At 32.7% G+C, this 287,011-nt stretch overlaps 24 protein-coding genes, 1 long non-coding RNA gene and 1 pseudogene across 54 annotated transcripts; 14 read left to right on the forward strand and 12 right to left on the reverse strand.

Annotated features, from left to right (window-relative positions):
• Window positions 1–746: 746 nt before the first annotated feature.
• LOC106668161 lies at window positions 747–33,685 on the reverse strand. 5 transcript variants are annotated; one of them, XM_014396706.2, is made up of 16 exons: window positions 33,222–33,683; window positions 22,197–22,300; window positions 18,865–19,057; window positions 16,372–16,445; window positions 16,123–16,317; window positions 15,899–16,032; window positions 15,721–15,805; window positions 15,543–15,638; window positions 15,307–15,473; window positions 11,167–15,235; window positions 10,361–10,411; window positions 6,629–6,790; window positions 6,423–6,561; window positions 6,294–6,329; window positions 6,044–6,169; window positions 747–1,289 (listed from the first exon to the last, which is right to left on the reverse strand). In XM_014396706.2, exons 1-16 carry the CDS (start codon window positions 33,289–33,291, stop codon window positions 1,006–1,008), a joined length of 5,985 nt encoding a protein of 1,994 aa, XP_014252192.1. In that variant the 5' UTR covers window positions 33,292–33,683; the 3' UTR covers window positions 747–1,005. The 5 variants fall into 5 exon arrangements, with proteins under 5 accessions (XP_014252192.1, XP_014252434.1, XP_014252265.1 ...); XM_014396948.2 differs by lacking the exon at window positions 6,044–6,169 and having other exon boundaries at window positions 33,222–33,685; XM_014396779.2 differs by lacking the exon at window positions 6,294–6,329 and having other exon boundaries at window positions 33,222–33,684.
• Window positions 33,686–36,546: 2,861 nt separating this feature from the next.
• On the reverse strand, window positions 36,547–48,120 carry LOC106662845 (testis-expressed protein 2). Of its 3 annotated transcripts, XM_014387253.2 has the most exons (18): window positions 47,901–48,120; window positions 47,717–47,823; window positions 47,459–47,551; window positions 43,385–43,932; window positions 42,867–43,076; window positions 42,620–42,808; window positions 42,302–42,540; window positions 42,088–42,239; window positions 41,821–41,961; window positions 41,528–41,574; window positions 40,981–41,138; window positions 38,835–39,006; window positions 38,619–38,771; window positions 38,315–38,550; window positions 38,115–38,259; window positions 37,354–37,487; window positions 37,174–37,294; window positions 36,547–37,116 (listed from the first exon to the last, which is right to left on the reverse strand). In XM_014387253.2, exons 2-18 carry the CDS (start codon window positions 47,760–47,762, stop codon window positions 37,048–37,050), a joined length of 2,853 nt encoding a protein of 950 aa, XP_014242739.1. In that variant the 5' UTR covers window positions 47,763–47,823; window positions 47,901–48,120; the 3' UTR covers window positions 36,547–37,047. The 3 variants fall into 3 exon arrangements, with proteins under 3 accessions (XP_014242739.1, XP_014242745.1, XP_014242753.1); XM_014387259.2 differs by lacking the exon at window positions 47,717–47,823 and having other exon boundaries at window positions 47,901–48,116; XM_014387267.2 differs by lacking the exon at window positions 41,821–41,961 and having other exon boundaries at window positions 36,548–37,116.
• Window positions 41,230–56,241, forward strand: LOC112127452. Of its 3 annotated transcripts, none has more exons than XM_024228468.1 (3): window positions 41,230–41,585; window positions 52,675–52,842; window positions 56,031–56,241. In XM_024228468.1, the coding sequence occupies exons 1-3, from the start codon at window positions 41,445–41,447 to the stop codon at window positions 56,235–56,237; spliced, it is 516 nt and encodes a 171-aa protein (XP_024084236.1). In that variant the 5' UTR covers window positions 41,230–41,444; the 3' UTR covers window positions 56,238–56,241. The 3 variants fall into 3 exon arrangements, with proteins under 3 accessions (XP_024084236.1, XP_024084237.1, XP_024084238.1); XM_024228469.1 differs by lacking the exon at window positions 41,230–41,585 and adding an exon at window positions 48,201–48,350; XM_024228470.1 differs by lacking the exon at window positions 41,230–41,585 and adding an exon at window positions 50,889–50,993 and having other exon boundaries at window positions 52,691–52,842.
• Window positions 56,114–57,217, forward strand: LOC106662865 (nucleoside diphosphate kinase). The gene is made up of 4 exons (XM_014387281.2): window positions 56,114–56,373; window positions 56,450–56,551; window positions 56,722–56,834; window positions 56,902–57,217. The coding sequence occupies exons 1-4, from the start codon at window positions 56,248–56,250 to the stop codon at window positions 57,020–57,022; spliced, it is 462 nt and encodes a 153-aa protein (XP_014242767.1). The 5' UTR covers window positions 56,114–56,247; the 3' UTR covers window positions 57,023–57,217.
• A 2,060-nt stretch (window positions 57,218–59,277) lies between these two features.
• Window positions 59,278–79,534, forward strand: LOC106674103. The gene is made up of 30 exons (XM_024228471.1): window positions 59,278–59,550; window positions 61,711–61,794; window positions 61,856–62,031; window positions 62,103–62,215; window positions 62,431–62,554; window positions 62,613–62,730; window positions 62,791–62,927; window positions 63,007–63,199; window positions 63,287–63,544; window positions 63,667–63,782; window positions 63,863–63,979; window positions 64,044–64,139; window positions 64,226–64,345; window positions 64,527–64,634; window positions 66,725–66,841; window positions 66,907–67,011; window positions 67,428–67,560; window positions 67,631–67,767; window positions 67,831–72,259; window positions 75,960–76,247; window positions 76,337–76,529; window positions 76,598–76,750; window positions 76,844–77,042; window positions 77,102–77,259; window positions 77,333–77,618; window positions 77,676–78,082; window positions 78,163–78,261; window positions 78,553–78,729; window positions 78,808–78,918; window positions 78,993–79,534. The coding sequence occupies exons 2-30, from the start codon at window positions 61,727–61,729 to the stop codon at window positions 79,095–79,097; spliced, it is 8,841 nt and encodes a 2,946-aa protein (XP_024084239.1). The 5' UTR covers window positions 59,278–59,550; window positions 61,711–61,726; the 3' UTR covers window positions 79,098–79,534.
• A 3,986-nt stretch (window positions 79,535–83,520) lies between these two features.
• LOC106665073 (solute carrier family 35 member C2) lies at window positions 83,521–87,481 on the reverse strand. Its single transcript, XM_014391257.2, has 7 exons — window positions 87,094–87,481; window positions 86,298–86,512; window positions 86,158–86,230; window positions 85,442–85,560; window positions 85,239–85,372; window positions 84,997–85,175; window positions 83,521–84,342 (listed from the first exon to the last, which is right to left on the reverse strand). The coding sequence occupies exons 1-7, from the start codon at window positions 87,250–87,252 to the stop codon at window positions 84,058–84,060; spliced, it is 1,164 nt and encodes a 387-aa protein (XP_014246743.1). The 5' UTR covers window positions 87,253–87,481; the 3' UTR covers window positions 83,521–84,057.
• A 1,372-nt stretch (window positions 87,482–88,853) lies between these two features.
• LOC106664673 lies at window positions 88,854–103,382 on the forward strand. The gene is made up of 39 exons (XM_014390610.2): window positions 88,854–89,247; window positions 92,654–92,898; window positions 92,994–93,104; window positions 94,057–94,141; window positions 94,201–94,370; window positions 94,456–94,637; window positions 94,716–94,875; window positions 94,946–95,132; window positions 95,572–95,682; window positions 95,748–95,903; window positions 95,962–96,185; window positions 96,272–96,533; window positions 96,617–96,751; window positions 96,818–96,907; window positions 96,972–97,169; window positions 97,230–97,369; window positions 97,497–97,610; window positions 97,680–97,809; window positions 97,885–97,975; window positions 98,044–98,215; window positions 98,320–98,480; window positions 98,546–98,695; window positions 98,782–98,837; window positions 98,895–98,981; window positions 99,057–99,220; window positions 99,279–99,451; window positions 100,353–100,556; window positions 100,621–100,736; window positions 100,803–100,924; window positions 101,004–101,128; window positions 101,206–101,312; window positions 101,375–101,531; window positions 101,608–101,705; window positions 101,788–101,947; window positions 102,152–102,329; window positions 102,387–102,581; window positions 102,639–102,864; window positions 102,971–103,079; window positions 103,154–103,382. Exons 1-39 carry the CDS (start codon window positions 89,077–89,079, stop codon window positions 103,288–103,290), a joined length of 5,859 nt encoding a protein of 1,952 aa, XP_014246096.1. The 5' UTR covers window positions 88,854–89,076; the 3' UTR covers window positions 103,291–103,382.
• A 1,556-nt stretch (window positions 103,383–104,938) lies between these two features.
• On the reverse strand, window positions 104,939–112,498 carry LOC106664184 (myosin regulatory light chain sqh). 3 transcript variants are annotated; one of them, XM_014389643.2, is made up of 4 exons: window positions 112,480–112,498; window positions 105,552–105,750; window positions 105,213–105,442; window positions 104,939–105,148 (listed from the first exon to the last, which is right to left on the reverse strand). In XM_014389643.2, the coding sequence occupies exons 2-4, from the start codon at window positions 105,739–105,741 to the stop codon at window positions 105,044–105,046; spliced, it is 525 nt and encodes a 174-aa protein (XP_014245129.1). In that variant the 5' UTR covers window positions 105,742–105,750; window positions 112,480–112,498; the 3' UTR covers window positions 104,939–105,043. The 3 variants fall into 3 exon arrangements, with proteins under 3 accessions (XP_014245129.1, XP_014245136.1, XP_014245144.1); XM_014389650.2 differs by lacking the exon at window positions 112,480–112,498 and adding an exon at window positions 110,873–110,969; XM_014389658.2 differs by lacking the exon at window positions 112,480–112,498 and adding an exon at window positions 110,493–110,733.
• A 64-nt stretch (window positions 112,499–112,562) lies between these two features.
• LOC106664173 (ras-related protein Rab-21) lies at window positions 112,563–115,263 on the forward strand. Its single transcript, XM_014389631.1, has 4 exons — window positions 112,563–112,928; window positions 112,996–113,163; window positions 114,454–114,572; window positions 114,662–115,263. The coding sequence occupies exons 1-4, from the start codon at window positions 112,785–112,787 to the stop codon at window positions 114,885–114,887; spliced, it is 657 nt and encodes a 218-aa protein (XP_014245117.1). The 5' UTR covers window positions 112,563–112,784; the 3' UTR covers window positions 114,888–115,263.
• Window positions 115,264–116,770: 1,507 nt separating this feature from the next.
• LOC106661883 (GATA zinc finger domain-containing protein 14-like) lies at window positions 116,771–129,176 on the reverse strand. The gene is made up of 10 exons (XM_014385621.2): window positions 128,992–129,176; window positions 125,123–125,162; window positions 120,778–123,939; window positions 120,585–120,703; window positions 119,899–120,066; window positions 119,658–119,842; window positions 119,307–119,452; window positions 118,456–118,750; window positions 117,249–117,400; window positions 116,771–116,981 (listed from the first exon to the last, which is right to left on the reverse strand). The coding sequence occupies exons 2-10, from the start codon at window positions 125,151–125,153 to the stop codon at window positions 116,887–116,889; spliced, it is 4,353 nt and encodes a 1,450-aa protein (XP_014241107.1). The 5' UTR covers window positions 125,154–125,162; window positions 128,992–129,176; the 3' UTR covers window positions 116,771–116,886.
• LOC106661893 lies at window positions 126,975–128,585 on the forward strand (annotated as a pseudogene).
• A 1,399-nt stretch (window positions 129,177–130,575) lies between the features above and the next one.
• On the reverse strand, window positions 130,576–143,326 carry LOC106673849 (protein mahjong). Of its 4 annotated transcripts, none has more exons than XM_014406213.2 (29): window positions 143,152–143,326; window positions 142,734–142,840; window positions 142,506–142,656; window positions 140,755–140,895; window positions 140,564–140,691; window positions 140,343–140,491; window positions 140,158–140,298; window positions 139,850–140,070; window positions 138,485–138,652; window positions 138,289–138,422; window positions 138,089–138,227; window positions 135,561–135,770; window positions 135,327–135,493; window positions 135,045–135,267; window positions 134,859–134,978; window positions 134,633–134,786; window positions 134,413–134,555; window positions 134,097–134,306; window positions 133,929–134,029; window positions 133,652–133,861; window positions 133,396–133,576; window positions 133,247–133,318; window positions 133,026–133,168; window positions 132,847–132,931; window positions 132,353–132,761; window positions 132,132–132,289; window positions 131,962–132,031; window positions 131,065–131,265; window positions 130,576–130,985 (listed from the first exon to the last, which is right to left on the reverse strand). In XM_014406213.2, the coding sequence occupies exons 2-28, from the start codon at window positions 142,832–142,834 to the stop codon at window positions 131,069–131,071; spliced, it is 4,326 nt and encodes a 1,441-aa protein (XP_014261699.1). In that variant the 5' UTR covers window positions 142,835–142,840; window positions 143,152–143,326; the 3' UTR covers window positions 130,576–130,985; window positions 131,065–131,068. The 4 variants fall into 4 exon arrangements, with proteins under 4 accessions (XP_014261699.1, XP_014261708.1, XP_014261683.1 ...); XM_014406222.2 differs by having other exon boundaries at window positions 139,850–140,082; window positions 140,158–140,283; window positions 143,152–143,325; XM_014406197.2 differs by having other exon boundaries at window positions 139,850–140,082; window positions 143,152–143,325.
• On the forward strand, window positions 142,799–153,157 carry LOC106673869. Of its 3 annotated transcripts, none has more exons than XM_014406256.2 (8): window positions 142,799–142,885; window positions 149,427–150,709; window positions 151,535–151,690; window positions 151,752–151,830; window positions 151,896–152,038; window positions 152,104–152,213; window positions 152,630–152,737; window positions 152,797–153,157. In XM_014406256.2, exons 2-8 carry the CDS (start codon window positions 149,451–149,453, stop codon window positions 152,955–152,957), a joined length of 2,016 nt encoding a protein of 671 aa, XP_014261742.1. In that variant the 5' UTR covers window positions 142,799–142,885; window positions 149,427–149,450; the 3' UTR covers window positions 152,958–153,157. The 3 variants fall into 3 exon arrangements, with proteins under 3 accessions (XP_014261742.1, XP_014261721.1, XP_014261751.1); XM_014406235.2 differs by lacking the exon at window positions 142,799–142,885 and adding an exon at window positions 147,103–147,257; XM_014406265.2 differs by lacking the exon at window positions 142,799–142,885 and adding an exon at window positions 148,604–148,888.
• Window positions 144,525–146,892, reverse strand: LOC106673895 (zinc finger protein 2-like). The gene is made up of 2 exons (XM_014406275.2): window positions 146,748–146,892; window positions 144,525–146,616 (listed from the first exon to the last, which is right to left on the reverse strand). Exons 1-2 carry the CDS (start codon window positions 146,752–146,754, stop codon window positions 144,596–144,598), a joined length of 2,028 nt encoding a protein of 675 aa, XP_014261761.1. The 5' UTR covers window positions 146,755–146,892; the 3' UTR covers window positions 144,525–144,595.
• LOC106673916 (iron-sulfur cluster assembly 1 homolog, mitochondrial) lies at window positions 153,154–156,932 on the reverse strand. Its single transcript, XM_014406308.2, has 4 exons — window positions 156,583–156,932; window positions 154,156–154,209; window positions 153,393–153,498; window positions 153,154–153,337 (listed from the first exon to the last, which is right to left on the reverse strand). The coding sequence occupies exons 1-4, from the start codon at window positions 156,673–156,675 to the stop codon at window positions 153,189–153,191; spliced, it is 402 nt and encodes a 133-aa protein (XP_014261794.1). The 5' UTR covers window positions 156,676–156,932; the 3' UTR covers window positions 153,154–153,188.
• Window positions 156,933–157,040: 108 nt separating this feature from the next.
• Window positions 157,041–163,034, forward strand: LOC106673902 (transcription elongation factor S-II-like). Of its 2 annotated transcripts, none has more exons than XM_014406288.2 (3): window positions 157,041–157,191; window positions 158,019–158,093; window positions 160,733–163,034. In XM_014406288.2, the coding sequence occupies exons 1-3, from the start codon at window positions 157,057–157,059 to the stop codon at window positions 161,894–161,896; spliced, it is 1,374 nt and encodes a 457-aa protein (XP_014261774.1). In that variant the 5' UTR covers window positions 157,041–157,056; the 3' UTR covers window positions 161,897–163,034. The 2 variants fall into 2 exon arrangements, with proteins under 2 accessions (XP_014261774.1, XP_014261782.1); XM_014406296.2 differs by lacking the exon at window positions 157,041–157,191 and adding an exon at window positions 157,562–157,852.
• Window positions 163,035–165,971: 2,937 nt separating this feature from the next.
• LOC106664929 (histone chaperone asf1) lies at window positions 165,972–171,776 on the forward strand. Of its 2 annotated transcripts, XR_001340249.2 has the most exons (7): window positions 165,972–166,304; window positions 166,423–166,537; window positions 166,614–166,729; window positions 169,290–169,466; window positions 169,529–169,744; window positions 170,784–170,871; window positions 171,660–171,776. XR_001340249.2 is itself a non-coding variant. In XM_014391022.2 (5 exons), the coding sequence occupies exons 2-5, from the start codon at window positions 166,429–166,431 to the stop codon at window positions 169,706–169,708; spliced, it is 582 nt and encodes a 193-aa protein (XP_014246508.1). In that variant the 5' UTR covers window positions 165,972–166,304; window positions 166,423–166,428; the 3' UTR covers window positions 169,709–170,359. The 2 variants fall into 2 exon arrangements, 1 of the variants encoding a protein (XP_014246508.1); XM_014391022.2 differs by lacking the exons at window positions 170,784–170,871; window positions 171,660–171,776 and having other exon boundaries at window positions 169,529–170,359.
• A 275-nt stretch (window positions 171,777–172,051) lies between these two features.
• On the reverse strand, window positions 172,052–181,397 carry LOC106662353 (protein cereblon). Of its 3 annotated transcripts, XM_014386406.2 has the most exons (10): window positions 181,312–181,397; window positions 181,144–181,235; window positions 178,514–178,674; window positions 178,252–178,454; window positions 177,744–177,890; window positions 177,182–177,289; window positions 176,999–177,123; window positions 174,973–175,118; window positions 174,713–174,909; window positions 172,052–172,871 (listed from the first exon to the last, which is right to left on the reverse strand). In XM_014386406.2, the coding sequence occupies exons 2-10, from the start codon at window positions 181,166–181,168 to the stop codon at window positions 172,694–172,696; spliced, it is 1,290 nt and encodes a 429-aa protein (XP_014241892.1). In that variant the 5' UTR covers window positions 181,169–181,235; window positions 181,312–181,397; the 3' UTR covers window positions 172,052–172,693. The 3 variants fall into 3 exon arrangements, with proteins under 3 accessions (XP_014241892.1, XP_014241908.1, XP_014241900.1); XM_014386422.2 differs by lacking the exon at window positions 181,144–181,235 and having other exon boundaries at window positions 181,312–181,388; XM_014386414.2 differs by lacking the exons at window positions 181,144–181,235; window positions 181,312–181,397 and adding an exon at window positions 180,936–181,137.
• A 7-nt stretch (window positions 181,398–181,404) lies between these two features.
• On the forward strand, window positions 181,405–185,823 carry LOC106662370. 3 transcript variants are annotated; one of them, XM_014386433.1, is made up of 6 exons: window positions 181,405–181,563; window positions 181,662–181,850; window positions 183,446–183,719; window positions 183,779–183,901; window positions 183,974–184,132; window positions 184,607–185,823. In XM_014386433.1, the coding sequence occupies exons 1-6, from the start codon at window positions 181,487–181,489 to the stop codon at window positions 185,051–185,053; spliced, it is 1,269 nt and encodes a 422-aa protein (XP_014241919.1). In that variant the 5' UTR covers window positions 181,405–181,486; the 3' UTR covers window positions 185,054–185,823. The 3 variants fall into 3 exon arrangements, with proteins under 3 accessions (XP_014241919.1, XP_014241936.1, XP_014241928.1); XM_014386450.1 differs by having other exon boundaries at window positions 181,479–181,568; XM_014386442.2 differs by having other exon boundaries at window positions 181,480–181,573.
• A 1,108-nt stretch (window positions 185,824–186,931) lies between these two features.
• On the forward strand, window positions 186,932–189,768 carry LOC106661040. Its single transcript, XM_014384144.2, has 4 exons — window positions 186,932–187,092; window positions 187,171–187,232; window positions 187,311–187,425; window positions 189,565–189,768. Exons 1-4 carry the CDS (start codon window positions 187,058–187,060, stop codon window positions 189,632–189,634), a joined length of 282 nt encoding a protein of 93 aa, XP_014239630.1. The 5' UTR covers window positions 186,932–187,057; the 3' UTR covers window positions 189,635–189,768.
• A 1,067-nt stretch (window positions 189,769–190,835) lies between these two features.
• Window positions 190,836–200,856, reverse strand: LOC106660992 (vacuole membrane protein 1-like). 7 transcript variants are annotated; one of them, XM_014384086.2, is made up of 9 exons: window positions 200,150–200,610; window positions 199,827–200,029; window positions 192,452–192,641; window positions 192,134–192,379; window positions 191,815–192,075; window positions 191,507–191,757; window positions 191,282–191,410; window positions 191,091–191,211; window positions 190,836–191,033 (listed from the first exon to the last, which is right to left on the reverse strand). In XM_014384086.2, the coding sequence occupies exons 1-9, from the start codon at window positions 200,207–200,209 to the stop codon at window positions 190,884–190,886; spliced, it is 1,611 nt and encodes a 536-aa protein (XP_014239572.1). In that variant the 5' UTR covers window positions 200,210–200,610; the 3' UTR covers window positions 190,836–190,883. The 7 variants fall into 7 exon arrangements, with proteins under 7 accessions (XP_014239572.1, XP_014239575.1, XP_024084242.1 ...); XM_014384089.1 differs by lacking the exon at window positions 199,827–200,029 and having other exon boundaries at window positions 200,566–200,654; XM_024228474.1 differs by lacking the exon at window positions 199,827–200,029 and having other exon boundaries at window positions 200,241–200,541.
• Window positions 200,739–205,241, forward strand: LOC106661018 (S-adenosylmethionine mitochondrial carrier protein homolog). 2 transcript variants are annotated; one of them, XM_014384120.2, is made up of 6 exons: window positions 200,739–200,925; window positions 204,063–204,219; window positions 204,280–204,392; window positions 204,475–204,727; window positions 204,788–204,926; window positions 204,999–205,241. In XM_014384120.2, the coding sequence occupies exons 1-6, from the start codon at window positions 200,854–200,856 to the stop codon at window positions 205,099–205,101; spliced, it is 837 nt and encodes a 278-aa protein (XP_014239606.1). In that variant the 5' UTR covers window positions 200,739–200,853; the 3' UTR covers window positions 205,102–205,241. The 2 variants fall into 2 exon arrangements, with proteins under 2 accessions (XP_014239606.1, XP_014239613.1); XM_014384127.2 differs by lacking the exon at window positions 200,739–200,925 and adding an exon at window positions 201,615–202,156 and having other exon boundaries at window positions 204,067–204,219.
• Window positions 205,242–207,235: 1,994 nt separating this feature from the next.
• LOC106660988 (asparagine synthetase domain-containing protein 1) lies at window positions 207,236–211,867 on the reverse strand. Its single transcript, XM_014384084.2, has 8 exons — window positions 211,693–211,867; window positions 209,789–209,992; window positions 209,436–209,721; window positions 209,213–209,377; window positions 208,076–208,473; window positions 207,840–208,004; window positions 207,533–207,774; window positions 207,236–207,472 (listed from the first exon to the last, which is right to left on the reverse strand). Exons 1-8 carry the CDS (start codon window positions 211,741–211,743, stop codon window positions 207,295–207,297), a joined length of 1,689 nt encoding a protein of 562 aa, XP_014239570.1. The 5' UTR covers window positions 211,744–211,867; the 3' UTR covers window positions 207,236–207,294.
• Window positions 211,868–216,531: 4,664 nt separating this feature from the next.
• On the forward strand, window positions 216,532–228,696 carry LOC106663386 (ninjurin-2-like). Its single transcript, XM_014388206.2, has 3 exons — window positions 216,532–216,640; window positions 223,417–223,642; window positions 228,478–228,696. The coding sequence occupies exons 2-3, from the start codon at window positions 223,424–223,426 to the stop codon at window positions 228,691–228,693; spliced, it is 435 nt and encodes a 144-aa protein (XP_014243692.1). The 5' UTR covers window positions 216,532–216,640; window positions 223,417–223,423; the 3' UTR covers window positions 228,694–228,696.
• Window positions 228,697–229,844: 1,148 nt separating this feature from the next.
• Window positions 229,845–236,402, reverse strand: LOC106663378. 2 transcript variants are annotated; one of them, XR_002910579.1, is made up of 3 exons: window positions 236,100–236,402; window positions 234,310–235,956; window positions 229,845–231,417 (listed from the first exon to the last, which is right to left on the reverse strand). XR_002910579.1 is itself a non-coding variant. In XM_014388182.1 (2 exons), the coding sequence occupies exons 1-2, from the start codon at window positions 234,345–234,347 to the stop codon at window positions 230,097–230,099; spliced, it is 1,359 nt and encodes a 452-aa protein (XP_014243668.1). In that variant the 5' UTR covers window positions 234,348–234,664; the 3' UTR covers window positions 229,845–230,096. The 2 variants fall into 2 exon arrangements, 1 of the variants encoding a protein (XP_014243668.1); XM_014388182.1 differs by lacking the exon at window positions 236,100–236,402 and having other exon boundaries at window positions 234,310–234,664.
• Window positions 236,403–254,514: 18,112 nt separating this feature from the next.
• On the forward strand, window positions 254,515–264,106 carry LOC106664811. The gene is made up of 2 exons (XR_001340236.2): window positions 254,515–254,623; window positions 263,713–264,106. It is a non-coding gene; the product is annotated as an uncharacterized LOC106664811 (long non-coding RNA).
• Window positions 264,107–287,011: the final 22,905 nt, after the last annotated feature.

Raw genomic sequence — 287,011 nt, forward strand, 5'->3', positions numbered from 1 at the left:
TAATTGCCCTCTTTCCTAACAAATAATACGCAGAGATTAAAAATGGCTAATATTAATTGTATTTACACAAGGGGGTTGGCATTTTCTCCGCATGATACTTCTAGTTTGGCAGTTTGAAATGTTTCTACTTTTTCAGCCAATTTAATTTCGGGGTGAAATTGATTTTTTTTTTTAAAGTCTTTGAAGCTTGGGGTTTCAGATCTATGTTGCGAGTATTAACAGGTGGGATGACAGGTCGACTCGCAGGGGGGACAAAACTTCTTAATGAGCCCCATCATTATAATAGTGATATAAAGGTAATAATTTATAATACTATAATAATTATAATCCTTACTTGGTTCATTTTTTCTGAGGTCATACTTGCCCAATAACAACATTTAATTTGTTTGTGTGATAATTAGGTATTAGGTCACAGAAACTCAAGCCAAGCTTTCATTTGATTTGTAAACATGTAAATGAAAGTTTGGCACGAAGTTGGGAGTTTCTATGCTTTTTATCTAAGGTCTTGGTTTAGACGAAGAGTATAATTAATTTGATATAAGTTTTATTGTTTTTTTTTTTATTTAAATTTATATGTTTCAAGTCTGAGCGCAGAAAAAAAAATCCACTCAGGATATAAACCACACACTCACTTTTTTTTCTAAAGTGGAAATATTTAAACAAATTTTTAAAACCACTAAAACCCTAAAACAACACCCACATTCACACTATTACAAAGTTTCATTATCGTTTATATAATTTTTTTAAATTTATATAAATGGAAGAAGTAGATAGACTTTTTCTATCAAATGAAGTGTTGGCTTAAAAAAAATAAAAATAAAAATTTATACAATCCCAATAAAGAACTATTGAAAAAAAATAAATAAATAAAAGTGATATATTAAATAAATAAAAAAAATATATAAAAAACTTTAGTGGGTTATAAGGAAGCAGATCCACTAAACACTTTTAAAAAGATGATTTAAGTACAAATGAAGGGAGGTTTTCCGTTGTACTAAGGGTTGTTTATTTTTCCTGCTGGGGTGAAGCAGTGTCGATACCGCTGTCTAAGACGCAGGCCTCTGCTTTCTCCGAGTGTCGGATGAGGGTCGGTAATTCGAGTCGGAGGGTGTCTTTTGTGTGCCGCAGCTCGCCCAGGTTGAGAGGGGTCAGATCAGAGGCATTCGGCGAAAAATTGATTATCTCTTCGCTCTCCCGTCCTGGGAAGAATTCGCTTCCGTCTGAGTCGCTCCAGTCGAAAGCGCGGCTTGAACTGCTGATGTAAAATTCACCGTCATCTGTTATTAGATCTGGTGAAAAATACGTACATTAAAAAAAAAATCGATGATTGACAATCTAAACTTTTAAAAATAAATTTTGTTAGAAGTCAGTTGAAGACGAAAATTAAATTTCCTCATAAAGGTGCATTTTCATGATTCTACTTATGTTGATTAACTAAAGTCTTCCGGTCAATTTTTTGTCTTTTAAGTCAGGCTTCTTTCAAAATCATTAAAATTTTAGCATAAGCCTCGAATTACCAGGTAATGCTATGCGACCTCTTTGACACAAAGGTTAAAATTTAGAATTTATGAACCCTGCAACCTAATTATGACATGACCTGATGACTCTAAATTAATATGGAGATAAAATGCATTGAGTTCTGTCATTAAAAACTTTTTTTTTAAATGGCTGGACTTAATTGCTGGCTCGAAGAACAAAATTAATATGGCTAAAGTTTAATCAGTTTTGAAACATGTAAAAACAAAAATTATTCAAGTCAGTTTGAAGGTGAAAAGTTGAATGGTGAGAACAAAACGCAAGAATAAAATAATATCAAATATTCTACACTGTGACAATCCATATCATAATATATAAAAGAAATAATTAATGGTATAAAAGGCAAGATAATTTCTTTCTCATGCAAAAGCATACACACAGATATACATAAGACAAAATAATGTATCATGTAAAACTTTAAAAAATAATTTTAACTTGAAAGTTGCCTGTGTAAAAGGAATAAACATAAAATATACTCATCTTCAATTTTTTTAATTCTGAAAAATACAACAAACTGTTGTAATAATGTCAACAAAAGTAATAGAATAATAAAATGTAATTTTGTAATGAATAATTAGGGATAAGGACAATTTGAAAGAAAATACTCAGTTCTTTCATCCAGTGTTTAACTTGTCTGTAGGCAATTCTGACGTAGAATTTACAGGTTGAAGTTATATAGGATATTTTACTAAAAGGCAAGAATCAGATAATTCAGGGCTTATTATTGAAGATGGGGAGAGAACTTGTGACAAAATATAGACTATTATTCAGGATATGATTTTACAAAGCCCATTTTATTTTTTTGTGTCTCAAGCACAAGGCACAAGTGGTCGCAATTCGAACCCTGCTGTCAAAGACCTACCCATGCTGCACCCTGCTGTCCAAATGGTAATTTTTTTTCCAGTACAATTTTTAAAAAATTAATTCGAATAAAATAAAACACATGATTAAAAGGCTAAAAATACTATTCAAGAAATATTTTTTTGTTAAATTATATTTTATATGTTCAAATTATCCAGCTGCAGTTGGGAAAAACCTTTTTGTGTGATTTATTTGCTTTGTTTTTTTGTTTTTTTTTTGTTTTTTTGTGCGTTTATATATATTTACAGACACATACACATAACACACCCTCGCAGGGCCCAAATGAAACAAAGGTACTTTGAGAATTTATAGTAAATTTCATGCTAAACAAAAAATTCTCAAATTAAATAGAATGAGACCAACTACATGTTTTTATCTTAATCTGTTGCTGTGATGATTTTTTTTAAATATATATAACCACTTTTTTATTGGGGGGGGGGACTTTTTTTAACATTTTTCCAGTGTTGATTTTTTGGCGAATTTTCAGTTTTGACTTGTTAGCAAATCACTTGAAAGAAGGAAGATAGTGGGGAGTATGTAGTTTATAAGTTTTTACGTTTTTATTGGACGTTAACATTATTTCAGCAACATCTCAAATATCCCTGCCAGCATTAATGCAGTGCACACTTTGATTCGCTACAGACCTTGTTGTGTTGTTTTCAGAGACGTTTCATAATATGCAATTTGTATGCTGTTGTCTAATTGTTCTTCCAATTGTATCAGTCCAAGCCTTTGTATTGGGTTGTCCGGAAAATAATGCAGGATTTTGGTATTAAACAAAAAAAAAGAAACTAGTTACTTTAAAGCAATGTTCTTTAATCAAAATAATTTCCCATACTCTCAATACATTTCTCCCAACGTGTTGGTAACTTATTAATTCCGTCTGAGTAGAATTCAGAATTTTTAGAATTGATAAAGTCAATAAATGCATTTTCCAGTTCCGTTTGATTTTTGAATATTATGTGTTGTAAGTAGTGGTCCAGGTGTCTAAAAAAATGGTAGTCAGTAGGCGAGAGGTCCGGAGAGTAGGGTGGGTGAGGCAAAGTTTCATAGCCAAGCTCCAATAATTTTTGTGACGTTACACGTGACACATGTGGTCGAGCGTTGTCATGCAACAAAATGGGCCCTTTCCGATTGACCAAAGAGGGCTTCATTACTGCCAATTTCTGATGCATGGTATTAATTTGGTTACAGTATGATTCAGCATTGATGGTTTCGCCAGGATTTAAGAAGCTGTAGTGTATTAAACCAAATGAAGCCCACCATACCGTAACCATTACCTTTTTTTGATGAGTTGGGGGCTTTGGAAAATGTATTGGAGCTTCTCCTTTGTCGAGCCACTGTCCAGAACGTCTAGTGTTATCGTAGAGAATCCACTTTTCGTCACATGTAACAATTCTGGCCAGAAATGGGTCATTTTTGTTTCGACAAAGAAGTGATGCACAAACATCAAAGCGCTGATTTTTTTGGCGATCGTTTAATGAGTGTGGAACCCAATTTTCGAGTTTTTTCACTTTTCCAATCGCCTTGAGGTGGTCAGCGACGGTCGTTTTACTGACTTTGAGTTGCTCTGCAAGTTCTCGAACAGTTGTTTTGGGGTTTTCTTCCACCACTGATCGCAGAACATCATCATTAAGAGAGGAAGGCCTTCCACGACCTTCTTCATCTTCAAGGCTGAAATCTCCCTCCCGAAATTTTTTAAACCACCTTTGCACAGTGCACTCATTAACACAACCCTCGCCCCAGACTTGGTTAATGTTTCTAGCCGTTTGGGCTCCGCTTCGGCCGAGTTTAAACTCGTAAAAGAAAATCGTACGAAATTCTCGCTTTGACATTATAAGGATGACTGAATTATTTCCAAGTAGCGGAATGCTACAGAGGTAAACAAACAATATCATTTGGAAGAGGATTAATAAGTGTTGACATTCATACAAATGAGTAATCCTGTAAACGTAAACAGAATATTTTATATAGATTTTTTTTAATGAAAACTTAAAATCCTGCATTATTTTCCGGACAACCCAATATAAAGTCTTAACTTACCTGAACAGGTACTTTTAATAGACAGGCATCCCTCATGATCAGACAATTTTATTTTTTCTATATGTCATTTAAGTTACTACTCTGGCTTTAATTAGATGAAAAACAATGTGGGTTCACCCAATTAATACAAAATGCTACATGCGTGGTGGCTATGCCCTTCTTTATAAAGAAGAAAACACTAATGAAATTAGTTTTGTCATTATCAAAAATATCACTTCTTTCCACTTTTAAAAGTTACAAAGGTAAAAGTAAAACATAAGTCCGATGGAGCTGCTTGATACAGTACAAACTGTGTCAATAACACCATGCTGAGCAATGTCCCGTCAGTCACCTTCATACAGAAAAAGTATCAAGTGACCAAACAACTAAAAATCATTTTCATACCAGGCACTTGCCTGAAAGCCATATCTGTCCCTATGATTAGTCTCTTTGGTACTGATCTCTCATACCGATCGCCTCCATGCGAACCAGGCCTTAAGACCCTCTTGGACGCCTTTGGTATTTCCAGATCAGTTCTCATTTCAGTTAGAAAGTTTGCAGATAGTAATTATAACAAACCGATTATGAGAATAGTGCAAGAAAGAAAAAAAATGGAGAAACCTCAAATTCATACAAGTCCTTTAATTGGTGAAAATTAGTAAATTCACATGAACTAAATGTAACTGTTTTTTCTTTCTATATGTGGATTCTTCTAACAAATGGATAAAACCCTTTCCCGAGAAGTGTCTGTTTACCGGAAGTTCACAAACACTCTGGATCAAGATATAGTCTTGAAGATAAAAAGCAAACATTCAGCTGTTACTGCCAATCTTTCACTCTATTTACGGTCTAAACAATTTTAAATATATTTTCAGATTGGCAGGCGATCTCAAATTTCAGTTGCGGTCCTTGGCAATGTTAGAACTGAGTCAGCCTTCAGGGAAATTTGAGATCACCTGTAAAAAACTTAAATATGTCAATCTGTAGACATAGTCAAGATTGTTTTGCTCTTATGATAACCCTAAAATAGGTCGAAAACTTGACAGTAACAAGTGGATTTGCTTTTTTTCTTCAAGATCCTGAGTGTTCATGAGTGAAAAATGGTCGATACTTCTAACATTGAATAAGGAAATTTGACTGTATAGTTCTGATCAGATACATTTTTTGAAAGCTTGAAGGAACTGTGAATTTTTATTTCAAATTGGTCTTATCCTTGATTTTTCAATACAAAATTAAAGGCTGATATCAATCGAGATAAAAGAAAATATTCCTGGAGAATTTGTTAAATTGTTTGAATCTTGTTAATACTCCAAAACACCATTTTTGTATGTAACCCTCAACCACAAAAAGCAATCAGACGAAAAGCAAAAATTACTGCCAATAAACAAATCCAACCAACAAATTAATCTAAATTGAAGGAGTGTTAGTTAAAGATGAAAAGTTTTGATAACTTAAATCTACCATGAAAGATTATTAGACTAACAAGAGAGCATTAATTTCTTTATGTTTATTTCAAACAAAACATTGAATTATATGAGCGAATCTTAAATAAATAAACAAAAATAAAAATGACATGCTAAAATGAGAACAAGACGAGGCGTCGAGATTATAAAAGGCAACTTACGTGGACCCATGTTATAGTTAAGCCTGTAGAAATCGTAATCTTGGTGTTTTTTAGTATTTCCTTGATCTTCAATGTCACTATCAGGCTCGTTTGCCGTTTGGATTTCTACGTCACCCAAATCCCAATCTAAGCCGTTAATAAAATGAATATTAATAAATATGCCCGATGATTTGCTAAAAGCTATGAATAAGCAATGAGGGTCTAAACATGCTTTCGGTTTGCAAAAAAAGCCCAATTTTGTTAAATTTACCTTCCATAGTAAAATCCCTAACTTCCGAGGAGTAAGCTGAAAGAATTCGGTTTTTATTCAGCATTAAGGTGATGTGTTATTAATTTATTAAAGGGGATTTTGTTACCAAAAAAAAAAAACTTTGCTTACCACCAAATGTGGAATAGTCAGAAAATGAGGACGCCTGGGTGTTGATCTCTTCTTCCTCTTCGACTTCTTCCCTCGGGTACTTATAAACACACTGGTACTTTTCCTTTTCGAAAACTACACGTTTTCCTTCACTTTTCACCTTTTAACAAATAAGCGTATTAAACAAAACAAAAAAAATCCTGATACGAAAAATCTTTGAAAATTACCTTATTTGGGCTTTTTAAAGAAGATTTGATGGGAGTCGCATTTGGGTTCCAGGTCGATGGTACAAATTCCGTTCCGCTTTCTTCTGAAGAAGTGTCATCGTCTGTGTCAGTCGTGTTTTCTTCCTCCTCATCAATCCTTTCCATTTTTGATGGTTCCTGAAGCTTATTTGCAAATGCATAATTCAAATAAATGTGATACAAATGTTTGTATATCAAGTTAGCTATGATTAATTAAGCTTCAATAAAAATTCATATTAAGAACCCAAATAAAAAATTCTTTTTCTAAACTTTCCTTTAAAATAAAAAAAAACTATTATCACTTAACTTTTTATTCTTTTAATTGCCTTAGAAAAAGCTACAATTATAAAGAATTAAAGTTTATATTACATGCGTTTCCTTTCCAACTAATTTTATTACAAACTTGATCATTCCCTGATCACCCAATTATAGCTTGCTTTGTCTTACTACTCTGTTGACCCAAAATCACATCTGTTTGACAAAGGCAGTGATAAAAAGCAGACAAGAATGATCAGGGATGATCAAATAACAGGTTTATCACCTCATCGCAAGTTTCAATATTGTTAAAAATTTGATCCACCCATGAGTATATAAAGATGCCATGCTAGTGGCATTTTTATTTACTCGAAATGGCAAAATGATGGGAAATTCGAAAACATGGTTGAGATGAGGAGTTGATGTCCAAGTGGATTGAAGTCACAACAGGTCAAGTGGTTAGAACAGCGGCATATTTAGCCAAAGGACGTGGGTTTGAATCCCGCTCGTGACATTAACTTTTTCATCTCAACCAAGACTTTGGATAAAAAGAATAATAAATTGAAATGAATAATTATGAGATATCTCAGTGCAGATGATAACATGCAGCTTGTTTTTTTTCCAGTAATTTTTATTTGTTAGGCAAATTAGTATAAGCATAAATCCACCTTTGATGATGGCAAAATGCAATAAACAAAACAGAGATGTTAAGGTTAAAATGAGTTTTCTTTATGCCATATGACCAATATTGATCTATGTGTAATCTCCATTTTTAACTAGAGTTCTTCATGCTTAAGGTTTTTTTTAAGATCTGATAGATTTATTAAGAGATCTCGTGTGTATCAGGCCTTGACCGTTTCTTTTCTAGGAGTAAGAATCTCAGACTTTTTTCTTCTGTTTTAAGAATTCCTCAGGAGTCCTATATCATTCTAGTCCTGAATTGTCCTTGGATTAGTAGTTCTGCTGTTAGTTGCGATGAACTTTTTGGCTAAGGGTGTTGTGTGTCTAGAAGATGAAATGATATTTCCAATATCAATTTGACATTTGGAGAAAAAATATAAATTATAAACTGAATTGTTGCAATTGTAGCGTAGAATGGAAAGGTGATGATCGGTCATTTTTTACTGTGGCTATAATTTATGCCACAAAAGGTTTTGGGCCCACGGTTGTTCCGAGGTGCCCGTTTCAACTAGAATGCTGTCTCGTTGCCTGAAATTTCCTCATTCGTATTCAGACAGTTCCAGACTATTTTTGGAGAGCTTTTGGTGCTACCTAGTATTGTTACACTACTGAGACGTTTGTTATTTATTTCATATGCCAATTCGGCTTGAAAGTTTTTCTTTTTAATACCATTTCCCATCTTTGAGTCATTGTATATAGAAGAGCTCCAGGTTTTCTTCTTTTCTGTTAACTTTCAATTGTTCTTTCTTTTTAGTAATTATGTTAATGGTTTTTCACAGTCTGGTATTTTCTCAGGTGTTTCTGAAATAGTCTGAGTCGTGTCAGCTATTTTATCTTTATAGAAAATCTCAGATTTGTTTGGTGCTTTCTTTCTACTGACTAATGAATTCTCAATCCAGGTTTTGTTGGTTATTTCTTGAACTAAGACCAATTTTTTTTTTTAAGCAAATATTTTGATACACATCTCTGGTTCCCTCTTCAAAACTATTGGGTTGTCCAGAAAATAATGCAGTTTTATGGTCATAAAATAAAAACAATTAAATGTTATTTTAAACATTTTTTGTTAATTAAAATCTCTCTCAAGACACTTTTCCCAACGTGACGGCAAATTATCTATACCTCTGAATAGAATTTCAATGCAACTGACTACAGCACGCAAGCGGTAACTGAAAGAAAACATGAAAATTGTTGAATACAATATTCTATAATATTCATAAATTCTTCTTTTTATTTATTAAAACAGTTAGAAAATTAAATCTCTATGTACTTCTTGATTTAGCTAAACCTAAAACTAAAAGAGGTATGTACATAAAGATTTAATTTTTTATCTATTTTATTAAAAAGAAATATTTATGGATATTAAAAAATAATGTAGCTTTGAAGAAGGACCAGGGACGTGGCTCAAAATGTAATGTAACTAAAATATACAGCTTAAAACAAATAATTGTTCTTTTTAGTTCAAGAAATAACCAAATAATCAAGGATTTAAAACATTTTACTACCAAATTAAACATAAATAAAGAATATTCGAAGATCATGAGATGTGGTCTGGTGTGACGTAGGTTTTAGAAAAGCATTATCGGGATAATCAGGCCGAACCATTAACAACATTTTTTCCTCATTGTCGGCTCCTTTCACCTCAAAAAGCCAGCTCATCATATAAAAATGTCTTTATATCCTGACTTATGACTTTATATCCTGAATAATCTTAAACTAACGTTCACTAACCACCACACATAAATAAAGAATTTAAATGAATTCTCAATTCATTGTCGGTGGTATTGTTTTAAGAGCTTCAGTGGTGCCAAGGCTTGCTATTCTTTGGACTTTTTATACTAGTTCCCCCTGCATTTCTTTGTTCTATTTTTGGCCACCTGTAACTGTGATCATGTGTCTGACTATAAGATATGACCATAATGTCATCTTATTCAACCTCAAGATGTATCAGATGTCACGGTTGGGTAGAGCCGATGGTAATCTGGTTTTGACCTGTTCTCACTATGTCAGAGCAACAGATGCATCCCTGTTGCCCAATGCATTAATATTAAATTTCTCTCTCACAAGGCGAAGTAAGACCAAATAAAATTCTTCAAATTAACCCCTCAGTTTGTCGAACAAGCTCAACTGTTCACCTGGCGTAAGAAGTTAAAGGAAGGGCGTGAATGGGTGGAAAATAAGAATTGTATTCCTCAGACCAGTATAGTACAAGTGCCATTTGTGATAAAATGGCAGAATGAGTTCGAAGCTATGGGAACTATCAAACCATGGCAAAGGACCTCAGGTTGCGTCTCTGCATATGACATAAGAAGAGTACAGACATTTGCCTGCCAGGAGTGTTCAGCACGCTTTGATCATCCTCTCTATAGCCATGACCAATGAGACTTAAAAAATACTATGTGAAGCAACTGGCAGAATGATGATGGGATCTAAAACTCCAAATCTGCTGAAAATTTTATTTCTAAAGCACTATGTTATCTTGAAAAATTATGTATGATTGGTTTTATACAATTTGTTACAAATAAAGCCTTATTTATATTTGATTTACCCTCATACAAGAAGATTTCATGATAGGAGCAAAAAGACAATAGAAAAGTAGAAAAAGTGAAGCTTTAAAAGGAAATTATCTTTATATGATAATCCCACTTTTTACAAGCCATTTTAAAAGAAAACGTGTTAATAAGCAACAAAGCAGATCTACTAGAAAGCGTTAAAAAAGCCGGACAACTTCAAATTCATGCAATTCTATCATCACACAAATAGCAAATGTAATGTCCTCACCAAGCAGATGGTATCTGCGGTACCCCTTAGCAGCTCGTCTTTATCACCTTCCTGAGCGACGAGGGCAGGAAGACAAGAAAAGAAAATTCATCACTACCATCGCAATCCGACACCATTAACTTATTGTAAATATACACGAATGCATTATTACGCTTTTTACGAACCTTTCTCCAGATCATTTCAATTAAAGGTTTAACCAATGTAAATAACAATGAACCTTTTTTTTATGTTAACAGTTAAACTTTTTAAAAAATGGATAACAATTAAACCATATTGTTTTGTTGTCGTTTAACATTTTTATTTTGGAAATATTTTCCATATACTTTATTTAATAGCTATTTAATTAGATTTTTATATAAAATCAATTAAGATAATGTGAGAACAAACCTTTTTTTTCTATTTTTCAATCTCATTAAGATAGACAATTTAAAAATTAACAACTTTGACAATTTATTTCAATGTAATTTCTTTCAAAGCTTAATTTTAACTGTCATCGATTTTTTTTTATTTTGACATCAGCTGTTTAAATACATCTGTAAATAATTTATTCTGTTTGTATCTGTAATCTTGAAAAAGTTTGAATTAATTATTTTTATTGGAAAGTTTACTGATTTAATCTGTTAATCGTATGCTATGAAATTATGTGTTAAGAGTTCAAGATTAAGTTTTTAATATTGAAGTAATTTTTATCCATAATTTTTTTTTTTTAATAGAGGTGGCTACCACTAGGGTCAATGTCGCCTAGAAAGTCAATAATTAGAGGGGAAAATTTTTTTGGATAATATTAGAATTAAGTATTAGCTCACCTTCCAAACAAATTCACCACTTGACGATGATGAGTGGTCGTCGCTCGTGTCGCTTTCCCAGTCTGGAGTGTATGTCCCATTTTCATCCGGCTCTATAAAAGAAGTTGTCATCTCTTCTCCCTCTGCTTGATCGGTTAACTCCATGAGTTGACAGATAGTCGGCCGCCAGCCTTTTTCCGCGTCTTCTGGTGACGGCATCGGAACCGTAATCGAGCTTGTGCCAATTGAGAGTGAGGTGGGTGTGGCCTTGACTGAATACTCCTTGCTGCTGTCGCTCAGACTGTCTTGAAGGAGTTTTGTGTCTTCGTACGTCGGAGTTGAAGCAAACGATGACATCAGGCTCTGGCATTTTGAGTCATTCGAACTCACGTCAGGTGAGAGAAGCGCAAGGGTGGATGTGATGTTCGGCTTCGCAGCCAAACCTTTCTCATCGCTTCCAGACGGCGACATCAGCTCTTCGCTCGTAGGCCAGTTTTTGTTTGGCAATTCGCCTTCTGGCGTTTTCTGTTCAGATTGGAAAAACAAATCTTTGAGCCAGGACTCATCGGATTTTTTTTTCTCAAGTTCCTTTTCTGAAGCGTTTTTCATGCTCATGGGTTTTTCAAGCAATAGATCAATTTCATGCTCTGCCTTTTTATGTTTTGGCGTTTCTTCTTCAACAACAATCACGGGAGCTTCTGTGCTGTCTTTTGTCTCTCCTTTCAGCTCAGACTTGTCTGGGCTTTCCACAGTACCGTTACTTTTTTCTTCGATTTTCTCATATTTCAAAACCTGTATGTTATTGCTTTCTTCAACATATTCATTCTTGATATCTTCAAAATTGGTCCTTATAAGTTCCTCAGTCTCGTCTTTGTAACTGCACGCAGGCTCGACACTACACGGATCGCTCACATCTTTTTCAATCAATTCATCATCTTTGACAATATCGGTTTTCTTTATGATCCCTGCATCAATTAAATCTTGCATTATTTCAACAGCTTCATTGTTGGGCTTGCCAATTGAAATTTCCTCAACTTCTTCCATGCTCTGGCCGAGATCGAAGGGTAGACTCGGTGGACCGGAATCAAAAAGATCTGATCTTATGGAACAAGGAGACATGTAAAGGCCAGACATATTATTCTCAGGAGAAGACAGAGTATCGCTTCCTATTGAAATATCTGGTGACAAAGGAGCATTGTCTGGACTGAGGATGTATGTTTCAGAATTAACACCAATTGAATCGTCGTCTTTAAAGTTCTCGTTTATCTTTCTTGGCAAAACAAATGCTAGATGCGACTGGGGCTTTGGACTTTCAATTAGTGTGACTTCATTCGTTTCTGTGTCTATCATGATAACATCATCTTCAACAGGGAAGTTATCCGAAGGTAATATTATTTCTTTACCTTCTTCCAGGTCCTCAATGATGATTGGATCTTTATCAGGAGTATCTTTGAAAACTATTTCTTTTATCATATCTTCTTTGAACGTGTCTATCGCAGGTTCGACAGGAGGGAGAATCAACACGGGTAAGTTGTCGTCAATCACTAATGACGATTGGTTTGATTCTTGTTCTTCTAAAATTGGTGACAGCTGTGCCGGATAAGTAAATTGAATAGAATCAGTCGTTTCTTGTTCAGGTGAGCTCTCCTCTTCGACCTTGCTGGTCTGTTGAGCGCACGGTAACTTTTCTTTCAGTTCATTCCTTATTGCATTGACAAATTCATCATCAATCGTCAAAACTTGCTGCTCTTCATCTTCAGTGGAAAGGGAGACCCAACCGTTTTCTTTCTTTTCACTTTCTTGCTTGGGATGTAAAAACCAGCCTTCAATATTCTGAGGCGTTTCATTTACAAATTGCTCGTAATATTTCAATTCATCTTTATCATTACTCTTTAGTGTGTAATCATCAAGCTCGGCATCGATATCTTCGAGGTTGTACTTTTCATCGCATGTATCTTCGACACTTTCACTTAGGCTTCCTTTATCTCTAAAACCAGAGTCAGAACTTCTTTCATCATCCGGAGTCAATAGTTTTCCACCGTACTCATCTTCAGAACTCCTCAACTGGAAATCATCAGTATATTTCATTACATCTTCTAAACGATTCTTCAAATCGTTCATTTGCTTGTCCTGGTCTATACACCGCTCCGAGCTGTGCCCAGAATCTATAGAAAAATAGGAATCGAAGCTGCCGTTATGATTGTACTCTTCAGAAACATACTCTGCCATGTTAAAAACGGGAATTTCGGATAATTTATGTTCTGTACTGAGTCCTGAGTCAAGAGATTTAGATTTGCTCACTTTTGAATTGTGCTGTCGGAGCGCAGATTGGATGGGACATTTCAAATCAGATTTTATCCTTTTTGGTGAATCTATATTTAATGGAGAAATGAACCTTTCTTCTTTCTTAACTTCTGTTTTTACGACTCTCTGTTCAGGTTCATCTTCTTCATCTAAAATGTTTGCTTCTTTTATAGGGGTCACAGGCCAATCTTTTACGTTGACTTCTTCATCGGAGAACTGTTCAGATGGTGAAAATGTTGTTTTAAGGCCTTTGAAGAAATCTAAAGTGTGCTCTTCACAAGAACCGAGGATAACTGAAGACTCGAGTTTAGAATCCGGTTCATTTTGAACTTCGGGTTGATTTATTTGGACAGATTCATTTGCACTTTCCGTGTCAGAATCTTCGGACTCACGGCAGATGAAAACAAATTTCCTTGGCTTGAAACTCACCTCGACTTGCTCTTCGGGCTCTTCAATTTCTGGCTGCAATTCAGATTCGGTTATTATGATTTTAGGAACACAATCTTCCTGACTAGAGTGTTTCTCAGCTGTTTCATTTTTATAAGCTGCCTCGGAGGATTCAACATTTACTTCTTTACTATTTACACTATCTACATTCTCACTATTTACAATACCAGTCTCTGTTTTATCACAATTTTTGATCTTGTCAAATGTCGTTTCCGAGGCAGCCTTGACTAAAAAAGATTGTTCATCTTGACTCTTGCTACTGTCTAATTTTTCATTTTCTAAAAAAGTTTTTATTTCATCTCTTTGGTCTGCTTTATCACTGATAGGTAAAAGAGATTCTAAATTTTCTTCAGCAGTTTTGTTTTCCTTTTCATCGTACTTTACCAAAAAACTGTTTTTCCCAATGCTTAGAAGCGAACTATCATCATTTTTCCAAATGGTAAGTGAGCGTAGTTTTTCTTCTAGCTCCTCTCTAAGAATGGCATTCCTTATATTACCTTCACTGCTAAATCCTATACCCGTGTAAGTCGTCATTTTTGTTCCGTTTCTCTTTAAAGCGTACTGCCTTGTTAAACTGGGCAATGAGTCGTTCTCGCTCTCTTCTGAATCTATGTGAGTCAGAACCATGAGATCGGTAACTGACTTTGATTTTTCTTTTACCTTCTCTGTAAATTCTCCTCTTTCAATTCGATGTCTCCAAGTCTCATCTTCTGTATCCGATCCAAACTCGTAACGTTCAAGACTTGTAGGCCCTAGTTTAAATTCAACAGAAGGCTTCTTTTGGCATTCCATACTCGAATCAGCAGATGAGGATGAGGTTTTCTCTAGAGCGAGCGTCTCATCTAAATTTTTAATCGCTTCTGAAATATTCTTGACAAACGTTCGATCCTCTTCGGTCTTTTGTTCAACACCCTGGAGCCAAGAGTCGAACTGTACATCTTCCAACGACCCTTTCAAGTTGGTCAGGCTTGGCGATTTCTTCTGGGACGTTTGAAATATATCTTCACTCGTTACCGACAGCTGCGGGGAGATGGTCATCGGCGTGCTCATCTTGCATGAATCCGGGTTCTCGTCTGAAGGCTTGATCTCCAAGTCGACTCCAGAGTCAAATTCCATCTTTGTCTGGAGTTTCGGCCTCTGTGCGAGCTCCGTGTGCCTCGGAGAGTGGATCGGTGTATGGTTGTCAACAATTGGAACCGTGTTCGGTTTCAACTTCCTCCAACGCGACTCAAAATCCGATTCCTGGAATGGATTCGTTTTTAAATACTGCAGCATTGAAATGACCTGCTCAGTCGTCGCTCGATTTTCCATCCTCCAGCATATCTGCATAATGCTATATCTGAAATTAAGTGGTTAACTGTTAGTTAAAAAAAGTTAATGTTTCAAATTTTAAAGATTCAAAATACTTACAAATACTGTCCAGAAAGGCAGTTGGGCTGAGGAAGGAGAAGCATCTCTTCTCCAAAAACTTTAGAAATTACTTCATCATCTGAAAGATCACTGTAAGGCAATTTGCCAAATTCAGCGATTTCCCAAAGGATTACTGCTAATGACCACACATTTGCATTTACGGTAACCTGATTAAAACAGAATGACTTTAAAAATGCACTCTTAATTTTCATAAAAATCTTATTTGAAAAAATTGCCTGTTTTGTTTCAATATGTGAAGAAGTAAACGAAATTGTTTCTGGAGCACACCATCTAATTGGCACAGCAATTCCTCCTGTATGGTAATATTCATTCTAAAAATAATATTTTAAAAAATGTTATTATTGTAACCAATATGATTAAAATTATTTGTCTAAATATTTTGATTTTTTTTACCTTATATAAATCTATACCTAATCCATAATCTCCTATTTTCACAGTGAGGTCAGGCGCTACAATGCAATTACGTGCTGCGAGATCCCTGTAATAATAAAACTCTTAGTACATGTTAAAAAAAAAAATAAAAAATAAATAAATAAAATAAAAAAAAATAAAATAAAAAACGTTTACTTACAAGTGAATGAAGCCATTTTTGTTCATAAAATTCACTCCTTCAGATACATCAGTCATTAACTTAAGGCAGATACCTTGTTTGAACAGCGCATCCTTGCTGTTGCTATTTACTAAAAGAAAATTTTTGAGATCCCTCTAAAAAAAAAATATTCATATATATATAAATTTTCAAAAAGTAACGAATATAATTTTTTAAAACCTCGAATGAGTGCTTTTACAGCTTACATTTTCATAAAGCTCAAATATCAAAAGATAAGGCTCTTGCTCGAGACACTTTCCAAAAAGTCTCGCTATGTTTTTGTGATGAAGGTCTCTGAAGGGTTTCGCCTCGTTGAGAAAGTGGGATTTTTCTTCCGGGTCTGAGCCGTCTTTCAGGATCCGGACGGCCACTTTCGTCCCTCGCACTTCACCTTCCATGACCTGCAATACGGTATTATACTGTTCTATATTATAAAAAATGTACCACCCACCTACCTTGCCGAACCAGCCAGATCCCATTTCTTTTTGGTAGAAGATCTGCTGCCGAGGAAAGTTGCCATTCTGATCAGCTATAAGCAAATAATTAATTTAGAAAAAACATTTAAGATGATATAATTTTTAAAAGCTTCTTTTGATAATTTTCTCTAATAACAATTCATTGATCATCAAAATCGGAAATTTTACTTCCCTCCCAGTTTATCAAACCAATTTATATAATTCTTGTTTAATCTTTAATTTAATTAATTAATTAAAATAAATTTTAAGACTTCTAAATATAACCAATGTTTGAATATCCAATCAATAATGAAATATTTTTAACCAATTTCTTTGTACAAAACGAAAAATAACAAAAAAAAATTATTAGATCCTTATCAATTTTAATCAGAGAGCTAATAAATAAATACACCAAACTGATTATTCGTTTTATAGAAATATCAACATTAAAAGAATAGGTTTTTTTTTTTTTTTTCCTCCCCCTTTTAAATGGGCCTTATGAACTTGCAGATTGGACAAAGCATGTCAGGGTAAAAGAAAAAAAGACCAGGGGCGACAGTGGGAATGGAACTCATGACCGCGGGGTCTACAAGCCAAGAGTCTATCCCTCTGACCACTCGGCTACTGCGGCCTCTGTCATTGTCTTAGACGGAAATGAAAAACTTACACCGGTGAGTCGTAGCAGATGCGACATAATATTTTAAAAACCCATGCTGAAAAGAAGAGCAGAATACAGTCAAATCATGGGCAATGAAGGAAATGGGAAGAAAAGAAAAAATCATATCAACTCGCCTGCGATAGGCCACATCAGGCTGACATAAAGGCATCTTACTAAAAAAAGATCACAGAGATGCCTTTTATGTGATGCATAAGTATCTGAACCACACATATTAACAGAGTGCAAGGAATTAGCATGGCAAAGAATAAAACGGGGTACACACCCGACGCAACGCTACCCGACGTGACCCGAAGCCACCCAACGCAAATCCAATATCCAATTTTCCATAAAATTTTATTACGCCCCGTGCACATCTGCCCAATGTCACACAACGCTACCCTAACTCTACGCTAAGCGATGCAACCAAGTTCCCTACTGTCCAGATTTTTGTCAGGTAGCGTCGAGTACAGTCGACGACAAAACAACCGGGCACTCATATTTTTATTTCAAACTATATGTATTATTGTCGTTATATTAATTACAATATACTTTTTTTAATATAAACCAAATTAAGTGAGATCAAAAATTCATGTTTTTTTTTGTTTTTTTTATTAATTTTAATGGTTTGGCAGAAAATTGATCAAACACCAGAATACCATTTATTGATAGAATGAATTTAACTAACATTTATTACATGGTTTTGCTCATAAAATTTAATTAACAGTTATTCAGATATCGTGAGATGCGGTCGGGTGTGATGTAGGTTTCAGAAAAACATTTTCTTTAACGTGCCAACGTTTCAATCTTTTATTGAGATCATCTTCAGGGCCTGGGATTTACAAACAATGTTTACATTTAATAAATACATTTAGGATATGGAAAAGTGAATTTATAGTTATAGTGAATTGGCACAATAAAGAAAATGTAATAGCTACAAATACAACCGTTGATGATTTTTCAGTGAATCTATGACCCTAATGACAGTTTGACAAAGACATGGACCAACTATTTCATTTGGCTTGAAGGCTGTTCAAACATGCATCTTTTTTTTTTTTTTTTTTTTTTTTTAATTTTTAAACAACAGCAGTTTGAACAGGACAGAAACAATAGCACATTGATTTGATTTTCGTTGAACATCATTTTGTAAGTTATAGTTAAATATGCAAATAACACAAGCTGCTGAATAAATAATTTAAAATAGGTTATTCAATCAAGGAAATTTTTTTTTCTATTTAAATAATCTTTTATGAAATTGTTTTACATAATGTTGCAAATCTATGACCCTGTTGAATCATCATAGCTTGTAATGCTGCTGGAAAGGCTGTTTCGCTTGAAAGGTGCTCGTGCAACCATCCTTAAAAGCAGTCTTCTATTTTATTGATTGCAGTTTAAAAAATAAAAATGTTTTACTATTTCAATTCAATAACGCTAATTTGAAAATCGTTAAAACTAGCTGTATTATATTCAAGTTTGAATCTTCTTGACATTAAAAATTCAATTTGCTTGAGAAACTGGAAATGAGCCAAATTTGCAAATAGATGAATTGAGGGGGCGAAGGAGAAACAAAAGGCAGATGGCTAATCATCGTGAAGGAGCCAATTTAGAAGTTCAACCCTTGACCTATCAATATAAAGCCTTAACAGCTGTTCATAATGACCATTTCTTTTTAACAGTCCATTTGTCAAGAACACCAATTTTCTATTTGAAAGCGTTAGTTTGCCAAAGATAAGTCATTATCACGTCATCCGAAAGGGCCTTCCTTTGAGATAAGATAGTCACATCAAACCGCAAGAATTAAATATATCCCAGCTGGTAAAAAACATGTTAATACTTACTGAACCAATCTGATATGTTTGCCGATGCATTGGAATATCCAGGTGGTTTTGAAGTTGGTTCACTGTTCACCGGCGGCACCAGTGCGAGTTCCTGCCTCTGCACTGATGCACCCAGAGGTGGAAAAACCGTGACCTCCGTAGCCAAGGCATTCGTAAAGCCAATATTGTTTGACGACCGTGGGTTGTTGAATTCCTTTAAAAATGAAAAAAAAGTTTTTAAAATTGCCATTTTTTAATATTTAATCTATGCATTACAATGAAATTGCATGCAACTTATGAAAACTTTTTTTTAAAATTAATTACTGTTCTCAATAGTATTGCGCAAAACCTGCACATATAGCCTTGATACCTGAGGTGAGTCAACAACGTAAAAATGACCAAAACAAGGATCACACCTAGCCTTCCTTGACCATGCAATTTACTCAAAGAGAATAAAACTATAAGTACTAACATTACAAGCCTTCAATTACTATTTTTTCCCAAATTTCATGCCTAGTTTTTCTTACCTGTTGAATTGTTTCTTCCTGTTTTGACTTAAAAAAATAAGAATAGAAAAAATCTATTATTTTCAATCAAAATTTTCACAATTATTACTGGATTATTTTAAGTGACTCATTTATAGTAAAAAATTCTTATCTTCAAACATTTAAATTTTATTAGCCTTCATAATTAATTTAAAATGGATATGACCTCTGAAGACAAAAAGTAGTTGTAATGTTTTCTTTTATATAACAATTCTTATTCCGAAAAGAGAATAAAAGGCTCCTTTACAAGGCCATTGAAAGTGAAAAGACTCAGAGGATGTATTTAATGTGATCAGCCCTCGCCAAACAACACTCTTTTCATTTCATTCAAAAATAGTTTTGCAAATAGAGTTCTACTTTTTTTTTTTTTTTTATTCCCTCCCAAGCATTCTAAGTTCAACTAACAGTATTATCCCAAGCTGGGAAAAAGTGTAACAACTCCCCACTACTGCGACCATTTTCATACATAAGAAGGAACCACACATCACGGATTAAAAAGTAGGGTTTCAGGCTTACGAGGGGGAAAAAAATCTGTCATCGATTCGTTGTACAAAAGTTCATAGGGTTAATGCCCTGCTTTTCTTTCCACCTCGAAAAGAATGAGTTATCTTCTGGCACTTGTCCAGAATATTTCAACCCTAGCATAGAGAAAGAGCAAAAATAGGAGGAAGTAAGATAATAAAATATAATAGTTCAAAAAATTAAATAAATAATCTGCAAAAAAAGAAAGAAGTCTTTGATAATAAAGCAAATAAAGCAAATTAAAACAAAAATTCATAATTTTTAAAAGTACCAAGGACATTGAAAACCCAAGCCTTTTATAGTTAAAAGAAAAATCAACTTTTTAAAAACATTGGACGTCAAAATTTAACTAAATTTACTTTATTTTTTATCAAGTAAATTAAAACATACTAATTTTAACATTAAAATATTTTTGATTAAACTTGTTCACCCTTTTTAAATAGATGCTGCATTAAAACATAATTATTGAATTATTTCCAATTTTATTGTTTAAAGTTTAAAAACATGTAAATACAAATAGACAATTTTTTGCAAAAATCAAGCATATTTAAAGGCCACTTTTCCTACAATTACCATACCTTGATATAAATTAAACTCGAATAGATATGGCTTAGGACAGAGAAAAAGTAATAGAAAATAAAAGTTAAAAAAAAAAATAATCTGAAGAAATAAACAGAAAGACTTCTTAGGTAATAAGGTAAATATAGTAAATTAATTTAATAACAAAAGTTCATGGTTTTTAAAAGTACAAGGACATTGAAAACCCAAGTCTTTTATAGTTAAAATAAAAATCAACTTTCTAAAAACATTGAACTTCAAAATTTAACTAAATTTACTTCACTTTGGCCTTTTTATCAAATAATTGTAAAACACAAGAATAATTTTATCTTATCTTTGGTCGACCTTTTTGAATAGACTGCTATGCTAAAATATAATTACTGATTGAATTGTTTCCAATTTTATTGTTTAAAGTTTATAAACCTTTAAATATACATTGATAATTCTTCCCTGCATAAATCAAGCGTATTTAAGGACTTGTCCATCTTCATTACAATGACCAAACCTTGATATTAAATTATTCTCAGATTTTCCTTTTAGAACATTTTCAATTTTTATTTTACCTTTTTTAATCTTCTACAATAATAAAAAAATTAATAATGTAATGCCAATCGACGGACTGGGAAAATCTCAACATGTGAATGTGTAGAGAGTAGATGTGGATTGTGATAGCAGGCCAAATTTGGTAGGAACAAGTATGAAAAATTCAAGTAAGCCAGCACCCAATCAACGTTAGAACCCTTCATCACAGACATGGTGAAAGACAATATTTTGAGGATTTTTTTACCAACAAAACATGACAAAAAGTTTATGCAGTATACTTTGTGATTTGTAATTAATAAAAAAAAATTTATTTAAAGAGTTCAATAAGTGTAATTTGTACTAATAAATTTTTGAAAAACTACAGTAATTTCATTTTGATAACATCCTTGAACAAATTCATAAAAGAGAGAATAAAAGCAATATTACATAATAATCTCTTTACGAAGAAAACAAACAATAAGTAATTATAATCCTTGTTTTGTAGTTGGCCATGGGGCAAGAATGGCAAAAAGTCAGTGGTCTCTTTTCTCTGCCCGATGTCTACAGGAGAAGGGGAGCTGTCCAGTTATTTCATCCCGGTAATTGCCCATGGTGGCCCAACCTCTTCCTTTTTTTTTCCACATTGTACAACCCGTCCTTATGTGGCACTGACAAGCGATAAGCGTGAATGAAAAAGACGGTTTATAAAACTGCATATCGATTTTGCATACAGGACAAGGACTCGGTTTGGCAAGGGTGTTGTTATCCCTATGACAATTTACAATAAAATGGGCAATTTATTTATTTTTCAATTGGGCTAACAATGTGGTCCCAAATTGGCAAATCCTTCATAATGAAAAGGATAAATACAAAATTACCTGCAGAGAAAATTTCCTCTTGTTGACTTTTTCCTTGTGGTAGTAATAAATTTTAACAAATTTTCATAAAACGTGACATAACGTATTTACTACTTCTAATTGTTTTAATTGTTTAAATTTTAATATATTTTAAAAGGTTCAAAATATATATACTAATAATAATACTAGAAGATTTTGTTTTTAAATTTTGTACTTCTATTATTTGGAAAAATACTTGCCTAATTAAAAGACTAATGCTACAAATAGTGAAATATAAAAATATTTTTTTTTAAACCTGTAATATTATTAACTGAATTTTATAATAATTAAACAAGTAATTGTAAATTACCTTAAATCCGTCACGTCGCTTTTTGCAACAGAGGCACAGCGCCACGGAGACAACCCCCGTTAGTAAGAATGCGGCAGCAAGGGCGAGATTCACCGTTGGCACATCTGAAAATCAAAATGACACAGATGGGTTAGCGTGGTCTGTCTAACCACAGATAAAGAAGGAAATTAGAAACCACCAGCTGCGACTCAGCTGCCGGCTGTGGAAGGGAACCCAAGGTGCTATCGAACTTTGTCAGTTCTTTTTATTCAAATCTGGACCAGCTTTCCAAGACGACGGTCAGAGCCCAGGCTGGCTTGCATTGTGAGCCTAATGCGGAACATTACTGTGAAGAAAGCTGTGGTGCAATGAACCAAACAGGGCTGAAATCTTTGTGAAACATGACACAAAAACATTTTTTTGAAGGGGAATTTTTTTCGAGCTTGAAACAGTAAAACCAGTTTAAATTAAAGAATATAAATAGTCAAATTCAATAATTTTGTGGTCCGCTTGACCAATTAATATATTACAATTAATTAAGGTTTTTAATTGAGATAAAAAAGTCAATGGCACGAGCGGGATTCGAACCCACGATCTTCAGCTGCTCTACTACTTGAGCTATCGTGAACTCGATCCATTCGGACACTAACTTCCCATCTCAACCCCAATTTCACTTTTTATCTCAACTAAAAACCTTAATTAATTGTAATATAAATAGTATTTATTGTCAGCTTAACCTTAAATTACAACTTTTTATTTAATCGAGACCACGAGGATAAAAAGGGTGTATTTTAATGTGGTTTCTTTTTTTCAGATTAATATGGGTACGACTATGATAATGATAATAAAAGTGATAACACCCATTTTAATTATCATATTTTCCAGAATACATGAACAACAATTTCGTATGTTATTTAGTATTATTTGGAGATCGTGAGGTGTGGTCTGGTGTGACGTAGGTTTTAGAAAAACATTTTCTTTATCCTGCCAACATTTCGATCTTTATTGAGATCATCTTCAGGGCCTGGGATTTATAAACATTGCTTAAATTTTACAAATACATGTAGGATGTGAAAAAAAAAATGAATTATACAATTCTATAAAATTTTAGATTAAAAAAATGAATTTATACAATGCTAGAAAATTTTAGATTAAAAAAAATGAATTTATACAATGCTAGAAAACTAGATTAAAAAAATGAATTTATACAATGCTAGAAAATTTTAGATTAAAAAAAATGAATCTATACAATGCTAGAGAAAAAAAAAACACCAGATCGCACCTCATAATCTCCAAATAATCATTGGTTACTGGTCATTACTATTTTAATTTTTTTTTTTTGCTAACAACAAAAAGTAAAATGTATTGCAAGAGGGCTTTATGTCCAATTCCCGTGGACGATAGGTCCAGCCGCTTCACAATACCTTTTACATATTACAAACAATTAAAATTCCTCGAGCTATGCCAGAATTCAAGCCCAGAACCGCTTGCATGTAAATATGAGTCAGACGCCCTAACCACTTTGCCACTGTGGCCCCCTGCTAATAATTAAAAACCAACAAATTTTATTGGTTTGTCTGTCAGGTGGGTTTTTGCACTGGTCCTAGTGTTAAGTGGCACCTTGCACATCGATTTTTTTTAAATACACAATATGCATTTCTTGAAATTGTTTTAAGTAAGTTAAGTTAAATTATGTTTATGGGTGTCATTCACATAAATATACTGCTTTAATGTTATAGGCAGACAAAACAGTCCTTAGAAAGCTAGTGCCAATTTATTTATTATAAACGGCTAAAAATAAACTATCAAAATGTCAATGCAATGGAAGGTGACATGAAATATTAGTGCCAATAATAACAGAGAAAATGTTAAAACTTTTTTTTTTTTTCATCGAGGAAATTGTTATTTTTAGACTTTAAAACTGAGACATAAACAAACTTAAAAATGAAAACGAAAGTCCATCCGATTACGGAAATGATATAAAGCATGTAAATAAGCTTATCATTATGCATCATCATTTCACACTTGGACAACCGCAAGACAAACAGCCGTTGGCCTATCGTGATCGCCGTATTATAATTGGCGACGAGACAACTGAATTATTTTCACCATCCCGAACTAGCTTACACCTGGGGACAATTAATTAATTGCGAACACTTCCTGAAATAAAGTACCTTCAAAGCTGAACTAATTGAATTAATTGAGGGGGCTAACTAGACCAAGCAAGGGGTCAAGAAAGTCAGATTTTTGATCAAAGGGAATTTAATTTAAAACAAAAAAACTATCTTTAATACAAAGCACATTCGTCAGGCTGATTTGTGGGATTTTTTTATCAAAAAATCTTCCTAGGGGAATAAAAATATTGACTCAATCTATTGCAAAGCAACTTTTTTTGTAAAATCCCTTAACAATATGTTATCAACTTGGCTTCTTATGCAAAATGTTGTTTGGGAAACTCCCATGGTTCTTTCAATTCTCCCAATAATAATCATATTAAGCAACTTCATTAATTAGAAAGAAATTATGCAATTTTTAAATAGAAGAGTGGCATAGATTACATATTTAACATTAATTCATACGTACAGTTATTTTTTTTTATATACATACATTTTCCAACTATAAAAATCCTATTTTAGTGCAAAATAACGTTTCTAGTGTCAGATGTCATTAATTCCCCTGTGATTAATACCAGATAAATTTTTAACAGTCAGTCTTTGCTTTTTTCTTAAATTTAACTCTTTAACTTTTAAGCATGGGATTTTTGTAGTCTTTTTAAAATTAATTTTCTTATGAAAGTAAGCCATCCTGTTGGTTGGAGTATTGTGGCTCCACAAAATTGTAGCTGAATTTTGGGGAGCCAAAATACTCCAACCAACAGGATGGCTTACCTTCATAAGAAAAATAAGAAAATTAATTTTTAAAAAATTGAATGTGTTATATTAAAAAAGAATCCATGAAATGCCAAAAAAGCATAGCAAGATTAATGCCAAATAGTAATTTTGTACAAATGACAATTATAATAATGGCTTTTTAGAGAAAGAAATTTTTTTGACTTCACACGATAGGAAAATTGCACTTTTACTTTTTCAATATGAAATTTAAAGGAATATTTCAACTTGTCCTCTTTCTGGCTATTTAAAACCATATATGTATTTAGAAGTCATATTGTATTAATAATACATTTTATTTAAGCTGTTGATTGATATGAGAAAGCTACTTATTATGGCTTTTAAAAATTTTGATTTATTATTTTTTATGCAAATTTTGCATCTAGCCAGAAGTAGACTTAATCAAATCTAGAAGTCACAATAGTTGAAGTGGTTTGAGGAGTGAGCCAAAGGTTCGAATCCCACTCGTGACACTACCTTTTTCATCTCAACCAAGACCTAATTAAAAAGTATATTTAATACGTTTTGACAAAAATTGAACAATGGGAATTATACATTCGAGACCTCCTGTGAAAGAGTCCTTTTCCTTTTTATGTCCTTCGATCCTTGAGACACCAGATGAGAGCAAAGGGAAAAAGATCGCTCTGCTCTATTTGAAAATTTAATAGGCACCCCTGTAGGACTTGATAAAAAATGTATAGAAGCTACAGTCCTAGATCGAATTATAAACATCTTCAACCCCCCTTTTCCTTGGCATTTACTGTATTGAACCCTGAATTATTAATATCGCACACCCATGGCAAAAATGAAAACTAAAACATGTATGAAACAACACATAGATCAAGGATGAGAAAACCCACCCACCTTGAAGTGAGAGTGTTCTTAATTGCAGAAAGTAATTGAATGAACACGTCAAGGAGCATGAAGATGATAGCAAGAAATATTAAATTTCTCTTATGTGTAACAAAAGAAAATATATTTTGTATATTTATAGCTCTATATAACTTTCTTCTGTCCTTCTTATTCACACACACACACATAGACACATAATCACCTCCTTCTCTCTTTTTCTGCTTATCTTTCTCCNTTTTTTTTTTTTTTTTAAATTTAAATACAGATGAGAATGTAACATGAGCAAATCGTTCTGATTAATAATTGGTACTATATTTATTGGATGTGGACCAAATGTTGATGTTGGCAAAGCAGGAATGAACCGATGCTTATTTTATGTTTATGCCAAATTTCCGTCTAAATAGAATGAAGCCAGCCTTGGGATGAATTCTTGACCCACAATTTGATTTCATAAGCAACCTGATTTAATTCCAACAAAACTAATGGAAATTTTCAAACTAGCCACTATAAATGTTTAAACATTTCTTCTAACATGAAGGATTTAAGGAAAATCACGCTTTTGCTTTGAACAAACAGAAACAACAGCAGAAACGCTTTGATTCGTTAAATTTAACAAATCAATAAGACCAAATTTGTGCAATTTTTAATGCTGTTGATATATCCAACATTGTCTAAAGATAAATAAATAATACAAAATTAACAATTCCAAAATAGTGACGTTAGTACTTTACATACAAGATAAGATTTCATTAGTATTCCTTAGTCTATTTCTAAAAAAGGACAAACAAATAAAATATTAATACAAATATGAAAAATATAATACATTTTGAAAATAAACCGTTGAAATAAAAGGAAAACTTTATGACAGGAGTCTGGAAACTTGGATCGCAGCCAGTCATATCGTAAATGGCCTTATCCGTATATTTTGCTCTTAAAGAATACATTAATCCTTTTTACACGCCTCTTGCAAAGATATGTAAATTAGGTGGTAATGCTAAATCCATGTGTTTGTCCAATCCAGACCAACTTGTTGATTTTCCAGACAAGAATTAATTTTTACTTTTTTTTTTCTTTAAGCAAACCAAATTTCCTAAACATTTTCACTCAATAGTTAAACCGTGTAGTATAAAAATCTCATTATTGTCAAGGAAGAAAATTATCAGAATTTGTTTCTTCAAAAAGCCAACATTGCTTAAAATATATTTGCTTAAGCCTAATTCAATCCGGCCTAAACTCCTTTTACAAAAGTTTTTAAAGCTTCATAAGGCTCAGTGTTCTTGATTCCTCGGGGGGGGGGGGGATTTATTTCTAATTATTTTATCTACAAACTGTAGATATAACTGTTCCTGAACTACTTTTGACTCAGCGAACTTGACTATTAATATTAACTTAGTAGCTTTTAACGCTTGCCCAATCAGTTTTTCTCTTTCTCTCTCTCTCTCCACTCTAACAAGAATCAATAACAAAAGTGTTTGTCGCTTGTCGAGCATTAATAAAGCTGAATATGAAAGTACTGACTTGAAACTATTTTTATAATAGAAACAAATCAAAAGATTGGTAAAAGTTTTTTTGTTCATTATCGTCCAGTTAAAGAGTGAATTTTAAGCTGGGTCATTAAGCATTTATCAGCAGCCTGATCACCCCAATCGTCTTGATCCTTCTTCGAATTTGTTTTGGTTAGACGAGATGATATGACAGCAGAATGGCAAAATGCATCAAGGCCAAAAAATACAGCAAGACTAAGCAGACTTGATAAGGGACAAACTGCTGATGATGATAAATATCTGTTTTATCTGAAGTGTAAGAAAAATGCGCGTTTTTGTAAATACAACCAGACAAATCTGCCAGCTCTTTTAGTCAACCTTTAAGGTTTAATTGACAAGAAAATAAGCTTTAAATTGACAAAGTGAATGTGATTTATCCAAAATCATTACTATTAGAATGTATTTTGAGATAATGTTTAATCGAATCTAATAAAAAATAAAAGTTTTGGAAAAATTAAGCTTTCAAATAGGTAACAAAGCAACAAGCAATTAGATTTTCAAACCACAACCTTCATTGAACATTAAACATGTACATTAAATTTCTGTAATGACAAATTTTAAAATTCATGTTTTTCTGTTGTTTTTTTCCTGGGAAAACACTGCTATATTCAAAAAGAAAAAAAAGGTGGTGAATAACCAAAACAATTCAAAAGTATAATTTGACCAAAATACAGATGATTTGTTGTACCAATCATCTTGTGATGACTTTTCTCAATGTTTTATTATACCAGGATGATCGGAGGCGCTTGGGATTCCACTCCAACTCTTAACACAGTATTTCACAAAATCAAAAAGTCACCATTCTAAATTCAAGCTGAAATTTCTCATTAATGAAAATTAATAGTCAACAGAGCTTGGTAATGCTAAATTTACTTCATAGTTGAACTGATGGGGTTTTACATAAGTAATTAAAGAGAGAATCCGGATAAAAGTTTACATGTTTAATAATTGAAACATGTTATCTTTTTTTTAGGAGGCAATAATCATAACTTTGCCTGAGCCACAAGGTTTATTTTTGAAAATCTATAGTGAGCGAGCCCTCTTATAATAAATATTGTATTATTTGTCAGTTGTTAACAATGTAAAATAATTTTTAAAAACTATTTCAGTCCTCCAAGACGTACATTGATCTCTAATGACCTGTTCTTATTCTCAAGTGATGGTCAGATCAAAATCAGCCAGAATAAAAAAATGAAAAGTATATTTTGGTTAGATGAGTCAGATGAACAACTTAGATAAACAGTAAAAAGATTCAGACAAATAACTGGAGAACTACATCACCCAATTTAATTTAATTAATTAATTATTAAATCCATTATATTTTGTGGTCCGATTGACCAAATAACTTCTTTCAATTAATTAATCTTTAAGTGAGGTATTGGTTGAGATAAAAAAGTCAGCGTCATGAGCGGGATTCGAACCCATGACCTTCGGCTAAATGCGCCACTGCTCATCCACTTGACCTGTCGTGACGTTGATACACTCGGATTAATTATTTATGATTTATTCAATTATTTAATATTAAAAAAACATTATTATTAATTAATTATAATTTAATTTTAAGTTGATCAAAGAAGTTCACAGTATACAGTTATAGCTACTATTGAAGAAAAGAAGTTCATAATAATTTATAAAAAGTAATGAAGATTCTGCTGACAAATGACACTATCGCAATCAGCACTGATTGGCTCATATGACAATAAATACTGTATCATTTATCTGTTGTTAACAATGTGAAATAATAATAAAAAATACTAATATCAAAATCAGACAGAATGAATAAAACAAAAATGGCAAAGTACGTTTTCTGGATAGTTCATGATCAAATTGCTTACACTGTTTTTTTTTCAATAATCCTTTAAATTGAATAATTTTGACAAGTTCCAAGTTGGCTGAAGGTTTTGAAAATAAGAACCGGTGTGAAAAAAATTCCATTAATATGAATCCATTATATTTCGTGGTGATTGACCAAATAACTTCTCTCAATTAATTAATATTTATGTAAGGTATTGGTTGAAATGAAAAAGTTACAATGAATTATGAGTTAAATATTAAAGTTTAACCGTTAAAAGATAAATCTTTCTTATGGATTAGACTATTTTTCAATAGCCAGCAAATTATTCCGGTTCACAAGATGTAATTTATTTTATTTATTTATTAATATATACGGGCAAGAAGGCAAGAAGTATTTACAAAGATACAACAGACATAGCAAATCTAAAGTTATAAAAATGCCAAGACAAATGATACACTTATAAAAATATTACAAACATATATATACCTACATTTAACATAAATAACAAATATATTCTTTTAAAAAGCATATACCTATTTAAGAAGAGAGAGAGAAAAAAATTATTTAAAACTGTATAATAAAAAAAAATTTCTTTATTGCATGTTTATTTCACCAGTACAATGTTTACTACAAACACTTTTTTTTTTTTTTTTTTTTTGAAGTTTTCTATTTTAATTTTCCTGTTGAGCAGGACCGTCCGTGGGTACGGTCCCCCGGCGAAAAACCCCGCCCCTTACAAACACTTAAAATTCTAGAAATGCCAGAGTGAAATAAATAATTTTATTTTTGAGGTTGGACTGAGAAAGGAAGGAGCAAGGAAAGAGTAAAAACACTCTATGGTCAATATAGTTTGTTAAAGCAAAATCAGCTTGACATGATGAGAGATTAGAAAGTATTTGAGATAATTCTTTGATCAAATCAAACAAAAGATAAAATTTTGGGAATTTTAGAATTCAAATAGACAATAAAAGTCATGACTAATTCAAAACCTATAGTGAACAGATAATATTGTATTATTTGCCTGGTTTTAATATTGTGAATATTATTGACATAGTGACAAATGCCACTATCGCAATTATGCTTGCATGTCAAGCACAATTCTCTAAAAAACCCAAACATTTGACAGTTTTGTGCTAAATTTGTAGGATTATCGTCAAAATAAATTAATATAAAAAATTTGAAGCAAAAATGAAGATTGAAAAGTTCCAAAATGTGGCTGATCAATACTGAATGGCCTACACTTCTTGACCAGCTACAAATTGGCTGAATCGTTTGAAAATAAGAATAATGGGTTAAATGATGACTGATTAATACGAATTTTGCAATATTCTTTAATGAATACTAACAAAAGACAAAATTTTGGAAAATTTAAGCTTTCAAACAGACAACCATTAAACAATTAAATCAGCTTTCAAAAACACAATTGATTCCAAATTTGTAATGAACAGAAGACTCTAGATCACATAAGAAATATTATTAATTTGATGTTTAAATAGTGTAAAAAATACTATTTTCGTTTGAAGTCTTGCCACCTATTCTCAACTGATGATCAGACCAAAAAGGCAGAATAAACACACACAAAAATGAAAGTTTTGGTGAGTTGAGCCAGATGAACAACCACAAAACAGAAAGCCAAATACTAAAAATATTTTTGTAAAAATTATAGTGAGAATAGGTTGACGATTATTGTCACAATTTTGTTTTTATAAATCCTATAAATTGAACAACCGCAATCATGGTTTTATATCAGAAATATTTATTTAACATTATCGAACAAACCGAAAAATATATATTATTCGTCAAGATTCACAAGATTTAACTTGTCATGAACAAACAGCTCAGGCGGACCAGATAATTAATGATCACACTGATCATTAATCAACAGCCTACACTTCACAGAACACAACGATTATTGTCACAATTTTGTTTTTATAAATCCTATAAATTTAACCATTTTGCTCATTTTGACTAGGTCCGAGTTGGGCCAATATTTTGAAAATGAGAACAATGGGTTGAACATTAATTACAGCTTTCATAAGGACCAAGTTGGAGTTAAATATTGTTGTATAAAAGTTAATAAAGACAAATCTTTTTTTATGGATTAGACTAGTTTTCAACAGGCATTGGTTCCTCCTGTTCCCAAGACGTTAGAATACATTTAGAGAAAAAAAAAAAAAGATTAAAAAATTTGATTTGATTTAATTTGACTTTGAGATAGTCTTTATCCGAATCTAACAAAAGATAAAGTTTTGGAAAATTTAATCTTTCAAACACACAACAATGCCGTGACTAATTCAAAATCTATAAAGAACAGAAGGTCCCTCTAGATCAGATAATAAATATTGTGTTATTTGTGTATTTTAACAACATTAAATAATTTTTTTTTTTAATTTGATATCTTGGTACCTATTCTAAAGTTTCAGATAGAATATAAAAAAATTGGAAAAGTGTGTTTTGGTTAGTTGAGTCTGAAGGGCAACCACAAAATATGACCAAATGCTGTAAAGATTTAAAAAAAATAATAATAATGAAACTATTGAAAACATGCTTGCATACAAGAAATTCTTTCTAATCTGAAAAACTCAAAAATTTATCTATTTTGTGATGAGTTTGTATGAGCGTTGTATTGGAGGTGAAAATGTCAAAAACCTCAGGGGAAAATGAAGATTGAAGTTTCAAGATGTGACTTGAACAAACAGCTCAGAAAGGTCATTAATGATCGCACTGATCATTAATCAACAGTTTGTACTTCACAAACCACCATTATTGTCAACATTTTTTTATTTACATATAGAAATACAATAAATTAGTGCATTTTGATAAACTTGACGAATCTTCCATTATGATCAAGTCTGAGTTGAATATATAAGTTCAATATTTAATAAAGATAAAAACCTTTTTAGGGTTTACTGTTCAAAAGACAGAAAATTCCTCCAGTTCACAAGATGTGATAATATATTTACAGTCAACCTAGTTTTTTAAAGGAAAATTAACACAACTTCATGACTGCTTGGGAAGTTTTTTTGAGATATTCTATAGATTCGAATCTAACGAAAGATCAAGATTCAAGATGACTTGAACAAACAGCTCAGAAAGGCCATTAATGATCACACTGATCATTAATCAACAGCTTGTACTTCACATACCACAATTATTGTCAAAAAAAAATTTTAGTTGATAATAAATATTGATAATAAATTTGTGCACTTGATGAATCTTCCATTGTGATCAATTCTGAATTATATATTTAAGTTCAAAAGACAGTGAATCCCTCCAGTAAGAAGTAATAACACCTTTCAGTTACTTTAAAATGCGTGACGGCCTGAATTTTTAATAAAAAAAAGTCCTGCAAGTCGAAAGTCCCCGTTGTTTTTCGTTTGTACGGTTTGCCATTATATTACGTTCCTGATTTTTTTGTTATGAACCATGTACAATGTTATATAATAATTGTGCAAGATTTAATTTTAAAATCTGGGCTTGCATGATTGTCTTTTTTTTCTATTTAGAAATGTCGAAAGGTTTAGTGAAATGAATGCAGGAAATTTTCTTTTGTTGACATCAGGAGAAATCGAGTGTCGTCCAGCAAGTAAACCGTGACGGGCCGATTTCTACTAATCAGCCGCTACGGACAAGTCGTCTACGCACCTAATTCCTACGGGCTAAGTCGAGGCATAATTTTATGTTAAATGATGAAAAAATGAAGAATAGGAAAAACACGAGATAGGTTCGTTTTAGAAAAGCAAAGCCGAAAGACTGATTAACCCAGTTTGACATCGGTTTATAAATAACGTGATCTCCCGCTATTAGTCGAAGAGAAAAAAAGTAAATAGGTCGAGAGGTGACAAAACGGGCAACAAAAGGCGACAAAACGCCCTTGCGTTACGACATAAGTCTGACTCATTGCAGTTTTATCTCCGCAGATTTCCGCATTCAACTCACCGCTTATAAAACTTTTTTTTTAACTTACCTTGCGTGCGGATCGGGTAGCCGAGGGCGAATGGAATAAATCCGATGGCCAGGATCTTTCTCAAAACCATAATTTCTAGGATGCTGTATGATCGGCCGATTGTAAAACCATCATCGGACGGAAAAATCCTCAGTTGAGAAACGGTATAACGGTCGCACTCGCGATTTCAGCCCGACACGGGAGAAAAAAAACGGCTGAAAAATCACAATTCCTTTGATTTTTCTCTTGGGCTGTTTTGTTTTTCTTCACTCTTGGATCGCATAATTATGCTTGCGAGGGTCTACGCGCCCTGGGCGGCTGGACGAACTGTCTCGAGGCCCGGGCTAGCAGGCCAGCATTTCGTAAGATTCGCACTGTACGCGAAACGGTATACAGCACGATGAGTCGCGACACCCAGTAAATAAAATACTGACTTCTGACTGAGACTGACGGAACGGGAACGAGTTTGGTAGGAGGAGAGCCGTCAGTCGTGGGACTGTCATTCCATGGCCAACCTCACGGAGCGCTCGCGCTAGACCGCCCAAAACTTACCATTTTCAACTTACCATGCAAACTACTGCATAAAATTCATAAATTATGAGTTTTAACAAGCATGGAAAAGTTTACCGTGTGCCTATTTTTAAACACCTAACGCCTTAGAATCTATCTACAACCTGACATTTAACATCTATTGTACGTCAATAATTAATAAGTATGTTGAAGTTGTGAGGAGCAGTCAAGAATGAGATAGTTTAGAAAAATACCTTTTTCATTTTTTTGCCAACGTTTCGACCTTTATTCGGGTCATCTTCAGGGCATAAAGTGCTATTCTTGTGGTGTCATATTGGTTTTGTGTGAAAGTTCATTGTACAACGATTTCACACAAGACCAATATGATACCACAAAAATAGAACCACACTTTATGCCCTGAAGATGACCTGAATAAAGGTCGAAACATTCGCAAAAAAAGAAAAAGGTGTTTTTCTAAACTAACTCATTCTTGACTTCTCCTCACGACTTCAACAAATTATGAAACAGGTCACTAATAAACACATATAATTAATAAGACGAATCAAATTTTAGGTTTCTTACACAGAACTACAAAAATCTTAAGATCCATTTACAATTTATGCATCTTCAGTGGTGTGTCTCAACCAAAATTTATAAAGGTGCATTTACACATGAAAGTTTTTTACTCTCGAAACTACAACTTGCAAGAGTAAAGGCCTCTGAGAGTTTTCGCTGAAAGTAGAGGGAGATCTCTCCAAGAGGTGCAATGTTGCATCTCCCTCGCCAGGTAAACATTTTCCCCTCGCACTTGTAGAGTACTCTCAATCATTTCAAAAAAATTTGAATGTGCTGAGAGTAAAATGCCAAATCCAATAAAAAATGGACTCACAAGGAGGCTTGCTAGCTCATTGAAGCATATGAATTGAATCCAATCCTTTTGGAACATCATCTTCCAGCTGTAATTCTCAAGTAAGTGTATGGCTTGTAACATATTTATTTTGTCTTGTGGTACATGGCTTAATCCTGATCCTCCTTTTATTAATTTTCTTCCTTTTATTTAAAATTATGCAGGGTGGGCGATCAAGACCCGAGGGGTTAAATGCCTGGGTAGACTCGTACCCCATCCCTAAAAGGTCCGGGACTTGGTCGGCTCACGTGTCCTGCATAGATCTCTTGGACTTGTTCACAAACCCCAAGATTTTGGACCATTTTATCTCGGGGAGTGATGTCCACTCCTTCAAAGATTTCAAATCTATACCTAGCATACCTATCACACTCTGCGAGGTAGTGCCTTGCCATTTCTTCTTTTATTTTGCAAAAACGGAAAAATTTGTACAATAATTAACGCACTATGATTTTATATCGCTTGAGAGTTTTTGCGAGAAAATCAATAGAGTAGCTTGTGAGAAACTCTTGACATCAGTACCGGCAAAATTTGACTCTCAAATGGATCTATGTCTGAGTTCATCGAGTACCTTTAGTAAAAAACCAAACATGGCAAGAAGCATAATGCATTTAACAAGCCAAAACTGTGAGAATAGAGCAGACTTGAACTACTTTGTAATACTTTTTTTTCTAAATAGACTCTTTCTTCCCTAATCAATATTTAATTAAAAGTTGGTTTTTTAAGTGGTCAGAGATCACCCAAAAATAACCTTTTCTTCCTCAATTTTTCTATTTTCCAATAATCACACGTATGGAATGGACTATGTATTGGGAATACATTGACAAAATGTTTCCTTTGGTTTGTAGGAACATAAATGGAAACTTTATTCATAAAATAAACCACAAAAATATTTTCACTGCACAACAATCAATACAAAATATTCTCATGTAAATACCTATCACAGAGTACACAATAAAAATACATTACACTTTCTGTTTCACAATCTTTTCTATAATATATAAATATTTTAAATTAATTATAACTTTATCATTTTTAAAATTAAAATTATAATTTTTAAGTATTAAATTTAACAATTATGTATATTTTTTTATAAGAATTACTAATAATAATGAAAACCTTCTATCTTGACCACAACACATGGTGGACCAAAATGTTCAACTTTGTAAATGAATAAAAAAATAAATAAATAAATAAAATAAACTTTCAATTTATGTAAAGATGGTTGAGAAGAAAAATTAGTGTCATGAGCAGGACTGGACCCCACGAGCTTCGGAAAATGCGTAATAGGAAGATCCTCCGCTCAGGACACTAATTTTTCTCCTCTGTCTTTGAATAAAAATTGGAAATAATAATTATTAATGAACAGATAACTAATTAAATAAAAAGTAAACTTTATTATTATTTTAAACCAGTAATTTCAATAGAAATTCAGAAATGATGCGCTGATGAAAATTTGTGATCTTATAGTTAAAAAAATCATTTCTTTGGAATATCATTTGGTGGAAAATTACTTATTAATAGAACATTATCTTAGATCAAACATCAAGTTCAAAGAGAAAAAATGAAATACAAGAAACGGTACTTAAAAAATAATTTCATATATTAACTTTCCCTTGTATATCACATGAATATTTGAACGACTTAGATTAAAATGTAGAACTTTCATAATCGGGTATAAATTTTAATTCATAATTATCTTAAGGGTAGGAGGATTTAAAGAACAATACAATTTAAGGAAGGAATTCACAATAAATAAAATCAAGAGGCTAAACAAAAGAATCAATAAAAACTTTTTTTTACAACCATATTTTGTTTAAAAACACTGAGAATCATTGTAAATATTGAAATAAATATTGAAATTTAAAAGGAAGATTAATGTTTTAAGGAAGATTTTTTTCTTTTAAATCACAGATTATTCAAATATAAAAACATATTGAGAAAAGTCAGAATTACAATTTTTATGATGAATATTTAAAAAGTATGAAATAAAAAGAGACTACTATTGTCTTTCAGGCAATGCAGTAAAACATCTTTTTATCACATTTTATTTATTTATTTATTTTAATAGAAAAGGTGTATTTTTTATTGTGCATATGAAGTTTTTGAAAATTCATTAGTGTAAATAACAAGGAATGCACTTTTTCTCTTCATTTTTATACAATCATGAATGGATACTCAATAGTACTCAATTTTTTCTATATACACATAACATTTGGCTTTTTTTTTTTTTTAAATAATTCATAGATAAAAAAAATAAGTGAACAATTGTAAAACAAATATGGAACCACCGTGAGATAAATGCCATAATACAGTCCAAAATTACTCTTATCACATTTTTTTTTTTTTTTTTGTAATATATCCGACATAAAGATACTGCATTCTCTATTTTATTTCAGCAATTAGATCTCATATAGGTATTGGCAAACACAATTAAAAAGGCTTCTCCCGGGACATTATTGGTATGAGCAGATCATCCATATTTGGCATGAAGAGGATTTTCTAAATTGAAAAATAAGACTTACAATAAGATTTTTTGTGATTTAAAAAATAAAATACCTGAAACTCCTGGTATAATTTTTTCTCTATAAGTCCTGTTATGTATCCCATATTGATGCCGTGGTCGCCAACTCTTGGCTTTGCGCTCAACTCGAGCTTTGTGTTCGGTTTAAAACCATACCTGAAATTCATTCATTTTATTATTGTATTTAGGGTTTTAAAATGGATCATTATGTTAACCAGAGTCGGTCTGATGGTGGAGGAGGTATGTTCAGGACAACCGTGCCGACGAGGCTGCGCACTTCCACATTAAGAGATATCGTCGTGTTTGATACGTTTTCCATTGCTTTCTTCACAAGTTTATTATCCGTCACCTGGGAACAAAAAGCAAATCTGATGAAAACTGCAACGGTAATATGATTTTTCTTTTACATAATATATAAATAATTGTATGTAATGAATTATATCATGATCCATTTTTTTCGGTTTTAGAAAAACATTTTCTTTATCATGCCAACGTTTCGATCTTTATTGAGATCATCTTCAGGGCCTTGTTGTTTAAATTATAAAAAAAAAATGAATTTATACAATGCTTGAAAATTTTAGATTCCAAAAAAAATATGAATTTATACAATGCTAGAAAATTTTAGATAAAAAAATGAATTTATAAAATGCTAGAAAATTTTAGATAAAAAAATGAATTTATAAAATGCTAGAAAATTTTATTCAGAAAAAAAAATGAATTTATTACCACATATAAAAGGTTTGTATTTGTTGTTTGTAATTAATACAAAGTACTAAGTAATAATTAATTAACAAAAATAATAAAACTAAAAAGTTGTTTTCTTGCTTTAAAAATTTTACTTTTCAAAAAGTAAGATTCATTTCAAAATTTTAAACTATTAAGCCTGACATTAAAACCACTTTTTTTTTCTTTTTTTTTTCATCAAAGAATAAAACATTTTTTGTTCTGAATCGAGCAAAATAGATCAATAACAAACCTGCTGAAACATTTTTGAAGCTGCAATTTTATCAATGACCATTAAAGCTTTGCTTGGTTTCGATGGTTTCTTTGGATCGTCATCTTCCTCACAGGATGTCTCAGCACTATCTTCTTGAGAACTGTCTAAATACGCTGATTTATTCCTAACAGACCAAATTAATTAGGAATGGTCTAATTTTCAAAAAAGAAAAAACATACTTATCACCGCTTTCTTGATTTGCAATATAATCAGCATCCCTGCTTGCGACAAGTTTGAGCTTCATCAGGTTGATCTTTGTGTCTATCGTCATCCTGCAGATTCCCTGGTAAGAGACATCGAGCTCAACCCAGAGGCCATCCTCGTTCATCTTGGGCTTCCAGCTTCGCTCGAGTACTGGAACAGACTTGGTGAACTCTATTTGCGAGAGGTTGAACCTTTCCATGAAACTTGGCACCTAGATAAAATATCCTAAATAATTTTTCATTCTATACGAATTAATTATACAAGTCAAAGAAATAAAACCTTGATAACAGCTAACTTGCGTGAGATTTTCGCCTGAATCATCCCAACCCAGTGTGAGTTCTTCATCGGATCGTATAAAACACGTGCGATAAAGAGGTTCAGCCATAAAAAGCTTGAGTCCAAGTTGTCAAAAACAAAACTGGTATCCAATTCCTAAAAGGAAAAAAAATTTTGTTCGTTGATGAAAGAAACGAACCAACATTTTTCGCTTTTTACCTCGTGGATTTTCATATTTCCAACTTGTTTCATGTAGTTGAGATAATCGTCAAGAACCTTTTTTCGTTTGACCTGTTCATCTTTGAGTTTTTCTTCGACTTCTTTTGCGTTGTCTTCGTTGACATTGTCAAGCCAACTTTTATACCCTGTAGCAGCTACAAGTCTTCTGAACCTACAAAAAAGAATGAAATTTTCAGGGTACATCAAATTTGAACGAGACTTTTCTGAGAGCATAATTTTAAAGTGAGTGGGCGGCCACTTTTAGAGTTCATTGGTAGGGATGTCATGGTTGAGTAAAGCCAGTGGTCTCCTAACAGTAACCCTCAGAGCAACAGATCTCATATGTGCAGATATTCATCAAAGTTTGACTCCTAAGTTCAAGAAACAAACACTGTCTATGGCTCAACTGTTTGCCTGATGTAAGAAGTTCAAGAAAGGATGTGAACAAGTAGAAAATGAGGAACACGATTAGTTGTCCTCGGGACGGCATTACAGAAGAGAATATTCTTGCAATATTGACCTCATTGAAGGCAATTGGCAGAACTAGTTGGGAATTGTTAAAACATCGTGACATAGGATCCTCGCCTATTGACAGCAGAACGGAAGTTGAGACTTTGCAAGTCTACCAGAAGCTTTCAACACACTTTGACCATCCTACCTATAATAGTGCAATTTTCATTTAAAGAGATACCCAAAGGGACACTTTAAAAAGCAAAACAAAAAAAAACTGTAGAGGAACAGTGATTCCAAGATGATGCATGGCTCTAAAACCTACCAAATTGCTTGAAAAAATGTATTTCCAAAGGAGGTTATCTTGAAAAATAATGTATGCTTTTAATACATTATTTTGTATGTTTTTTGTATGTTTTTGGGAGACCGTGGTAGCCACGTTAGCACGTGAGATTTCAGCTCATAGAACCCTCAGTCGCAGTTTCAAATCCCACCATCATCCCTGGCCTTTTTGTCACGTACCCCTTCCCCCCAAAAAATAAGCACAACATCTTATAACTTCTCCAAATATACATCATATGATCAAAAGGCCATAAAAAAATAATAAAATAAAATATAAAATATAAAAATATAAAAAATTATGCTTTTAATACCAAATTATTAATCCATATATGTATTTATAAGAAATACATGTAATATTTATATATCTAAGGTCTTGGTTGAGACGAAAAAGCTGGTGTCACAAGCGGGATTTGGCTCATACACGCAACAACTTCGATCTCCTCTGGGGGTTTGAATCCCGCTTGTGACACCAGCTTTTTCACCTCAACCAAGACTTAAGATAAAAGGTATAATTAATTTAAATTATTATTGTTTATTTAAATAAAGCTCTTCTTATCCTTTACCATTGTAATATTGTGTATAAATTGTGTATGAAAAAAAATCAGAATTTATTGTTAACAATTCTTCATATTATAAATAATTATTTGGAGATCGTGAGGTGCAGTATGGTGAGATTATAAATAAAAAAATTATTCAACAAATTAACCCAACTGTTTACCTTTAATTTATTTATTATAAATTACAGTGAGGATGGCTGAAGATTGAGATTTGCAATATTCAGATATATTGTTCTGTAGAAATTTTTGTACAACTTTAGTACATGTACCATCAAAGTGAGTGAAATACTTCATTCCAAAATGAATGTAATTTATTTTTATCTCAACCAATACCTTTCATAAAGATTAATTAATTGAAAAAGTTAATTAGTCAATCAGAACTGTAATGGATTTAGTAAGCATGAAAAGAAGGATTGTTTAAACTGCCACGAAGAATATCAAGTACTCTGGGGTGAGTGTATGACAACTAAGAGAGTAAAAGTAAGTTGTTGGTGAGAACGGGACAGGTTCAACCGGTTTGTCAGCCCATAAACCTCCACTTTATATATGCACAAGGATAGCATCAAACAAGTCGACCTTCCGAGGTCGATGATTTTTAATTACTCCAGAATGTAATATAGGGTTTGTACTAATGGAAGGTGTCTATATTGCATCTCCCTACTTATATCCCTGATAAAGCAGGATTTTTTAAACCTCAAAACCAAATTTTATTTTGAGTTTAATAAAAAAAATATGTGGAGAAATTCATCTGAATGAAATTATAAAATGTAATGTTAGTAATAACTGGCTTGACTTACCATAAATCTTTCTCGCGGTCAGTTCGGGTGAATAAATAGATGTTATTTTTGTTCACGAGCGATGGTGAAACTTGGACATAATCTTTAAAATCATCATCATCGAATTCTTCTTCTTCATTTGACTCTCCCTGATAAGGCGTATTACTTTTTGGCAACATCTAAAAGTTGTTTATCAAGGTTTAAAAAAAAACTGTAAAATGAAAACAATAATAGATAACAAATAAGGAAATGCTTGTAATAAAAAATTGATTAGGAATGCAGTTTATTTGGTGTTATGCATTATGATTAGTAGTTCTACTGGAATGACAATTACATCATTTTATTTTTTAATTAAGTTACATTAAATCACGCTGTTAATGTTTTTAGTGTAGTCCGTAGGGTTTTGAACCTGTAATTTGGTCGTTACTAGCCATTTTGGTCTGCTTTCACTCGCTGGGTCTGACAAGAATGTCTGATGATTGGTAATGACCAAATTACAAAAAACTTTGTTCAAAAATTTGTTAACTCTGCCTAGGATAATATATATATACAGTGCCAAAAAACTTACTTCACAGTCAATCTGGGCTTCCTGTTCAACCTCCAGTGCCCCCAAATCTGCAAAACAGGTGCGTTTAAAATAACTTATAAATAATCAATAAATAAGAACAGATAATTAGTTTAATTCACAACATTTAATTAAATAAACCTTCACAATGCGTAAGCAAGCGTTTTTTAACAAGACACGATTCTATTTATGAAACAGCGTTGTTTGTAAGTTTACGTATCCGCAACCCCATAAGCAGTAGCTGATATTTGACTGAATCACAAACAAAAAATACGTTTTTCCTTTTTACATTTTACCTAAATCACTAAGAAAAACATCTTGCTCTTCCAATTCTTCAAGGAGTGTCATTTCACTATCAAACTTCTCATCTTTTCTTAATTTTTTAAATAAATTGTGAACCCATTTGCGTTTCTTTGAACCTCCTTCACCTATTATAACTAAAGATTTTTCTTTGATGAAAAGTTCAATCTAACCTTTAATGTCTTTTTTTAAAGAAATTAATTTGTTATTTATGTTTCATAGAAATTATTTACGTATTGGTTTTAAAATTAAATCCTTCTTACTTTCTCGTACTGGTGAGTCTTTTGGCAATGGTGACAGAAGTGTGTCTTTAGGTGCAGCGTCTTCAATTATATCTCCCTTGTCGTTAAACTTAGTACTCTTATGAGAGTTTGGCAGAAGGTCAATACAAATTGGATATTTCTTACTCCATAGACTGCAATAAATAAGGATATGTTTTAATAAATTTGTGGATTTTTTAAAATAAAAAAATCCTACCGTTTTTGTACAAGCCCTTCTGGTAAAAGTCGAATGCTGCAATTCCTAATGTCATATGTCCTTTCCATATTAAACAACATATTGTGCTCAGGCTCGTTCCACATCGCTCTTTTTGGAATTTTTGATTTTGGAGTGCACAGTTTCAAAGATGAACCTGTTAGTTTAACGTAAATAGTCTCGGTTTGTGAAATATGGTAGATGTCAGGCTTGTATTCATGTGGAAACTCGTTCATCCACCCCTTGAAATAAAAGGAATAATTTCAAAACCATTTTTTCTCTTTTTTTTAATGGGCTTTATTGTTTTATAACGAAACTTACTGTGTATAAACATTCCTCAGGCTTGTCATTTTGGGAAACCATGTTGTCGGACAGTAAAGGTACATTGGAATATTTGTAATAGCCATGCAAGTATAAAAATTCTGGACGTGTTTCAAAAACCCAGTCAAACAAGTGGTCTGTCCACAAAACTACTGTTAGGCAAACCAGGGCACCAATAAAAAACCCTATCTGAAGACACAAAGCCGTTAGAAATTGTTACAGCTAACATGGATAAATCTCAACTTACTAAAAATAGAGGAATGTCACACATCAGCATAATCCCGATAATAGCGGTAAAAATGCAGCCGATTATAGAAGATGCGACTTTCTTTCTGTAGAGAATGACTTTCGATTTGGCCGAACCATTATTTACCAGGGAAAGTGAGCTTCCGGTATCGTTCTTCTCGACCACATCCAAAGCATCCACGGCTACTTCTATTTTATCACTCCTGGACACCTTGAAATCAAAACATTCCTCAATTTATGAGGCTTCATTCTTAACTTTTAATTTCTTAACATAAATTCACTGCAATTAACTTATATAGGTTTTCAATTAACAACGGGTATTTGACAGGAATTTTCATCATACATGTAAGCATAATTGTGACTAAAGAACATTTTTATAAATTTGGTATAACCAAAAATATACCTACAATATGTACATATAATTAAGAAATATATTATTAAGTTTAAGGGAGTGAAATGTTAAAAAATGATAAAATCAAACCATAAAATTTAATTAAATAAAATAACAATATTACTCACCTTTCGCCTGTGTTTGACTTTCTGTCTATTCCTAAAAACAGCTGATAATCTCCTTTTCTCTGGAAGGAATGGCAAGGAGATATCTTTGGTCTCTAAGCCTGGTAGAATGTTCGATACTTCTAAAGCAACTGGGGTAGTGGCCCTATCCGAATTAAGACTGATTTCTGTGTCGCTAACATCGCCTAGGTCCGAATCGGCAGTATCCTCTAGTTTTTCCGTCGTCGATACTATTTCAGAGGTGCTCTTTTCAGGAGATGAGCTGTCGAATAGAGACGGCTCTGATTTTTCCTCTGAGTCGCTCAAGCTCGAATTCGGCTTTAGCATGTCCTTTTTCTTTTTCTTTTTCCTATTCATCTCTTCTATCTTTTCCTCGACTGTCTTTGTTATACGGCCCCTTATCTCCGTGAAAAGGCGCCATGGCTCCGGTGATCCGGCTTCTTCCAAGCTGCCAGACCGTTTACTGGTCTTCGAAAGCAAGAGAGAATCTTTGTTCTTTTTTTCAGTGAGTGGTGTTGATTGAGGACTGCTGTTATCACTGTGAGCTTCCCCTGATAATAAAGAAAACATTCGAGTACAATAATTAATAACGCATTTATCAAAAAGTGGACATATTAAGAAAAAAATGCCCCCAGGCATACACATAAAATTTTAGTTTAATTAATTGTACTTTCTAAGGTTTTGGTCGAGATGAAAGTGTCGTGAGTGGGATTTGAACCTATGACCTTCGGCTCAATCTAACCGATCACCCATCCCCACTAGTTGGGATTCGGCAAACCTTTGCTTGCATTCGGCGAATACCACATGCCTGGAGCCACTTTCAACCAAGACCTTAGATAAAAAGTGTAATTAATTAAAATAATTTATACAATCAATTATGACCATTATGTATGGTTTAATATAATAAAATATTGTGTTGTATATTAAGTGCTTAAATAAATACTTCCACTATTATTATCATAGAGATAAATCTTGTTTACCCAGTGCATATTTTTAGAGCTTATTATACACACATAACTTAAATTTAATTATTTATCAATTTTGAAGCTTCTGAATTTTAAATAAATAAAACAATGAAGAAAAAGAGACATTATATTCAGCTAAATTACTTCAACAATAGAATAATCTGTAAAATACCATTTTTGATCTTTCTTTTCTTCAAATATAGTCGAAAAAAGAAAATGCAACGAATACTTCTAAAACATTGAAACAACATTTATTCCAAACACTTAAACTCAGTGCCAGAAGAGGACATCATTAAATATTGATAGATATCAAATTATCAAAGCTATAATTTCAAAAGATTAGATGAAATATAATTGATGACATAGTAAAATAATAAAGAGCAATATTGTACAGCCTTTTTGTTTCCATTTTAGTCTAACCTTTTCCTGATGTTGCAAAAATAAATTTGGACAGAAACATCTTCACAAACAGTACAATTTACATAAACTGAATTTCTTATTGAACTAAAATATCAGATTTGAAAACTTCCCTTTCCTTTTGAGTCAACAGCGAGTAATCTCTGTACAAATACGGACTATGCTAACAATTTCTCGACTAAATAATTGTTTAAATTTGATCATTTTGATTTTGCCTTTTACAAAATTACAGTTACAACTGGTCGAATCATGTAAGCATAATCTGTAGTTAATTTTTTTCTGAATTCTTACCCACAAAGATAAAACAATGATGAGTGATTTTAACAGTAGATAAGAGTTAAAAAGTAACAATTTCTCAATATGTACATTCGATAAACCAATTATATTTTCTAACTTCTTTGCCTTGTCCCTTGTTTTAACATATACCTAACAATAAATGCACAATATAATTTCATTGTTCAATTATTAATTAACATTTATATAAAATCTGTTATTAGGGAGTCCAGTGGTTCTGAATTCAAATCCCAGGATTGCAATTTTATTTTACTTGTGAATATTTGTAAAAAAATAATAATAATAACATATTGTACAGTGGTTTGATTCCTTGTCTACAACTCTAAAGAGGTAGCTGGACTTAAAAGGGGACCACAGATACAGAGCGGTTAAAGTGACCGATATTTGCCAGGCTAGCGGTTCTGGGTTCAAATTCAGCAATGCAGTTTTTTTTTACTTGTGAATATTTGTAAATAAATAATAATAATAATAAAATGTTGTACAGTGGTTTGATTCCTTGTCTACAACTTTAAAGAGGTAGCTGGACTTAAAAGGGGACCAAGGAGGCCGAATGGTTACAGCACCTGACTTGTATTTGCCAGGCTAGCAGTTCTGAGTTCAAATCCCAGCATTGCAATTTTTATTTTACTTGTGAATATTTGTAAAAAAATTAAAAAATATCGTAAAGTGGTTGATTCCTTGTCTACACCTCGAAAGAGGTAGTTGGACTTAAAAGGGGACTGCGGAGGTCGAGTGGTCACTGCAACTATTTATATATTTGCCAGATTAGTGCTTCTGAGTTCAAACCCTAGCATTGCTTTTGTATTTTACTTGTGAATATTTGGAAAAAAAAGTGGTCTAACTGCTTGTCTGCAACTCTAATGAGGTAGTTGGACTTAAAAGGGGACTGGAGACAAAGAGGTAACAGTGTAACTCGTATTTGCCAGGCTAGCATTTCTGGGTTTAAATCCCAGCACTGCAATTTTTTATTTTACTTGTGAATATTTGTAAAACAAAAACAAAAAATTGGGGAGGATTGGCCCAAGGAATACTGACGGATGGTTTGCTGTGTGGAATCTACGCTCAACTGATGAACAACATCCTGACTTGGCTACTTCTTGATTGCCAAACGCTTCAACTTCAGAAGGATTCATCATTTGACTATCGCTAGTTTATTGTTTGATAAACTGCAAAAACCATGTTTTTTTTGTTTTTTTTAATATATATTTACTTTTATTTTGACTTCAACTCAAGTAATTGGCAGAAAATATATGTGCGTTAATTTAATTTTCAATTAGTTTTTTTTTTTTTTTTTTTTTTTTTTTTTTTTGTTAATAAACCTGGGCAAGCTTCTACCACTGCATGTTATCCCTTAACCACATTATAAGAGGTAGATGGAATTAAAAGGGGACTGCAGAGACAATGTGGTTACAGTGTCTGACTTGTATTCACCAGGCTAGCGGTTCTGGGTTAGAATGTCGGCGTAGCCCATGGCTTTTTAATTGGTAACAGTATGAAAAAACCTACATCCGTTCAAATTTTCCCTCTTTTTGCCATTTTCAAATGTCGTGTAATCAGGATTGGATTCTCTGTTTAGTGAAGTGATATTTCTTTTATTTATTAAATATTACTCCTTAAATACTTAATAAATATTATTAATTAATAGTTTGAAAATGGCAAAAAGAGGGAACATTCTAGCGGTTGTAGGTTGAGATGGGAAGTTGGTGTCCGAGTGGATCGAAGTCACGATAGCTCAAGTGGTAGAGCAGCGGCGTATCAAACCGAAGATCGTGGGTTCGAATCCCACTCGTGACACTGACTTTTTTATCTCAACCAAGATCTTACATACAAAGAATAATTAATTGAAAGAATTAACTTGGTCAATTGACCACTAAAATGTAAACGAATTAATAAATATTAATAATTGACTTAATACATAAATAGAACATTAATTGTTGTTTATTTTTATAGTATTACTCATCCCTTTACACTCTTTAGATTAAAAATAAAGAATATCTGTTCAATTCATCCTTTTCAGAGCTTTGACCTTTTTTTGATAACAAAATAAATTTAAGTAAAAAATGATTTTTTTCCCTTAAAGTTCTGGCTAATGACAGACATAGCGTCCATTATATAACCATCCTGGGTGTGCCTTGCTCTACCATCCAGTAGGTCTACAGCGGTTTAGGACCACCAGAAATCTCGATTGCTCTTACCACTTTTCACAATCATCATTAAATCCTTGTTAGGTAGTCATCAGTGTAGATGCAGCTTTTTCAAATTTTTATGAACAATTATTAAAAAATTAATCCAACAGCTTTTTCTATAGGTTTTAAACAAAATGGATCTTGATTATCTACACTTAGCAAGGGGTATGATCGAACCATATGGATGGTTTGTTACAAACTGTCGATTGGCTTACCGATCTTGGGGGAGTCGTAAAGCTGTTCAACTTCCTCATCCTCAGCATTGTAGCGTATTGTGAAAGATGGAGTCGACGTTGAAATGGCTTTACCTAGAAATAAATAAAAGCATGGATATATAAAGAGAAATACTGCGACCATCAGTAAAAGCAAGGCATTCAGTTCAAACATGTTTGAAGCGAAACAGTCGTTTCACAATGTTAACGACATAAGGTAAACAGTTTCTCAATACGTTATCAAAAAGCAAATAGGTTTACCTTTCAATAAAGCTAGTTTATTAGTCGAAGCTTTAGCAGCATTCATTATTGACAGTTAAGAGGAGAAACATGCAAACTTCCACCTTTGGTTTATAGGATCATTCCCACTGTGAATCACATAACAAGGAAAGCTTTAAATCAACAAGTTTCTCAAGCTTCCGGCCTCCAAAGTCCTCGTCCTTACTTGTTCTCTGAGGGTCCATGTCTGGGGTTTGTGGTCTTACAGTCAGGATCCAGAAAGAGATCTACGGCAATCTCATCGGACTCGTTCGACCTCGGGGCTTCGGAGGTCCGCCTGTCCTCGCTGTTTTCTTACATGGGGGGACGTCTTTTTTTCAAGAATAGGATAAGCATCATCGCAGATTGTCCAGAACTTGTTGATAACAGGGTCCTGGAATCCTGATTGATCCCCGCGATTTAATTTTCAATGCGACTACATCGATGGAGTCGGAATCGATCGAGAGGAGAAGACGCATACGTTAAAAAAGGGCCCAAAATTGTCAATTTTTTAATTTAAAATGAGGTAAAATCGATGGAAATTACGTATTTATAAGTCAATTAACTTAAAAAGGCTTGAGATCCAATGACAAGAGTTATCTCAACTACAGTAATATTTTTTCTAGAAGCTAAAATGGTAAGAGAATTTTTTTTTCAAAAAGCAAGTTTAAAACATAAACTAATAAAATTAAATAAAAAACAAAAATAATACATAAACTGTCATAAACACAACTCTCAAAATGAAGATAAAACATCAATTAAATAAATAATATGTTACAAGTTATAGTTCATAAATGCCATACTTTAATTTAATTCAATATTATAAACGCTGCCTAACATTTATTCACTTTTTTAATTTAAAAAAAAAAATGCCAAAAAGTTAAAATTATAACAGATCATCTTGGACAGATGAAAGCTATGACTTGTGAATAGTGAGGTCTTATGGTTGCATAACCATTGCCAGCAGAGGTCAAGTGATCAGTCCAATGGCCAAAACTGACAATTAAACTACAATAATATAACAATTGGATGTTTATTAGTATTAATTAAGATTATAAGAAAGAGACATTGTCATGCCATGTAAGTTTAGAGTTAAAAATAGACATGGATTTTTAACTTTTGCACAAAAATTAATAGGGGAGCGGTTGATACAAGGAGGAGATAGGCAATCAGTATTAATGGGTTTGAAATTGAAATTGGAAATGGCAAAAAGAGCGAAAGATTCAAAAGGTTGAGATGGGGAATTGGTGTCCGAGTGGATTGAAAACATGATAGCTTAAGCGGTTAGAGCAGCTGCGTATTGAGCCGAAGGTTGTGTGTTCGAATCCCTCTCATGACACTAACTTTTTCATTTCAACCAAGACCTTACATAAAAATAATAATTAACTGAAATAAGTAATTTGGTCAATTAGACCACTGAAACATAAATGGGTTAATATTATAAGAAAGATTGTGATCAAACTGTTTCCTAATTTCAATAATTAATTTGCATAAAGGGAAATAATCAGCCTTGCCTTGATAATAACTGCTACTAATATCATTTACTCCTATGTCTGACAAAACTTAGAGAGTTAAAGCTTTGAAATATATCTCCTCTTTTCTCTCAATATCAGCTTTGTTTACTCTTTTCCCTGTTTCTAAATGATCTTCCATTAGTTTTTCTCTCAATTTCTTCTTTATGCTAATTATAAGCTTTACATTCAATGTCCTATAAGCAACATCTCCGAAGCTCTCGACCATGATCTCTTCAATCTCTCAACTAATGGTCAAGAAATAATGGCACTCTTTTAAACCCTAACAAATCCCAGTCCTTATTAATTTCCAATAAACCCATTGGTACAGATTGCCCCCTCCTCATATCCACTGCTCCCCTATTAATTTTTGTTCTAAATTTAAAAATCTCGGTGTCATTTTTAACAACAAGCTTACGTGGCATGACAGTGTGAGCTCTATTATTAAATCTCTCTCCATTCTCTTCGACGCCTTAGCTTTTTCAAACTTCGACTGTGAAGTGACCGCTCAATGGAGACAACATGTGGTATAAAGAAAACCAGGGAAAGGAAAGGTAGAAACGACAGTCAGTGGCCTTACAAGAAGGATCGATGACAGACTGAATTAAGGACCTAGGAAAGTACAATATGCCTGAAGGCTGCAGTGGTTGGGGGAACAAAAACTCCACATCTTAGCATCATCATGCTGATTATCAAGTGCAATAACATTGCCCCACTTCATAAGCATCATCATGCTGATTATCTACTATTATATGAAAATCTTGTGAAGGATGTTTACCCAAGAGGATATAAAGAGTGATGAAAATGCTAGGATGGTGATCAGTTTAGAAAAAAAGCTCATGCTTTGCATTTTGTAGAAGTATAAATGAATTTTTAATTTCTTAAACTTTGACCTTTGTACATTTTGAATTTGTTCTAGCCGTTTAGATCAACTGCGAGAAAAAATTCACTCTGTACCAATGGGTTTATTGGAAATTAATAAGGACTGGGATTTGTTAGGGTTTAAATTTGAAGGAGTGAGCGAGTTGCCTTTCCCTGCTTATTTCCTTGGTGCCAGCAATTGACTTTGAAACTTATAAAGCTGTGACAATTTCCCAAATTTTAAAGCTAAAGAAATTGTATCAGCACTAGTACAAATTTTAACTAAAGATAGTGGATTGATAATCTAAATATTTAGCTGTCATGTTCAGAATTCTGTGTTTGCAATATCCGGCCAAGATTAGATAACTATGATTTGTCAGATGGTTAAAGCAAAAAGGTCATATTTTGCACAAATTAGTTCCAAAATCCAAAACATGATTTTGTAAACATAATGATAAAAAGTTGTCAAAATATTTTGTTACATCGAGGACAAGTGATTCAAACTGATAACAAACTTTCGTTCAGAATAAAGATCAAAATTTGAATTTGTTAAATGTGTTTTGAACTTTGCACTCATTTCATTCATTCTCAGTTTTACGTTTTCAACTCAATGTGTTTAAAGGCAAAATAACCAATGAAGATAGACAAAATTGCTACAATCTGCTAATTTGGTGTTTTAGAGGTTAAGGGCTGAGATCGGACAGACTTCCAAAGTTCCAAAGGAAGGAGTACCAACTAATTTAAGATTAATTTACTAATTTAAGTTGAAAAACTAAGGAGATATTTATATTTGGATGAGATCTGCTGATTGATTTGGACCTACTTGATCACGTCACACCTTGGTATAACTCGGGCAATAATGATCAAAGATTCAGCTCGATCATCTCTGAGGTCAAATTTCAGGCAAGGTTGTTACAAAAATCCTTGCGCTTAAAAATAATTATTTAAGTCTTCAAGTTAGAAATCAATTTGCTGCCAGGGAAATCTTCTTCCAACTTTAAGACAATTTTGGGTTTATGATCCATAAAAACTATGAAAAGTATCTTTAGTAATTTATTGTAAATATTTCCACAATGACTCTTGGGCTGATGTGGGTGAAGGGCAAATATTGAAAGAAACTGAAAAGTTTAATTTGCCCGATGGTACAAATATAGCTTGATCATATCCGATCATCCTGGGCTGGCTTTTCTTCATGTCAACCAGGATGATTGGAGGTGATCGAGGTAAACATTACAACTCGGTAAACAAAAAGTCACCTGTTTCCACGCGAGACCACATTACAACTCACTGCTAATGCTGAAATTCCTAATTAAAGAACGCTAACAGATAATATAGCTTGTTAAAGTAAGATTAACTCTATATCTTGTCTGAAAGGAGGTTGAGTAATGATAAGAGAAAGAATTTTGCACAAAAGTTAACAGATTCGATAATTGACCCATGTTGTTTGTAGGCAATAATGATAACTTCATATGGCAGATGTCATCCGCACAAAGCCAAATAATAATAATAATGATAACTTTATTTGGTTATTGACTATCTGAGTTTTATTTTTTAGGAATCTTTTAACCATTTAAAAGGCCTTATGTTGCTACTGATTGGAGATGTTAAACTGCTGATGCATATGTCCTGCTTCAGCTATGATCAGGCCAGAATAAGACATTAATTGCGGAGAAGTGCCAATGTGTTTTGGTTATATGAGTTAGATAACATTATCACAATTATTAATTTATTTATGTCAGATTTCTTATCCTGCAATAATGTTCTTTTTTAATTTGCAATAGTCACATAAATTTATTGGTTTTGTGCCTTCAGGCATGAGATTAATTTGAAATAAAATAGATGGGCTTTGGCAGATAGAGTGAGGAAAGGTTGTAGGCATGGATAAGGAAAAAAATGAAAGCAATGTTTAGGGGTATAAAGGATGTGTAAACTTATCACCAAGCTCCCTTGAGCAGAGCTGTAATTAAATTGGTGGATAATAATAGATATAACTAGGAGTTTACACGCACTAAAGGGGCTTCTAGAAGAAAGAAATACAACCTAGTGATTGAAATAAAAGAAATAATAAGAAATATTCCCTACTGAGCACTGCCATGAGGACCATCCTGAACATCGTAAAAAATTTGAACCATGACAAACATTCAGATGGGAGTATTAAGAAGCAGCAGACGAACATCAAGCAGAGCAAAAAGACAAAGAAAACTGCTATAGCTAAGTAAAATTAGCCTAGGAATGGAGCAAAAGAAAGGTAGAATAGCTTTTTTTTGTCACAATAGACTTTTCTACATCCAAATTAAGCCAATTTTCAGCGGCCCAGAAGATAATTCAGTTTAAGTCCTCCTGAATTCTTACACTATGTTTCTTTTCCATGTACATTTTAAATTAGCTACAGAACTTTTTGTCTTTACATTCTCAATAGGACTGAATTCTGCTGATTGTGCTGAGCTGTTCATAACTTTTGAACAGCTCATTTTACAGTCAGCTTAGGACCGTTGTTCAAGTTTGAACTTGAAACTGCTAAGTCAAATTTAGAAACCTGTTCAAAATTTCTATATTAAGTATATGTAAATTACTTCATTACATCCCCAGGACCGTTTTTTTCTAGTCACCATTGATTCGACCTCCGAGCTCACTGGAGATTCATTGATGTCAGAGTCTGAGGAGGCACCCCTTAATGCAGCTCAAGACTGTCCAGCACCCGAGGCCTGGATGGGCATCACCACAACATGGCAGAGGAAACAAGAATTGAAAGGATATGTAACTATATTTTATCTATTAGTTTGATGTCTTAAGAAGCTAAAATCTTCCTTATTGGTGTTGAATTATTGCCTAGTATGGATTGGAGGCCTTGGGGATTTGATAGAGGTGTATAAAGGACAATCAATTATGATGTGGGAGATTGGACATAGGATTAGGGATTTTTCAAGGAGAAAACTATGATTGAGCTGGGCATGGCTAATTCGAAGGCGGGTTAGAAGGGTTTTTTCTTTTCAGGAAGGTCTGTAAGAGGATTCCCAATTTTTGCATATTTTTTTATTGCGAGGAGTTTATTTCCTGTGCAGGCAACACATTTGCCTCCAAGCCTTCCAGACGAGCTGCTTAAAGTGACCCCATTCCCAGAATAATTAACTTAAACAATTCCAATTCTACAATCATAAAATAGAAATGTACTATTTTTCAGCTTCTGTCGTAAATGGAACTCACCTTCATTTTAATTTTATCTTTCCAATAATCAGGATAGCAGTCTTTACTTTTAGATGAGTCTATTTTAATTTGAGAGATAATTTTTATTGACTTTTTTAAGTTTTTATAGTTCTACTTCTTAGCTTGTCTGCTGTTGAATGTAAATGACACACTTTTTATTTTTTCACTTAGAAACCACAAAGTAAGAAATTACACATTCAACATTACAATGATTATTAGGTAAGGTTTTTCTACCTATAATTTATAAATAATCAAAGAAATGTTTTTCCTTCTGGGCCTCGTTGCTATGGAAAAGAAATAACCGAGTTATTAAGATTAAAATCTTGAACTTTTATTCAATCTAAAATCCAGTTGGTATTCATGATAATCGTACATATAATTTTGTTGACTTTAAAAAAAAATCTATTTTATACAAAAAAGTTATTTTATACTTACACACTCATAGTCTTTGCTTTCTTAATTTAATTCACTATTTTTTTGGATTTACATGAACGTTTAAAGCTCCCTTTTATTACTGAAGTAATTTTAGAGGCATTTTTAGGTGGGTGTAGTTTTAATTTTTAAGATAATGGACCTTCCATCTCCGAACTTTTTATAATAGACTACTCTGTGCATGTCTCATTCATCATTCAACCATTCAGCAAAATGTGGGTAATTAATTTATAAATATTCAAGAAATCTTCCTCCTCCTGGTGCTCATTGTCATGGCAAATAATTAATTGAGTTAATAAGATAAAATCCTTCTGAACAAAAGCAATAAAAGCCCGTGAATGTGTCTGGCATGTAGATAAAAGTTGGTCGATGTGTCTCACCTAATTGAATAGTGCAACTCTTTGGCTCCATAAGCGCATAGGAATGCCACCCGATTTGAGAATTGGGCTTGAGCAGCGAGCATCTGGGTCCCCTGTTCCGATTTTTGGAGGAAACAGTGTTGTTCTATTGTATATAGTACAGATAGTTTTGTTTATGTAGCTTGTGTTGAGAATGAATGAATTTATTGGCATGAATGTGAAATGTAAGAGGGTTAATTGTGGAATTTGAGTACCCCATTGACCCTCAGTTAGGTTAGTTATATAATAATAGGTATAAATGGTGATGGAGGAACATCGAGTACTAATTGAGTGAATGGTAGAGGAAGGAACATAGGAATAGGAAGCAATAGGAAAGAATGTATTTTAATAGGTTAAGTAATTTTTTAATTTCTTAACAAGTTAAGAATGAGTAAAATTGTGAATGGGTTCGAATCCCACTCGTGCCATTACTTTTTTTCATCTCAACTAAAAACCTTAATTAATTGTAATCTATTAATTGTTCAAGCAGACCACAAAATTAGTGAATTATATGAAAAAATGTTTTGCATTATGCACTGTTTTGTTTCTTAGTTTATGAAAGATCTATTCGTACATATTACCTGCAATTATAGTATTTTTCTACATATCTAATCTCAATAACGTATCTCTTATTTATATCAAAATATTTTTAATATTTTAAAACTTTTTAAATATCACCTGTTTGATTCCAACAATTTCTATGTTCTATTTCAGTTATATTTTTGTAAAAAAATTGACTTATTTTTTGTGTACTTTTAATTGCATGTAATTTATTTTGCAATGTGCCGAAAATCAAGAACACATTACTTCAAAACTTATTTTAATGCAATACTAATAACTACTAATCTATATAAATATTTTTTGGACATTAAAGATCTTGATGTCTATACAAATATTTTAGATTTTGTACCCGGTTGTGTTAAAAAAATTTAAAATGGGGGCTTGGCATTAGCAAAAATTTCTCACTGAAGTGGGGGGAGCAAATGGCACTACATGTTTTTCGGTTATATCTTGTAGGTACCTCTGTATGGAAATTCCAACCGAGAACATCAATGATCCATCATGGAATGGTACCTAAGGGACTATACAGCAAGGGACAAACCTTTCTCCTGAGCATCTCCATATCAAATTAAGCCCATCTGAAGATTTGAGGCCAACTCTCACCTCATCAGTAAAGAGTACTCATCGTGAATCTTCCAATGTTCAATTCATTTCACATGTGAATTGAAGCCTAGCTATTTTCTGAGCTATGGTAAGATGTCCTCGAGCTAGGTGCCGGGCCCTGAAGTTATTTTCATTGAGCCTTCTTCTTACAATCCTGGAATAAATTGAAACATTTCAAACTTGTCTTATCAGATTTCTTATCTCATTTCCCATAAGGCTGGGTTACGTAGAGCATGATGATGGATGAATATATCGTCTCTCTGGTCTGCAGACCTAAGTTGACCCCAGCCTGGCTTTCTAGTGTGAAGCCCTGTTTCCCTCAAGTTCCGAAGAACTCTTCCTATTACATTCCATCTCCTGGTGACTTCACACTGGCTGCATCATACTCAAATGCCTGACTGAAAAAGATTAACTGAAAGTGATGTTTAGGCGTACCAGAATGGAAGGGGGCACAATGCAACTTTTTATGCAAATGGATTAATCAGTACAAAAGTATACATAGGATAATTTACTGCTTATTTTGACTACAATAGTTCCTAATTACCTATGACTAATGTATAAAGATAATAGATTTAATTTTAAACTAAATAAATTTGAATGGTGCGTTAAATTTGTCCACCAGTGTGTGTTAATTCATTATAAATTTTAGTTTACTTTGTAAATTGTTACTTTTATACAATTTTTACATATAAAAAAGGGTGTTGCTTCCCGTTAAATAAGTTAATAAAAATAAAATAAAATATTTAGATCGTACTTACTTCTCTTGCGTCATCTCCATGCGAGCGCCTCCTCGATCAGTTCTGCTTCTCTACCCAGATCTACATAACTTCTTTCTTCCGTTCTTCATTCCATCCGTCGTTCTTCTCGTTCTTTCTCTTCGGTCTTCGGTCACGTAGAGATCTAACCGTCGACCACGTTCACGTTCGTAGTTATCTTATACCACATTTTGTTTAAAACGTCCAAAATGTCCAACACCGAACGTACGTTTATTATGGTGAAACCCGATGGAGTCCATCGAGGTTTGGTTTCCAAAGTAATGAAAAGATTTGAAGAAAAAGGCTTCAAACTCGTCGCCTTGAAATTCGTCTGGGTTAGTAATAAGGCTTCATTGAAATAACCGAAAATAAGAGTTGGTTAATCAATAATTATTTTCTCTTTTATTTTAGGCCACCGAGGAACATCTTAAAAAACATTATGCTGATCTTGCCGGCAAACCGTTTTTCCCAGGTTTAATCAAATACATGAATTCCGGTCCGGTTGTCCCTATGGTAAGGAAATCACTTTATATCCACGTTGTTAGTTGTTATACATACATTAATGTTAATTTTGTTTAAAACTTGCTAGTTCTTTTAAGTAAAGTAGTGTAATTGTCATTTTAACGGGGTTTTTTATCAATGAGTTTCTTCAATTTTAGTTATGGTTATTTATTTTATTACAGGTCTGGGAAGGGTTTAACGTTATTGCCACTGGCCGTAAACTCCTAGGTGCCACAAACCCTCAGGATTCCGATTTGGGAACGATCCGTGGTGATTACTGCATTCAAGTTGGCAGGTAAATAGTTGAGCAGTCACATTTACTACTCCGTCTTCTCCTCTAATTAATTCTTTGAGAATTTTAGGAATGTGGCTCATGGTTCAGATGGTCCTGATTCTGCAGCCAAAGAAATTGATTTGTGGTTCAGTGAAAAGGAACTCGTTCAGTGGACTCCATCTAACCACGATTGGGTCTATGAAGAATAAAAACAGAACAAAGAGAGAAATAAAGCATTTCACCTGTCAATAAACTAGAACAATGAACCATCTATAGTTGTTTTTTATAATATCACAATTGGGTTTAAAAATCATACGCCTTTCTAAACTTATGTCATTCCATCATGTGTAACATCTTAAAAGTTTATACAGGTTCAACACTTAATAAAGAAATATTTATATGTTTTGTGATTTATTAAATCTTCCTTTTTTTTTAAATACTGACACTTCCTAATGTATGGTGCTTACGCTTATTATTAATTTTCTGTTAAAAAAAAAGTGATTGCCATTGATTATTTGGAGATTGTGAGTTGTAGTCAGGCGATGTAGGTTTAAAAAAAAAACATTTTTTTTATCATGCCGTTTTGATCTTGAGATCTTCAGGGCCTGGGATTTGTAAACATTGTTTAAATTATATAAATACATGTAGGATGTGAAAAAGTGAATTTATACAATGATAAAAATTTTAGACAGTATTTGTACTCGCTCAAACAACAGTCACTAAACACCATTCATTAATGTCAATGATTCATGTAATTAAAAAATTTAGTTTGTGTATAACAATTATATTAAACAAACTACTAAAATTAAAAACGTGTTAATTCAAAAAAAAAATTTTTTAATGACGTTCATTTGGGGCGGTTTGACTGTTGCTTCATTAATAAACATTGACACTGCATGCTACCATTTTGCATTTGAAATTAAAATAATATTTAAAGACTATTAAAAAAGAAAAGTATAAATTTCTATATTTACACGCAAATTGGAACAATCCAATCACAAATTTATGCAGGCAAAATATTCTTGTATTTACAAATTAAAATATTTAAGAAATAAATGAGTTTTAAGACTGCGAGAAATTTGTAAGATTATTTCAGTAAATCATATGATTGTGAAAAATACCAATTTATAAAATTGTATATTCCGTTTCATTTACACTTAAAATCTGTTCACTTATATAAAACTGCATAATTCAATAGAATTTGCTATAGTGAATATTCTGTGGGCTATAAACATAAAATTAAAACTTTTTAACATAAGATGATCTAACAATGTTCAAAATTTGTGATTTAATATTTTAATTTTATTGTATTACAACTTGATTTGAGCTGACAATATTTACTATAAAAAAATCAATTGTATATCAAGAAATTACCATAATTTCTGTTATTTATTGGAATAATCTTATTTATTTGCATGATTGGAGGGGCTTATCCCCCAATTACCCCGTAGAATGTCGAGTACTCTCGGGTAGTCTGAATAAATTGTGGCGTGTGTATGTAATTTATTAGCTTAATGGCAGGGTTTATTGCCAATTACCCTGAGAAATATCCACTACTCTGGGGTAATGTGATTGAATGTGTGAATGGAGGGACATATCCCCTAGTATCCTGAAAAATATCGAGTACACTGGGGTAGTGTGAATACTAGCCAGTCTATCATGTTTTTTACTTTGTGTGTTATTTTATCTACAATTGATGAGGCCCTGAGATTTAGAGAGACTAACTAACAATAGGATAAAGAAAAGAGATTTGGTTATCATTCTATTATAATACATTATAACTTGGCTGGAGACCAGTAAAAGAAATCAGTAGGTTTAAAACACAAGAAAGATAAGGAAAAAATGCAAAGCTAAAAAAAAGAAGAGATGACCAATGTTGTTTGCTGGCCCTAAAAACAAAACAAAAAAAATTGATGAATTGTGTCAAGTGAAAACATATTGATTATCCCATCAAGTATTTACATTTTTTAACAGTTATTAAAGTTCTTAAGTATTACTACAATATAATATTTAAATATTTTTATTAATGAGAATTTTAATCACAATTTTTAAGGCAGACTACATAAAATATATTAATATCCAGATGTGTTCTTTATAATATATAAATAGATAAAAGTTAAGTAATACAGTATAAATTTGTCAATGGCCTTTGGTTTTATAATATACCTATATTATCAAATATATTTTACTAGGTATAATTCTTTGATATTAGTGGAAGTAGATAATAGTAATTGATACATTGTTGGATGTTAAAGGCATAACGACATTGTGGTCCGCCTATTCTCGCTGTGTCTGTAGGTGTTTTTCCGCTTTTCATTCGTACCAGCATAGAAGGCGAAAACTAGAAATAATTGTAAAATAACTTGTAAAAAAAAGTGAACATTGCACACAAAAAAATGACGTCATAATTTTACAGAACTCCCCCCCTTCTTAACAGAAGAGCGCCATCCAGTTGAGTTTTCTCGAGTGAGTTACGAACATCTGTTCTACCTGGGTTGAGTTGGTTTTGCACGCTCTTCCATAGTTATACGTTCTGCCTTCTACGTCCTAGATTGTATTTCGGGAGGAAAGTTCGCTCCGCATAAATTCTCACTAGTGGATACCGCACGATATGTGATAAAAAACTGAATTTTCACCGTATTCATACGGTTTCGGTTATAATTCCGTATTATAACAATTGTTTTGAGTAATGACATCTTCAATTCACTTTTCATTGGTCAAAGCCAACTAACAAAAGGTGAGATCCCTGCTTTCCATTCAACTGAGACCCAATTCTCCACAATTTTTATGAAAGCAGAAATACAATTTCGCACACTCTATCGAGCCAATCTAGCGTTTTCTGTATTACGTTAGTCATAAGTCACATCGTTCTATCTCTACCTTCACTATTCGATACTGAATTTGAAATATAAAAAATAATAATTTTGGAGTTTCAAAATAAATATGATCATATACAATGATCAAATTTTCTCTTCTATTCTGTTATATATGTTTTATTATTAAATTATAAAGTTGTTGCTACATATTTGTTCTCATTCCATTGTTTACGTATTGCATCGTTGGAAGTGGACAAGTTCTTTTAAGTTGTAGTTCTTGGCTTAATTTGACAAAGTACTTTAACCGGCCCTTATTCTATGAATAACATCATACTCTTAACACTTATTTGTCACACAACATTGTGAACCCTTGCTTTATCAATTTTATTTTCCCATTATCTCTTTTAAAAAGGCGAGGCTAATAAAGTATTTGTTTTTGTTAAATTCATAGCTGAAGGGAAAGTTGTACTAATTTAACGAAAATTTGAACTAAAATTGTCATTGTGCCAACTGAGCAGAAATATTTACTTTCTAATAGTGTTTTCAAATAATTTATTTTCATTAAAGAAGCTCGAGTTGAATTGGGACTGGAATTCAAAGATGTAATTAAAATAATTTTTTATCTGTTTACATTTTTCCTTGCTGTTTATGCTGTCATCTGGTTTTGGCCAATGCTATAAAGAAAAGCCATATTTTTCCTATTAATTATTTGTTAATTGTTTCATTGAAAGCCTTTAAGAATTTTAATAAAATGTTACAAGATTATTACTCTTGATAAGTGGTTATATTTCTAGTTTGTGTTCTATTGTTCAAATATTATTTCTCGTTGGATTATCATTGGTTTTAAATTTTTATATTTATATTTGTTTGTCTATGAGTTGATGAATGGTTTCCTATAGTTTGATAAAAAAAAGTACCTTCTCTTGTCCTACTTTCACAGAAAGTCCAATGTTCATTGTTGTAATTAGCAATCGACTTGAAATTAAATATTGTGGATGATTTTTACTGTTATATGTTCATTTGTTAACCATAATGAAAAATACAAAAAATAAAAACAAATGTCATCATTATGAGGATTAAATATAAGCTTGGACTTTCTCATTGTCATACGTATGTCATAACATCAACGATCTATAGAATGAACTGATATTATCTTTCAAAAAGTATATCTTAGTCTAATATTACAATTTCTTAATTTGAATACACAGTAAAAAATATAGTAATAAAACATTCTCTGATTATTGAACTCTCTTATTCAATTGTGTATATCTCATTGCTAGGCTTATTTGCTATGAATCACCAAAAATAGTCAAACTTCCTTCTTTAGTATTTCTGCTCATTATTGCCGTTAAATTTATTTTGATTTGATCTGTGGCTATATAAATACAGCTTGTTTTTATTCACCAATTTGATTTTATTCCTAGCGGTTCATCTTGAAGGTATCGTAATAATTATCATTCAATGTTGAACTTTTATTAGGGAGTGTTTTAGTTTTTAGTTGGGATTCTTAGTTTGCGAGGGACCCCTAGACAGATCCCCTTCATGGCTTGATACATAATTTTTAAAACACGTCTATTTAAAGGCAATAAAAAGTAATTCCTGTCGCACTGGAGGATTTAACGTCCAACTACCTGTTAACGAGGGTTCAAACCACCTTACAATACATTTTTCATACTGCTATGAATTAAAAAGGCATAGGCTCTGTTGGGATTCGAACCCAGTACCACTACCATGGCAGACATGAGCCAGACACCCTAAGCACTTGGCCACTGCAATCCCCTTATTTAAAACCAAAATATTTATTGATATATATATTGTATTGGGCCTTAAAGGCTGTTGGACATGTGGCTTATGAATGACGTGACAATCTATAAAAACTGGTCTGCCTCTGAACAAGAATAAGCAGACGATGACTGGAGATGCACAAAATTTTAACTAAACATGTACAAATTATTTAGTTTGAATAATAATAGTAAGTTTATTGTACTTTGATGTTTTTTTCTTTTTAATATTTAGAGTCGAAATAAGCCTGTATTTATGTTAAATAACTGTAGAATTTATTCTAATTGTCTGTTTTACAGTATTTTACTTAACAACATGGTGCTGAAAAGAAGTGACTCTAAGATGGCTAGTGATATGCATAGCCTTCTGGAACATCCTAAGCGGTTAGTGTTTTTCTAATCATGCCTATTTCAATTGTTATGTGATTCGGTTTTATGTTTGTAGCACTAAAGTACATGCCCAACGAAAATTTGCTCAAGGTTCAGGTATGAATAGCCCGATGATGACTCCAGTCAAAGAAAAAGAGAAAACAAAGTCAAATAGTGCAGCCTCACCACCTGATCTATTGCCAGCAAAACGTCCTAAAACAGAAGATTTCTTGACATTCCTTTGCTTTAGAGGTGACTTGAAATAATAGCGAAAGTTATGACTTAATAACAAATCTATATTAATATGCTTGTATGTTAATAAGGTACAAAAGCTCTTCCACCAAGGCTTGATTTTTTTAATACAGCTACAAAATCTGAAAAGACTGACAAAGAAATCTCAACACCTGGGTTATCAAAACGTTCTCCTAATAGTCAGGTTTATAAGTTATACTAAATACACTTTTATATGGTGACATTTTTTAAAATAAATATAAGGAAGGATTGATAAAATAAATTAAAACTAATAGTTACAAACTTGATGAATATCAAATGGTTGATTAGTTCATCAATCCTTCCTTTCACAAGTTACAATAAATTTCTTGGAAATGTACATTTTTTCTGATAGTCAAAAATTAATTGCTTCATTTTTAGGAAAATAAACCAAAGATTAATAAAAATAAAGTTAATAAGTGCAATGCAGAAAGAGTTATAATCAATAAAACACAAGAGAAACGTTTGACTCAACATTCAAGGATAAGAAATCTTAAACAAAAGAGTAAGTTTTAAATTTTTTGTTTTATGAGAATAGAAAAAATAATAATATTTATTTTAAGGTAATACTATGCTGCGATCTCATGCCTTATTAGAAGGAAGACAAAAGAAAATTGCTAACCGAGGTTCAAAAATGCAACTTCCGAGACTTAAAAGAGGACATCAATCCCTTTTGATGAGGTACCATTTCCTTTATTTATTTTATCATATTTAAACTTGATACGTAATTTTTATCTTTAGAATGGGAGCAACCAGAATGAGAAGTGGATTAAGAAGTGATGGGGAACTACCACCAGGTAGCGAGTTGGGTATAAAATCTGATAGGAAGCCGAGGCAGGACATCAGGCCTAATTTGAAGGCAGCCAAAGGAAAACTTAGTAAATTTACTTTCTTATTTTAAAATATATTAGATATATTTGTAGGGATATACTGATTAATTTTATTGCATTTTTCTAGGGAAAGTAAAAGCAAAATTAGAAATAGTAAAGAAAAATAAAAAATGTGAAGATGAACAAGAAACGATGGTGGATTCTGAATGTGCTCATGAAGAAAATGAATCAGAGCAAGAAAATAATCAAGTTATTCGGAAAAAATCACGTCGAAAATCTACAAGGACTAAACAAACAGTTCCTAAGAGTTCTATAAAAAAGTATTACTTGACTTTAAAAAAATTACTCATATTTTATTTGTTTACTGAAATAAATTTGATTAATATATTTTTATTTGATTTTTGTAGTGTAAAAATTAGACCTACTCGAAAGACTAAGGAAGCAGCAACTTTATATATGGAAATGCTAAATAAAGATATGCGTGTTAATGAAGATGAGGATTTTGAAGAATATGGTAGTGATAGTACAATAGAAGGAAAACCTGAAGCTAGCCACACAAAATCAACTTTGAAATTAAATGAACCAACAGGCAAAGGGAAGTGTCAACCTTTGAAAAAATTCCAACTGAATAGAGTCCATCATCCACACAAATCAATTCTTAAAAGGTTATCATTAAATATATATATATATATATATAATTGTTTTCATACTAACTGCTTAACAATGAAAACTTATTTTTGAAGCATTTCATATTATTGCTTAATTTGTAATAGTAATAAACTTATAGACTTGGCGCTACAAAAATAAGAAGCGGATTGAGAAGTGCTGGACATTTGGGATTGGCAGTAAATGATGTTGGTATAAAATCAAAAGTGAAAAAAATGGCAGTCAAAGGCAGAAAAGGTTCTTTAATTTAAATTGTTATGAATTTTCGCTATTTTATTAATAATTGATAATACATTTATTTATTTAAAAAAAAATAGATTTGAACAAATCAAATTTGGACATTTCTTTAAATGATAGCAATAATTTGAAAGAGAGTACCTCTGGTTGTAAACAAGAAAAAAAATCTACAAAGCAAACATCGAAAGCTAAAAATGGTATGTTTATATTTGGAATTAGGTAGAGAAATGAAACATGAATCTTCTTTACTATTGTTATTAGATTTGAAAAAGCATGTTCAGAATTCTGAGAATGAGGAAGAAACCACCACCACGTCTTCCAGTATTGTGAAAATGGATAGAAAATTAAGGCATTCAGGTAAAGCTGAAAAAAAAATTTCATGGTTGTCACACGTTCTCGTTTGATATTATGTCACGGTAATAATTATTTTCATTTAAATTTAGGAACTGAAAAGCTGGAATCTGTAAAGGCTGAGAATGAATCAATTATTCCAGTTAATTCCAAATGTAAAAGTGAATTGAGAGCAAAAATAGCAAAAGAATCTGACGACGTGTCAAAGCAAAGTAATAAACATTATCCATTAAGTTGTCTCCATATTAATTAACATTTTATTTATTGATTATTTAGAGATCATGAGATGCGGTCTAGGTTTTTCTAAACCTACATCACACCAGACCGCTTCTCACGATCTCTAATCATTAATTAATGGTCACTAAATACCACACAATTTATTTATTTTTCTAGATATCAGAAAGCTTAAAAAGACAGAAGGGGTTCAAAAAACTAAACAAGAATTTAAAACTATTAAAAAAGGAAAACAATTAACAAAAATTAAAGCAAAAACCAAGCAAGGTAGTATTATAATTATATCTTAATTTATTTATATTTATATCAAGAAACACGTTAGTTGTTTGAGTCAATAGGGCTATATTACAAAACTGCATAACCACTATTTGACAAAAGAAAAAAAAATGTGATGACCTTTGTTTTTATTTCTGTTCTTTTATCTTCTATGCTCTTTAAGTAAGATGAAACCTGCCACACACTTACCAGAAAAACTGCAGTTTAACTGTAGAGTCTCTCTTCTCCAGTTAGGTTGTTACTATGAAGTTTTTTCCCATCAGATTACAAACACACGATATGGACTTGGCTAAAAATATCAAACATTAACCTACTTCAATGAACTTGCACAATTGTTTATGAATAGATGGAAGTACATATTTAAACATCTTGAAATTTTTCATCGTTTAAGGAGTGAAAAATTAATTTGAAATAAATATTACAGGTGAAAATATGGATTTTAATGAAACTGACAAAAAGAAAATAATTTAAAGTTTACCTTAGTTCAATTAATTATTCTTGTTATCTAAGGTCTTGGTTGAGATGAAAAAGTGTCACGAGTAGGATTCGAACTTGAATACGCTGCTGTAGAACTGCCTCTTTGAAAAATAACAATAAGTGGGAAAATTTGAAAGGTTGTAGGTTGAGATGAAGAGTTGGTGTCCTAGTGGATCAAAATCACGATAGCTCAAGTGGTTAGATTAGCGGGGCATATTGAAATTAAGATTGTGGGTTCAAATCCCACCCATCAAAAACTTTTTCATCTCAACCACGACCCTAGATAAAAAGAACATTAATTGAAATAATTAATATTGTCAATTATGACCACTAAACATATATAGTTACTTATTCAGAAATCGTGAGATGCAGTCTGGTGTGATGTAGGTTTCAGAAAACATTTTCTTTATTGTGCCAACATTTCGATCTTTATTGAGATCATCTTCAAGGCCTGGGATTTACAAACATTGTTTACATTTAACAAATACATGTAGAATGTGGAAAAAGTGAATTTATACAATGCAAAATATATTTTTTATATTCAATCAAAGTATTTCTACTCGCTCAAAGTGTTTGTCTTCTGCGTAATTGTGCCATTCTTGCGTGTCGTGTTGAGAGTGCCAGTGAGATATTGCTGTTTTATGTTTATAAATGTTGGATTTTGAAGGGGTGGGGAAGGAAGTCGGTATAGAAAAGACCTACATCACACCAGACTGCATCTCACGATTTCTGAATAATTATCGATTAACGGTCACTAATCACCACACATATATAGTTACCTTAGTATATGTACCGCCGAAGTGAGTACATGTTATCGTAGTATTGGAAAATACCATAATTTTGCCTTTTTTTACGTTTTTACTCTGCCTCTCCAAATTTTAGAGTCTTTAATTTTTTTTCCTTTCCTGTATGAGCTTTTAATGTTGTTAACTGGTTAATTTTTTTAGGCATTCTTTCAATATATGGTGCAGTATATAAATAATTAATTAAATTTATCATTGAAGTGGTCCAGCCAACTTTTTATTTACAATAGTTTTAGATCCCCCAAATAATTTAATAACTATAACTTAAAATTTGTAGTAAGAAGTAGCCTTACTTTTAATTCAAACATTTAAAAGATTGGAATTAAAAACAGAAAGACAAAGTGATGTTAGAAATCAAAATTTAAAAAAAAAATCTTATTACAGTCGTTTATTTAGCAAGTTCGCTAAGTTCAGGTCCAAACAATGTTCTATTTCAGTTCTGCCCTGGTTGCCTATTTAATCCTGAGATCTTTTACATATGTGCTCCAGTCGGACTGGAGTATGTGTGTGGGTCACAATCTTTTTTTTATACCAAAAAGCCTTATTTTTATAATAATTGCCTACTTTATTTACTCTGTTAATGCATACTTAGAAATGCATTACTCCTTTAATGGGTATCTATAACATGAACATTAGTTTTTATTAAGGGTGATAAGTTGCATACAAATTTTCCCAAAAAATTTTTGTTAACATTTCATCTAAAAGTATTATTGATATATGTTAACAAATTTTGTAAACATAGTAATTTTTAAATATGATTGGAAGGATATTTACTTATTTGCTTCTACCATTGTAATTTAGCTATCAAAAGTGTCAAGCAGCAAGATTTTTCTTCAGATGGTGAAACAGATGAAGTAACTTCTGTCAATGAAAGCAAGAAAAGAAAAGTGTCTAATGCAAATTTAAAGTTGAAACAAGGTATTTATTAATTTTGTTATTTTATTAAAATAAAAACATACTTTTCTAACAATTACACATTTTAGAAGGTAAAAAGGAACCAAAATTGGAAGAAAGTGAATCAGAAAAAGAAAGTGAAACAAAATTAGAAAGAAAAAAGAAAAATACTCCAAAACAAAAAGCAAAAAGTGGTATGTTTTAACATATATAGCTGATTATTAAATATTAACAATTCAGTATTCTATTCTATTAATTATTTATATACATTTTATTTATGTATGTACATTTTCAATGAAAAAGCAATTAACTAGTAAATAATAAAATTATAGGGGGTGTCGGTGGCCGCAACAATTTAGGCATTGACACGGTGCTCATCACTGTAAGGTAAAGGTTCCGGGTTCGAATCCACCGACCCCGCATTCGAAACCGACACAAATGGGCTTTTTTTTTTTTTTTTTTTTTTTTTTCAAAAACACCGACACCCCAGGGGTTGATATAAACTCTGCTGTGCAAACCCTCGTAAAAACATAAATATATATTTTAATAAAACATTCTTATTTCAAATTTATATTGCATTTCTTAAGATCAATATTAATATGTTAATTAGGAAATAAACAAGCACAAAATGCTTCCATGTGTGATGATGATTCTGAGGATGACAATAAGGAACCTAAAATGCCATTTAGGATGTCTACTAGGACTCGTCAACCTACAGGAGCAAAACCACCAAAATCTTTAGAGTAATTCTCAAATCTTAGCGTGTCTAATTTTTAATAATAAGCAACTGTTTTAAGGGATTTTTTGTTTTAGTGTTCAAAAAAGGCCTAGCAGAAAAACAAAGGAAGCTGCTACTTTGTATATGGAAATGTTGACTAAAGATTTGAGAAGTCCTGATGACGAGGATTTTGAAGATTTTGAATTTGAAGAGACTTTTTTAAAAGCCGAAGGTACGTGTACAATAATTTTGTTTTACTTTGACTTCAGTATAAAATATGCGTTTATAATTTTAGAAAAAAAATTGGAAGTAAAGAAAGATAATAATCATAAAGGAGGCAGCAACATCACCATTGAGGATAAACAAACCCAGAAAACTTTGAAAGGAAATTCAGTGAAGAGTAATCTATCCCAGTCTAAATCATCAGATAATTTATTAACACAAGGGAAATTAAATGAAAGAACACTTCGAACCTCAAGAGCTAAGAAAAGCATGGCTGAACTTAGTGATGAAAATTCCAGTAATGATGAAAAGCTTGAGGAACAGATTGATGACAGAAAGTTTAGGAGAGGAAATGTTAAGAAATATGATCAAGAGCAACAGTCAGTCTCAACAGTAGAACCAAAGAAAAAAGTACTACTTAAAAGAGCTGACAATTCAATGGAAAGGGATTCTACCGAAATGGAAATGGGAGAAACTAATGATACTGAAAAAATTGGAAGGACAAAGAAAAGATCAATTAAAAACATTCATTGTAATGAAGATAAAAGTTCAAATTCATTGAAAAAAGGAATTGCTAAATCTGATAAAGCAGTTAATAAGGCTGAAGGAGAGAAAAGTTCAATTAAAGGAAAGGAGGAGAAAAAAGAACTTAACCAACTAAATTCTGAGCCCACATCATTAAATGGTAATCCTACAATCGATATTTCTCATGCTTCAAAAATAAAAAATAAATCTAAAGTTGTTCAACAAAAGAAGCCTTTGGATATTGAAAGTGTTGAGAAAAATGAAGACGGCAAAATAACAGAAACCACAAATTTAGTGTTGGAGCCACTCAAAGTAGAAAGTGAAGAAATTAATAATGGTGTATCTCAAAATTTATTAAATAGTTCACCAATTTGTAAGAAACCTACCCCCAAAATGAGACACATTCAAACAAAAAAGTCTTCTGATAAACTTGAAGAAGTAAACAAAAGATCGAGTAGTGTTAGAGATGTATTTAAAGGACTTCAAAAAGATCAGAAGAATCAGCAAGGGGTTAAACAAAAAATGCAAGATCAAGACTCTGTCTCTAAACTACCCACAGCCAAAAATTTAAAAACAACTAAATTTGTAGATAAATATATATTAGAGAAATCATCTCCAGAAGAAACTGAAAAACAAATTAAAACTAAAAAAATAAACAAAACAAAAGAACAGAAGATAGCATTGGTAGACAAAAAAAGTAAAATAGGCTCTAAAGATTTGGAATTACAAGATGCTGCAATCGCCAATGTTGGGTTTGATAATAATGCAGAATTAAAATTTGAACGTCAAAAACAAGACAAAGAACAGAGAGTAGATCCTGAGGCACAGATATTAGAGTCAGTTGAACCAAACAAATGCCAAAAGGCTAATGATCAAAAACAAGTACTTGGAGAACCAAATAAAACTAATAAAAAAAGTAAGCCTACTATTAAAAAAAATGTGATAAAATTACCAGAATTAGAAGAACATGAAATGGCTGAAGAATTTACAGAAACGGATTCAGATGAGGAACGCAGAAGAAGGCCTAAACGGCCGAAACTTACTGCAAGAGATCCAGATGACAAACCTTATTTTGAAAGTGAATTTGAAGGAAACAGGAGGCTCCCGTTTAAGAGAAGCAATGTTAATTTAAATTTTTCACCCTTAACAAATCAACTAGATAATAATTTCATTAATGAGACAGCAAGGAAAAGAAATAATTCATGTAGCACACTTACGATTAAGCATGAACCAATGAATGCCAAAGGGGATAAATTAGCAATTGATGAACCAGGAACATCAACTCACTGTAATATCATTCCAACAAATCCTGATGACAGTGATGTAATTGAAGCTTTGATATCTTTAAGAAACGAACATATTTTTAAAAAATCTAGTGAACCTCAAAGTGAACACCTTTTAAATGTGAGCCCTAATATTGAAATTAGACAAAATGATGGAATTTTAACTGACCTTAAAGAGTCACACAGTAAAAAGGACTTTTCTGATATTTTTGAAATTAAAGAAAAATGCTCCTTCGAGGAGAGAAAATCTAGTAGTGATTCTATTACAAGTCAGTCAAGTAGTTTTGCAGATTGTAATGTTGGTCTAGAACCATTTGGTGAGAATGATCTCAAAAAAGACATGAAGACAAATCAAATTTGTCTACAGTCCAATTTAGTTGAAACAGGAGATAAAGAAGATACAGCAGCATGTGAAGATACTAAAACGAATGTAGGAAAAGGAAGAAGTTCAAGAAGGAATTCTTTGTCTAATAAAATAGGGAAACATAGAAAAAGCAGGTCAGAATCTACATATGGCATTGATTTGTCAAGTTCTAAAACTGAACAAATAGTTGATCATTCATTTTCATCACAAACCACACAAGAGAACAAGCTTAAAATTGCAAATGTTAAAGCAATTGTCAACGAAATTTCACATGGGGAAATGAGAGGGAGTCAAGTATTTTTAAAGGAAATTGACCTTAACAAAACCAAACCCTTAACCGTGGAAATATTTAATGACATGTCTGATTTAAATAGTGATTCTGAAACCACAAATTTGCTATCTTCAAATTCTAAAAATAAAGACCTTTTTGAAGATATTAAAACTGAGAGTGACGATTCGAAGCAGTCAACGTCAGTTGATTCAAAAATTGAAGGGCAAAGTTTTGTGACAAAATTAAGTGAAAACGAAACAAAATCATTTCATTTTAAGAAAGAAGCAAAAGATGTGCAGTTTCCAAAATCTGAACTTACAAAATCCAAACAGTCGATGAATGAAACTTGGAGACAAGCTTTCAAAAATGCTAAAATTCCTAAAACTGGACAGAGGTCACCAGCTCCCCACAGTGTTGAACCTTTTGTGAGAAAATCATCTTATTTCTTTAAAAATGAAGATGTAAAAAAAACCCAATTAAATATTGCAAAACTACCGAATATTCAATCTTTCAAGAACTTCAGCAAGTTTGGTAATGCTTCTCCAAGCCGCCCATTTCCTGTTGATGTATTTGAGGGTAAAAGTAACGTCTATCTTTCACCAAATAAAGTCTTGAACCCTCGAGAAGATTTTCGTAAAGATAGCCCATCAAAAAGTTCTGTCTCCAGCAGTGAAGAATTAAAAGATATGAAAAAAAATGATAAGACACCTGTCAAATCATTGACTCAGCTTCAGTATGAGAAACGTAGCTCAGAACTTATCAGCAGTTTAAAAGATACACCTCCACCTTTAATAATGGATGCCAACACAATTTATCTACCCAATCTTCAAACTGACTTTAAAGAAAAGAAACAGGAACCTATTGCAAACCAAGATTTACAAAAACCCAAAACTGAAGGAAAACACCTGAATCTCCCTCTTGCTGTGGAACACACTTTAAGAAAAATGTCACCGACTACAGTTAGTAAAAAACCCGTTCCTAATAAAACCTTTAGTGTTGACAGAAAACCATTATTATCATCTTCTCAAGTAACAAAACTTCCTGTACAGGAACAAAATGAAAGCATGCATAATATTAAGCCTGTTTCCATACCTGAAACATCTGGTCGAGCTAGTACAAATATTGATGTCCTACATAAAAAAAAAGTTAACATGTCTACAGAAGAAATAAATCGGTGGATGGATTTTAAAAGTAAAAGTAATTATCATACTATGGGCTGTGGAATCTTTGAAAACAATCACTGTGAGTGTAGTTTCAGAACAAGTAGTGCTAGCATGTTAAATAGTGGTGGTGTGAGTGATTTGATTGTCAAAGAAGAATCCAAAGTTGATCATGGAGTAGTCGAACCACCGATACAACTAAAAGAATTGGATTCTACATCAAAAATGTTTGAAGCTCAAACAATTTCCTCTTGTAAAGTGGATGAGTATAGAGAGAAAATTCTTCTAAAGAAAACAAGTTCTGAAGAGATATCACCATTGAAAACCGTAAAACCAAACAACTCACCAGAAGAGAAATTATTTAAAAGTGATAGGTCAATGACAGAAGAGGAAATGTGTGAATTTGATTTCACATTTGAAAAAACTTCGAATTCTCCAAGAGAATCAGGTTCTGATATGTCATCACCAACCCTTAAAGATGATATTTCTTTGACATTGGAAGATAAATCCGAAGGGATTCAAGTGGAACGAAAATCTATCTTTCAGCAGAGGCGTTCTGGTTCTACTCCAAAGCAACTATCAGTTTCAAAAAGTCCAAGTGCTTTCTCTGCTGATAATGAGCGAAGTGTATATGCTTTTGAACCAGATTTACCCCCACCAACTCTCAATAAACCTTTTAGAAGAAGAGGAAGCAGAGTTAAAAGTAGTGATGATGAATCTCCTTCAAGTTCTTCCATTGCAGTACAAGTTAAGTTAGAAAACGAGGCTGTTCTTGAATCCTCTACACAAACAGAAGAAGTGCTTAAACTTCAGAATGATGACCCGGAACAAAGTAGAATTATGTTACCAGAATTGCTTACCAAAACATCAAATATGATTACTCAAACATCAAGTTCCAGGTAAATACATCAGCATTTCCCATTAAATATTTATTTGCATGTAGTATTTCTTGAACATAAAAGTGCTGATAATTTATAACTCTTCCAAAACATTATCTTATTACATTATATATTCTATAGTTTAGACATTGTTTGTTGAAGTAGATGTAGGTACTTTTTTTCTTTTTTAATTAAATTAAAAAGTAAATTCGGAAAATTAAATTAAAAAGTAATAATATTTCAATTACCTTTTCAAGTCCGTACACATTGGATGTATAGTAGCTGTTAGTCGGAACTACTTTTGTAAATGATGGTTCTACTCCCAGATTTATTGTTTATATTTCAAGCATTAAACACTCATCATCAGATTGAAGGAGTTACAAACCCGTCTCCCAACATGAATTGTAAGAGTGAACACGATTCAATGAAATTTAAATACAACATTACATAGTTTCAAAAAAGGGAGAGAACTAGATTGGTTTGAGAAATTTGAGTTAAATAAATGTAAAATTAAACATGTAGATAAGTGCAAAAGTAATACAATAGATTTTGATTTACTTCCTATTTTAAACATGAATCTAAACAATATTTGACATACCAATTATCATTAATTTAAAATTATTTTTTTACAGTATTTATTAGGATAATAATTAGTTGTGTTGTAATTCACGTTTTTCGCACTTTCAAAATTGAGTGGCATTAAAAACCAGCTTCCCATTGAATTGGCGGGTTCACTCATACAATTCATGTCGAGAGACATGGTTGTAACTCTTTCAACCTGATGAAGAGCGTTTAATGCTTGAAATCAGGATCGTTGTAAACAATAAATCTGTGAGTGCCACTATTTTCAAAAAGTGAATTTTCATACTCACCCCTCCTTCATAATTTCTAATGCTCTAAACTATTCTTGACGTTTCGCCCTGGTGAATTTTTTTCATTTTCCAATTACATATAAACATTCCTGCTCATGATTCAACATGCAATGCAACATTCCGCTTACAAAAACATTATCATTGTGCCATTACTGGAGCTGTATGTGTAATAGCTCATAGGCCTCATTTTGTCAATTGTACGGATTCCTATAATGAAATGTATCCTTTTTTTAGATCAATTCAAGTCAAATAATCCAAATTAAAACTTTGTCTGTAATGGTGTACAAAATTATAGTTAAATAAAAAATTAACCTTGTAATTTTTTAAAGTATTGATTTTTGTTTTTCAAACAAAGTCGTTCCAAAACAATTTATTTTTAATGATTCAGACTTTTTGCTGTCATTTTAGTAAAGTATTATAAAGTTTGAAATACACCTTTTATGAAGTAAAAATAAATAGTTGTTGCAATTTCAATTACTGTGTGATTATATAATCGTCATACTTCTAATAATTTTCATATAAATTATAGGAATGTTTATGTTTTATATGTTATACCAAGATTTGTACCTACTTTGTTTTTAGATATTTCTTCTTTTGTATATATCTTTTTCTACACTTTCCTTAAAATTCTTGCATGTGATAAATGTTAAGCACTTTATTAGAATTTATGTAATGTTATTGTAATTTTTAAAATTTTAATGCACGTGTTTACGGTATTGAATATATGAAAGTATTTTTTGCGTCTTGAAACTAGAAATATATATGTTAACCACTGTGATATTGGTTTAAAAATAAAATGAGCTGTTTATTTTTTATTTGGATTCTTAAATTACATCCTCCATTTTCATAATTTTAGTTTTGTAATTAACTTTAGTAAAATATTTGTTCATTCTGGGATTTTCATATATGGTTTCTATTACCAATGATAAAACCATTTACTGGATTAAAGAAACAATGGATTATAAATAGTAATTTTTTAATGTATATGAAGGATTTTTAATGATTTAATGATCAAGTCATTTTATTAAGTTTCTGTATGACTTAATATGTCTGCCTATTGCCTTAAATTCAGAAGTACTTTTTAATTGAAAGTAAAGTCCATAGTGAGAGAGCGCTAGATATTTTCATCAATTAAGATATAAATCTGTTCTGGATCCATGTTGGTAAGTTATTTCAAAAAATAATTAGAAAGAAACAATTCACACACTGAATTGACTTTTATATTTATGGCAGTTAGCTATGTAATTACATCAGTAACATTTTATACCTTTTCTTTTTAGTTTGAAAAAAAATCTATGAAAATATTTTCATGACATTTGAGTCAAATTGTTTTTGTAAACATTTAATTTAATGCTACAATGTATAATTCAAGAATCTAACAGTTTATTATTCCACTTTCTTTATAAAAAAATATTTGTGTATGGATATTTAAAAATTGACAGAAATAATGTAAAATTAGATAAATACATAAATTAAGTCAAATTAATTTTTCATATAAATTTGAATTAAAATTTTGTTTAATTATATATACATACATGTTATTTTGTTTATGTTGAATTTTTTGTCATGGTATCAAAGTTTATATTATTAATGAATATAATAAATGTTGTATATATTATGTATGTTAAAAAAATTCTCTTCAATGCTTTGTAATATATAAGAAATAGCTTGATTTTAATTGAAGTTGGTTTAATGAATGTAATATTTTATCATAACGTACAGATTTGAAATGGGTGTTTATTCTAATTTTAGAAAAAACAAGCAGTTTTACTAAACTAGTAGTTATTCTATTTATAGAGAGAATTATAAAATTTTAGTAACAAGTATGTTAATAACAAAAATCACTTGTTAATATTTATTGAGTTGTTGTGGTTTATTATCCAAGAACATGTGGCAATTGCCATTAAACATTAAATTTGAATGCAAAAGTAAAGATAGTTCATTAAGATACAAAAAGTAGCAACACTTGAAAAGTGATTGTTTTTAAAACATGCTTGCTTGTATATGGGGTACAAAAAAGATGTTTATGTTTCGCTTTTTTAATTGTTCAGCAGCTTTATCTATTTATTAATTTTCCTTAGGGGCAGATCTCCAATGTTTTTTTAGTATTCAGTAATTTTGGCATTTAAATAGCAATTATTTTATTCATATTCATAGGTTTTAGAAAATGATAAGTTTTTACAAATTTTGTGCTAATAATATAAGCTAGAAAAAAAAATGATTAGTTATGCACTTATACCATTTTGGTCATAGGTGTTATTGATTTAAGACTAATGGAATTTGCAAAAAATAAGTTTAAAATTTTAATTTCTATGTATGGTGATGAACATGCAGTTGACAATCGGCAAGGTCAACTCTAAGGATTTTAGTGTTTATAAAAGGTTTTACGATATAAATAAAGGTAATTGGCTACTTGCCATTGATGTAATAAATAAAATAAAAAGAAAATTGATTGAAAAATGAACCAAAGAACCAATGGTTAATTTCTTAGAAAGAGCAGTATAGTAAATTATTTATTTAAATTGGTTCCACTAGTATTTTTGAGTATCATTTTGTATTGCCCAAATGTGTGGGATGATCTTTTTTATGGCTTATAACGTTAACATTTTAAATCATGCTTTCTAGCTCAACAAAGTTTTGGCTTTACATTGTAACATTAAGTGAATATTACCACTAATAGGCAGGATTAAACCTTCTTAAAAATAAATTAAAAACATTGGATTTTATAAATAAAATTATGTACACAATCCTATTTTTTGTTTCCTAACTTAATATGTTTAAAAATTAAGATTAATTCTTCATACTTTCAAATATATATTTCCATTGCTTATAAACTTAATATTTTTTAGGTCTCCACATTTGTCAGGACAGACTCAAAAACCGGAACAAAAGGTGCGACCTTTGCCATCTACATCTACTTCTATTGCCACTAAACCTTTGGTAGGGAAAGTTCAACCAACTATAAGGGACCCAGAAGCCATCAGAGTTCAATGCAGTGACCCTGGTGCAAACGTCAAACGAGAAAAGGCTAACCAAGGAATTCAATTAAGCTCAAACATAGAAAAATGTACTGAGGAAACCACAGTAAAAGAAGAAATCCAGAAGGATGATAACATTCTACCGACAAGATCCAAAAGGTGTGATTTTAATTTGCTAAATCATTTTTTAAAATTGGGATTTTGGTCTTAATTTATATAAATACTGATGCCTTCTTTTAATGTGATAGCAACAAAAGCCGTGTTTCAAGTGTCAGTGCATCTGAATTTCCAATACCAGGAACTTCACCATGCATGTTAAATGCTCCAATTTTTAGACCGACGGAAAAAGAATTTCAAGACCCTCTCGAGTACATAGAACGGATTACACCATTAGCACAGTCTTTTGGTATATGTAAAATAATCCCACCATCAAATTTCAAGGTTTATTACAATTTATTACATAAAATTAATAATACCTGTATGTTTAACTTTATGTGTTATAACTATAGCCCGAGTGCAAAATCAGTGATGATATGCGATTCACAGCTTATAATCAATATGTGCACAAAATGCTAAATCGCTGGGGGCCAAATGTTAAAGAGATGTCTGCTATTAAAAAATATTTAGCTACACAAAGCATTACATTAAACCAGCTCCCATGGGTGAGTGTTTATATGGCTATGTTAAACTTTTAATATGTCAGGTTTGTCCTAAGAATTTAACAATTGTTTGCATTTCGTTTCATTCTGAAACAGATTGGAGGGATGGAAGTTGATCTTCCAAGATTATATCAAACAGTACAGAATTGCGGAGGTCTTAAAGAAGTAATAGAAAAGAAAAGATGGGCAAAAGTTGCTGACGCTATGAAAATACCAAAATCAGCTCAAGATCGTGTTACCAAGTTAGATGACATATATTGCAAATATCTTTTACCGTATGACACACTCTCTCATGGTAAGTTATTACATTCAACCATTGCTGAACTATTTTCAAATAAAAAAATGATTTTTCAGCTGAGAGAAATAAACTGTTGAATGAGGTTGAAATTGAATGGGAAGCAAGAGAGCGTAGAATTCTAGAAGAGAAAGAAGATGAAAAAGAGGGAAGAGAACCTGATGAGTCTGACAGCGAAGAAAGTGATTCTGATGACAGAGATGAATGTATTACAAAGGTATCACAATTTTTTTTTCAAATACATGTTGTGATTTAAGAATCTTAAACAGATATAGAATATTTATTTTTAGGGCAGGAGCATGGCATTGAACGGATTTTTTCGTATAGCTCGAAACACTATGGCAATGTGGTTCAAAGAATCGAATCCTGGAGCAAAAGAAGTCGAATTTGAATTCTGGAAACATGTCTCTGCTGGAGTATCACATTTGTGTGTTCATTCCGGTTCCATTGATTCAGGGACTTGGGGCTGTGGATTTCCTACAGCAAAAACGAGTTCAACATCGCGTCATCCATGGAATCTCAAAGTTCTTACAAACAACAGTGGTTCCATTCTTAGATCATTAGGCCCTGCTATAGGTAAACAACACACACTTTATAAAGATTTCATGTTTGTTTATTTATTTATTTTTAAAGGTGTGACAGTACCAACTCTGCATGTTGGGATGATTTTCACTGCTTGCTGTTGGTACAGAGATCCACATTCTCTTCCTTGGATAGAATATTTACATACCGGTGCAAGCAAAATTTGGTATGGTGTACCTGATTCGTGGTGTGAAGAGTTGAGAAGTGCTATGAGAAACCTTCTGCCACGATTCTGTCGGGATAAAAAAATCTGGTTGGCATCAGACACAGCGATGGTTCCCCCTGAACTTCTTATTGAACAAGGTGTATCCCTCTGTAGAACAGTGCAGGAACCTGGGCAGTTTATACTTGTTTTTCCAAAAGCTTTTACTTCCACAATTTGTACAGGGTATTTGGTCTCAGAAAGTGTATATTTTGCACAACCTTCTTGGCTTAATACCGCCCGATTAGTTTTTAAGGTATGAAAAATAATTTTTCTTGTAGGAATGTTCCTCTTCAATATAACTTTCATTAATATATGTTTATTTTTGTTATGAAGGATATCCAAGAAAGTTGTGAACCTCCTATTTTTTCTTTGGAAAAACTTTTATTCAATATAGCTTCAGATATTAAGTCGTCAGTTGACGTGTTAAATCAAGTAAGTTTGTTATATGTCTTTTTATACTTTAGATTTTTTAATTCTTAATTTTGTTACAACTTGTTAAGTATTTTATTTTTAACAATGCATTAGTCAATTTAGAAACAATGGAACAACCTATAAACAGAAAACATTCTATAAAAATATTTTATTTTATAAAAAAAACACTTGGATATAAATTAAATGTAGAAAATTGATTTATAATAAATACACAATCTAACTTGCACTTATGACCAGCTTGGCAAATTTTAAACACAAATAACTTATATTAAATAATATTTGTTAAAACAGGTTTTACCGATGATAAATGATTTAAAAGAAACTGAAATAGTAAAACGGAAAGAGTTAGAGTCACTCGGATTGTCTGAAAAAGAGAAATTACCTATTATGAAAGGCCGCAAAAAGAGCCAAGAAGATGCACAGGAATATGAGTGTGAGATTTGCCGTGCAATCCTTTTCTTGTCCCTTGTAAGTAAAAGTAATTCCCTCGTGTAAAAAAAAAATGTTTAAAAGTTGTTAATTGTTTAAAAATTTAATTTGTCGTAGGTAAGTAATTCTCAAGATGACTGTAATTACTGTTTGGCTCATGCGATAGAAATATTGCAGAAGGACAAAAGCTCTCTTAAACATTGTAAACTTATGTATACTTACGATGAGGTAAGGATTTATTTTATTCGCATTAAACTAATCGACAATGATGTAGTAATCTGACTATTAATTATTTTTTATAGGATCAAATGGAAGATTTTATCGAGAAACTAAAAGTTAGGATAGAACAGAAGTACCAAAAGAAGCAAGGAAAAACTAGCAGCTGTAATAAAACAAACCCATCTTAAGTTTTAAATGTACATTGCTGACTGCCAGTTCAAAATTATTGCTTAGCAAATAATTTCCTTAGAAAAAGGATCTTCCATGAATTTGAAACATTTGTAAATAAATCAATACGTAGGTAATTATTTCATGATTAAAATGAATTATTACTTTATTAAAGTATAAATATAATTGTTTATTTTAATATACACAATAAATATATATTTTAACCACTAAAAGGATGTACATTTTGAAACTGTAAATACATAATTAGAATAAAAAATATTTTTGACCCTTATTTTGTATTACTTTCATATGCAAATATTGAATGGATACCATGTAAAGATTAAATGCTTCAAGTGGTGCTTTAACATTTCATTTTGCAGAATTTCTTCAAACTTAAGTTCAATCTTTAAGTTCTTTTCTTCAAGTATACCAATATTATTTTTTTGAACTTGTTAATTTGAAACTAAGGTCATTTCATGAATTCATCATGATTGATATTGTTAGTAAAAAATGTAAAATATAATGTGCATATATTTACTTGCCTTCCACGTAGAACGCTTTACATGTATAGCAGAATGTGCACACAACTAATTTATTTTTTTATATTTAATCATGTAGAAAGTGTCTTTCATTAATAACTGTTATTGAGTAGGATGATTGAGTAAATTATTTGTTAGTTTGGAATTACACAATATGTATTAAGATTGTTTACATTGCAATATTGAGAACAATAATAAAACTGAAAATCTGACCAAATTGTTATAAAAAAAAGCTTTATTTAGGTTGAAAATTGATTTTAAGGTACTGAAAAACAAAATTAGATACATTCCTTAATTAGAATATATTATTTTTAAGCTTTTCTTTATTCAACCCCCCCTGTTATTGTTTACATATTTTACCAACATTTAAACCGAGTATGTATAAACATGTATTATATGGAAACAATTTCATGTGTCAGAAAATTTGTTAAATTAATTTAAAGCTGTTTATTATATTATAATTGAATTAATTGAAACAATTAGTCATAATATCATTTTTGTATACAGATGATTATTGTATATTTTGTATCTTTATTCTGTACACAATAATTAGAAGAATTTATTGGATTATTTGTTTAATAAAAAAGAAGTTTTTGTGTCATTAATTTCATATTTTTGTTGAAGGCATGATAGCCCTGCTTATTATTCCTGGTTTCTTAATTTACATCGATTAATCAGACACATTTCGCAATTATGGATTTTTTGCCATCACACTATAGGCATAATAAACTAGTTAATATTAAATTCATTAGATTTTGTGGTCCAATTGACCATATTACATATTTCAATTAATTAATCTTTATGTAAGGGTCGATTTAAAAAAAAAAAAAAAAAAAGAGGGAAAATTCATAAAGTTGGGCTGTGATGAAGTTGGAGTCCGAGTTGATCGAAGTAACGATAGCTCAAGTGGTCGAGCAACAGTGTATTTAGCCAAAGGTCGTGGGTTCGAATCTTGCTCGTAACACTGACTTTTTATCTCAACTAATACCTTACGTAAAGATTAATTGATTGAAACTAGTTAATATTATAATTTCATGGGGGCGTCGGTGGTCACCGCTCCAGGTTCGAATCCAGCATCTCTGCATTTGAACCTGACATACTTACAAATGGCTTCTTTTTTTTTTCAAAAACCCACCCTGAGGGTTCATATAACCTCATAGTTGAAATTCCCTTATTAAAAAAAATTATATATACATACTGTGTGGGTGTGTGTAAAGTACACTTTGTACTTTATAATCAGAACCTTTTAACTTTTATTTTCATCATAATTTAATTTCAATTCATATTTAACATCCAAGTTTTTTCTCAAATAGAAAACAAAGTACAAGACAATCATATATTGTTTAATGAGGCAAGAATTGTAACTTTGGTATTATTGTTTCCTCCTCAATTTTTTTTAAAAACTTGAATAAACAGAAAATTTTGTTCAATTTATTACGGTTATACGTAAATTTAAACAGTCAGGAGTATAGAAAACAGTTAAATTTAAACTACTATATGTACTTTTTTACTTTAAATCTTGATGAGGGGAAAATTGCTTTATACCTTTTCTTTAATATATATAATGGCATAAATAGAAAATATTTGTAATCTAAATGTATGAATAAGGTTAGAAAGAAAATGCTTCATGACAATATTTTTTTATTAATTTTCTCAATGAAATTATTAATGGTCTTGGTGATCAGATGTAAAATAATGTTCATATAAGTATATTCCAAAAGTAGAATTTAGTATCTTTTTATTACTAAAGTGCATTAAATGTGGTCCCTAAAGCATCTACTTCATTTTAGTCTCATTTAAAATGGTAACGATAAGAAAATTTACTTATTAAACAAAATACTACTGAAAATTTCCAGAAAAACAAAAAACAAAAATGGAACGCAAACATGAATTTTTACCATAAAATACAATATTATCGTTCTAAACTTAATATGTTGACTTACCAAAATAATGGTCATTTTCCATTAACATCTACAAAGAGATTAAATACATATAATCAAAACATACATTATAAATTGGCACTTTTTATGAGTACCATTTTTTCAGTTAGAAAATATATGATTTCAGTATTTTAAAAATAGGTAACTCTGAGTAAAGTGAAAGCCTAGAACACTGTTTTGTGTTTGGACATTGGTGTTACAACTTTACAGGCTGTTTAATGTTACACAACTTAATTGGGCTTCTTATTTAAAGTGATAGTAGCAACAAAAGTCATCTCATTTTGTCCAACTTTTCTGGAGAGTAAAAAGAAAATTGTTCTTTATGCCACTGGTAAAATATGCAGATACTTTTATTATAATGATGAATGATTTATTTACCAGTGAAATCTATAAAGGGGAATAGAAAATAAAATTTTAATGAAAAACATCTAACCAAAATGCAATAACTTTTGCCACTACCACAACAATTTGCTATTCAATTCCCATTTTTTGATGAGATACAATTCTAAATTAGAAAAAATTCAAATTAATAATATAAATAAATAAAAATAACACGCCATCATAAATTGGTTCACCCATCAGTCCTTTAAGTTGAAATCATGTATGTAAACAACAAATGATGTAAACATTAACATTAAAGTCCATTGCATTTTATAAACTGTCAAGACTGTTTAAAAGTACTTGGTGCATGTATAAGTTAATGTAGCTTTTAATTGAAACTAATCTTATTTATAAGCAAGCATAAAAAAATATATATATAAACAGGGTGGTGCATTTTTTGACACCTTGTGGGAAAAATAATGCACCACCTGCTTAAACAGACTGGTGCAACTTTCTTGCTTTTCTAATTAAAACCAATTTCTTGTAAACCCTGAAAGAATTTAATAACAATTTTACAATGTTATTATCTTAATACTATGTATGTATATGTTAATATATTAATTCCACTAAACAAAAAAATCTTTTCGTATTTAAATAAATAAATAAAGCTACAAAATCTACTTATAAGAAATGAAAATATAATAGACACCACTTTTCTAAATTAAAATGCCTTTGCAAAGTTCGGAAACAAAAAGCAAAAATTAAAGCTTAATATTAATAATACAAATGAATTTGAAGTTAAATGTGCATTCAAAGACATCCCCTTCAACCACATTTTTTTCTCTTCAGAAGATTTTGAAGTTTTATTTATATATCTAAATTCAGGAGGATTTTGTCTGAAATTTATTTTTTTAAAACTTTAAATTAAAATTGTTTACTGTTTTCTAAGAAATTTGTTTTAATTAAATTGCACCAGTCCCTTCAGGATGTATAGTTTTTGCTATGGTGTAGCAAAAATGCACCACCCTGTATATGCCTGTTTGTTAACCTTCTAGCAACAGAAAAAATTGACTATATTGCATAATGCTCATTTTTTGCTCTCTCAGAACTAACTCAGAAAGAAAGAAGAGATTATCAAGAGTTTGGCAGAGCAATAGAAGAAAAAAGTTGGGGGCACAGATCGACTAATTTAGAATCTTATATAATGCAAAAAGCAAAATGTGAATGTATGATCAAGTCATTAAGAAGCTAATGAGCTATGTCAACATTAAAAGGTGAGACTGACCTATAGGTGAAGTTCAATAGGAACATCAATCAAAGCACAGAAAAAAATCGATTAAGATGCTGAAGCTAAATTCACAGAAAACAATTATTAAAATATATCTTCTAAAAACCACAATTTATACTCAAACTTTAAGAAAAATTGATCAAACACGTTAGATCCTTGTGACTAATTATTAATTGAAGGGAAAAAGAGATTCATTAATTTAGCTAAAACTATTACATTCTACTAAACATAATTAAATTGTTTTTATTTAAATTTAAAGTAAAATAAATAACTATGTTTTACAAGTTTTATTAATTTAATAATTAAGTACAAAAAAAGAAAAGAAAGGAATTCAAGGATTACAAATAACAAAATCCATTTTTTAAACAAAGGTCTAATTTTAAGCATCACAGGTTCCAAATATATATGATTTGCATTAATCTGCTACGTATTCAAAAAGCAAAAAAAAATTTTTTTGTCATAAAAATTGGACTTCTGTCTTTTCCGTATGTGTTCCATCCAATCATTATGAATTTCAAAATTATAATTATTTTAATTTATTAGCTGGGAAATGGTAATCTCACCAATTTTTTTTTTAAACTGTCATACTACTATGACTTCTTGATTCATGTTTTATTGAATTCATTTTTAAAATATTTATAGTTCACGCTCCAGCTATTTATTTACATTTATTTTATCGCTATTAGCATTGTTAAAATTGCTTACTTTTCTTGTTATAACTAAATAATGCCTTGACATTTAGTGCACATGGAAGAAACAGTTATGAACGAATAAATAAATAAATAAAGCACATTAGCACTTAATTTCAGATGGCTTGGAACAAATAAGGGATTTAACGTTTTTGATAATTGCCTACAAGGACCAAAATTATTTACATTGATTAAAGATTGAACTATCTGTCCCTGCTATGTAAAACACTAAATAATACTTCAGTTGAAGAATCATCTCTGGCATCATCCTCTCCATCAGATGATGTTGAAAGCTCAGCAAGAAAATGCGCTGTGGCCTCATCAACTACTGGTTTGTGAAGGTTCAAATCCTGTTCCTTTTTTCCTTTTATTACTTTATGTACAACATGTAAAATAATCCCTCCAACGCACAATAAAAGGCCTTCAAAATTTAATTTGGATATTACATCTCCTTTCCATTCAATTGCTAGAATTAAAGTGCATATTTCCTAAAAATGAAAAGAAATTTAATCCTCTAAATAAAAATATAACAGTAAACAATAGCTACAGAAATACTTATCAAATAGTGTTAAGGAATAAATACAATTTCAATATTTTTGACATATGTAGAGATTAGTGACCGTTAATCGATAGTTATTCAGATATCGTGAGATGCGGTCGGGTGTGATGTAGGTTTCAGAAAAACATTTTCTTTACTCTCTTGTCCAGATATTGGGATGTAAGACCGATGTAAGTTGCCGGACAGTTTAAACAGTTGATCTTGTAGATTACGTCAGATTTATTTGTTATTGGTGTGGGATCTTTAACTTTGGAAAAAAGTGTTTGGATTNAATAAAAGATCGAAACGTTGGCACGATAAAGAAAATGTTTTTCTGAAACCTACATCACACCCGACCGCATCTCACGATATCTGAATAACTATTTTTGGCATAATTTACTGTGTGTAATTTTTAACTAGAAAATAATTATTCTTGTTATTATTATTGTTTATTATGTATTACAGTTCTGCTTGAAATTTATTCTTAGGGTTTGAAAGAACAGTCTTAAGGTTATTTTTTGCCATTTTTTTGCATTTTCATTATAATGTTCATAATAAAAAATGCAATATGCTGTAATAAAATATTGTTTGAACAATGTTTTACCTTAAATACCCCTGCAATAGATAAAGTAAGACTTGATAGTTGGTAAACAATCAGATATTCACTGACTTCCATAATGACTGCTAATAAACTTCCTAATGTAATATATAAAGCTGTACTCCAAATCAAACTGGAATCTTTTGTTAGTTCAAGAGAACTTAAGGCATTTAATGCCAAATGGGCTAAAAGAAAAAAAAAACAAATAGTGAACAAACATAAACAATATTGAATGTGATAATTAATACCTTCAAAAACAATCATAAAAGGAAGAATTGATAGGAACATCCAGGGTTGGGTGTGGTATATCATATCCAAAGGATTTGACAGCCCGAGATCTGTCTTCTGCATTACGAATTGGGCGATGGTCCATCGAATTCCGCTGAAATGTCGGTATTCTGTTTACATCATTGACAAACCAATTAATGCATGATACAATTTGATCTTTTACCTTGATAAAGAAGCAAACAAGAGTAGAAGGAAAGCATGTAAATCAAACTGAGTCGAATGATAAGTGAATAAAAACAGCCCACCTGATATCATCCCAACAATTACCATCAAGAACCAGGACTAAAATAGTGTAATTCCATTAAACACAATTAAATATATAATTAAACAGCTAAATATACTTTTATAATAAACTAACGCACATGCAATTATAACAAAAAAAGTTCCTTTTTTTTAAGGACATGCTCAATTAATTTACCCTCATACAGAAATTAAATTATTTTTATTGCTTAAACTTATATCACTGTTTATATGAAACATTTTACTGAAACTAATTTGTACTTAAAAAATGTAATAAACTCATAATTAAATAATGATTGCAAATAAACATTGATTATGAATTTATTAGAATTATATTTTTATAATCCATCAATATTTAAGGTTACAGCATTGAATACATTGTATTCTACACACAGTATTTATTTAAGTATATATATATATATATATATATATATGTATCATGCTTGTTAGTATGTAAGAATACAACTGTATGTTAAGTTCTCAGAATTGAATAATCAAGTTACCAACCAGATAAATACTAACTCCCTCTATTAATATTTCATAAGATGAAAAATAAGGGCTATAAAATATAATTAATTCAATTTATTTGAAGTTGAAACACCATCTAAATGCGTTGTTGGCATTATAGCATTTTTTTACCTTTGGCTCTAGCTTTAGTAGCATTGAAAATATGAGAATAAATACTATAGTAGAAGACTTTGTCATAGTATATCTAAAAACAGAAAATTGATATAGTGGATAATTGAGTTTGAAAAATAAAATAAATCCAAATTACTCACAACGTCACCGTGATGAATTCAAGACCCCAGTTAGAAAAACCTATGTCTAAGCCACTGGCAAATCCGATTGGGGCTATCTTTCTCAGAGTAGTCGGCCAATCCAATAAAACCCTTTGTCTTCTGTGCCATGTTTGCCACACAACTCGGCCCAAAGCAGCGACAAGAAACTTTGTTACAAGGTGTATCATCACCACTATCAACGGGTAATGAAATCTCTAAATTAAACAAAGTGAATTAATTGGTATCATAATCAATTATAATATAATAATATATATGCATAATCAGTAATCAATTGGGTTAATCAAAATTTGCCCTTTTAAAAGTCTGCAGTATAACGTTAAAGCAATTTAGAAACACCACAATGACCCAAATGATCAGAGACAATTGCGGAAAAAAAACGCTGAGCTTACAGAAAAAATTCATAATGAAAAAACCCTCACTAAATGACATTATTCAAACAATATTAACTTAAAAATAAATAATACATGCAAGAATATAAATATACTGCATTTTTTAATGAAGGGCCAAAGGACTTACAACATAAATGTAAATTTATGCATTAATTTCTTTTGGACAGTTATGGCCATGAAAATAAATGCTAAGAAAAATTATGTGTAATTCTCTAAATTGGACAAAGAATATGTTATACAAGTTCTGTTTTATTTAAGAAAAAGCCTGTTAAAAAAATTTCTGTTTACATAGGTAGCAAAGCAAATAGATTGCCTAGAAATTAAATCTCATGCCAACACAACAGTGAAATTAAATTGCATTTAAATGAAAAATAATAAATTAATACCTGCAGGAACCATTGTTGATAAAACGTCAAACCGATAGACAAAGGGAAATACAACAGAATTATACCGGCAGAGCAGATCACGGTCCACAGATAACTATTTTTATTCAATTTAAATAAAGTTTTATCATCATTTGAGTCCCTAAGTAAGACTCTTGCCATATTAATAAACTCTCAACATTAATGTCATATCACAAATTAAGCATTGAACTAATCATTAATGAGTTTTCCTTTATAACACCCGACTATATGGACTAAATGCCAGGGGAAAACCCTGAGGCCTGAACACCACCTGTAACGTCCAATATGGATATTACAGTTCCAGGTATATGTAACTTGCAACAACCACCACGTCTCCTAGGAGGAGGCACATACACACTACACGCACACATACAGCTATGTTCTGCACACATGTAGTTCCAATGTTGGAACCTCTTGAGTGACGTATTCGTTGTACGAAATTTGTGCCTTACTTGTATGTCATAACATGGGAATTGAGCATTACATATATTAGACACATAAAACTGCAAATTAAGGAATGAAATCGAGCGCTGATAAAATATCTATTATTTTCATTTTCATTTAACTTTAAATCTTTATAATCTTTACAACAGTAATCTTATATGTAAATATAAGAGTAAGTATATATATATAAACTATAATACTATATAACTATTATGCTTACACACATATATACATATATATCCATGGTGCTTGATGATGAATATGGTTACTAGGAAGTCGGGGTTTTGTTCCCCAAGAACTGCAGCTTTCTGGCTTATTGTACTTTCTTTGTTCAGTGCAATCGATTTGATCTTCTAAGGAGTACTAGGTCATTGACTATCGTTGCTTCAATTCATTTTCCTGGATTTTATTTGTATTCCATGTTGTCTCCATTGAGTGGTTGCTTTGCATTCAAAGAAGATAAGGGTGGCTTTTTCTTCTTCCTCTTTAAATGAGCCATTATTGAATGTACCCATGTTATGTTTTTCCAGATGCCGGTGACTGGTGTACAGTCATATCATCCTGAGTTAAAGCCCTCTCTAACCGGAGCAGTGAGTTTACCTGTCTTGGTGAGGGTTGTTTTAACGTAAGCTTACTGTAACAGAAATGATTAGAGATGGGAGGTCAATGTCAGTTCACTTTTTGGGAAAGATAGACTACAGATGGCAAGTCCAAAAAGTAAACTTATTGCATCTACAACTCTATAGTTTATCCACTTTTCTTTTGATTTTTTGGATCCATTCTGTCTTCTTGTGACTTCAAGTAGTCACGATAGCAAAGCGGTTAAAGCAGCGGCGTATTGAGCCGAAGGTCATGGGTTCGAATCCGCTCTTGACACTAGCCTTTTTCATTTTAACCACGATCTACCTAAAAAGAATTGAAAGATGTAATTTGGTCAATCAGACCACTAAACATAATGGGTTTAATAATTAATTAAAATTTATACTTTCATGTTGTATTCAATTTTACAGCATCTTCGTCCTTGTCGAGATATATGTCCTTCGATTTGTCGAGAATAAATATATTATATGATTTTTATTATTTTTTTTTTATTCGACAAGGGGGATTTAACAAATATTTCATAATTTAAACACCTGCATATGTCCTTCGCTAGCATCACTGCTCTTATCGTTTAGAGCAGCTCCAACATAAACTTACACTAGAGAAATTTAACCCCCTTCCATGAATTTTGAATCTCCAACAGTAATGATTTTTCTCTCCTTGGCATTTCGTAATTTTGAAGTTGGCCAGCCTGATGGGTGAAGAATGGTAGTTTTCCCGCTTCTCGGGCCAAGACGTTATCGAGAATTCGAGACTCAGTGATAAAAACGATTATTTGAGGAATTTACACAAAACAACCCGTCCTTTGCAGATTTAATAGATTCTTTTTATTTTCGTTATTCCGACAATTACTTCTCGATAAACTCTAGCTTAATAGTGTTTTTCTTGTACCTCATACAAGTGCTTTGTTTGGGGTGGAAAATGTCCTGCTGGTCAAACGTCGTGACCGGGTTCAATGCAAACGACGAAACAATCAATTTCGGATCGAGGCCGGTCGCCTTGGTCGAAGATTCCGTCTACGAAACAAAAACAGTCGCCACGATAGAATCCAGCTCTAAAGTTAGTGACACCACGATAGAATCCAACTCTAAAGTAAGTGTCAAGTGTGCCTGACTGTCCATGCCAAAACTGCCATCTCTACTGACATGAGACACCTGAAATGAACGCATGTAAATGACAGTCTGTGCAGCAGATTTTCAAATATTGTGTATGCACTGCTGATTTCTTCTTGATAGCAAGATCCAATAATAATAATAATAATAATTTTATTTCTTAATATATTACATATTTTATTTTTTTATTTATTTAATTTTTTACAGGAAAAGCCTATTAAAATTATACAATAGTTAATTAAAGATAGAACTTAATTAGAGTTACAACTCCCGCGGAGTAAAGGATTTTGTAAAATATTTTGAGTTTGTTTGTTTCCATTTAAATAAATACTATTATTCTTTCATTAGAATTATAATGCAATAAGAAATAATTGGAAATATGAATTATTAATTTCTCAATTAATTATACACAATTTTTCCAAAATGAAAAATGAATTATTAAATAAAACAGCTATGCAGTTAACATAATTGATATAATATAAACAAAACAACTGAAAAAGATAATTAATTATTCTCGTTCGTGACACAAACCTTTTCTTTTCAGTCAAGACCTTAGTTTATCTTAATTGAAATAATTAATATGGTCAACTATGACCACTAAACATATATGGATTATTAGTAATCCAAGCTAACTAGCATAACATAGTAATATATTTATGAAGTATATAAAATATTTATTTATTTATTTACAGGAAATAACTGATTTTATTATAGTAATTACAAGAAAGACAAACAACATTTAAAATATGTAAAACATTGAAAATAATAACATACAGTGTAATTTAGATACAGTCGACTCTTGGTTGAAGAGTTGGTATTATCAAGAAATTCGACTTTTCAAGTTTCGTATTAACAAGAATCGACTGTTCCAATATTTGAATACAAAAATAACATTTGGGATTCACTAGTAAATAAAAACAATTGTAAATAAGATTAATTAAATTATATATGCATGTATGTACACAACAAAAATCAACCAGCACATGTGGTATACACACTTACATATACACATACAGATGTATTAATTGACTGTTGCTGTATAAGTACCGCTCAAATTCCTCTTCAAACTGGCTTTAGATGTATTATTAATATCTATACTGTTGGGTAGCATATTGACCAGAGACATCCAGCTCTCCATCTTGTACATGGGAGAGCGAGAGTAGTTGGTACGAGAAAATTGATAGTAGAATACCGCATCACTGTAGGTGTGAACAGATGGGACATGAAAATTGATGTCAAAATTAATAGGATGGGACATAAAAAATGACCGTTTTTCTTGCTAATTTAAAAATTTTATTTTGACACTTTTTTTTTAATATTCAAAGTATACTGTTATGTCTTATGGTTTTCACCATCTCGAGGCCAGGTGTTGGATTCCTCTACAATATCAATCTTTGGGTTTTGATTGGAAGAATTCTGCAACTCCATTTTGAACTCCAAATTTTTAAATTCTCATCCAGAGAATTAAAAGTTTTCCCTTGAAGATAATGAACCATGGACTGGAACAGATGGTTGTTGGAAAGTGCTAAGTCTGGGCTGTAAGCAGGGTGAGGGAGAAACTCAATTCCATCCAATTCTGTAATCTTTTGTTTCGTGGAATGAGAAGTGTGTGATCAGGTATTATCTTGTTGAAACAAAACCCAAATTCTATGTACTAATCCTGGGTAATGCTGGGTCAAAATATCATACTTAAAGTTTTGAATCAATTGTTCTACCTTCTAGAATGATTATTCGGAGATCATGAGATGCGGTCAGGTGTAGGTCATCTCATGATCTCTGAATAATCATTGACTAACAGTCACTAAACCCCACACATTTCTAGATTGAATTATGCCTTTATAATTCCAAAATACTGAGAGCATTGTCTTTTTGTTGTTCTTGTTGAATTGGCATTGTTTATCGACTGGTAGAGCAGGCTGATTGCAGCCTAGCCATTGTTTCTTGTTCTTGGTTTTTTTCCATAATATCCACTTTTCATCACAAGTAAATAATCTTTTGATGAACCAAAGGTCATTTAGGTTTTTCAAAAGATGTTGACAAATTTCTACTTGACATCGTGCCTGAGCAATGGTCAACTTATGAAGAACCACTCTTTATGAGCATTTCACTTTACCCAAGTTGAACCCCCCCCCCCACTTTACACCATGATATATGGTATTATTATCCCGCTCGTGCCATTGACTTTTTTATCTCAACTGAAAACCTTAATTAATTGTAAGATATTAATTGGTCAAGCAGACCACGAAAATAGTAGTATTCATTTGTCGTCAAGAATCCAATCCGATAACACGACATTTGAAAAATGGCAAAAAGGGGGGAAAATTCAAAAGGTGGGGTTGAGATGGGAAGTTGGTGTCCGAGTGGACCGAGATCACGATAGCTCAAGTGATAGAGCAGCGGCGTATCTAGCTGAAGATTGTGGGTTCAAAATCCGCTCGTGCCATTGACTTTTTTATCTCAACTGAAAACCTTAATTAATTGTAAGATATTAATTGGTCAAATGGACCATGAAACTAGCGAATGTAATAGGTATTATTACCTTTGAAGTCTTCCAAATTCCTAGACATAGGATGCTGTTGAATAAATAGGTTAACATAAATCTTTGAGCAATATTTTATTAATATTGCTATCAGCACCAGAAGTTTTCTTATTAACTCTTATTAATTTTTTTTATTATTGTTTTTATTTTATGAGATGAGACTATCTGTTCTTTTGAATTGGGCTGTCTTGCAGAAGTGTTTCACTTTTTGGTTTACTTGATTCATATTTCTAAACGTTCCTAGATCTGAGTTTGCATCATTTCCAAGGACCAAAAATCTGCATTCCCAGTTGGGTTTACTTAGTCTCTGCTTTTAGGTAGTAACATACCGAAATTCTGGACAGCTGGTTTTAGCCTAGAATTATGACACCAACAGTCAGTGTCAAAAGGCATTGATTTGTTTGCTGAATTACAATTTATCGTAAAATCATATATTTTGGTTGATAATTTTAGCAGATTTGGCTATAAAACATTAATTAAAATGTGAATGCCATATATTTTTTTAATAAATAATTTTTTAATAAAACATTTTAATTTTAACTATTTTTATACAAAGTGTGGCTGAGTTGAAAAATTAGTGTCATGAGTGGGACTCGAACCCACGACATCTTGATAAATACCCTGGTGCTCTCACCACTTAGCTATCGTAACTTCGGCCTCAAGACACCAAGCCTCATCTCAAAGTACAACTTTTTAAATTTTCTCTTTTTTTGCCAATATTCTTCTGAATTTTGTGGTATGCATCCCGCTCGTGACATTAATTTTGGATCTCAGCCACACTGTGCATAAATAATAAAATAATTACTTACAAAATAGTAATAATAATTAATTTTTGTTTGTCTTCCAGGAAATCGAAAATACAGCTCCTCTGTGCAGATCATTTTATCTAAAGAACTATTTGGGCTTAACATTGGATAAAACATTTCTGCTGTTTAATGACTTATGCACTACTGTGATTATCAATCACTCTTTTGATAATGTGATTGATGCCTTCCACATAACTGGTGATGGAAAGTTTTCCTTTTTTGCTTTAGCCTCATTTGAGTTGTTCTGCATGGATTTGACATCTCCTGGGAAAATAGTTTTTAAAACGTAAATGACAACTTTCAAAAATGATGAAAAAGATCTACCAAAGATCAGATAAACCATATTTTCAACAATGAGTTAACAGAATTAATACATTTTAGGACATTGCCATGCTCTCCAGAAAAACCAGACAAAGTTGAACAGTTAATTTCAAAGCAATCTGACATTTTCTTCAATCTTTACATTCTCTTCAGCAGTGGTAAAATATTAAAGTGAGTACAAAATGTTAAAGTAAATAAATATTTAAAAAAATAATAATTTTTTTTTTTTTTTTTTTAAGAAAACAATGTAGGGGGAATTTTTAATTTTTGTTGTTGAAAAAAAGCTTAAGATTTGGCCTACAATTCTTGTTGGGTTTCATAAAAAAATAAATTTTCTTTAATATTAATGAATCATAAGCTAATTTTATTTTGCTGTACAGGTCCTTCACAGAGGAGATATATTTGGTATGATAAATAATTGAGTACTTTGCGTGTTTAAAAACAAATCATAGTATACTCATAAATCTTCATTAAAAAAATAAGAAATATAATATAAAGTTTATGGCAGTTTCACTGTATTGTTGATTGTTCAAATCTAAGAATCTTTTGAATACCAAACAGTATTATTCAAATTACAAATAGCAAAGAGATCTTAATTGAATACAAAACTTAAAAATCCTTATAAGAATGAAATTAAGTTAGCTAAAAAGCAAGCAATATCTGAATATGTAAGTAAATCAACAAGTCTTGGAAGATTATTACTAATATTTCAATTAATTAATTTTTATCTACACCAATACCTTACATAAAAATTAATTAATTGAATGATGTTATTTGGTCAATTGGATCACGAAATCTAATGAATTATTAATAATGAAAATAAATTATTATTAATATTGAATTAAAGTTGATCTAAAGCTCAAGATTTTAGTAACTTGTAAAGGCAGTAGAACAGGCAAATGTGACACTATTGTTTGATAGTGCTATGCTTGAATAAAGGTTGTGAATATTTTTAGTTTTCAATGTAAATAATTCTGACTTTCAATTTGTACCTGTGATCAAGTAATGGCTGTGATAAAAACTTGTCACACTCTAACATTAAAGATATTTTTGATTTTTCAAATAGTTTGGTCAAAAGACTTTGAAATAAAACAAAAAAAAAATTTTAATTTTTTAATTTTAGGTTACCTCTTGAAGACATTCCAAATTATGAAGGGAATAACGAGAGCAAAACAAACTTGGAAGTTGTAAACAATGACATTGTACAAGTAATCTTTATATTTCATTATGATATCAAATTTGATAATAAAAAACAAACAAATTCCAGGACCATAATTTAGTGACAGCAATGTTTTGCTATCACTTCTGTGATGACATGAAAGCCTTGTTTTGTGTTGGAAACAAAATTGCCTTATGGTCTGAAAATGCTCAGAATCTCTCAGTTGCATTAAATCTTAAAAAAGAGTACAAAATAAAGAAGATAAAGTCAAGTGGTCTGTGAGTATTGATTCAAATTCATAAAATTTAATGTTGAATTCATATTAACAGATAAATGTAAATATGTGTAAAATGTAATGTTTAGGTATATAATAGCACTTACTATGAATGGAGACTTAATACAGATTGGACAAGATTCATTTTTAATTATTCACGAATGGAAGAATTATAACATAATTGATTTTACATTTATTAACAATTCTGCCGATTTAAATTTTGATTTGTTATTTATAACAGAAATTGATATATTTCTTCTTGAACCAATCAGTGCGTAAAAAATTATGCTATTTTATTATTACATTGTGTTTGAATAAGATTATTTGTTGATCATTTCTTTAATTAAAGGTTTGACGTTAAAATTTAAGCTGAAAACAGGCTTTCCAAGTTTTTTAATTGAAGGTTTAGCAGATTGTGAGGATTTATTTTACCTAGAAGGAGTAAGAGTAGATAATTTTGTTGATACTGTAAGGGTTAAAGCCATAACTGTGCATCATCCAGAATTTAGGTATAATTTATATTTGTATGCAGGAAAATAAAATTATTAGTTTGCTTAAACTATTATATATAATTTTCAGGCTTGAAAGGCTTCTTGCAAGGATGAAATTTACAGAGGCTGAAGAATTCGCTAAAAAATACAACTTACTCGAGAATGTTAGAAAATCAAAGGCGCAGTGGTTGATGGGAGAACTTCATCTTAACAAAGTCCTGGAAGAGACCCATTTTTTTTATACAGAATTTTTTTCTTTGATGAACATAATAATGGTAAAATAGATAATACACATTACTAAATAATAATTAATTATAATTATTATTATAATATAACATATCAAGTATTTTTGTTTAAAAAAAATTCCTGTCTTGCTAATTTTTTTGAAAGTGTAATAAAACCACATTTTAAGGATATTTCAAGGAGTAATAATTAATGAAGCTGATAGGAGTAAAAAGAAAATAAAAGCTTCAAATGTCTTTGGGTGTGATTTTTTTTAATTTTTTTTTTTTTTTTAATAAAAATAATAAGGGTAGAGAAAGAAAGATATGGTTGTTTGAGTCTGATTTTCTTGTGTTAAGTATGTGGTACTGAGTTTGATTCCCAGCGTACCTTAAATTGTTGTTTATAATTTAAATTGAGTATTGCTAAGTAGCCCCCTTGCCCATAACATTCTAAACTTTCATTGTTAAATTGATATAAATATGATTCTAGGATGATGAGTTTGTTGGTGAATGTTGCTTGAAAGTAACACCTCCAGATATAATAAAAACTAAAGATGTCGTGGAATATGCATGGAACAGACTATCAACATTACCAAAAAAAGTAACAAAAACTGAGTACAATAAATTACAAATTATAACATTTAAACAAAAAAAATTGCCTTTCAGAATCCAAATGTAATAAATCTACTTAAATTATTAAAACAACTTTTGAATGCAGTGAGTTCATTCTTGTTGATTTATGGCGAATCTGGTAGTTCTGAGGAGTGGCTGAATTTTTCTACAAAAAGTCCTTTCATCATTTGCCAAGAATTTTTGTCTAAAGTATGTCTTTTCTTTCATATTGTTTATAATTGTTAAAAATTTCGCTTTAAATACTTAGGGTCAAATAAGGGAAGCCATTATAATCTGTAAGCGCAATGAATTGCAAATGAAAAGCGTGCTTTCAACTGAAACCGAAAAGCCTTATTCATTATTTGAAGTTATATCCTCGGATGTTTCTGTGGAAGAATGTTTAGAATGGCTTAATTGCTATTTACCTATTGTATTATCTAATCATTCACAATTGTTGGATAAAGTTATCAACTGGATAATAAAAAAGGCTAAGTATGATTTCATCCATTAGCATTATAGAATTGTAGAATAGTATACATGAGTAAAGAATATACATTTAACATATACTTGTTAATTAGATATATTGAGCACCAAAATCTTGATTTGTGGCCAAGAAAAGCTTTAGAATTTTCACAACAATGCTCTGTTATGTTGAGAAATATAATAAACAGTGACATAATAGAAGACAACTTTTCTCTTCACCAAGGGATAAGCTTACCAAGTTCTCCAATAAATATATTGAACGAATTTTCATTTAATCTTCATAATCTGTGCATTTTAAAAGAGGAATTTGCCATCCATATTGAATATGACAGTTATATACAGTATCAAGATAGTCAGGTAATTTATTTTTTCCTTTGTATGAAATGATTTTGTTTTATATTTTTTATCAAATTCTAATTGTTTTATTTATTTTTTTTAAGCAACGGATGGTGTTTTTACATTTATTATTTGATTATGTACCGAAACATTTGATTCCTACTTTTGTTGAAAATTTTATTAACATCATGTTTGTAGACCAATGCAAAGATATTGATAAAATAATTGCCAACTATATTGTAAGTACAATTTTTAAAATTTTTCTAAATTGTATTATCAATTATCTACTAGTGATTTATTTTCAGAGAAGACAGAGTCGTGATTTATATATCAGTAATCATTCTTGGGAGGAGGGAAGGTGTGTCACATATATAGAATGTATTAAGGATTTGTCTGTAAGTGTTTTCATAATTTGCAATTCACATTTGTGTTTTTTCCAAATTTTTGAACTCTTTCTAGGAAAAATTAAATATCATACAATTTATTCTACCAAAAGTGTCTATACCTCTTAGTAGTGATATTGAGAATCTAATTGAAAAAATAAAACATCACAATCATCCTCTAGTCATTCATGTTTTGAAAGAAGTAAGTGATTTATCTAAAAAAGCTATACTCAAGAAATATGGATTTCAATATAAATCTATTGACATAGACGAGGTATGTTAAAAGTTCTATATTATATTTGTGGTCGGTGTGTAAATTAGAATTTTTGTACAGATAGATACATGTGCTCTTCGAATATTTGAAAATAGTGGAGAAGACGGCTTGGAAGATGTTAAACTTCTTCTAAATACTGGGAGTACAACGTTGAATATCGAACCTTACAGGGCAATGTGGATGATAGCAATTAATAAAGGGTTTCTATCAATTACTGTTATTTTTCCAGTATCAAATATTCCAACACTAATTAATAATTTTAATCAAAATTGGGATCATTTGCTTAAATTAAAATAACAATAATTTGAACAATTGATACAATTTCAGGTCTGCACAACGCGCATTTTCTATAATAAAAGATGAGATTCCACCGAATAAAATAATATTACTATGCAAAAGTATGGTTGAATACATACATTTAAGTTTGAAGATGCGAACAAGGTTTTTGTGCATTTAACTTGTTTTATCATTGAATGATGGTAATTAATAATATATACATATATTTTTTAGTTGTGATGAAATCAACAATTGTATACTAGCTCTTGACAATATTATTTCTTACTGCACTTGTGAAGGAAGTGTAGAGTCAAGAACTATTGTAGATTTTGCACAGAATGTCATAGCTATTCACAAAATCCAAGTAATTGTTTATTAATTACAAAAAAAATTTCATACTCTTAAATTGTAAATTCTTAAGTTTATGTTTTTCTTCTAGTTATTTGATAAAAAAACATTCAACATGGATAATATGTATGGTGTTCACAAAGGATCCGTTCTAGAATTTTGCGTTTCACACTTAACAGAAGGTAAAAATTCTGTGTAGAATGTATAGAACATACAATTCGTGTAATACTTATTGGTTATTACTTTTTAGACGTTCCAAAAAACATTATTCCTACTGAAAATTGTGAATTTGTACTTTTATTGAAAAAGCGAGTATCACAAATAGCCTCTGACTTACAATTGAAATTTGAGAAATGCATTTTAGAATTAACATCACAATGCGTCATAAAAGGGAAAATTCACTGTGCCACTTTTTTTATCCAGTAAGGATGATTATCTTAATAATTAATTATTTAACAAAATAAACATAATTTTTACCTATTTGTAAAATTATATAAATAGTATGGTATTAATTGATATTTTGTAGATTGTTGAAAGAGAATAATTTTCTTGACTCTAGCCCAAGAGAAGTTTCAAAACTTTTAGAATTAATATTAGATATTTATTGTCAAGCACCAGATAAAGATGAAGAAGTTGCAAGCGTTTTGTTAGATATAGCCAGTTCATTGATTATTTCATGCGCATCAAGTATATATCATAACCATTACTTTGTATGCCAAATGTCCTGTGTTACTTATGTGATTTGCTTTTAGTGGACATAAAAAGGAACATAGATATGCTAACAATCTGCAAGTTATTTGTCATTCCGCTTCAAAAACCCGAATGGTCTACTATTTATGAAGATCCTTTTGAAGTGCATCAATTATTTTTGACTCCTGCAGTTGGGAATTCACTATTAAATTGTAAATTATCTAAATTTTAATTAATATTAATTTTCTCATTGTGAATGCATAAAATTATATCATTATTTATTATTATATGTATGCAGGTGTACGGAATGTACCAGCAAAAGTTGATAATGCTGAGTTAAATAATGACTTAGAGGTAACGTAAAAATTTACTTTACTATAGGTGATTTCTAATTTTGGCTATAATTTATAGAAAATTCTGCAAGCAATACCAAATGATTTAATTTCATTCAACTATATGTATGCATTAACTTGGCTACTTTTAAAGCAAGGCGAAGTAGTAAGTCAACTGAATTATATATATAGTATGTAACTATAATATCCCTAATACACCTTTCATGGATTTTCTTTTCAGGATCTAAAAACGTTGAAGAAAATTTCAAAAATAGCATCACTAAAAGCGTCTGCAATAATTTTGAACATGCTAGCAGCTCGTTCGTTTTCTCTTAACCTTGCTTTAATTTTATTACACCATTTCCAACCAGAACAGGCTGTTCAGTGGCTGAATAACGTTACAAAGTAATATAATTACAATTTAAACTTTTAACATTTATGTTGAATTGAATGTTTTGTGTAGCAAAATGAATGGAGACGATTTAAAGTGGAATAATGCTTTAGGTCTTCTTGGAAAATATTATTATGGGCTGCGTCAAGATTTAAAGGAAAGTGATATGTTAAATTATTTTAACGAAATTTATATCATGTCGTCTTGGGGCATGAAAATTGTGAATTATGGGATTCCGTCTAAAGGTAACTGGTCGCTTTGAGACTGTATGTTTTACTGTATTTATTCATTTTTCTTGTAGATATGAAAGTTCTTCTACGTGGTAAAGAGTAATAATAATTTTGAAACTTATTTTAACATGTTTATTACAGCACTGATTTGTAAAGATACTCCCTAAAATAGTAAAGTATGGGGGAATCAAAAGTAAAGATGTGGAAAATTTTGTACAGTTTTGAAATCTATTTAGGTGTATATAGGTGTGTATAGGCCCAACGAGCAATTATAATTTTGCTAAAAAAAATACCTATTTAAAATTTTATTTTATCTCCCCCCTCCATTTACTCTTGGTGTGGAGTCAAGGAGTAAGTAATAATTCTTTGGTTTGTGCTTGTGACTACACAGTGGTAAGACACAAATCAAAGAATTAATGCCTTTTTTAAACTTTTGGGCAAGTCATTCTGGAACGATATTTGTGTATGGGAAAGGTTAGCCAAACCAGCAATTCTACTGTTATCCTCTCGTTATTTATTGATGTACATCTGCCTTTTATTATGACAAATTTACTCATCTATATTTCTACTTACTATCTATCAATAAATTTCTTTAAAAATATTACGGGGGAGGTAGTTTATAAATGAATAAAAACTGACATTTACATTGTAATTCATTACTTAAATTAGCAAATTTATTTGGTTAATTACAAATAATTAAACACAATAGTAAAACAATTATTTAATAAAAATTACTAACGCTAATAATATGGAGGAATTTTATGTAAAAAAAAATTGTTTATTTAGCTAAACTGTGATGTACATATTGGGCGCAAAATATGCGACACATATAACACTCAAGAGGAAATATTTAATTTGCTAATAATATTTTGTTAAAATTAAAGGTGTGCAGTGTGATTTTTACTATTATTTGTAGAGGCATGTTGTGACGGTGTTGATGGCAGAAAGAAGTTATTAAAAAAATTAATTGCTACGCCTGGAATAGAAATGGATGTATTACAACAGTACTGCATTGATATGAAATTGGATATCCAAAAATGTTTGCTATTTTATCTAGAACATGTATTACTATCATGGAAACCAATTTTTTCTGTTACAAAGAATAAAGTAGGAAAAACCGGTGAGTAATTCATATTCACTGTACTATATCTTTGAATATTAACAAATTTATTGTTGATTTTTAGTTTTGGTTTTTGAAAATGACACAAAAGAACTACTAACAATATGTCAAAGAATTGTTTATCAAATTGGAAATGAAGACAATCTTACTAAATTGCTACTTCAGACGATTTGGGATCAGGTGAAGATGCCAGTTCTTCTTGTAAATATTAAACTAGGAATATATTATTTATATTTATTGTTAAAGGTAAATACATACTATTATGAGGTTTTTCTTGTGATATTGGAAATTGTCCCAACAAAGTTTTGTGTGAAACTTCAAAAGTATAAATTAATTCTAAATTTTTTACTAGTGTATACCAGAGTTGGGTGAGTATTCAGTTAGTAAATGCAAATTGTAACAATACCATAATGTAATTTTTTCTCATTGTTTACATTCCCTCTCCAGGGAAATTCAGGAAAGTGAAGAAAATGAATGGTTTGCCCTAAATCCTTCAAATCAGACACTTCCAGAAATAGCCAAGTATCGCCTTCCATTAAATAAATTTCCTTGTGATGTTGTGAAGACAATGAGTAAGTTGTTGAAACATAAAATTAAAATAACTTTTATTTATAATGATTATAAGCAATAATTATTATTACTTTTTTAGAAACAGAATTTACTTTGGAAACTTATAACATTTGGCTGACAGCCCCTATTTGGACTCCAAACACCCAAAATCAAGATCTAATTTGTTCATTCACAATTACTAATCTTGTTAGTACTGTAACAAAATTTAAATATCAGTTAAATAACTACCCTAATGTTTTTGTTTTTAGAAAAATGAAGATTCTCACACAAATTCAAATACTTGGCAGTTAAGTAGTAGAAAAAAAGATTTATTAGAGAAAATTAAAGAGTGTCTTGACCATATTAAAAGTTTTGAAACTGCAGTCGCTGCTCTCTACTTTGTTGTCAATCATGTAATGCCACCAGGTATTGAAATAAATTGTTAAAGAGAAATTATTATTTCTGTTAATATGAATTTTACCACACATATTCAAAATTATAGGAATTGACCAGGTTCAAGCAGCTCAGTTGTGTTTTATGAAGGCAGAGCAGTGGGCAGAAAATGAACGTTCTGAAAAAGCAATTGTAGGGAGGGCTAGGGTAAAAAAAATTTCAACAATTTATATTGGTTCTTCATTAAAATTATATTATCTATTAATTTAATGGTTTTTCAATTTTCAAGGCTGAGAAAAAATATCTCACTGTTTCAACAACACACATTTTACATAAATATGGATTGGGCAAACCAGAATACATAAAACTAGCTCTTCAGCCTGCAAATTTAATTAGTGTTTTGTACCATGATCCATCTTTATTGGAAGATTCGTTGTCTATTAAACCCGGTAAGAGAATTTTCTACTATCAACAACTTACACAGTCTGCTTTACACATTGATCAATCTTTACATTAAAAAAAAAATTAATTACTTTTTTTGAATTTGACCAATAATGTAAATGATTAAAACTGCACTAAATTTTAATAATATGATAATTAAGGTTGAGCATTGAAATGTTAATTTTTATTTGAAAACATTTGTTTCTTTTTAGATATCAACAAGGCTGTTGAGTGTATAACAGCCCTCCATAGTGTAAACATTGCAAATGTCACATTGGAATTATTGACAAAGTGGCTTGACGCTGAAAATAAGGAATCTAGTATTGATTACTTTTTAGTTGATAGTAAATGTAAAATTGTGACTACACAATATTCAGATAATGTCAAGCGGTATGCTTTTTCAACAAAGAAATCAAATCAGTCTTTATTAACGCTCTCAAATTTTAGTGCTTGTTATTTATTACTTGGAAGTAAAGAACTGAGCAAAGTTGAGAGTTACCTCATTGGGGTTGTTTTTACAAGAAATCATGAAGAAAACCGTAAACCTGTTGGTATTAGATTAAGAGCACTCCAATGCCTTACAGCTATCACCACAGCTGAAAAACTTCAGTTGATAACTGCAAGATCTATTGAAGCAATAAAGTAATAAGTTTTTATTTTAATGTGTACTGAATTTATAATTATTAATATGATTTTTAGAAGTCACATGAAAGTATTAGAAATAGTGTACCAACTAGAATTGTATGGATATTCGTATACGATTAAAGGTTTTGAACTCACTTCAAAAGAAGCCATGGTCTCAAACCTTTTGAAGAAGCCTACCAATGGAAAATTAAGACTTGCAGCATATATCGCTCGTTGCTACAAAATAAATAAACCTGAAATATGGGATGATATTGCACAGAAAATGGTAACCTTACTAATGGTGAGTTGCTGAAGTTATTAATTTAAACAAGTTAATTTATTCCAATTAATAAGTCATTGGCATAAAGATAGAAAAGTATATAATGTTACAATATTGTTGTTTTTAGACAACCGACTTGGAAATTTTGTTGCCCCATTTTGAGGAAATGATGATAAACCAACATACTACTAAACTCATATGGGCCCGACTAATTGAAACAGCCATGTCTTCTGAAGGTAATACTATATTCAAAACATTAATGTCATTTATTATGAAAGAAATATTTTCTTATATTGATTATTTATTTTAGACAGTGATAAAGTCATAGATTTGGTGGAAAAATCCCCTGACTCTTCCTACTTGAATGTTAAAGCTTTATTACAGTATTTCAGAAAAAAACAAAATCAGACAGCAATAAAATATCTGATGAGCTTCACTAAAGACTAATATATTTTAATAGCGTGCATTATATATATGATTACTTTTACTTTTGCATATTTGTTGATATTATATTTTTTATATACTGTAATAGGTGCATAAAATAAAAACATGCTAGTAAATTTATTTTAAATCAGTTAACAAATCAATAAACCCACTATTGCAACATTCTTATGCGAATATATTTTATAGATGTTATTTTAAGTGTTTTCCCTTTCTCAGCCAATTATGTTTTTCCCTTTCTCAACTTCTGGCTATTTTAAAGGTCTGCTTTAACGGTTTTTATTCACATCATCAAAAATGAGCTCAGGGTGTTTTGTAATTAATTTAGGAAATAAGGTTGAAATTTCTTTAACAAAAAATAATATACAATAAATATATTTTCAGAAAGAAATTATTATAAATTCAATGTATTTTCATAAAACATTATTATTTAACTAAATTAATATATGAAGAATGGAGTTATCTTTGGAGCACAGTCAAATTTTTCCGTTGAACAAGAAGAAGCTGTCCATGAGAAGCATTGGAAGAGGTGAACTCAAATTGTTGTTCTGATTTTTCCTTCTTCATTGCACAGCTCTTCCTAGTAAGACTTCATTTTTAAAAGTTAGCAAAAACCATTTAAAAACCCTTAAAAATAAAAATACATTTTCCATTATTTATTGTTATAATTACATTTATTTAAAATTTATTTATAAATTACTACTCTTGCTTTTTGGGTGGATTGTCTTTTCTTTAATGATAGATCTGGACAAATAAATAGGGACTGCTCAACCAATTTATTTATTGATGTCGATGCATTTCGGGGCCAATCTGGCTCACCTCTTCCGGGCTTGGGAGAAAACATTTTGAATTTCACTAAGAAGGGAGTCAGATTGGCCCAAAATGCATCAACAATAAATAAATTAAGGTATATTTAAATAAAAGGACAATGATAACTATCCACAGGAACTGTTATTGTACAAGGCTATTTTTATAGAACTTAACTATACTTATCCTCCAGGAAGGAAGAGCTCGTATCAAGTTATCTTCAAATAAACGAGTGAATGACAAAACTCAACAAGCTAGACGGTGATAAATTCTACTGATTGTAATTGTACAAAATATGCAAATAAACTGTTAGAAAGGGCAGACAGAAATTCTCGTATGAAATCATAACTATTATTTATAGCCATTGATATTGATGTTGAAGGCAAACAAGGTAATTTAAATTTGACCATTTCCCATCGTTTTAGTCATTCTTATAATGATGGGGAACTCTATGACAAAAGCATTTAACACAATAACTGTAAGACACATGCCAACTGCCCTTCTGGGTGAGAAGGATGCAGTGGTCCCTTCCACCACTTCACCCGCTACACAATTCCATTCTAAATCCCTAGGGTTTAATTCACGAAGGGCGAAAGTGTAACTGTCTATGCTCCAAATATTTTCAACTGAAAACTCTGAAATTTGCTTTTCTGTAATTATAAGTATAACCTTCTTACCTTTAATAATTAAATTAATGTTAATTTCCACACAGGTATTTCTTTAGGTTTTACATGAAATCATCAATAATCAGTTTGTTAGTTTTTATTTTTATTTTTATCTACATAAATTACCAAATATAAATATTTTACCATTATGTAACACAATCATAGTAGAAATGTAAAAAAGATTTTAATTAATTTGTATATTGCTCTTAGAGTGCTAATAACAATAATAATATAAAATAATTCATGTAACCTATTTAGGTTGTTCAAGAAGGATGATGGTGTGTGGGTTATTGCTCATCCTTATCCTTGGCACCGTGCTTTAAAATCCTTGTGAATTCTATATAATCGAACATACCATTTTTAATCGGGGCTTCTCTGTACATTTCATCAACCTTGAATTTATAAAAAAAATATATATTAATGAAAGAATCATCGTCAAATTTAAAACAGGCTTACGTCTTCATCTGTAAATCGATCGCCCATTGAAGTCAATAGTTCTCTCAACCTTTCTTCATTGATATAACCATTGTTGTCCTCATCGAAACATCCAAAAGCATTCTTAATGACATCTTCTGGGTCGGTACCTTGAAGCCGTTCACCAAACAATGTTAAGAACATTGTAAAATTAATGGGACCTGGGGCTTCGTTCATCATTCCCTCTAAGTATTCATCAGTTGGATTTTTCCCTATAAAAAAAAATTAAACCGTCACTTAGATATAAAAAAAACCCTCTATAATATGACATAAAATATTAATAATACAATAACTAATCAAATAAATTAATTCAAAATGTACCCAGGGATGCAAGCATGTCGTGCAGATCTTCTTTATCCACGAATCCGTCACGGTTCTGATCGATCATGTTGAAAGCCTCTTTAAATTCTTGAATTTGTGCTTGATCAAACATAGCGAACACATTTGAAGTTGCTCGTTGAGCACGCTTTTTTGTGGTGCCCCGACGGCCAGCTGTTTTTCTCGACGACATTGTGCTTGACTAGACAAAAAAAATATATGCTATTATTAAACAATCACAGTTTTATTGATTATTAGCAATTATCTAGTTGTAATTGTTATTTAAACAGAGAACAATGTTGTTGATTAAATGCAATACTGTCATAAATGCTTACTAATTATGTTTTATGTTACATAATTGAAAAAAAAAGGGAGTATCAGAAAGATTCATCCATGGTTTCAGACAAAAAACGACCACACAGCTTAAAATGAATATAACGTAATACCTCAAATTCGATATTTTCACAATAAAATTTTTTCATACTTCTGGGGGCCAGTAAACCTTAATGTCTTAAAATTTGTTCAAACCTTCTCCACAGTACGAAGCATTGAGCAACTAACTTCTTGCTTCTTTCGCATTCTTTGTGGTTACTGACACCCACATCGACTCTACCTGCAGAGTTTGTGCTTCCACAAGAAGATTGACAAAACTTTCAGTGGCTGACCATATAACAATAGAAGTGCAAGTAATACCCTTTTTTTAATTATTTTTTTTTTTATTTATTTATACAATGGATACCAGGAACTGGAGGAGTTCCCTCCTGAGCACTGCAGCTGTACAGCTTATTGTACTTTATCCCTTACTTCATTTTTTGGGGGGCTCTCAACACAAGTGTGTATTTGAGCCCCCAGTGTGCCAGTGTTCTTCCATCGAAGAAACTCATTTTTGAAGGGGGTTGGGAAAATTCAGGGTCGCTGAGATCTGATCCCTCTCCTTCCATTAATGAATGTCGTGTCAATTTCTTTCAATTGCGGCCACCGGTCCCCTTAGGCGTCAGAAAAAGTCCAGAAGCGACGATGGGGATCGAACACACGACCGCGGGATCTACTAGCCAAGAGTCTGATGCCTTAACCACTCGGCTACCGCGGCCCCCAAGTAATACCCTTAGTCCATGAAAAAGAGCTTCACATGTCTGACAATGTAGTTGCACCAGGCTCAATTCACTTTTTAATTACATTTGAAAATATTGCTGATGTGAGGTCCACCAATTTTGTGCAAATTTTGAAAAAGATGACATGCTGGTCATGTTTAATCAAATGAGAATAAATATTACTACCATTTCAAGACACTTTATTACACGACATAAAATAAAAATAGCTTTAGTAGTATAAGCTGTGTGATCGTATAACAGAAAAGTATATTTAACATGCAGGTTTAGATTAGCCTAGTAGGAAAAAAGTAGTAGATAAAATAAGTAGACTAAAAAGCTTAGTAGTAGATTAGCGTATTAAGGAAAAAAAAGCCTTGAACAGAATACCTTTTAAGTTTTACAACATAAGTGTTCTGGACAGAAGGCATGATATTTAATTGTCTTTCTCTTAATGAGGCAGACTCCAGACTACTCATGTCTGAAAGTATAAAAATTTACAAGATGAGAAATTCTCACCTCTCACCATCTCCGAAAGTTACTCAAATAATGGGGAACAAGAATAGCACTAATGAAAAATTAAATTAAAATCCAATAATCAGCCAATCTGTACACACCATTGAGGCTTCTATCAATAAAAATTAATTCTTGTTATTAATCTATTTTATGCAGTCACATTTTTTATTATACTTAAATAACAGTTTAAGAAAAACTGACAATTACGGTTAACTTAAAACTATCCCAAAAACGTCCAAAAAAATGGATTTCATGCAGGAAGTATCCTCAAAGGTGGTCATCGAAGCGATGACAAGGACAACATGCACAATATGGTGTAAGAATGGCATATCAGAGAGTTTCAATATCGATATGGAAGTTAAACAATGTGCATTGCCTAGCCCTTAGTTTGCCTTGTTTTTGAATTATTTAGAAGCCTTGGACAGAGGGGGAATTATGGTAGGAAATGTCAAAATCAAACTACTAGTGTATGAAGACCATGTGATTATTCTAGCTTTAAGACCATAATTTTAAATCCCTAGAATGGTATATAAAACAATATTTAGGATAGGATTATTTTGGATAGAACAAATTCAAAAGCCCCAACATTCTTTCTGAAGAAATAGTAGAAATAGAAATAATTATGTACGCTTCCACCATGGACACTATCATCCTTTATAACAAATACTGTGCACATTCACTTCCTCAGTATTAATCTATACTATCAAAGCACTTACGATGGCTTGTAATAAGTACCCAAATATTGTTGCCTGACAATGTTTAAGGATGGTGAGATGGTTGTGCAGGATGGGAATTTCTTGTATTTGAAAACGGAAAACAGACATACCTGTAGTATGGCATTTGAGGATTTATAAACCAATTTTTCTGGATATTTTAAAATGCCTGTGCAAAATGAAACATATTCTCTACACAGAAAATTAGAGTTCAAAGGAGGAAACTACAGACATTTAAATAATAACAATAAATGGAAAGAAAATCAGATCATTAAAGTCAGAGCCGATATCTAAAGTACTAGAGCCGATAAGTAAAGTAAAATTTGAGTATAAATAATGCTATGTCCTGTCTGAATCTATAAAACCGAATTTATTTCACTTTTTTGCAGTCTGTACTGTATTGGTGGGCAGTTATAAGTGTGATGAAGCCTTAGATTAAATAAAAGTGTGTAGAGATTAGTGACCGTTAATCGATAGTTATTCAGATATCGTGAGATGCGGGCGGGTGTGATGTAGGGCACTCTCAACACGACACGCAAGGATGGCACAATTACACAGAAGACAAACACTTTGAGCCCTGAAGGTGATCTCAATAAAAGATTGAAACGTTGGCACGATAAAGAAAATGTTTTTCTGAAACCTACATCACACCCAACCGCATCTCACGATATCTGAATAACTATTAAATAAAAGGGGAAAATTGGAGTACTCTCACACATTTCTGTAAGGAAGATTATAGCTATAGAGCCACAATTGTAGCAGAGTATATTATGTTATCAGAAAGGTCCTGTTTATTATTTTATTTATTTTTTTGGTGCAAAATTATGATGAGCCTTCAATTTTTTGTGAGTTTGTATATTAAATATTATATAAAGTGGGAGAATTATGGGCCAACAAACAGCTGAAATCATCACCAGCCCTCTGCTTGTTTTTCTTCTTTTCAGTGTTTTACGCGTATTTTATTTTAAACTGCAGCTATTTGAGCATCTTTATCTCGTTACTGGCTTGCTGCTTTTAAATATACACTACGTTGATATTGTAAAACACCAGCCTTGCATTTGTACCATATGCCTAGAATGTCAAGATTTGTTTAGAAAATTGTAAAGTAGGTTCAGGAAAAATATTAATCGTGAAATTAATTATTGCAAAGAACATTATACTTAGAAGTTTAGGAGAATCAATGTATGAACTAATAATTTTAAAAAGAGTTAGTAAGTTGCACATTTTAAAAAACATCAGTAAGTCAAAGAGTAATCTGTGTGTCTTAGTTTAACTGCGATTCAAACTGATTATAATTGAAAATGTTTTTACCAGCTTAAAGGCAACCATTCATTAAAAAATTTTGTACTCTTTAGTTTCTGATTTACATGAACGTATGTGGATTCCATGCTGGAGAGCAATATTCGAGTTAAGATCTCTCCATAGAGGAAGGTAATAACGTCATGGAATTTACAAAAGGCAAGATGAATTGACTGGCTAGATATTACCAATATATTTCAGAATATGATACCGTCACAAAGAAGTGAGTGAACTTCTCGCCAAGCTTTTGACCTTTACTAGTCTTCTGGTGAACTTCAGTATTGTGTGTGGTGTTTAGTGACTGTTAATTAATGATTATTTGGAGATCGTGAGATGCGACCTGGTGTGACGTTGGTTTAGAAAAACATTTTCTTTATCGTGTCAACGTTTCTTTCTTTGAGATCATCTTCAGGGCCTGGGATTTTATAAACATTTTTTTTCACATCCTACATGTATTTGTATATTTAAACAATGTTAAACAACATGTACAATAATCAGTATTTCAGTGTTTTTTATAAAAAATTCAGTCTGGTTTTTAATTTTATAAATAACTTTAATAAAAGATTTAATTATTGTTAACTATTGGTTTTAAAGTTTTGTTAGGGTTTAAAAATTATGTTATTGTTATCAAATTTATTTATGAAAATGTAATGTAACCAGTAATAAAGGTCGCAAGGTACAATAGTAGTGAGAAGGTACAATAGTCACTTCTTTGTGACCGCATCCCTAATCCACAACACATTAGTCTTGGAATTTTCTTCTAAATCTTTCTAACTTCCGGATAATTTATATATTGTATACAATAATGTTGCTCATTTTGTAATTATCTTGATTGTCGAGAAAGATAATTATTATATAATTAATAAATAATATATAAATAAAAAAATTGTAGACTCCACGGACGGTCCACTTTGTACCATGTTGTTGTCTTTATTATGATTATTGTAAATTATCAAGATTACTTCTATTGCAAATTCTGAAATAATAAAGATCTTATGGAAAAAAATAACAGTTTAAACGGGTTGAAATCGTTAAAATGTAAATAATATAACCCTCATTCTATATAAATAATTTCAGGTCGTAATTACAACAATTAGCCCGGTATATTGAATATTTATTAAAATTGTTTTCACGTTCGAAGAAAATGAATTTAATTTGAGGAACAATGGGTGAACAGAAGGTCAAAAATAAAAAACAAACTTAAACAGTTGTTACTCATAAGGAATTAATCACAAACGCGTTGTATTAAATTAAGACGGATTTTTTAATAAATCTAAGAGCAAAAATATTTAAAAATAAAAACTGTATAATGACAAAACAATACTTACAAAAATGTTAATAACTTATATCAAAGGGGACAACGACAATAGTGAGTCATAAACAATTCAACTTTTCTAGGACGAACACAGATGACGTAAGAGGCGAGTTTGCTTCCACCATCAACTACTCACCACACCCAAACTACTCGAAAAATGAAAATTTTCATTAAATGTAAAATAAGCCTTTTTTTAATGAAACGTTTGAATGTCTAATCGTATGAAAGTAATCTATTCTTGACTTAATAAAAAAACAACAAAAAATTTATTTATTATTTTGACAAGACCGCGCGTTTTTAAACCAACTGCTTCCACATATCGGACTGTCGGTGTGATTTAATTTGAAGGAAAAGTAAGAAAAGCGTATCATAGATCAACATAAAATCCCTTACATGAGATTGAAGGACCCTTTCCTCTTGAGAAGACATCAACAACTAAACAGATGCCTGAAAAACTTGGATGCCCTAGTTTTTTCCCACTCTCCCCTTACTATATAAGGTATCGAACCTTGTACCATCCAGTCCTTAAAAGGAAGCAAATTCGTGCAATAGACGATTTTTCGAAATTCGAAACAAAGAATAAAAGTTTCTTTATCATTTATATCACTATCTAACTGTAAAAGAACATGATTTTTCCAAATTTAGAACTTAAAAGTTAAAATATTAATTTTTTTAAATCAAAACAACTTTACAAAAGCAGCCCTTTAAAAAATAAAATTGAACTTACAAAGCTATCAATTTCTTACTAGTGCTGTGTGTAAACGTTTTAGGCATTATTTACATAAAATTAATGTTTTGATCTATATGAGAAAATATAAAGGAGTATGTAAATGTATGACAACAATACCACAAAGCTATCAACATATTCATAAACAATATTATTATTATTTATTGTTATTAAATAATCTGTACAATAGAAGTTGGGATTAATCGTAATACATAAAATAAAATAAACTTAATAATTGAATGCACAGTTTAAAAAAAGATAAATTTTCTAAATACGTAATATATCTTGGTTATTTTTACCTGGAAGTGAAACTAAATCTGAAATTTTTTTTTTAAGTATTTACTACAATAGTAGTAATCTTTCTTTATAATAAAATAATAATAATTATAATCACAGATAAGAAAATAAAGGTCCTACAATTGCATCTTGCCAGATGAAATTTTGTTATGAGGTGGTTTACAACCTGACAAATAAAAGAATATAAATTTAGAACTAGCAAGTGAAAAAAATAAACAAATTTTCAAGTTTCCAAGTAGGTCACGGTTGACCATCCCAAAACCATTACCAAAGTCAAACAGCACGAACAGAGTGCATTCGTGAATATCTATGCCTCTTCGTAATCTTCACTAATTTTTAGTAATGACGATTAACAGCTATGTTGATGCCGAAAACCAAATTGAAAAGGTGAAAACAGTGAATAAGTATCAAGAAAGTTATTAATTTGTTTAAACATAATTTCTATAGCTTTAGATAACGAGGGTAGAATAGTTATAGGTCGAAAATCCTTTGGGTGTTGATGAAACTTTAAGAAAGGGTAAAACAACAGCTTTCTTCATTTCAGAGGGAAAATTTGTTGAAGTCGAGGAGAAATTAAAACTGTGTTATATATTTAATGGTGAATAAGGAGAAGAGAAAAATTATTATTAATTTAATTCTGAACAGCCTCGTAAATTGTGCCACTTAAAAGAACTTAATCACCTAATATTGTTGACCTGTCTATTCTTTGCTTCTCTCAGGTTTGTTTTATTTTCTTTATAATATCTATAAATGTACATTTTTAACATTTATGGTGATATATTGTACGTAATGCTTTACAAATATATATTATTATTACTATTGAGTATTATTGTATGCAATGAAGGCCAAACCCCATTAACATCTGAATGTCTAAGACTGTAACAGATTTTTATTTAAAAAAAATATATATATTTATATAAATATATATTTTTATTTTTTGGAAATAATTGAAGTGAAATATTAAAAGTCTTCGTACGAATTTCGGAGTGGATCCACATTCCCCTTTAGTGTTTGAAGGACTGTTTGTAGATTGCGTGTCGGCCTTGTTTTGACAAGAGAACATGGATTTAGAACAGCTGGTTTTTGGATCTTTGAGTTGTTGATCTTGTGGTTTATTTTCTTAACATGTGAATTTTACTTCAAAATATCGGATTTAACTTTTATTTATGTTTCGTTATCGAAGAAGATTGTCACTTCGATCATAAAAGACGGCCTATTAGATGATTTAGAGGAAAACACCTAGTTTCCTATACATAAAAGTCGAAACTGGTTTTATTGCCAATGGCGGGTACGATAGTCAATGGATCCTCAGGAAATTACAATTTTAAAGTTGTTCTTCTCGGTGAGGGGTGCGTCGGGAAGACGTCTGTCGTTTTAAGATACGTCGAGGACAAATTTAACGATAAACATGTAACAACATTGCAGGTATATTTATAGTTCATGTACACATATATCGTTGAGTTATGTAACTCGGTATTTTTTTAATCATCAGGCCACTTTTCTCACCAAGAGATTGAACATCGGCGGCAAACGAATAAATTTAGCCATATGGGATACTGCAGGTCAAGAAAGATTTCACGCACTAGGGCCGATTTATTACAGGATGTCTAATGGAGCGATATTAGTGTATGATATTACAGATGAAGATTCATTTCAGAAGGTAAAACTTCTAAAATGTAAGCGAGCGATTGGTTTTGGTGCTTTTTCATTTGTTATGTACTGGGTTGTAAAAAAGTCTGTAGCGTTTTTCAATAATATGATTTTATTCCTCCTTTGTTTTGCGCTTTGCTCATCTTTCAACTGTCATCGAACCAAATTAAGTTTTCGTTTCAAATAACCCACACCCAATGACATAAGACATTTCAGCAATGCATATTTGAGAACAGCTGGATAATTCGTCAAAGCAATATATGTTTATTCGATCAAATCTTGAGTTTTTTGAGAAAATGTGTCAAGACTGATGAGGGGAGATGAATGCCCCCAAAATGGATCTTTTTCATAAATGAATAAAAAGCAGACAGGTCTTATTACAATAGTTCCAACACATTCTCACATAAATAATTGAAACACCAACTCGAAAAAAGACGAAAAGATTTATATCGGCTCGTTAAATGCTGTCAGAAGAATTTATTGGTCCACTCCTAAAATACGTGAATGATGCATTTTTAAAAATATTGATAAATGGGTCTTTGGATAACAGTATTCTCAGAGGAAAATGCAGCGACCCATTAGAAGATTATTTGGATTGAAAGCAGCATTTATTATGAGCTTCGTCTGCCCACCCAAATGGTTAATTATAGTGTATACCTCACACAAATTAGAGCAAGTAAAGTCAATAATTGACCCTACACAAATGGTATTGGCTAATTGAAAGGTGAATGTTTTCCACTGAGATAACACTCACCCCCTTATCAAAAATTCTCCCTACCTGTCATATTCATCTGATTTTACTCCTTCAGATTTTCTCCTCTTAAAACTATTAATGGGAAAACTACTTCTCTTAAGGACTGCAGAAAACATCGACTCTGCAGTGAATAAAGATGTAGTTATTAACCAGCTGTGTTCAATTATGGTTCATATATTATTGATAAATATGTTAAATTATCTGAAATTTCATTGAATTTGCTATCAAAAAACGCTACGGACCTATTTTCAAAATGATACATGCAAAAGCATCATCATTTTACATGTTGACTGTAGTTGTTGACTAATGTTGACATCCCTCCTTTTTCCCTGTCCATAGTAATTTTAAACTATTAAATTAATTCATTACAGGGTATCAATACATGACAGACAGGCACACAGTCAACTTGTTAAAGAGTTATAAGATATATGTAATTTTGCATTTGCTCATTTATTTGAAACTTAAAATATTTAAATTTTGTACATGGATTGTTAGTTTTAAGGGTACTCCTTTTTGGATATGTTATAAAGTTAAATTATTTTCCAGGTAAAGAATTGGGTTAAAGAGCTTAAAAAAATGTTAGGCAGTGAAATATGCTTAACTATCGCAGGAAACAAAATAGATCTTCAAAAAGATAGAAATGTACCAATAGAAACTGCAGAAAAGTAAGATTTAATATTATTTCTTTTTAAGAGTTTAGCGATAATTTTTAAATTTAGTTTCATTTGCTTACACACATTTGCGTTTTGGGCAGGTATGCAGAATCTGTTGGTGCTTCTCATTTTCACACATCTGCAAAACAAAACAGTGGGATAGAGGAAATGTTCTTAGAATTAACTCAAAGAATGATGGAAAGGGCTCAAGAACAAGAAGTTCAAAAGGCTAGTGAACTGACGAGAACAAACAGTATGAGGAGGAATATTGTGATCGTCGACGATGAAGAAGCTCCCCTGGTGCAAAAATCATGTTGCAGATCATAAAAACTGTTACTTGTGATATATCATTGTAAATGTACTTTATACTATTAATGTAAAATGTGTTATGGATTTTAAATATTAATTCTTTAATTAATTTAGATTTAAGAACTTTTTTACATATATATATCACATATGTATTTACAATTGACTGATTTCTACCATTGATTTTATGGGCAAGTGAAATATTTTAAAAAATGTACATTTTAGTGTCACACATTTGTTGCCAAGCTTAAACAGTTAATTAAATGATTTTACCTAGTCTTTATATTATATTAATATTATATAAAATGGTGTCTCAAAAGCCAAAGCTACGGTAAAAAACTGTACTTGAGAAATGGATGTACATATTATATAATACAAATAAACTATTCAATTTGAATAATGTTTTAATATTAATTTTAAATAATTAATTGAATAATTAACTTTGGTATATAAAATATATATTAAATACGGATTTAATATATATTTTATATACATCCCATCCTTTTTATTTATTTTTCCATTTGAACTATTATTTTTAATATAGAATCCAATGATTTTTCATAAATCTAATGTAGATATTTATTTGCTGTCACTTTAAAAAAAAAAAATGATTTGGAAAGTTTATAAGCTTTTATTTTGCAACACTGATACCCATCAATTCACATCGTTACCACAAATTCACATAAATCCATTGATTTATAATTAACTGATTTTTCTAAATAAGAATGGTGGAATAAATTTGGCGAACTAAAAATAGTCCATGCTTGTCAAAATTTTGATAAAAATAAATGAATTTTGATAAAATAACATGTATATGGATGATGCAATGTGCAACATGCTTTCTGTATACATTGGTTATTTTAATTAATTACACATTTTGAAATGACAACTATATACCCAAATTTAGCAAATGTTCTATGGTTTGCCTACTTCATTTAATTAGTGCTGCCACGGTTATGGGCAAGTGTTCTAAGATATAATTAATAAATCATTTACATTATTTTTAATACCACAGACTATTTTATATGATAAATTGTGTTCCGCCTTGGGAAAGCAGTTTGTCGAAAAAAATGTAGAAAAGCTATGATATCCAAGAGTAAAAACCAGTATACAGTGGGCTCCCATATAATGTACTCCCATAAAACGCAAATTTATATAACAAAAAAAAAAGCGACTAACTCATACAGCACTATAAACAGTCCCGTGTCACACATTTGATAAATTTAACATTTTCACATAGTTTCTGATTTTTTGTTTAGAAAAACAAATGTATACTTACCTTTTTTTTATATATGAAGTTGGCAGTTTAAAAAAAGTAGCGGTGTATAAAAAATAATAATACATACACATTTAAAGGTATAAGAGGAAAATAATGAAATATTTCATACTTCAATAGCAATATTTGATAACCGTTACAATTTAGAGACATGCCTGAACTTGAATAAATTGGACTGAAAATGTACATCCTGTGTAACGCGATTTCCTGTTATGCAAAACGCCCTTTGTTGTACAGGAGTCTAATGAACTTATCTTTGCTAACATTAGTAGCAGACCCTTTTGTTTCTGTATTCTAAATCCATGCTTTTGTGTGTTTGGAGAAAGAGAGAGAGAAGAGAAGAGAAGAGAAGAGGAGAGAGGAGAGAGAGAGAGAGAGAGAGAGAGAGAGAGAGAGAGAGAGAGAGAGAGAGAGAGAGAGAGAGAGAGAGAGAGCAGGTAATATAGATAGGAGAGAGGTGGAAGAAAGCACAAAAGACAAATACAAATTGAAATTTCAGCTTAAGGAAAAGAAATACATATATTCACATTGCAAAATAAAATTAAGACAGGACCTGGAGGGTTAGATAGGGGTATATAAACAGAAAAAGAAAATTGGTAATGTATGCAGTGAAATCAGAAATAAAATATTTATGTATCATAACTGAATTTTATTCTGTACAAATTTCACATAAATATACTTCACTTATTATAAACTATAACTAGTTTAAAAAAAGTTGTCTTCTTCGACATCTTAAATACATATTTATTTCGACATGGTTGGATATCGATTAAGCAAATGCTTATCTGTTTCCTGATGTTTTTGTAAAGTATATACATCATTAAGTATAGCCCAGCTTGCTGAAAAATTAAATTTAAAAAATTGCAACAATAAAATAAACTGCGGTGTAATTATATGTTTCCAATCCTGTTCTACCTATTATTCTGTTTGGGTCTGTTAAGGTACATTTCAGTATTTTACCATCAACAGCAACCTCTACTGAAATGCCAAATGCACCTGACAAACCAAAACAGCAAACTAGGCAGACTATATAAGCAAAAAAGACAAAACTAATAAATTAATCATTTCGCAAAGTGCAACAAGAAATATTACAATTTAATCATTACCTCCAAAAATAAACCTTTTTTTTTTTGGCACCAATGCCATTGTCATTTCTCGAACCTCTTTGTATAAGAAAACTGGTCCTATGTTGTACATTTTTTTGCTTAATGTTTCCCAGTTGATAGCTTCCCATGATGAATTTTTGTATTTTTCAAGTCTGAAAAAAAAAAAAAAAAAAAGATAGAAGCTTTGCCTAAATTCTTAAGACAGCACAAAGTCAATATTTAATCAAAAAAGCACATTTAATTAGTGTAATAATAATAAAAACTTGTAACGCTAGGCCTGTGCTTTGCCAAGTGGGTTTACCTGCTACTCTTATTCACAATTTTTTTTTGGTTTTCAATGTTCTCTGTCAAATATTAATATTAGCTTCTTTGTTCATTAGTAACAGAATTTATGGAAGTGGGGAGAAGATGGCAATAATACCTAAATATAAATAGCTCTGTGGGGAAACTCAGCACTCCTTGGTAAAACGTGTCCCATTTTTCTCATTAAATGTAATAAATTCAAGGCTATTTATTTATTTTATTTTTTGTGCTCAAGGCTCAAACAGAATCGAGTCATCTCTTACAGTCTATTTCTCTCTTCTTAAAAGTGTTGTTTGGTTCTGGCTTCTGCTTGGTCATAAATGCTCAATCGTTTTCAACACACATATTCCCTTGGATTACTAGGCAATACTATGGCAGGCTCTTTGGTACACACAAACAGGTGCTGAATGCTGACATTTATAGTAACTTTAATGAACCCGTACCACTAATTAGAGCCTCTATTAGATTCTACCCTTTGGTGATTTGTCACTTGCAACCCCATTGCCTAATCTTATCATGCTCTCACATTCCAGAGGGCTTATTGACCATAACAATTCCATGATACATGGAAACAGTTGAAGTATCAGTTTGAAATTGTTAGTTGTTCATAGTTGGGATAGTGAAGTTAACCAATTTGGTAAGGAAGTTTTGTAAAATGGGATGGTAAAGTGCGAATTAAGCTAACATAAAACAAAGAAATTATGTGTTGAAGGAACTTATTTTAGTCTCTGGGAAATCTTTTACAACTCTTTCTAATTCATTCCTAATTCTAAGCATTTAAATTTTAAATTATTATATACAATTCAAATGTAAAGCTAGGATTATGATTTACACATGAAACACTTTACATATTTATAATTATTACCCATGTAATAAAGAAAATTAATGAAATAATGAAAATTACCTTTTTATTAGTTTTCTTCTAAACTCATCTCGATACACTGTCTTTGAAGCACAAAATGTTGGTTGTATTTTGAAATAAAACAGTTTTGCTAATTGTATTTTACTAATTTGGTAAGTCTTTGACATCTTCTGTAATACTTGTTTATTAATTTTTCCAGCAAACTGTCTAGGATCTTCTACATTCATGGCTTTAAAAATATTTGCCCCAATATCTTGCCAGTCAGATGAGTTAGTTAAACATTTGGAAATATCAATATTTTCTTCTTCTTCTGATTCATCATCGAAATCTGTACGAGCTGCAATTTTACAAATGTAATTATGTTTATATCGACCTACAATTTATAATTAAGTTGAAAAGGATCAGAAGGAGATCAATTGATAACTATACTATAGTCTTGCCAAGTTTTCAATGTAATCATCAGGGCCTAAGTTCAACAAACTTACATTTAACAAATTAATTTTAAAATTTACAATAATATTAATATTAAAGAGTACTTACTCAATTATTATTCTATTTAACATTAATAATGAAGTGAATTTTTTTACAGGTAACTAAAGGTTAATCTGAAAAATGTTTGGCAAACAATTTTTAGACTAGCCTATAGATGTACATCATTATTAAATAGACTAATACTTGAGTAAGTAAATTTTTAACATTAATATTACTGTAAATTTTAAAATTATTTTATTAAATGTAAATTTGTGAACTTAACTGATGATGGCAAAATAAATATTGAAAGCTTGGTGAGACTATAGTATAGTTATCAGTTGACTTCCTTCCGATCCTCTTCAACTTAATTGTAGCAATAAGTTATTGGGTAAAAGATTTTAATATACTTTAATTTTAATTACATGTTACATCTGAAGTAATATTTTGTAACCTTCGCCAGAGGACAGTGCGTGGTCTGTGTAAAAGCAAGGAACAAACTGAAAAAACGTACGAACTTGGCAAATGTTTGTAGCAGTATAAGAGCACGTTATCTTCCCCCTTTGAGAACCTGAAAACACTAGTCTGAAGAAACTCTAATCTATGTATAAGCTTATACATTTAGAACAAGCTTACAATTTACAATTATAATAAGTTTACAATTATGTAACATGATTATGTAACAACATGTAAATTTACTGAAAATCTTACCACATCACATCTAGATTACTTATTTTATGAGATTATTTCCACTATGTAAAAATATATGTACATACCTTCCATGTTTATAAAACTTTGTCATTACAACAAATCTATTAAAAACCGCTGATAATGTTCTATCATTTATTCCTTTTGCCAAAAAAAGAGCAAATTTAAATTTTTGATTTTGAGTTAAAGGTGAAAGAAATTTATGTATTATTGGTAGGAATGGCCTAAAATCATACTTATCAAACTTGTAAATCTGGAAAAAAAAAAACAATGTAAAAGCTGCAAGGCTAATCAACAATTAGACTTTACTTTACAAAACTGTTTCCAATTTAATAAAATTTGTGTATTTTCTTCTTTTGAAAATTTGGGACAATTTGTGTCTAAAATAATGCTGGGATTAGAGAAAATGGATTGCTGTTCTATATCATGGGCTGGTGGCAAAGTCCAGTCTATAACGATGTCCAGCTTTTGAAGTTTCTGAAAAATTGTTTCCATAATAAAATATTTTTAAAAAATTGCTTATTATTAGGATTATAGACAATTATTACAACTAGAAGGAAAAAATCAAATTGATTAATTTATTAAATTCTCCAATTCACCATAACTGGTCAAGTGGCCCTCGAAAACTAGTGAATTTAATAGTTAAAATGAAGTATATCTTCACTAAAGTCCTCCGAGACCATTTCATTTGTCAATGAGGATCAAATAGATTACACGATATTTGAAAAATGGCAAAAAGGAGGGAAAATTCAAAAGGTGGGGGTTGAGATGGAAAGTTAGTGCCTGAGTGGATCAAAGTCAAGCTCAAATGGTAGAGTAGCGGCGTATCTAACCGAAGGTCTTTAGTTCTAATTCCGCTCAAATCACTAACTTTTTTTATCTCAACTAAAAACCTTAATTAAAAGTTAATTAATTTATAATTTTGGATAATTAAATGCTGAATGAGATTTATTTGTTTTTCTTTATTCCATTATATAGTAAATATAATTACTCACTTCAATTAAGGAGTCTTCTAGCTTCAAAAAACTCAGAAGTTCTTCTATAAAGTAGTTGTTCAATTCTGTTTGAGAAGTAGAAGGTTCAAAAAGAGATGCCACATAGCTCAATAAATGTTCTGTAAATAAATTTATTACTTTATCACTTTTCAAAGCATCAAGTAAGAATAATTAAATCTTAAAAAACACTGACCGCCTTTGAGTTTGTTTTTTGATGTTTTTGATTCTGTACTACTTTTACGAATTGCACTTTTCAATGTCTTTGGTAAAGAGCTTTCCATTTTTTTCAATTTATTTTCTTTCCGATCTGAGAATGTTTTTGTCGATGAGTCGTTCGTAATTGTTAATTCACATGTATTTGATGATGATAGATCAGAATCCTCTGATTGTTCAATTTCTGAATCAACATTTATCTTCTTAGACCCAAATTTTATTTCTGAATTTGATGACATTTTTGAAAATTTGTTTTTGAATTTTTCCCCGGAAGATTCATCAGATGAATGTTGATTTCTATTTTTTTGTATTGTTTTTTCCCTTTTTGGACTTGAAGTCATTCTTGATGTTTCTAAATTATCTGAATTTATATTTCTTTTTGAAATACTAGTTTTCTCAGCAATAACAACATTATTAACTTTCTTTATAGGAGAATTGGTAATTTCAGAATCTACCCCATCTCTATCTGCAGGAAGCTCCATATGAGGCTTTATACTCAAACAGCCTGGTGATGATGAAAATGTGGTGTGTGAAATGCGGTGAATATTTTCAGTTATATTTTCACAAAAGTTACCCGAATTCCCTGTTTTTTCAGCAGTTACGGTAGTATTCATTTTCTTTATAGGAGAATTTGTAATTTCACAATCTACTCCATCACTGGATGCAGTAAGTTCCTCATGAGACTTTTCACTCAAACAGTCTGGTGGTGATGAAATATGGTGAATAGAATGTTCAGTGGTGTTTCCACAAAAGTTATCTGAAATACCTGTTTTTACAGAAGTTACAGCATTATTAATTTTCTTTATAGGGGAATTGGTAATTTCAGAATGTATTCCATCTTGAGACTTTTCACTTAAACAGTCCGGTGATGAAAATGTGGTTTGTGAAATGTGGTGAATAGAATGTTCAGTCGTGTTCTCATGAAAGTTATCTAATTTTATATTTCTTTCTGAATGGCCTGTTTTCTCACCAGTAACAACAGAATTAATTTTCTTTACAGGAGAATTGGTAACTTCAAGATTTACCTTATCTATGTCTACAACTAGCTCTCTTTCACTAAACCTGTCTGGTGATGGTAATGCAGTGTGCGTAATGTGATTAACAGAATGTTCAGTCACGTTTTTATATAAGTTATTTACTGTATTTGAAGTATTTGCAAATAGCTTTCCAATTTCATCAGTTGAAGACTGAGTATCAAAATCATTTCTTTCAGAATTGTTTATTAATAATTTTTGCCCTGGTAAAAGATCATGTTCGTGATTGAAATTTGAATTATTTCCAACATTTTCATCCACATCACTGTAGTCAACTGAATGATCTTCATTTAATAATGGAGAAGAAACTAATGAAAAAATTGCTTCTTTATCAAATATTACATTCGTTTCTTTAGCCGATGTTAATTTATCATCACCTTTAGATAGTTTTTGTTCTCTACCATTCTGAAAATATTGATCTTCACTAAATAGAGGTACAGAATAAACTTCGTTTTCATTGTTTTCACAAGCGTTACTTTTGTCGTTGTTTTGTACTTTGTCTTTTTTATTATTTGTTAATTCTTTAACATTTTGTAGACTTAGGCTATTTGTTTCATCTGCCAGTGGTGTTGCTGCATGAATACTGCTGTAAGTAAATGACAAACATTTTTCAATGGCTGTACTTTCTGAACAACTTGATTTTTCATTGCTCTCTTCATGTGATTTCTCTGAACAGCTTTTGTCAGTCGTAATTCCAAGTCTTTTAGTTTCTTTTTTTAATACATCAATTTTTTCACTGTTTGAAATGTTTAACAGTTCATCTTCAAAAGGCAGAGTATTATCTAAAAGATTATGTTCCATTATTTTTTCATCGGGTGAACGAACCCAATCGACTCGATTAACCGAAGCGGGTTGCAATAATTCTTCTCCATCTTTAGAAAAGCTGAGTTTCTCATGTTGGATTCTTGTTTCTCCTTCAAAAAATTCAAGATTTTTTGTTTCAATTGGGTGGCATAGTGATACTTCAACAGGACAGCTATTGTTGTCTTTTGAAGGAATCTGTTTATCCTTGCCACCATGTGCGAATTGATGTTTTTTTGGAGATTTTACTTTTTTGGATAAATTCTTTTCTACTGCTTTCTTTATAGCCATAGGACTTTGAAAACATTTTGAGTTTTTTAGAGGTGCTTCATTTATCAAAATATTTTTATCTTGCTCTTTGATATGTTCTGAATCCATTACATTAATTTGTTCTAGGCATTTTTTCTTAGGCGTACATGTAGGACTGTTTGGATATATCGACTTTTCAGATTGGGACCTTGGGGTCTGAGATTCATCACACTCCTTTGAACATGTATGGTGAAAAGAGGTTTTTGATTTCTCCAGTGAATAGTTATTGCATGCCATGCAGGATTTCCGGTCTATCTTCTTAAAATGATCACTCATATTAATTGTTATATTTGTTCGACTCCTTTTTAAATTTTTGGTTTTAAATTTTTTAAAATTGTCAATGCTACGTTCAGAACTATCTTGAGATGTTTGAATAAAGTGTGGGCTTGAGTGACAAAATGGTTCACTATGATAATTTTCAATCTCTTTGCTAGAATCAGGTCTATCTCTTTTAACATTATGATCTATTGGAATTAGTTGTTTTTCAACATAATCCTTTTGTAAAAATTGTGTGTCAGACAGTTGTGTAAAATTTGAAAATTGGTTACTATGTGAATTAGTCAAATCGTCTACCATTTTTACATCACAAGAAATATCTGCTTTTACATGACTATTATGCGTTTTAGTAGTTTTCGTTGTCGTATTTTGAGAAAGGTTTGATTTTATATTTACATTATCGCCATCATTATACTTTGTACCACTTTGGGCTCGGAAAATCTCTTTCTTGATAGTAGCACTTTCAGATTTTTTCCCAATGTTCATTACATTACAGTTTGTTTTTATGGAATTTTGAAATGATGGTGAATCTCTGGTTGTACTCATGCTGTCACTGGAAGAAACATAAAGAGGCACTGCAGTTGTTTTAATCAAATTAAATTTTGATGGAGAGATTGTCCATTGATTCTTCTTTTTTCTTGATTTAATATCTAGGCATTTCATTTTCATTTTTTTTAATAAATATTTTTTAAATTGTTGATGTTTAATTACTCCCTTTTTATCTGAAACGAAAAAACAACAAATAACATTGACATTTTAAACAATAAAAAACATGCTTTTGAATGCACAATTAGCTAAAGTATGGTGTTTTATTTTTTAGTTCTTTCAACTATATATTATGAAAAATTATTAAATTTTGCGTAATATTTTTGCACTCATTTTCGATTATATGATTCACCAAATACATATTATATATCTATATTTGTATAAAATTATTTCCTCGAAATACAAGGTATATTTAAAAAAAGACATATAATGGAAAAAAATTTTCAGTTTTATTTTGGAAAAAATTAAAACTAATGGTAGTAATACTTGCATGAACTAAAAACTAAACAATTTAATTATTTAAAATTTGTATTTTACTTAAAATGCTTATGCTTATTAAACACAACACACATCAGCAAAGATCACAGAACTGAACTGTATAATCATAAATAAATATTATTTAAAGATTGTGAGATGTGGTCTGGTGTGATGTAGGTTAGAAAAATGTTTTCTTTATCGTACCAACGTTTTGATCTTTATTATGTTTAATCTTTATTATCTTCAGTGTCTGAAATTTATAAACATTGTTTAAATTATAACAAATATGTATAAGATATTAATATGATTTATACAATGATGTACACAATATAGAAATTTTAGGCTTAATCAAAGTATTTGTACTAAGAGTGTTAAAGATTTCAATGTTTTCTGTTTATATATGTTTGGTTTTGAAGGAGTGGAGAAGGAGGTAGAGATAGAAATTCATTTTTCCTTTTTTCGTTTATCCCTACCCTTTCCTCACTCCTTCAAAATCAAACATATATAAAAAAAACATTAACATCTCACTAACACTCTCAATACGACACACAACAGTGACATGACTACAAAGAAAATATATACTTTGATGAGTAAGTACAAATACTTTGATAAAACCTAAAATTTCTATATTGTGTACATCATTGTATAAATTCATAGTCATATCTTATATGTATTTGTATAATTTAAGCAGTTTATAAATCACAGGCCCTGAAGATGATCTCAGTAAAGATCGAAACGTTACACAGGATCACATCTCACAATCTTTAAATAATTATTAATTAACAGTCGCTAAATATAACACATTAAAAAAATGTTTTGGTTGTCCTAATTCCATTATGCAATATCGGTGGAGTGTGTTTAATAAAAATTGTTTAATTATACCTAACAGCTTTGTAGAATTTTCCTTCGCCATATCCAAATCCTAAAAAACGAAAATACAATAAGTAAAACACTGCAATTTCCTTGCATACAGTATTATTTATTTTAGTTTAATAAATTTAATAATGACAGAAAAATTTATTCTAATTTTAATGTTCATGATTAGCTGGCCATTATTTTCATGCACACTTTTTTGTTGATTAGTTTAAATTCCTTATATGTTAAAAAAAAAACACTTAAAAATATAATAACCAATTGATTGTTTGTTCAAGTAATAAAATTCTATTGAAAGTAAAAATTTCATCATTTATTCTATTACTGATTTAAGTGTGTGGTGATTATTCGGAAATCGTGAGATGCGTTCTGGTGTGACGTAGGTTTCACAAAAACATTTTCTTTATCGTGCCAATCGTTTCGATCTTTATTGAGATCATCTTCGAGGCCCAAAGTGTTTGTTTTCTGCATAATTGGGCCATTCTTGTGTGTCGTGTTGAGAGTGCCCAACTGATTTAAGTTAGATACAAAAATATTTTAATTGCATTTAAAAATGGTGATTTGAGTACAATCTCAAAACACCTAAATTATTCAGAAATCGAGAGTCCCACTAGGCACTCTCAACATGACATGCAAGAATGGCACACTTTCGCAGAAAACAAACACTTTGAGCCCTGAAGATGATTCAATAATGATCAAAACGTTGGCACGATAAAGAAAACATCAGTTTTTCTGAAACCTACATCACATCAGACCGCATCTCACAATTTCTGAATAATCATCGACTAATGGTCACTAATCACCACACATTAAAACACCTAAATATTAAATCTATAAAAAGCGGAAAATATTAATACTGAATTAACTGGATCTTGTATGGTCAATTGGATGAAAAACACGTTCAATTGTTATCTGCCAAGCTTTCAACCTTCATCTTAGGTCTAAACAATCTTAAACATTACTCAATTATTAAATTCACTAATTTCGTGTTTCACTTGACCAATTAATATATTACAATTAATTAAGTTTTTTAGATTAGATAAAAACCTTAATTAATTGTAATTACTCAATTAATTATACACAATTTTTTCAAAATTAAAAATTTGTGTTACAGGCGGAATTCGAACCCACGACTTTCGGCTAAATATGCCACTGCTCTACCACTTGAGCTACCATGACTTCTATCACCCATGCCACAAACCTCCCATTTCAATTCCCTGTTTCTTCCAATTGTAAGCAAATCCCACCTCTAACACAAATTTTTCATATATAATATGTTCATCCAATTGACCATACCAAGATCCAGATTATTTGTTAGTAAAAAAAAGTGACCCTACATCTAACACTTTAAACAGAAAAAGTTACACAAACTACTGTTTGTTTTATCAGTAATGACCCATCATAAACTTCATATTAGTGACTATTAATATATTATACTTTTCCAAAAATTTCCAATACAGAATATTAAGGAATTAGAATAAATAACATATTTCTCCTCTCTCTCTCTCTCTTTCTTTTTGGTAAGTAACGTAATAATGAAAATTTGAAATCTTAACTTTTTAAGGAATTAGGATTCAAATTAAACCGATATAATTATTTTATTAATTCTTATTTTTTTCAATTTAATCTTTTAAAAGTTTTTAATATTTTTTAAAAAATAGAATTTACTGAATTCTTAAATGTATTGACTGATTGTATATTACAATACTACTACTACATCTGTTCATAAAAACATGTGCTTAACATTATAAATTTCATAATTCTCGTTACAACACAACTTCTTACACAAGCAAATTGTTACATCTTCATTAAACACAGAAACACATAAACACAAAATCTTACAATGGCACTAACGTGGCAAATGGGTAAGTTATTACTTTCTAAAGCACCAATCTCATTTCCTTGCAGAAATCTAAATTGTCAAGGAGATACACAAGATTTATCGGGTTTAGTACTTGGTGTTTTTGGTAAAGATGATGATCCTTATGGAACAACAAAAGTTTGGACAAAAGCCGCTGAACAGATGGACTTGAGACTCGATGGAAGACTTTCAACGGCCTTGTTGGATTCTGGTCCAGTACCAAGGCTTGGTGAAGTTAGGGTATTTTATAGGTTAGAAAATAACTATACTGCGATAGCCATAACAGGCTTAGGAGATGAATGTTTAAGTTATGATGATCAAGAATATATTGATGAAGGGAAAGAAGCAATTAGAAATGCAACTGCTGTCGGTGCAAGAGCATTGCAAGCTCAACACATGAGGACAATTGATGTCGATTCCATGGAACATGCCGAATCTGCAGCTGAAGGAGCAGCAATGGGGGTATGGATGTATCAGGAACTTAGAGCTAAACAGAGAATTATTCCAAAATTAGAGTTATACAGTGACTGTGATTACACAGGATGGCAAATTGGACTGCAGAAAGCTGCAGCACAAAATCTAACGAGACAATTAGCTGAAACACCTGCTAATTTAATGACACCAATCGGTTTTGCTCAGGCTTCAGTAGAGCTGTTGACCAAAGCAGGCGTGAGCGTCGAAGTGAAAGTTAGAGATTGGGCGAATATAATGAATATGTCTGCATTCCTGTCAGCTGCCAAGGGATCATGCGAGCCTCCCGTTTTTCTTGAAATTCATTATTACGGATGTGACCCTGATGTTTCTCCAGTAGTAGCTGTTGGAAAAGGAGTCACTTTTGACAGTGGTGGCCTTTGCTTGAAAAGCTGTGAAGTTCAGAAATTTATGCGAGGTGATATGAGTGGAGCTGCTAATGTCATCGCAACAGCAAGAGCTGTTTCTGCATTAAAGCTTCCTATAAACTATCGTGGATTAGTCCCTCTTTATGAAAATATGCCAGGTTCGTGTGCATTAAAAACCGGTGACATTGTAAGATCTAGAAATGGAAAAACTGTCCTGATTCAAGACACAGATCATGATGGGCGACTATCACTAGCTGATGCATTATCATATGCTGGCAATTTTAACCCAAAATTTATATACAGTGTAGGAAGTTTTTCAAAGGAATTAACAGATGGATTCGGCGAAGGTGCAATTCCAGTTTTTAGTAATAATGATGTTTTATACGATACATTGAAACTGGCGAGTATGCACACAGGTGATAGAGTTTGGAGATTGCCACTTTGGAAACATTACATAAACAAAATTCAGAATTCAGTCATGTCAGATGTTAAAGACAGAGATGAAGACTTTTTAGCCACCTCGCGATTCATCGATAGTGGACTACCAATTCAAACAGCAGCATTCTTGTACCAATTTATACCTAACGTCGATTGGATTCACTTGGATACATACAACGTTTTGGTAACAGACGGAATATCCCAAAAATATCTGTCACCTGGAATGTCCGGAAGGCCGACAAGAACTCTTATTGAGTTTTTGGCTCAGGCTGCTTGTATGTCAGACGTGGCGAATGTCCCAGAAGAAAAATCATACAAATGCTCGGCAATTTGAAATCAAAACTGTTTTGTCTCTTCTGTTATATTGTTTTTATTATGTTGTCCTCTTATAAAACAACTTTAAAACATGTATTCTCACTATTTAAAAACAAAATAAAATATTTATTGCATTTGTGTAACTTCCAATTTAATAATAACTTTAGGTGTTTCTTTAGCAAATTTACTTTTTTTCCAAGCTTAATTATTTTGGAGTTAAAGGTAGATTCTACAACCAAAAACTAATTTTAATTCAAAGANAATATAAAACGAAAGTAAACCTTTAAAAGGAGTTTTACCCATCACCCTGCAGACCACATTGAGAAATCTCACAAATATGACTGTTACAACAATAAAGACAATAAAAAAAATTAAATTTATACGATTGAACAATAAATATTAGTTAAACACAAATGCAAACTTACAACTTTAATTCCTCAGTTTTCATTCAGTAATCTTGGCAGAACAAGTCACAACACACAACAAAGTTAACAGAAAAATCTTCCGAAAGTAGGTTTCCAGTCAAGTATCTACATTAAACTTAACTTTCTTAACTTCTGTCCAAAGCGACATAACCACAGATTTGCGTTACCGTTTGACAACAGACCCTGTAGACCACGTGACTATCTACTTCCCTTTAAGGATAGGAATTTGTTAGGCGGTAAATTCAAACATTACAAGTAGAAGACGCAGAAAATAAATAAAAGAAAAAAATTGTATTTACTCTACTGTAGATAAATGCATGCTTCAGTTTTTAAATGTTCATAGCCGTTTTTTCTACCCTAAATCTGTATTTATACTTACACATTTTTTTTTCTTTAAATTTGAATATATTGATTTTTTTATTGAGCAGTTATGATTTGCATATATATTGGAGAGTGGAAAAACAAAACAAAGAATAGATGTGTTTTTATTTACCATCATTAAGAAAATACATATTTTTATGCTGCTGCATTGACAAGTGTAAATTTAGTTTTTATGGCATGACAACAATAAAATAAGAATATCATCTGCTTATTTATTTTGTTATAAAAGGGTGAGCCATAAAAAATTACCATTTTTCTTGCTAATTTAAAAATAAATCTATATTGATACAATTTTTTAATTTAATATTCAAAGTATATAACGTTGTATTCTATGGGGTTTGTTGCCTCCTCGAGGCCAGGTGTTGGATTCCTTCACAATACCACTCTTTGGTTTTTGAATAGAAATTCTGCAACTTCATTTTGAACCTCATCCAAAGAATTAAGTTTTCCCTTGAAGGTAATGAGCCATGGATCACAATCTGTTGTCGAAAGTTGCCAAGTCTGTGTTGTAAGCAGGGTGACAGAAGCTCAATTCCACCCAATTCTGTAATTTTTTGTTTTGTGTAAGGAGAAGTGGGTGGTTGGGCGTTATCTTGTTGAAATAAAACCCGATTTCTTTTTACTAATCCTGGGTAACTGGGTCAAAACACTGTACATTTTTTGTAAATGCTCACAATAAAGTTTTGAACGTATGGTTTAACCTTCTAGAATGAACTCATAATGAATTATGCCTTCATAATACCAAAAGCATTGTCTGTTTTGTCGAATTGGCATTGTTTATAACTGGTAAAACAGGCTGATTGCAGCATAGACATTTTTTCTTGGTCTTGGGTATTAAATATACCCAATTTTTATTGCAAGTAATTATTCTTTAGATGAACCGAAGGCCATTTGGGGTTTTCAAAAGACGACAAATTTCTACTCGGCATCGTGCCTACTCAATGGTCAACTCTTAATGAGCGATTCACTTTCCACAAGTTATGCGGTACACGATTTACAGTGGATTAGAAAACCCTTGACCCCTTTTATATAATTGTTTGCCTAATAAAAGTCTGCTTTCTATATTTTATGTTATTAACTTTGTATTTAAAAAAAAGAAAAAAAAATTCATTACCTCTTTATTGTGTTTAGAGTATACATATGTAGATTTGTTCTATAATCAAAGCTAAGTGGATAAAAAAATATATTTGTACATTTTTCCACAAAACAATATTTAATATCAACTTGATACAACAAAGAAAATGTTTATTGAATCATACAAACATAACATAAAAATGAGTTATTGTTTAAAATCAAATTTTAATCTGTGGCACTTCATATAATTCCATATTAAGGCACTTCCCAATTTAAATAATAAAACAACTAATAAAAATAAGATGGAAATGTGCATGAATCTTTATAAGAGGTATTTTATATATTTATATAATAACTGACCGTATTTACATTATTTACAATATCATTTCTACAAATAATGAAAATATATAATCAATTGGTCTGAAGCGTTTCAAACCACAAATTTGAAATTCATTTCAACAACTACGTATAAAATATGTACATGAAGTAATCATATTAACAAAACAAGTTTGTTGTTGAAATCACATTAGGTAAGTTGCCTAAAACAAATCAATTAAATTTAGTTTAAAAATATGCAACAAAAATAACAGAAATTATGTCTTACAAATTATTCCTGACCTTATTAATCACTATCAGATGAATCAAAAAGGAAATTTCTAATCCTAAGTGCATTTGATTCATCTTCAGAATCATCATCATCATCGTCGTCGTCATCATCATCATCACCAGCATCTTCATTTGAATTATCTCCTTGGTCAGCATCATCAGAATGCATAGAATTTTCAGTCCCATCATCATATATTTCAATTGGAAGAGTATCTAAAATTTTAATAAATTTAAAATTGAAAGCCAACAAATATTTATTAAAGAGAAAATCTAAACAAATTAGATTGATACATAAGGAAAGTATCAACACCTAGCTATGCATAAAGGTGTTAAACACTGAATTACAACAGACATTTGTAGAGAAAAAGCAAATCAAGAGTTGAAGATGTCAATGAAAAATTACACTGCAAAAGGGTAGACATAATAAAAATCAATTATATTTTATTTGCTCAATATTCCACAACAAAATAAGAGAATATCAGAAATTGTACATAGAGCGTAACAAAAAAATCTTAAATAGCTCAAGCCAACAGGACTCACTTCTTGTGACCACACGATTCAAAAATTCAAAGAATATTTTTGAAAGTATATAAATCTTTTTTAATTATTCTAGCGGTTTGCAATAAACATAAAACCACAATATTTCATTAAATATTAATTTTTATTCAAATTTGGCTTTATTGTCTTCTAGATTCTAAAATAAAAAATACCATTATAGATCATCTTCGTCTGCTAAATAGGGAGATAAGAAAGAAATATTATTATCACTATCATCATCATCAACATCATCATCATCTATTTGCATAAAAGCAATATCATCATCTATTTGATCATTTAAGGAGAAAGTGACATTGCTTAAATCCTCATCTTCGACCTCATCATCCTGAATTGTTTCTAATATTACCATACCGTTATTATGGTCATCATCACTGCCAGATCCCTCACTAGCATCCATATCTTCTTCCTCTTCATCATCTTCCTAGAAACATATAAAAACAAAAAGTTAAAAATTAACATTAATCACATAAATTATTACATAAACGTTGTAACAAATTGAAAATTACAAGTTGTAACATTACCGGCTCATCTTCAGCTGTTCTCGATCTACCAACATCATAAACCTTAACAAGAGATTCCTGTACACTATCAAATACTCCTTGGTTTTCAACCAGTGCTATTTGAGTATCTCTTCCATTGCATGATAAGTCATAAATATTTTTTTTTACATCAACAGTAACTGCAATATAACATCACTGGTTACATAAGTTATAAATATATACAAATGCACTGATGAACCTACCTATACTTGAGTAATCGTAGGCATCTAATGTCCTGAAAGAATGTTCATATTGATTTTCATCCTCTGTTTCTTTTTCAATTGTTAATGAATATATAACATGTCCAGTTGGGGAAAATAGGACATCACATTGGTCAAGTGTAGGGACAGTCCTTAATAGGTGGAATGTTCGTAAGTCCCATACTTCAGTATTTGATACAACCTCTAACCCATTGGGATGAAAAACACCACTTAGCGTTTGGTTTAGCTTATCAAATTTATGAATTTCTTTTCCACTATTAACATCCCATAATACGCCATCAGACAAAACTAATTCATTAGTAGGACAAAATGTTGCTCTATTTTTTATATATTGATTCGATAAACTTGGCTTTAAAATTTGAATTAGCCTTGTGGTCTCTATATCATATATCTGCAACACAAATATGACATTCGATACAAAGTGACAAACCAAATTTTTTAATGTTTTTATATTAAATATAAATTAAAATCTATACCGTTGCAGTTTCAGCTTTAGTTCCTATGATCCTGTCCTCTGTGATTTTATTGAATTCCACATAATCCTCATCTACCATAGACAATCTGAAATTATTTGGGAAAAATATTAAAACCAATCCTCTTTCCACAACCATTATTAAAATTAACTCCCATATTACAAATACAAAATTTAACTCACACAGGATGAAAAATGTTATCTTTTATTTCCCAGCAAGATGAAAGTGGTGTTGTCCATGTAGATGATGTTAAAAGCAAAGAATTTTTCCTTGATGCTTGAACATGTGAAATATAAGACTCGTGACAATGGTGGGTGGCGACTTCCTGTGATTAAAAAGAAGACATGTATACACGTATTTTACATTAAAATTGTGTTTTTTCTTTGTAGATCAATTTCCTTACCACTCCATTGTGAAGATTGAATAATTTGACTTCACCATGATGAGCACCAATGACTACATACCTATCATCCCCCTGTAAACTCAATTTTTTTTAAGTTATACTTGATCGACACATCATTACAGCATATAATATAAAAGTAAAATACATACAAAAAAATCACAACAGGTGAAAAAGGCATTGTCATCACCATATCTAAATATTCGAACACCACAAAATTTTGAATGGATCAATCTTTGATCCAATCTCCTTGAATGTGCCCCTCTTGCATACCTCATTACAAAATTTTGTGGTATCTTATTTCTTGATTTTGGATCAGGGCATTTATGAGGTCTGTAATATAAAATGTAAGACTTGAAATCTATTATTATATTACATAAAAAAGAACACTATCGATGAATAACTTACTCAAATAATGTAAATTGGGGACAGGTAGCCATAGGATTTTTACAAGAAGCATGTTGATTCATAAGATATTCTGTAATGATAGAATCTAATGTCACGGTACTCTCTTTTGGTGGTTCTTTATCCGATCTGTCATAAGATATCCTTTTTTCAAGTGATCTTCCTAATGGGGTTGTTGGTGTGGATTTTGACATCACTTCTTTTTTCTGGCCACTGGACAAAAAAATGTTTGTAGAAACATAATAATATTTTGTTACCGATCATTTTATGTAATATTTACCCAGGGTTTATGTTAAGTTTTATAGGATGGTGAAGTATTGGTGGTGTTTTAAGGCTTACAATGCTATCCCCGCTTAAACTCTGTTTCAAACCTGTTCTACCCTATAACAAGTAACATTTAAACTTAATTTTCTTAGAACACGTTGAAACAATAAATACAAGGCCGTACCCTACTTGGTGTTGTGACCAATGGTCTTTGATAAGGGGAAAGAAAAATTGGTGGTGGAAGAGGAGGCGCCACTTTGATTGGAGGCAATCCTGCTTCTTTCTGCAGTGCTTCTGCTGTTTCATTAAGCCCATGAGAAAATAAATGTTGCTGAATTAGCTGAAGTAAATCTCTGTCATTAAATTGGATCCTTGTCTGAGCTATAACATTGGCCTATAGAAGTAAACGAGACATTTAAATACATTGATTTTTTTTGTTATATTTTGTTTATTCATGATAGCAAAATGGTTTTATTGATTTTATAATTTATCATTAATACCTTATGTATGTTAGTTAATGAAGGTTCAGATTCATTTTTTGGTTTACTTTTTCCTGTAACCCTTTCTAAAAGTTCCAAAGCATATTTTTGAAATATGGCATGTTCCTGTCTTCTGTCTTGCAAGATGGGATTTTTCATCAGGCCTAAATAACAATTTAGATATAAGAATAAAATAAGAGGATTACTTAGGTGTTTTTTTATTTCCATCTTCCTTGCTTACTTTGAAGTTGGCCAGTTGTAAACAAAGGGAGTTTACTAATAATCTGCCGTACAGTTTCACTTCGTGCTAATCCAGCTAATGCTTGACAAGCTAAAGCTCTAATTGAATCGGCATCAGTAATTGGCACTTTTAATTGTATTAAGCTCAGCAAAACCTATACATATATAATTATATTAAATTATTGAAGATTAGATATATTTTTTATTAATTTAAATATTTTGGCTACCATTATTCCGTTAGTTGTTCTCAAACATTCCCAAAGTTTTTCAATGACCTCCTCACTGCTTTTATGAACTTTCTTCTTGTTTGAACCACCAGCTGAGAATCGAGCTACTGTTCCACCAAACTGTAAAAGTTATTACCAGTTAAAATGAAATACTTTTTAATATGTTTCTAAAAATTACAAACTTACTCTGAAAACTGGAGCACAAACACATGTGATTAATACTTGAAGAGCTGCTCTCTGAACTTCAGGATCAGCCACAATTTCTCCTTCAGCCGCACTAAGTATAACATTGATACCAACAGTGTTGGTATCATCAGGCAGATCGACTTTATCACAGAGCTGCAGTTGTGCTCGAGGCATAACTCCACAAATGTTTAACACGTCTAATGCACTGCGTACAGTTTCTCCCCTATTAAGACGGGATAACAATTATGATTTGAAACAATGATGTACCTCATCATAACTTACCTTCCTGAGTAATTCCATTCATATGTAAATGCAATCGCTTGCAGAAGTAGAGTGATCCCACCGAGGTTAAAAAAGTTATCTACTGGGGGCCATAAGGCATGGAAAAACATATAGTCGAGAAGTGTATTGATTTGCTCCCTCACTTCCTCCGGACTGCTTTTAAAGGCCTAATAGATATTAATTATTTATTTGTTTGAAATGGATAACATTCATACAATATCTTAAATTACTCACTTTATAGCTAGGAAGGGTATTGCAAACTTTTGAATTTTCGACTGTATCTCTTATATGGGCCCGCCGTACTTGTTCACTCTTTATATAAAGATGTGCTTCAAAATATCTCTTTAAGGCCACACAAACATGTCTCACGACTTGACGAGCAGAACATTCTTCATCTTCAGTGCCAGGAGCAGAATCAACAGTCAATATGGGAAGAGTACTTATCTAAAAGAAAATGGAAAATTCGACTGATTTAAATAGCTTCATTTGCTGTTGTTAAAAGTGTATAGAAACTTCATCTTGCCTATTATATTTTTTCTACTAAGCCAACCAAGGTACTAGGTCATTTTTAACAATTTGTTAAATTAAATCGACGAATCTCTTACTGCTAACTTAATAATATCATATAAAATAATATTTAAATTATAGTATTTACACAGTGTCACTTAAACTTGCACTGTACACTTTCTGGGTCCGCATATACTCGCGGGTTTTGATGTCACTCAAATGCATTCAGCTTTGTACCATCTTCAGTGAAAAGTGTACCCTCATGAAAAGAACATGTACCTAGTAAGTGACAGCGCCAGTTCAACATGTGTTCACTGACTCACCAACCAACATTCATAAACAACAATGTTATTATAGCCATATTTGCAGTTGCAATTGCAGAACAGTTGAACAAATGTGATTTTAAAAGAATGTTCAATAATATAAATTTTTGATTAGGAACAAGTTAGATCCTTACAATAGTTTTAGGTTTGTTCCAGCACACATCCAAACATCAGTAAACTCGCAGGCGCATGCACAGTTGAGTTTGGGCATTCCCACACGCTACAAACACAAACTCAAAATATCAGATGTCCATCCCAACATTGTTTCAGGCCAACTTGTACCGGTTTTGGCCATCAAAAAATCTGGGGAATTTGTTGTGGATGGCAACCATAGACATGTCAATGTACTTTGACTCTTCTCAAGTTGGTAAAGTTTTTAATATAACTAGAGCCCAGATTTTGCAATAAAAATCATAAAATATGCCATATTATATGCACTAACAACCCCTCAAACATGCCATAAAATTTGCTCCAAAAATATTAAAATATGCAAGTTGAATGTCAGCAACATCACCAGACTAATAATTGAAGAATTTCTTTTTAATATAGACTTTTTTGTTTAATACATACTCATTTTGAAAGGAAATAGAACAGAAAACTTTAAGTCACCCAAAAAATCATATAATTGGTAAAAGGACTGACAATTTTTGATTTTCAGTTGTGTACCGCTATGTTTGAGGAAATAGATAAAATCGAACCCTTTATTAAAAAAAAAGTGAAATTTTGGGCAAAATCAGAATTACATCCCAATATCTGGATAACAAAAACCCAAACAAAATCCTACAGCACTGGCTGCCCACCATTTTGAACACCAACACAATTTAGATTTCAACAATCCAAACATATTAAACCCAGAACAAAACAAACATAAACGTAACATTTTAGAAGTGGTTTACATCAACAGAGATAAACACAGCATCAATTACATACTCAGCCACAGTTACACTAATATAAATCAAATTCAAAATCAATAACATACAAAACATAAAACACAACACATCAAACAATTCTACATAGTCTAAATCTCCATCTATTTATCTCTCCTTTCCCTAATATTCCCATCTATAATAATCTTGAAAGGCTAACCAACAACAAACCATATATAAAAAAAAAAAAAAAAAAAACAATATCTCACTAACACTCTCAACACGACACACAAGGTGACACTTCTACACAGAAAACACGTACTTTGATTAAACCTAAAAATTTTATTTTGGGTACATCATTGTATAAATTCCTAATCATATATTATATTTATTTGTATAATTTAAGCAATATTTGTAATTTCCAGGCCCTGAAGATGATCTCAATAAAGATCGAAACATTGGCACGATAAAGAAAATGTTCTTCTAAGCCTACATCACACGAGACCGCATAATCTCTAAATAATCATTACTTCACTGTCACTAAATATTACACATGCAAGATATTATTTTTAAACAACAATATTGTGGCTACAATTTTTTGAATATTTTTGTTCACAATTTCTGTTTACAATTCGATTGCTTACAACCTTACAAACCATACTGAAGGTATCATTTGACTATAGGTGTCTGAAATTGAAAAAAAGCATTTAAATAGAGTTAAGAAGCCATGAACAGTTGAAGTTCAGGCACAAACCTACTGCTAGTTGGTGTTAATTGTTAAGCCATAGCTGATTTGTTAAAACCTCTTTGGTTGTTGGCAAAAATTAAAAATTAATACGTGCTTTCTGCTTAAAAATCAAATTAATGACATTGAATTATTCCTGCTATTATTAAACTAATAACGTACAATATCATTGTCACTTGTTATACTAAATAATTTCAATGATTTTCATTCGAGAGGGACTTTTTTATTACAAGCAGAAAAGATTACATATACATGGTGCATACACAAATATATTTTCATAACCAATAACCAATGTTTCAATGAATCTATGTGTTTACTTACGACATTGTAAAGTTTTCTTAATCCATCTTGTGCATCAAATTCTTCTAAAATTACTCGGAACTGAAAAGAAAGGCCAAAAAACATAGTAGCATGACACCGCCCAGAATCATGTGAACATTCCAACAACCACAATGAATACCTTAAAACAATATAAATATTATACATTATCATAAAATATTCATATTTGAAAAATAACATACTTTACTAAGTCAGATAGAACATGCTTTGGAAGCAAGCAAACTCTTTCCATGGCATCTTCACAATATGCCAAATAATACAAACAAATTGAAACACCGGTTGCTGCAATGCTCGGTCTAGGAACTTTTAAAAGCCGCTGTAACAATCGAATGTACATTTAATTTTGTAGGCAGAAAATATCAAAAATAAAAAATATACCTGGAGTCCATTTATATTAATGAATTCTATAGAAAATTTTTTGTGGCACAATAAAGCAGCTAGATATCTGAGAGCTTCAAAAGAAAGACGGGAATTTTTAGTTTCTCTCAGGTTTATTAATTGCATAATCAATTCAGGAGCATTTTTTTCAAACACATGACTTAGAAACTGAAACATAACAGATTAATGGATCTTCACTTGGCATGCTAACTACTATGAACAAATAAGTAACAATAAAACTGTGTAAGACTAAAGTAAGTGTACTTGAGTATGGTAATGAATTGATACATATATAGGAAGAAACAACAAAACTGTCAATAAATTATTATTAGATAAAGGCTCTATCAGACAGAAAGCAGAGATCTGTTAAAGCTGAAAGTGACCCAACTGTCATTGTGGCAGTCTGCGATATGGGTCTATCACATAAAATACAATTGAAAGAACAGTTCTTTCTAATCACTTTCTTCTATAAAGTATTAAGATCGATTTCACAACAATATTTTTTCCTTCTCTATTTTTAATAAGCGAGAGTAAGCTCAGATGAAGCTTTTGCTATTAGCAAAATTTAAGGAAAAAATGTCTCCAAAGTAGACCATCTAGGAAGCAACTTACATGATCCCTACAAATTTAATCAAAATGTGTGAAATGGTTTTGGAGATACATCTGCATATGGGATTTTACATTGGTACAGGTTGTACTGTTGATCTGAATGGGATAAAATTCATAGGGGACCATCTAGAAACCACAACGTTTGAAAATTTCATAAAAATTGGTCGGAAAGATAGATATACAAACCAAATTTATTCAAAATGGCCTGAACCACAAAATGCGAGTGGAAATTTTTATTTTTTTACTTCCCGCATGAACACAAGGCTTCCCTACCATTGGTAGTTCGGAAGCAAAATAAAATAAGATGATGTGGGTGCATGAAGTTAATAAAAAAGAAAAATTAGGGGAATAATGCTTAATTATTTGAATATTTGTTTTATCACTCATTCTAACCACGAACAACTCAATCTGCTTGTGATTTTGCACAACCAGCTCGCTGGTCATTGTGACAAAATCAGGCTGGTAGCAATAGATAGCTAGGCCGCATCTGTTAGATATTATTTTCGTGTCAACATATTGCTTTCTGTCTGGCCTGGCCTTTAAAAGTAAAATTTCATACAAATTAGAAAAATATACTAGATTAAAAAAGAGCAATGTTTTTCAGTAAATTTGTGTTGGAACAAGTCTTTGAACTGTAAGCTTCCCTTAAATATAATTTTTAACATTAGTGAAGCTCAGAAAAGTAAGTTATTTGTTATATTTCTAATGCGTTTAATATGAACATATTCAATATTCGACATAATCTAATCCACTTACTTCTTGGTATTCACCCATAGGTGTGAGGTACTTTAAAATAAAGATTTTTTTTGTAGCAAGTGTCAGCGGATGCATTTGAATATTGCCTATAACAAATGTTTCCATTTCCGCCCATGAAGAGTTGCTACAATCAGACATATTAAAAGGTGATGGTTTTATTAAAGGAGGAGACATCATCGCATCAGTACTGGAACGACGGGCATCTTTGGGGGTGTGGAAATCTGAAAAAGTATCTATCATTCTTTTAGATTAATATGACTAGATGCTAATTTTCTTCGATTGCATATAATAATGAGATGTGCACTCACCATCAATATCCTTTTTTAGACAATCATTTATCTTTGAAGGTGATTTATGATCATAAGAGTAAACATCTTCATCCATTTTATTAGGAGATTTAACATGGTTTATATTTTTGTTGGTTCTGTTCCTGTCTATTTCAGTAAATTCTTTTGAATATTTAATAAAATTATTAAAATTATAATCATCATACCTCTTCGACCATTTGGTGTACTTTCATTTTCTGAATGACCTAAGTGAGCAAATGGCCTAGTGTTATTAAGTCCTTTTTCATCATGAGATTCCGATTGTAGGCCATGCAATCTTTCCAACATCAATGGGACCAAGTGCAGATTTTGTTCTCTGTAGACATTTTATTGATTTTCGATTTAATTTATAATTACAATGTAACTTGTATTTTAAGACAAACTGTACCGAAATACAACAGCTATGTCTTGAACATCCATTGCAGCAGCTAAAAGACCAGTTGCATAAGTTTGAAGTGGTTCTACAGATTTTTCTGCCCAAGAAAACAATCTCTGAACTAAAACATCGCTAGTAGGCTACAATGAAAAAGAAAAAGTATAAAATTTGGTGGTTATTATATTTATATCCCTCCGAATTACCATTTCAAAAACTGCTGCAGTTTCTAGACCAGGTGTGACATCAAGCATTAACCTGCAAGCAGCTATATTGAGTTTCCTTACATCTCTATTCGGCATTCCTGATCTAGTATAGTAGGTGTCTCGAAGGTAATCATTCACTAGCTGGAATGTACAAAATAATGGAAAACAAAAAATGACACAACATTACTAACCAAGGAGACATGCATAATAAAATTCAATTTAACAAATATGCATTAATGCATAAAATCAATGCTCATAAATATTTATTTAAACACCTTAAAACAATTGTACAGTAGACTCTTGTTATCCATGAGGGCCACATACCAACCAACATCACTGCAGATAATGAGAACCATAAATACCTCAAATTTCAGGCCTCAAAGCATTTTCTTCTACAGTTGACTCTCGATAATTCAAAACTCAAGGGGCCACAAAAATAATTTGGATCATCAAGAGTTTGAATTACCTATATGTTTAAATTATCAAGAAGAAAGAAAAAATCCAATTACTAAAATTACTAAGAGTTAATATGTATTTTCCAAAATTCTTACTTAATCCATATATATTAGGTAGTCAAAATTGACCGTATTAATTATTTTAATTAAACAGTACATGTAAAACAATCAAAAAGTGAAAACAGAACAACTGTAATAACATTATTATGCATTATACAAAATTTAAAAAAACAATAATAATAATCATGAAGTGGTTTTTGTTTGAGCTTGTGTCCTTTGCCTAAATGATTTTCCACTGGCCACTGCTGGGAAGTCTATTGACACATTGACAAATATAAACACTGACAGTAAACACAGAATGCTCTCTCTCTCTTCACATGTTAAGAAAAATTATAAGAAATAAGTTTTTAATTTTTTTTAGTTTTTTAATTTTAAAAGTAATATAATAATAATTATAATAAAAAAATATTAATGAGAGTATTAAAATACAAAATTTTTTATTTTTTTTGGAGTTACCAAAATTGCATGCTGAGGAGTTTAACTTATCCAGAAATTCGAATTAACGAGTTTCGAATTAATACGAGTCGACTGTATCTGCATGTCAATCAGACAGTTTCTGTAATACCTGTGTTGGCAAAGTTAAGTATGATGTACATATTTCAAGTTTTCTTCAATAAGAAAAATACAATGGCCAGTAACATTTATTCCATGCAGGATTCCCACTCTGCTCTAGAGCTCAACTAAGGGGAAACATTGGATGAGTAAACGCACGGATAACGAGATTCTACTGTATTTGTATTAAAATATTTTTTTTAATGATTATTATTAGAAATATAATGACTTTTTAATATGTAACAATTACACTTGTTAATTGAAGAAATAATAACATTTCTTTTTTTGTATTTGAAGAATTTTTCTTACAAACAAAAGGATTTTTATTTTTTTATAAAGAAAATATTTGTTTCCAAGGCCAATTAGCCATGAAGTAAACTATAAACATTGCAGTTTCAAACTTTTTTGTGGGCAAAGTTTATTTTCTTTAGTCAGCAATTGTAATATGTTTTAAATATTAAGAAACATATGGTCCATTCCTCAGCAAATTTATTATTATTTAAGTCACACAGAAAAACTTATGTTTATAATCGGTAATGATTTATGTAAATAGTTTATTTTTTGATAAAGTAACATGTATGTGCAATGTTATTCCATTAATAGATTTTGAAGAATAATCTTTCAGTGTTGGAGAAAAAATTGAGGTCGTGTTTTCAATACCACCGGACGGAGAAACGTACTCACCTTGGTCATAAACTGTTCTTTCCTAAATAAAACTTTAAGTGTATGCCCTAAACTACAATTTGGATAAGCTCTCGACGGATGACGCTCATCAAAAGGATCTGGATCCATTTTCATATAAACTTCAGTCTCCGACTCGATTAACTCGGACAACCTGGAAGTAGATTGAAGATTGTATGAAAATACGTTCGATTGTATTCCATCACGGCAAAGTTATGCAAAGCATCTTACTTGTTCAACATCGGGATCGGATCATAATGCGGGTTTTGGTGTTCTTCTTCCCAACTTCTAAGGATGGCGTAAACGTCTGACGGTTCACTGGATTCGCTCATTGTAACCTAAACAAGCAAATAGAATTTCTTTCACAGTTTACATCAAAGAAGGTACAAATAAACAGTAACTTGTCGGTTCAGTACAGTTAAGAATTAAAATAAATACAATCAAACTCAAATCAAGTCTTTTATTGGTCATAAAAGACGTAATACTTGTAAATTTGGGTATACAGTAGAGAAATTAACGCTTCAAAACGAAAGTGTCCTACACTAAAGCGTTTAACCAGGTGTTTACTCTTTCAAACTCTTTTATTACACATATGCATTCTTGCACTTGAATACATAAATAAAATAAGTATTATACAACGAAAACTCGCCTGAATAAATTGACAGACGCATAAAATCTTCAACAAACGTTACACGAGTAAAATTTCAAACGATATCATCACAAACAAAAACTATAAATCAAAAATAAACACAACAATAAATGCTTGCGGTCCCCAAAAAGTCTCCTTGCGGGTAGCACATGGGTTAAGGTTAGAACCTAGAAGTCTCGATAGTGTTTGCCAAATCCAATCATACCAACAACGTTGATTTTGCCCTCATTCCCCGTCACAATGACAACCAATATTTAGAACCAACTATATTTCAAAATAAAAAATATTAAATTAAACAAGGGATTAACTGAATTTTCAAAACTAAAATTAAACAAATATAATCGTGCCAATTCTTAATTACAATTTCCAACTTAATATAATTCATTGGATATGTGAAAACCATCATAGGATTTAATTTACCACAAAATTTAAAGTTTAATTAATTAATTTTGAATCTTAAGTAAGTTTTGTTGTTTAATTTATCTGTTAGAAATCTATTGTTGGATGCCCCACCAGAAAATCAATCTAGTTTCTAGGAAGCGGCTATATTAAGAAGTCCCATATTTCAAGTAAATTTTAACAGAGGATTAATATAGAATTGTATATTTAAAATTGTCATTGAGCAAATTTTACTCTCAGCAATAAATCTCATCTTCACCAAGAGAACTTATTTTATAAACAGACATTTAATTAAAACTGTGTACACCAATTTTTGTTTTTTTAATGGATCAACTCTCCCCATTATTATACAATCTGTAGTGTCTACTGTCTAATACAAAAAACATAAGGCATTAAATTATATAATTTATATATAAAATTACATAAAACAACAATATTCAAAAACAACATGCACCTTTCAGAAAAATAGAGCAACCAGGGGCATGGCCAACGTGTTTCTGTGCAAGTCCAGGAAGGAAAAGCATAAATCCATGTTCCAATGCAGATTGAAATATTCTCATTTGATATGCCAAATAAAATGAAAACTGTTTGAAGAAATTGAACACGATGAAAACTCTCCATGAAAGTACAATAAAAATAATAATATGGTATTTTCATTAAAGTAATGCCTAGTAAAGAAATTAAAACATTATTTTGAAATATGTTTCATTAGCTGGAAAACAATAGGCAGTTCGTAGAAATAAATTTGAATAAGTAAAATCAATTCATTAGCTGAAAATGATGGTTCTACTCACAAAATCTTTTTTGCAAGTATCACAAAATAAATATATATTAACATCAAATATTATATTCAATGTTTAATTAGTTATAATTATTTTTTATTATGAAAAAATCAGCTATGTTGAAGTTGGTAAGGTAGAAAAAAGTAAAGTATGACATAATTACATGTAATTTACAAATAATATTATGCACAAACAACTATAAAAACAAATTACATTCAAATATATACACTTAACCTTATAATTAATTAACCTGTATAAATCGTTCATTTATTTCGAGTAAAATCATATTCCTCTGGCCTTAAAATAATTTTATATTGACATTGTTTTGGAGTATTCAATAAAGAATTGTCTTTGTGTATACATGCAAGATGCCTGGCTAAACTTCTTTTTTGATCGAAGCCTTTATTGCACATTTCACATGTGTGTGGGTACTTATGTGTGTGGTTTATCATGTGCCTTTTTAAATATACCAATTTTAAAAACTTTGCTTGACAGCAATCACATTTATAAGGGTAATCTCCTGTATGATCCCTTCTGACGTGGTTCGATCTTTCTGATCTGTACTTGAACTTTTTATCGCAGATTTTACAAGGAAAAGGAAACGGGTCTCTGTGCCATTGTTTGTGCAAATGGAAAGTGCTATAATGTACAAACTTTCTACCGCACATATCACACATGTACTTTTCTTCTTTGGTATGAACGCCTTTGTGCTCATCCATTATTACAGCGGACATGAAACCCCTGCCACAGAACTCACAAAAAAATTTGTAATTCCCTGTATGGCTCACTTTATGTACTCTCAAACCACTTGGAGTTTTAAAATTTCTTCCACAAACATCACAGTCGAGTTTTTTCGAGTCTAACCTAATGTGCCTTTGCACATGTTGACGAAGTTTGACTTCATCTTCAATATATTTTCCACATATTTTGCATTTCCTAGATCCATGAAAATACTTTACATGGTTATCTAATTGTATCTGTTTTTTAAAGATTTTACTGCAAATCCTACAACCAAAATTCTGTTTAGTCTGATGTGATTTAACTTGATGACTTCTAAGGGCTTTAGATGTGTCAAAACGAATATCACATATACTACAAATGTAATATTCTTTGGTCGCTTTAGAAAGCGTAAGATTTTCACATTGTAAATTATGATGATTATGCATACATTGAACTTTACACAATGTACATGTGTTTTTTTGTGAACATTGCATATTTATTTGTTTATGTTTAAAGAAAGAATTTATATTTTCAAATTGAATTTTACACAGGGAGCAAAAAACATTTTCTCGGCTGAAACATTTATACTGTTTATCTTTAAGGGATTCTTTATTATTAGTACAATGTTTCAAATCAATTTCTTTATTTGTTAAATTACACTGAACAGAATCTGATAAATCAGGGGGGACTATTTTTTTATCAATTTGTGCCAATTGGTTATTTTCATTTTGCTCTGTTTTTATTCCTGAACAAAATTCATTGACACTGTCAAATTGTGAATTTTTCGTAGTTATTTTTGTTTGGAGAACACCCTCTACAGCTTGATTTTTTTGTCCTTCTTTTCCTAAAAAACAATCACTAATACTTTCATTCTTTTGAAAATCTTGAGAATGAATGCTATTAGTCACTTTTGATTTTGTATCTACGGTATTTTCATTCTTGTACACAAGTGAACTTTCTTTGGATGCTTCAACAATTTCAATCGATAGTGAAACATCAGTTCTTTCATGAAAGGTGTTTTGATTTTGTTCAGGTTTTATATTATTATGGGTTGAGGCAAAGAGATTTCTACTATCAAGAGTGCAGTTTTCTAATGATTTTTTCTCGTCAAATGAACCATCATAATTACTCAGTCTGTTATCTTTTGATCTGGGGTCATCTTTGAGAATTTTAGCAGTTGAAATGTCAAATTTGTGACTCGGTGCATCAATAGAAGGGTTCTGTTCAAAATGATTGTATCTCAGATTGTAGTTGCAACGAGTATCGCTCACATCATGAATGCTATATTTTTTTGCTAACAAATTAAAAACTTTCTTCCTAGCAATAATCACATTATTTTCAAATTCGTCAAGCTCGTTAATTAGATTTAAACAGTGCTTGCATATTTTATCTTCATTGGAAACAATTATAAAGAAATCATTTCCTACGACTTGTCCGATCTTCACAGGTATGTCGACACCCAGGTGTGAAGTGGCAGTTGCAGTCATCAAAGCTGAGAAACCTAACAATTTATTTCCACAAACAAAACAATATTCTGCCATGTCAGTTCTTCTGTATCTTCTTTCTGTAACAAAAATATGAGTCATTTGATTTTGCATCGAAACGAATGTTAAATTAAAATCAAGTTAAACGGATAAAACTTGGAATAACAAAATATTTGTCTGAAGTTAAACACACATTACATTAAACGTCTACCTGTCATTAAAGTGCTTTCATATCCAAAACAGTTTTTTTATTAGATAAACAATATTTGATAAATTTCGAAATTAAATGATTCAATCATTTATCCTCAATATTATTTACAAAACTGATTGTCTTATATTATAAACAAAACAATAGGTTTCAGCCTTCAGGGTTCACTTTCAGTCCTAGTTATCAAATGTATACAAAATATATGAACATATAAATCAAAGCTTGTATGTTTACATAGATAAATATAAAATTATACAGAAAATTTAGCAAACAGACATCGAGAAAAAGCCTTAGATTTTGTGTAATAAAAAAATGTTAAATATAATATGTTATAGTGAAAAGGAAGCAGTGGTGTGTTTTGGAGGGACTTTCTTATTAGTTACGACTGATAAACGTACATTTGCAAACGTTTGTTGTTATCATTGTTTAAAAAAGTTGTTTAATCGTTAAAATTGAGTTTTTAATATTATGTCTACAGTTGGAAATGACTGTGAAAATACTGCTGATGACGGCGTAAGGCCTTAATTAATTTTTTCTTTCTAAAAAATTATTATTCAAAACAGCTTAATTTTAAACTAGTTTAGTATATATAAGTAAAATACTTTAGTTAAAAGGTTTTATTATTAATGTCCAGACAAATTAGAACTCTTATTTGTGCAGTATGAATCAGATTAAAAATTAGATAATGCAATATGTGCGAGGGAGGTAACCTAATAAGCCTTCCGGCTCTAACTTTTAATCATAACGTTTCATAAAAATAAAACCCATTTGCCACCCCTAAAATAAAAAAATAACATTATTAAAATGTCGTCCATTCTCCATGATATTTTTAGTTATCAGTTTCAATTTAAATCTACTTAATTACTGATTATTTAGAGATTGTGAGCTGCGGTCTGGTGTGATGTAGGTTTAGAAAAACATTTTCTTTATCATGCCAATGTTCCGATCTTTATTGAGATGATCTTCAGGGTTCAAAGTGTTTGTTTTCTGTGTAGATGTGTCATTATTGTGTCGTGTTGAGTGTCCAAAGCACTTGAGGGCACTCTCAACACGACACACAATAATGACACATCTACACAGAAAACAAACACTTTGAGCCCTGAAGATCATCTCTATAAACGTTGGTACAATAAAGAAAATGTTTTTCTAAACCTACATTTCATCATTAACTAACGGTCACTAAACACCACACGTTACTTCATTACCATTAAACTTCATTTAAAGTCATGATTTTCCTCAACTTAATAATAATTTTTACATTGTGTTCTCATTCTATGATGCCCATTTAAATCTATTCACACTCTCAGTCTAATGAATTTAAGATAGGGGGTTTAGACATAAGATAAGGTTGCCATAATAGTTCAGGTACTGACCGGGACATATTTAACTACAACTCAAAAATAGGTTTTTGGAAACAGGAAGAACTCGGTAGCTGTATGGATAAGACATTCTATAATTCATTTATTTATAACTCCAAGAAAATAATTGAGTATATAACAATAATAACAAAAGCATGGCTTAAGGATTCCTGGTGAGTAAACATTTCGTTTTGACCATAAATGAATGCAAGGAATCATGGAATATGTCTATTTCATTGGATTAGTGGTTCAGCAATCTCGTTATCCTAGGTAGAGGGGAGTTTAGTCCGTATTCTGTTCTGCAACATGAAACAAAGAACAATATATGGTTTCTTATTGGTCGCTGAGGCACAGAGATATAATAAATTTTGGATTTCATTTTCCAACCCCAAATGAGATCAGCAGAAAAGTAAATCTAGACCAAGCTAGTTAATTCTTTAGACAGATCGGCAAGACCAAATTATCGGCCATTATCTTGGTTGATTTCCTTTAAACTTTTTCAGTCGCTAATCTCACCAACATGGAAAGGGGACTACACGACCTTCGCATATTCCAGATGGCTAAGCACCAGGGATTGAAATAGCATTTTTACTGCCAAAACATTTTTAAAATCAATGGAAAACCTAGTAATGAAACCAAGATTGCATAGAGCCTTATCTCAAATTTGCTTGATATGATCACTGAAATCACCCTTTCTGTTAAAAATGACACCATGGTCAGAGATAGTGTCAACCTCTTCCATTCTCTGAACATCAAGAAAGTAAGCAAAACAATCAAAGTCAGGAGGTAAGATAGTAAATTTAAAAATGTAATTCTAGATTAGTAATTTAAAAAATTTAATTCTAGATTAGTAAATTTAAAAAGAATCCCCTTATAGCTTTTATGGTAAATGAATGAGTTTATTTCTTCTTCAAGACAGGAGTTTTAATGACAATTTATTTCATATTTATTGTTTTATTTCAAATAAGCATTGATAAGGCATTTTGAATTAAAAATGATTTAGAGTGAAAGGGTATGAGAAAATTAGCCGTGAATGTATGTGTAATCAATCAAACAAACGATCCTCACAGGATATGTTGACTTTTATTTACATATTTATTTTTCCTCCAATAATAGATATTGGTAGGGAACGGTAATTTGTAGATTAAAGAAAATTAGGATTAAATATGTGGACATAACTTCTCTTTAATAAAAAAATAACTAATTTGCCTTAAAAATAAATGATAATTATTTTCCTGTTCCTTATTAAGTTATTATCTTTCAGGCATAACATTGTTTCAATCTGCCAATGATATTAATGTCTGTTAATTGTTTGCTGTTTCAGGTTGAAGAGAATGGAATTCATGAAATGTACACAAAAGATCTTGGACAAGGTTACTTTCCCACTGCAAAAATTAATAAAATCACCGTAGACCAGAGTGATGGTGACTCAATACAATCTAATTCCAGAAATCAGCCAAAACCGTATAATGAATGGAAAAGTACAAATCATCATCTTTTCTCTCAAAGTAATCCAAATGAATCAGACGGTGGAGCAATGGTCAGTAGTTTAGGACAGAATCTGCAGCAAATGAACTCTTACATTCCACAAGGTTTCCGTGAGAAGAAACAAGTCAATCCACCGATCACGAAAAATTATCATAGTCCTCAAATGTATTACAGCACAGAGCAAAGAAAGCCAAGGCATGAAAGTCCTGTGTGTGCTGGTGCAAATAAATACCACCTAGATGACTGGAGTTTGCCTCGTAATCAGAGATTGATGGAACAAGACATGGTGCCTAGTTCTAGCCCTGAAAATCCTGAAATGATTGGTCATTATAGAAAAGCACGTTTAGAAGTTCAGAAAAACAGACACTTAAGTCCGTACAATAACTATGACAATAATCCTCTGTACAATTATAACAATGAGGTGCAGTATGATCCAGAATTCAATCCGAAATGCATGTTCAGGGAAAATGGCAATTTTTTTTCTAAACCGAATCGCCCTGAATACAATCAAACTCACCAATTCATCCAACATGATTATACTCCGAATAGGTACAATTCACCTTATGGTAATTTTAATTCTTCAAATCCACCCGGTTATTTAAACAAATCGTGTCCTTGTGATTCAAGTCACTCAAAACTCAAACAGAAAGAGATGAGGAAAGCAGAAAAACTCAAAAACAAACAAATATCTGATTTGTATCGGATTGTATGGCTGCAGAATGAACAGCTGGCCATGCTGCAAAATCAAGTCAGAAAACTAGTAGAAATGGCTGTAAAAAATGACAAAACTGATACAGAACAAAATTTAATGCAGAAAAGAGAACAAGAAGCACATATGAATAAAAAGTATATAAAAGGTACGAAAGAAACAAGAACTTTCAATTTATCTGTTATAGAAGAAAATCAAAATATTACTGAAAAAGTTTCTGTCGGTATCATGACAAGTTTCATAGAGAATGGTGTAGGAAGAATAATGGAAAATGATAAAAATAAAATGTCAAAAACAATTACACCAAAATCTGAGTCATCATCGCTTTCATCGTCTTGTGATAGCCTGTCTGAAGAAACAGAAGAAGAAAAAGTTCTTCCTATACTTAAACCACCAAAGAAAATAAAAAGGTGATTTTTTATATAAATTTTTCCCCAATAATAAATTTTAATGCTGTTTAAAATATTTTTCAATACTTTTGGGGTAGTGAAATAAAATTATTGTGTAATATTTTAGGTCAGATACCATTGATGTAAGTGTAATATAATTTTTAATTTAATTTTGACTATTAAAGAGAAAAGGTTGGTCGCAGGTTCTAATAAAGAGTATTCACAGTACTAAAACTCTTTTCTTCTTAAAAGTCATTATTAATTTAAAAGCTATAAAACTTAATGCCTTGTTTCCAAGGCGTGTGGCTTGATGGCATATTCACAGACTTGTGATATGTCATAGTTTGTCGTATATGACCACAAGCCTTTCCCAAGTTGCAGAAAAGCTTGTGGCTTGGTTAATCTCGAGTGGCCACTGGTCACCCGTTTTTAATGAAATCAGTTTTGATTTAAAGATCAATCTTGTATTCTGTTATGATTAATAGATTTTGAAAAATGAATTCAGTTCAGAATAAACTGGTAGGATGCAAGAAACCACAACAGATTGTGAGAACGGGTGCTCAAGCCATACTGAGGCTTGTCATACATCAAGCCTCAACCCTTTGTTATAGGGAGTATTTACCAACAATGCACGGTAAAAGCCGAGCCACATTGAGCAATGAGTTTTTACGTTTCCACAATATGAGATATGGAAAATTCTTACCAGGCTTACCACACACTGTGGAAATAAGGCTTAACTTTATCCCATTAGGGCAATAATAACAAGTAGTAATATAATTTTATTTTACTTAATTAGTGTTGTGAATATAATTGTCTAATTTTTTAATACAAATGATATACATGAAGCCAGCAGAATAAGAAAGGAAATAAGAGAGATGAATCATTCACACTCAATGGAGTTGAGATCCCAACTGTCGTTGACAATGTTCCATCTCCCCAGACGTCTTTTCACTTAGACATGCAAGACTATCGATCGACTTCTACCAGTGATAGTGCAGAGAGGTATATTATTGTGTATGTAATTCTGTTATCCTTATATTTATTCTGATATGTCCAATTACAGTAGTTCTGAGGAAAGTGGAAGCGATGAGGAACTAAAAGGCACACAACAAGTTGGCTGGACATTTTATGATAATGTAGTGGTAAGGTTAAAGTTTCTTTCCAAATAAGTACAACCTTTACAATCTTAAATATGTCTTATCTTTAGGGCAAAGTAAATAATATGCTAAAAAAGGCTGATGATCTTGAAGAAGAAGAAGATAGCGAAAATGAAATAAGAAACACAACAATGGAACAGTTAAAGAGACTTGGGATCAGTTTTGTCGAATCTGAAAATACAAATCCAAAAAAGTAATTAATATTTCAATAACTGGAACAAATTATCATTACAATAAATTGGTTATTTTATTATCTAGGGTTACCTTTGGCCAAGGGGGATTCAAAGAGCCTTTGCTCCAGCATAAACTGCGTGCTGACTGTGATACAAGCATGAGAATGAATGCATTAGCAACTAAATATCTAACAGGTTTGCACATTTCAATTTGTTTGCTTCACCTGCTGGGCAAAACTGGAGAAAAAAAAACTAAGATTGCGTTTTTAAAGTTTAGACCTTTGTTATTAACAGAAGTATTAAAATGTCTTGAGGTGGCTAAAAAGGCAGTGTTCAAACGGAAGTGATTTTGACTTAATCTGTTAAAGATATACATTGACTGTCAGACTTAGAGACATAGTTTTGCCCTGAGGGTGCATTTTTGATGCCTTTTGAATAGTTTTATTTGACAAGTTATAAATCCTTTTGAAGACAAAATTTTGATTAAGTCTCCTGTAAAATTTATACTGCAATTAGAGAATAATTAAATTAAAAATTGAAAAATAAACTTTATGAAGCAAATTATATTTTATTAAGTGGGAAATTAGTCGGTAACATATACCTTCTTGCAGGAAAACTGGAGAGAGTAAAAGATGCAGCTTTGACTGGTCAAACCAATACAAATTTATCGTTCGCTACAATGCGTTATCTAGAAAGATATCATTTGGTTCCTCAAGAAAGTAAGTTAATGATGGTAACATTTTTTATTTTTCATTCATTCAATTGACTTTTATTGCAGAAACTCCTAAAGATGAATGCAATGGGAATAAGAAAACTAAAACAAAAAAGAATAAATTGGACAAAAAAAAAGTGAAAAACTTGCATAATGCAAAATCAGGAAAGATTCTAGATATAACTGCTATCAAACAACAGCCAAAACTACTCCCAAAGAAACTTTAGCATTAATTATCTACGACAATAAGCGAATGTTATTAATTAACACTTATGGATGAAATGTATTGACAGAAATGGGTATAAATAACGTGCAGGTTCATTTTTATCATAAACTATATTAAACATTAAAACCATTTATGTACAAAAACATTTACAATATTTATAACTGACTAAAAATCAATAAAACCATTGTCTGACTAGATGTCTTTCATGAACTTTGTTATTTGGGTTCAAACATCACACAGAGAAGCTTTCTCCACAGCCACAAACTCCTTTTATGTTAGGATTGTTGAATACAAACTCTGATGTAAGCTTGTCCTCAACAAAATCCATTTCGGTTCCGAGTAATGTCAGCTGAGCTTTCCTATCAATTATCACGCACACTCCTATAAGCAGAGAATGTTAAATTTAAAATGAAAAGAAAAAAATAATCGATCATACCATCCTGCTGTACAACTTCATCCATTTTTCCTTTTTCTGCACAATATTCCAAAGTGTAACTGAGGCCATTGCAGCCTCGTTGTTTAACTCCCACTTTCAAGCCAATCTATAATTTAAAGTTAAAAAAAAAAAAAAACAGAAGTTTATAAGAAAATGTTTATTGCAATACAATAAAGCACTATGTTCGTGTTAAATTTAAAAAAATGTAGGGAAAAGTTTACTTTTTAAAATTCTAAACAAGTAAGGTCATAAATTTAAAAGCATAGATGGATTAGCAATTGAATAGCATAGAGATAAAAGTGAATTGAAAAAGGAACAGTAAGACCCTAAAAATCCCTTCACTTAAACATACCTGAATTAATCCCCAAAGGCCATGCCCTTCTAGTTTATAAATCCTATTGCTTTCTATTGTTTAGTTAACTGTTTTTATCCCTGCCCTTACCCTAAGAAAAATTTTTGTAAACAAATATCTACAAAAATTGTAAATGCTATGGTACAAAATAGAGGTTGAAAAGATTAAGCGGTCACATAAAAAAGAATTACTGACAAGAAAACAGAATAAGTGGAGAACATAAAATGGCAGAATTGGTGATAACAAAAAGTAAACTATTCCAAGAAATTTAAATAAATTATGTTAAGAATAGAGTTCAATCTAATGTAAACTTTGCACCTTTATCCAATTTTGGTAAATGTAATAAGGTGATATGGATGACTTTAATTTTATACATGATAAAGTATTGAATGTCTACAGATGGAAACGTACAGCTTCTGGCTTTGTAGAGAGGAGCTCCTTCACTCTTTTAACAGCAGAAGGTGTCTGAAACAAAAAATAAATAAATAAAAAATAAACGATAACAGTATTATTTTTATAAATAGGAAAGTTTTAGATGTTTGGTAAAATGAAAACACTCGTCATTTTACTATTTATTCAGAAATCATTGACTAACATTCTAATCACCACACACTTTAATATATATATATGCATGAAAACCTTTATGTGTCATCTTATTGTTTTTTTTAACAGAAATTCGACAACCTGAGGCAATAAAGTGAGGTCAACAATTAAGAAAAGAGGAGAAAAATAAGAGTCAGTGACAAAGATGTGCAAAAGAAAATTAATGAAATGCAGAGTTTTACATTTTACACATAGAGAAATGAAGAACAAAAACAGAGGACAAAATATAAACTGCTAATAAATACAAACTAAAATATATGTAATTTTCCATACGTAGATATACAAGGAAGAATTGTATATTTAAAGGAATTATAATCACCGATTGAAGCTTTGCATTCAAAACTATTGTCATATATTTAAAAAAAAAATTGAAACCATTTTGTGTAATATCAATATCTCAAAATGGAAACACAAATTTAGTTATTACTGCCAAGCCTTCGACCTATTTTATGGCCATCATCAAGGCAAAACAATCTGTCTACTAACTGACATAATTAAATTTTTCATGGACAGTCCTTGGCATGGTGGAACTGAGTCGGTTTGTAAAGAAATTTGCAATTGTCTGTGAAAAACTTATATATTGTAGACGTATTTAAAATTGTTTTGCCACGATGTTGACCTTAAAATAGGTCGAAAGCCTGGCAGTAACAAATGAATTTGCTTTTTCATCAAGATCATACCATGATTCAGAGCATTTATGAGTAGAAAAAATGGTTGATACATCTAACACTCAAAATCAAAATTTTAATAAGTAAATATCAAAACTCAAGGTATACAGCCTGCTCTCTGGTAATTTTCATATTTAAACTACTAATTTAAATTTAACCAATTCTAAATATTGGATGTAGAATTTAAATAAAAATAATATTTTTGAAAAAAGAATATTTGTGGATAAAAATACACAGGAGGTTTAATCCTGAGTCTCATAAATACAAGTTATAGTTCTTTATTTTTATTTTTTCAGTCTCATTGTTAATATAACAATATTTCAATAATTAAATATTTTTCGTTCATGTTTTTTTCTTTTTTTTAATGGATTGTTTAAATCTTATTTATGGGCTTTTTGAAGGTAGTTAAAGAAATTTTCACATCTATGACATTTCAGTATCCTGTGCAATTGGATTAAAATATTTTCCAGAAATGAAGTATTTGAAAATAGCACAGGATGCCTTGTTCCAAAAATGAACCCAATGTAGTATATTTGAACATTGTCCAACCACCTTTAGAAAAAATATCTCTTAAGCAAAAATGTGACTTTCAATTACTAGGGAAATTTTTTTTAGAATATTCGTTTTTTACTGTAACAGTTCAATGTGTTCAACGCAAGGAAATGTGCACAATCTTTGCCCAGACAATTTAAGTATTGAAAACATCAGTACTTTTATCAGTTAAATCTACTGAAAACAATTAGTTGGATCAAATCTTGAATCCAACATATTATTAAACAACCAGTCAACAAAAAGACAAATTTCTACTGAAAACTTAATACACTCTTTTTGTATTATTTGTTGGAGTCGTGAGGAGTGGTCATGAATGAAGTATTTCAGAAAAACACCTTTCTTCAATTTTTGCAGACGTTCCACCTTTATTCGGGTCATCTTCAGGGTCTGGGTGAATTTCAATGTTTCTTGGAAAAAACACAATACATATGAAAATAATATTAATTTTTAAACAAGTATTTAATACTCGCATAAAATGTGGTGCTATTCTTGTGTTCCAAAAAATAGTATGAAATACTTGGTTCAAAATTGATATTATTTCCATTTGTATTGTATTTTTTCAATCAATATTTTTTTGTAATTCACCCAGGCTCTGAAGAAGACCCGAATAAAGGGTCGGATGAAGCAAAAAAAAAATTAAAAACCTCACGACTTCAAAAAATTATTGAACAACTGGTCGCTAAAAAAACACGCCCTTTCTAGTGTTGTTCGTATAAAAATGGACTGGAAATTCCCAGATAAAAGAAAAACTTATTCGAGCGTAGGAAAAAAACCTTTTCGAATGTGTCTGTGAATGTTAATTAAAAGTCGGAGGGAGAGCACTGTTACAGTCCTTGGAAATGTAGAAACAGTGGTTCTTCAAAGAAATCTGAAATCTTCTATGAAAAATTTAATTTGAGAGAAATTTAAAATCATTTTGCCCTGATGATGAGTTTAAAAGTCGAAAGCTAGGCTGTAACAATTGAATTTGCTTTTTTTCCCAAGATAGATCGGAATGTTTTGCCAGATTACTTACAAGGACTAAAGCTGCTCTTGTAGGTATCGGTTTTCTGGCAAGCACAGCTCTCACAGAAGCGGCCGCGGCAGCCTTCGCAGCACCAGAAGCCATCGTCTTTGGGGAAGTTGCGTAATCGGTTAAAATTTGCAGATCTGGCCGTCGATCGACATCCGCGAGACTCCTTAATCCGACGTAACTGATCGAAGGAAACTATCAATTTAGAACTAGAAAATTCGATTTGAGCTGGGGGGGGTCCGAAACGCGTTGGAAAGAAATCCTCTGGTGAGTGGTGAATGAAGAAAAATAAAAGAAAGATATATAATAATATTAAATGTAAAAAAACGCTGGTATTTGAATCAGCTGTGTGGTGCGGAGCGCTTCGGATTGGTTGTCGAAAATGGCCGAAGTGAGCCTTGTGACGTCAGGTTCGTCCCCCCCCGAACAGGTCCGCTTCGCCGAAGTTATTATGCTCCCAGGATTCCAGAACAGTACATGTCCGCCATAGGTGCTGGCTGGCTGTACCTTGGTTGGGGAGCTCTTCTCTTCCACACCAATTACGGCCTCATGCAGCATTCTCCTTTTGAAATCAAGGAAAGGTTACTCAAGGCACTCGACAAGGAATACAATGTAAGATATCAGAAACGGTTTACGCCGAAAATCCTATTATTAAAGGAGAAAATAACTCGAGTCGCACGACTTCCAACAGTGTCTGCCTATGTGAATCGTGTCTCGTTCCCGATTTCGACAAATATACTCGACGGATTATTAAATTGCAACTCGCCTTTACCTTCGAAACCCCCTCGTTCGTTCGTGTTGTGCCATACGTTGACTCCGGTCGAGATTTTTCTCTGTGAAATAGCGCTACTGAACCTAGAAAGTGTTGCTTTAACGCTGCCCTCCTCAAGGCTCATACGCGGCACTGCGCAAGCGCAGATATTAACAAAATATCCGGTTTTCCTTCAGACTTCGGTTAATTTACGGAATTATTAATTTTTAGCCGTCGTGTGGTCGGCGTATCGCACGCACGAGGAGACGCCGCAAAACTGCAGGCACGTGAAAAAAAATTCCACCCCACGTTTTTAAACGGTCTGATCGTATATAACATGAATATTTATCGTTTTGTAGGCTAGAATGACTTTTAAATTTACTACCAGTACTGGTATTGTAGAATTTCTTTCCTTTTTTTAAGCGTGTATTTTCAGTGAGTCTCTTACCGGGTACCGAATTTCTACCGGGTTGTCAATTCCGAGGTGGCCGCAAAAATGCCCATCTCCGCTTTTACTTTAACGTGAGTAGCATGCCCTTTATTTATCACTGCCTGGAGAAATAGATAAATATATGACCTGGAAAGACGGTTCGACTCGAATATCCTGTACCACCGGCTCTCCTATGCATTTTTTGACCTTAGCCCATAATTTGCACAAAACTTTTAACAATTTTCTCTTCTGTTTAAGGTTGTGGATATGGCAGCGGTGTTGGAGATTGTTACCATCTTGGAAAGAACTCCTATTACAAAAGAAGCCCTTGAGGTAATTGTATTTTTCAATTATTAGTATTATCCGATTGAATAGGCTCGAGGTCCAGGCGTTATTTACACTTGAAACTTAAGCACATTCATGTATATCATATTTCATCACTTTACTGTAACGTTTATATTCAATAGCTATAATAATAACTGGCAGGCTGAAAGTGAAACGTAAAAGAGAATTCGTACAATGGCTGCTTCCGAATGTCCCAGTCTGTCTATATTCTGCGGTTTTGTAAGATCAGTTGGCATATCACTTTTGGACCATTTCAACAACTGAAGGTGCATTTTTTTACGCTCAAGAGAGGCAGATAAACTCTCGAGAGTAAAACTCACAAGTGTAAGGCCACACTAGAAGGAATTCAACAGAAGTTTGCGCGACGAAAAATCAGAACAAGCCACATATACAGCGGAATGACTACAACTGTTTGGATATTCAGTTGATCATGTACAGTACAATGAATGTAACCTTGTTCGGTGGAAACTTACATCGCATTTTGTCTAGTGTGGCGCCGGCCTTAAGGCCTCTGAGAGTTCTTAGCAAAAAGTATAGGGAGAGCTCTCCCGAGAAGTGCAATGTTGCATCTTCCTCGCTAGTGTTAACGTTTTCCCTACGCTCGGAGAGTACTCTCAATTATTTAAAAAAATGGACCCATGAGGATGTTTGCAAGCTCATTGAAGCATATGAATCCAATCCTTATGGGACATCCAGAACCCAAGGATTTTAACAACCAGATTTTAAAAACAGTTAAAAAAAAAAAAAAAATAGAAAAATTAGCTACAAACTTAAATTGTCGGGCCCCTGAAATTAATTGTAAGGCATCAAATGCTCACTAATAGAATTGCTTCACTCATTGCAATGTCTTTTAAAAATTATGGGCATACTAATACCAGCGATTCAACTTCAGCACTTGAAAATCTGCAAAATAATCCTAAATTTCTGGGTGCGTCTCAAGTTCCAACTCCTGTGCTAAAGCGTGGTACATGCCTAAATGAAAATCCCTTTTTGTGTTGAAGACATCTTGTCTAAAAATCACTCCGAACTGTCCACTGTGTGTCTGCAAATGGTCTAAAGTGGACTCGAGAGAGTTGCTCTCTGAGAGTGAACTCTGACAAATTTCACTTTCCTGTGCAAAGGGCCCTGAGAGTAACTCGAGAGCTGCTTAATGCAACTACTGAAGAGGGTGAAATGCCAAAATGTGCCTTACAAATCCAGCAAGGATAGACTAGTCAGGTCGGTTGGAGACATTGCCTAAATCGCCTTGCAAACTGCACCACAAGACAAGAAAATAATGGTAACTTAAATTTTTATGTGTTGTGATTATGCTCACTTGCACAGGAATAGTTTCCTGGTTTTTTTTCTTTTTCTTTTTCAACTTTTGTAAAGCATGACAATAGACTGTTTGATTTGTGTTGGTTTTAACTAGGGGAAAAAAAATAGAAATCACAAAGGATGACGGCCACAATGGTTTAGCCTGTACTGTATGGTAAAGATCCCATGTTCGAATGTATTGCCCCTGTATGAAAGGTACTGTATTTGAGTGCAATGTACAAATGGGCAAAAAAACCAGCACCCCAAGGGTTGATGTAAACTCATAGTTGAAATACCTACATTAAAAAAAAATAATTTGTCATTTTCATGTGTAGTTATATGTAAAGAAAATGTTTTTCTGAAACCTACATCACACCAGACGGCATCTCACGATTTCTGAATAATTATATGTCTAGTTTTTTATTTATCTCAATTTCCTACATAATTCATTGTGTATTCTCATCCAGCAACTATAAAAAATATGTAGAATTAGAAATAGATACTTATTAATAGGATTGAACTAAAATTGAATTTACAGCCAGTTCTTAAAAGAAATACGATATGTAATATTAGTATGTTATTTACTGTTAGAATTGTCATTTCAAAAATTCTTGATAATTTCGAATGTTAAACTTTTTATTCATTTTATGTATGCAGACTGAACAACAATAGAGTTTGCAAAGAATTATTTTTATTCTATATTCTACCTCTGATATGTGTTGTTATCTGTTCCTAAAGAACTGGATTATCTATTTGTTTTTATTTTATTTTTTAACGATTAAATATTACTTATACAGTATTTGTTTGTTGTTTACTTAATTCAAATTTAACAGTATACAATTTTCCTCCTTAATTATTTTAATAACACAAGCTGACTGTATGAATGTTATTGACTTTATGAATGTTCTGTTTATTTATAAGTATATTTAGCTCAAATAATCAATACTAATTTTAATATTCTTTTCTTCTTTTTTAACTGCCATTCAATAAATAAAGAAAATAAAAAGTTATTCCAGTTGAGTTGTGTTAATTTAAAAAATAAAAATCTTTTCATTTGGAGTCCTTCTTTATTCTATTTTATTTTTACCAAGACAAATTTAGAAGGAAGGTAGCTTAATGGATTAAAGATATTTTAATATTATTGATGTGGTATGTTCGAAAAATCAAGTGCTTGATTATGGCACAGGATGCCAAAATGTAACACAAAATATCATCTTTGATTTATTGGTTACCTACTTTATAAAATCGGCCTAGAAAAAATAGAACAAATAATAAATTAAATCAAATTTACTATTTTTTATTATTAAAGGTAATTTATTGATTTTTTTTAGACCACAAGATTGGGTCGTGATATCAATGAACTTAGACGTAAAACAAGAAATGAATCTCTTGCAAAACGAGCGAAGGATTTGGTGCGAAGATGGCGTGACTTGATTCTTCCTCAGAACGATGTTGCACAGACAGAAGCAACGCAACAAAATGGATCGAGTCGTAACTCAGCTCAGCCTTCTAGAGGTGGCAGTACAGTCTTAAGACCGCATCCGATTTCACCAGCCATATCCCTTCCCAACAGTGATAAAAGTAGTGTAAGCCCAGTGCTTTCTACTAAAGTCGAGGCCGTTCCTAAAACACATGCAGCTAACAAACGATTACGGAAAGAGCCGATTACTCCTCACGCAGTGCCTAGTAGCGATGTGAAAAAATCTAGTTTAGAATCTTCTCCTGAGCTTCCTCCAAATAAACGAGTCAAGTTAGAAGTAGCCTCACAAGAAACCACTGATGGACCATTACGTTTGAATGGGGACCATTATGATTCTGTCGGTTCTGACTGTGAAATTGTATCCGTCACGCCTGCACTGCCAAAACAGAAAACTAGGAAGAAGGCTCCAAAAGATAGGACACAAAAAGAAAGTGTGGACGACATAGTAAAAGAGAAAATCGCTTCTATAGCGAGAATACCTAAAGTGAAAACGACTCAGGAGCTACTAGCCGGTTTACAGTCAAGAACTGGTGACAGCTCTTCAAATAGTATTTTACCGGTCGTAGACCACAACGTAGCAAAAAATAAAACTGAACATATCGCAAGGTTTTTACGATCGCAAGGTGATGAATCTGAAATTATCGATGTAGAAAGTACAAACGATAATGAAACACCGAGTAACGTCGGCTCCAATGATGCTGCTACAGCCCAGAGTTCTGCTGTGAAAGAAGAAGCGCCGACTCTAAGAACTCCCGAAGAAATTTTAGCTAGGTTACCTCCACTGGATTTAGACTCGATAAATTGGGATGAAACTCCGTTACCCTCTCCCACAACTCAAGAAGTGACAAGTGAAGATGTTGACCGAGTACTTAATCAACAGATTCCAGGTCTTAACGGCAACTATGATGAAAGTTACAGGGACGAAAAAGTGTTTCGTGAGTGGCATGAAGTTGTGTCTAGAACGTCTATTAATAGTGACTTATTACATATACTGCCTTATGTAGTCATTGACTGAATGATTGAAGATACGTTAAGTTGATGTGCATCCAAAATAGTTTTATATTGCGAAGAAGGGCACACCAGTCTTTTTGTCACAATATTATCTTTGATGTATATATATTTTTTTCATTAACAGGAGACTTTAGATATACCACCAATAATATATTTCTAAGAATTATTATTCAAATGTGCGATCGAAGTGTTGTATTGAGTTTTGAACTTGAAATATTTAATTTTATACCTAGTTAATTGCACTTTTTTCATGGACAAGCTCTTTTGAAGTGCCTACAGCCTGAACACGATTTATCTGTATAGGCTAATTAATTAGAGCGTTAACATGTTTTTGTTAATTATTTATGTTATTTGTTCTTTGTTCATTTTTTCTTGTTATTCCTGAGCGTTGTATGGAGTACAGAAAGATTGGTGTGACAAAATTAATCAAATTAGCAGGTAAAGGTTTCTAAACAGATTATATTATTATTAGTATCTAGTCAGCCAATTCTTCACTTTTATCTGATTTATATTAATATTTTGCAATCATAGATAATGTGTAGCTGAATATATGTTTTTCTCTTTTTTTCCTTTTTTTTAATTATTTCATAATTAATTGCTGTTATTTTAGTTATGAGTATTTTGTTTTTAGAAAATATCTGTTTAACCAACCTACTAGAAAAAAAAAACAAAAAAAACTATGTTACCAGTTTGACATTCCCAACTTCTTCAAAAACAAATTTAAAAATTGGATCACATTTGTGCCCTGTGCCTTGTTGCCTCTTAAGGCGGCCTTTTACATTACTGTCTCATAATAATATAGTCAATGTTTACAATTATTATAAAATGCATCTAATTGGTTTTTGCCCAAAGACAAGTGTTAAGTTATTTAGATGGATGAGGAAACTGATAACAGATATACATATTCTTAACTAAAACAAAAATAAATCAGCATATTTTATAGTTGCATTTCACAAAGTATATTACCATTATTTTGTGAAAGTTTTGACATTTTGAAACCAAGTTGAAAGACATTTCTTTGTGCATTTTTGCGAAAATAATAATAGATGTATTTTACTATGTGGTAATCGTATCATTTATTAGCAATTGTAATATGCTACATTATGTAAATATTGGTATATATTATATAAATTTTATCTTTTTCTGTTGTTTTTTCTTCTTCTCTTCTCTTTTGTTGGAATTCGCTTATACCGGTCACGTATAACCGAATGTAAGGACTTGAGCCTTTCTTTTCCCTGCAATGTTTATTACTTAATCAAAGTGGACAGGAAGAAGTTAAATTTTCCATTGAATAATAACTTGTATTAAATTATTTTATAAATGTTTGAAGATAGGTATTACCCCTTTTTTTCTTAATATTCAAGTCAAGGACAGTTTTGCTTGTATTGTTGCATTTTAACCCTTACAAGTAAACACTATTACTTGATTTTCTAAGTGCTTAATTTTTAAATAATTCAGTCACTTCAGTTAAACAAGATTATAGTTTATTTTAAAACAATAGTCTTGATTGCTTCATACTATTGAAATCAGCTTAGTAAGAATGTAGTTCTTTTTCCAAAATAAAATAAAAAATTATCCATAGTTGAATTTAATTAAATTAGCAAGCTAAAACAAAGGTTTTGTTAAGTCTAATGTACCTGTTTGGTAAATTTAGACGAGTGTCCAAAAGTAACAAATTGCATATAAATATAGAAAATAATAATGTTATATAAAGATTTGTTTATTTTTGATATACCCAAACAAAAGGGTGGCGTTTGTGGTCATAAATACCCATTGGGTGTTTATGCGGGATAACTTTCAACTTTTATATTTAGTACATCATGCATCCAGAATAATTACAATTGAAAAAAAGGAAAAATATGTCTATACAATAAAAAAGAAATAATGTATGATTGTATTTATTTATTGTTATATTCTCGGAATAATGTCCTTTTACAGTATATTATAATAATGTGATAAGGTCGTCTGTGATCGCAATGGTTAAGGCATTGAGGTGGCATTCATCACTGGTATGTTAAAGGTCGTGGGTCAAACTCAACATGGCAACAAACAACATAAAAAAACACCAGCACCCTGAGGATTCGTATAACCTCGTAGTTGACACACCCTTGTTTAAAAAATAATTCAAATTAAATAAAATTCAAGAATATAACCATGAAATTTACATATGTATACACAAAGACAAAAAATCCCAGACACGTTTTTGTTGTTTATTTCAAACTGTACGTATTTTTATCATGTTAATTACAACATAATTTAAGGCATACCAAATTAAACAAGATCGGATTTGAGTTTTTCTTTCTCAATCTATTTTTCCTGTTCCAATACGGGTGTTCAGGTGTTTTCTTTTTTGAGTGTATAACGTTCCTTAAATGCTACTTAAATCTAAGGGATCACAATAATGTTTTAATATAAAGAATATTGACATGAAATTAAATAAGTAATTGATTAAGAATCATTTTAAGGAAGCAACCCTCTCACCCATGTGACCAGAATCACAACTAAGTACTATGTGCTTAAGTTGGAACAGGAAAAATAGATTGAGAAAGAAAAACTCAAACACTCGAGGTATAAGGCAAGCTAAGAGATTTATAAATATCTCAAATTGTTAAGGCGAAAGAAACAGGCAGGATTCAAAGAGAATTATAGGCCCTCTTAACTATCACCTTAAGAAGATGGGCATGACTGAGACAGAAACATGCCAGCTCCATCAAGAGGAACCAGAGTCATCAGCATATCTTTTGTGAATGTAAAGCATTAGCCCATTTACAGTACAACACTTCAGTATGACATTTCTCATACCCAAGGAGAAATCCTCAGGCACGAAGGAAAGTGCCCACAAAATAGGAATAGTGCACTTTTCCAAGGTATGGTTGTAAGCTATACGGGTTCCACAATACACCTGTTTAGTAATTATATATTTTAAGTTACAATATGTTTTAAGCAAAGGAATTATATCAAAGGTAGAGAGGTAGTTATTAATCAGAAATAATTGACTGTTTTTATTGTTCTCTGGAAACATGAAAAATATCTATTTTGTCATCAAGAAACAGTAGAATTGAAACTAATTATTTTTGTAAACCTGAACATTATTTCTGGCATTGTTTGTTGTAATATTGAAGCAGATGGAGAAAACCAGTTCGGGACAATCTACACAGCAATGAATATCATAGATCAATAAACCATCATAAATTGTTTTGCGATTTTCACTTGTGGCCCAACATAAATAATATATTCTAATTAATTATACTTATTATCTAAGGTCTTGGATGAGATGAGTCTAGTGTCATGACGGGATTCGAACCCAAGACCATTGGTTCAATACGTTGCTACTCTAGTTGATCTATCGCAAGCAGCTTATTGAGCCGAAAGTTGCAAGTTTGAATCCCATTCGTGATGCTAGCTTTTTCATCTTAACCAAGACCTTAGGTAATAAGTATAATTAAAATAATTAATACAGTCAATTATGAATACTAAACATCTATGGTTTAATATAATAAATAATGTCAAAAAATCATAGTCTGTCGGATATGGGAATTTGTAAGTGATAAGTCAGAGGAATTATTTTGTATATCCTTTATCATCTTATACTTATTGAATGCAGATCATACAGATGAATACAATAATAAGCTGGGTCAAACTATAAAACAATGCAGAATTTTGAAGGTAATTAAGTTGGTAAAATGTTCTGAATAATAACATCCAGTATTCTTGAAGTTTTGAATGTGATTTTTATTATGTATTCACTGAAAAAGAATTTACGATTCCTAAGTCAAGAATACTATCAGATCTCTTAAGAGTTATGTTATTTAAATGATATGTTGAATTCTATTAGACGTAGAAAATTTTTATATGAGAACACTGAAAGGTTCAATCTAATTAAATTTGGATTACTTAAACTTGTAAACGTCACATCTTTTAATGGTGCATAAAATTAAAACCGTCGATTTTAATAATTTGGTTTAGGGTTTTATATAGATTTTTCGTTCTGTTAGAATGATTAAGAAGATAATTTTTTAGAATTTGAAATTCGACGCCACGAGCGTTTTCATCTTTTCTATGCGAACCACCGCTTTTTTGATCAGAAATATTGAAAACGTAAATTGCATTCCATGTACCGAATAATCGTTATCAATTTCGTTTCTACTGCGGTAAAATCACTTTTCATTTCTATTTTTACGATACGATGCTAAAAATTAGATCAGATTCTCCGACTTTTTCGGAACGTGGTAATATTTTGCCGCCAAATAGCGAGTACTTTGTTTAGTGCTCATTCGAAGTCGTTCTCGGCTCTTCTATGTACGGGTTTCTTTTCGATCTTTTCAGTCGGTGCTTTATTTAAACTATAGCTGAAACGAAAATCGTAAAAAAACCATCAAAAAACAGGTTACACACAAAATAAACTCAAATTGGTAAGTAATGACAATTGCGATTCAATATTGTCTAAGCCGCTGGAATGGACAAGGGATCGGATTTTGTTAGGGTTGATAAAAAGGGACTCTCGCTCATTCTCAGTTGTGAACATTTCAGTTCAAAATGGCCAAAGTGCAAATAGGCAACGTTATCGTTTTGGACAACCCGGCATCATTCTTGACACCGTTCCAATTTGAATTAACTTTCGAGTGTATCGAAGAACTGAAAGAAGGTTAGTTACATTACTACATTCGTCGTATTTTTTAAAAATTGTTTCACATTCAGATACGCTGTTGTGTTTCTTTTAGACTTGGAATGGAAAATGATATACGTAGGCTCAGCCGAGAGCGAAGAATATGACCAAGTCTTGGATACAATATACGTTGGACCTATACCTGAGGGGAGACATATGTTCGTTTTTCAGGTCTGTTTCAATTTTAATCAGTAAAATTGTTATTTTCACATATCTTTTACAGTTTTATCATATGGCTTCTGTAATAGTTTATTCTACTTTTGTTATGTATAAACATACACTTAATAAGTGGTTGATGACTATGTATCGACATGTCCTTTCCGGATGGCAACAGTGTATCGACTTAACTGTTCTTTTAAACCATTAAATCGTTTCAGCGCAGGGTATTGATACAGGTTGGATAATCTTGCAGTCAACATGTAATAAAAAGAAAAAAAAGACAATTATTAATTTTGGCAAATGTGTGATGGCAAAGACCGTACTGAGGCCTGTTAAAATTAATCCATCAGTTCAGATTTATTTTCGGACCCCTCAAATGTCTAGTGCCTCGCCTCACCTGTATTCAGATCCATAAACTCTCGTCGGCCTCACTTTATTTTCAAGTGTGTTGTATTTTTTCACATCTTCCTTCCCTCCTTCAAAAATTAAACAAATATAAACACAAAAACATTAAAATCTCTAACACTCTCAATATGACTCACAACAGTGACAGAACTACAAAGAAAAGACACTGTTGAGGGAGTACTAATACTTTGATAAAACCTAAAATTTCTATATTGTATACATCATTATATAAATTCATAGTCATATCTTATATGTATTTGTAAAATTTAAACAATGTTTATAAATCCCAGGCCGTGAAGATGATCTCAGTAAAGATCAAAGTATTGGCACGATAAATGTTTTTTTAAACCTATGCTCACCAGACTGCCTCTCACGAGCTCCAAATAATCATTTATTTTCAAGCTACTTCAGTTCAAATCCTCTATCCTCTCTCTTAACACCAACTCGTTTTCCAATTACATATCACACACCCACAAGAAAAGATACAATAAAAAAAAATTACAGGAGAGATAAATGAATTACTTATGTGTTAAGTACACGCCATTACGGTTGTTTGCAATAAAATCTGACTCGATCCATCAATATTGTCTTTCGTTTCTCCAAGACTTAAGCAAAAACACAAAACTTTAAGAATCCAGCTGTACTACCCCTTTTTGAGTCACTTTTCTTGCATATGTTGGCTCTCGGTAATGTAAGTTAGTTTGTTTGTTCTAACGATAATGGTAGTCAATGAGTAAGGGTATTTATTTTTTTGTGATAGTAACAGACAACTTACAAACCTAACAAACGAGCACAAATTTCAATTTATTAACTTTTACTAAGATTATTTTTGACCCAATTTGTGCTTTCCTCCTGGAGTCAGGGCTAATTAGTTACTTAAAATATAAAAAAATTTAAATAAAGGTTTTATTGATTATTAAATTGTTTTAATTAAAAAATTACAAAAATAGTTGAAACTATAAAATAATCTAAAAGTTAAAAGACAACATTGTTAAAAAAAATTATGAAAAACAACAATATTATAATTAATGTTATTAAAATAAAAGAAATGAAATTAAAATTATTCACGAACACTCTAGATCAAGGTATGGTCTTGAAGAAAAAAAGTTTTTCATTGTGTGAAAATGTGACTGATAAAATCCTTTACTAAATTGAATTAAAAAAAAATTGATATAACTTAAAATGTACCACTTTTCTTTATAAATACTCACATCGATGCTTTGAAGCTCGACACTGAACTAATATATGCTACTTTTTGTGAATGGTGACGGTACATTTCTGCAATTCAAAAGTGACATAATGCTGCCAACCTGTTGGAATATTTTTCCCCCCCACTGTATTGAGGAAAAATCAACCTTTGCTGCTTCATATTGTGCCATATGAGAATGAGAATGACAAATTTTCCTCTGTGAACTGAAGATGGCCATGAGGTCCTTGACTCCAATAAGCATGTTGTAGCACTTATGTAAAACAAGAAGTACTCTTGCCCAGTTCACAACTCTTGAGTGAATCCAGTTTTAGCTGTTGGCCAGAGACCAAGATATAGCCTACTACCAAGGTACTGATTGTTACATTGGATCAGATTTTTTAATGAATATATAGTTATATTCCTCATCTATATTCTATCAAATTATTTTCAACCCTTGTACCTGGAACCCACAGAAGGTCACATTTTCTTGCCAGATCCGCACTCTCTGAAGGTTGAACTCAGGGCAAAAATGGAGTTTCTGCCTCTTATTTATTACTTATTTATTTATAGTTTGGCTGTTTTGTGTTTTTCACTGATGTGTCCGATAGGTAGTCAAGAATGACTGGAAACGACCAAACTATATGTTCATTACTCTACAAAACCCCATAGAGAAATTTGTATTAGCAGAATGCATTTTTTTTGCCATGCTTGAGTTCTGTGTTTGAACGCTAGCATAGCCCTTGGACTTTTAATTGAGATTAATATGAAAATAAATTGTGGTTCTGACCCCCTCATCGTTACTTAACATGCAAAGTTAAATTGTAAGACAAAATCTGTCAATTAATTAAGGTTTTTAGTTGAGATAAAAACAATGTAAGACAAAAATTACTTTTTTAAATTTTATTTTATATATTTTTAAAATAATTTACATTAATAGATAATTGTTCATGTGTCTTATATGAAAAATAAACTTTTTAGGCAGATGCACCTGATGTCACTAAAATTCCTGTCGAGGATGCTCTAGGTGTTACCGTTTTACTTTTAACATGTAGTTACAGGGGTCAAGAATTTGTCCGAGTAGGTTATTTTATTAACAATGAATATTCTGATCTTGAGCTTAGGGAGAATCCTCCAGCAGTCCCACAGTTTGATAAGGTATGGTTTTTGTTACTTTTTACCTAAATTTTTTAATTAAAAAAAATCCTTTCTTTTTCAAGGTCGTTAGGAATATTCTGGGAACGGAACCAAGAGTGACAAGATTTAAAATAAATTGGGATGATTCAGAAACGCAGGACCAATCGGGTGAAGAAGAACAAACCGATGAACAATCCCAACAGCAGTCCGAATCTGTTGGCTTTACAGAAAATAACAGCAGCCATCCTATGGAAGTTGTTTAAATTACCATAGAAGAGAAAGTTGAATAAAGTTAATAGGTACAAGTGAAAAAGGTTCAACTGTTCGAATGACACTTACGGCAGGCATTAAAACTTTTAAAATTTTGAATTTTTTAAAATGTAAGATGTAATTAATGTATAAAGTGGTTGGATGTTTTAATTAATTTTATTACTTTTTCCAGTAACCATTTAAATATGATACTGTTGCATAACAATACACGATTAAGTTAATTATTCCCTCTGATTGTATAATTATTTAAAAAAGAAAACAAAGTAGTTTTGAGGGCAAGCTGTTAAATAATTTCCATTCATCTTTGTCGATATACACCATCTTGGCCGCCCTTTCTTTATTACCTTGAACCTCATAAACTTTAAAAATTTCTCAATTAATTAAATTGTGTAAAATACCATGTGAGCTTTAAAAACGGTGACAGTAAAAATCTTTTTTTGTTATAAATATTTTTAATTGCCAAGATGGTTGTTGATATGTATGTCTGCTATCGAACTACCTTTTTTTAATTTTAAGTTTAATGTTTTTATGAAAAAATAATAATAAAGTTGGATTTTTGGCCAGAATAAGACATTTGGGAGAGAATATTGACTGTTATGCATTAGAAAAAGTTGATACTTTAAATATACAATTTATAAAATTAATTTAAAAATATGTTTACCCTTGGGGTATGTGTTATTCTTTCACCCCTTTTGTGTATAATTGTGTCCTTTTATTTTTTCAGATAGAACAATTAAATTTCATTTCTTAGAAATCATTTTATTTTTTAATTAGATATACTTCTATCTAAGGTCTTGTACAAATGAAAAAGCTAGTGTCACGAGCAGGATCACTGGTTTGTAGGTTGAAATGAGGAGTTGGTGTCTAAGTGGATCAAAGTCACGATAGCTAAAGTGATTATAGCAGCAGCGAATCGAGCGAAGGTCATGGTTTTGAATCACATTCGTGGCATTAGTGTTTTCATCTCAACCACGATCTTAGATAAAAAGATTAATTGAAATTATGACATTCACTATTAACACCTACAGCCTATACATGTGGTTTTGACCGAAGTGTTTTTTTTTTCAGGCTTATGACAAGTGAAACCTTTCGGCTGAAATAATTGCAAGAAAATTCTGCAGACAATTCCCTAAGAGGAATTACAAGAAAACAATCTGTAATAATTAAATTTGTCTATTTTTCAAACAATGGTTAATACTACGCTTTTTCTAATGAGTTCTCTATTTTTAGTATTCCTCAAAATTTCTTATTAGGTAAATGAATACACATTGTGGTTTTCAAACAATCGATATATTCGGGAGTTTTTATGTCTCACACAGTAGGATGACCTCACTGATCAATTCTTCCACAATTTTTTTTGCGTTTTAGAACTTGATATATAAAATAAAAATTCTACAAAGCCAATTTCTGCTGCTATGCAGGGTTGTCTAGACTCAGTTTCAAAACCAACAGGCAGTATGCATTACTTGTCAGCATAACGCTACAACTAAGTACAACTTGATTCGGTTTTTATCTCTCAATAAACACTAGTCAAAACAGCTTCATGTGTCATTATGCTAAAGCGCCATAGGACACCCCCCCTGCAAACATTACCTTCAGGCCAAAATGAGATTATTTTTTAGCATCCCTAGGAGGGAGGATACAAATGATTGAAAGTATTGACCTTGTTTCCTCAACTACAAATGTACCAATGTTTAAAAAAAAATTGCATTTGGGACCAGTTTTTTAAATCTTCCTTGCCCTGGCAGCAAGCACATCAAGGCAGACCACTGGGCAAAAAGAATAGTTTTATTTATTTATATAAAAATCAGCAAAGCTATAAAAGAGAAGTGCTAATAAACAAATTTTTAAGGTTTATATTAATTGCAAAAAAAGGGATGTGGACTGAGAAAAATTAGCCTAACATGCACTCGAAATATCATCGGCTAAAATGTTTTGTTCCAGGTTGAAATGTGCATTGAATCATGGGAAAAGTGGTTTTGTGGCCAGAACGCGATTCCAACCGAAACACGTTCAGGTGGATTCAGGGACCGATGTGGCCTAGGAATACAGTTTAACTTGGGACTGCTGGTACTTTGTGTTAAATTATGTAAAACTAATATTTACTCAAATAAAATTTTTAAAACTTCAAAATTAAAACATATTTATACAATTGCAAATTTTGTCTTTATAGACTAATGCCTGAAATGTCTCTGTTTTCAATTCAAATAGTCTAATTAAAAAACAAAATTCCAACAAGTATTAATTTAAATATACTCATTATATAATTTCTATAATTATCATTTTATGAATAGAAAAGTACTCTTTTTATGGGACTGATGTAAAAAAACTAAAACTTTTTTTAAGGGGTAAATGTTTAATATATAGGTATGTACATGATGAAATCAAACATAAATACAACAGAATATACATTTTTTAACAGTATAAAAAAATTGGTCTGCAGTTAACAGAGTATGAACGGTAGAAACTGAATAGGTCAAATACATAATAGATATTAAATTTATGGGATATCATAGTGACATCACTATGGTGGGCAATAAAACAAATGTTTACCTACCATCAAATAATAATTGATTCTATTAGATTTGATCACTGATACATTATTTATATAAAATAAATAAATGCATATATTTAAATTAATTTGATAACATAAATGAGACATCTTTTTAACGTGATAAAATAAAAAATATATTAAAAAAAATTATTCTCATCTTGTCGAAAATAAATGTAAGTAATAATAGAACTTGTTTAAACTTTTACTTAAGCATCAAAAATAGAATATTAACATCCCAAGTTATTAATTTTAAACCCTCACACGTATGTGATTTTTTTTTGATATACATATTTAGTGGTTTATCCTTTAATATTATTAACAAACTAAATATTATTAAAATAGTATTTTCATAATTACGCAATACTACTTTACGTCAATATTACTTATATTAATATTCTGTGAGACTGTTTTATTTAAAACATTTTTATATAACAGGTTTAAAATTATCTTCATCCTTATCTCTATCCAATTTGGGTACAGTTATAAGAGAGTGCCTTGTGAGTCCCCAGAACTTCTTGGGTTTCAGCCTTGGACTGAGAGAGGTGAACTGCCAGCCAATATGTCTATGGCAAGAACTGCAAACAGCTATACTCCATGCATACCTTTAACAAAAATATATTTATTTTTTAATCATTAAATTTACTTGAAGATTAAACATTTTAACCGTGAATTCTAGGCCCATTAATAAGAACTTACAACACTGAACTTTTTTTAAAAGTAAATACATGCAATCATTATAATTTTTATTTGTAGTAGTTACTGGATATTTTTGAAGAAAAATATAAGGTATAGCTAAATTTAAAAAAAAAAAAAAAAAAAAAATTAAACTGATTAAAACAATTTTAACAAAATGTTGCTATTGTTATGTTGCTTCAATGATGAAAATTTTCAATTCAGTACAGAGTATTTCCTCCTCTTGCATTCAACATGGCATCGTTTTTGTGAGGTTTTAAATGAGGGCTGTGAAATATTTTCATACTCCTCCAATAGGGCCATTCTTAATGCCTACAAATTTTCTAGAATCACCGGGCGATTTTTACCCCTATTTGACAATTCGTCCCAAAGGTGTTCGATAGAGGGTTTAAGTCAGGACTACATGCTGGACACTTCAAACAATGAATTGACGCCCATTCCAAGTAGTCAACGATCCTAGCTGTGAGGGGCCATGCATGGTCATGCATAAAAACAAAACCTTTGCCAATTAAGAGGCATAGATTCTAATAACACATCTTCAGTGAGGGAACCCTCGATGAAGAACAAGTTTGTGTGCCTGCTAAAACCACCACCTTTATAACTTCTCCAGAGTGCAAATGTTACAGGGACATAATGATCTCCTTTTCTTCTTCAACCCCTCTCTTTGGTGTAGGAGACCTCAAACAAAATTTTGACTAATCTGAAAACAAGATTTTAGACTTATCTTGTTCATACCAATTAATGTGATTTCTTGCGAAACTTAACCAAGCTGTTCTGTGCCTTGTCAGAAGTTCTGGACCAGTAGCAGGACTTCTCGCACGTAATCCAGCTTACAGATAGTTTTCACCTTATAGTGTATAAACTGATTAAAATGACTAACATTTCTAACTTGTTAAATTGTTGCATGATCTCAACAGAGGTAGATGACATTCGAAAAATTAAAACGATTATTTTTCTGAGATGTGACACGATGGCCTAACCTATGCCTTCTTGAGAAACTTCCAGGTAGCAATAGAAGACCCTTCGGGAAATTGTTCTGAGAACGTTAAACACCCTGGCCCAAGCTTGACTTAACTTCTTCCATTTTCGTCGAATCTGAATCACTTAAAATCATAAATAAATTTGAAACTTAAAAATGGTACAACTTAAAAAAAAAATCAAACCACCGGAACATTAGAAATAAGCTTTTCAGAAAAACCAACAAAGAAGAGATTGACTATTCAAAGATTTATTTAGAAAATCCAATTGTAAACACAAGTGGGAGATTTCATCTGTTTTATTTATCTATAATCCTTTAGAAAGGGATCAAATATTGTTTTAAGATAATCAATGTTGGATTGTCTAAGGATAATTAAAAATTTTAATGGCATTTTTTTGGCCTCTCATTGCAGTTACTGATTATGAAAACTGAATATAGTGATTTTTTCCTTGTGGTGATAATTAAAAGTAAATGTTTGTTTTGTGTGTTAATGATAAAAATAAAAACTACTGAACCCATTTCGATGAAACACTCACACTTTGTTTAGTGCTGGGCGGGTTTACAGAATATAGAATGAGTGTATAAATGGGCATTAGGATTTACAAAAAGGAGATTTCAGAAATTTGTGGCATCCATTTTCAAAGCTAGTGCTTTATAAAAACAATATTTTAGTATGACCAATAGACCACAAGATAGTTACGTGTGTAAGGCCCATTGAACTTAAGTTGTTTTAATCTTAACCTACATCAGAGATTAAAGATTTTGAAATACCCAGGGAACCAGCTGAACTGAGATGAAGGTAGTGAAGTGAGAGCAACATTTTGCGCATGAAGAAATGTCAAGATGTCATGAAGGAAGCCTTCTGGATTAACATAGGTACTCTGTGTACCTTCAGTAGACATGGCAAAAACATCTTGCTGGAGTCCAATTTGAACTTTACACGACTGACAGTTAAATTGTTGTTGGCACTGTAACATTGTAAATTGTAAACAATGACGTGAAAAATGAAAAACCACTTATAAACTCTTTACCTTTCCCATAAGGCTTAAAAGCCATCTTAGCCTCTGAATAGGACTGTTTAACTTAATAATGAAAAGTCTATCTTCAGCATCAAGATGTGTGGCTAGCCAAAAAGACAATTCTGAAGGATCTTTAGGCCATGCTTGCCTGCCTTTTTCTGCAAAAGAAAGCTAATGTTATTTCCAAAGAATTTTGTTTATAATAACATACATGATCTATTTCATTCATCATGATTTACACCGAAAGTTAATTAAAAAATTACAAATTACATTAATTTGAACATGTAGTTTTATTTAAAGAATAATTAAGAGGCCCTAAAATATTTTAAAAAATGGGTTTGAGTTCAGTTGCATAAAAGAACGTGTAAAACAGGAAAGAAACTTTATAAGCATTCGTTTTTCTTACAAAAATTAAATGCAAAGTTCAGAAAACCTTGCTCTCTTCACAGACCCAGTAGGTAAGGACAAAAGACAACTTTCATGAGTAGAGCCTGATTTATATGAAATAGCATTTTCTTTTTGCTAACACGACCATGGTGACAGATATTTTCCTTATCATACTTTGTCTTTCCTTATCGTACTAGGGCGGTTCAAATTTTATTCTGCATATTTGAAGAATATTGTAAATTTGAAATATTTTTGATTACTTAGAAAAATAAAAATTAAGCAACTAAGAAGAGGGAAAGAGGAAGGCAGGAGTATAAAATTTGATTTGGATTCAAGTTAACTTTCCAAGAACTAAACTTAAACAAACGGACACAATGGAATTCTTGAGTTAAAATCCCTAGCAATGCAGGAATTGTATAACAAAAGAAATTAAAAAAACACCTAGATAAAAATACCAGATTGACTGAATTGGGAGGAAATTAATAAAATTATGCCGTTATGTATACAGAGAATTGACGATTCTGTTATTTTAAGTTCCTACAAACATGCTCCTGTGGTATGCTATCTCTGTTGTCATTGAAAAATCTTTCAAGGTACATACAAATATTTTGTGAGCAATAAACTGCAATTTTACAGAAATTAAATGTATCTAGTCAATTTTAATTCAGATCAGCTATTTATTTTGTATAATCCATATATGTTTAGTCGTCCTACTTGACCATATTACACTTTTCCATGCCAATTTAGATGTAATAGTTTTTATCACCAAAGGTGTCACAGTATAAAAATAAGGTTAAAATAATTGTTGTAGGTGTCTTCTTCCCCTCCGGCTGTGGGCGGTCTCTGTAGGGGTCTAGGGGCGTATGTTGTCCATATAAAATTACTATGGCCGGATATCATAGGATAAGGCAAAAAATATATACTTTAATTAATTATACTTTCATTTTTGAGAATTTTTATTGCATATAAATTTGGGCTCTAGTCAGGACTCAAGATCAAAATCAAAGTGTCATCTGCTTTAACATATAGAAAAGTACCTGATTTTGCTATCCTATTATATCCTTTGGCATCCTATTACCACTCTTTACAAACATAGAAGAAAAATGCTGATTGATAATTATACAAATAAGTTTAATTTTATTCAAATGCATGCAACTCTGTCAAATAACTAAAATTTCAAATGGAGAGCATAAAGAAGTTTCTTTATGCTCTCCATTTGAAATTTTAGTTATTTGACAGAGTGACTCATATATATTCACTGTATACTATACCAAGTATATAATCTTACACAATCTACATCTAAAAAAGACTTATACATTATCTTAATCTTATGTGGTGGTGGGCTCCTCACCATGCTTGCACCCAACCCAACACTTGCGAATAGGAGTTTCTTCTTACATCCCCTATGCCAGTCCCATGGCTACATAACAACCATTCAACATGCAAAGACAAAACTGACAGTATCCCATTTTCTATTGCTTTCCATTTGATAATACACTTCCTAGCCTTATTCTAAAATTATAGATGCTGAGCAAAGATGTCTTGTAGTCTCCAAAATCCTTTTATAAGATCCAAGAGTTTTGATCATGATTTTGAAATCCATAGCAAGTTAGTAATGGGAATACGATGGGAATTATGAAAATAAGCAAACCTTTTCTAAGGCCTTGTTTGAGAAAAGATAGCTCTTTGTCCACCCTATCCATAACTTTGTCCACATCATATTGGTCATAAACCCATTTTGGCCAGTGTGTCAATTGTGCTTCTCGATGCCCACATCTGAAATAAAAATAAGGAATATAGTATCTTATATATTATGTTATTATAATTTATATACTTGGCTTTATGTGTGCCTCTAACTCTACTGAGAGATGAGTAATGAAGATTAGACAATGGTTTTGGAAGAATTATCTCTGGTAAAATTTCCACATCACCAATTAAATACCTTAAAAAATATAAATAAATAAAATAATAAATAAAAAAATTGTTTTTTAATACAAAACTTTTATTTTTAATTGGTAGGTGTGTGTGTTTTATTAAACTTTATTCTACACGCTCCATTTAAATCTTAATAACATTGGCATAACATTTTTGACCAATTTACAATTCGATTGTACCATTGTTTTCAGTGTAACAAATCCTTTACAATGATGTGTCAGGAGTATAGGGTCGTATTTGAAATTTTGAAGTTGAACTGGGCCTGAGATATCCTGTCTGACTTTTCTTAACTTAAAAAGAAAAGTAATAATTACAATCCTGGTCATAGTTATTTTCACAACTTACATTTGATGTAACATATACAAAAGTATGTATATAACACTAAGTACAAACATTATATTCAGAACTATTATTTGGAAAAAATTGTCTAAATGGTATTTTGAACTAAAATTTATACAAACCCTCCATTACTTCTTCTTGTATTTATTAATCGAAATCTCTGCCTTCCTTTCGCTCTTATACAGACAGTATCGATATCACTGCAAAACTCATAAATTTCTGCAGTTGTACCATAAATTTCCACATCAGCCTCTTGGCATTGGTGGTATCTGAAACATTACTCAATAAATAAGATCCAATTAAGGTAATTTATTAAAACTAGAATATTCTGTTCAACATTTTTTTTAAACTCACTAAATTCACTAATTGCGTGGTCTGCTTGACCAATTAATATATTACAATTAATTAAGGTTTTTAGTTGAGATAAAAAAGGAGTAAAAATGGCAAAAAAGGGGAGAAAATTCAAAAGGTGGGGTTGAGATGGGAAGTTAGTGTCCGAGTGGATCGAGGTCACTATAGCTCAAGTGGTAGAGCCTATCTAGCCGAAGATCGTGGGTTCGAATCCCGCTCGTGCCATTGACTTTTTTATCTCAACTAAAAACCTTAATTAATTGTATTTTTAACACTCACCTGTTAGCGACACATCCGAAAGTGTGATTTCCTTCTACACAATCCCGCAACATAGATGTTCTTGATACATCTCGAACTGCCAAAGGAAAAGTTTGTCCTGGTAAGAGGGTCCCATATGACCTTGGAAGCAATGGTAATGATGTAAATGATCCTTCAGAGAGAATGACTCTTCCACTCACAGATTCCAAATTATCTCCTAGATACTAACAGTAAGGGAGAAATATTAATATATGATGTTTCAATATTGATAAATGTTTTATACTGAATGAGCAGGAGGGAGATCTTCGTCGAATGTTTCAGTCGCTTCACCATTTTCATCAGTGATTTCCATAGCTGCGTTGGGAGGAGAATCTGATGCTCTGAAAACTCCTTCTAAGGGATATCTCACAATGTCATAACCAGACATTTCCTCATCTGTAGATGCTAAAAATAGATAAGAAGTAAATTTCTCAATTCTTTGGTGTAATACTGTAATTTGAAGAAACTTCTTAACATATTTTCTAGTTTTAAGAATTCAAAGTGAAATGCAGGAAAACAGTAACACAAAAAAATTAGATTATAAATCCACAAGATAATTTACAAGAAAAAAAATGAAATTTGGAAGGTGCCACCAAAGACTGCACCAAGACATTGATGTTCACAAAATCTCATAAGTGTGCAGCTTCATTTATGTTAACATGCTCAGTTTAAAATGAGTGAGTTTTGTTTCTTTTATGGACTATGACCAACGGTAAATAAACAGAGAGCAGTTATTTATTATCCCCATTTCAACCCATATTTATTATTCCCCAATACCCCATTTCAACTACACTGATAATTTTAAATTATCCTGAGGGTTTAATAGCCCTTCATAATGGACCAATGGAAATAAGATAAGAAGACCATCCTCAATTTTTTGGCATCTTACAGAAATTTGAAGAAACTTCTGAACATAGTTTTGAATGTTAAATATTCAAAGTGAAATATGGAATGCAGGAAAACAGTAACACTAGAAAGTCTTAACTGTAAACCCACACAATTTTCACCAGACTTTTAACCAAAGATGGCACCCAGATTGTTCATTAATTGATATCTTATAAAATCCCATAAGTGAGCAGCTTCACGCCTGTTTACATGCTGCAAGTGTAAAATTTGAACAGAGATTATATAATCTAGGTTGTTGATTATTTTTGTTACCTAAAGCAGTGATTTTTTTTGTGCCATATTTTTCAGTGGCTTTGCTAGGGACAGAAGGACGTGGTCTGAAGTGCAGTGCGATTTAACTATATAGCATAAAAAATAATTGGAGTTTTAGTTTACAAAAATAACCAACAATCTACATTATAAAATATTTTTACCACCACATTAAATTAATAAAAATAATTGGATAAGAGTTAGTTATTAGTATAAATGATGTGAGGTGGGGTGAGTATGGCAATTCAATTTTCGGAAAAGTGTTGCAGAGAAGGCTTTTTGAATGTTGTTTTGTTTTTTCAGGATCCCACTTCAACTGGACATCAGCCATATGGTGCAATACGGAAAATAATTTCAATTAATTATTCTTTTTATCTAAGGTCTTGATTGAAATGCAAAAGCCAGTGTCATGAATAGCATTCAAACCCACGACCTTTGGCTCAATACGCTGCTGCTCTGCCACTTGAGCTATAACGACTTCGATCCACTCGGGCACCAACTCCTCATCTCAACCTACAACCTTTCAAATTTTCCCTCTTTTTGCCTTTTTTTTTTTTTTTTTTTTTCAAATGTCGTGTTATCAGGATTCAATTCTCAGCGACATATGAAGTGGCCGGGGAGCTGTTAGTGAAGTGATTGCTCCTTTAATTATTATTATGTTGGATTTGTGAGGAGCAGTCAAGAATGAGGTAGTTTAGAAAAACACCTCTTTCCATTTTTTTAAACCTTTAGTCAGGTCATCTTCAGGGCATAAAGTGTGGTGCTATTCTTGTGGTGTCATATTAGTGTTGTGTGAAATTGATGTGACAATTGGTGTCTGATTCTTGACCACTCCTCACGAATCTAACGAATTATTAAACAACCGGTCACTAAAACATACATTTATTTCAATTATTCAGCATTCAATAAAAATTGACATCACTCTTAAGACAATTATTGGTTGATGGTTTTTCACTTGTTTGTTCAAAAAAGTAGTTTCATTATAGTATTTTTATCTAAGGTCTTGGTTGAGAAATGGCAAAAAGAGGGAAAATTTCAAAGGTTGTAGGTTGACATGAAGAGTTGGTGTCCGAGTGGATTGGTCATGATAGCTCAAAGCCTCAAGTATTGAGCCGAAGGTCGTGTGTTCGAATCCCATTCATGACACTGGCCTTTTCATCTCAATCAAGACCTTAGATAAAAAGAATAATTGATTAAAATAATTAATATGGTCAATTATGACTGCTAAACATATATGGTTTAATAGAGAAAATAATATTCAAATAAAAGTAGAAAATATTGAATTATGAATGATCAGTATTAGACAAGTCTTAATGTCTTGTTCATAATGGTCAAATGATAGTAAGACACATTTGTGATAAGATCAATGAATTGTTGTACATACTAATGTTACAAAAGGCGGAAAAATCCAGTAATATCCATTCCAGATATCGTTTTAAGGTGTGAAAACCTTTTTTTATTACTCTTTATCGGACATCGAATAAAACAGGAATTCATAACATTAATATTACCTGTGATTAGATCAGAACGTTTTCTATTATTTACAATGTGTGAACGCGTTTGACTAACATGACATCATAAACAATGCCTTGAATAATTAACATTTTATAGGGACGAATCGTCGATCACATGGCGCGAATATATAAAGAAAACTGGTCAACAAGGAAAAGTGAAACGATTGCACCAAATGGTGTACGCAGTTGGTGAAATTGTCGATACCTGTCTCATTAGAATCGTCGTCCATTTCATTCAGCAGTAGAAATAATGGGAAAAGAAATACGATCCGATTGACCTGTGAAGTCGGCGAAAGCCTGTGCAAGTAAATAACAATTTAACAAAAAAAATGACAGAAAACCTGAGAGTTAATTGTAAATGTGGGATAATTACAAAAATAAACACGGGCTGGACTGTCGAGGGTGTATAACCGTCGCTACGCCTTCTTGTTTCTTGTCATCAGTCTCGTCTTGTAAATGGCGGTGTTCCAAACTCGGTTAATGTAAACATTTTTATTTTTTTTTGCTGGATTTTTTTTTTTGAATTTTGTTCCCTGGAAAAATAAAATATGTTGAAAACACTTATAAAACGAATGAAGACGAAGTTAAGTTGCCGTAAAGAATCGAACTTTGTTGGAAATGATTGGTACAGTTCGGTACTCTAATTTTACATTGTTTTGGGAACGTAACTGAACGAACGGGAGGACGAGAATTTCCCGAGTTATGTAATTTATTTGTTTTTAGTTTAAACATGTTAGATCGGAACAACAGTACAATCGTAACCCGTTCGGCGGCGAAAAGAAGGAAAATCGAAGAAGACGATGACCGATACCAGAACTCTGCCGTCAAGACGAGCTTGCTCAGCTTGTCGGACGACGTCCTCCTTATTATATTCTCTTATCTACCTCCGGCGGATCTCCTTTCTCTAAGCAAGTAAGTCGAATCCGTTCAAAAAAAAAAAAAATAAAAAAAATAAAATTTAAACCTTTCTAAAAAAAAGTACATAGTAAGACCTAAAAAGTCGTTATCTGATATTGCCATAAATACAAAAATTGAATCGCCCTTCTGGCTACTTTCATCATTACATTTATCATCTCAAACTGAATTAAAAGTATAAACATTAAAATAGTAAAGAGTACGAGAGCAAATTCAATTTTAAAAAATTCAAGAAGCATATGTCCTTTTTATTTCATAAATGATTTCATTTTTCTTCATATCATTGCATTCTACTAATCTATTTATATAAAACAGTTCCGGGACTGACTGACAGACAACACACAGACCAAACCGCCGGAACTAAAGGGCTGAAATTTGGACAGTGAATTCCTATAATGACATGAATAGCTGCTAAGAAAGGATTTTATGAAATTCCATCCCCAAGGGGATCATTTGGACAATTTTTTACCATTTGTAGACTGAAGTGAACTGAAGAAAAGAATTTGAGAATGAGGCATAATATAAGAAAGTCATGCAAGCGCTGCATTAGAAAGGTACATTAAAACAGAGTCCCAGCTGACAAAACACAGACCAAACTGTGGGCTCTAAGGGGCTGTAATTTCGACAGTGCATTCATATAATGACATGGATAGCCGCTAAGAAAGGACGTTATGAAATTCCATCCCCAAGAGGATCAAATAGACCATTTTTTACCATTTGTAGACTGAAGTGAACTGAAGAAAAGAATTTGAGAAATGAGGCATTATATTAGAAAACCATGCGAGCACTGCAACGCATTAAAAACGTACATTAAAACAGAATCCCAGCTGACAAAGCACAGACCAAACTGCTGGTTCTAAGGGGCCGAATCGACAGTGCATTCCTATAATGGCATGGGTAGTCGCTAAGAAAGGATTTTATGAAATTCCATCCCCAAGGGGATCATATAGACAATTTTTTACCAAGTATAGACCTGGAGTGAACTGAAAAAGAGAAGAATTTGAGAAACGAGACATTACATTAGAAAGCCATACGAGCACTCTGCATCACATTAGAAAGGTACATTAAAACAGAATCCTGCATGGACGAAGTTATTTGTTTATACTATGCATATACAATGTCATAGGCAAAGTCCAGCCTAGAGGGGACAGCTCTCCACTTTTCACGCGGCTAGTCCGACCTCTCAGAGTGGGATGCTGAGCGGGGTCGGAGCCACAACCTTGAGTACTCAACTACTTTTTTCAGCCTAGTTTTGTTCCAGTATTGTTTGGTTAAATAAATTGTTTCCTATATTCAAATAAAAGGTATTATTAAGATATGGACAAAATCCGTAGAAATATTTGGCAGTGACAACAAATTTATCTTTGTTTTTGGTTGAGATGAAAAATTAGTCCACGAGTGGGATTTGAACCCACGAACTTCGGCTGAATAAAAGTATTGAGAGTGTTCGACCTCTCATTTGCAACACCCAGTTAGTTGCCCTTCTGTATGACAGGAACTACTTCACTACTTTTTTTCAATTTTATTGATAAATTATGTGGGCTAAATAACATTTAATAACTTTGATTCATCGATTTATTTTGATTTTTCAGATGTTGTCAAAGAGTGGCGAACGTCGTCTGTGACAGAAGTCTATGGGAAAGGGTTGATTTGCGTAAAACAAGGTTAACACTCGGAGAACTAGAAAATTACACAAGATACTTGCAAAAGAACACTAAATTTTTGGCTACAAGGGGGTTTGAAGAAGCTCCATTAATAGATCCTCGTAAGGCGACCATTTCAAAGGATGTTTTAAAAAGTATTATTAAAAATGCGCCGAACCTGGAGACATTGATTATGGAAAATCATGCTATAGATTGTGTCAAGGTATGTAATGCACACTGCAATAATGATTTCTTTTAATTCAAATTTTATAATTGCTACAGGTGACTTTAGAGGAGTTTCCACCGAATCTTTTGGTCTTGAGAATGCACAAATGCCAGATGATCCGAATGCCTCAGGAAAGGTCGTATTTCTACAAATTGGACAAAGTTCTTCCACACCTTAAGGCACTTTTCACTTTCGTCTTCCCTTAAATTAATATTGTGGGATAATTTAATTAATTCAATTTTGGTTATCAGGTTTTGGACTTAACCGATTGTATTTGGTTTGTGCCACACACCCTTCTTGCCCTTAGTAAAAGCCCTAAACTTGAACAGCTGATCCTAAAAGGATGTAATGTAACAGAATGCTTACCTTATGCAAGCCTTGCTGCCAATTTTGGTTTTTCTGTTCTCAAGGTATATTTTTAGATTGAACTATTAACAAAAATTAATTGCACTTCCCAGAGAATTGTCAAATATTATTTAAGTGCATAATTCAATTAAATAATTCAGGTTGATTTAGCTAGCGATTTACAGACTAAGAAGTACATTTTTTAAAAGAACTTGTAAGCATCTTAAAAACAAATTAAATTAAAAGAAAATGACTAATTAGTTAATATTAAGATAGTTTTTCTTAGATGCAACTGGTTTTGCACCAAAAATTAAATCAGAAAACTAACTTATTACTTTATAATACTATATTGAAAAACAATGGAGATTATAAAATTGTAATAATTATGTTAATAGTAATGAAACAAATATTATTTATATATAAAATATTATATTATTTTCTTAAATTAATTGTTAAGTGTTAGTTGTTTATCCATACTTTTTTAAAATTAGTTTTATATTTTTTATTGCTATCCTATAAATAAATTACTTCTTTTTTAGACCCTTGACCTTAGGAATACAAGTGTTACTGATATCGAAGTAACCTGTTTTAATCGGACCACATCATTAAGGAATCTTTATCTTGGTGCTTATCCAGGAGATGCCAATGAAGATTCACACGTAACGGATTATAGCATCACTACTTTTGGAGGTGGAGTTCAGGAGTACGGCGATCGCGGGTTTCGGGAGAGAGGTGCTATTGGTATCGATATAAGAGATGAAGTCGTAATTATCGATGTCAGTGCTTGCCCTCGCCCTATATGTCGTCTAGAATCTTTGATACTTCAAAATTATCCTGGAATAACGGATCGATCTCTTAACCATGCAGTGACATCTATGCCGGACCTAAAGTTTCTTGATGTATCCCATACTGGTGTTACTAGAACTGGAGTACAAACATTTCGAGAATCCAGACCTGAAGTTAAACTTATTTCCACACTCGTCTGATACTACATATGTACTCATACTACTATACTATATAAAACTATTATACAATATTGTACAATACAATCAAATTTTTATTTATTTGTTTATTTCTTAGAGTATAAATAATTACAACCAGTTATTTATTTTTAAAGTTGAATTCTGTAATAATTGCCTTCTTTGTGTAGGTTGTCTAAATCAGGTGTTAATGGATTTTTGTGATGAGTATTGGTCGTACAACTGTTTGTCATAAATATATATGTATATTCTACCATTTGCTTTTTACTTGAATTTATGTACATAGTGTAATTAAGATAAAAAATATTCATAATAACATTCTAGTTTAATATAAATATATGATTATTATGCATATGTGATAAAGCATCAAGCAATTCCAAAAATTAGTGACACTTGTTGGTACTAACAAAATCTATTGTAAAATGTTGCATTCATTGGGTTTTTATGTGGAAGATAATATTATATTGGTTGAATATGTAGTGTTAGTATAAAGTAGTACTATAATTAAAATTGTATTTGAAAAGTGAAATTTTCAGATAGAGAATTAATGTTAGCAAGTATTCAAAATATTTTTACAATTAACACTGCCATTTTTCTTTAGAGAATCTAGTGACTATTACATTCCAGAAAATAAAAACTTCATTTTGACATAGCATTTAATCACTTAGTCCAAGGACAATTTTGCATTCACAATTTTAATGATTCAATTGTATATTTATATTTATTTTGAACCAAATGCATAATAGAGATTAATGTTCTTAGTGCATAAACATACACATTTACTCACTGAATAATTAAATAAAATATACATAAAGATATGTAAAAAATATGTAATATATGCATAGTTTGAAGTAATTTTATTGTTTGAAATCGCTGCAATATCTTAATTTATAATTTAATTTACAGGAATGAAAATTTTGTAATTTATTGCAGAGTTTAAATTTTCTGTCATAAGAAGCACCAATTATTTTTTTAAACATATACGCTTGTAGAAAAAACAAACATATTTTTTGGTTTATTTCAAACTATGTATGTATTTTTAGTGTTATATTCATTACAACACACTTATTTTAATGTAATTAATGAAATCCATTGGTTTTAATAAACATTATTTAATTATAATGGTTTGAAAGAAAATTCACAAAAACACCAGAAAATCATTTAGTGATTACTATCTACTAATCCAGTCAGATCCGGACCAGTACTAATCAATACAATCTACTAAATGATTCCCAGTGTTTTGGTGAATTTTCTTTCAAACTATCATAATTAAATAATTTTTATTCAAATTTATGGATTTCTGATTTTGTTTAATTTGGTTTACATTACAATAAGTATGTTGTAATTAATAACGATAAAAACAAATATAAATAATTTGAAATAAACAACAAAATATGTAAGAGTGCATGTTTTTTTGTTCTTGAGTGTATATATTTTTTCAGTGAATTGAAATATAATATGAATACCATAAATGAATATTGAATAATAATTTATGTACATATATACAAATTTCATTTGTATTAAAAAACAAAACAAAAAAAAAACAGGTTTTACTACAGTTAAATTAGTAAAATGTAAATAATATAAATATTATACAAGTGCTTATTAAAAATGATTTCAAGCTATGAAAAATGTGATTAATTAAAATTTAATTAATTCTATGTAGAGTTTGATTAAACCCTGTTGATGCGCAAACATTTTTTCCTCTATAAATTAACTTCATATTACGAAAATAAATTATATAGATTTCGGTTGTGAACAGAGAAATTGCGTGTAAAGATTTATTTTTAGAAGTAAATTTCTCACCAGAGTTCGATTTTGACGGAGGGAAATTTTTAAGGGAAAAGAGCGACATCCTCTGTTACCAGTTACTTGTCATTCTGGACTTCTGGTGGTGAACAGTCATTCTAAAACGTCGGACTAAGAAATTTCAGTTTTGTTTACCGTCGAAGGAAAATGTTTATAGTTCAATTTTAATTTTAAAAATTTAATATCTAAAAATTGCTTAAAATGGAAGCTGGTTTGGTAACAGCTTTTAATGAGATGTAATAATATTTCTACTTGTAATATTGACATTACAAAAACATGACATTTGTTTTATATCAGTCATTAAATTGTTTTAGAATCAACAACGAAAACGTCACTGGATGCGTTTTAACTAATCCTCAGGGGCTTTGTATGTTATGTAAGTAAAGGGAAATAAATATAAAAAATATAGAATTCATGCGGTCGATTATAATTTGGTAATCAATTTTCCAATTAGCTAGCCCAAATTTGAAGCCTGAAGTTAGTGGGCTGGTGTCTGCAATTTCTCAGCATGCTGCAAAATTGGAGGATAGTGATGGACCGCCCATTATTACTCTTGAAGGAGACAACAGGTTTTATAAAATTATCATACAACAATTACTATTCTAGCTGATCTGTTTCTAACTATTATTACTGCATACAATAAAGTATTAAGTTTGTAACAATTAATTTTCAATTTTTTAAATTGGACTTCTCATGACTTGCCTAGAGATCAAGTACCCTGGTTTTACAGCAATCTGAGGTTGGACTTTGTATTATTTGGTCCCACCCATTCAGTTAGACCATTTCAGCCCACAAAATGTAAAAGTTCTAGATTAAACACAATCACATTTTTAAATATGTACTTTTTTTTTTCTTTGCACATACCATTCACTCCTTATCTATGGTGTACTGGTCATTTAAACATCACCCTACACACAAAATGAACTTAAATAAGGGAAAGTTGATGGTACTCTATAAAAAAACCCTTCACACTACTTTTATGCTAGTTTTTACTTTTGATCGTGTGAAACATTTAAAAAATATGTGCTAACTCGCACCTATTTTCAAGCACGGCTCTGAAAACATGTTACATTCCTACTTTATCACTGTAGGAGTCAATACATGATAATCTTTTATCGGTTATTTAATTAATTGACTGTTAATTATTATTTCCAATTTTTATGCAGACGGTTGGGAAGAAAAATGTGTCACAAGCGGGACTTGCAGCCATGACCACTTGAGCTATCATGACCTCGATCCCCCAAGACACCAACTTCTCTTTTCAACCGGCTATCATTTAAATTTCCCCTTTATTGCCAATTTTCTAACCTCAGAGCCTCGTTTAGTTGCATTACAATGTATGATTAGCAACGTGGCATTTTTGATGTAAGGATAACACAATTTGATTATAATTATTTCATTAGTTATGCTAATTATTATTTCTAATTTTATGCAATGATGGTTGAGAAGAAAAATTACTGTCACGAGCGGGACTTGAAGCCATGACCTTTGACTCAATACGCCGGTGCTCTAACCACTTGAACTATCGTGACGCTAATTTTTCTTCTCAAATGTCTTTGCATAAAAATTGGAAATCTTTCATCGAGTCATAAAATACATATCCAGCTGCCCTTGGATGCACTGAAACACTTGTATGATATGTATTAAGTGTCCCTGTTTTAGTTCATGTCATTGAATATGGATTATCTGTGATAAAAGCTTTTCCTACAATTTTCCTAGCAGTCTGTCACTGTTTTTCCTTTGTTATAATAAAACAACCGATTAAATGTCAAAAACATACTATTTTTTGTGTTTTAATTAATAAAACTTTTATAAAAACACATGATTTCGATCAAGATTGACAAATAAAAACACCTCAACTAATCCCTTTTCAGAGATATAATAAAAGTTGATTTAAAACAAAAGATGGATACAATAAAATTATTGAAAAACGCAATGTTCATTACATAAGACATCAAGAAATCATATTTTACACGCCAGACACATTATGTCACATCACACTTAATTATTACACACTATTTTACACACTATTACCACAAAAAAATCAATTGTTTGGAATTGTTTGCTATATATAATAAAATTCTAGTATTCATAAAATCGATGATATTGAAAGTAAAGATTTTGGTTAGGAGAAATGTGGCTCTTAACTGCCCTCCATTCATATTTATAGTTTGTTATAAGTAAAGTGAATTTAAAAAAAATATACTTTAAAATATCACAACAATCACAAGCATAAAATAGTAATAATAGATTATGAAATTATGTATTTAATTTTTAAATTAATGCATGTATGTATTTAGTAGTCATAATTGACTGTATTTATTCAGATATCGTGAGATACGATATCTGAATAACTATTGATTAACGTTCACTAATCTCTACACATTTGACTGTATTATTTATTTAAATTAATTATACTTTTAATCTAAGGTCTTTTGGTTGAGATGAAAAAACGAGAATGGAATCCTGATTTCAAATATTTGAAAATATGGCAAAGAGGTAAAATTAGAAAAGTTGTTGGTTGAGATAAGGAGAGTGTATGAGTGGATAGAGTACATGATAGTTCAAGTGGTTATAGCAGTGGCATATTGAGCCGAAGGTCACGGGTTCGAATCCCGCTCATGACACATTTGCTTTTTCATCTCTACTGAGGCTTTAGATTAAGAGTATAATTTATTTTTGAAATTTAAAACCAATCTAATTTTCAGAATGTGCCTGATTCTTACTGAAGGAGGATATACAACGACAATTTTTAAGAAAACATCGCATCAGTTTTGAATTTTTCCTAAATGTCTCTTACTATTAAATTGGTAAATATGTATGTAAATTAATATGTATTTTTAACATTACTAGAATAAGGTTTGTGTATGCGTTCCTGTAATAAATCAATTTTTGTCCCTTGCATAGATTAATTTCAGTGGTTTTTATTCCTTTGTCAGACTTATAAAAACATATCGATGTAAGACTGAAATCAATTAATCAAATTAACTATTCAGAAATTGTGAGATGTGGTCTGGTGTACACCAGACCGCATCTCACGATTTCTCAATAATTATCGATCAACAGTCACTAATCACCAAATCATATTAACATTGTATGTATTAATCAAAAAACATTCCATTGATGAAAAAGGCCAAGATGTTTGATTTTTATTATGTTCTCTTCCTATATCAGGAATTATTAACCACCTTTGGTTAAAACAAGAAATCAATTTAATTACTATTTTTTCTTAATATTTTCTGAAGTCGTGAGGAGAGGTCAAGAATGAAACATTTAGAAAAACACCTTTTTTCATTTTTTTTTGCCGACGTTTGACCTTTATTCAGGACATCTTCAGAGGCTGGTTGAATTACAAAACATACCGATTGGCAAAAAAATCAATCAACATAATGTATGAAATACTCGGTTCAAAATTAATTGAAACAGGAAAAAAAATGAAAAAGTTTTTTTCTTCTTTTTTCGTTAAATACTTTATTCTTCACTTCTCCTCACATCAACAAATTATTGAACTGGTCATATTTTCTGAAAATTTATGTCGGTCATATTTTTTTTCCTTTTCAATTAATTTTGAACCGAGTATTTCATACATCATGTTGATTGATTTTTTTTCCAATCAGTATGTTTTGTAATTCACCCAGGCCCTGAAGATGTCCTGAATAAAGGTCAAACGTCGGCAAAAAAAAAAAAAAAAAAAAATGCTTTTGTGCTGCAGTATATTTAGAAATTTTAGTTTACTGAAAATTGGTAATTGCCAGCCCATTTATTCTCAACCGTAGGTAGACTAGGATACAATAATAAATATTATTATTTATATAATAATAATAAATATTGACTGCAGTGGAAATTCTTATATTAAAACTAACTTCTTGCCATGATAAGCCGGATTAACTTACCATGGCAACCATCTCAGCAATGCAAAATAATATTATAAACGTGAAGGAAAAAGTTGACTACAGTTATCTTGAAATTATATATAAACCTGGTTTAATAAATATTTTATTTATTTACATTGTACAAGTTAAAAGAACTATTCCATTTTAATAGACCTCCTTCTGTATTTGCGGTAACCGATCGTGACAAGATCCGATTCTTCATAATACCATACTGAAAGTGTCATGCTAAATAACACAACTCCAATTCCCAAATGTATAACCTTTGAACTTTCGTAGTACATATACTAAAACAAAAATGTTTGTTTTTAACAATTATACTGAGCATAATGTAAAATACATACTTCCGACAATAATGTCACCAATCCAGAAATTAGCACCATAATCAGGAATAAAGGGCTGGGTATGATACCTTTAAGTGGTTTGAATTCTGTCCCTTCGTATCTTTTATGTATAAATCTCACACTGAAATAATACTTATTAAAATTTCTCTTGTCTCGTTTAACTTAATTTTCAGCCGTTAATTAAAACATACCTGTGAATTATTCTAGCAGCCATGTTACAACAATTTGCAATTATGAAACCAACACTGCCAAAAAGAGTTGTAAGCAGCCAAGATATTAACAAAAAGCTAGCACTTAGATAAGCCATTATGTGGTTATACCTGAAAAAAAAATGCATATTTCATCCTGGACCTATCTCTAATAAAATTCTATTTTCTTTAATTTTAAATCAAATTAATTTTTGTATTGGTACTCACCTATCAATCTGATTTGCATTCATGGTGGCGAGAGCATAACATTCAGTCGTACCATTAAGAGCGAGTAGTAAAACAGCAAAGCAATGAGTTCGGAGAAGAAGTGTTGCCAAGCTGTCTGAAAGGGCTGAACCTCCATAAAACATTAGCAAGAGTCTCGAATATCCTTGTCCAAAACACACAACAATAATACCAAGGCTGGTGACACACTTCAATAATCCCTTAAGTACAAATGCAGCCTCAGCCATTTGAATCTATTTAAAAAAAAAAAATTCTTTTAACAGTAAAAATTTTCTAGATATGGGACTTACACTATTCTGTTCGTTTATCTGTTTATCCCTGTAAACCAGTTGTGAGAAGTAAAAATAGGCACTTTCTTCTATTGGCCGGAATAGAAATCTTGCAGCTAAAGACCCTAAATTGTTAACCACATCGTAAATACCTTGTTCGTAAAAGGTCAATACAGCAAAAAGGGTCATAACGTAACGTTCTCCTTCTGTTAATATTTGTTTTAAAATCCCTTGTTTGAGAAAGCTCCAAGTGAGTATGCATAATTTCCAATCGACAGGAGCCTTAAAAATTATAATAAAATAATAATTGTCAAAACAGAATGATAAAAAATCTATTTACCTGTCCAGGCAACTTTTTTGGAAGAAAATCCTTCAGACTTTTAAAAGGGAAATCATCAGGAGATGACGGCATGTCTTTTCTTTGTTGTAAATAATTGTGAAAATAAAAACAATATGCCAAGGCGTAACAAATCTGAGCAATGATCTGCGCTATTGAAAATGCAACAACAGCTGCTGAAGGCTTCCAAAGAACCAGACACGTAAACGTAATTGTTCGTATTGAAACACTGAATGTTTCAATTAACACCTGTTGTATGAAGTCATTTTAAAATGTAGATGCAATTAGATAAGTGAAACATTTCTGAAAATTTTAACTCACCCTCAGCTTTACGAACAAAAATGCCTGGGATACCAAACATAACGGCTCAACGCACATTGCGAGAATACAACTGATGCAAATCGACCAAACACCGAGGGCGTAATGAGTCGTTATTTCTGGCCCTGGGGCCGATAGAACATATAGCCATATCCACCCAAATAATATGCATTGTACTGCACACAGTGGCACCCTAAACATTCAAAATCTCATTTTTCTTCAACAAACCCTATTACCAATGATTATTTCTTAAGTCACCTTAAATTATAACATAATTTTAATTATCAATTCTGAGAATAAGATCTTAATTTTTATAAATGTCAAGAATTTTGACATAAAATGTCTTATAATGTTATGATGGTTTCTATTAAAATTGCTTCAGATCAAATGTTAATTTTATTTAATTCTTTCTGAAGCACTATTTTTATAAATTTATTTATAATTTCAATAAAACTCGTACAAAAGATCTACCATCCACAATGGAATACAAACCAGTTCATCAGTCTGTTAGTGATATCCAAAAGAGTAATTGTATTAGACTTTTGATCTTAGAGTTCAATCAAAATAAAAGCCGAAAAGGAGGAAAAATGAAGATAAAAATTGAATACTGGCATTACCCTTGTTAAATTACATATTAGTTAAATTTGTTATTCAATAATAACACAAAAATTATCATTGCATATACATTGTTAAAGCTTTGCATGTTAATTAGTTATTGGGGTTGAAATAAGTTTCTTGTTTGGTAGTTTCCTTTAATAATTGGTTTGGATTGTAAGGCGTATTCCAGCATTTTGCCTTCTTTAGTGAAGTTTGATTTTTTTTTACTTACTCAGGTCCCTTTTAAAAGTAACACTAAATCATTAATGAAACAGAAATGCCAAATTCATCCGACAGACCAAAGCAAGGATCAGTCAAAGGATAAATGGAAAGTACCAAACATGATCACACCCCACAGACCTCAACAAGAAATTTCACAATGAAGTAAGTTAGTCAAATGACTATTTGTGTTATTTTTTTGTTATTTAATGCACCAAAAGATGCTATAAATTTTTATTTTGCTAAGCAGTAAAAAATAAAATAAATAAAAACTTATGTGACAAGAAAACATGGTAAATAATGCCATTTAAGTAATAACTGTTTTATTTAAAAGCCAACATACAAATGTTGAATGGAAAACAATTATTTTTGGTTATAATATGTAATTACATATCATGGCAGGTTTGGCACAGCACTATTCTTCCAAACATACCCTTCTCATGATATAAAGCACTCACCCTCTCTTTAAACATATTTATGAGAACTAGAAAAAGAATTGCAAAAATCCTAATGTGTCCAATAAAAAAACACACTTTGCATTGACTATAAAAACAACAAAAACCTTGCTTCAAATGGATTTTGCAGAACAGTTTTACTTAATTTTTAACCTACTTATTTATAACAAAATCCATTTTCTTATAACAATTTAATAAAAATAAAAATTAAACAAAAATAAAACAACAACTTTCTTAAAGTATTAAAAAAATTAAATTTATGAAACAAAGAAAAGGAAATTGTACTTACATAGATTATTGTATAAACATATTTCTTTTTAAGATAGTGTAATTACTTAAAATCAAATTCAGAGATAAATTGTGTTGTACATAAATGTCTTTCCTAGTTAACAAACAAAAGAAGTCATGGTGTACAAAAATACTTTCAGATTGTATATTAACAGTATTTATCATACATTCTTGAATTTGTTTTTCATCTTCAGAAGAAAGTACTTAAAACATATGCAGATACCTTCTTTCTTGTACTGTTTGCTATACATCATAATATATTTCAGAATGGTAACAACAGGAATGTTTAAAATAAGCTCTTTAACCTACTGTTTAAAACGTCTTTTTTTAATACCCTTTTTCCGTTTACTTAGGTTAAGAGCATTGAATTTTTGTCAATATTCCTTGTTTTTTTTTTCTGAGCCATCGTTTTTTGAAATTCTTTTGTGATAGTTTTGAGCTAATGAATTTATAATAGATATCACAAAATATCCTACCATCACTAAAACGAACATTTCAAATACCATTCCTATCGGATTACCACTCGATTCAGTATTGGTCTGGGAACCTCGATGCAATTTAGCTCTTTGCATTTGCAACATTTTTTCCAAAACATTCTGTAGCTTATCACCAAAAGCCGGGAGTTTACCCAATATGTCCATCAGCACACTTATCAAAACATCACTAAAGGCGACTATCACGAACATAGTTTGAATCATCATTTTAATTACAGCTTTCCCAATAAGGGTCGCTCCAAAAAATGTCCAAAAAGGAACCAAGAAATGTCCGCATGTTATTCCTGCGAGATCAAATAACGGATTCGGAATTGATGCACACACTAATATGCCTACAAAACCTACTTTATTTACAAGATCTTCTACTAATAATTTAACTTTGTCGAGTGTGCTCATACTGCTTTTATCTTTTTTCTTTTTTTGAAGCTCTTCAAATTCTTTGAGGTCTTCGTCGTCTTCGGGATCGTGTCCAGAGAGTCTTGCTGCACGTGCCATAAAGTACGGCGGCAATTCGCCTAACGCTGTTCCTGCGCCCCACATGATCGCTTCGAGGTGGACTTTACGAATAATATTCCATATGCTAACAGTCCAGTTGGTGTCTATAGTGTCTGGGCAGATTATATCATCTGGGTAAGGCGGTTCAGGAAAGTTAAGCCCACCACACTCGTAGGCGGCTAGAGTGACGGATGCTATATGAGGGCCGAGGTACAGCAGAAATGTGTGTAGACCCGTTCCAAGACCGATAGAAGACAGTACCCCCAATCCGAGCCAATACGCGCTCCAAAATATTTTTTTCTTAGCAAATTGTAAAAATGATTGATGCGGTCCATGGATGTTCATTAAAACAGTCAAAACCAATAGCACTAGACTCCCCAAAACTAAGCACTTGCGATACTGTAATGTTCTCGTACCAAAGTTATAAATGTTAATAGTAAACTCTTGGAGGAAATACAGCGTTGTTGTGAATGGCCTCCTCCAGAGAACAAGGTTTTCTCGTTCTTCTCTCAGCACTGATTTTGACACAACTTTTATCTCCTTGTTGCTCTCCCCGTTTGAAGCCAACTCTCCTTTCCTCTTCATTATATTGTTCAGCTTCTGGAAATCATCATTTTCATAATTCAAATACAACATTACATTATGAGCAGAATTTATTAAGACAAAAGTACATACTTTATTGTCAAAATAATCCTACTCCTAAATACTAAATGATTGTGATTTACAATAATAAATTATTTTGAATAATAGGAGGTACGATGTAATTCAAATTAATACGAGCTAAGATGAGTTTAACGAATAGAACTGTTTTTTGAATAAACAACTATTTTGTTAAACAATATCAAGAACACATTTTGACGCTTGAGAATACAAATACTACACAGTTATGAATGAAATTATTAAGTTATTTCTATTTCATTCACTTGATTTGTTTTAAAAAAAAGCTGCCCTGCCACACAGCCACCAATTTTAAAAATCTGATTGATGAATTAATAATACAAACAATACAAATGTGAGTTAGGATTAGTGATTTTATTTTCAGTAACGCTGGGCCCTTATTCAAAAGGGGGACACTAGATTGACACGCTCCTTGGTCCATTCTCAGCTAACATTAAAACATGTAGACAAGGTTCGTTTAATAAATAAATTTTTTAAGCCTAGTTATTTATGGGTTATCTGTAGTCATGCATGCTTCAAATCACTATCCTCAAAATGTGGTGGAATGAAATTTAGTTGGATTAACATTACAATTTTGCAGACAGATTGTTAAGCGAATATTTATTAAAGCATTTTATCTAAAAAATTCACCCAAAAAACATTCAAAATCTCATTTATTGGGGTTTAAAATATCTTTATGAACTCAAATAAGTTTTCGTTTTAAATCTCAGTTAACCAAGCATTTAAAATCACATAATATTGTAAAACAAATCCACCTGAATTAACTAAAAGATCAAATTATTTTAACCTGTGCATTGAAATCTATTAATTACTAATTATAAATTGTGCAATTAAAACAATTTACTGGTTTTTTAAATAATGTCAGATTTGACCTTAAACGGTTGTACAATCTTATCACTTTATTAGCTTTCAAGATTTAATTTTTATCTCAGAATGTACAGATAAATTTATTCATCATATATTATATCTACTATAAAGGTATTCATAAAACAAGTAAATGAAAAGTTAAAATTATCTTACATTAAACCCAACAATTTTTTAATTTATGTTCCACACTGACTTTTGCGGCTTATTATATTACTTAATTTTAGGCACGATTTTGCTCTGTTTTAATGCAAAGAATTATTTAGAGGAACAGACAAGAAAAAAATTATATCTGGTTCAAAAAGTATCAATTTCAACTGAACAGTACAACCAATAATACCAACTTTTTCTTCTTGAAAATGATAAAATCCCAATTTTTCACTGCAAAATCAAGTTATATAATTGCATTTAAAATCATTTTTCTTAATAAAAAGCATTCCCGGGTTTTCTAAGTTCTTGACTGCACGTTTTTGCTCAACAAAGTAGCACGACACCTTTACCTAACTAAAATAATACTAAAATGTAAAGTAAAAATAAATAAATACAATTTTGTAGTTGTTTCTCATTTTTATGTCAACAGTGAATTTGTATATATAAACGTAGACTGTAAAGCATATTTGGTCCAGACGAAGTTGAATCTTTGGATTCGAAATGTTCATTTACCTAATATTATGAAAAACAAAAACAATCTTCATTCTGAGAAAACAGGTCAATGAAGAACAGTCTATCTTCATTTACAATAGTTAATAAATTTATAAATATCAATAACTTATTTGAGAGATACATTTACATAGACAATTATGTCATATGCATGAATAAATTAAATTGACTAAGCCCTTACAAAAATGTTTGTTTTTAGTGACCAGTTGTTCAATAACTTGTTAAGTCGTGAGGAGTGGTATGGAATGAAGTATTTTAGAAAAGCACATTTTTCATTTTTTTGGTGACGTTTGGACCTTTATTCGGATCATCTTCAGAGCATGGGTGAATTACAAAACATTTGTTGATTGTAAAAAATGTAAATACAAATTTTCAACCTAGTATTTCATATCCACATAAAATGGTGAAATTTTTTTGGTGTCATATATGATTCATGTGAAATTGTGAAAAGCAACTTTCTAGAAATGGTTTACATTAATAGACACACATACAGCATTAATTACAGAACAGATACATACAAACTCAGTCATAGCTATGCCATAAAGCAAATAAACCATTAAATTTTATTTTTATATTTCCCTTTCCTTTGTTATCATCCATAATAATTTACTTCCTTTCCAATATTGAATAAACGCCGAATCATAAATCCAATCCAAAAAATCTCCATTTTCCACTTCCTTTGCATCAAATAAAACTGCCTATGATTAAAGAAAATCTCCCAGATTTACCGTGTTCTCCAGCCTGTCACAATCATATAAAACAGCAGAATACAAATTCACGTTTCACAACAATTACACAGGAAACAAATATGTCACCACAAGAATAGTACCAAATTATTCATGTGTGGTGATTAGTGACCGTTAATCGATAATTATTCAGAAATCGTGAGATGCGGTCTGGTGTGATGTAGGTTTCAGAAAAACATTTTCTTTATTGTGCCAACGCCTTTATGTTTTTCTGAAACCTACATCACACCAGACCGCATCTCACGATTTCTGAATAATTATCAATTAATGGTCACTAATCACCACACAAAAGTACCAACTTTATGTGAATATGAAATAATTGGTACAGAATTTATATTATGAAGGTATCTTTCCACATAATAGTCAACATACTATCAAGCCAATTCCTTTCTCTGCTAGAAAATTACTAATGTTACTGGATATATAGTTTATGATACAACAATTGCAAAAAGAAACGTGTTTAGTCATAACTCCCTGACTATTGTTACCAAACAAAAAATAATTTTGTCATTGAAAATGCATAATGAAAATGAAACCCCTAGATTTATATATAAGCAAGAATTTAAGTATTAAGATTAAGCTATCCTCAGCAACGTATATACGGTTGGCTCTAAAGGCTCCCATGGGATAGGAGCAGCTTGTGTTGTACGAGACAGAAAATATTTATTCTCCTTAAATTCAATAGAGAGTAACTATACAGTCAAAATGACAGTAGTAATTAATAAATATTGTTTGCTTGAACAATACACTGGTGGTATGCATAATCCCATGGTCCATGGGTATCCTATATTCACTGAGGTGTCTTCTACAGCAGGGAAAAAGAGTAATTTTTGTTCGGAACCGTAGGCACATGAGTATTCCGGGCAATTAACTGGCGGACAGAGCTGCCAAAGAGGCTGCAGTAAATATCATCAAAATCAGGGGGTTTACAAGTATAATTTAACTTCCACTTTTGAAATTAAAGTGGTCACAGTGGCAAAAGGGTTGGTCAGATGTCACAGACAAAAAAACTCCGGAAAATGAAATCTTATGTTCGAGTGTGACCGGCCTTCTTTATTTAGAGCTAAAAGAAAATAAGTGATCCTAGCTAGGCCGAGGTGCATTGTGTAACCACCAAGGGCTACTTATCAGCCATTAACAATTCGTCAGTTATGCGACAAAACTGTCATTATACAATTTATAACATGATAGTATCAGAAATAAGAATGTTTTACCCAACACACTATCTGAAATTCTAGGGGGATAATCAGAACATACTTATAAGTAATATGGGACTCCTTGTGGCTGGGCATGCTGGGGGAGGGGTGGTGTGTCGGATTTGGCAGGGGTCAAGCAAGAAATAAGTTTTGTTTTTAAACCCCAGGTGTGCAGGACTTGGGTGGCAGTCATACCCCTTTATAATTGTCAGGAAAATGGCAGACAGAAATCGACTGCCGCCCCACTCGTTCGACTGCGTCCTTTTTGTTCCTCGATCCTACTTTCGCAGTGTGATCTTCCTAAAAAAATTCGGGCTAACCCTTGGTGGTTTGTATTTTTTTCCAATCAACATGTTTTGCAATTCTGTGAAGACGACCCGAATAAAGGTCAAAACATCGGCAAAAACTGAAAAAAGGTGTTTTTCTAAAATAGTTCATTCCTGACTGCTCCTCACTTCTACAAATTATCGCCTTACAGAAACAACACCCGCCTGTTAGTTATTAAACTAAGGATGAAGAAAAATCCATCTCTAATTGATTTCAAAAGCTTCAATCTTTTGACTGTAATTTAAACAAATATATTTAATGGTTTTAATGAAAGTACAATTTCCTCTTTTTTGCCAAATCAATTCAAATTCATAATCTTTTGGTTTTTTCGTGTAATTTTTTTTTGTGGTAAAACTTACGTAAGCCAGAGAAGATTTATAACTTGGGGCCAATTATGTTCAGTTGTCTTTGAGAGACAGGCTCTTCGGAAGGCCTCACGACTCAGGAATAAAATAGTCGATTCCAATAGTAAAAGGCGTACGTTCATAACCCCAATGACAGCTTGGGATATGTTTCGTAGTACAAATGCATTTAGGAGGAATGTAACAACCCGGAAACCAACCTAGAAGCGTCAGAAAGTTCAATAGAAAAAAAAGAAAATAAGAAAATAGAAAGTTGAACTGATTTTCGAAAGCGAGAAAAATATCCGTGCGTTCATTTGACGACGTAAGTTTTATCATACCTGGAAAATTATGTTAAAAGAAGCATTTTGAAGGCTGCTTTTCAAAAAGTTTTTTCCCATAATAAAGTTTCAATTGAATAAGCTGAATAACCTCGTTTTTCCGATTAGTTCGTGTTCATGGTTTGTCGCGTGTTAAGTCGAAAAACGTGAAACGGAGGACGAGACGAGATCGCGAGGCACGTCGAAGAACTACGAGACATCCGACTGAACTAAAATCCCAGCGATTTTCATCCCTAATCGGTAAAAACACTACAAAATACACCGTCAGCTTATCTCCCAGCCTGCCAGCCGACTGCACAAGTGCCAACTTGTCAGAAGGTTATTTTTACAGATTTACACAGGGGCGAGGACTTTTTCTCTTTTTCCCATCAAACACCTCTTAACAAATCAATCAAGAGCCATATTATTTGTCTTACCGGTTTTTTCGTACGTAAATTATAAGAAAGGACTTTTTCCTCGAGTAATCTTCCCCTTTGGCTGTGCCCAGTCACATTTTCAGCTGATTTCTCGGATCGAAATCCCCTCTCTTTAGAAGTCGGACGTGTTTCACTTCCATTCGCAGGGGAAAACCTCCCGTCCAGACCGGCAACGTGACTGATAATAATAAGAATATCGTCTTGGAAGTCGGAACGCACATGTTCTCCTGCCGGTTACGGTTCGAGGGGAAATTCGGCATTTTTCTCTCGCCCTCGTCCCCTCGATAAATGGCGAAACGGAAAAACACAACAGACGAGTCGAGACACGATGTAACGACACCGGTTCATATCAGCTTTTGGGTAAATTGACATTTTATGAAAAATCTCACAATAAACATGCGATCGTGCTCTTTTTAGCCTAGATCTACTCCAGGATGTTTTGTGGGTTGTCATTAAATAATTATTTCTTATGTGTGTTTCTTAGTGACCGGTACAATACAAACGCAACTTTCTAGAAATGGTTTACATTAACAGTAACACACACAGCATCAATTACTGAACAGATACATCCAAACTCAGCACATCGAAAATCAAATAAGCTATTAAACCTTAATTTTCCCTTTCCTTCTTTTATTGTCCTTAATAATTAACTTCCTTTCCAATATTGGCCGAATCACAAATCCAATCCAGAAAATCCCTATTCTCGATTCCTTTGAGTCAAATAAAACCGCCTATGATTAAAGAAAATTTCCCAGATTTACCGTGTCCCCCACCCACAAACATATAATGTCGCAAACATATAAAAACCGTAGAATACAAATTCATGTTTCACAACAATTTCACACAAAACCAATATGACACCACAAGAATAGCACCACACTTTACGTGAGTATGAAATACTTGGTTCAAAGTTTATATTTACATCTTAAATTGTATTTTTTCCAATCAACATGTTTTTCCTTTCGCCAAGTCGCTGATGATGACCTGAATAAAGGGTCGAAACGTCGGTAAAAAAAATAAAAAAAGGTGTTTTTCTAAATTACCTCATTCTTGACCACTCCTCACTTCAACAAATTGTATCTTACACAGGGTTGAGATGATTTGCTGGTGTCTCGAGATCAGAAGACATGATAGCTCAAGTGACTTTATAGTCTGAGTTCATGAAGAATGATCTGGTCCTTTTATCTTCCAAATTTAAATCGTTTAATGCGGTTTGCCATTCCATTCTCACATACGGATGTCAAGTTTGAGGTTTTCAACCTTGATCAGGTTGGAAAAAATTGTTAAGGTACATCATCAAGCAGTTGTTCGCCTTGCTCTCTTGTACTCCAAATTACATGCTATACATAAACTACATTTTGGCTTAGGGAAATTCAAATATATGAGTGCTTCCTAGCTACAGGGAAGTAGATCGTACGAAGAACAGAATTAAATAAATATGTAATGAATATGATAACCTTTTTGGGAAGGTGTTGGAGAATTTTTGGAGTAATTAGATCGAAACCTGGAGCTTTCTTTGATTTAGGTGTTGTATGGTAGAATGAATGTCAGAAGATGAAAAAAGCTTTAGAAGGGCGGGATAATGGAATCGGTGAGTGTAACTATTCCTTGATAAGTTGTGAATAAATATGGTCTGTGATGTTGGCATATGGGGTGAACACTTTGGTCAGGTAACAGGAAAAAGCGACTGCCCAACTGTTGTCGACTTGGCGAAGTGGGGTAGATACTTTGTGGTAAGATGGAAGATTTTTAGCTGTCACTCAGAGCGATATCTTATCCGTTATTAGTATTTCAGTAAATCGTCTGAATTGCAATTCCATAGTCAGCTGAGGCTGTATATGGAAACCTGTGTTGATCCCTTATTTCTGAACATGTTAAAGCTCCATTTTAAATTTGCATACAAAACCCTAAAATTCCTTGATCACGGTTACACGAAAATTACGGCTCAGGAGATTATAAATAAAAATATTATCTGGTATGAGCACTGGAGTTCCTTGTCAGAGAGGTACCATCCTTTCTGATTCTGTCTGGTCAATATTTCTGAATGGATGGTAGAATTCCAGTGTGTTCTTTCCAAAAGGTCTAGTGATAGCATGAGGTTTTTGGAGTGAATGCTGACAACAGATTTTGTACAAGAGGCTTGACCGAAATCTCGATGTGTTCTGCTTAACGAATGGGAAACGTGGAAGAACACTAAAACTGAGGGATCTCCACTGGCTCTTCAAACTCTGAGGTGAACTTCTGTTCCTTAATTTCTGTTACCCCCTTAATAAGCTGCCAGAGGGATACAGAAATCTGCACTCTGTGCAATAAAGGGAAGAGGACACCATTGTGCACTTTTTGGCTAAATGTACCATTCTGTTCAAGATGCGTGCTTCATATTTGGCTAATGCTGTGATCTCAGAAGAAAGCCTAGTCAAACTTTTAAATGAGCTAAGCCGTCAGTTAATAAAATTTCATGCCTGGTTTGACGGCTGGGGTACAAAAGTTCAATTTTTGATTTATTAGAAGAAATTTTTACTTAATTAATGGTATGTAAATCTGTCTTGTTCTGTTTCACTAGATTATTTGATTTAATCCGTTATATTTAGTGGTCAATTATGAGTAAAGTAAATATGGATTAATTTAATTATTCTTATTCTTAAATCTTTTTCTCAGACTTCAGGCTTTTGAGTGATTTTTACAACTAAACATATTTTTGGTACACAAAATATGAGTAAACCTAACTACATTAAATTTGAGGGTGGTGCATTTCTTTTGTCCATCTGTGTAATTACTAAAGTAACTGTTCTTCCGCACATCACACTAATTTTTCAACTCAACCATACTTTGCATGAATAATTAAAGTAATTATTTTGGTTAATTGTACCAACTAAAATGTACATGTATTAATATAATTACTGAAGGACCTGTTTTTTACTACCTAATGTGCCAAGAATCCGTATTATTACACCATATTTGAATATTGGCCTTAAGTATAAGTTGAGATGATTAGTTGGTGTCTTGAGGACAAAAGTCACAATAGCTCAAGTAGTAGAACTGCAGGGGTACTGGTCTGAAGGTCATGAGTTTGAGTCCTAAAACTTTGCACAAAAAATAATAAATCAGTTAATATAATTATTTTGCAGAAATCCTGAGATGCGGTCAGGTGTGATGTAGGTTTCAGAAAAACATTTTTTTTCTTTTTTTTCTTTTCTTTCTGAAACCTACACCAGACCGCATCTCACGATTTCTGAATAATTATCGATTAACGGTCACTAATCACCACACATATTTATTTTGGTTAATAGTACCAATTAAAACATATATATTTAATTAGTTGTCATTAAAGTTATAACGCTTCCTGTTAAAAGTTGCAATAATTTAAAAATTGTTGGTGTAATGATGAATCATTCGATCCTATCACTTTGTCAAATGGCTTAATTACAAGCTTAATCCCATTGCTTATCATTCGATTTGTACATTGTGTATGTCTGTTTAACACGTTATTATGTCAGGCAGGTGCTTTAGCTGGTCTTACTGTTGATATTTCTCTATTCCCGTTAGACACCCTTAAGACGCGTTTGCAAAGCAGCGCTGGCTTTTGGAAATGTGGTGGGTTTAGAGGGGTTTACAGAGGTGTCGGCCCAACTGCTATCGGTGCAGCTCCCACAGGTAATAATAATATTAAAAGAAAAGAAAATAGAAAAATCCCTTATACAATTTTATTTATAGCTGCTTTATTTTTTGCATCATACAATGGCTTTAAGAAATTATTTGAGGGGAACAAACTTTCTGATAAAGAACTATTTGCAGAAAGGATGTTTGGTGCAGCTTTCGCAGAAATGGTATTTTATAATTATATCCTTAATTTGTTAGATACCCCCTTTTAGATCGTCGAACGGTTCTCGTTTTATTATAATTTTTAAGGTGTCTTGTATTATAAGAGTCCCTACGGAGGTGGTGAAGCAGAGAAGGCAAGCTTTCATGCAGGAAACGGCTTTCAAAATATTTTCTTCCACATTCAAATATGAAGGCGTTACAGGACTGTACAGAGGTTTCTGGGTCACTGTTTTGAGGGATGCCCCGTTTTCGATAATTCAGTATCCCCTGTGGGAACTTTTAAAGAAACAACTAAATCAAGACACCCCTGCTGGAGGAGCTCTATGCGGAGCGATTGCTGGTATTTTAATTAAACGAATAATTTAAAAAAGTCATTTAATATATGACTTATTTTTCACAGGCTCATTTGCTGGTGCTGTAACTACTCCATTGGATGTTATTAAAACGCGAAAGATGTTGGTACAAAATTGTGATGAGCCGAAAGCGGGAACGACTTGGTTTATTATTCAAGGGATTTACCACCAAAGGGGAATCAGAGGGTAAAGATTTAATTTTAATTAAATACAAATCAGTTTTATGACAATGGCAATCACAAGATTTTTATTCTTTAGATTTTTCGCTGGGTTTATTCCTAGGACAGTCTGGATATTTCTAGGTGGTTTTGTGTTTTTTGGCACTTACGAAGCTGCACTCCAGTATCTTGAAAAATTATAAGAAACTAGTTTTCCCCAAATGTGGATTAGTACTATGTTTATTGTCATGTGTAAAGAAAGATTTATTTTATGTAAATATATTTGTTTTCTCACTTTTAAAATTGAATTAAATTTATCAGGGACTTTTAACCTTTTCTCTAATAGTGCCCTTCTAAGAAAAATTCTGTACCTCCAAATTTTTTGACTTTTTTATATCATGTATTAACGTATGTTTCCTATTGAAAAACATGATAAAACTGACGTAAATTGGCCTGGAAATATTAAAAACATCAGTTTAAATATAGACGTATTGTACATAACTTAAAACATTTTGTAGAAAATGCAAGTAAAAAAAAACCATATTTCCAAAATTTTACTACATCATAATAAAAAGTGCTTTTATTACTAGATAAAATTAATGCATGTGCCACTTACGTAATTTTCCACTTGTTTTATGACACAAAAACTCGTTTCCTATGTAAAACATATCAATGAGATCAAAGGAAATAGAAATTCAGTGATATTAATGTAAATATGTATTTCATTATGCATTAAATTTCTATCACATGGGGGGTATGCTTGTAAAAAGCACCTTCTTTTCAGATACATTCTTTTTCATAAGTAATTCTCACAAATCTTTGCTTCTTAATTGCACGTAGCAGCCTTTTTTTGATTAAAAAACAAAAAATAAAAATCAATTGATAAATAAGTTCTGAGCAATTTTCAGGTTTCTTATACCCCCGCACTGAAAGATTTTCATCAGGTGGGTGTTTTTAATTTTCGAAATGGTACACTAATTCTTTAACGAGTAAATTTTATTTTGCTATCAATGTACTTAATTAATTACAATATGACAATCTATTATTAAATAAAAAAATCAATGAATTGAATAGTCATAAATTATTGATTTTGTAGTTTATTACCATGATTAATAAATAAACACTGCAATTACTTATTTAACAAAAAAAGTTTATTTTATGAATAAAAACTAATTTTTATTTAAAATTAATAATGGATAAAGTGATATTATTATACAAAAATCGTATTATAGTTATTGTTTTAAAAAGTTTGGTTGTGTAGTATATTTTACAGTATGATACTTGTTGAAAGATTGAACAACACACTCACTCCCCCATTTGTCATTTCTTTTAATGATTTTATGGTGGATTCTATGGAGCTTAATAGCATGTCAGTTTCATCAACTGAGCCCACGTGTCTTGATGTCCATAACGCATTCTAGCTTAATTTTATGTTTTCCAGTTTCCAGATCCATTTTATCTGTTCTTACTGTATTATTGGTATATTTTGTCGATAACATCCAGAATTCACGCCAGTAATGACCCACATATTTGGAAAGTGATTTGATCTTTTTTCAGTTTTTCAGCCATTCGACATATTTTTTCAAACTGAACAATGGGTTTACTGATCATGCAACCAAAAAATAAACTAGGGCGGCGTACTAATTGTCCATAAAAATTGTGCCCGTTCTTTAGATATGGTAGAAGAGTAGCGATGTTTTTTGTCTTCCCAAGGTTTTCAAAATCTTGAATTTTTGTTGCGGCCCCAGTAGATTATAAAATCGACCATGCAACCAATTTCACAGTCACTTATATAAATATTTGATACCAAAATGACTAGATGGTGTGCATTGTTTAGAAAATATTCGGCCTTTGAAGAAAAGCAAACTTTTGTCGATGTAAAGATTTTGATATGGATTAAAGACATTTTTGAATTTATTTCAATTCATCCAATAATGGACTTATTTGTTTTCAGTAAGCAAACAGTTGTTATTAAAATGTAAAATTTTAAAATTGCCATGCAGCGGTTTGTAGAATTGAATTTTTTTTTTAATTTTAGTGCTATAAATTTCATTAATTTGATTTTATGCATCTAAAAAAGTAAATTATTTATTTGTTCTGAGTAAAGGTATAGTGGTGTTTTGTTTGATAAATACCCTTTTCCTTTTCTTTTTTGGTGTTGAACTTTTCCACCAGTTTTTATTTTGTGTTGATAGCTTTTGGACGCACACTTGGCCTTTACACTATCTTCTGTCCAATGTGAAAGATAATGTTAAAATATTAATTCCATAATCAAAAATCAAGCAATAGTGTTTCAGAAAACAAGTATATCCATAGGCAGGCAATAATAATAATAAAAAAAATTGATTATGTTTATTATTTAAAAATATTAACAGCAGCATCATTATTTACAATTATCAATTGAGTCTTTCAGATATTAAATGACCCTTTTCCTTTGGGTTTGCGATTCTTGATCCAAACTGAAAAGCTCTCTTGGGTAAAAATGCTGAATGCCTCAGTCCTAAATCCCAAGCAACAAGGCGTAAAAGAAATTTGTCCCCAATACCAGGTTTAACATTGGGCTCGAGGTAAGTCCTGCCACAAAACAAATATATTAATCAAATACATATTGAGCAATCTAAATTTTTAACTAACCTAAACCAGGGTGGTAAATTATCGACATAAGTGTAAACTCGCTCGTCTAAAAATGGCGTTCTCGGCTGTCTTCCATGGTCAGCAGCTACCCTGTTATCTCTTCCAAGGTTTCTTTTTCCTATATTACGAACTTCGATGAGTAATTGTTCACCTAATGCACGCCAGCCACCTCTTGCAAATTCCTTCCGATGCCTGGAATATCCTCCAAAAAGTTCATCTGCTCCCATCCCAAGAAGAACAACCTATAAAAGAAACTTATACAGGATATTTATTTTGATTTATAAATGATAGAAATAATGCAACTCACTCTGGAATTAGAATAAAACGGTTTACCATTTGCAATCCCTTTTCCTCTTACGGCAAACCATAGAGCACAACCAAGACTATCATCCAATATACTGTTAAGTGGATGTATTAGATCTCGAATGTGTTTTTCTCTGAGTTCTTGTAACTCTTTTAGTGTTATGTTAATCTAAGCGATTAAATAAAATCATGATTATTTCTTTTATAGTTTCTATAATTAATTAGTTACTGCTTACTAACTTCGACAAAATTCCATTTTCTTGCAGGTTCAAGCAACTTTAACTCTGCAAAGCTTTCTCTCCCGGTAATTCTGTCAGGCACATCGTAACAAATATTACCGCTTGACAGCTTTTCAAATGCGACATTGAACAGATCGATTGTTTCATTGGGTGGGACAAATTTACTTGCAATTAATGCTATCACAGTTGAATCGAGACCGCCAGAAAAACAAATTGCAGTTCGACTGTGACTGCATTCTTCTGATAAATCAGTACATCCTAAACAGTGTTTGGGTTGTGTCAAGATTCTTTTCTCAATCGATTTGAATAACAATGTTTTAACATTTTTTACCATTCCAGACAATTGAATATCTCTGAGTAACGTGGTGTAAATAACTTCTGGTGATTGTTCACTGAAAACTATTAAAGAATAAATTAATACATATATTAAGTTACTTTAGGGGTTATATTTTATATAACTGTATAATTATAATATATTGAGGTGTGTCATGTCATGGCTCCATACAGAGAGCATATAGGCGTTGCCGAATTTAAGAATGGTTCTCAGACACAGTAGTGAGTTCAGGTCATTTGTTCTGCTTTTTAGGGGAACTGGTTTTTTTTTTATTGTATATAGCCTTCAAAATATGTGTTTGTATGAGTGAGTGTATTTATTAGAGTGAATGGGGAGGGGCTGCTGGAATAGCATCCCCATCGCCCCTTCGGCTGAGTACATGACTTGGGTTGATGGCAGAATATTTATAAAAGTACCCCATCAGCCCCAATTAGTTTGTTATTGTATGCAGATCGATGGGATAATAATGAGTACTCCATCTACCAAATAGAATGAATGTATATAGGTGTGAATGTATTTATTTGTATGAAAGCATATTGAATGTGTAATATTTTGCATGCGCTCAGGGCTGAAATGACCAAGCTGTCGGATGCCCCTTTAAAAAACAACAAAAACATTGTATTTTATGAAAAACATGACTGTGCTCACTACAATGTACACAAGTAAATGAAACTGATCGTGATTAAAATTGATCAGCAGAGTTTCTGACTTGTTCAGCTCTTTCTACAACACAGTATTGTATGGCAAAGTGATAACCTATAAGTGCACCTTTATAAGCAGAATATGTGCTTGAACAAGAATTACCTGAAAAATATTCCAAAGAATTGTCAGTCGAAGGTCCTTCAATCCATTTGAATGTTTTGTAATCACCCAAAACCTCATGACTGAAACAGTTCAATAATTCCACGGAATTTGGTAAGTCTGGGTAAAGCGTGGAAGGAAAATGCGACCAAGGATGGAGCTGAATCGCTAATCAAAATTCAACTAATTTAATAATGTTCTACTTTGTAATCATCTCAATACTAACTCAGCTGTGGCTGTTGGAGATCGATCTTGTACAGTCCTATACTAGGGACTTCAGCCAGCTGTAAACTTTTGACCGAGACTGATGTTAAAATTAATTGGTCGTGCGGTGATAAATTCCAAAGAAGGCTGTGTCGTCCTATTACATCTCTTCCGAACCATATTATTTTCTCTTTAGAATCAAAATAAATAAATGAATATGGGCCACAGATCTTTAGAAGACATTCAATCCCATTATTTTCAATTTGACCAAATAGATATTCTGTATCGGATAAACCGTCAGTGTAATCCTAAAAAAAAAAAAAAATGATCACTCTTTAAAAGCATAGAAATTATTTACATATTTTTGTTAGTTACAGGTCCAAAGAAGATATCTCCATTCCAAAGAAATAAACTTCCGTTCTCACTCTTCACAGGTTGTGGTGTGGGTTTTAATCCCTGGGTCCATAAAGTGCTACTGAATATTAAGACCTTCCATCGCTCAGTAAGGTGCACAATGCATTTATTGTACGCATCGGGGCCTCTATTTTTTATAAGAGTTTCAATACAGGAATACTGGTCCTGGAAATAAATATACAATAAATTAATAAAGAAAATGCAATAAAGAGAAAAAATGAAATGTATGGGGAAGTATTCGTAATTCTTAAATTATACAGAATGGGTCACATACCAGTGGTTCATTTTACCTGTTTCCTACTGTCCCCTTTTATTTTTTTATTTTATTGTCGGTGGTCAACTCAGCCAAGAACCCTACTAGTCGTCCGACATCTAGTGTAGTGGACTGTTACTATCGGATAAGTGAATTTGTCTTCCTAATTCCAGTTTTCTCATGAGGCATTTTTATTCTGCGTCATACCAATAATGTTTCCAACATTACTAAGGATTTTTTTTTTTCAGTTTTGATCCAAAAATGTCCTGGCAACAACTGTTTCCCACGCCTGAGGAAATATTAGCAGTTTCATCAGGAAAAAGGGGACCTTGAACTGGATGAATCTGTCAGAATTGGAAGATGGAAGTCTCATGAACAGTGATATTGAAGACGTTTTCGATTGTAATGAGGACGAATGCTCCAAGTCTACAGAGAAGGAACAGATGATAGTTTGAATTAGGGAAGGACGAGGAAACAGTCTGGACTGATAAGCCTTTACCCTCACTATATTCATGAACCTCTTTAAATGTGATTACTCACTTGCTCAGACCTAAAGAAAATGGAGGGTAACAGAAAAAAACACATTTTAACTTTTTGTGACTAATGAAATGAAAGGAAACATCGTTAATCATACTAATAAAGAAATAGAGAACTGTAACTCAAGTACAGGTGCACACTAAGGAAATCTCGGCCAACAAATATATCAGGCCGAATGTTGGTCATCAAGACATTGACCATTCTTGGCTCATCCTCAACAAACCAAGGGGTTGGCGCCATGTGGAATCACAGTCAACAATGTCAACCCTTTTGATGTTACCACCAGAAGTCGGAACATCGACCAAGGCCAATTCTTTGGCTATGATTTGTCTCCTGTACACGCTAAGCAAATCGCGACCATCAAAGTGGTTCTTTCGTTGGCTCTGATTTGCTTAGTGTCTCTGCACCTTAGAGTGAACTGCTCTACTCATTACCGACTCGTTGGCAGCCCCAGATGGAACTGTAAAGTTCATCAAGAAAACAAAATTGTCTAAAAAGAATAAAAAGGATTTATTTTTGTAAGATATTGTCAGTAAATATTATACAAAAAACATGATTATTGAAGAGTATTGTAAACTTATCTCTACTAAAAACCTCATCCAAAAGAGGTAGGGTTGACCCGACTGTACTGTGTATTTTGTCTCAAACCACTGTATCAGTTGAGGGTTAAAGATTATAAGTAGTTATGGGATTTCTGAAGGTTTTTGGGATGAATAATCTGTAGTTTGGTCATTTCTGATTACCTTGCTGGCTTGGTCAGTCCGTGTTGGCATTTTGATATAAAAACCCACCACTTGACAGACCAAAACAACGAGATAGGCAGACCAAGATGCTTGGATACAAACACACTACAATTGTACGTTGATTCATGTCACATTTTGCAGAGACAAAAACGCTTTAAATGATTAAATAAAATAACAACAATAACAATAACATCAGTAAAACTGACCCAAGAGGATTTGACAAAGGTAAATGTACTAACATGTTGATTGTTAAATTTCACCAATCAGTTTATGTTTAAAAAGGTCTAAACCAAGTTAAGAATTTAAATCAAAAAGCAAATGCTTCAACTTACAATACAATGATTACTGTCAGACGAGATAAGGCAGAAAAACATTCCACACATTTTTGAACATTTGTGAAGTGTGTGGAATGGGAGGTAACGTCTGTAAAGGTTTTCAGTTTACACTAGGGATGGGTATCTCTCGATGTTTATGAAAACATGATTCTATCATCGATGTTTCTGCCCCAACCATCGATGACCCCATCAAACAATATCATCATAAATTTAATTTTGTTATATTATATACAATTGCAATTTACGAACACTTCCAGTTTTTATCGCTTGAAAAAACATGATAAATGTATCCAAATTTCATCGATATTCAATACCATCTACAATATGTCAAAGATGCTTTCGTATGTATAAAGTTGAAAAATCAATTCAAAATAATTTTAAAGTATTTTGGAGTTTTGTTAATGATTATAAGAAGGCTATTAGTATACGAATGATGAACATATGCATCTCTTGTCATATAATCATAGGCGATCTCTGATGCAGACTCAGTCCTAACATTGGCAAGGAGATATTTCTTATAACATAGTTTTGCCCTGATGATGACCTTACAATAGGTCGAAAGATTGGCAGTAACAACTGAATTTGCTTCTTTTGTTTGAAGACCATACCTTGATCCAGAGTGTTCATGAGTGAAAAAGTTTCCTGATGATGACCTTAATACAGGTCGAAAGCTTGACAGTAATAAGCTTTCTTCTTCAAGACCTAGAACCTTCATACCTTGATCCAGAGATGTCGCGAAAATTATTATAAAATAAATGAGTAAATAACAAAAAGAGAGAATGTGCTGTGTTGTCTGACACGTATAATAAAAGGAACATTTGTATAAATGGTGTGCACTATTTTGAATTAATTCTGATTACTACTGGTTGTATTTATTTTAAAATGCATACTAAATCACTTTTTTCGTCTTTTTTTTACCGTTTCGTGTTTATATTTTCAAAGGCTTCTTAAATTTAGAATATCAAGAATATTTTTACCATGTAATATATATTTTTTAAAATTTTTAAGAAATAACTAAGTTTTGTATAAATCTATGTTTACTAGACTATATAAATAACTATTCTAATATTTATTCGAGAGACAGTCTATTAATAACGTTGTAAGCTGGGTGAATTCGCGTTGAGAAACGAACGATAAATTAGCCATATCTAATGGTAAGAAGTTACTTTAATAATAGAAACATTGATCAAAAATCGCTTTATCAAAAAAACAAGAAACGGATCAAAGAAAATTGGTTCAATTAATTTACAACAGAAAGCAATCTAAGGTCTCATTGTGGGATGACGCTCTCAAGTTATGAAACGGTCGTTTATTATTTGATTGTTTTATTTCTTTAAATTTCGTTTAAAAATCAATTAATCCAACTGCATATTTGAAAAGAGTTTTGTCGTTTCCGATCATCCTGGTTCGCTTTTCACGCCGTTTTGGCCTGACATCATAAGATCTTCTGGTACGAGTTCAACATCCTGTAGACTTCAACAAGAAATCGAAAAATTGATCGTTTTCTAGACTAGAAGTAAGCCGAAAAGTCGGTCCCTATCATGATTTATTTTATAATATGAATTATAGTGGTACAGATGGTGCTTGTTTTCGATCATGGTTCGATTTAATGCCATACATTTCGTGTATCATTATAATGCATATTGAGAATGAATCATATTTAGAAATCGACGGATCAAGACTAAACACTAATCATAACCAAATTACGAAGTAAACTGAAGACTGTGGTTATATTAATCCATTTTGATCATATAATGAGTGAGACTCTCAACTCATTGATGCGATTCTGCCAAGAAATTAACCAAAAGCATCAACATTTTCCTGCAACGGTGAAGGGAGAATTGAGACTAAAACAAATGGAACACCTTATGGAACAGTCCACATCCCCCGGTACTAAAACCCGTGTATCGTCCCCGGTGCAGCATCCAATCCCAGGTGCTTTTTAAATATTTTCTTTGAATGAAGGATGTTATGGCGATCTATAGCGATTTCCCTGTTAAAATTATTCTGGTTTTTTTTTTTTTTTCAGTTGTCAAATGTAACTTATTCTTGCAAAATATATATCCATCTAACACCTCAGATTTTTCCATATTCCTTGGGGCGGATATCTTTAAGAAAAGAAACTTTAAACTTATGTCCGTACTCTTTTGAATTAATTATAATTAACCACTACTGAGTACGTGCAGTAATTTGAAAAAAAATATACTAAATTACTTTTCCTCCCTGTCAACTCATCAACATACTGCCAAGAAACGTACCAAATATATTTTTCAATCGAATCTGTAGACAAATTAAAGGAGCTAGGACTCTATTATTTTTTCGGTGCTTGTACAATTATATTCTAAGATTTAAAAAAAATAAATAGTTTCATCTCGTGACTAACATTTTCTAAAATTTGGTTTGGAAAACCTATTAGTCGAAAAAAATGTGGAGAAAAAGATAGCAAGTACTTTATTAGTCAATTTTTCCAATAAATTAAATTGCACAGCTTGATAATTATTAGTGTAGAATTACCCCGAGGAATATCGTGTACTGAGGAGTAGAGTGAACAAAGTCTGACATGTGAATGTAGTTTATTAGCGTGAATGGAGAGGTTTATCCCCATTACCCCGAGTAATATCGAGTAATCTTGGGTAGTTGAATCCTATCCAGACTATCATATTTTTATTTTGTTTCTGTGTATTTGTGTTATTGTATCCAAAATTGCCGAGGCCCTGAGGTACAGAGAGGCTAGCAATAGGACAAAGAAAAGAGTTGGTTACCGTTGTACCAAAATTATCGTAACTTAGCTGGAGAAAAATAAAAATAAATTAGTAGGGTTAAAACACTAGAAAGATGAGAAAAGAAGTGTAAAGGTATGGCAGCGATGACCAATGTAAACTGCTCAAAAATGAATAGGGATATTAGGAGAGTCGGTGGCCGCACCGGTTTAGGCGTTGACACGGCGCTCATCACTGTAAGGTAAAGGTCCCGGGTTCGAATCCAGCGGCTCTGCATTCGAACTCGACATACTTACAAATGGGTTTTTTGAGGGTTGATATAACCTCTGCTGTTGCGAACCCTCGTAAAAAAAAAATTAAGGGATTTTGAATTACTATATTTTGTTTATTGGGCCCAATAATTGATTTAAACAATTACTATCGTGTACAATGTCCTCTGTTAGCGAAAACCTCTGTGCACCTTTGTTAGGCATACTATTAATAAGTTTCAATTAATTAAGGTTTTTAGTGATAAAAAAGTCACTGTCACGAGCGGGATTCGAACCACGATGATCGGCTTGATATGCCGCTACTCTACCTCTTGAGCTGACTTTGATCCACTCGGGCACTAACGTCCCATCTCAACCCCACCTTTTGAATTTTCCTTTTTGTCATTTTTCAAATGTCGTATAATCTATTTGATTCTCGGCGACAAATGAAATGGACACGGAGAGCTTTAGAGAAGATATACTTCATTTTATCTTATTAAATTCACTAGTTTTCGTGGTTCGCTTGACCAATTAATATCTTTCAATTAATTAAGGTTTTTAGTTGAGATAAAAATGTCAGTGCCACGGGATCATTTGTTTTTATCTCAACTAAAAACCTTAATTAATTGAAAGATATTAATTGGTCAAGCGAACCACGAAAACTAGTGAACTATTAATAAGGTTGGCACTAATTTCATAAGGCATTTCACTCCATAGATGTTGCAACGGTGCACTCAGTTGTTGCAGGTCAACTGGTTGCAATGGTGATCGAAAATCCTTCTCTGCAATGCATACCGCATTTGTTCAATGGAATTGAGGTCTGGAGACAATGGTGGAAGGGGCAGATAGGAAATTCCCAGGTTTTAAACATTGATGAACAACTGTGCCTCTATTAGGTCTGGCATTGTCATCCAGAAATTGAAAATCCCTGCCAATGAAATCCCTGGTTTGAAGGAATTCCTCGACAATTTCTTGGATATGCCGGCCTTCAACAATATGGAGTCCAGTTCGTCCGTCCTCCAGTGTAAATCCCAGCTGAGACCATTACACCGCCTCCTCCAAACTGCACAGAAGGCGCACAAACTGGGGCATGGTACGCATCCCCGTTCGGTAGACTCTTCGGCGCATGTAAAGACAGAAAAACGACTCATCAGTAAACTACCGCATTCCAATGAGTAGTTCTCTTCTAGGCACTCGCTGCGCCATATTCTCCTGTGTTGCTGGTGGTGGGCTGTTGCTGCAGGACGTCTGAAAGGGGCGTACCATGTGAAGCCAAGTTCCCACAAACGATTACGAATCGTTTATGTTGATAAAGGCCTTGCCAAAAATCTTGTACTTCATTTAGGAACTATGGAAATGGTTCCGTCTTGCAGCAATGACAGTATTTCTGTTCTCCCTTAGCGCTTAGATTCCACTACCAGGCCTACTATTTGCTTCTTCGATATCCACTTGCCGGTGACTTCGATGACTCATTCTCACAATAATATTGTGAGCTTCTGGTGAGGATTAACATTTGCTTATTTTTGGTTTATAATTTCTATTTTGTTTTATCAAACTAAGAATGTATCGGTTAATTTTATTAAAATTTATAGAATTTTTATAGAATAAATTACAAACACCCCTATTCATTTTTGAGCAGGAGCGTTTGCCAGCACTAAAACTAAAACTTAAAAAAAAAAAAAAATCAGTGTAGGCTCAGAATGGTGAAGAGCCAATTATGTTGAAACTTTCCCATTTGTGGTGCATATGCAATGAGCAACTTAATAAGTATTCGTGTTTCTTTATGGAAACTATTTGATTGAGGCGTTATTAAAGTCGAGCGCACCCTGGAAATCACGCCCGACGGCCTTTTCATGTTCTTTTTGTCTGGCCTCGGGAAGCCCCATTCAGCGCCTACTCCGGCCAGTACTCGTCACGTCTTCGGCACGAGCTGAACTCGTCTCTCACACAAGCCAAACGTACGGATATTACTTCCAGGTACATTGACCATCGTTCATTCTATATTGATCATCTTTTATTGACATCCTTCTGAGCTTGCGAGTTGCTTCGGATATTCGTAAATATTTTATTTTAACAGTTACATAAGGACAAACCTATTAGTAACTACCAATCCTTCCAACACCAACAATCCATACTCAAAAATCTGACTAAAATCCATGATTTTTCTTTATAAACCTGCAAGGGATTGCCACCTAGTCAATGTATTTATGCATAAAGAACGGATGGAAGAGGATTTTAGAGGGATTTATAAATCGGATTCGTGATGTTTAATAAAAAATTATACCTTTAGATAGTGAAGGGCGAGATGCTTAGATATATATTGACAATCCGATTAAAATATGAAGCAACCTATACAAAATGCATTTCTTGAAAGTGTTTGTGTGCTAGTGACATTCTGTTTAAAATATTTGCCAAGAAAGTATTTTTTACAGTTGTTTGTTATTGGGGCCTTGAACATATATTAGAATAGCGGATGTTGGGTACATAGAAAGTTATAAACAAGAGTCTGCAGTTTGTTAACGTTTTGTATAATTATTTAGAGATGCTGTCTGGTTATGCAGGTTTAGCAAATATTTTCTTTATCGTGCCAGCAATTCGATTTTTATTGGTATCATCTTCAGGGCATACAATTTTTTGGCTTAGTCAAAGTGTTTGTACTCACTCAAAGTGTGACAAACACTAACCATCTCAACACGTCACACAACAATGACATATCTACACTGAAAACACATTTTGAGTAAGTACAAATACTTTGATTAAACCTAAAACTTCTTTATTGTGTACATCATTGTAAGATGATCTCAATAAAGATCGATACGTTGGCACGATAAAGAAAATGTTTTTCCTAAACCTACATAACACCATACCGCATCTCACACGATCTCTAAATAATCATTAATTAACGGTCACTAAATACCACACACTTTTTGAATATATTTTGTTTATTAACTTTATTTAAAAAAAATTATACTTATAGTTGAGCTGACAGTCCATTCACTAGCCTTCTTCACATGCTTGCTATTGAAAATAATTCAGCGTTTTTTTTGTATAAACGAGAATAAAAGCTCGAAAAAAGCAACATTTGCTGTTTATGTATGATCTGATCTGTATGCAAATGAATCAGTCGTTTCAGAAATTGTCCAAGAAATCAAACTTTCGGAAAACAAAAAAAAGTTTCAGTTTCAGACTGTAGATTTTTGTTTTGGTTTTTCCTTTTGTCGCGCTTTTTATAAGTTTTTTTTGAGAAAAAAGGGATTTTTTCACAGCGTTTCGGCCTTAACTCGCCATTTTCATGTGTAATAATAAAAAGGAGAAATGCATTTTTTCTGAAAAAATCCTCTTATAAAAAGCGCTAAAAAAGGAAAATACCAAACAACAAAAAATGTATAGCCTGGAAATGAAACTTTTTTGTTTTTCCGAAAGTTTGATTTCTTGGACTAGTTTCTGAAACGACAGATTCATTCATTTGCATACAGAGCAGACCGTACATAAACAGCAAATGTTGCTTTTTTTCGAGCTTTTATTCTCGATTGAACAAATTACAAAAACATCGCTGAATTATTTTGAATAGCAAAAATTGCGAGGAAGGAAATACCACGAAGAAAACCGAGGGTTGTACGATAAAAGAAGAGGAATGAAAAACAAAATTCTGGTTTATGAAGTCTTTGAATTAGTTATACTTTTGGATTTGTTTTCTTAAACTGATCAGAATTATCCTAAATATTCAATTTGAACATGACTTGTTGACATTGAACATGACATTGGAACATTCTGCTGAAACAGACACCAGAAATTTACTGAATTTTTTTAAAATTCGAAATAAAATGCAATGAAAATCGTAATACAGTAACACATTCTTCAACTGTGCTTGAATGCCCAAAATGGTGTACAATATTACTTTTTTTTAAAAAAGAAAAGAACTTTATGTATTTTGGAATTCCAACAACATTAAACTTCTTCGACTATAGGTTTCTACTTTTCTGTTGTGGGCAAGTTGAAGATTTTCCTGCAGAACAGTTGAACACGTTTGGTTTCTTGTCATGGACATGATGGGTTTCTGTTTGTTCCTTCAACTTTAACCCGTATTTAAAGTAGCTTTAAGGTCCTGACAGAACGGCTACTTGCATTCTGTAGGCCTACTTAAAATAAATTGAAAATCGCGAGAAAAAAATTGAAATGACAAGTTTCTGGCTGATTCAAATAATATCGATGAAAAATTAAATTTCTGTTGTTAATCTTCAATATTAACATTTGTAATTTTCGGTTTGTGCTGTCATGTATGAATAAGTTTTACAGCGCGAATTTCCTTCGATGAGGCTTGATCCAAATTTACCATTGCATTCATATTTTCCTGTTGTCACTAGAATTCTCGTGAGTCCAAAATAAATAAAAAAAGTTTTAAAAGAAGAACACTGACTACATAGACGATCATAGAATCATTTATGTCATGTTATATAAATAGACTTGTGTATGTCACTGAATCATAGGAAACGAAGTTGTTTCAAAGCTCATACGTTTTTGTCGTTTTAACGTCAAACGGCTCCCTCGAGAGTATTCCATTGCTGTCAAATGGATTTGAACGTTCACATTCACATTCTAAGAACAAGACTGTCAAGGCCTTGAACTACGATCGATGACCTCAAACATCTCATGGTGCCATGAAGCATACTGAAAACGGTTTCAGAAAAAAGCTTTTTATTTATGTAGTTTCATCTCACATGTATTTTTTTCCTAAAGGACATGATTTTCTGCGGTCTTTTTCATTTTGATCACCAATGACTATGGATCAAATAATCGACACATTATATATAACACTTCGATGCTTTATGCTTTTATCTAATTTCTTTGTTTATTACAATAAAAACATTCTGTTGATATCAGGTAAAAAAGCATTAATATTTAGATACTAGGATCTTGAATTCTAATGGTAGGATATTTAAAATATTAATGCCTATTGATCGGATGAACTATAGGAAATTTGAAAACTTTTCAAATTAACCACAGCTGCCAATTTTTTTCTACTCATCAGGAATAGGTAATGAAATAGTTAATAGAAATGATGAAGATGGGTGAGAATGTAGATTCACTTTTTTAGGCGATAGTTTACAAGTGTGGAGGTTTTTTGGAGAGTCTGTATTATTAGTTCAAGTTCAGTCATGGATCAAAGCACTTGTAAATAAGAAAATAAAGGCGATTGTTTAATAATAGTCTTGTTAAATCCTTACATCCTATTTAATATGTATGACCACAGTCGGCATCTGGAAATCATCAACGTTCCAAGGCCTTGTGGGTCTACTTTTAAGGGAAACGTTTATTCTCGGGCAGTTTTTTTGCAATAAGAGCAAACTATCAATTGTACCACTTCGTCTTAATTACAACTATTTCCGTAAAATACGACTGTAAGCTCATGGTGGGGAAAACCTTGACGATTTATCTCGCATCGTATCGTCCCGTTTTACATGTGTCATGGGAAAGTACTGTTGCTGACAAATACACGGAGAAAATGGGCAATTTCATAGAAACGAAATGAGTAGGACATGGCGTGTTTTGTAAAAGCCATCGAACAATGTTGGTTCCGTGACGAATGAGCTGACCCTCTTGCTTCCTACCGTGAACGTAGCTTATTTTTAACCATGCTTTCAAATTAGGCCCTTACCGTCGGGCGTTTCAGTCAAGGATAGGAATTTTTGAATCGATTAAACTTTTGGGGAAGAAATATCAATAAATACTCTTTTCTTGCAGCTCAGACGTACGCGGGAAAATCTGAATTCGGCAATGTTACAAATGCATTGAAATTTTTTTTTAAATTTTGTAATTAAAAATTTTTAATTACAAAAAGTGCGTTCGGTTTACACCACGACACCCCGAGTAGTTTGTAGATCTAATTTGCCTTTAGAATCCAAGTAAACTCGTTTAAATTTCAGAAAGTTCAGAAGATAAATTTATTTTTATTTCGAGGAAGGCTCTTATGTTTCTAAAAGCATCAAGAAGGAAGTGCAATTTATGGATGGTGAAAATGAATCGCAGGAATTTCAAACAAGACAATTTTAACATTATTCCCCATATAATTAATGATATATTAGCCTTAAATATACAATTGTATGCTAATTATAGTTTAAACCTCCAAAACAAACGAGAGAACCGCATCGGGTATTTTTTGATGGACAAAATTCTAATTATTTTACCACTTACTCCCAGTAGTAATCATGGAGATTAAAACCGAAAATAACCTATGGATCATTAATCTGGTGGACCAAAGTTCAACAAAAAGTAGCTACTCAATCGCTAGGTAGTATACAAATATTAGAAAACCTATGTATCACAAGGGCAATGAGAACAACCCCTACGAGTGCACTAGAAACTCTGCAAACCTACCTCCTCTGGAAACATTTATACAAGGAGAGGCTAGAAAAAGCTCATTTAGACTCCAAAAACAATCAAATTGGATGGGAACGAAACAATTCGGGTACACAACCATAATTAATAAAATCAGACACTCATTATTAAAAATGGGGACTGACTATATGATCCCGGAAACATTCTTTACAACATCCTATGTCTCAACGGACTATAAAGGAGAGGAAGAACTCCGGAGCATCAAGTAAATTATATGGTACCAGATGATTCAAAAACAAACGAACCGGATCAGGCGTTTTCTGTACAAGCCCAAGATATGAGCAATCAAACTCATTAGGGAAGTACACTTCGGTCTTTCAAGCAGAAATACATGCCATCAACGATTGGCCAAGGGAAATCTTAAAAGAGGTTACACTGGCAAAAAGGTCCTCCTAAGATCTGATAGAAAAGCAGCTATTAAAGCATTAGCATGCAAAAAATCACACCAAAATTAATCAGTTAATCCAAAATGTTCAAAACCTGGGGAACACGTCGACTTGATATCTTGGGTACCAGGGCACAAAGCGGTTTTGGGTAACGAAAAAGCAGGCGCACTGACTAGTGGAGGATCTGCAAGACCATACATAGGCCCCGAACCTATACTTGGAATAACAAAAACAAATACAGAATCCTCCATGACAGAAGGATCCAAATAAAACAAAAGGAGAAAGAAATAGAACAAACTCTAACGGCGCTTGACACATTAAAGTTATGCTATCCTCACCAAAAGACTGGCAAACTCACTGCTGCAGTTGGAGAGGGCCAGACTCAGAGGAGTCATAGAACTATTAACCGGTCACTGGCATTTGAGAAAATATCTACATGGGCATAAATAAAGCAGGTTTATGGTTATAAAATAAAAACAATTAAATAAACGATTTTAAACAATTTTTTATTAATTAAAATACACTCCACGACTCTCAATACCTTCTCCCACTGATGAATACAAATTATGTAAATGCATTTTTTAACGACTTTTGATCAATACATTTTTTATGTTGTAAAACGTTGTCCAGGTGTCGGAAAAAATGGTTGTCGGTAGGCGAGAGGTCTGAAGAATAGGGAGGGTGAGACAGAACCTCAAACGACGATCCAGCAGTTTTCATGTTGTCACGTTTTAGACATGATGTCGTGTAACAAAATCAGACTTTTCCGATTGACCAAAGATGGCTTGAATAATGCCAATTTCAGGAGCATTGTTTTGAGAGCAATACATTTCGACATTGATTGTTTTGCCAGGATTCAAGAAGCTATAGTAAATCAGCCAAATGAAGCCCACCAACGAGTCACAAAGTTTGCACCAAATCACCTTTCCGATAAGTAGGGGACTTTGGAAAATTTTTTGTCGAGCCAGTGTCCAGAATGTATGCTCTTAACGTAGAGAATGTACTTTTCATCACAAGTAACAATTCTATCCAGCAATTGTCGTTTCGACCTCTATTCGGATCATCTTCAGAGCCTGAGCGAATTACAAAAAATATGTTGATTGAAAAAATAATTATACCATACATAAGTAAATTATATAAATTTTTAACAAGTTATTTTATACTGCATAAAGTGTAGTGCTATTTTTGTGGTGTCATGTTTGTTTCGAGTGAAAAACGAAACAAACATGCCACCACAAGAATAGCACCACAGCTTATGTGAATGTAAAATATGTACATACCGTATAATTATTTTTACCAATCAAAAAATGTTTGTAATTCATCCAGCCCCTGAAGATGACCCGAATAAAGGCCGAAACGCCACCAAAAATTGGGAAAAGGTGTTCATCTAAAATGCCTCATACCTGACTGCTTCTCACTACTTCAATAAATTATTGAACAACCGGTCGCTAAATAACACACATTACTATATAATTATCGTCTATCTATTTACATGCCACTTGAACTATTGTGACTTCTGTCGCAGAGACACCAACCAATTATCTCAACCTACAATTTTTTTGCATTTCCCTCTTTTTTTTCCAATATTCTGTATTATTAATATTCAATATATATTAGTTGATGTTTCTGGGACAGAAGTTACGAAAGCACAAATGTCAGAAGCTCCGGGATACTGATTCAGGTTCGAGACCCGCTCATGACACTAATTTTTCAACTCAACTGCATAAAAAATAATTAATTAATTAAAATAATTACTTTGGTTAATAGGACTAACTAAAACGTATATATTTTGTTGAGAATGGAATAAAAACAGTTATGACCATGAGCGGACATTTGCTTCATATTATGCGTTCGCTTTCTGTTGAACGTCTTGATTAAGTTAATCAACAACCTCTGCTTACATTAACTAATCTTAAATATTCTCATTAAAATGTATGAATACATATTTTATGTACTTTTTTTAATTTTCAGAATTAAGATGGAAGATTTGAAAGAGGAAGGCGAGATCGGAATGGTGGGTAAGAAGGTGCCGCAGTACAGCACGTACGCTGCTAAAAAAACAGTGGCTCAGGGGATGATGGACATTGCTCTGATCACCGCCAATGCCAATCAACTGAGATACCTAATCCAATTTCAAAGTTACGCCCCGACGTATTACGTTACCCTTACGCTCATCGTTCTCAGTATAGTTTTGCAGGTATTTGTCATTAGTTGTTAAGCCTTAAAAGTGGTTTCTTCGTCAGCGTTTGATTTCTGATATTTTTTTGTCATTTCCTTGATATAATCTGAAGTTTATCCGCTTGCGCAACGCGTCTGTGTTGTAAGGCAAACAAAAAATACAGCGGGAATTGACGGACCGGGAAGATCGGTGCCGATCAACAAGGCTCCAAGCTAAAGTTTAATCCTTTAGACACGTTAAATTTCCACATTTTTCTTACAGAACCAAGATTACAAATCATACAATGCATAAATTGGCTTTTTCTTTTTAAATAAATTTTTGTCTAACTGTTACATCGGATCATGCAAATGAGATTTAACTATAGATTATGCGGTGGTGTAACTGAATAATTAGATTTCAGGCACGAAACTATTTTTTAGAGGCTGTTCATTGTGAAATATACGCACTCTGCAACTCTGTACAAAACACAAAAAACACGTGTGTTCGAATTATCACATAAACGAAAAAAAGGAAGAAACAGCCATTCATGTTGAACTAGTATAGTGAACAACGGTCTGCAATCATAATCCCTTTTATTTGCAATCTATAGACATTAATACATACTACAAAACATGATCACAAAACGTTTTTTTCACATGGTCACATCACTAACACAAAGGCCAGTGCTGCACCCAAAGGACATATGCCATAAGAAATCAGCCAATACTGGCACTGAAAATGTGATCACAAAACGTTTTTTCACATGGTCACAGCACTAACACAAAGGCCAGTGCTGCACCTGGTGGATACATCCCATGAGAAATCATCCAATGCTGGCACTAAAAATATGATCACAATAAGTTTTTTCACATAGTCACAGCACTAACACAAAGGCCAGTGCTGCACCTGGAAGACACATATGAGAAATCAGCCAATGCTGGCAGTCTGAGTGAGGGATTAAGGAGGTCTCGAGGCCATTAAGGTGGCATGGCGGCTTTTCGATATGAGAATATGTAGAGTGGCCTCGAGCAGTAGGGTTAGGATGTGAAACTTTTGGAATCGGGATTGGACCAGTTAACAAAACAAATGTTGGGGTTGGTGTGGATGGTAAGGTTACTGACATAGGAGGAGCTTTGACAATTTGTCTGAAGACTTTTGATTGGAAGGAATTGAGGCGCTGGATTGGATGGCTTGATAGAAACACACATTTCCACAAATCCAATGTGGTCCAGTAAAGTATTATATAAGGTTAGCTTAATGCTGATGGTCAAGACAGATTTTGGTCCTAGAAGTCTTCGTAGTTGTCCAAGTCTTCTGTTAAATTGTCGTCTTCTTTATGTGGGGATTACATGTCAGTTTGCTGTCTTGGTGTAGTCCTAAATATTTGATTTAAATGTAAATGTAAATTATTAATAATTATTTAATTAATTGAGGTTTTAAATTGAGATAAAAAGTCAGTGTCAAGAGTGGGATTCGAACCCACGACCTTCGGCTTGATACGTCGCTACTCTACCACTTGAGCTATCGTGACTTCGATCCACTCGGGCACTAATGTCCCACCTCAACCCCACCTTTTGAATTTTCCTTTTCGCCATTTTTCAAATGTCGTATAATCTATTTGATTCTCGGCGACAAATGAAATGGCCACGGAGAGCTTTAGTGAAGATATACTTCATTTTATCTTATTAAATTCACTAGTTTTCGTGGTCCGCTTGACCAATTAATATCTTTCAATTAATTAAGGTAAAAACCTTAGTTGAGATAAAAAAGTCAGTGCCAGTGGGAAGTTAGTGCCCGAGGGGATTGAAGTCACGATAGCTCAAGTGGTAGAGTAGCGACATATCAAGCCGAAGGTCGTGGGTTCGAATCCTGCTCGTGACACTGACTTTTTTTATCTCGACTTAAAACCTCAATTAATTAAATGTTATTAATTGGTCAAGCGGACCACAAAAAATAGTGAATTTAATTAATAATAGTATCAACTTTCTGATGAAGGAGATATTTTGCTTGAAAGATCGACAAAGGAATTGAGTGTTTTATTTCAAATTGGCCTTATGATTTTTAATATAAAGTTACAATATTAAAGGTTCTTGTAATATTGTATAAAATGAAACATTAATCTTCTTTGAAGTTCGTAACATGGAATGAAACATGCTAGCTTCATTCCAAATGAAAATTGTACTTTTGTTTACATAACAAAATTCAATTCGCCAGTGGGTTCTCCAGTGGATGTGGTGGCCGAATAGGATAATCAAGTAGACTGGTTGTTTTTATCAATATGAATATTTTATCATTCCAGGAAGTGATATTGCAAAGAATGTCCTTTTGACGTTGATATGGATAAAACCTAAAAATAGTTTTTGATTTATACATTTTATAAGCATGATTGTATTGATTAGAAACTTGCTTTGGATTTAATGAAATGGGATACCCAGCACCTCCACCAAATTTGTAAGAAAAATAAAGATTGAAGAGAGTAGGTTTATTAACAATTTGAGAAAGAATAATACACTGATGGACAAATTTAACGCACTATTCAATTTATTTAGATTAAAATTAAATCCATTATCTTTTTACATTAGTTGCAGGTAATTACAAGTTATCATGGTCAAAATAAACATTAAACAATGCTTTCTTTACTTTTGTGCTGATTAATCCCATTTCCACAAATGTGGCATTTTGCCTTTCCATTCTGCTACCCTTAAAAATGGCTTTCAGTTAATCTTTTTCCTTTGTTTATTTCATTGATATTATTCTTATGGTTAAACCTTTTTCAATGGCTCCAGTCAGGCATTTGAGTGAGTATGACAATGCCAGTGCAATGTCGCCAGGAGACTGAGTGTAAGTCACTCTGCAATAGGGTTCTTCGTCACTTCAGTCATGGCTTTACACGGAAGGCTAAGACAGGTTTTTTTTACTGAACATTTAGCATTTGTTCAGATTTTTTTTGGACACATTTATGCTGAATAGTTTTCACTCTCTTCCCAGCCAGACCGATACATCACCCTGTAGTTGAATTACACTGTGATTGGTCATTCACGTGTTCAAACGTCTTCCCCAAAGAACGAAATGTTTTACAATGTTATTGGCATGTTATCACTCAAACAACAAGCCCATTTCATTACACTCCTTATGAGTAATGAGTTCTACCATATTTGATTAAAAAAATCATAATTCACTACCTACATGAACTATGAACATTCATTTTTCTTTTGGGATGGTTTTATGTTATGGATTACAGACATGTTTTATTCACATCAATACAAACCTAATTTAAATTTAACCGTAACTATGTTATTTTGGTTACAAGGAAACACTTTTTATTTGATTTATTGTTACTTCTAACCTAAGGGAAAATATAAAATTTAACAAATTTTATGTTTTCTCTTTTTGTTTGTTTGATTACAATCGATCATTTCTGGTCTGTCCTTCCTACTTGTCTGAACAACAACCTAGTGATAGCACAACCTTCACTGAAAATCAAAATCAAATTTGGGTGAACTGTAGATAAAATTGTAAGAGGTTAATTATATATAGCAGACAGCTAAACTTAACTTGTAAGGTAACTGAAATAAATTGATTTTTTCCTCATAAAAGTGAGTTCTTCATCTCTTGAAAGAAAATAAAACTAACAATTTTATATTTGGCAGCACTGTGACTTGATTTGTGATTATAGTAATATATTATTTGTTGCCTAAAGACGTGTAGTAAATAAAACAGTGTAATTCGGATTTTCACCCCAAAGGGTAGTCACTCCCTGATGTGCTGACCTTAGTGTGTTTACATCTGGGAGTTTTACCTACCCTGTTATTTGGCTAAGCCACTTAAGCCAGATGCCCAGGAGATCGCTGCCTCCCTTTCAACAGGGCTTTTGACATCTAGGTCATTTCAGCCCCAAACCCGTGCAAACTATAATCTAGCCTAATACTAATTAAATTAGATAAGTCAGTCACACAAATAAATACATTCATACCTATGTGCATTGAACTCATTCTGATTAGTTCGTGGATTACTTGATATTGCTACACACAGTATTAATAATCTAACCTAAATTAGGGTCAAAGGGTTACTTTTATTAATATTCTGTCATCAATCGTAAAAACACTGCTGAAGAAGCAATGGTGATACTGTATTTCACCATCCCCCCTCCAGTGTAATTTTTTATATATTTTTTATTTTATTTTATTATTATTATTTTTTTTTTACGAGGGTTCGCAACAGCAGAGGTCATTTAAACCCTCAGGGTGCCGGTGTTTTTGAAAAAAAGCTCATTTGTAAGTATGTCAGGTTCGAAAACAGGGCCGCTGGATTCGAACCCGGGACCTTTATCTTACAGTGATGAGCGCCCTGTCAACGCCTAAACCGTTGCGGCCACCGACGCCCCCCTCCAGTGTAATTTTAACTCTGTTTTACAATATGTATTTAATTAATTCACTTAAAACTTAGGTTGTTATATTGTGTAATTGCTTAATTTATCGAAAGTCCCTGTAAAAATTCCAAATTTAATTTAAAACTGCACGTAATTTAGTCTTATTGCAGTGTTTGTTTCAAATTAATGGTAACAAATCTATACTCATGCATAGACCTGAAAATGTAAGATTTTTCCATTATGTTTAGACAATTTACAATAATCAAAACATAAATAAATATGTGTAGTATTTAATGACCGTTAATTAATGATTATTTAGAGATTGTGAGATGTGGTCTGGTATGATGTAGGTTTAGAAAAATATTTTCTTTATTCTGCCAACTAAAAAATGTTGTAAAATCTCTAAATAAATATGTAAATAGTTAATTATTTTCAGAAAATTAAGTTTTGATTTAATTCGATATGATAAATAAATAAAAACTACTTATTTTTATTTATTTTACAGGTGATAGTTGGACTTTTTCTTATATTTAAAGGACGCTATGATCTCAAGGGAGAAGAAAAACTCAGACAAGCAAATATTGTCAATAATTATGTTGTTGTTGGTGTTTTTCTTATAACAATTATAAATGTTTTCATTGCATCATTTAGCTTATCAGTAGAGCCAATTATCGGATCGAATGTAGTTGTACAAAATAATCCTGCACTTGCAGCACCTTAGCGAGTAATCTTTTATAAACTTTTTTTTGAGTTAATCCATATTTAAAAAATAAAATAAATATGTCGTTGATAATAATGATTAATTTTTGTACTTTCAGAAAAATAACAAAGAACGTTTATCTTGCAACTTTTTTAGTGTAAAAACCAATTGCAATGTATATAAGATTTCACAATTACAATTGGTTTAATATTGTATATGGAATATGCCTTGATATGATTGATATCAGCCTTAATATTATAATTGTAAATAAAAAATTAACGATAAGATGAATTTGCAAGGAAGAAAACACTCAGTTCCTTCGATAATCTTTTGAGGAATCCCCTTCATCATCAGTTTGAAACTAATTCTAATGATTTATACAAACATTCACTTACAGTATTAAAAATTAAACCATTTAGTTTAGCTTAGCAGAGTGGGCAAGATCTACCACCCTTCCATTCTATATTGATACGTGTAAATCACTAGAAATGATTTCAAAGTCCTGATGAAGGTGATTCCTCAAAAACTTGACAAAGGAACCTGATTTTTTTAATGTACAATCATATGGAATATACTTTGTGTGTATGTAATAATTGCTGATAACTTTGGTAAAGCTTTTATCTTTATCTATTTTATGCTCACAATACATACATTTGTAGGTTAAAAACTTTATTATGTGATATGGTTGAGAGTCTTACATTTAATAATAAATTTTATATATATATTTCTTATAACAATTTAAATTTGAAAGTTTGAATTAAATTCCTCAGCATTACTTTACTACAAGGCATACATTTTTACTAATTTTTAATTAATTATACTAAGGTCTTGGTTGAGATGAAAGATTTAGTTTAACGAGTGGGATTTGAATAGCTTCTTAAACGGCGTTTTGAGCACTAGTTTTTTCATCTCATTCAAGTCCTTAGATATAAAAGCATAATTAATTAAAAATTAACTAATACAATCAATTATGACTACTTAATACCCATATGGATTTTGAATTAAGTTGGCTTGTTTCTGGCTATTCTAGGTAATTAACGTTTTGAAATAAAATGTTTTGTAAAACTTTTTTTACCAAAAAGATTATACTGTAAACATTGCTTTTACAAAATGAATTACAATTTTGAATGGTGATAAGTTTAGATTTTTTATTGTCATAATGTTAATAGAAATTGAGAAAAAAAGTATTTATTGTTATTTTCATAAATTAAAACATACTTTAAAATGTCATTTTCATTATGAGTTCTTATTTTCCCTTTAACATCTGATTATAATAAGAGTGGTGAGTATAGAATAACACGAAGAAATAAAACACTTTCAAAACAGATAAAATTGCAAAGAAAGCCTACTTTGACCAAGAACTGCCAAATTATGTTAATCTATTTGGCAATACGTTTTCTGCGTTTTTTTTTTGTCATAAAGTTTTACATGCATCTTTCTATGGGATAGAAGTCACCATATTGTAAATTCGGGTAAACTGATCGTTGCATAATTTGCATGATTTCTATTTTTACATCCATTTTAATAGGATCGTTTAGCTTTTTCAGTGTAGGCAGCATAGAAAGTAAAAAGAGTTTATCTTCATCTTCTTTACTGTCGTTCTCGATACTTTGTGCACTCTTGTATCCTTTGGGTTCAAAGTGTTCTTCTCGAGAGCACACGTTAATTTTAGATATTGTTGGTCTTTCTCTGATAGGTTCCATCGAATATTGTCTCTCTTCTAAAGAATTGTATCCTGCCGGAACTCTCCTTGTAGTGCATTTTCTAACCTTATTTACATCAATAATGTCTGCCTGCCGTTCTTGACATATTTTCTGTAATGGAAAGGGGTCTGAGTGTGGAAGAGTTTTTCGATCAAATATAAACATTAAATCGTCATTTTGAGGACCTCTTCTAAATCCATCTGACTTTGAAGCATGCAATGGAAGATTATTGTTCATCGGAACTCTTTTTTCATTTTCTTGTTTTTCTTCTGTTTGGACATAGCAGCAATAGTGTATTGGGCGAAGTTGCTTCATATCATTTGAAGAAGTGACAAACTTGAAGTTTGATTTTTCATGTTTTTGATCTTGTTCGCATGGTACACATAAAACTAATTTATCTTGCCCTTGTTTTGCATCGGTTTTGGGTTGAAGTTCTTCATGGCATTGACAGGTGTTGAATTTACATTTGACGTTGTATGGCTTTTCTAATGGTTTCTTTCTATTGTCATCTTCTAGTGATTTTTTCTTGGTATGTTTCTTTTTGTTATCATACTGTTTTTCATGGGCCTGTCTAGTTTTTGGAGATTTCTTTCTTTTATCGTACCCCGTTTTTTTTTGTTCGGGAATAAATTTACTTCTTGGATTATCAAGTGTCTCTTCTTTGTGGGAATGACTTTTCTTGGCTGAAGATTCCGGTTCATCTTCCTGAGATTCTTCTGATGAGTGCTCCAATTCAGAATCAAATGCTATCGTAGTCGCAGAATCTGCATGTCCTTCCCTTTTGGTCGATGGTTCTTTTTCATGATATTTGTGACTACTGGCTTTTTTCGATGTCTTTAGAGTTGTGTTTTTAGTCGGTGAAGTAATGTATGTATCCTTCTCAGTTTTTGATGAACTTTTTTCCGAATTTAATAATGAATGTTTTTTTCTAGGTGAATCACTTTGAGTGCCTCGTACATAAGAATAGTTACCCTGTTTACCACTCTCATCAGTTTTTGTTAAACTGTTAGAATCAGAATCCAGATCATCGTCCTGTTGGGATCTGGAAAATTGAGGACGACCAACAATTTATATAAGGATTAACTGCAAATTTTTTACCATTAATATTAAAAATAAAAACTTTACATGCCAGTGAGAAGAGAAGTTTGTTTATTTTATTTTATATGTAATATTTGCCTTATCTTGAGAAAATTATGCTCTAACCACTTCAATCAGTCCTGAATGCATGATTGTTTGATTTCGATGAATTTTATCTTTTAGTTTAATAAATAAGTAACCCCTCAAGTGTTAGTAAATAAGTTTAGTTTTCAACTAGCCCTCAGATCTATTAGTCGAATTCCTCGATCCTCTTTTCCTTTATCACCACCACCCAATCCTATCTATCCTTCGGAAATTTTTAAGTTAAGAAATCCCCACGACACAACCTCAAACTCCCAAAATTCATAAAAACCTACCTAATAAAAGCAATTGTACATAACAACCATTTTCACATCCATAATTCACACAACCCACTTCCACAACCAGTGCATACTTCCTATCATAACCCCAATTCCCAAGCCAAACAAATCCCCTAGTGACCCATCTACATACAGACCTAGAATCCTAGCTACAATTTTTGAACACCTCATATTAAAAAGGTTAATTGCCATATTCAGCTCCATAACAAAATCCCATCCATCATTTCAGCATGGGTTACAAATAGTAGACCCAATATCCTCTGCCCTAGAAAATAAGCATTACTGCTTGTAGATGTTACAGAGACAATTTGGCAGAGAGCACTCCGGTCTCCTTTTCAAATTAAAAATTATTATTTCCCACACCTACTACTTCATCCTGAAATCACTTGGCTCGCTGGTTCAAGGTGAGAATTGGCTTTAAATTTTCAGACATCAAGGCTGGCATTCCCAAGAGTCGTAGGACCAATCCTCTTCACAGTCTACACCACTGACATACCTACCCTAACACCCACATCATGATCTTCACGGATGCAAACCTCTCTTCACATTCTGACCCTATTCTTGCAACACTCGGTGGCGCATCGAGCTAAATGAACAAAAAAGCAGATGATGTTCACACCTAGAAGAATCTGCCCACCGGTACACACACAGTGAGGTAATCCTCCCATCCAACAAAGTCCATCACCTTAGGTTCTACTTGTACAGCAGACTTGCATGGAACACAAAACAAAAAAGACAAAACTGAACCGAAGGTACAGGCAACTCAGACGCCTACTTGGTCCAAATCCACAAAGCGTACTCACAGCAAACTGACACAAACTAACAAAACACAAGACATCAATTAGGCGGATTTGAACTTATGGAGTCGAGCTGTAGGGTTCAGCCAAGCCATCCAACATCTAAAGAATCAAGTACTTTCAGTCAAAAGTCCTATGTTGCATCCTCAATACTCCCTTCTACAAATCATTCACAAAGACCTAGATCATGTAAAGAACCTGATCTAAAAACGATTCCACAACTTACACTTCAAACTCTCCTTCCATAATCCAGGACGTCCCCTAACAATCCTCCACGCCGCCTAAAAAGTCAGTGGCCTCGTGACCTTCTAATACAACCCTAAACCAGTTCTAAACAATGGCTCCAATTCAATAACAGCTATTTAAAGAGAATATAAGAGAACTCAGCCAGAAGGCATGGGAAGAATCGTGGAGGACCTCGGTCAAGAGGAAAATTCAAAAAGAGTTTTTCTCAAACATCACCACGTCTTCGTATCGGGAATCTAAAAATCGACCAAAGAAGGACGCGGGACGAAATACAGATCGGACACGGAATAGTAGCGGAATACCTACACCGACTTCAGATCATCATCATCCCTAAATGCCCATGTGGACAAACACTAACGCAGAGAGTGGACCATTTGCTTTGGAGTGCGACAGTGTCCAACATGCCAGGTCCCATTGGTGCAACGCATGGTGATGCATGGACTGCGATGGCCCCGGCAAAAAGCGAATTTTTGTATAAAGAGTATAAATCAAAATTTTAGACTCGTAAAAGATTTTTTTTTAGAGTAGAGGGATTGATTCTATAACTCATGAAGTTTTAATGTGTTTCATTTAGATGTAAATTTAAAATGAGATATGTAATTTCATGTAATGCCGTAAAGTGCGCGGTGTTTGATAAAAAAATAAAACAATGGCTCCTCTCCCTTATCCTCATCCCGTGGTCTGACAGATCCTTGCTAGGTCTTTTATTGATCGCTACCAAAAAATTGTCAAATGTGTAAATTTTTGTACAGAAAACAATAATATTAATGATAAAAAAAGTTGTCTAAAAGTGACTAGTGACCCATTTTTAACTAGTTATATGTATGTATAATATTCCATTCTTTGACATCTAATTTTCTTTAAGTGGTACACTTTTGTCACAGTTCAAAAACCGCTTTAAACGTACGATTTTGCATGTAAGCACAAGAAATTTTACCTTAATGCATTCCATAATACAAATTATTTAGAAAATAAATGTCAGTATCCCAAACTATTCGCGAATAACTTTTTATGAACGCGAAGCAAAAAAAAAAAAAAAAATTAAATTGTTTTAGAAATGTATGATAATATACGATAATCTGTTGTATTTTGACCGGAGTACTATAACGAAACAAAGAACTGGCTAATTTTATTTTATTTTTTTATATATTTTTTTTAACGAGGGTGTTTCAACTACGAAGTTATTTGAACCTTCAGGGTGTCAGTGTTTTTGAAAAAAAGCCCATTTGTAAATATGTCGGGTACGAATGCAGGGCTGCTGGATTCGAACCCGGGGCCTTTACCTTACATTGACGAGCATCTTGTTAACGTTTAAACCGTACATTTGTATCCGGTATACGCGAGCAACTTAATGCCTAGCCGTACGGTCGTAAACTTTCCTTCAGCCAACTTTTATTTTTGGACAAAATAGACATTTTTGTACTGTTTGTTTACCTTTCCGGGCTTTTAGTCTTGCTGATTTTTCTTGACATCTTGCCGCAGGAACTCTGACAAGTCTATCAATTTGGCTTGCTACATGCTTTTGTCCCGAACATTATCATCTGGCCGTTATCAAAATAAAATATTCAGGCAAAATAAGGAAAATATTGCCGACTATAAAACCACCTATATTTATCATTTTCATAGTAGGATTTTAAAATAGTATTTTATGTACAATTTTGTATTAAAGGTTTTGAAGTTTTTTTTTGTATGAAAGCAAAGAAACAATATTAAAAACAAAAAATAAATAATACAACAAGAACTAAGATCAACAACACTGTAAAACTTATAGACTTATTTTTTAAGACATATTAGTGCGATTAAAGTGTCATCATGATTTTACCAATATAATCTGTACGTAGTTCGACGGTTTGATTATTTTAACACATGTTTTCTTAACCGTTATGTTCTTTGAGTGCGTTAACATTAAAATTTGTTATATTTAATTTTAATATAGTTTGTAAGAGAAATCACAAATCCGATGTTTATCAGTGAATCGTCAATCGTGTCAAATTTATTTATTGAAGTCTTTGTAGACGCGAACACAGTTCTTTGTAGGATTCTTTAAGATTTTGCAATCCGTAAAACAGACTCCTGTCTGGTGATCTCGACGGAGAAGAAGGAGAGACCGACGTGGGCTGTTGTACCTGGTGCCGAAGTGGAGATGCCGCCGCTTTTTGAAGAGTGTTCATCATTTCGACCTTGGCGTTAATTTTACTGTCGTAATCCATCTTTTTTAACGTTGGGAGTATCGAAAGTAAAAAGAGTCGATCGTCGCAGAATTCCGGCGGAGGCGTGAATTCACTCAACCCACACGCCTTTGGCTCAGAACGATCTTCGACATTTCTGTTTTCTATGCGGCTGTATTGATTTAACCGTTCATCACAGACAGTTCTGTTTTCACGAATAGTCAACTGGTGTTCGTTTCGGTTCGGAGGAGACGGAATGCGGGACCTTTCGTCCAATGGACTGAAGTTCTGTCGATCGGTGTAAGCCGTATCTGCTAACGTATTGGTGAACTTCGGCCTCAACCATTCTTCCTGAAACGACACTCGTTCTTCACTGCAGGTTCTCCTGAATTTCTGTCTTCCGGCTTCGATGTGGCGAGACGTGCTCGGCACCCTGATCACTTCAATATCCGGACACAAAATAGAAGACTTCTCGTATGCGGTAAGGCTGTCGTCACTCTTCGTGGCAGCTCTCGTTTTACTGCATAACGATTTAGGCCGATTTTTCTGGGAGGAAATATACAGGTGAAAATCGGGTTTGGGAGAAATGGGCGGTTTAAGGAGAAAAGGTGGAATGCGTTCGACTCTCTTCGTTCTACATTGTATGCCATGTAAGTATTCAGCGGTATGGAGTATTTCCTCAGAGGAGTTTGTCGAAGAAGAGCAGAAGTTACTCGAATTTTCACTATACGATGTTACAGACGAGGAGCAGCCTCGCCTGGAAACCGATGTATCAGTCATCTGTCCACCACGATCACAATCGGACCGTAGACGGTAAGGAATCACAGATGGAATACAGCTTTCACATTTCGTTCTACGTTCGCTTTTACTTACCGGATCATTTCTCGCCGATTCCAATCGACTATGACTTTTCCTAAAAAAAAGCATTTATATGTATGTATAGTTCACCACAAGATTGATTTTGAAAATGTATGAACATGTAAAATAAAAACGCATTAAAACATAGATTAGCATCGCCCAACTTAAGCCTAACCTAAACGAGTATCTTAAACTTACCACTTATCCGATTTTCCGTGCTCAGGATATCCACATTTTTCATTGCTTTTTATTCGTAAAGGAAACGGCATTTTGTGCCTGCAGCAGTAAGTAAACGCTGTGCCTCCCGTCCGAGATCAAGATAGGGGAACAAACAACACGTATCATTACATTATCGATAAACGCATGAGTTCGGTTTTCTGCGAGGAAAATGTCTATTTTGTATTGTACATGATGTATTACTAGTGGAACATATGTGCACTGCTCATAAATATTTTTCATAACATTTCTCAGTTTCAGTTTTGTGTTGATACTTATCACAAGTATAACTTGTTCCATTTGATAAATCACGTTCGATCATGTTAGCGTAAACGGTTCGTCAATATTTTTTAAAACTAACCCTTTAATTTGGACACAATGACCGGACAAAAAGAAGGGCATTTTATTAAGAAATTTTCCGACTTCAATCAACTTGGGTTAAATTTTTCAAATTTTTTTTTCAAATATACATTCACGACGGTCCTTAAGCAATTTGTATCTTTATTTATGGAATAAAATTAGAATAAAAATGAAAATCGAATAAAATTCTGATTGTTAAGGAACTTAATTTACTTGACATAAAGGTCCAGGCTTTGACAATCTCTCTCTCTCTCTCTCTCTCTCTCTCTCTCTTTCTCTCTCTCTCTCTCNCTCAATAAAAGATCGAAACGTTGGCACGATAAAGAAAATGTTTTTCTGAAACCTACATCACACCCGACCGCATCTCACGATATCTGAATAACTATTATAACTATATACAATAGTACAACCTAGTTTCCTCCAAGAATCGGAACAGGGGACCCAAATACTCGCTGCCGTGCTCGGTAAAATAATAATAGCAATAATAGTAAAACATGTAATAAAATATACAAAACAATAATGACAATAATATATTCTTTAAAATATTGGTTATGGGACGCCTTGAGGAAAAAAATACATTGGTCGATTTGAACATTTTTGATCCTCAAAATACAAAGGTTTTTCAGCGATTAACCTTTAATAGAACAATCTCAACGAATATTGCGGACACGTGCTAATCTAGGTTCATTTTTCTTTTTCACCGTTTTGTTTTTGCTCGGTTTAATTACAAGTTGTGCTCTGCAAACAAGGGTATAACTATTAATTTCCGAGTTCGTCCTTGTTCAAGCTACCACAATTATACGAGCTACATATTGCTGTTTTACAACAGTTCTATCTCGCGGTCAGATCTTTCTAAGTTTGGCCCCGTGTCACAGGCGAAACGAGGCAAAAACGAGACCGGCCTCCTCGGAGGGAGGCTGATTATTCCCTCCGAGGCTGTTTTGCTTTGAACCCTACGTGAACGGCAAGCCGCATTTATATGAGATCCCGTAACGTCCTAAAACGCCGGGGGAGATTTACAGGGGTCCTTTCTCAAATATACAAAAAAATCCAACGGATTAATTCCTTTGAAATATAGTACTGTAATTTGTCAACCTTGGACGTTTTAGTAAAAATGAAATCTAAATCTCGATTACGAATCTTCTGTATTACATTATACCAGGCGCTTCCCAAACTTTTTAGCAATCGGACCCCTTTCACAGAACAAAATCCAGGGCGGATCCCTCTCATTCAAATATTTAAAATACGTACAGTATGTAGTAAGTTAAATAAATTAGATGATTGTCGAACCGAAATAATTGTCTTTAATTATTTAATAATTAAGACTTCAATATGTCAATATTTATGAAAGGAGTTCGGTCTACAGATTTAATATTCTATTCATCGTCTTTCTATATATTATCATATTTTCAAGAGATCACTTGGCCGATATCGTTTCAGCCTTCGTGGAAGGTTTAGGAGATTCTTGGTTGAAATAAGAAAAAAGATCGAAAGGGGTTGGGAGTGAACCGTAAACGTGCCGTGAAACTTTTAGATCGGAATGGGTGAGTTCTTGTACAAAAGGAATACTAAAATATATTCAGTGATTAATACTTTTCTCAATATCAAAATTGACTGATTCATGTTTTTACTTGGTTCTAATATTTTAATCGATTTATTATTTTTGATGCAAGGTGGTTGAGTTGAAAGATTAGTGTCACGAGGGGGACTCGAACCCAGGACATCCGGATCAGTACCCCGGCGCTCTACCAATTGACTTGTGACTTCTAATTTGTCCGTGACACTAATTTTTCAACTCAAACACACTTGGCATAAAAAATAATAATTCGATTAAAATCAAAATTGACTGTTGAATTATTACTTAAAAAGCCGAAAAAAAGTGGTCATAGGTAATAATAGATAAACTAATAAGTCATAATTATATTATATTTCGTGGTCTGATTGACCAAAGAACTTCTTTCAATTAATTAATCTTTTTATGTAAGGTATTGGTTGAAATGAAAAAGTTAGTATCACGAGCGGGATTCGAACCCACGACTTAATTTGGTCAATCAGACCACGAAATATAATGGATTTAATAAGTAAAACGAAGTATACTTCACTAAAGCTCTCCGTGGCCACTTCATATGGCGCCGAGAATCGAATCCTGATTGAACGACATTTGAAAAATGGCAAAAAAGGAGGGAAAATTCGAAAGGTAGGTTGAGATAGGAAGTTAGTGTCGGAGTGGATCGAAGTCACGATAGCTCAAGAGGCAGAGCAGCGGCGTATTTAGCTGAAGGTCGTAAGTTCGAATCCCGCTCGTGACACTAACTGTTTCATTTCAACCAATACCTTACATAAAAAGATTAATTAATTGAAAGAAGTAATATTTCGTTAAAAGAGGTAATTATATAAATAATTAGATAGGACATATCTCGCGAAGATTTGTCGATTTTCAGTTAATCCGGAAAGATTGCTGATTATGAATGAGGCTTTTATACTACAATACTCACCTATGTTAGAGTGAAAACATATATTAGGGAGGTGTGTGGTGATTAGTGACCGTTAATCGATATTTATTTAGAAATCGTGAGATGCGGTCTGGTGTGACGTAGGTTTCAGAAAAACATTTTCTTTATCGTGCCAACGTTTCGATCTTTATTGAGATCATCTTCAGGACCTGGGATTTACAAACATTGTTTACATATTACAATTACATTTTGGATGTGGAAAAGTGAATTTATACAATGCAAAATATATTTTATATATTTAATCAAAGTATTTTTACTCAAACGCCTTATACAAAAATGTCTTTTCTATACCGACATCCTTCCCTACCCCTTCAAAATAGCAAAATCTCACTGGCACTCTCGACACGACACGCAAGAATGACACAATTACACAGAAGACAAACACTTTGAGTGAGTAGAAATACTTTGATTGAATATATAAAATATATTTTGCATTGTATAAATTCACTTTTCCACATCCAAAATGTAATTGTAATATGTAAACAATGTTTGTAAATCCCAGGCCCTGAAGATGATCTCAACAAAGATCGAAACGTTGGCACGGTAAAGAAAATGTTTTTCTGAAACCTACGTCACACCAGACCGCATCTCACGATTTCTAAATAAATATATATTAGGGAGGTTGTACATAACGTTAGCGTGAACGGTACGCTAAATCGATTGAAGTGCGCATGCGCAGGTTTAATGGAACGCTATCTGAAATATCGTTTTACCTTATTCGTCTTAACGTAATTAACCGTGCGTGTTAACGGTGACGGTAAAGTCAATAAAATCTGTTTTTTGGAGATATTATCAATTTTAAAAAAATATATATATATTTAGAAATATAATAAATGATTATTTGGAAATTGTGAGATGGGTTTTGTGCGGTCGAAAAATAACGAAGAAACGTTGGCACAGTAAAGAAAATGTTTTTCTAAACCTACAAAAGACCGCACCTCACAATCTCCAAATAATCATTAATCTGTCTTCTAAATACTACACAAATAGAATAAAAATTGATTTTTTTATATAGTTTTTAAAATAAAACAAGTTTTCATGAATCATGACTCCTTAAGATTGTGTGTATATGTGGTGTTCCAACATTAAATTATTTAGCTGTTTTATTTATATACAAGCACGGATGATAGATGGAATACAGCAACCTTATCCATCTTTCTTTCAATAAAATCACAGTAATTGTGTAAAACAGACCCTTTGGCAGAACCACCTACATAAAATTAAAAAACTAAAATTCTAAAGACAGGTATAGAATGTGGCTATAATGAGTATGTATACGGTTGACTGTGATATATTTTACTTTTGCCAAAAATTGCTAAGCTAAGTTAAAATCTTTTTCCTCGGTTTTGACACTTTTCGTCCTCAATTTCATTTAAACTAAACTTTCCTTGTATCGATCGTTAATTAATGTTTACTTTGTACGTTAGAGCTTCTAAATCTATGAGGCCCTTTGCATTCTTCAAAATATCGAAAAATCCATAACATCCGTGAACGTTGCCATATTTTTACCAGCTTGCAAGATACGAATAACCTGAATTACTACAAAGTCCCCAGAAAACTCCAAATTTCCAAAAATTTTTCAAATATCGTCAAAAAAGATTTAATAGCGGAAACATTATGCAAAATCTCTTATGTTTCTGGGGAATCTGAATTGCACACGGTTCTATTGATTTACAAAGCCACACTGGTGCTTCTATTGAGGAAAATGGGTATTCAGGCGATTATACAAGAAGATGGTATATTACAAAAGGTATTGCTAGATTTAATATTCAGTGTACTCAGCTAAACTAGCAGATTTAATATTTATGTAATTATTCATCTAAATTTGAATGGAATAGATTTAATCCTGTTCGACAATATCCAACAATACGTTCAAGGTCTATTCATAGTATACATCAATAAGCAATAAAACGAGGGTTTGGCGTCTGATGAAATTTGCTTTGATGTGAAAGCGTATTACCTGTTAAACGCGAAAAATCTTTTTAGATCAAAAGATCAAGGAAGAAATCAAGGTTTCAATCGTTGAATCGCGAACGTTCTGAAGGCAATCTTTTTTGTTTCCGTGGCAAAGGGCAATTCGGCGTGTAACTCGTTTTAGCCCGGCTTCGCCCGAGTTTGAAGGGGCTACCAAATTAACAGGACACGTTTCCTTTTGTGGTTGGAGTACTTTTCGAAGCGGTACAAACGTTATAAAACCGAGGGGCTGAATTTAAACGAAAATAACCTTTCAATCAGACCGATCCCAGTTTTCAAAGGGAGGAAAACCCCTCGCAATATTTCTGTTTTCGCTTCAATATCTGTAGCGGTACAATTTACTGCGTTTCCCCGAGAGCGTTTCATCACTGATTTATCGCCGTCGTCTTTCTTTGCTGGCGAATGCGACGTTCACTACATTCAATCTAAACCTGAAGGCTTGTGGGCTCATCTCTTTTTTTTCAAAATTAAGTCCTACACCTCCTTTTTCTTTCCTAGTCCCGCGCTGTGAGTGAAAACAAAATTAAATGTTAACCTACGTCAAATTTTCCAGTAAAAACAGTCGTGTTATTCATTTGAGTATTTAACATATATAAAGAATAATTTGTGAGTAAATCGCAATTCCAACTGCGAGAAAAATGAGATATTAGAATTATTAAATTCAAAACTCTACATAGGTACATAAAGACTAGAGGGTTGCAAGTAATTTAAACACAGTTCAAGTGACACTGATCATATTTCTGGATATTTAATATAAAGGAAGTAAACATTGATTTTTTAAATTTATAACAGATTTATGAAGAAAAAATTAAGGTTAAAATAAAGATTTGTGCATGTAGAGCTTTCCTTGCTCAACTTGTGCTGGTCCGATGTATTCCTAAATGTGAAGGAAGCCTTCGATGGGGTATGGCAGTCTGGGCTGCTCTGGAAGCTTAAGAGAGTTCACTCTTTTACCTAGTACCCGAGACTAAAAATCCTACCTATCCGATCTTTCAAGTCATCGGTTCTCCCTATCAGCCCGTTATCGAACAGATGCAGGGGTACGAGAAGGAAGAATTTTGACGATATATACCGCAAATGTTCTTAATCTTTCTGAAACGATTCTTACCTGTGCGGTCAATAGACCTATACTTTGCTCTCATAAGGATCCTACCATTTTAACCAGAAACTTGCAAAACGAGGTCACATCCCTTGAGCAGTGGTTCAAGCGGTGGAATATGACAAACGTACAATTCCCCAATAGTAAGCCGAACGTCAAGGGATCAATATTCAACTACTTTCTTGAAACAAGTCTCTTTATCAGCCGGTTATCAAACAGAAGTAGGGGTACATCAAGGAATTATCTTAGGGCCCATACTCTACGCGGTTTATACCGCAGACTTCCTTAATCTTCTTGAAACGATCTTTAACACCTATGTGGATCTTACCACCATCCTTCGTTCTTATAAACGTGCAGTCATCTCAACCAGAAACCTGCAATGCATGTCACATCCCTTGAACAGTGAATCAAACGGTGGAATATGGCAAACATACAATTCCCCCAATAGTAAGCCGAACTTCAAGGGAAAAATATTCAACTACTTTCTTGAAACAAGTCTCTCTATCTGCCGGTTATCGAACATATGCAGGGGTACGAGAAGGTAGTATCTTAGGAACCATCCTCTTCACGATATATACCGCAGACGTTCTTAATCTTTCTGAAACGATTGTTACGGTCAATAGACTTATACTTTGCTCTCATAAGGATCCCATCATTCCAACCAGAAACTTGCAAAACGAGGTCACATCTCCCTTGAGCAGTGGTTCAAGCGGTGTAATATGACAAACATACAATTCCCCCAATAGTAAGGCGAACGTCAAGGGAAAAATATTCAACTACTTTCTTGAAACAAGTCTCTCTATCTGCCGGTTATCAAACAGAAGCAGGGGTACAACAAGGAATTATCTTAGGGCGCATACTCTACACGGTTTATACCGCAGACTTTCTTAATTTTCTTGAAACGATCCTTAACACCTATGCGGATCTTACCACCATCCTTCGCTCTTATAAAGGTTCAGTCATCTCAACAAGAAACCTGCAATGCATGTCACATCCCTTGAGCAGTGGTTCAAGCGGTGGAATATGACAAACGTAGAAAATGTGAACATGTCACTTTCCCCCTTCGGAGAATAGCCACTTCTCCCATCTACTACAATATTATCTCTCTTCCATCAGCTAATTTAGTCCTCGCCTTGGGCTGTACATTGACAAACGGCTTATATGGAATCCTTATTAAAGCTGACTGAAAATAAAGACTCATATATATACCTATTTTGGGACTTGACATACTGCATCGATCTTTGGGTTGATGGTATGGTTCATCAAAACGTTCTAACCTCCAACGCATCCAATTCCTACAATCAAAAATCCTTCGAACCATCATCAATTTTTATGTATCTAATATTACCATGACCTTAATATCCAACATGTCCCTTTTTATTATTATATGTTTTATTATTATATGTTTTATTATTATATTGCAATAAAACTACATTTTAGTTTTGCTGTAATTACAATAAGTAGGGTGCTTATCCCAAGGCCCTAATTCACGTGGGACATGATTTGGGGGATTATGTCCGGTGCCAGGCCCACTTTATTTACATAATAAGCATAATTACAGGAGCATGTACAGATTATTTGACAAATAATAAGTAAATGGAGAAACGAATATTTACAATTTAACAGATAGTTGGGAATAAAGCAAAAGGAGTGCAATTACATTATTTACAGTTTTTAAATTTTATGTAATAGTCACCAAGCCTTTTCCGTTTCAGACGTCGGTTGTTTCGGGCTGGTGGTGGATGACCAACAATTTCTCGTAGCGAAGGGTTTGGGTGTGTGCTCATACTTCTTTACAGTCTTGTGTAGGTTGGTGGCGGCGTCAACTGTCATCGGTTTGGGTCAGTATGTATTGTGGGATCGTCACATACCATGGGGCACCTGTTATTAACCTCAGGACCCGATTTTGAACTCTCTGAACCGGTTTCACTTGAGAATTGCTCGCTGATGCCACATCTCACAGCCATAATGGTGGTCTTATTATCGACAAGTATTACGACGTTTCATGTGGAGAGGTAGTTTAGAAGAAAGATCTGTTATGAAAAAAGGCCTGATTCGGTTTCTGAGTTGTACTATCTCCTTTCACTAAGGAATTTTGGAGTAGAACTTGAGGAATCTTTGGTCAATGATTTCCCTAATGGTAGGTAGTATATTCAGGTACCGATGTAACTGATAGTTACCACATACCACTGTAGACAGCTTATTTTGCGGCACCTGGTGACGCCTTATTTTGGAAGTATAGGCAGACCTCATACTTAGATTAGAAGAGTCACTGCAGATTCAGTTTAGATTTCCGATTGATCAGGGAGTAAAGCAGTCGCACACATCCTTCATTTACTCTTTTGTTTATATGTGTATTTCAGGCGAGCTTTTGGTCCAATAAACTCCTAGGTACTTACATGGGCTGTCTGAAGAGATGTTTATTCCTTTAATATTTACTTCAGGAGAGTTTGGGGTTCTTCGTAGTAAAAATCTTATTTCACATTTATTGGGGATAATGTGGAGTCTTCAATTCGAACAATATGAGCTGATATCCTCCAAGGCAGCTTTAACGCAGATTTTCGTTGATGTCATTTATAAAAGTATATACACAGTATCATCAGCCACGCTTACGTTTCCAGAATTTGGGAAGTCATAGAGGAAGATTTTGAATAGGGTGGGAGTTAGAACAGATCCTTGTGGTGTGGCAGTGAAGTTTCTTTTCTTCTGCTGATGTGCTGTGTTTTACACGTACCTTAAATTTAGTGTCTTTAAAAATTATAAGACTGATTCAGCTTTAAAGTGTACTAAGGTTATGAATAAATCAATATAGTGCTGGATCAACCCGTATATTGTATTTATATAATTATATAATTTGAAGATTTTTAATCATGATAGATCTATATCATGTACAAAAACACAAATGTCGGTATTTCATCATCCCATGGGTGGAAAACCCGGTAACTCTCCCGGAAAGCCAGGCATCATGCTGAACATCATTTTAGTTGCGTTGAGCAAGTTTTGGGCGAGGGGTGTAAAAAGACTGCTCCCTGTTATCGACGGAGAGAGATTGGTGAGGTCAAAAGGACTCAGACATGCCGTTTGATTCATAGTGTTCATCAGGCACATCACCATCGGCGAGAAGCAACAGCTAGATGTTTGATTGACTTTGCACTGGAAAAAAACAAAAACTATAAAAAAAAACCGAAACGTCTCTAAATATATTAAAGGTCTTTCTCATATACAACGAATGTATATACGTATACATGTACGTGTACATGCAAAGAAAAAATATGTGTTTTCGATTAGAAATTAATGAATTTTTATAACATTTATTTAATTATTATGGTTTGAAAAAAATATGTGGTGTTTAGTGACCGTTAGTCAATCATTATTCGGAGATCGTGAGATGCGGTCTGGTGTGACGTAAGGTTTTAGAAAAACATTTCCTTTATCGTGACAACGTTTCGATCTTTATTAAGATCATCTTCAGGGCTCAAAGTGTGTTTTTCGTGTAGACGTCATTCTTGTCTGTCGTGTTGAGAGAGACTCTCTAGATGTTTGATTGACTTTGCACTGGAAAAAAACAACTATAAAAAAACCCCAAAAAGTCTCTAAATACAATAAAAGTCTTTCTCATATATAAAATTAATTAGTCATTGAGTCACTCTTAACAGGACAGACAAGAATGACTCATCTACAAGGAAAACAGACACTTCGAGCCCTGAAGATGATCTCAATAAAGATCGAAACGTTGGCACAATAAAGAAAATGTTTTCCTAAAACTTTACGTCATCTCACGATCTCCGAATAATCAGTGTTTGAAAGAAAATTCATCAAAAAACCGGAAAATCTTTTACTGATTAAAATGTAAGAACAATTTATTATATGATTTACTACAATTTTTTACCTCCGCTCTGGGCCTTAAATCTCCTAGGTATCGAGTAAATAAGCGACCAGAATAGAATTAGAACAGAAGAAGAAACAGAATTCCATTCTTAAACAAGCGCGGCTTGAAGCTGTTCATTGTTGAAGACGGCAAAATATGTCTAACACGTCTTCATGTCCCATAAGGGTTGTAGGATTCATGTCAAGAGAACGTGCTGGCCAATTGATTGCAGTTGTCTTTACATCCTTTAAGTAACGATTCACAACTCGAACTACATGCGGTCGAGCATTATCATGCATTAACATGAAATTTTCCTCAATAAACGGTGTTGTTGAGAATCATGTTAATACTCCAATAACAGCGCCCCTCACCGTAGATTTTCTCTGACAGCGCATTGCAGTATCGATTGGATTGTTAGCATCGAAAATTCGAGTTGGCGGTGGCAGCGTCACCGAGTTAGGTTGCACTTTGTATGAGATATAGTTCGTGACTGTGTACTGTAATTCTGTGTTGAATAAAATAATACATAGCAATCGTATCTTGTTTGTCGAAGTTACCAAAACCTCCACAGTGATTGGGACCACAGCTTCCAGAACAACTTACTCAATATACCTTAGTGCAGTTAAAGATCCATTCTGCATTAGTTCGGTACGTGCATGGACGTTCATTCTTTGAAAAGGCTGTGACGCACCGCTGTAGACCAATGTGGATGGTAGAGTGCGGCACAGGCAGGGTATGTATCTACGTCATCGAGATCTTCTCAACTTGCAGTAGAAGTGAAATTGAACTAATTTTCTTTACTTTTAATGAAAAGAGTGTAAAAGGATTACTTACACTCTATAATGGTAAACAAAAAATTATTAATATTATGTTTGTGTTTTAAGTCAACTATTAATCTTTTACCTAGTTATAATGGAACATAAACAAATTAATACAAGTGTCCGGTTTATTTTGTCTTTGAGTGTATCAAATTAAATGATTATAAATGATCTCGATTGCTTCTATTTATTTTCATTGTTTTAATCTTTTCAATTTAAATTTTCGGTAAAAGAGATTTGCGTTTCTCTCGAAAAATTCGGCGGACATTTGAAACACAAAATTATAAACAAAATAATTTTAAAATAAAAAGTTACCATTGAAGCGTACTGGACGCAGTTTCCATTTGGCGGGGTGAATACCGAGCTTGCGAATTGAAGGCAACACAGCCCAAACACAAAAAATAAGCTAAACCATTGCATTTTTGAAATGTGAATTTTCGAGAGGTTTAAGGACTTTTTATACAACATACGGGAGTTATCGAAATGGCGGTTATCACGTATAAATTTAGAATATTCATGCCGCCTTAGTTAAAACAAATGGGTCAAATAGAAAAAAAAAAAGATTTATTCTGGGGATGTCTGAGCTTTCTTATTTTATTATTGTAATAATAAGTCGGAATAATTGATGGGCGTTAATAAATCTAATTTTCAGTGAGAAATATTGGTAAAGACAACGAACAGCCTTCGGTTACTCACCGCTGATTAAAGGCATCTCGCCTGTTTTCTCTAATTTGACTCTAATTTCATAAAAATTACACTGAAGGCAAAAATTCCACCCACTTGTAATATAACGATTTGTATATATTTTTATATTAATCAAAGTTTCGCCTTTTTTAACGTTTAATAATTGAGTTTTTGGGTAAAAAAAAGTAAATTGCTAAGGAAAATGAAAAATGGAAAAAAAAGACGGACAGATAAAATTTGTTTTAATTCTGTTTTAGATTTGCAATTAATATTTCAATATCGCGTATTTCCTCCTCTTGCTTTAATTTTATCTCGAAGACGCCTCGGCATACTTTCTACGAGACTGGAAATGTCTCTTTGCTGGAGGTTAGCCCATTCTTCACGAAGCGTCCTTTTAAGATCGTGAAGTGTATCAGGAAGTGATGGACGTGCTGTTATTCGTCTTTTGAGGTTATCCCAGAAATGTTAGATGGGGTTCAATTCTGCAGAACGGGCTGGCCAAGCTGATGCTATGCTGTTGAAGGTTAGTACTATGCGAGCGAATACTGGACGGGCATTATCGTGCATTAGAATAGGATTGCTGATTTCATTGAGGATAGGCAACGCATGATGTTTCAAAATTTCATCACCATAACGAGTAGCCGTCAAAGACCCTCCACTAACAACAACCAACTCTGTGCGACTCTCCATTGAAATTCCCGCCCACATCATCACTGAACTATGTTGACAAGGTCGGCTCTGAGAAAAATTACAGACTTCGTACCTTTAATATCGCCTTCTCCAAACGCTTTCACGTCTATCTGGAGCTCTTAGAGCAAATCTACACCCATTTGTAAAACGTATAGCAGACCAGTCTTACAAAGACCAATGGCTGTGTGTCTCGAGCAAATGCGAGCCTGCGACTCTGTCCTGGTCAATTCTGGTCCTCTTACTGGGCGAAAAGCAATCAGTCCATACTGATTTAATCTTCTTAGAGCAGTCCGTTAAGAAATTTGGACACCTCGAAATTCCTGGAGCTGATGAATCGCTTGGACGGTGCCGGTTTCGCCAAATTCTCCAAGTCAAAAAACAGTCATCCTGTGGTTCTGTTACCCTAGGGCGTCCAGAATCGGGCCTTCTATGGTACCCAGTTTCTCGAAAATGCCTAACAGCGTCTCGCAGAGTTTCGTATGGAACTCCGATTGTAATAGCCGCAGACCTGATGGAACGTCCAACATCAATAAGTTCCAGTTAAGCAGTTAAGTTTAAAAATTTAAATTAATAAAACAAAGATGAAACTAAACAGTTAATAGCTTCAGGATTCAAATGAGGCTGAATGAACATTTTAAATTCCGTAGAAAATAAACATTGAAAAATCCTTCATCCTGTTTGGGAATTGCCTCTAATTGATATTTCAATTTAAAACATAGCATAAGCAAATATTTATTGATAAAAACCAGGAGACAAATTAAGGGCAGAATTTTCTTTCATCGGGAAAAGGAAAAAATCAATTGAGTGAAATTTTTTGGCCTGTCAATGTATTTAAAAAACTCTTGAGCACTAATTCAGTTTTAATAATGTTAAGAAGCTCCAGAACACGATACTATTATTTTGAAATTTTTAAATAAAAGTTTTGGTCTTATTTAAACAAAATAGGACCACCTTCACATTTGAATGTTTAATTGCGTTTCAAGTCACGTAAAAAATTCGCAATGAGATTTCCTTAATTCAAGGAATGACGGTACGGTTTTCACCATCGTAAAGTTGGGAGTCACGTTGTCTGTGCTTTTTTATTCGTCGGAGGGCCATTGCCAACAACCGTGCTAACGTCTAAAAACATTGCCGAAAGTCAAACAGACGAGACCGGAAGGAAAAATTTGTGGACGAATGTTAAAGTAATTTGTAAATTAACGCTCGGGCCGTTGCTCACGTACGGACACTTTCAGTCTCTTGAGACATATTTCATTTCGTGACCACGGTCATGCGACATTCAAATAATGTCCGTTACTGACGTTTCAAATTGAAACGAGAAATTCTCCTACTCGTCATCTGGCCTTATTGACGGATTAAACAACGAATAAATATACTACAGACCGTGGGTTTGCAAAATAGAGAGTTGCCAATGGGTAAAAAAAAGCCCATGTAAGTGCTCAGTGCTTTGCAATAATGCGGTGATGGGAAAAGGGTGAGTTAATGTAGCGTTAACACAGGATTTGGATCACTGCTAGGAGTCAAACAATGGAAAACGTGGAAATAAGATTAACAGCTCCCTGCAGAAGAGATGAATGGATGTTAGCTCCATTTTAAAAGCGTACGGTTCCCGGGATTGTCCGAGGTCTTCCGACGTTTCGAAACCATTTTTCAACTGCCCTCTTCCGTGATTAAACCTCTTTCACCGCTTCTGTGCTGAATAATTTATATACGCTTTTTTACGTTTTCCTTTTACATTCCCTTTGCAGAGCCGGCCTTTCATCAATCCATTCAATGATGACTCCCGTCCATATCGGATGAGAGCAAGCATGACGTTTTGTACCTGTTAACGGCCAAACTGCACTGAAATACACTTGAATTCCCAGAAATATTTATAGAAAGTCGGACAGTTGGCTGAACAAAACAGGTCGGAAAAAAATAAAAACAGAGAGAAGGAGAGAAAGAGAGGGTGAGGGAGGGAGAGAGTAAGAGAGTGAGAAAGAGTGAGAGAGTGAGAAAGTGAGAGAGAGGGAGGGAGAGAGAGAGTGAGAGAGGGAGAGAGTGAGAGAGGGGGAGTGAGTGAGAGAGGGCGAGTGTGAGAGAGAGAGTGAGAGAGAGAGTGAGAGAGAGAGAGAGAGAGTGAGAGAGAGAGAGAGAGTGGTAGATGGATCTCTAGGTCCACTCTGCACTTATCTTCATTTTTTTATATTAACTCTACCCAATTTTAACTAGACTAATGAAAAATATAAAGCCTTTTATTCATTTTTTAATAGAGCTCTATAAACAATAAGGAAAAACACACATTCCATAATAAAAAATAATAATAGATTTATTAGAATGTGTAGAATTATTGGAAACTGTTGCACAGTGTGCATGCAGTGGCAGGACCAAATTGATTAGGTAAAAATAATTAAAGAGGGTGAAAACTTGCAATTTTGTCAAAAATAAAATAACGAAATAGATGGAGGTGCACCTGGAATTCGCAGAACAGAAGTAAGGAATTACATTTATTGATATATAAATTAAATATGTAATAAAGCAAATGATTTACATTAAAAAAGTATTACTTAAATATAAGACTTAAAAATATCGTAAAAACTCGAACTTTTTTTTACGGAAATAAACAAGAAGAAAAAAGATATTCTAATTCTTGATAGTATAACATCCGAACAACACAAAGACAATGACTTAATTTATTCTTATTGGCAGTTACCCAACCCAAGCTAAATCCTAATGAAGAACCCATAATCTTCACTGTTGATCACAAACCGATGACACACGACCAAAAGTGGATGCGATCCAATAAGACTCCTGCTAAAAACAATCTACGAAAACCCTCCGGCTCTCGTTTTTCAATACTACCCTTTTCCGGTTTTTCACACCCTTAATGTAAGAAAACATAAGGATAGGTCATGGGTTCGAATCCCTCTCGTCACACTTACTTTTTCATCTCAACTAAATCTTTAGATTAAAAGTATAATTAATTAAAATTATTATCAATGTTAGAAATAGTTTATTTAAATCTTTTTATTACACATTTTTGTTATATAATTACAAATTTTAGATATAGAAGTAACGCTTCGTATTTGTTGTACCATAAATTATAAAATATATTCATGTTAGTTGACAATACAAATAAATGTAAAACCTTCATACAATGTCAATAAAATGAGGAAATGTTACTTAAATAAAAAGTGTTTTGGTACTGCAATAGAACTGAACATTCTATAAAACCAGGTTATAAATGCTTTAAATACATGATGAGCTTGGTTATTAGGAGCTAGGTTCTTGCAATGTATAAAACATTTACACTAGGTTTCTACTCAGCCTGGAAAGAGATACAGTCTGTATCTTCTTACGTGACCCACGTGGATCGTAATGACTTAAATTTCACACGTTCTGACTGAAGATTGTGTTGAAAAGCAAATAAAAAACGATTTAGTTGAAAAAGGGATTTTTTAAAATTGTTTTTATTGTGTTGTGCGAGCCGGTTTTTATTTCACTGCTCTTAATACTTCAAAAGGCCGAGCGAGAATGTTGAACGGGTTGAGTGGGTTCGCGCACACAGAAGTGGTGCCCAAGGGTAGACAGGACACGAACGGATTACCACAACAGTGAGAACTCGAGGTGCACTAGAAAAAAAGCAGAAACATTCACTTTTTCTTTAGTTAATAAAATTACTTTAAAGAAAATCTAACATTTTTAAAATAATAATGAATTGAATTTTCTTCACTATATTATTTTCAATAAAGTAATCATTAATAAAATGTAAACTCACTGATTGGGAGTGTAATGTGCAAATGACTGCTCCTGGGGTTAATGGTCGGCTTAGAACTGAGGGAAACAATAGTGCTATGAAAACTACCAGAACCGCGTTCATGTTCGGCAAAGTAGTATAGCTGGAATATGATTTCACTTCGGGTAAAACGTCAAAAAAAAAAAAAAAAAGACAGGCAATCAAGTTCTGAAGCATAAATTGTCATGTAATCTAGTTTACTGGTAAGATTTCGTAAACGCATTCGTATTTCAAAAGGAAAGGTGCCTCGTAAATTGATGTAGGTTGAAAAACCTATTAATAAAGAACGAAAAGAAAGTGAAAGCAATTAAGTATATGAAATTAATGTGTGGTGTTTAGTGACCGTTAATGATTATTTGGAGGTCGTGAGATGCGGTCTCGTGTGACGTAGGTTTTATAAAAACATTTTCTTTATGGTGCCAACGTTTCGATCTTTATTGAGATCATCTTCAGGCACGGGATTTATAAACATTGTTTAAATTTTACAAATACATGTAGGATGTGAAAAAATGAATTTATAAAATGCAAAAAATATATTTTTAATATTCAATCAAAGTATTTTTACTCACAAAAAGTGTTTTACGCAGAAAATAAACACGTGGAAACTTGGATTTGATCTCATTGTCGTGATTCTCGAGTTATAAAACCCTTAGATATCGACTTTCGCGGAAATCAGAGTAAATTAATTTTTTTTTTGATAATTTCGACGACCTTAGTATTACAGTATATAGTATACATTGAAATTCAAACAAAAGTTTATATTTAAGTGTCTCTAAAAGCCCTAAAACCAAATTTTATATTAGTTTTAAGCAAAAACATTCATGGCCTAGTTTATTTAAAAAAATTTGGTTTTTAGAATTATCTGGGTTATGCATAAACTTTGATAGCTTTTACTATATTTTTAATGCTATCGTCATTTAAAAAAATGCTGTAAAATGATACATGCACATAGTTGAGTTGAGCAAGGCGAATAGAAATAAAGAATGGATATAAAAACATTATATAATATATATATATAATATATATAACACATGTAACACATATAACACATGTAACACATATAACACATGTAACACATATAACACATGTAACATATAACACATATACCACATGTAACACATATAACACATCTAACACATATAACACATGTAACACATATAACACATGTATCACATATCACACATGTATCACATCTCACACATATAACACATGTAACACATACAACACATGTAACACATGTAACACATGTAAGACATATAACACATATAACACATCTAACACATGTAACACATATAACACATGTAACACATATAACACATGTAACACATCTAACACATCTCACACATATAACACATGTAACACATCTAACACATGTAACACATATAACATATATAACACATATAAAATATATATTATATTATATTTCTATAATATAATATAGCATAACATAATGTAAAATATATAATATAATATGTTATAGAAATTAAAATATGAAAAAATCTCATTTCAGCCTTTAATTTTGTTTTGAAAAATCAGGGCCTGTTCACAAGGCTGATGCGTGTCCAATATTTTGGAGTGGAGAACCCTGTCAGTGTTAATGTAGAGTTAGTTGGATTTTGAAGGAAAAAAAATGATTTCTGTTTAAAAGTCGTAGTTGTTCAGGTTTTCTGTTAAGTTATGTGGAGATTCGACGTCACCTGTTAGTATCAGATTTGAATGGAAGTCCTTGTTGAGTGGAGGACAAGCTTATTTTTATTCCCAAAGGAATTGTACACTCTGAACAAATATTCTCATGCAGTCTTGTGCTCAACTTTTTTCACCAATCAATCGTAGTATTTGTACTAAAACTGTTTGTTTTCTGTGTACTTGTATCATTAATCATCACCGATTTCGGTGTAGGGTTCGAGACGCTGGATTCGAACCCGGGGCCTTAACCTTACAGTAATGAACGACGTGTCAACGGAATATGAATGAAATTGAAACGAATTTTTGATATTTTTAATTATTTATTTTTATAACGATTCATTCTGAACTCGTAACAGTGTTTGGAATAATTTGTTCAGTAAAGTTTTCAATAGGATGAAGTACTTTCGTTATGATTCCATTTGTAAAAACATCAAACACGATGATTTTTTTTCCCCATAGATAAAACTGACGTAGAATTATTAGTAATTTTTGACCTAGTTGACGTAAAAAAATAAAATTTATCTTTATTTTTGTAATTCAAATTTGTTAACGGTATCCTCTTTTTGTTCATAATGAATATTTATATATTATTCAGAAATACTAGATTATTCTAAGGCGGTATTGATTAAAATCAACATATAGCCATTCGTACGTGTGGCATGTTTGAATTATGACCGACGTGAGACATTTGAAGAAATGATATTCCTGATCAGAATTGATTTGTGCCTTCGTAGATATATAGCGCCGTTATCTAGACTAAGTGTTTCCCAAGGAAGGCTTGATATAGCGAAGACCTCGCATACATAAATCCGAAGTCGGTTTGTGGAGCAACGAGGGTTTTTTGGTTATCTTTTTACACGGTATCTTTTAACGGATCGACCTTCCATTCCGGATAACAAAAACTGGCACATTTATAAAGAATTTTTTTTGTTTGGACTTTTCAGTCATGCATTTCCGATCGGCTCTGCTGGCATTTTTAATACTGCTGGCCGCATCCAATGCACAACTCCCGACCAACTGCATTCTACCATCACAAGATGTTAGTACAGTCTTTTTCAATGCAATGCATATTTTATACGCCATGAACAACCGATGATTTAACATTTGCGATTGAATAATGTACATACTAAAATTGAAAATCCATCCACGCGAATTGCCAAAAAATGCATATACATTTGTAATTGTATTATTTTTTTATTCCGTTTATTTATTAAAACAAATTAATTGGGCTTGACATTTTAAATTTTTAGGCCTCATGTTTCCTTTTGAAAACATCAAACGGTATTTTAAAAACACCCTGTCATCATCTCATCCCTAGTCAGCAATATTAAATCATTGTTTAGTAGAATGAGTACAAATGATATATTTTTGTACTTTACTCAATCATAGAATATATACGGAAAATCGATATTTCACAAAAAAAAAACAAAAAAACTTTTATACATATATTTATTAGGAGCCTATACAGATTTTTATATATTACAAATGTGATCGCTGTACGTTTTTCTTATCACAAGGTGACAGCACTAACACTAATGCCAGCGCTGCGCCCGGAGAACACATGCCATGAGAAACTAGCCAACGCTGGCACTCAGGGTGATGGATTTAAGGGGCAAGAAGGTCTCGAGGCAGTCATCGATTAAGGCGACCTGGTGGGTTCTCGGGATGAGAATGTGTAGAAAGGGCTCGAGAAGTAGAGTTAGTATGGAGGTTGGTGTGAAAATTTTCGTAAAGGAATGTTGAGGTATTTGTGGATTAGTGAGGTTAGTGACGTAATTAGGACCTTTGACGATTTGCGTAAGGACTTTCGATTAGAATGACTGAATGCGCTGGATATTGGATGGCTTGGCAGTACGCCACAGTTCCACTCCATATATCCAATGTGATAGAGTCTTGTGTAACTTAGTTGACTATTGGCGGTCAAGATGGATTTTGGTCCTGGAGACTTCCTAGTTGTCCAAGTCTTCGGTTAAGTTTTTGTCTTTTAAGTCTTATGTGAGGATTCCACGTCAGTATGCTGTCGAGATATAGTCCAAGGTATATGACTTGAGTGGAAGTCGGTATTGTTGTTGAAGTGCAGTGGAGACTATTTTTCAATGTACACTGAGTACATTTTCCTTCATTCAGTCTTATCCTCCACTTTTTGCACCAGTTTTCGATAGGCTCGAATTGTTCTTGGGTATTGGCGGTAGCTAGGAAGGATTCGCGTCAAAGGACGCAATTGCGGTATCGTCTTCATAGGTTGTGATGATGGTATTGAGGTTTGCAGGTAGGTCAGCATTTTGGATGATATAAAGGATGGGACCAAGAATACACCCTTGTGCGATGCCGGCTTGTATCGGGCTGATTTCCGAGAGCTCGTAAGTTAACAAAACATAAGACAAAGCTAACTATTTAGGACTTACTAATTAGGGGACTATATTGGAATCCAAACACCCACACGATTAAACAAACATACACTTAAAATGCTTGATTACCTACTGAACCGACGATCAAAATTACCTTTAAAATCGAAACTTTCGACATAACATTCTTAACCCAAACCTATATGTACGTGTGCCAAGTTTACGGTTCGGCTAAATATTCCAACATTCAAGATTACAAAATTTTCAGTAAAAGATTTGTATTGTGTAAAATTGTATCTGCTCCTTTTTTAACCAATAGGACTCTGCGTAGAAATCTTCACACGTCAACTGGTTTTTCATCAGTCGAAACCTTATTAAAAAGTTTTCACAGTAAATCACAAGATCACACTAACACACAAATACATCATGCCCCCCCCTTGACAGATGAAAAGAATATGGATAAGATGATTGATCCAAAGCAGCTACCAATGTGTAACTTTCTCTATAATGCCAATTATTGTCAAATGTTAACATTAAATTAAATCTGCTCGTTGCTTGTAATATAATACAATTGTAGATATAAATACATGATGTAATTTTTTTTAAATATCTGGCCTCGACTAAGCTAGTTGTTCTTCGCTAAATATCCGAACGTTGTTTAATAGAGTTTGGAGGCACGAGAAGGTATCAGTTAAAATCTTGATGCATGCTGATGTTATCCGTAAATGTTTTAAAAATATAATTATTACAATTTGTAACCTTACACACATTGTGTAATGAGATGTTTTACAAATACAGATCATGGGGGGGGAGTAAACAACTATTGTTTTTTCCCTAACTATATGCGAGGGCGAATCCTCGTTTCGTAGGTTATGATCTCCTCTTCAGTCGGCTAGTGGGATTATAAGGATTGGGCAACTTGATCGTGTTGAGAGGAGAGTTTATTGCGGAATGTGAAATACGTTTTGAGTATTACTTTCTGCACGAGGGGGATTTTGAGTTCGTTGTTGGAGACGTACTAAGGAGCATTGGAATTGGGCTGGAAGGACTGTATTCTTCGGATGTTGGAACGTTTAGCGCTGCCCCACTGTTCTATCCGTATTGGTCCGTCCTGATTCGTTTTAGTATTGTCTTGTAGATTGTCAATTTGTTTTTCGTTGAAATCTGTCGTTTTAGTAGTATTGTTTTCAGCATAGTCTTGAGTCTAGATAAGACCCAAGTTAGCGGACAGTCTGCTTTTGGAATGGGAGTATTATTAAGGAAAATTGTATGCGGGGGTTTTGATTCGAAGGGTGAATGAAACATGGGTGTTTTTGCTTTCATTGCGCCTTTATTTTTTTATTTTTTTACGAGGGTTCGCAACAGCAGGGGTCATATAAACCCTCAGGGTGCCGGTGTTTATGGATAAAAGCCCATTTGTAAGTACGTCGGGTTTGAATGCAGGGCCGCTGGATTCGAACCCGGGACCTTTACTTTATAATGATGAGCGCCGTGTCAACGCCTAAACCGTGGCGGCCACCGACGCCCCCTTCATTGCGCTTTATACCCAATGTTTGCACCATTCTGCTATTTGCAGGACATGTGCGTAGAGCCCTCCGAGGATAAAACAGCTGTGTCGTCAGCAAAAGATGCAAGGATGGTGGAGGATAAAGTTGGGATATCTGCGATGTAGAGGAGGTAAAGGATCGCTCCAAGTAAGCTGCCCCGAGGTACTCACGCTCCCAGAGGCCGATCCTTGGCAAATGAAACTAATAATTCATCCTCTAAGATATATCTCTTGACTTAAATGAGTTTATGACATTATTTTTATTATTTACTCTTAAGGAAGGATGATGGAGGGTAAGATTGGGATATCTGCGATGTTTATTAGAGTTTGGAGGCATAAGAAGGTATAGCAGTGCGGGTAAAATCTTGATGTATGGTGATATTATTCGTAAATGTTTTAAATATATATTTATTACAATTTGTAAACTTACACACATTATGTAATGAGATATTTTACAAATGTAGATCATGTAGGGGGGGGGTTGAGAACCATTGCTTTTCCGCAAGTATATGCGAGGTCGTGAGGCTATCTCCTCTTCAGTTGTCTGGTGGAATTATATGGGTGGTTTCAATTGGATACGGATTGGGCAACTCGATTAAGGTGAGAAGAGAGTTTATTGCAGAATGTGAAATATCTTTTGGGTATTATTTTTTGCACGAAAGGGATTTTGAGGTCATTGTGAAGGTTATTGTTGGAGACTTAGTAAGAAGGATTGACTATGATTCTGAGTACTTTGGACTGGAAGGACTGTATTCTGTGGATGTTTGATGGCTTTAGTGGTGCTCAACAGATCTAATCCGTACATCTAGGTTGGTTTTGATATTGCCTTGTAGATTGTCAGTTTGTTTTTCGTTGAAATCTAAGATTTGCAGGACAGTAGTCTGTAGAGTAGTCCGGAACGTAATTCGTGTCGTTTTAGTTTTGTTGGTTCCAGGTTAGTCTTGAGTGTAGATTGAACCTTATATTTGGGATGGGATTATTATTGAGTAATATTGTATGAGGGAGGGTTTGCTTCGAAGATGAATGATACATGATGCTTTTACTTTCATCAAGGTTTATATTCAAAGGTGAGAAACTTAAAAGTCACATATTATAAAGAATATCGCCTTAAATAATAAATATTCATCCGGGAAATACCAATTCTCAATATTTTTCTTGTTTTTTGCTGCTCTTGTCTTCATAAACTTCCAAACCTTAATCCGGGGTTATTTTCAGCAAGTCCACTCCCACGTGGCTTTTATTTTTCAGGATCTTTATTTACATGTATGCAGCCTTTAATTTGAATTTTATTGTAAAGGTTTCTTGTTATTTATTCATTCACCTGGATCGTATTTAAAGATATTAGTAGGCTTTTTATTAAAAGAACGACTACAAAGGTCAGTCAATTTTGAGCCAGGGGGTATAAATCTCATTTAAATGTACCATAATGGCTCATTTTTGATTAACATTTATAAACCCAATAAAATTTATATATCGGTACTAGAATTTAATTGACGATGTGTGGCCTGTTTGAAGTAGCATAAATATCCACGAATATGAAAATGTAACAGAAATTAAAATTTTTAGGGGAATTCATTCATTAGTTTTCATTCAAACGTTTACTAAAACATTACCTTCGTTTTGGAGGGATTGAGCGTAACCGGATTTCTCCGCTGTTTAAAGCATTAAAGTAGGCTGTCGAAAATTCGTGTAACCCTATCGCTTATCTTTATTTTTCAACTACATCTGAAGATAATTGAGGCTCCGTTTTATGTTTCTCTCAGCTAATCCAAACGACAAGCGATGGCAGCACGAAATGTACTAGAGTTTCAAATGAAAAGCAATCACATTAACGGGATAAACCAATTCAAGTGGAGAGTATTATACCTTAAAGGAACTGATCTAAAGATATTGACATCGTTTTTGGTTTCCTGCTTTTATTATTAATTTTTTCAACCGGAGCCAAAAGTGGAAAGTCAATTTCTTTAAAAAATGTTAAAAATCATAATCGCAATATATACACCCATCCATATACAGGTGTTACATCGTTAAATGTTAATACTGCCATGGTGGATTCAATAAAAATAAAACGTAGTTCAGTGCCACCAGAACGAGGTTTCTATCTTGACTCTTTCCTGAGATTATTTATTTAAATTGTGATTTTAAAAAATCAGTTTTGTTTACATAAAATCGTATTTTCTCAACTTAAGCGTCATAAAAATACAAATTTGTCCTTTATTTCCCAAACTAAATTAAATTTTCCACAAGAGAAAAACATTGCCGTTGAAAAATTCGCGCTTACGAATACACAGTGGCGGCTCAAAGAATAAAAAATGGCAAAACCACCTGGTTATTTTTTTTTAATTTTCAACTGTGGCCCCGGCAATGTCTTTCCCATCAAAATTTTCGAGGATTCCACCAAGGTTGCGTTATTTTATAAATAGTCCAAGGAATACTCACTTTTACATTTTTTAGAACTTTTCATAGTGAAAATCTTTGCAAAGTTGAAAAACGTGATATCGAAACCAAGGAGAGCAGCAAACCAAGAACATAGTACATGCCATATTTTTAATGAAAACATTTATTTGTTGGTAACAAAAATCAGATCAATCCTTCTCATAATTAAAGAACAATTACAATCAAAATGAAACTTCATTAAATTTAAATTGATTTTTTCGCAAATTAATTGATGTATTGTTCGAAATGATTTCGTTCTATTGGATACACAAGCGGGAATGTAGAGCAACCGACGTGACTGCATGGAGGACTTCTTCCCATCTTTACCCTTTGTCATTGCACGTGATTTCAATTTTCTCTATGAACTGTTCCATCGTTTCGAACCAGAACGGGAAGAATGGGCCAAGGGAACACCACTAAAGGCAAATTCCTACTGGTATACTGACGGGTCCAAAATCGACAAGGGTACGGGAGCTTGGGTCATTGGGATGAACCCCAAGACCGAACTGACGGTAAACCTAGGCAAGTATGTTACAATTTTCCAGTCTGAAATCATAGCGATTGAACAATGTGCCAGAGAAATAAAAAGGCTAGGAATACATTCCTGGAAGATTTTCTCTGACAGCCAGGCAGCTCTCAGGGCCTTAGTCTCATGAGAGGCGAAGACGAAGAGTGTTTGGAATTGCATGGAGGCCATGACGGCAGTAATGACTTGACCCTGGCCCGGGTCCCTGGACATTGGGGGCATAGAGGTAACGAAAAGGTTGACATGCTGGCCAAAAAGGGAGCCAACATGAACTCTATGGGCCCAGAACCCTACTGCAGCCTAACAGCCTGCCCCAAAAGAGGATACATCTTAAAATAGATCCTTAATGAGTTCAAAACCTGGTGGAACAATACCACAGGTGTAAGGCACGGGAAGAGATTCATAGAAGGACCATCCGCAAAACTTACAAAAAAACTACTGGAAAGCTACCGCAACCGAACCAAGATTCTGGTTGAACTCCTGACGGGGCACTGCCACTTAAGAAGGCACATGCACCGGATAGGAGTACAGACAGAAGAAACACTGTGCAGATACTGCCAGGAAGAGGAGGTGACCGCAGAATACATTTTATGTTTCTGAGAAGGTCTATGTAGGTGCAGGTTCTTGCAAGTAGGACAAGAAAAACCATAAGCAAGATCTTGCACCATGGAACCGCTGGCAAAGCTGTGGAGGCTGGTTAATAGCCTGAAGCTGGCCAGTGAGTTGTAATTAACAGAGGAGCACAATAGGTCTATTTAGGTCGAGTTGTAGGCCTTGTGGCCGCCTATCTTATCCCTATCCCTATCCATCGTTTCGATGGGAGTTCTGTACACTGCACTTTAAGAGTTCCCATATGTAAAAATCTAATGGGCTCAAATCAGGGCTCCTCGTGGGCCATACCATGAGAAGAATGTGTCTATTTTTGTTACCAACTAATAAACGTTTTCATTAAAAATATGTCTTGTACGATATTCTTGGGTTGCTGCTCTCCTTGAGTTCGATATCACATTTTCAACCTTGCAAAAAATATTTCACTAAGAAAAGTTCTAAAAAATGTAAACGTATGTCCTTGGAATATATATGAAGTAAGGCAATTTTGGTGAAATCCCCGAAAATTTTGATGGAAAAATCATTGCACGAGCCACAATTGAGTTTTTCCAAAAAAACACTGGTTTTGCCATTTGTTATTCTTCGACCGGCTACTGTGTTCGTGTGCGCAAATTTTTTTAAAAGAAAATGTTATCTTGTAGAAAATTTAATGTAGTTTGCGAAATAAAGGTCAGATTTGTATTTTAATGACTCTTAAGTTGAGAAATGAGATTTTATGTACAAAAATCTAATTTTAGACTAAAATCACAAAAATTTTAATATCTCAGGAAAGAGTCATGATAGAAACCTCGTTCTGGTGACACTGAACTACGTTTTATTTAGTGAATCCACCATGGCAGAATTGGCATTTAACCCTTTAACACCCTATACACATACATACATGAAACTAATTTTAGTTTGACGGTGCTATATACGAATGGGTTCTCACAAAAGCCGACATGTCATTACACTAAATTTGGCAATGGCGTATTTACCGCCCTTAAAAATTAGGTAAAGTTAATCAATTAAATTTTACGGAATCCCGTTTTGCCCTAAAATAATACGCTTTTATCATCACCGACGGCTTAATGTTTCTTGGTAGCAGTCCAAACTAATACCTCATCGGATTATACTTTTCAGTATACCATTTGATAAATTATTCCGGTCAAGTTGGATAAGCTAAAAGGGGTTTTAATATATAAAATAACAGACTATCAAGCATTTCATGTAAATTTTGAACTTTTGTAAAGACAATTGATACTTTATAATAAATTTTTAGCATTCTTGAATCGAGAAATTTATCAATTTATTTACTCTATTCAGTTAGTGATGGATTATTGGAAAAGAAAATGAAACGCGAACCGGGAGGAATTGACTCAAATGAGGGTATGCCATAACAAGTATTTGCATGCTCTCTGAACAGAAAAATGGGCAGCAGCATGACATGATATTAACCGTTCAAATATAATTTTACACTTAATAATATTTCTTTTGGTTCCTCGACCTTACTGTTACGGCCAATGCCTTGGAAGGAAAGAAAAAAAAAATTGGGAGAGATTCATAACGGACTTACCATCTTCCTTCAAATGACGGCTGTACGAAGCGGAGGGAGCTCGGGCCCGATTTCACCTGACCTCGCCGCAGAATATCAGATGATTTCAGGTGGAAGAGATCGATGTAGAAGCACCGAGGGTTTTCGGAGATTCGCGTGATTTTGGATCTTTTTTTAATTAATAAAGGTGAAAAAAATACGTGAGACAAGAGAGGCACGAGGAAATGTTCTATCATAGGAGTAGAGCAGGACTGGGTCTGTAAGGAGCGTGGGAGTTGGATTAGAGATTACACTAATCCAAAACAAGGCATATTTCAAAAATAAGATGGCTGGCGCCTTTTAACATTTGATGAAATGTTAAGGTGGCAGTCACACACAAAGATAGAATTTTATCCTACCATGCCCGCTCAGAAACCGTGACAGCGTAGCTTTGCTCGATCGTTGCTTGATCGATAGTTAAGCGAAATTCGATCTTTGGAAAAAAATGCTTTCATTGCTGCCCTGTTGTTCTATTTTCTCATTCAAGCCAAACTTGCACGGCTTTTATTTCTCACTGCTTTTATTACATAACTTTTTGGGACTTGAATATAGCCATCTGATCGCTTGAGGCAACTTCTTTTACCAACCGACCCGCTTCGTCGTTTCCTTTGTTCCGACGAGTGATTTTATCCATCGCATTATCAGACGATCCATTCTTCATGTACAAGTTGCCTTAAGTAGTTAGTTTTCCTGTGCGGTATCAACGTTGAAATTTGGCTATCTGCGCAAATCACAACTGATTGTTTACTTTCTTCTAAGTTGAGCTGTCCAATCCATTCCAATGTTTTCAAAACGGATAGCATTTCGGCCTTGTGATTAGAACATCAATCCGCCAATTTCATAGAATGAATAAGTTCATCGTTTTCTCCATAAACTACGGTGGCATATCCCCATGTGTCAATCTCGCTTCTTTGAAAATATTCAAATAGTGGCAACTTCCTCGACCTAAACTGAAGAGTTCCTCTCGTAAAGAACCTAGATGATAGAGAACCCGGATTAGTTTATATAGAAATATAAATATAAAATGTTAATATAAATATAATATATGTTGGCAATAATAATAAAATATACTAATTATAATAATTGAATTTTTCAGTGCGACTTAAACAACTCCGGAGCGTGCTGCTTATCTCCTGCCATTCAGTGCACGGAAATTTCAGGTCGGAGTTTGTGTGCACTCAATCCTAATGCCATACCACAGCTTCAAAACTACAACGGAGGGGTGCTTTAGACAAAATTTGAATTTTAACCATGTCACTGTTTTGGCTTGATGATTTCATTTCGGAGGATGCATTTTTATGATGATGATGTGCTTCTGTCAAAAATCGACAAATAAATACAATGTGTATGTAATACACATTTTATTAGTTTATTGAAAGAAGAACTTTAAAAAAAGCAGGTCATGGTCATCTGTAGATCAGAGATCGGTACAAAATCATCATTTAAAAATATGTATAAAAAATAAAAAATTCATAAGTTGTTTTTAATAATTTAACCTCCTTAATTGGCATAAAGTCTTTTTTCAGTGTTAGAAGTATCGACCACTTTTTCACTTGTGAACTCTCTGGATCAAGGTATGATCTTGAAGAAGAAAGCAAATTTAGTTGCTACTGCCAAGTTTTCGACCTATTTGCAACCTAGTTTCAAGGCAAAACAACCTTAAATATGTCTACAGATTGACATATTTAAGTTTCTACAGAAGATCTTGAATTTCTTAAAGACCGATTCAGTCTCAACATTGCCTAGGATTGTAATATTATTGGCATATTGGCATAATGGGGCTGAATCGTCTTCAAGGAAATTTGAGATCGCCTGTAAAACTTAAGTATTTCAATCTGTAAGCATATTTAAGATTGCTTTACCCTGATGATCATTTTAAAATAGTTACAATAAATTAAGGTTTTTAGTTGAGATGAAAAAAAGTTAATGGCACGAGAGGGATTCGAACCCACGACCTTCGGCTACATACGCCGCTGCTCTACCACTTGAGCTATCGTGACCTCGAAAAATGGCAAAAAGGAGGGAAAATTCAAAAGGTGGGATTGAGATGGGAAGTTAGTGTCCGAGTGGATCGAGGTCACGATAGTTCAAGTGGTAGGCAGCGGCGTATCTAGCCGAAGGTCGTGGGTTCGAATCCCTCTCGTGCCATTAACTTTTTTTCATCTCAACTAAAAACCTTAATTTATTGTAATGATTTATTTGGTCAAGCGGACCACGAAATTAGTGAATTTTAAAATAGGTCGAAAGTTTGGCAGTAGCAACTAAATTTGCTTTTTTTCTCCAAGACCGTGAACCAGAGTGTTCATAAATTCGTTTATAAATTTAAAAGATTGATCTCTATTTAAACAAGCTAGAAAAGCCTGGGAAAATTAAATTAAAACATTCTAAACGAGGCATTTTTGTGGGTATAGGTAGAACATGCAACGGACAAATCGACGGACAAAAGCTTGCGGAATTTATACGTTTTACGGGCACGTACCTTTCACATGTCTTTGATCCTTTTCCAATTCGATTGGTTCTGATGCGAAGTTCAAACTCCGTTAAATAACATCAAATCAAAGTTGAATTCCACTTTACAAAACTATCATGAAAAGTGGGAATTTTCTCTTAAAAGGGGAAACAGTATAGATGTTTATAAATAGTTGATTTTATAGAAAAAAAAGATCACAAAATAAATACGTTTTATATAATAGGTCACCTCTCATCGGGTTACGTATATATACAGTTGTTTTTAACCTCTATCATTATAATATTTTACTTTTAACTTTGTGACGATTAAGTTATCCATTGTTATCTGAGAATTTTTATGTTACTTATTGTTCATTAATTATAAACGTTGTAATTACTTGTGGAGCCCTGATGAAGACCTCAATAAAGGTTGAAAGCTTGGCATAAGTTACAAAACTTACTTCTTCTTCTGCATCCTTCCTTCGAAATACTTTTTATAAAAAAATACGAATAAAATCAGTTTAGATTTAAAAATTTTAGAAGCCTAAACTGTCCAGGAAGAAACGTAGAATTGAATCTTCTAAAACATATTTATTCAGAAACTAAATTTAGTTACATAGTTTCAACAAAGGGAAAGAATTAGATTGGTTTGAGAAATTTGAAAATGTAAAATTGAACATGGTGATAAATGCATTAATAATATAACAGATTTTGATCTACCTCCCATTTTAAATATGTACATAAATAATATCAAACATCCAAATAATTAAACTAATTATTTTAATTGTTATTATTTTTATAGTAATTTAATAATATTAAGTATTTACTAGTATAATATTTATTTGTGTTATAATTTCCGCGTTTCGCACGTTCAAAATTGAGCGCCATTAAAAAAATCAGCTGCTAATTGGAACGTCGCGTTAGCGGAGGTATCAGCGGGTTCACTTTGGCAATTCATGTCGAGAGACGTGGTTGTAGAAGTCCTTCAACCTGATGATGAGCTAAAAAGGCTCGAAATCGGGATCGTTGCAAAACAACTTACTGTGAGTAGGAACTATCTTTTTAAAAAAGATTAAACACCACACTTACTCCATCATTTATCATTTCTACTAAATTAAGTTTTTTATTTAATAAAATAAATTTTTCTATGATAAATATATTTTGCCTGTACGTTTTGCAATCTCGCAGACAACTATTGGTTTTGATGCTTACTAACCTTGTTTTGTAATAATTTAATTATTATATTAATTATTAATTGATAACCGTAAATTTATATGTATTATTTACGAGATAAGTATACGTAAGAGTACACCATCGTAAATTTATTGAGAAGAAATATTTACCAACTTTTTTATCCGTCAACTTGGAAAGCTCAAAGATAAGAGTTTCACATGCCCACTGAACAGAGACGAATTGCTGGGTCAATCCATGAATTTAAATATTCAGCAGAGTACATTAGATATGTTTTTTCAGCTATGTTGAACATCAATTTTTCTTCGTGGAGTCTTTGCATAAAATAAATATCTCGTAAATAAACCGAACTTTTTCGTCCGATTGGAGTAGTAGAGTTTGTCTATAGTTCATAAACTTAAGATTTTCTTTTTTTGATTCTTTTTTTAAATAAAAGAAATATGTATACTTGGAATGGCCGTTAATGATTCAATTAGATTAATTGATGGAGAGTTAAAATAAAGGGAAAAAAAGAGCTGGGTCCTTTTTGCAGGAGGATTTTAGTCGGTCTCAAGGGGCTTTACGTCTTCATTAGCGGTCGTATCTAGCAACATCGATCCGTATAACGAAGACTAATATCTGAAAAACGTTGAAACAAGGTTTTCATTTTAGTTTAAATTGTGAATGATGATATGGACTTCGGATTTCGAGGACAGGTAAATGTCCCATCGCGTATAAGTGAATATATAGTATATTATGGCAAAAGATTTTTGGTAATATTCATTACTTATTAAATTCACTAGTTTTCGTGGTCCGCTTGACCAATTAATATCTTTCAATTAATTAAGGTTTTTAGTTGAGATAAAAAAGTCAATGTCATGAGCGGGATTCGAACCCACGACCTTCGGCTAGATACGCCGCTGCTCTACCACTTGAGCTATTGTGACTTCGATCCACTCGGACACCAACTTCCCATCTTAACCCACCTTTTGAATTTTCCCTCCTTTTTGCCGTTTTGCAAATGTCGTGTAATCTATTTGATTCTCGGCGACAAATGAAATGGCCACGGAGAGCTTCAGTGAAGTATACTTCATTTTAAACTTATTAAATTTACTAGTTTCGTGGTCCGCTTGACCAATTAATATCTTACAATTAATTAGGGTTTTTAATTGAGAGGGAAAATTCAAAAAGGTGGGGTTGAGATGAGAAGTTAGTGTCTGAGTGGATTGAAGTCACGATATCTCAAGTGGTAGAGTAGCGGCGTATCAAGCCGAAGGTCGTGGGTTCGAATCCCGCTCGTGACACTGACGTTTTTATCTCAACTAAAAAACCTTAATTAATTGACAAATATTCATTACGTTGATTTTTCGATGGGAATTTTTAGTAAAAGCCTGTTGTAAAATCCTTTCCCAAAAATCTTACTACTATTGTTTTGTAACTTAAGCCTGTTCACTAAAAAATCTAAAATGTTTTTGTCAATGTAATAAACAAATATAATGATAATTGAAATATCATATCATATAATATATATATATATGATCATGCCTTCGTAGCAGAGCTAAAACGTAATTCTGCTATCTTTGTCCTGTCCGACGGCCGTTCACTATCTTGAACACGACTTGATACATGACTTTACTAATGTTCCTCCTTCCATCAACCCTATCAGAAAAAGACCAGTAATGATTCAGCTGAATTTTACTCAAAGCAGGAGATAACTCGGAATGTAATTGCTTCTCAGATAAGTACTTGGAAGAGAGGTGACAGGTCTCCTTATCTTATCCTTATCTAACGTGGCCCTGGGCACTTTGTGTAACTTACAGAACATAACCGTTCATGAAAACGTTTTTGATAACTTCGTCGTCACTGATGGGAAAAAATGTATATAAGAAAAAAAAAATCTTCTGCCGTCAAGTATTCTTAATCATCTTGTTTCAAAAGTTTACTTTTCTTAATGTTTTGACCAGGTCTTAATTTAATTTTTTTTATACTCCTAATGTATTTGCTTTGTTGAAGAAACTCGACATTTTAATTACGCATGCTGGGCATTGGGTCACTTTTTGGGTCCGTCTTTACCCGTGGGTTTGTTGAACACTCAAACCCGAGAGTGAAGACTGACCCAATTCCGGTTCAGCATGAGTTCACCGACTCGCAGAGACCCAGCATCAACTTTGGATTACGGTAACAGAATTTTTTGCCGGCGAAAAAACTTTAAACAGTTTTAAAAACTTTAAACATTATATTTCATTAGGAATAATTTTTGTATAATTAATTTAACAACCGGAAACCGTATCTCTGACCGATTGTTCCGGCGGGACTGAACTGTCCGTTGAATTTAAATGTTTGTTAATTTTAATTAATCCCGAGAGGAATGTGGGGAAAGCAAGATTTGAAACTTGAAGAAAGAAAAGTTGTGTGGGTCGTAACAAGACTTCCTCCTTTCCTCTTACTCAGGGGGACCCCTGCGCGTTTAAGTCCGCCGGGGAGTGTGATTGCAAAATGAGTGTATAAACAAGAGAAGGGAGAGTGAGAGTTTTCCAATAAAACTTTTGACCAGCTCAGAGCTTAGAGCGTTGTGCTCGTTCACCCTCTCTTCGAACTAACCCTCGAGTCCAACGTGTTTGCCATATCCACCCGAAGTTGCCCCACGGACCCACTAAGTTGGCCTTGTACCGATCGGGTATTGTTTCATCCAGGCACATCAAACTTTCTCTCATGTACCAAGAGACGCATTGCAGCTGATTTATGCCAAATCTAAAAAACAGAGTACAGACTGCAAAAAGTCACATAAAATTACTTGCTTTTCGTTTTTATCTGAACAAAAATCACTTGGAATAAATGTCTATCTTATGGGTATGTTGTTGGAACAGCCGGAAGAAAATAATAAAATTAAATTAAACAATACTTAGTTAAACAATTTTATAGTCATTATACAGGGTGAATTGCTACTCGTGCTACAAACTTCTCCAGTAGATTCTTCACCCTAAAATGAACAAAAAAGTTCATATTGTCCATGGTCCGATTCTCAACCATTTCAGAGTAATTTCGCTTTTTATCGATTTTGAAAGATATCACGTCCTGGCGTCGGAAAATCGTGATATCTTTTAATCTAAACATTTCTCTGAAAATCTAATAGCACCGTTGAAATTCCCGTTAATTTTTCAATAAGAAGATGACGGTGGCAAAATGTTTGGGCTAATTTTTTGTGTTTTATTTCAGCCAGAACTACAAAAAGAGTGGAAAATTGTGTAAATCGGAAAGTGTATAAAGTAATCCAGAGTTTCTAATTTTAGTCTCAGAAGGCAGCAAATTTGAGGAAAACTACCTGATTTAATAACGCTTCCAACGCACTCGTCATTTTCTTATTTAGTGGTTGTGAGACCAAGATGTTGATGACAAAAAGAGAAAAAATGGTGGTTCAAGGATTGCTAATGTTTGAGAGTGACTTGCTACTCGTGCTACAAACTTCACCAGTAGATTCTTGACCCTAAAATGAACAAAAAAGTTCATATTGACCATGGTCCGATTCTCAACCATTTCAGAGTAATTTCGCTTTTTATCGATTTTGAAAGATATCACGTCCTGGCGTCGGAAAATCGTGATATCTTTTAATCTAAACATTTCTCTTAAAATCTATAAGCACCGTTGAAATCCCCGTTAATTTTTCAATAAGAAGATGAAGGTGGCAAAACGTTTGGGTCTTTCTTCCTTGACCTTCTAGCTGTTTGTAAACTTCTTAAGCATTACATACTAAATGGGCATTAAATTAAATTAAAAAATTTCAATGGAATTATGATTTTGATTCTCTCTAAAAATTAACGGGGATTTCAACGGTGCTTATAGATTTTAAGAGAAATGTTTAGATTAAAAGATATCACGATTTTCCGACGCCAGGACGTGATATCTTTCAAAATCGATAAAAAGCGAAATTACTCTGAAATGGTTGAGAATCGGACCATGGACAATATGAACTTTTTTGTTCATTTTAGGGTGAAGAATCTACTGGAGAAGTTTGTAGCACGAGTAGCAATTCACCCTGTATACTAAAAATAAAATAAATTCGATGGTAGTTGTTTATAGAAGTTTAAGATTACCGCTTAGAAATTGGCCATGTGCACGACGAGTTGAAAAAATTATTGGGAAACTAACAACTAACATCTATGGGATTAAACAGACAAAGAACTGGGACATTTTATGTAATTTTCTTTTCTTCTTTTTTCCAAGCTGGTTTTTCTTCATTTACTTCATTTAGGATGTGTTGAAACTAATCAGACCAATGCGCATTTTACTTGCTTTATTCAAGAGATCGATTTCAGTGGCATCCGCCTCCCCTCATCAGTTTTGAGTTTCTAAAACATATAGGTTTACAATACAATGTTTTTTTTTTTACAATTAAACGTATAAAAAATAAATTAAATTATGTTAAGAATTGCTTAGTCACCCACCTCGTTTCAGTTCCGGAAGTTGGGTGACCAAGTAATTTTTAACATAATTTAATTATATTTTTTTAGACATTCATCTGTAAAAAAAAGTATTGATTTGTAAAATAATATGTAAACTTTAGATATTTTAATATGTAAATTTTAGAAAAGCAAGACTGATGAGGGGAGAAGAATGCCATCGAAATGGGAATCCTTAATAAAGCAAGTAAAAATAACATGGGTCCGATTAGTTCCGACACATCCTAAATGAAGTAAATAGGACATTTCATTTTACAGTAGGGAAATGTAAAATAGCACAATGCAATGTACAATGTCCTCTCTTTCTCATTTTTTATCTTTCGTTCTCTGTCTCTAGTTTTCTGGAAATCTGTACCACTCTCGTTCTCTATGCCGTATGTCTCTGTTTGTCTTTGTCTCTCTCTCTCTCTATGTTTTTTCTGTCTCTCTCTATCTATCTATCTCATTCTCACTCATTTTTTATCTCTCGTTTTTTGTCTCTTGTTTTCTGGAAATCTTTACCACTCTCTTTCTCTATGCCTTATGTCTCTGTCTGTCTGTCTCTCTCTCTCTCTTTGTTTTTTCTGTCTCTCTTTATCTATCTACCTCATTATTACTAATATTTTATCTCTTGTTCTCTGTCTGTAGTTTTCTGGAAATCTGTACCACTCTCTCACTCACTTTCTCTTTCACTCGGTTTCTTGTTTTCTGGCGATTTGTACTCTTTCTCAGTCATTTCTTTCCCTCTCTCTCTCCCTTTCTCTCACTCTCTATCTATCTGTCTATCCATCTATCTATCCATCCCACTCTCTCTCTCTCTCTCTCCTCATTTTTAATCTTTCGTTCTCTGTTTCTTGTTTTGTGGAAATGTGTACCACTCTCTGTCTTTTTCTGTCTGCCTTTGTCTTTTTCTTTCTCTCTCATTTTTATATTTCGTTCTCTCTCCCTTGTTTTCTAGAAATCTGTACCACTCTCTTTCTCTCTCTCTCGCACTCTTTCTTTTTGTTTCTATCTCTACTTCTGTTTTTCTTTCTCTCTATCTCACTTTCTCTATTTTTTTATCTCTCATTCACTGACTCTTGTTTTCAGGCAATTAGTACCACTCTCTCTCTCTCTCTCTCTCTCTCTCTCTCTCTTTCACTTTCTCTTTCTCTCGGTTTCTTGTTTTCTCGCAATTTGTTCCACACACAAACACACTCTCTCTTTCTCTTGTTTTCTGACAATTTACACCACTTTTTCTCTTATTTTCTGGTAATTTGTACCACTAGCTGTCAGTCCCTGTCTCTTACTCATTGTGGTTAAATAAGAGTAGTCACATTTGACCAAATTTTTCGACACTACTTAAAACCGCATTCGTTCATTCAGTACGACCCCCTGAGGTCGATAAGCTGTCTGGTATTTAATTATAATGAATAAATAAATTAATTAGAAGGGATACTATTTAAATAAATGTATATTTTAAAATATTTTGTATAAATGAAATATATAGGTATAGTCGATAAAAATTACTAACTCTCCTACTATATTTACATTAATTTTGTACAAAATATACATAATTGTATTTGTGTATCGTATATTATCAAGTAACTTCGCTGTGAATATTTTTTCTGTCATTACAGGGATATCTGGAAGTGAATTTACAATTTTATTTAAAAAATGATATTAACAAACGAAAAGCTACTTTCAGACAGGTATGAGTAAGTCTAATAAATAAATGTAAAGAACGTGTTGAAAATTTTCCAAATTCAACATAATCCCCAAGAGGTCCATTTCTATTGCATGTGTCTATCCCCGAGGAGCCATGAGCGCGCACATTCGGGCAAGTGGCTTCCATAGAATTACCGCTATCGAACCCTCCATGGGAATGAAGGGGACCACGGGCGATAAAACGAAAAAAGAAATAATTTACAAAATGCATTCACCCTCCTCCGTACGGTAGAGGCGTTACTGATTTATCGGTGCACTTGGGCATAAGCAATGATCCGAAAGAAAGAATTCCCCCACTAGTAAGCCGAACGTCAAGGGAAAAATATTCAGCTACTTTCTTGTAACAAGTGTGCAACTGAGAAAACGTTTATGCCGCACAGAAGAACGAGCGACTTTGCTTGTTTCTCGAGAGAGAAATGTTGCGAAAACAAAGCGCGGATGATGGAAATAAATTACCAACCATACCGTAAAGAATTGTCACACACATGGTCTGTCACACGAGGGATTATTAAATCTAAGAAGAACTAAAAGTCTCTGTTGTTTATTTTCACATATTTAATATTAAACAAATATAATTTTACATTTTACGTATTTATGAAAAAAAGCTGTAGTTTTCCTTACCTATCTTTACAATTATGTCCTTAGAACAATTTAACAGAAAAGTTTCAAAGCTCACCACCTTCCATCATCTTATCGTTCAATTAGTCTGTTGCCTAATCGGCAAAATACTAGAAAAACTTCTGTTTAAACATATTTTCCCCATCCTTCATTCCTGTAACCTTGTCCCTGACCACCAGTTCGGGTTCAAACATTTTCATTGCAATGTTGGTTTAGATGTGCCATCGGGCTGTAGACATCGTCGCTACCGCTCTTGAGAAAAAGGAGTGCTGCTCCTGTATATTACCGGATGTGAAGCACGCCTTCGATCGGGTATAAGTGCCGGGGCTGGTTTGAAAAAGTTATGAGAGCTCTTCCTTTTACCTACTACCTGATGCTAAAATCCTACCTATCCGACAAATATTTATAACCCATCAGTGGCCACTCTCTATCAGCCGGTTATCAAACAGATGTAGGGGTACAGCAAGGAGTTATCTTAGGACCCATCCTTTACACGGTATACACCGCAGACTTTCTTAATCCTAATCCTTAACATGGATCATACCGCCATCCATCGCTCTTATAAAGATTATTCGGAAATCGTGAGATGCGGTCTGGTGTGACGTAGGTTTCAGAAAAACATTTTCTTTATCGTGCCAACGTTTCGATCTTCGATCATCATCAGGGCCTGGGATTTTCACACATTGTTAACAAATACATGTAGTATGTGGAAAAAAGTAAATTTATACAATGCAAAAAACTATTTTTCATATTCAATCCATTCAAATTCAAATTCACACGCTCTTGTAAAGACTCAGTCATCTCAACTAGAAACCTGCAACGCATGTCACACACCTTGAACAGTGGTTCAAGCGGTGGAATATGACAAACATACAACAATGTGAATATGTCACTTTCATCCTTCGCAGGATAACCACTGCTTCCATCTACTACAATAGTAACCCTCTTCCGTCATCTAATGTGTCCACACCTTGGGCATTGACAAACGACTTATATGGAACACTTACATGACTCAGAAGACAAGAGCTAGACAGATGTTTTAGACTGAACGTAAAGTTTAATTTATACACCTATTTTGAGACCCATTTGGATAAACGGCATCGAACTTTGGGATTCAACAAAACGTTCCAAACTCCATCGTATCCTATTCCTACAATCAAAAATCCTTCGAGCCATCGTCAATGCTCCTTTCTATGTATCCAATGTTACCATTCACAATGAACGTAATATCTAATATGTCCTTGAAGTTGCGAACAATTATCCAGTCATACAAACCTTCATGTCAGAAACTTTTCATCCCGTACCTTTCCCCGACGGGTGAAGCATCATTGGTCTAGAAGTGAGAACTAATGAGTAGATCCTCATTTTTCTGTTTTATTTATATTTTTTGTTTTACGCTCTAAGATGTTATCTATTTTACTTATACGCAACAATTGGGGCTGGTGTAAAAAATTAAAGGAAGGAAAAAAGTGGTATTTAGGAGACAAATATGGCTGACACGCTAAATGATTTTTTGAAAATGTTTTCTATCTTTTGGTAGGATTTGACAGAAATATTATTAATGTAGGTTAACCCGGGGCAACAGCCCTGATAATAAGGGTTGGTTATCTTCTGGGAAAAACGGAACTTTTTCTCTAATCTAAGAGTAGGCTTCGGGAAGCGTTATGCCGTAAAGTCAAATTATCCTAAAAGTGAAGTAGGGCCATAAAATTAAGTTATCTCAAGCAAGTTTATATTAACGTAATTACAAGATGGCATTACAAAAAGAGCTTAAGTCCAGTAGGCTGAATTAAAGGCTGTGGAGTTAAGAGTGTGGGGGTTGATAGGACCAATTAACATAATTGTCAGCCTCCAATTAGCGTTCGGGATTTATGAGAAGAGAGGCCGGCCAAGCAATTAATTGTAGGCTATTAAACAAGTTAGGCTCCCGTCCACTAATTAGTCGTTGTAGAGACCGGAATTGTCGGAGGGTGTGCACCCTGTTCACCGACCAAATTGGACGCGTCTGGCCGTCTTTCATACCGACATCGTAAACAATATTCCTTCTTGTGTAGGAATACCACCGATAATAAGGATCGTGCTTGAGCACGGCATCGTGTATCTGTGTTTCGATTTTGAAGGAAACAGGTTGTTTTATTGTATACAGTACTGTATGTATATGGTATGTAATTTTTTTTTGGTTCAAACCCTGGTATCTGTCCGGCATATAGAGGAAGTTAGCTCAATGGGTCCCATTTAATTGAAGGCTGAATTCTTGGCTCTATATAGAGAGCGTGTAGGAATACGATCCGATATGAGAATCGTGCATGAGGCAGCGAGTATCTGAGTCCGCTGTTCCGATTGAGGAAGCATAATTGTTTTATTGTGTATAGTACCGATAGTTTTTGTGTACCTAGTGTGTGTGTAAAGAGAATGTATTTATTAGAGTGAATGTGTAGTGTGAGAGGGTCGGAACATTGAGTTCTGTTAGACCCTCAATTAGGTTAGTATAATATGTGTGGTAATGAGTACTGCACCACCCTAATTGAATGGATGTTATGTAAATAGGAGAGAATGCATTTAAGAATGAGTGGATAAGACCGAGGTTCGACCTCGGACTGCCAGACCTCGATGGTCCTTTCTTCCTAAACTTTTTTGTATGCTTCTGTCCCGGGATATATTCCCATTGAACGGAGGACTAATTTTTAATCCATTGTCTAATGGATCCGCGTTTGGTCAGCCTTAAAAGGGTTCAGGGCCAATAAGTGACCTCATGGAACTTTCCTCTGGCCAGTTTATCAGCCTATTCGTTCTTTGTCCAGTGGCTCTGGTACCCAGGCAAGGATGATTTTGTTATTTTCTCCAATGTCTGTCAGGACTCTAATACCGTCCCAAACGAAACCGATGCGGCAAGTCCTTCAGTGACACCTGGCTGTCTTTGTAGATGGCTATTCTTCTATTGACAATACACAGCCTTTTAACTCCCTGGCACCGTGTTCAACAGCCACAGTTTCTGCTTGAAAGATGGTGTCACATTGACCAAGACTGATAAGAATTCTAGTCCTTGGCTTAGTTTGGGGAAGACGCCGTCCCATTAACGAGTGGTAACTGCTGAGGATTGGGTAGTAGCATGAAGGAACGCATTCGGATAATGCCCCAACTCACGAGAGGTTCAAAAAAGCCATTTTGGGAATTGATGGGCCTGTAGGAAGTTGGATGACGGGCTGTTTTTCTAAGATATAGGGAAATGGGTATCCAGGATCTCACAGAAACTCGTAAACGGATTTTTGCAAGAACGGGAAATTCAACGCTTGGATTGGCCTACTTGATCACCCGTCTTAAGCACCATTGAGCATTTATGATCAACTTCAAGAAGAATTTGAGGACGGAATACTCCTCCAGACCGGATTAACAGTATTCAGCCCTCTTGTAGGAACCGGAGGAGATAAGATATCCAAATGCAAATAAGGAGTGTGCTTCGTCGACTCGAAAACAGCAATTAATGCTCTAGGTTTACCAACAAGGTATTAAACATGTGACAAAAGATAAATGTTTTTCAAAAATTAACGTTTTTGTAAATGGTCTTTTTTTCCAGATCCTAAAAACATCTATGTAGATTTAAAAAACAAAACTACTGAATTTATTCTAAAAAAAGAAATTTACTTCCTTTTCAAAAATTCAAATCATTAAAGAAATTTTTTTAAAAATTTTAATTGTATTTTAAATAATCCACTTCATACGATCAATGAGTATATATATTTTTACATTGCTAAAAATGTACATCACTTATCTTGAATATCCTTCCTTATTAAATAATAAGGTTATTACGTGATATATTCTATATTATGACTATAAAAAAGTAGAATTTTCTCGGTGAAAGAATGTAAAAAGGAGTTTGCCACTTCAGTAAGCGGATGGAAGCAGATCATTTGCATATCATGATTTGCTTGCTAGTTACCTCTGCTCGGCATAATGGACTGCCTTTTGGAATATTTGCCCATTCTACTTTCCCCTTAAAACCTCTTGCTTTCCATATCACGGGCTCTAGCTTCTTTTTATTCTTCTACATAATTAAAGGTCCTCTTTCTAACCAGCACTCGGTATCGTGAATTTTTAAAATTGGCTATTTTCAGAATGAAAAGTTTTAACGTGCAGTATCAACTTGTGAGTAATACGATTTTAATGATAACGGGCCGTTGACAAAAAAATTAATTTTCCGGAAAATCTATTCACAAATAAAAGAAGGTTCGTATAAATCAATCAGGCAAACAAATGTATAGACGTTTTTCCTTCAGCATACACCTTACATTTAGCCATTGCCGAAATCCAAGCAACCACTTCTGTTCAATGATTTATATACATTCGGTCTCTCTCCCTCGGCAAACCCTTCTTAATTTATGACAGGCTTGAAAAGTTGGCATTCTGGGAAATCCACTCACTTGATTCTTCCTACTTTCCTTCGACGATGAATATATATTTAAATATTACGGAAATACAGTCGCAAAACCCTCCTCCCGAAAAGTATGTTTTGCGAGAATCTTAATTTTTCCGATAGCGCAAATAGTCGAAATTTAACATGATTGTTAGATGATCAACAATCAATTACAAATTTACGTATATATGTGGAGTATTTAATAACTAGTAACTATTTGGCATAGCCATGGATAGCAGTACTCGGATACTTGCAATCCAGAAGGAATAAATTGAATATTTACTGTTTTATTCCATTCCAACAGTTTTTATTTTATATCAAAAGCTATTAATAGTGAGAATTTAAATATTGTTTTCAATAAACATGTTTTATTTACAAACATTACGTTAAAATTTTTATTTTAGTATGTTTCAGTAGACGACTACGCAGTAAAAAAGGTTCTAAATGATTTGTGTTTAAAATACATATTTAAATTTGTGTTTCAGATAAGAGAAAACAACAAAGAAAAGTGTGGTGATGTCGTTAGTCGATGATTATTGGGAAATAGAATGGGTGTGACGTAGATTTCCGGCCCTGAAGATGATAAAGAGCTAATATTGTGCTGTGTGATACATAAATGATGAGTACTTGTTTGTATAGCACACGATCATGTATAGGTAACAAATAAATTTAAATTTAAAAAATCTAACATTGATTAGTTTTGTTCTATTATTTGAATGGATTTTTATATTGTTAATTTCTCTTTCTACGACACCTTTTGTAAAAATCTGAAAGTTAATTGTCTACGTCTTGTAGTATAGTTTTATTTGTTTTAATTGTGTAAAGTAATAGTTTGTAGGGTCTACCTAATTAACATGATATATTTTGATTTATGTGTGCAGGACATCGCGAAATTTTATGTATGTCATCATAAAAGTTTAATCGAACGTTTTCTCTAAATGTAAGATGTTGTAAATCCCAGGCCCTGAAGATGATCTCAATAAAGATCGAAACGTTGACGCGATAAAGAAAATGTTTTTCTAAAACCTACGTCACACCAGACCGCATCTCACGATTTCCGAATAATCATCGACTAACGACATCACCACACTTTTCTTTGTTGTTTACTCTTATCTGAAACATAAATTTAAATATGTATTTTAAACACAAATCATTTAGAACCTTTTTTACTACGTAGTCTCTACTGAAACATTCTAAAATAAAAATTTTAACGTAATGTTTGTATCCAGCATCTCACGATTTCCGAATAAACAAAGAAAAGTATGACGTTCTGTACATACATGTCTGTAATTTATTGCTGAAAGATCTGTTTCATGTGAGATGACATTGGTCATATTTGTTCTGTGATTTTAATAACCGTGAAAGTAATTATTCTGCTATTACCAAAAATGAAATAAACATGATATCTAAAAATGTTTAATTTTCGAATCAGTACAAAACTGTGCACAGCAACGAACACCGGGGTCGTCCGAGAGGCTCTTGCTTGACAAAAGCACGACCTGTTACCCCGGTAACGAAGAATCGTCCTTACCCGTTTAAGAATCGGCCATACGCGGTAGACACATGGTCACCTGCTCCTGAGCCAAAGCAGGTGTCCTTTTTGCAGAGAAACTAATAGTACCTTAAGGTGGGGGAGGGTAGGTGAAGTCCCCTAAAGTATAGACCCTAGTGTCAGCACACCGGGAGAGACAACCCCTGGGGGTAAATGTCCATCAATGAATATCAAATGTCAATCGTTGTTTGACCACCCGAGAAAATTTGGCCTCCTTATCAAACATACCGACATTTCCTAAAAATACAACCGATTCCTTTCATTTATGCATGCGTCAAAGTGGCTGCCGTAGGGCTATCACTGATAATATCAAGTAACATTTCAGTGTAATTTTTATACTTTCAGTCTATTTAAAAGAAACCACGATTAACATTTAAAGGTGTGAAAATCGAAGGGAAATCGGTTAAAAAAACTCGATTGCCGGCGTGAAAATATTTGGCTCAGGTAATATAAAATGCATAAAATCCCGATTAGCACGCAAGCATACTTACTTGCTCGGAAAATTATTTGAACATAAGCTCGCAAATTCCTAATTGCCTGTAAAGAGGGAGAGCGACACGTTGGAAAACTTAATATGTTAAAAACACGCATACGACCGCCAACTTGGGAGAGATGTAACGAACACCAAGTTACCCGTGGAAACTTTCAAATTATAATAACCCAGAGAAAATAGGAGTATCTACCGCTTTTGAATATTGATAATTGATAACGATGTAACGGTGTAATTGAAACTTACGTAATGACCGTTTTTCTAACCAAAAACTGGATTTTTTAGAAATATTATTTATACAAAAACTTTCTTTTTGCAAAGAATGAAACTGGTCCCAAGAGATTTAGAAGTTTTCGAATAATTTTTTAAAAGTAATGAATCAAGGAATCAAGTGGGTTTCCTTGATGAACTTAGAAGATTCTCTTTGAAGACTTGTGATTGAAAATAAAAAATGCTCCATCAGAAAATCACTTGTCCTGAATTTTTTTAAATTCCCTTTTCGGTGCACTTTTCTCCAAGAGTTTGGAAAAACAAAAGAAACTCCAAGAATCGATATGTTCAATTGGGTGAAAAAACAAATTCTATTGTTATTTGCCAAGCCACAGGCCGGTGTACAGCAAGGTAGTATCTTTGGTCCTATCCTTTATATCATTTATACTGATGACCTATATCAGTATAAATCCTGACACTATTATCCCCACCTAGGCGAACGACACCGCAATCCTGTCTAAGCTATCTTCAACACCTTGAGCTTATCGAAGACTGGTGTAAAAAATGGAGGACAAGACTGGAACAAAAAAAATGCACTCGGTGTACTGTAACGCTGAAAAAGCAGTCTTGCCTTCCATTGTACATCAGCAACAAAGAGATACCAGTTTCCTCTCAAGTCAAATACCTGGGAATATATCTCGACAGCAGACTGACGTGGAATCCCTACACAAGACTTAAAAAATAGCAACTTAAAACAAGACTTGGACAACTACGAAGACTTCTAAGACGGAAATCGACTTAACAACTAAGACAAAGCTAACACTGTTGACTGACTTCACTAAGACCCATATGGACATAAGGAATGGAACTTTGGGGCACCATCCAATATGCGGCGCATCCAGTCATTCTAATTGAAAGTACTTAAACAAATTGTCAAAACACCTTATTATGTCATTAACCTCACTGTTTTCAAAGACCTCCACATTCCTTTTGTCAATGAACTAATCCCCGGTCCAGATTCCAAACCTTTCGAACCATGCTAACCATACTGCTCGAGTCCTCTCCACTCATTCCCATCCAGACAACCCACCACGTAGCCTAGAGCTAATATTGTGCTGTGTGATACATAAATGATGAGTACTTGTTTGTATAGCACACGATCATGTATAGGTAACAAATAAATTTAAATTTAAAAAATCTGCCAAGCCTTCTTCATAGTTTAAGGTCATAAGCAATAAATTATAGAGCCTAGTACATTGATTAGTTTTGTTCTATTATTTGAATGGATTTTTATATTGTTAATTTCTCTTTCTACGACACTTTTTGTAAAAATCTGAAAGTTAATTGTCTACGTCTTGTAGTATAGTTTTATTTGTTTTAATTGGGTAAAGTAATAGACAGTTTGTAGGGTCTACCTAATAGACATGATATATTTTAATTTATGTGTTCAGGACATCGCGAAATTTTATGTATGTCATCATAAAAGTTTAATCGAACGTTTTCTCTAAATGTAAGATGTTGTAAATCCCAGGCTCTGAAGATGATCTCAATAAAGATCGAAACGTTTGGCACGATAAAGAAAATGTTTTTCTGAAACCTACATCAAACCAGACCGCATCTCACGATTTCTGAATAATTATCGACTAACGGTCACTAATCACCATACGTTTTCTCTATCTTTCGATTTGTTATAATATAAATCTCCGTTGAGAATAAATTACAATAGGGATGGAGGATTCGTCGGTCAGTTGATTCCAACTAACGGCTGACAAGAAATATTCTGATACCGGTTAGGCACGTTATCTTTCGTGACTGAGGAGTGTTAAGCGAAACTCGACTGGTCTTGAACCTTAGAGACTAGAGGCCACCAGATAAATGAATGGATCTCATTTTTTTTCTTGAATAAATGATGAAGTACAAGCTTGAATACAATATCGGAAAGTTCTATTGTTAAATAATTTTTTAAGCGGTTTAAAAATATTATTTAGCGAAATAAACAAACACGGGAATATATTTTATTGGTTATTATTTTTGGAAGATAGTTGCGCCATTTTACAAGATTGTTTTTCAGGTTCGATAACCTAAAATATTTCTGAAGAATTCGTTTTTTCGTATAATTAACATTTTAAAGTTTAAAAGAGTTTATTTACAATACGTTTAAATACAAAAAGTAATTATAACGAGTTTGTAAATTTATGCTTTTATTATAAGGAAAAAATATATATTTTTTGACGAAAAAGATATAGGGTGACATTGAGCCGGATCAGCTGAGAGGCACTTGAGAACCTCAGAGTATCAAAGTTAAACAGTGAACCTGATTCAGAATAGACCGTCCATGTTTGACACACCCACCCTGGGAGTCGTGGCCCATTTTATGTGGAACTACGGCGACAACGGGTGGTATAGTGTGGTTTGAGACTCGAGACCCCGAAACGGCTCACCTCGGGTTCTCATTCACGGCCCTATTTCTCAATCTGAGCTCCTTCATTCTATCCTGTGACCCCTCTTAACCCTTGGTTACAAGGGGGGTATCCGGGCACAAAATAAAGGTGCAGCCCAGAGGGCGTGGCAACCTCTCTAAAGCACGAGCTGTACTCGTTTCGTCCTAAGGGTCGGCATGGGCGGCGGGTGCCTTAGCAGAGTCAGAGGGCCAGTGCACTAGATCCTGTCTGCAAAGACGGGGGAGGGTGTATGGCCATCCGTACCACGGGGTAACTGAAAAGTTCCAAATTCAGCCCTAGTTACAATGGGAATGGATTCGAGGTAGTGCGTGGTGACGCCCCTGGCGGGAACTTAGACAGAGGGTGTCTTCTATCTGTGACCTCAGTGAAGCTTGCGTATGGTCAACATAAAACCCCCCCGGCCTCACGGGAGACGACAGCATGTAAGCGTTGAGGACGCAATGATCATGCTATAGTCCCTCGAATGCGTAAGTAAGCGAATGGAAGCGGGTAGTGAATCGGTGTCTCGGACTCGAGTATGCTTTGCATTGTTGTGCGTATGACCGGCGTGGTACCCGTGGGGAAGCGAAGGATCGGACCACCTAGGCTGAGCCTATGGCGTCCTTCGAATGCGCGGGACAGGTGTAGGCTGAGCTCGATAAGAGACTTTACCGTAGACAGTGCTCATCTAGGGGGTGGGTAGCAATTCCACTTTAAACTAAAACCGCTGCCGGGGCGTTCCCGGAAGTTTCTACGCTGGGGAAGCCTCTATGCTCAGAGAGATAGAGTGACCTTCTCTATCTAGGGAGTACGCGAGGGGGGGACGGGCTGATGTATTTCGGCCCGTTAGCCCCTCGCGTGCGGCGTACGATCCGACGCACAATGCGGGCCCGACCATTCGGAGTGGACAAGCGGAGAGCGTGGTTGTACTGGCCCTTAGGAGCTGGGAAACCTCTACACCAATGCTGCGGCGGTAACACCATTCCGTCGTATGCAGAAGTGCGTCAGCTCTCATCTTGAGAATCAAAACGTCCGATAAGGCCATGTGCCAGGTGCGGACGCTAAAAATCCTCTTGTCTTGTTGACGATGAGTACTCGGGAACACAACATCCATGTTTGACATTCGGCTATTACTTGATTATCTAACCTTCGTATTGGCCCGACTTGTAAAGAAAGAAAGAAAGAAAAAGAAACTTCATATAATGATAGAATAAGAATGCCAGCCATTATGACAACCGTAGTCGAAAACTGAAGCGAATCGTATTTCGGAAGAAAAGTCTAACAATTTATCGTATTTATTAGCAAGAATGAGTTATGTGACAGTACCGATTTTTAGTACCATATCAATTATACTTAGGCTAGTAGCAAGGATTTAAATTGATTTATAATTTTTATGTAAAGTGTGGTTGAGATGACAAATTAGTATCACGAGCGGGATTCGAACCCACGACCTTCGGCTTAATAAGCCGTTTCTCTAACAACTTGAGCTATCACTTCACACCAGTCCCTGAAGACACCATCTCAAATTTCCCTCTTTTTTGCTACATATTTTTTACATTTTAATATTTTTGCCATATATTCAAATTCAAATTGGAGATGATAAGGTGCAGATACTTTTGTGTTACGGTTTTCCCCTGGCGGAGAACAGTGTGTGCGGCTCGTGTTAAACTTACAAAAAAAAAACTACAGCTGATGTACTTCCAGGTGTAAACTCCATTTGCCTTTTTGCTAAGGTGGAGAAAACTAAGAAATCGGGTTCTCGAGTGTGCCGAGGGGGCGTAATAATGGAGGCAAGTTTCCTCGATGTGACAACCGATATAAGGCCTTCTCTCAATTAGATAAGACCGTTGATGTATGAATATCAGAAATGAAATTACCTCGGCGCTGTCACCCTTCACCCCGAGGGCAGTCGACGTCTGGCTGCCATAGCAGTCTCTGCGTTCCGACGTGCTTTAAATGCAACCCCGATCGTTCCAAATTAATAATGGCCACCCCTGACTTCAAGGGGGTTGTGAATCTCGCTGACTCAGCCGTCAGCAGTTTTTCTCATAGCCTCATCACAACGAATATGAAATCACTGTTGGGATTACTCATACGTTTCAACCAAGCATAACATGACAGTAAAATTTAAACAAAAAAGAAAAAAACAATCTATTTATTTGGAATGAATGAAATTAAAATTCAATTAGACAAAAATCCTTACAAAAAGCAAACGTACAGAAAACAGAAAAGAGATTTACAACCGTCATAAACAATTAACCAACATAGTATACAGTAATATATAATTTTTATATGATCCAAATGTACTTTATGTACAATAAGTACTTCTTGAAGTGCTACATGAGGACACCCTTTTTCATTCCATTATTCATGTAATTGTAACAAGTTATGTTTTATTCGCTTGTTCTTGAATGAATTATTCACATTATTGAAATGATTTCCCTCTCATTAAATGGAAAATACAACGATGAAGTTAACGCTAAGTAAACAGTTCAGAAGCTTCATGGACAGAGCAGCGAATTTCTGCTGTTTTTAACTTTGTCTCATGGGTTGGGTGAGCTGTGCACAGTGTTGCCTTTTGTATCGATTTTCTGAATGACTTAGGAATCACAAATAGCTCCGACTGCATATTTACTACTCATATCGATACAATCATTAAAAAAGCGAACCGTAACCTCGGTTTTGTTATGACTCGTTTCGCTTTAAAGGTCTTATTTCAAACTTGATCCATCGCATTTGGAATATTTGGATTGTTTGGGCGTCCTCTAACAAAAGCGACATCAGACGTCTGTAAAGAATTCAGAACCGAGGTCTTAAATTTATTTCCTCCAGGAGTACTGGCCATGAATCGGATCATGACTATTTTTCCATCCGCACAAACTTCAAGTTGGACTCATTCCAGCTTCGACGGAAAATTAGCCACACTTTTTGCAAGCTTCCTATCCTTCGGTTGGAAGGTGCCTAACAACTCTATCCACCCTCCATGGGTCTCCATGTTAAGAGTTCCTCAGCACACCTTGAGGTATGGAATTTTCATCGGACACTACCTCATTGACTGACGTTTCCCACAATGGTCTCAACACGTTAATCGAAAAATACAAATCATTGTTGCGCTTAGATCTGTAGCCTATTTGAACTTTTTTCTTTATATTTATTATTTTTACGTGTATTATGTTTTTGCCTGATCTGGTGTACCATGTACCATTTGAGATGTAAGGAATGAAAAAATTATGCTTCAAGGATAAATCTATAACTTATAAGACATATCATTCGTCAATCGTTAGTATATAAGCTGTAAACGATTTCTAAAATTTAGAACCAGTGTTTTCTGAAATTTCATATTAATAACCTAAGTTGGAAATTTGCTTATTTTATTATTACGTTACATTGACTTTCATCAATCTCTTATGTGTTTTAAATATGAATGAGTATCCTTAAGTAACCTGTACTTCCGTTTGCTTGTCCATTGAAGGAGATGAAATGCCCTGTGAAGAAAAATTAAAATATATATACAAGAGTACGTCTCACGTTGCACAAAACTACGTTATTTATATCTTCAATAATCTAAATCGTTCACATAAATTAAGAAAAATACAGGACCAAGAAGAGAGCCCAGCGATACCCCATAATTGAAATATCCTGTAATGAAAAATGAAACTATATACACAAAAATACGTTTCACGTTCTACAGCAATACGTGATTTATAACTTCTTTTAATCGTTCGCATAAATTGAGAAAAATACAGGACCAAGAAGAGAACCCTTTGATACCTCATGATAAACAAGAGAGGAGAGCACATCAGTGGATTTTACACATTGAAGTCTTGACATTAAAAATTTTGAGAGAATTTATTCGCAACTCCCTTCAGTTCTCACGGTATATACTTCTAGTTTATTTAATAGAACTTCGTGTTTCACCTATGAAAACTCTTACTCAAATCATTTGTCATCAATTTCACTAATTTCTTCCAAGGCAGATGTGCTATTTTATGATAAAGGGAATTCATTAAATTATCTCGTGGTGAAAAAATATGTTTACCTTAACGCAAAGCTAAATATAAGAAGATTTTTTGTAGCGTTAGCGTGAACGGTAACGCTAAATTGATTGAAGTGCGCGTGCGCAGTTTTAACGGTACGCTATCTGAAAGAGCGTCCTACGCTATTTGTCTTAGAATAACATGCTTGTTAACGGGTGTCGGTAAAGTCAACGAAGAATTTTTTTTGAGATATTTTTCAATTAAAAAAAANATATATATATAAATTGTTTATTTTACAATTAACATTATACAATTTTTCCCCAGGTCCTCACTGAAGATGGCTCTTTGCCGAAACGCTGAATAACTCAAAAACCTGCGAGAGGAGGCAGATCCAGTAAGTGACCCTGTGCCGTTTCATCCCGAGTATGTATGTGTATTTGGTGTTCCAACATTAAAATATTTAGCTATTTTATTTACGGCAGCTACATTCCAAGCAGGAATGACAGTTGGCTAGAAATGATAGCTACTTTTTACATCTTTACTTCAATAAAGTCATGGTTATTTTGTAAAACAGATCTTTTGTCTTACTCGACTAAATACAATTTAAAACCTAAATTTTTAAGATAGAGGAAAAAATGTGGTTATAATGAGCATGTATATGACTAACTGCACTCTAATACTTTAATCCGTTCTAAAATTGCTAAGCTAAGGTAAACGCTTTTTTCTTAAATTTTTTGACGTTTTTTGTCCACAATTTCATTCAATCCTCTTCATTGAAAAAAACCCCGAACCGCACGGCAGATGATGTTTTCTTTGTATGTTGTAACTTCTACAACTATCAGGTCCTCAGCATTTACCAAATTATCTATATAACTAGCAACAAAAGAAAATCCATGACATATACCTTCGTTTACAAGCTTGTAAAATACGACTAT

This window comes from Cimex lectularius, unplaced genomic scaffold, assembly GCF_000648675.2.
Source record: "Cimex lectularius strain Harlan isolate CLEC.00 unplaced genomic scaffold, Clec_2.1 scaffold279, whole genome shotgun sequence".
NCBI lineage: Eukaryota > Metazoa > Arthropoda > Insecta > Hemiptera > Cimicidae > Cimex > Cimex lectularius.

Coding starts and splice junctions, on each gene's coding strand:
- LOC106674103 (XM_024228471.1), top strand. CDS start 61,727: ATGGTGCTGAAAAGAAGTGACTCTAAGATGGCTAGTGATATGCATAGC. Junction 67,012..67,427: donor AAAACAAAAAGCAAAAAGTG/GTATGTTTTAAC, acceptor TATGTTAATTAG/GAAATAAACAAGCACAAAAT. Junction 67,561..67,630: donor AAACCACCAAAATCTTTAGA/GTAATTCTCAAA, acceptor TTTTTGTTTTAG/TGTTCAAAAAAGGCCTAGCA.
- LOC106660988 (XM_014384084.2), bottom strand. CDS start 211,743: ATGTGTGGAATGTTTTTCTGCCTTATCTCGTCTGACAGTAATCATTGT. Junction 209,722..209,788: donor GAGATATCTTCTTTGGACCT/GTAACTAACAAA, acceptor TTTTTTTTTTAG/GATTACACTGACGGTTTATC. Junction 208,474..209,212: donor TTCTTTGGAATATTTTTCAG/GTAATTCTTGTT, acceptor ATTCTTTAATAG/TTTTCAGTGAACAATCACCA.
- LOC106664173 (XM_014389631.1), top strand. CDS start 112,785: ATGGCGGGTACGATAGTCAATGGATCCTCAGGAAATTACAATTTTAAA. Junction 112,929..112,995: donor AACATGTAACAACATTGCAG/GTATATTTATAG, acceptor TTTAATCATCAG/GCCACTTTTCTCACCAAGAG. Junction 114,573..114,661: donor CCAATAGAAACTGCAGAAAA/GTAAGATTTAAT, acceptor CGTTTTGGGCAG/GTATGCAGAATCTGTTGGTG.
- LOC106661883 (XM_014385621.2), bottom strand. CDS start 125,153: ATGGCGAAGGAAAATTCTACAAAGCTGTTAG. Junction 120,067..120,584: donor TAGAAGACTCCTTAATTGAA/GTGAGTAATTAT, acceptor ACAATTTTTCAG/AAACTTCAAAAGCTGGACAT. Junction 116,982..117,248: donor AAAAAGGTTTATTTTTGGAG/GTAATGATTAAA, acceptor TTAATTTTTCAG/CAAGCTGGGCTATACTTAAT.
- LOC106660992 (XM_014384086.2), bottom strand. CDS start 200,209: ATGGGAAAAAACTTTTTGAAAAGCAGCCTTCAAAATGCTTCTTTTAAC. Junction 192,076..192,133: donor CAAAAAAGTTGCCTGGACAG/GTAAATAGATTT, acceptor ATAATTTTTAAG/GCTCCTGTCGATTGGAAATT. Junction 191,758..191,814: donor AGATAAACGAACAGAATAGT/GTAAGTCCCATA, acceptor TTTTTTAAATAG/ATTCAAATGGCTGAGGCTGC.
- LOC106673869 (XM_014406235.2), top strand. CDS start 147,213: ATGTCTACAGTTGGAAATGACTGTGAAAATACTGCTGATGACGGC. Junction 147,258..149,426: donor AAAATACTGCTGATGACGGC/GTAAGGCCTTAA, acceptor TTGCTGTTTCAG/GTTGAAGAGAATGGAATTCA. Junction 152,738..152,796: donor TCATTTGGTTCCTCAAGAAA/GTAAGTTAATGA, acceptor CTTTTATTGCAG/AAACTCCTAAAGATGAATGC.
- LOC106663386 (XM_014388206.2), top strand. CDS start 223,424: ATGGAAGATTTGAAAGAGGAAGGCGAGATCGGAATGGTGGGTAAGAAG. Junction 223,643..228,477: donor TTCTCAGTATAGTTTTGCAG/GTATTTGTCATT, acceptor TTTATTTTACAG/GTGATAGTTGGACTTTTTCT.
- LOC106661018 (XM_014384120.2), top strand. CDS start 200,854: ATGGCGAAACGGAAAAACACAACAGACGAGTCGAGACACGATGTAACG. Junction 200,926..204,062: donor CGGTTCATATCAGCTTTTGG/GTAAATTGACAT, acceptor TTATTATGTCAG/GCAGGTGCTTTAGCTGGTCT. Junction 204,393..204,474: donor GTGCAGCTTTCGCAGAAATG/GTATTTTATAAT, acceptor ATAATTTTTAAG/GTGTCTTGTATTATAAGAGT.
- LOC112127452 (XM_024228468.1), top strand. CDS start 41,445: ATGACCAAATTACAAAAAACTTTGTTCAAAAATTTGTTAACTCTGCCT. Junction 41,586..52,674: donor CCCCCAAATCTGCAAAACAG/GTGCGTTTAAAA, acceptor TTACATCCCCAG/GACCGTTTTTTTCTAGTCAC. Junction 52,843..56,030: donor AACAAGAATTGAAAGGATAT/GTAACTATATTT, acceptor TAAAATATTTAG/ATCGTACTTACTTCTCTTGC.
- LOC106664929 (XM_014391022.2), top strand. CDS start 166,429: ATGGCCAAAGTGCAAATAGGCAACGTTATCGTTTTGGACAACCCGGCA. Junction 166,730..169,289: donor GACATATGTTCGTTTTTCAG/GTCTGTTTCAAT, acceptor TAAACTTTTTAG/GCAGATGCACCTGATGTCAC. Junction 169,467..169,528: donor CAGTCCCACAGTTTGATAAG/GTATGGTTTTTG, acceptor TTCTTTTTCAAG/GTCGTTAGGAATATTCTGGG.
- LOC106668161 (XM_014396706.2), bottom strand. CDS start 33,291: ATGGTTTTGAGAAAGATCCTGGCCATCGGATTTATTCCATTCGCCCTC. Junction 22,301..33,221: donor CTACCCGATCCGCACGCAAG/GTAAGTTAAAAA, acceptor TTTGATTTTCAG/ATGTGCCAACGGTGAATCTC. Junction 16,318..16,371: donor GATCTGGCTGGTTCGGCAAG/GTAGGTGGGTGG, acceptor ACCGTATTGCAG/GTCATGGAAGGTGAAGTGCG.
- LOC106662353 (XM_014386406.2), bottom strand. CDS start 181,168: ATGGACGACGATTCTAATGAGACAG. Junction 174,910..174,972: donor TTTTAAGCCTTATGGGAAAG/GTAAAGAGTTTA, acceptor ACAATGTTACAG/TGCCAACAACAATTTAACTG. Junction 172,872..174,712: donor CAGTTCAGCTGGTTCCCTGG/GTATTTCAAAAT, acceptor TTTTTGTTAAAG/GTATGCATGGAGTATAGCTG.
- LOC106664673 (XM_014390610.2), top strand. CDS start 89,077: ATGTCCTGCTGGTCAAACGTCGTGACCGGGTTCAATGCAAACGACGAA. Junction 101,129..101,205: donor TGATGTTGTGAAGACAATGA/GTAAGTTGTTGA, acceptor TTACTTTTTTAG/AAACAGAATTTACTTTGGAA. Junction 102,330..102,386: donor TATTCAGATAATGTCAAGCG/GTATGCTTTTTC, acceptor CTCAAATTTTAG/TGCTTGTTATTTATTACTTG.
- LOC106665073 (XM_014391257.2), bottom strand. CDS start 87,252: ATGGCAAGAGTCTTACTTAGGGACTCAAATGATGATAAAACTTTATTT. Junction 86,513..87,093: donor ATCAACAATGGTTCCTGCAG/GTATTAATTTAT, acceptor TGTTTAATTTAG/AGATTTCATTACCCGTTGAT. Junction 85,176..85,238: donor TTTTATGATTGTTTTTGAAG/GTATTAATTATC, acceptor TTTTTCTTTTAG/CCCATTTGGCATTAAATGCC.
- LOC106664184 (XM_014389650.2), bottom strand. CDS start 110,908: ATGTCTTCTCAAGAGGAAAGGGTCCTTCAATCTCAT. Junction 105,751..110,872: donor AAAGGGTCCTTCAATCTCAT/GTAAGGGATTTT, acceptor TTTTTTGTCTAG/TCAAGCACAATGTCGTCGAG. Junction 105,149..105,212: donor ATCGATTTACAGATGAAGAC/GTAAGCCTGTTT, acceptor TATAAATTCAAG/GTTGATGAAATGTACAGAGA.
- LOC106673916 (XM_014406308.2), bottom strand. CDS start 156,675: ATGGCTTCTGGTGCTGCGAAGGCTGCCGCGGCCGCTTCTGTGAGAGCT. Junction 154,210..156,582: donor CAAGAGCAGCTTTAGTCCTT/GTAAGTAATCTG, acceptor TTTTTGTTTCAG/ACACCTTCTGCTGTTAAAAG. Junction 153,338..153,392: donor TGAAGTTGTACAGCAGGATG/GTATGATCGATT, acceptor CTCTGCTTATAG/GAGTGTGCGTGATAATTGAT.
- LOC106663378 (XM_014388182.1), bottom strand. CDS start 234,347: ATGTCAAGAAAAATCAGCAAGACTAAAAGCCCGGAAAG. Junction 231,418..234,309: donor AAGACTAAAAGCCCGGAAAG/GTAAACAAACAG, acceptor TCAATTTTCCAG/ATCCCAACAGGACGATGATC.
- LOC106662845 (XM_014387253.2), bottom strand. CDS start 47,762: ATGAATGCTGCTAAAGCTTCGACTAATAAACTAGCTTTATTGAAAG. Junction 38,772..38,834: donor GAAATATGAAAATCCACGAG/GTAAAAAGCGAA, acceptor TTTTCCTTTTAG/GAATTGGATACCAGTTTTGT. Junction 38,551..38,618: donor GCAAGTTAGCTGTTATCAAG/GTTTTATTTCTT, acceptor TATTTTATCTAG/GTGCCAAGTTTCATGGAAAG.
- LOC106673902 (XM_014406288.2), top strand. CDS start 157,057: ATGTCCGCCATAGGTGCTGGCTGGCTGTACCTTGGTTGGGGAGCTCTT. Junction 157,192..158,018: donor CACTCGACAAGGAATACAAT/GTAAGATATCAG, acceptor CTTCTGTTTAAG/GTTGTGGATATGGCAGCGGT. Junction 158,094..160,732: donor TTACAAAAGAAGCCCTTGAG/GTAATTGTATTT, acceptor GATTTTTTTTAG/ACCACAAGATTGGGTCGTGA.
- LOC106662865 (XM_014387281.2), top strand. CDS start 56,248: ATGTCCAACACCGAACGTACGTTTATTATGGTGAAACCCGATGGAGTC. Junction 56,374..56,449: donor TCGCCTTGAAATTCGTCTGG/GTTAGTAATAAG, acceptor CTTTTATTTTAG/GCCACCGAGGAACATCTTAA. Junction 56,552..56,721: donor CCGGTCCGGTTGTCCCTATG/GTAAGGAAATCA, acceptor ATTTTATTACAG/GTCTGGGAAGGGTTTAACGT.
- LOC106661040 (XM_014384144.2), top strand. CDS start 187,058: ATGGAAGCTGGTTTGGTAACAGCTTTTAATGAGAT. Junction 187,093..187,170: donor GTAACAGCTTTTAATGAGAT/GTAATAATATTT, acceptor AAATTGTTTTAG/AATCAACAACGAAAACGTCA. Junction 187,426..189,564: donor ACTCTTGAAGGAGACAACAG/GTTTTATAAAAT, acceptor TCTAATTTTCAG/AATGTGCCTGATTCTTACTG.
- LOC106662370 (XM_014386433.1), top strand. CDS start 181,487: ATGTTGAAAACACTTATAAAACGAATGAAGACGAAGTTAAGTTGCCGT. Junction 183,720..183,778: donor ATGCTATAGATTGTGTCAAG/GTATGTAATGCA, acceptor TAATTGCTACAG/GTGACTTTAGAGGAGTTTCC. Junction 184,133..184,606: donor TTGGTTTTTCTGTTCTCAAG/GTATATTTTTAG, acceptor CTTCTTTTTTAG/ACCCTTGACCTTAGGAATAC.
- LOC106673849 (XM_014406197.2), bottom strand. CDS start 142,834: ATGAGCGAATCCAGTGAACCGTCAGACGTTTACGCCATCCTTAGAAGT. Junction 140,692..140,754: donor CTGCAGCAGTTTTTGAAATG/GTAATTCGGAGG, acceptor TTTTCATTGTAG/CCTACTAGCGATGTTTTAGT. Junction 132,032..132,131: donor GAACAGCTGAAGATGAGCCG/GTAATGTTACAA, acceptor ATATGTTTCTAG/GAAGATGATGAAGAGGAAGA.